General features: G+C 40.0%; 6 protein-coding genes and 2 long non-coding RNA genes across 20 annotated transcripts; 3 read left to right on the forward strand and 5 right to left on the reverse strand.

Moving 5' to 3' along the window:
- The first annotated feature begins 235 nt into the window (after positions 1-235).
- On the forward strand, positions 236-54,079 carry LOC124263404 (cytoglobin-2-like). Of its 2 annotated transcripts, none has more exons than XM_046698021.1 (3): positions 236-784; positions 46,089-46,353; positions 52,718-54,079. In XM_046698021.1, exons 2-3 carry the CDS (start codon positions 46,139-46,141, stop codon positions 53,136-53,138), a joined length of 636 nt encoding a protein of 211 aa, XP_046553977.1. In that variant the 5' UTR covers positions 236-784; positions 46,089-46,138; the 3' UTR covers positions 53,139-54,079. The 2 variants fall into 2 exon arrangements, with proteins under 2 accessions (XP_046553977.1, XP_046553976.1); XM_046698020.1 differs by lacking the exon at positions 236-784 and adding an exon at positions 39,168-39,446.
- A 13,032-nt stretch (positions 54,080-67,111) lies between these two features.
- Positions 67,112-77,981, reverse strand: LOC124263406. The gene is made up of 2 exons (XM_046698023.1): positions 77,921-77,981; positions 67,112-68,907 (listed from the first exon to the last, which is right to left on the reverse strand). Exon 2 carries the CDS (start codon positions 68,886-68,888, stop codon positions 67,443-67,445), a length of 1,446 nt encoding a protein of 481 aa, XP_046553979.1. The 5' UTR covers positions 68,889-68,907; positions 77,921-77,981; the 3' UTR covers positions 67,112-67,442.
- Positions 77,982-95,623: 17,642 nt separating this feature from the next.
- On the reverse strand, positions 95,624-105,060 carry LOC124263386 (28S ribosomal protein S35, mitochondrial-like). Its single transcript, XM_046698002.1, has 9 exons — positions 104,892-105,060; positions 103,673-103,758; positions 103,468-103,587; positions 102,684-102,804; positions 101,930-102,069; positions 100,862-100,971; positions 100,146-100,215; positions 97,944-98,063; positions 95,624-96,334 (listed from the first exon to the last, which is right to left on the reverse strand). The coding sequence occupies exons 1-9, from the start codon at positions 105,049-105,051 to the stop codon at positions 96,131-96,133; spliced, it is 1,131 nt and encodes a 376-aa protein (XP_046553958.1). The 5' UTR covers positions 105,052-105,060; the 3' UTR covers positions 95,624-96,130.
- A 3,716-nt stretch (positions 105,061-108,776) lies between these two features.
- On the forward strand, positions 108,777-230,295 carry LOC124263368 (protein phosphatase 1 regulatory subunit 12A-like). Of its 12 annotated transcripts, XR_006894825.1 has the most exons (26): positions 108,777-109,035; positions 153,173-153,303; positions 154,017-154,135; positions 154,635-154,794; positions 155,410-155,554; positions 156,474-156,548; positions 157,452-157,519; positions 168,555-168,712; positions 168,911-168,954; positions 170,120-170,704; positions 172,798-172,944; positions 174,981-175,166; positions 175,978-176,060; positions 181,375-181,686; positions 183,022-183,112; positions 183,529-183,771; positions 184,867-184,957; positions 187,257-187,451; positions 188,927-189,021; positions 189,462-189,518; positions 202,973-203,017; positions 214,217-214,357; positions 216,838-216,989; positions 218,392-218,442; positions 219,529-219,615; positions 224,263-224,356. XR_006894825.1 is itself a non-coding variant. In XM_046697971.1 (25 exons), exons 1-25 carry the CDS (start codon positions 108,790-108,792, stop codon positions 224,318-224,320), a joined length of 3,678 nt encoding a protein of 1,225 aa, XP_046553927.1. In that variant the 5' UTR covers positions 108,777-108,789; the 3' UTR covers positions 224,321-230,295. The 12 variants fall into 12 exon arrangements, 11 of the variants coding, with proteins under 11 accessions (XP_046553927.1, XP_046553928.1, XP_046553929.1 ...); XM_046697971.1 differs by lacking the exon at positions 219,529-219,615 and having other exon boundaries at positions 224,263-230,295; XM_046697972.1 differs by lacking the exon at positions 219,529-219,615 and having other exon boundaries at positions 188,930-189,021; positions 224,263-230,295.
- A 9,548-nt stretch (positions 230,296-239,843) lies between these two features.
- On the reverse strand, positions 239,844-247,093 carry LOC124263385. The gene is made up of 3 exons (XR_006894829.1): positions 246,860-247,093; positions 245,353-245,430; positions 239,844-240,348 (listed from the first exon to the last, which is right to left on the reverse strand). It is a non-coding gene; the product is annotated as an uncharacterized LOC124263385 (long non-coding RNA).
- A 1,905-nt stretch (positions 247,094-248,998) lies between these two features.
- Positions 248,999-268,457, forward strand: LOC124263391. The gene is made up of 8 exons (XM_046698008.1): positions 248,999-249,641; positions 250,038-250,058; positions 255,148-255,267; positions 258,238-258,284; positions 259,335-259,473; positions 259,520-259,828; positions 260,833-260,937; positions 265,542-268,457. Exons 1-8 carry the CDS (start codon positions 249,294-249,296, stop codon positions 265,632-265,634), a joined length of 1,182 nt encoding a protein of 393 aa, XP_046553964.1. The 5' UTR covers positions 248,999-249,293; the 3' UTR covers positions 265,635-268,457.
- Positions 263,134-264,471, reverse strand: LOC124263392. Its single transcript, XR_006894831.1, has 2 exons — positions 263,574-264,471; positions 263,134-263,208 (listed from the first exon to the last, which is right to left on the reverse strand). It is a non-coding gene; the product is annotated as an uncharacterized LOC124263392 (long non-coding RNA).
- An 8,973-nt stretch (positions 268,458-277,430) lies between the features above and the next one.
- LOC124263390 lies at positions 277,431-284,170 on the reverse strand. Its single transcript, XM_046698007.1, has 5 exons — positions 284,074-284,170; positions 283,305-283,439; positions 282,396-282,476; positions 282,008-282,112; positions 277,431-280,189 (listed from the first exon to the last, which is right to left on the reverse strand). The coding sequence occupies exons 1-5, from the start codon at positions 284,083-284,085 to the stop codon at positions 280,046-280,048; spliced, it is 477 nt and encodes a 158-aa protein (XP_046553963.1). The 5' UTR covers positions 284,086-284,170; the 3' UTR covers positions 277,431-280,045.
- Between the last annotated feature and the right edge of the window lie 4,188 nt (positions 284,171-288,358).

The raw sequence follows: 288,358 nt of genomic DNA on the forward strand, positions 1-288,358 counted from the left end.
TACGCCTACTTGCTGGCATTGAACTCCGTCATCAGTTGTACATCCTGAACTCCTGGATTCCCTGGAGGGCACGTATAGGAAGCTGCTCGTAGAGTCCTGTGTGTGGTGCTTGCAATATGGCGATTAGCGAGGACCCAACAGTACTCAAATAATTAATTGAAATATGAGAACTGAGCGTTGAGAGACATAGATTCGTGTAAGTAGATGTGGCAGCCTGCCTCATTGGTCCGACAGGTAGACATAGTTTAAGGTGGATATTAGTTCGAATGAGTGAGTGATTTTTACGACACAGATGCGATATAACAGATAGGACAGAGATTAAAGTAATCGAATCTTGATCATACGAACCGGTTTTCGATCTGCACATTTTCCAGTTGAGTGACTACACTAAACCAGGCATAACACTGACAAACACCCCATCCTATATGTTTACAAGCTATGAAGTACTGGGGACCTAGTGTATACCGGAAGGCAACAAAGTCACCGAAGATTCGTCATCGACGGACGAATTAATCCCGGAGAATACCGAGTCGACACGAAGGTGTGTTGCACATGCATTGAGATGTAGTGGCATACATAGGAATGGTTCCACCTGGAACGGACGTGCATCTCGTGGAGATTCGTGACTACCTAGCTGCAAGACGTGCGTATACACAGTTCCACGCCGTGCTGTCACTTATCGACCGAGGCCTCGGATCTAGATCTGAGTTTCTTTAGTGTGAGCAGACGACACGATACAAGGCAGACGGCAGCATGTGGAAGCTGCAGCTCTCATCAGAGACAGGTAGGTATGCTTTTTAAACAGCTTTGTGTTTCATAATCTGATTGACTCGAAGAAATTGATAGGTGTACAGTTTTTGCTCGAGCTGCAATGATGTGTGGTAAAACCATGATCAGGTTTGATGGTCAGTTGCCCAGGCCAGGACATTGCTGATGAACATTGTTGGATTAGGCATCGTGCAGAGTCTGCAGAAGGTGTACCCAAGTTAGTCAGGTGTTTTAATGGAATAAAGAAAATTCGGGTTCGAATTTTAAACGGAGACAGCATTGTAACCTGCATTGTGTTCTTGTATTACAGCAAATGGCGTATAATATGTGTATTGATGAAACAACGCTGGTGGGGCTGGGCATTGGAGTACTGGGGAGATTTTATCGAAAAAATAATTGTCTCAGATATTTTTTAACAAACAAAATTATACTTCAGAGGAAAAATAACTTTTCTGCTACCCATAGAAATACAATACAGGCACTTTTGTTGTAAAAACAGAATATTTAGGTTCATAGTTTTAATTAGAATAAAATACTGGTTTTGCACCTGTATGGTACTGTTGTAGGACTCTGTACAAAATCCGAGTACTACCATCCCAATATCGATTTTTTTGTTTTAGGAAACTAAAACCGTGTTCATGTTAATCTAGCACTGACCAAACATGTTACATATAAGTTGGATATATATTGCTAATGCAAATTATCTTACAGGTCTATAAAATGATTATTACCCTCAGTAACAATGTAAACAGAGACATATAGAGACATAACTGACCAATAGCCATTAGGATCCTTTGCTCATCATCTAAGACTATGGTACTATGACAGTATTTTTTTATTATCGGATACGAGAAAGTCGATCAGAAGAGTATCTGATTGAAATTTACGGCTTACTTCAGAACGGGTAAAACATACAACTACGATCGACACCACCACTTCAACATCAGTACAGTCGGGCACACCGAGGCCAATGTCGGTACGATCTTCTCTCTGTATGTACATGTCACCACTTAGACCTCAACACACAAGGGCAAACCGTGCCCTACATCAGAACGATCTCCTGGATTTCTGTGGACGTCGTACCAGGCTAAGTAGAAGCAGCAGGGACGTCTTTTAAAGACAATTAGAGCGCAAATACTCCAGCATAATGTCGATCAACATCAAACGCTTTCACTGTCCACAAACTTAAGGGTGGCGGAGTGTTTGTATACTTTAAGTGCTTGTGCTTATCCTTATCAAGGTTAATGGTGCTGAGCTATATTGGTATATATCACATAAATGGTACATGTATATATTTAGAATATTATTATTACATTATTACATATTATTACACTTTTGCTGCGAGCTATTAACCCAGTTTGTCACCTTATGGCATTCTCGAATGCGACCACTAAACCTCGATACTACTCAAAGTTTGCTAAGGATAACCATGTTAAAAGATATGATGTAGATGACATGTCCATGAACAAACAACCGTTGTTTTGTGCAACACCATGTAAACGAAGAACATGTCACCATGTCAGATCATATGAAGGTATCTGTCCAAACTGAAACGCCAAAACGTTGGAAACAATTTCATTGTTGACAAAAATACAACTCTCAGTAGTCGCAAGACGGTCAAGGTCGATAGGACGGGCTATATTTTGTACAATGGTAGTCGTCTCATGCTCCCCAAAAGTGTCTGGGTTGTTTCACTTTCCAGTAAATCCATTCTATTTGCCGGAAGGTAAGAGCGTCCCAAGAGCGCGATCTGCAACTGAATCCACATGTACCTGCCGTCCGTGACCGGAGACCAGCCTTAGGAGACGTCTACGCAGCGTCGGAGTTGAAACTTTAAAGCTGCTGTCCTTCCAGGGTCATTGTGTGGACGAACGCTGTCGTCCACTTGCATGTCGCTGGGTAGTGATCCAAACGCATGATATCGAGTCCTGCTCATCAACACCAAAGACGTTTGCAACGTAACAGTTTCAAGCATGCCTCAGCATATGCCGAATTCTTAAATGACGTCTTGGACGCTGAGAGGGCACACGTGCATTCCGCTGTTGCAGTCTCCGGTTGCATATGATCTTGTGCAACGATTCTGTCGCGATAAATCGAAACGGAGGATTTCAGGCAACGTTTTCGTGACCGCATGGCTCCGTCCGTTCTTCATGAAACTGAGGTCCAACAGGAGTTACACAATCGTTGTTCACTCTTTATCTATAGGATGAATATAGCAGGGTCAACGTGGGCATAGATCACCAACACTCTGCTGGGGTGTGAGGTTGTTTATTTGGTAGGATGAGAGATTGATGAACGATAAACGACACCCTGTAATAATAAATATAATAATATAATATACATCACACATAATTCATACAAGATACATATACTTCCATACACTGGTTACATATGGATAATTACCAAAGCATGAATACGATTATTTATTACACATATGGAATATTAGAATTATGATATTACATCAGTACACATAACGTAATGATAACACATACATACATTGCAATACACACAAGATAGATAATAATATACCATTACGCATTAGTCGTAATGATAATGTACACGATTCGTCACCACGCATTACGTGATGGTACTATATACAAATACATGGATATAAAAAGACATATACACATACCCTGTGGGTGGTACAAGGGTGTAAACCAATCGGGCACAGCACCAGTCTTATGGACGGGGACTTATCTGCTGTAAATAATATTAAATGATAAATAATATACAATGTAATGTGGAGTAGAAACATAAAATTACTTCCACATATTGATAATTACACTTATAGTAATCATAGTTAAAACATAGCAACTTATATTAAAACACATTCTCTCATCTCACACATTCAGCGAAAGGGATAGTAAAGATAAGAATATATTAGTGATACTTATTTATGTTTATAGCTTAGGATTGGAAAGCTAGCATAAATACATATAGCACACTTACATGCTATATAATACCTATTTAAATGATAGTAAATAGATATGCGTTTATTATAAAGATACTGCAAGGATTAAATGCAATATTACTTTAATTATATAAATACTAACCTTAATGTTACACTGTGCGTCTGTCCAAGCTGTCTTTATGTGGCAAAGAGTCAGTGCAGAATGAGTGAAATTGTGCATGGAGTTAGTGAGACCAATCAGCCGAGAAGCCTTATGGCTTTGGCAATTAGTGAGAGAGGCCAAGCTCTAAAGCTTTAACCCTTAAAGTGCCTAATGATAGCATAGCTAAAAGGAGAGAATAATAAGAAGATTGAAATAATATATTTACACTAAAATACACCTGCCACATGAATTTCCTATGTCATCTAACATGATTCTTACCAACGTTTGAGTGGTATATTGGTAAACTGTGCTTCACCTGTATGATTTGTAATAAGTATATGTTTCTTGGGCAGGTCGTCACGACTGACTGAGTTTGGTTTTACGCCGCTTTTAGCAATATTCCACGCAGGTCGTCACGTGTAGGTGTAAATAGATGTGCACATTAATAATGATGACCTGTCATATCCTTTACGTTTAGCTACTAATGAATCTTGTTATCGTCCAGAGAATGCCATATTGATCAATGGAGGTTTAAGGTCAGTACACGACTAGCGTGACTTATAGGATGGACGCTCTCACAAATAAGAAATGGTCATATTAGTGGACTGGTAGTGGACAGGTAGTCGTATATACTAATGGAATAAAGTAACTGTGCATTATTTGATGTTATGCCATTTTTAATGCAAAAAGATATTAACGTGATTTGCGGTGTTTTCCCTAATCACTGTTTAACTGTTGACAGGATAAGATCAAAATCTGTATGATTTGATACTAGGCATCGTGACACACCCTTGAAGGACGTGGTGTCAAAAGTCAGTTCACAAATTCAGCATCGTGTGTGTCCACCAGTGGCGTTGATGTAGGCTTGACCACGGCGACAAATAGACGACACTAAGCGATTGAAGAAAGCTCGGGGAATGTTGATCCATGTGTAAACCAACGCTTGTCCCAAGTCAGCTAACGTCTTGTCTGATTCTGGGCTTGACGTTAACGTCCCTCCATTTCATCCCAAGCGTGCTCGATAGGGGACAGGTCCAAGGGAGTACCGGAATGTTCTGCTGTGTCAGGAAATCTGTCACAACACGAGCGACATGTGGACGGGCAGTATATTGCTGGAGCGTGAAGAGTTACGTCTCTGTCCTTGAATGAACGGCTGCACATGAGGCCCAATCATCTCGTCCCTGTATCGCAGACCTGGTTGATGACAATGACATATTGTGTCCGACCTTGAGATGTTAACAAGCCAAAGTAAATTGGGTATAATGACTCAAGAATTAGATCTATTACAGAAAAGTTTTACAAATATCCATCTTTACATAAATTTAATATGCTTATGTCATCCACAAATATTGAAGTTATTAGAAACACTTCTATGTATATTTACTATGCAAATGTAAAACGCTCCGCAGCCTCCTGATTGTACATCTGTAGGTATCTGTTATACATCCCCCAAGGGAAAGCTTGTAACTATTGGCGTAATCATGGGCCTATGGCCTACATTACCGTACAGAAAAATACAGACTAGATTCGATTACTTACGGACGATTGTATTGCTGAATGGAGCGTTAACGAACGACACTACCGAAGAACGAACCACGAACAAACCAACTAAAACCGAAAGTGAATATGAAAATGAACATGTTTAACAGTAAACGTGCGATGCCACATAAGTGATTCACAAAATAAGACTTTAACTGCCACCATTTTGATGAAGGTTAATTAGAAAAAGCTCAGGCCTCAATCATTCGTTACATCCGATTACACCTTATATACGAGTAGTGGAAACCAGCTGCAAGAATCCTAACAGGTACTGCGATTTCTAACATAAAGATATGTTTGCCTGCATCGAATACGATTTTTGACCAGCCCAAGAGACAAAATGAGACAACCATCTGTGTCAATGATAATTAACCTTGCTAGAATCGAAATTAGACATAACACGAAGTATCGACTAGAACAGCCCTTTCCATCAAGCATTGGTGGACCGTCAGGTATTTTGATCGCATGGGCGGTTATACAGATGCATCTACGTCGATAACAACTGATATAACTGGCCTCTGTTTTCATTAGCCTTGCACGGGACTTTCCAATCAGATCAATCCCGTTATCATCGATTCCTCGTCGATTTGAGACAAAAGCAAATATTTGGTTTGTGTATCAGTAATGATTGAAATCCAGTTTGATGTTATTGCCTCTTTGAAGTGACGAGTCAGCATTATTAGAGATCAGAGGGTACCAAAAGACTAATGAGATCGGAACTGGTGTTTACCATTGTAAAGAGATTAGTAAGCAAATAGTGCCTTCAGTATGCAGCACAGTGTACATGGAGCCTTTTGTCGTATACCATAGCCAGGTTCCTTTTTGTATTGACAAGTTCTGTTATAGTGTTTTTAGGTTTTATTGTTGCTTTCTGATAATGGACAAAGAAAGTCGTTCTGTGGTAACGTTGTTCTTACGGCTGACCGAAATATGAGGCATTGACGTACGTGCTGTGTTTGCATACAGTGATCGGATTGTTACGACGTCGATCCTCATGATTTGAATGTATGTTGTTTTACGCCGCAATGTTCCAGTCGTTTTTAGACGGATTGTTAATGATACTTTTGGCGAGGAAGCCTTGGGTGAACAGCAGGCGCCGCGAGGCTCGGAGAGCCAGGGCATGAACATCGACCACCCATGCCGTTGTTGACGATGGCGCACAGTACCAATGAATATTCACATAATGCATTATGTTGTTACGTAACAAATCATTTTTCGATCCCAACGGGGATACCGGGGACCTTCCAGCTTGGAGTACCGGGGATCTCTTCCAGCCTGGAGTACTGGGGACCTCTTCCAGCATGGAGTACCGGGGACCTCTTCCAGCATGGAGTACCGGGGACCTCTTCTAGCCTGGAGTACTGGGGGCCTATTCCGTCTTGTAGTACTGCGGACCTATTCCGTCTTGGAGTACCGGGGACCTACTCCAGCATGGAGTACCGGGGACCTATTTCAACATGGAGTACTGGGGACCTATTCCAGCATGGAGTACTGGGGACCTATTCCAGCATGGAGTACTGGGGACCTATTGCAGCATGGAGTACTGGGGACCTATTCCAGCATGGAGTACTGGGGACCTATTCCAGCATGGAGTACTGGGGACCTATTGCAGCATGGAGTACTGGGGACCTATTCCAGCATGGAGTACTGGGGACCTACAGCATGGAGTACTGGGGACCTATTCCAGCATGGAGTACTGGGGACCTATTCCAGCATGGATGGATTACTGGGGACCTATTGCAGCATGGAGTACTGGGGACCTATTGCAGCATGGAGTACTGGGGACCTATTGCAGCATGGAGTACTGGGGACCTATTCCAGCATGGAGTACTGGGGACCTATTCCAGCATGGAGTACTGGGGACCTATTCCAGCATGGAGTACTGGGGACCTATTCCAGCATGGAGTACTGGGGACCTATTCCAGCATGGAGTATCGGGGACCTATTCCAGCATGGAGTGACTGGAGACTGGGGACCTATTCCAGGGGACCTATTCCAGCATGGAGTACTGGGGACCCTATTCCAGCATGGAGTGGGACCTATTCCAGCTGGGACCTATGGAGTACTGGGGACCAGCATGGAGTACTGGGGACCTATTCCAGCATGGAGTACTGGGGACCTATTGGGGACCAGCATGGAGTACATGGAGGGGACCTATTCCAGCATGGAGTACTGGGGACCTATTCCAGCATGGAGTACTGGGGACCTATTCCAGCATGGAGTACTGGGGACCTATTGCAGCATGGAGTACTGGGGACCTATTGCAGCATGGAGTATGGAGTACTGGGGACCTATTGCAGCATGGAGTACTGGGGACCTATTGGGGACCAGCATGGAGTACTGGGGACCTATTGCAGCATGGAGTACTGGGGACCTATTACTGGGGACCTATTGCAGCATGGAGTACTGGGGACCTATTCCAGCATGGAGTACCGGGGACCTATTGCAGCCTATTCCAGCATGGAGTACAGCATGGGGACCTATTCCAGCATGGAGTACTGGGGACCTATTCCAGCATGGAGTACAGCATGGAGGGGACCTATTGCAGCATGGAGTACTGGGGACCTATTGCAGCATACCGGGGAGTACTGGGGACCTATTGCAGCATGGAGTACTGGGGACCTATTCCAGCATCAAGTACTGGGGACCGAGTACTGGGGACCTATTCCAGCATGGAGTACTGGGGACCTATTTCAGCATGGAGTACTGGGGACCTATTCCAGCATGGAGTACTGCGGACCTATTCCAGAATGTAGTACTGCGGACCAATTGCGGCAAGGTTCATTTGTACTGGCGCTGATGTGCTATTATTTCAGATCTGTCCTGTCAGATCCGTGGCTCTAGATGATAAATCAATACAGACGTTAGTCCTTAACGCGAAAACCGGACACCCACCTACGCTGTTATACAAAACAAGGACACCATTATGTAGACCAACGTTCGTATACTGATGAAAACAACACCAATTCACTCGCTCGCCAGATATCTCTGCTTAAACCTCACGCTGACTTTAAACAGGTCTATTTATTTAACAAGCTTTGACGTCTTTGTATCAGCGACATTGACCTCGTCCAACCTTAAAATGATGGACGACGTGAAAAACCACGCATGGCTAGATCATGTATCTGTCGCCACTACGGTTTGCTTTGTGTGTGGTCAGTGGTTTCATTGATTCAACCAAGGCCATTTAGGCCTGCACTTCAGAGAGGAAGATGTGGTAAAGTAACGGACGGACAACTCACTCCCATGGGATCTATACCGTGGTAATGGCACTATGGGATTTGTAGACAACGCTGTTGAGGTGCCTAATGCAAATCGTCATAAATGGAATCATACAAACATTTCTAGAAATAGCGTCTAATTTGCAATTTGCGTTATCTGGGTTTGAATAACCCGTTCTATAGTAAGTGAGTGAGTGAGTTTAGTTTTACGCCTCATTGTCATTTTTAGTAAACACATCACTTCCTGGCAATACGTGTGAGTGAGTATGGGAACACCCTAAAATTTGATAGCTATATATAAACTTATACGTGGTGAGGTCATTTATACTCTAAGCTAAATGCAACTTTTTGTGTGCTTAATGGGCACTTTAAACGACATGTTGGAACATGCAGTGAAGCAACTGATTCAATATAAGTTGAGTTTGAGTGAAATGAAACATTGTCAAAAACAGCGAAAAACAAGGATGCTGAAATACACCAGCACCATGTTTGATTCAAACGCCCAAACAAAACAGCCTATTTTGAAGACAGACTTCTCATGAAGCTTGTGGCAACGTGTCCTTTAAAAAGAAGCTACAGACAGTATTAAAGCCTCACAACTTCTTCAGCATTAAGCACACAAAAAAGTTGTATTTACCTTTATATATATATATATTAGAGTATAAATGACTTCACCACGTTTAAGTTTATTTATGACTATCAAATTTTAGGTTGTTCCCATACTTTTTGTTTGTAATATATAAATATTCCAGCAATATCACGGTAGGGGATACCAGTAGTGGACTTCACACATTGTACACGGGGAGTCAGTATGATCAGACCAAAGGTGATATAACGTGGTCACTGTGTTATGATGACGTTGTGCTGTAATCCTATCTGAGAGGATACGTGTCAGTACCTGATGTTTATTTACTTTATGATTTTGGTTCCAAAATTGTCTTTGCGAACTCAAGACTCGCTGCTCACTCACTCACTTATTCAGCGAAATTGTCAGCCAGGGAATTATCTACCCGACAATAACACATTTCCCCTCTGTTTCGTTGACTATCTATCCATCGTATCCAACTCACGATTGTGTTACAGGGAACTACAGTTTAAATAATACCTCAGACATCAATATAGAACTCAATGACTCGGTGAAATTTATTGTTATACAGGAAGCTTCTCAAACAGTATATCACATAACGTACATCCGCTGTGGATGCTCACGTGAAGGTGTTGTGCTGTCGTCGGAGTTTTGTGTTGCTGCCAGAGGCGTTACCTGGTCTCTTTTCGCCGAGAACCATCATCGACCACTGAACGCCGTCACAGCTGTTGATTACGACAACGTCGACGGGTGTGGCGAACGATGGATTCTTACCTTGTATGCAAGACATGCCTTAGACGTATTGATTTGTCCATTTGGTTAAATATCATTAGGAATTAATGTTGTTTGCATATCTCTGCCCTGGTGAGATGCGTTTTTGACACGCACTGAGTTGCCTCCTTTATGCGTAGCAGGATCCTATAACCCTGGGTTGGATTCCCAGAAGGCCAGCACCATGCCCGTGATACCCGCACCTGATCCTCATCCTATGATTTTTGCTTCTGAAAGGTATGGTGCCAGATAGGGCCATCGCTTTCTCGCCTTTAAATTCGGAGGCGATATCCCGAGACGAGAAAGCGATCACCATGAAAAGGGCCATGCGTTCTAGTGTAAGACCCTGGACGATCTGGATGAGTTCGTGTTGACCATGATAACCCAGGTAGACGTTGGTTGACCAGTGAAACCACACCGGCATTTGCTAACTCATTTGCGCCACATTTAGACTGAGCAAAGTTGCCAACTTCCTACCGAATCCCATGGGCGCAGTGACCTCGCTTTAAGCATTCACAGTAAACAACGTTTAGAACGAACACGCTTATAAAGAACTGGGGTTTTTTTCAGTCCCGACCACTTAGTATATATTTTCGTGGAAATGCGTATGTCGAACTTCGGTTATAACGATCTAAAATGAGTGACCCCTTTGAGTTCGTTATAACCATAGTATACTGCAGCTTTATCCATGGTTCAGTCACGAATGTAATATATTTAACTAAGTATAGACATGATATATGTATTGTGAGGGGCGTCAGAAAAATGTAATTCATTGAATGTTGATATAAACATTTTGGAATCAATATCACAACTTGTACAACAGTGTTAAACTTCTGTTTGAGGTTCTGTAAGATATTTGACCTTTCTTGTCGTTTACATGCATTAAATATAAAATGCACAGTGGGTGTGTTGTTAAACATAAAACAATCTGTTACCTCTCCTTGATCAGCTTAGCCATCAGTACTAGTGGTAGTGCACATGGCTGTTCTAACTGTAATGACAGCCATTTTGTATTTTATCTAAAGTTTCCTAATTCTAACTATATCACGCCCACAAATACACTCACTTCACAGCTTCGAATTCTGTGCGATATTCCCTGTTTCTCAGTACCATCCACTAGTATCTTAGGCACAGCAATAGTGCTGAAATTGCCCTTTCAAAATAGGAATCATCGTAAATGTCGCCATTTTTGACACATTACGAAATCGCGATTCACAACATTCTGTTTTTTAAACCGCCGATGTATTTGCACTTGAATTTATACCATCGGATAGGAAATCTAATATTGTACATTTCTGTGTAATTTTATAGCCGTACGTAGATCCAGGACCAAGTGAGCGCAATTCTCGGGCAACGTTCACTTTTCAAACTTTATGAAAATGTGCGCCAGAAACAAACTCGGCATCCAGGGGGTTAAGTGCGTATTATTTTGGGTACGGCACTGAGATCTCGTTGGTTAACACTGATCAACCCAGGTTGAATCTGATCAACCCAGGTTGACTCTCTTCGCTCATGTTTTAATAATCAAATCGTCATCTTGCTATGTCATACATTCTGTGCAACGATTCCTGCACACGGTTGCATCATTGTTCGGGTTGCAGGGATTAATTTAGATTGACCAATCACCTGCTGGATGTTCCGTGTACCCTTGGGGCGAAATGAAGACACAAGCAATTATCGTTTTCTATTTTGAATAATAGGCGTAAATCTTACATTCCCGACGCAAGCTTCCATCGAGATCTTAATGCCATTTATTTGCGGTCTAATTTAAATTACCATGGTTACTAAACAATTCACAAATAGAACATTAGGTATGCGATATCGTTGAAGACGTGTGCTTTCTGTCACAAATGATAAGCTCAAGCATGGTGATAGGGGGTCGTGGCGTCAATATGGTTCAGCATGGTTGTAGGAAGTGAGTGTGTGGATGGGGTACGGTGGTAGCGGGTGGTGCTGAAATAGCTGTAGAGGGCGTGGAGTCGTCCCACAGATGACATCCTTACCATGTCATTTTGTTCTTTTCATAACCTCTTTGGTCCGTGGTTCGAATCCCAGCACGGGAGTCTCGGTACCCTGCAGCTGCTGTTGACGGGGGAGTATGTAGCAGTCTGTGGCGTCGTCCCACAGATGACATCCTTACCGTGTCAGCTTGCTGACGGGGTTAGCCTCTTTGGTCATGTGGACAAGGCGTCCAGCATCGGATCAGAAGGTCCGTGGTTCGAATTCCTATACGGTAATGGCCGCTACATTGGCGCCCAACGTGGGGCTGAGCACGTTCATATTAAATTTGAGCAAATTAAGTCTCAGTACCCTGTTGTTCACGGAAACTTTATGGCCGATACTCAGCCAAAGCTCTATACATGTCCGTACAAGGAAAGTGCAGAATATATACTGTCAAATCCCAGTTTCGAAAATTAACCCGTATACACAGTAATTCGGAAAGACACCCTTACCCTTTGGCGAACACCAGGCGGTGTCACTATTTGGTAGTGATTCATAAACAGGTGGTCTTGATATGGCTAGAATCGTACACTAATCTCGGATTTTAGCATCGTTTTTCTTGTGAGGCTATTATTAATGTTCCCGCTCAGTTACTTTACCTCTAAGGAATTGCTAGTATTATCCGCTGGCTCGTGCTTGGTTCGATATCACAACCTGCAGTTCTAATCTGGTGACTTTATGTCTTAATGGCCAATGAATGCATTGTAGCCAAATAGCAATAAGTAACAGCTGAGCCACTTTCCGTTGTCTCATCCCTACGTCCGTTAGGGCGAGTCATGTGGGCTGACAGCTCTTGAAGGAGAGGCATACGTCACTGAGGAAAATTAATTACACGTATACCGCTTCAACGGGGTAATAGTTTTATCGGAATATCTATAATATTTTCGCTTTTTATTCGTGACCTTTCTAGACGTTTCTGGCACTGTTACGTGATATCCTTCCGGAATGTGCTGTGACTGAGCAGTTAAAATGTACCTCAGTGAGTCATTTATAATCATCGCCTATTGTATAACGAGGACATCAGGACAAACTTTGTGGATGAACAACTTCTTTATTCAGGTGATACGACGTTTCGATACGGATTCTTGTATCGTTGCCAAGCAGGTATCTGTATCCATACAAGAATCTGTATCGAAACGTCGCATCACCTGAATAAAGAAGTTTGTCCTTATTTGACTCTCCAACTTCTAAAAATTCCACTCTAAGAAGTTAACGAGAACGTCGTTCATCCAGCGTGATCTGTTCTGATGACTGGGTAAACCAGTTCCTGGGTTAATGAATCATGGGTTGTAATATGTTTTCTGGGTGTCAAAGTTCTTTTGTACTTCGGTATATATTTTTGACAATGGCCAACAGTCCAACAGACGGAGTCCGAAATAAACAGTCGTCGAAAACTGAGCAATTCACTTAGAGTTGACACGCTTAAACGTACCAGAAAATGTGGGTTCGAATCCAAGTCTCTTTCATTATGTTTAAGTTCGGATCAGTACCAGTGCTCGTGGGTTTTATAAAAAGACATGTACCTTCAGGTAACTGAAGCGAAATGCCGTTACACCTACTCATTCTATCAAGGGCATCGACCAACTGGAGATATATCCCTTTAGATGGTGTATATACAACATGTTGTATTTCCCTGAGACTCGTGAAGATCCGGGTTTTTCAGTAACCCATGCTTGTCGTAAGAAGCAACGAGCGGTATCAGGTGGTCTGGCTCGCTGACTTGGTTGACACATGTCGTCGTCTCCCAATTGCATAGATCGATGCTCATACTGTGGATCACTGGATTGTCTGGTCCAGACTTGATTATTTACAGACCGCCGCCATATAGCTGGAATATTGCTGAGTGCGGCGTAAAACTAAACTCACTCACTGTATTTCCCTCCACGTGGCCCCACCCATGCTCGTGTGTTCCTCAGAAACTGGTACTCAGCTACAACCGGTGTAACTTCTTCTCACATTAATCTGACACGCCATGATACACACTGTCCACTGAATTTACATCCCATCTCACTCCTCATCTGTCCTGGCCTAATTGGACCGTTGACACTGAGCCCTCTTGTTCCAGTTCCATGGCGTTATCGCGTCTTACAGGGCAGATAACGGTCATTGCATAACCGGATCTATGTCCGGTCGTTGGAATCGTGTCAGGACTCCATGTACGGATAAAGTACACAGCCTGTCGGGGCTGGCAGTGTCACCAAAGGCTGTTGCGTAGTGATTTCGAATTCGATTTCTCGGGAACTTGTTTGTTCTCATTTTTTAATGTGTACAGATCTGGTCTTTAACGGAATAGCCATGTTTTTTTCATCGTAAATCAAACCTGTGATGACTAGTGATTAGGGTTACATGATGTTTGGTTCCAGGAATTGGTTAGTCCATGATGAAGGATATAACAGGCTTAGTGGTTATCAATATACCTGGGGTTCATGGGTTACATCCTTTGTTTGTCTGGCGTTAACCTCGGCAGGTTGCTTGTGTCTCCTGGCTTTTTGTGGAACACTGAACTAGGTCACTTGGAAGGTCATATGGGTGTCTTGGAAGCCTTGCGTTTCCTTGAAGCTTGCATTACCCATTTTGCCTCTTTAGGGGGGTGATTGTGATGCTATATAGCATTGGTTTTCATGAAGTGCTTGCATTGCTATAATGCTTTGGTTTTATGGGTCACTCTCGTTGCTCATATTGCCTTGGTTTTACTGGGCGCTCTCGTTGCTCATACTGTCTATGATATAAATGGGTGCTTGCTTTGCTATATTGCTTTGGTTTTATGGGTCACTCTCGTTGCTCATATTGTCTTGGTTTTACTGAGCGCTCTCGTTGCTCATATTGTCTTGGTTTTACTAGGCGCTCCCGTTGCTCATATTTTTTAGTTTTACTGGGCGCTCTCGTTGCTCATATTGTCTTGGTTTTACTGAGTGCTCTCGTTGCTCATATTGTGTTGGTTTTACTAGGCGCTCCCGTTGCTCATATTTTTGAGTTTTACTGGGCGCTCTCGTTGCTCATACTGTCTTGGTTTTACTAGGCGCTCCCGTTGCTCATATTTTTGAGTTTTACTGAGCGCTCTCGTTGCTCATACTGTCTATGATATATACGGGTGCTTGCTGTGCTTTATTGCTTTGGTTTTATGGGTCACTCTCGTTGCTCATATTGCCTTGGTTTACTGGGCGCTCTCGTTGCTCATATTGTCTTGCTTTTATGGGTCACTCTCGTTGCTCATATTGTCTTGGTTTTACTGAGTGCTCTCGTCGCTGATATTGTCTTGGTTTTACTAGGCGCTCCCGTTGCTCATATTTTTTAGTTTTACTGGGCGCTCTCGTTGCTCATATTGTCTTGGTTTTACTGAGTGCTCTCGTTGCTCATATTGTCTTGGTTTTACTAGGCGCTCCCGTTGCTCATATTTTTGAGTTTTACTGAGCGCTCTCGTTGCTCATACTGTCTATGATATATATGGGTGCTTGCTTTGCTTTATTGCTTTGGTTTTATGGGTCACTCTCGTTGCTCATATTGCCTTGGTTTACTGGGCGCTCTCGTTGCTCATATTGTCTTGCTTTTATGGGTCGCTCTCGTTGCTATATTGTCTTGGTTAAACTGGGTGCTCTCGTTGTTTATATTGTCTTGGTTTTATTGATCGCTCTCGTTGCTCATATTATCTTGGTTTTACTGGGCACTCTCGTTGCTCATATTGTCTTGGTTTAACTGGATGCTCTCGTTGCTCATATTGTCTTGGTTTAACTGGGTGCTCTCGTTGCTCATATTATCTTGGTTTTACTGGGCACTCTCGTTGCTCATATTATCTTGGTTTTACTGGGCACTCTCGTTGCTCATATTGTCTTGGTTTAACTGGATGCTCTCGTTGCTCATATTGTCTTGGTTTAACTGGGCGCTGTCGTTGCTCATATTGTCTTGGTTTTTCTGGGCGCTGTCGTTGCTCATATTGTCTTGGTTTTATTGAGCGCTCTCGTTGCTCATATTGACTATGATTTAAATTGGTGCTTGCATTGCTATATTACCTTGATTTAATTGTGTGTGTACGTTGCTCTTATTGGAGTTATAGGGTGCTTTCGTTTATTGTAAGTCAAGTTTGCGTTGTTCACAGTGTTTGTTTGTTTGAGTGAGTTTCCCGACTTTTGATGAAGTGCTTGCTTGGCTTATATTGTACCTTCTTTACTGGATGCTTACGGTGATTATGGTGTCTTCGATCGGGATGCTTACAACCGCTGCTACGTTACCTTTGTATTGTTGACAGGTGTGCTCTCCCTTGCATCTTGTGTTGCCTCTGCTGCCTTCGACTCTGTTCGGGTGCCTAGCATGCCTGTTATCAACGTTAAAAAATCCGAATCGTGACTTGCTCTCAGAGGCTTACTTGAGTACTATATGTAAACAAAGTCGCACATTGTCTTAGACCGTCCATGACTACGTACGTACCACTGTAGAGACTGCCTTCATGTTTCATCGTGATTTTCATTGCGTATCTTCGGTATCCAAACAAGACCCAATTATTTGGAATGTGGTCTTTATTAGAAGATACTTCAGAACAGATTAGCAGTCCTCTGATGGATTACCGTCCTTATCAGCGGCCAGACAACAATTGATTAGATTTGACAGTAATAGCTTCTATTTTTTCCTTCCAATTGCAGTGGTAATAAGGTCACTTGCTGTTTCTACCTTGAGATCAGTAATTGGATTGGGATGGTGCCATTGACTTACCTGCACTAAATTCCGCATATGACGAGGACGCACAGCAATCTGCTCGGATGATCACTCATTTTGCAAAATTACACATACCAAAATAGAGCATTTTCTCCTATGAATTTCGTTTAACAAATATAAGTTTTTTTATTAATCATTTTTCACATTTCGTGTTTTTGCTAGAGTGTTTTCTTCAAAGACTCTGTTTCATTCAGAAACATAAAATTAGGCAGAACAGAACATGGTGCATTGTTGTCCATTAGTACTTAGAGACAGAATATTGATTTACATTAGAACTACTTACAGAAGAATAAACATTCATTTAGTGAAGCACACGAACGTCACTGATATTTGACATCAGACATTTCGGGTGCCCGGCGTTACTCATACACACTGTTCTGCAGTTATACTGGTGATCAGGAACAGACATCTGTCGAGAGAGTTCGACGCTACATTTAAACGAAATTGTTCATTTTCTTTCATATATTATGTCCATTTTGCCAGTTTCAGTAATACGTCAACTGATGGGCATTCTGAAGTTGGTTAGCAGTGTTTGCACGTTAGATTGAGAATATATTATTCCAATAAAGGCACATATTAATGTTAGCTTAGTGTAAAACTTCAGATGCTATTCCCTGTGATCCACCTCGCTGGTCCAACGCGATATTGCCGCTTTTATTCCAACGCTAATATTCCAGCAATATCACGGCTGGAAAAAAAAAAAAAAACAGAAATGGATTCACACATTGTACCCATGTGGGGAATCGAACCCGGGTCTTCAGCGTGACGAGCGAACGCTTTTACCACTAGGATACCCCTTCGATTAAATCTGCAGTTGAACCAAAATACTTATGTTTGATCGTCACCATGTTCTTGTACCAAAATACTTCTGTTTGATCCTCGCCACCTCCTTGTCTCAAAATGCTTTTGTTTGATCGTCTCCATGTTCTTGTACCAAAATACGTGAAATACATTTTAGAATTTAAAGCATGTTTTCGAAACCAGATCAGATCTCCATGCAACCAACTATTGTTCAAATTCCACCTAATTTTTCGAAAGAAAAGGTGGATATATTGCTGAATAGGGTCTGCTAAAAAAAAGACCAATTTATCACTTACCCTAGGAAAACATGCCAATGTTGGTCAATCAATTCTGTTAATCCTCCGTGCTGGTTTCGCATTGGGATAATGAGAAATCAATATGCACTAAAGAGATTAGTCAATAGCGTCACAAACGGCTCTCACATATAATGGGTCGGATATACATGTCTTTATGGTAGACTGGGAACCGTGTTCACATTACTGCTTTCTGTTCACATACGTGCAGCAACAGAAATCCATATTTGATTTTATATGAAAACTGATGTAATGTTGCTACGGTATCGTCATCATAATAAACTGGAGGTAAGCTCATTCTTTACTTATACAACCATTACTTCACTGGTGGGGTAGCCTAATGTCGAAGGCGTCCGCTCGTCACGCTAAAGACACGGGTTCGATTCCTCACATGGGTACAATGTGTGAAGCCCCTTTCTGGTGTCCCCCGCCGTGATATTGCTGGAAGATTGCTAAAAGCGGCGTAAAACTAAACTCACTAACTCATCACAATGGCACAAAGACAGATCACCCAGTTATTATTAGCATGAGGTGTTTCCGTACTAACTTATGTATTGAGGGTAAAGGAAAACCTTCGATGTAGCCAGGTATTGGAAGAACCAGAACCCGACTCTACTGGCTGGTTCGCTCGTCATTGAAGATTACAAACATTAGCCTCTAATCATCTTTAAAAGTTATGACAATACAAACCTTAGCCTCTAATTCCCTTTAAAAGTTATGACAATACAAACCATAGCCTCTAATCCCCTTTAAAAGTTATGACAATACAAACCTTAGCCTCTAATCATCTTTAAAAAAACCTTAGCGTCTAACTTCAAAAATACAAACCTTAGCCTCTAATCATCCTTTTAAAAGTTATGACAATGACAATACAAAAGTTAGACAATCTAATCATCCCCTTTAAAAGTTATGACAATACAAACCTTAGCCTCTAATCATCTTTAAAAGTTATGACAATACAAACCTTAGCGTCTAATCCCTTCAAAAGCTATGGCAATACACACCTTAGCCTCTTATCCCCTTTAAAAGTTATGACAATACAAACCTTAGCCTCTAATTCCCTTTAAAAGTTATGACAATACAAACCATAGCCTCTTATCCCCTTTAAAAGTTATGACAATACAAACCTTAGCCTCTAATCCCCTTAACAAGTTATGACAATACAAACCTTAGCCTCTAATCCCCTTTACAAGTTATGACAATACAAACCTTAGTGTCTAATCCCCTTTACGTGTTATGACAATTCTGGTTTCAATGTCATTCCAACTGTACCTGTCGAGCTATCCCTCTTTATCTGGAGTCCGTGTTTTACAAGAAACGGCATTTACTTCAGGGAATTATAGAATGTGACATTTTGTTCAGTGAAAGGTCACAGACACTCTATTAAGCCCTCTGACATTAAGTTGAAATAAAACCTTGTTACCAGGTGCATGACTGACATCATGTATAGACTCATCGCTCGTCTGCAGTAACAAAACTACCGTATAACCTCTCACGCAACGTCTTTATGAACTTAATGTCTGACATGACATTTTCATCAAGAGAAAGTAAATCTAAATTTGATCATTGTGCGATTTTTGCTTTTGTTATAATTTTCAAGACGACATAGACCTGTCAAGTAAACTAAACATGTTTGGATCAATCATGGCAGAAGCTGACGAGATGTGTCTCGGTTTCTGTACCATTTACCTGAGGTACGATCCATTTCTGTACCATTTACCTGTGGTACGATCCATTTTTGTATTTACCTGAGGTACGATCCATTTCTGCACCATTTACCTGAGGTACGATCCATTTCTGTACCATTTACCTGAGGTACGATCCATTTCTGTACCATGTACCTGAGGTACGATCCATTTCTGTACCATGTAGCTGAGGTACGATCCATTTCTGTACCATTTACCTGAGGTACGATCCATTTCTGTACCATGTAGCTGAGGTACGATCCATTTCTATACCATTTACCTGAGGTACGATCCATTTCTGCACCATGTACCTGAGCTACGATCCATTTTTGTATTTACCTGAGGTACGATCCATTTTTGCACCATTTACCTGAGGTACGATCCATCTCTCTACAATGTAGCGAGGTACGATCCATTTCTGTACCATTTACCTGAGGTACGATCCATTTCTGTACCATGTAGCTGAGGTACGATCCATTTCTGTACCATTTACCTGAGGCACGATCTATTTCTGTACCATGTAGCTGAGGTACGATCCATTTCTGCACCATTTACCTGAGGTACGATCCATTTCTGCATTTACCTGAGGTACGATCCATTTCTGCACCATGTACCTGAGCTACGATCCATTTCTCTACCATGTAGCGAGGTACGATCCATTTCTGTACCATTTACCTGAAGCACGATCTATTTATGTGCCATGTACCTGAGGTACGATCCATTTCTGTACCATTTACCTGAGGTACGATCCATTTCTGTACCATGTAGCTGAGGTACGATCCATTTCTGTACCATTTACCTGAGGCACGATCCATTTCTGTACCATGTAGCTGAGGTACGATCCATTTCTGATCCATTACCATTTACCTGAGGCACGATCCATTTCTCTACCATTTAGCTGAGGCACGATCCATTTCTCTACCATTTACCTGAGGCACGATCCATTTCTCTACCATTTAGCTGAGGCACGATCCATTTCTGTACCATTTACCTGAGGTACGATCCATTTCTGTACCATTTACCTGAGGTACGACCCAACAATAGGATCTATGTCTACAAACCAGCAATACCCCTGAGACACTGAGTTCCACATGGTGTGCACTCAGTCTGTCTACATACCCCGTCGTTACCCGTATACAGTAATGAATATTTCATACATACAGTATCCGCCATCGTGTCCTCTAAATCGTTAAACATAGGAACGGTCAAGCGTATTACATGGAACAATGGCTGACTGAGGTGTCGCCCAGATTATGTATACGAGTAGAATACACTGTGTATTTACGTGGGCCAATGTTTGTAGATACTGATAGTGGAGGAAGCAAAGTGCTCACCTCTGCTGGACACTGAGTGAACAGTTATCAACGGGCGTGTGTCTACTATGCCACTACTGCCACTGGTAAAGGCTTGCCATCATGGGTATACACACACTGTATCACCTTTGAACCAACATGATTCCCATTTATAATAGGCGATCACCATGACATTAAAAGTAGGTCTGTTGTAGTCACGGAGAAACATGAAGGTACATGTACACATATTGAAACGAGAGTGAGTGAGTTTAGTTTTACGCCGCACTCAGCAATATTCCAGCTATATGGCGGCCATATTGAAACGAATAACAAAAAGATATTTGCGAAAAAAACAGTCCCAAAGGTTCAGTTGACAGACTGTACGTATGTACCCTTATTTTTGTAAATTAATGAATGAGTGAGTGAGTGCGCGTGTATGTGTGTGTGTGTGTGAGAGAGAGAGAGAGAGAGAGAGAGAGAGAGAGAGAGAGAGAGAGAGAGAGAGAGAGAGAGAGAGAGAGAGAGAGAGAGAGAGAGAGAGAGAGAGAGAGAGAGAGGTCTTCATATGTTTACTTATTTCTTCACACATAGATACACAGACACACGGCTGTAGTGAGCAATACGCTCAAGTTCAACCTGAAAATGGTTGAAACTCATTGTCACCCAATGCCCCTCATTTGTCAAATCTGACATTTTTTCCGACTTTCGCAACAATTATAAATAATGCGACATCTCACATCCCAAATTCCGCCGCAGTTCATTGACTACTCATCATCTCTGCCTCCGCCATCACATTTGAATTGCCCTTTTACCAACTTACACTTCCGACGTGATAATTGCAACCCCATCACGCTGCAGAGAGGCTTCTCCGATAAGTAGGCTCGATAATGTGTTTTGTCTTAAAAGCTGCAATTTCATTCTTCCGAACACATGGTAAAGTTTTTAATGCCACGTCCTTGAAGTAATCCCCTTAAAGACGATCACACGTTGACGGGAATATTCAAGTGTGCCTTCCAACATGATCGACTTTGAATTGTTAAATCATTGACAAGTTGCTATTGTTGTCCGGAGACCAGCCATTCAGCCGGACTCACCGGAATGGAGTGATGTCTCCACACAAAGCAAGTACGTGGACGGATCTATAGGTGTAGATGTGTGTGTACATTATTGACGTTGGGAATAGCCTTGGGAGTCTGGAGGACGTTGATGTGGTTGGGTAGGGCCTCTGTCCGGGATTGATTATGAATGTGAGGTTCTACATCTGGGAAATGGTCCAAGTCCTTGTACATGACTAGAAAGATGAGTCGTAGTGTTTGGAATTGGGCTAACAGTGAGGCAAGAGCATTTCCATTTTCAACCAACAATACAGATATCTGAAGTCGGTGTAATCATTCTGAGAAAACTATCAGTGACATGTTAGACTTCATTGATAACATCCATGTAAAATTTGAAAGTAAAACATTTAGACAAGAAATAGGTATTCCCATGGGCACCAATTGTGCTGCCCTCCTTGAGATCTGTATGTTTAAATGTTTTATTTTGCGTAGTAGTCAGAAATTCTGCACGGGTTGGCAAAATCAAACAAGATAATTTGGCGAGGAAATGTAACTAACGCTTCAGGTATATCGATAATCCTTAATCATTCAATAACAATCAAATAGCCAATTCCTTTCCACTGGTTCACTCACTGAACTGGAAATAAAAGAGACCAGTGAGACCACTTCGTGTGGTTTATACTGAGATCTATACACCCAGACAAACAATAACTCTCTTCAAGGCTGTATCACAAGACGGGTGACTTCAACTATCCAATAGTCAACCTTTCTTCATGTCAAGCAATATTCCAACAGCCCGAGCTTTTGGTCTTTACATGTCCACGTTTGAGGTACAATCGAGCATGCACTTTCTATCAAGATTTCAAAGAGCGTCATATGACTCTTGCTCTGAAGTTCTTCGATGAAGGTTACAGGGTTACATGATCTCAGGAACGCTTTCAGAAGTCTTATGGCAGACAGGTGGAGGGCATTTCCAATGATGCATCAGTGACAAAACTGATGCCCGATACAATTCCCTAATTTGACATGTACCGGGCGTTCCCGTGGTTTTTGTGGGTTTTTTTTCAAGTGAACAATTGACTAGTGTTTATGTTTGTTTTCCTTGTAGGGGGATATGTTCACCTTATCGCCAACACGAGGTTCATCCATATTTGATACATAAACACATGCTCAAGATTTAGTCCGATTTGTACAATCGACTTTACTTTCAGCAGAGATTTCTTATGGATGTAGAACGGTTTTGTCCCTATTGATGTGCTTCGAGCTTTTCTGGGGCTACTGTATTATTATATAGTGTCTACTGTCCCAATCGAAGAAGTTTCAGGTTTGTTTGTGCATTTCAGTTTTTGTTGAACTATTTCATGCACTTTGGAGTCAGGTTATCTCCCTTACCTGAATGAATGCCGTCATCAGGTTAGTGCTGGTATTGGCATACAACCTGCGATGCGATACATCACGATACTAAAATTATAGTCACGACGATATATTGCCAAGGTATTGTGCACTGAAACTGCGATACGATACGAATCCCGATATAAGGGTGGCGATACGATACGTATCACGATACTAAAATCTTTATTTCTAACACCAACTGTAAAACACCTTAAGATCAAAACAAAAACATTTAAAGTATTTCGTCTAATTCCGCCAGCGTTTTTCAATGTTCATTCAAAAACGAGATAATCAAGTTTATACACGGACTTGTGAATGTTAATAACATGCGAGCGCTATGTCTGACACAATTCTTGAGGCAAGAATTTCCGAGAAAATGTGTACTCATGAAGGGAAAATAAGTAAGCAAATATTTTAATCATCAAACAAAAGTAAGTCTTTTTTTTTTTCTTGACAGATATCGCGATTCGGCAATATTCAAAGTTAATCATCGATGTATTGTGGCCCATTTGAAGTATCGTATCGGGATTTACGACAATGTAAAACTTTGTATCGATTCACTGTATCGGCAGCCCATGAATCGATGCATCGATGCGTTTCGATGAATCGTCACACCACTGCATCAGGTTTTAGGTTACAAAACTGTCAAGGCGGCCCATAGAATGTTAAGCCTGGGACTGAAGAATACTAGTGGTAGATGTCGTGATCAACACTCAGAGCAGTTACACGTCACACACTGCAGCCAACTCTGATCAGTCGCGTCGTATTACAAGGGTACGGGCGCACCAGAATCGAAACTTGTTTGTTTTTGGAATCTGTCGTTTAGAGATCTACATTCTTGAAATTGGATATAGTGCTTTGTACTATGTCATGGGACAAGAGGTGGACTTCATTTACTGATCTGTCGAAAAAGCGGATAAATATGTTAAAGGACTAATGGTTCTTCTGTCGTGTTAACTGCCCTCGAAAATCACTGTAAAGAAGTTCCTGTCTTTATACATGTTGTCCCTTTACCTCATCGGCTCACATGTACGAGAACATGTAGAAAAATGTATCCCACAAATCTGAAATATTGCTGAGTGCGGCGTTAAACAACAGACAAACCAAACCTTTGGCGTTTTTAGGTCGTGTTTATCAAAATATATTTTAAATAGAGAAAGGAAAAAGCCATGCATAGCCATGGGTGGAGCATGTGTTCAAATATGCATCCAACTTTAAATCAGCAAATACTTCTGACAGGTAAATCCAGTGTGTGTGCGGGTGAATTAGGTTGAAACCACATTCAACAGTATTCCATATGTCACACTATCGGGACTGCTGGAAACAACTCTTAAGGTATATGTATCGGCTAGTCTCCATAGGATTTGAATAATGAATGTTGCAATCTCGTGTGTTGGTTTACGAAATTGTCGGTGTCCGTCTTGCTCGTTAATGTGTTGCTACAGGGCCACCACGTGGTCGCCTTGGTGAAAACATGCCTGCCTCATGGAGGATTGGACGCTTCCTGTTTCAGGACCATTAGCAACCAGAGATGGGCTGCATGTATTGACGGTGCGTGATGGAATATCGGATTTCACCCTACGCCAAGTTCGCGTCCAACCAGTCTGTTGTTCAGACGTTGTTGTGCGTGACTCTACCGTCATGGACCCTGTCTGACAATATATAGGAGTTTACTTGAATAGGTCAATGAGTACAGTTTGCTTAATCTTGCAGTCCTGCGTTGCAGATTGTAGGAAAAAATGTCTGCGGAAAAAAAGTCCTCGGTAAAAAAGTACCGGAAAAAAGTACTATTGTAGTAAAAACCTAATTTATTCATCAACTTTGATGTCAAATATTTTAGAAAAAACATTGATAACACACACATATGGGTTATTGAATAGATAAATTGATCATTTATCTTTTTAATGACACTTATAAAAACATGACGTACTCACATACAAAGGGTGATTAAAAGGACGTATTCAATATTCAGATAGGTCTATGATCTTTTCAATGAGTGAGTGAGTCCAGTTTTACGCCGCACTCAGCAATATTCCAGCTATATGACGGCGGTCTGTAAATAATCGAGTCTGGACCAGACAATCCAGTGATCAACAGCATGAGCATCGATCTAGGCAATTAGGAACCGATGACATGTGTCATGTCTTAAGGCGTTTAAGTGAGTGAGTGACTTCAGTTTTACGCCGATTTTAGCAATATTCCAGCAATATCACGGCGGGAGACAGCAGAAATGGGCTTCACACATTGTACCCATGTGGGGAATCGAACTCGGGCTTTGGCGTGACGAGCGACCACTTAACCACTAGGCTACCCCATCGCCCCCTAAGGCGTGTAAGCATGCGGTGAGAAGACAAGGGTAAAGGTGTACACAGGCTAAGGATCCTAATCGGGGAGAATCTCAATGTGTTAACCAATGGAGCACCCATGTTTCCTTTCTGATTCTCAAATTTCACCTTGGTGGTTTCCATGTGTCACCGTATTGTCAGATGTGACATGGCCGGTTGACAGATTTTACCTTCTTGATTTATCAGATGTGATATTTACAATTGGCAGATGGTAGTGTGTTGATTATTAGAAGAAATTTGTCTGGTTGTCATTTGTAACCTGGTTGATTGTCAGATGTTTCCTAGTTGATTGTCAGATGTTACCTTGTTGATTTTCAGATATTTCTTAGTTGATTGTCAGATGTTTCCAAGTTGATTGTCAGATGTTACCTTGTTGATAGTCAAGTGCTACCTTGTTGATTATCAGATATTTCTTAGTTGATTGTCAGATGTTCCCTTGTTGATTGTCAGATGTTACCTTGTTGATTATCAGACATTTCTTAGTTGATTGTCAGATGTTTCCAAGTTGATTGTCAGATGTTACCTTGTTGATAGTCAAATGCTACCTTGTTGATTTTCAGATATTTCTTAGTTGATTGTCAGATGTTTCCAAGTTGATTGTCAGATGTTACCTTGTTGATTGTCAGATGATTCCTAGTTGATTGTCAGATGTTACCTTGTTGATTGTCAGATGATTCCTAGTTAATTGTCAGATGTTTCCTTGTTGATTGTCAAGTGCTACCTTGTGGATTATCAGATATTTCTTAGTTGATTGTCAGATGTTTCCAAGTTGATTGTCAGATGTGTCCTTGTTGATTGTCAGATGATTCCTAGTTGATTGTCAGATGTTACCTTGTTGATTTTCAGATGTTTCCAAGTTGATTGTCAGATGTTACCTTGTTGTTTGTCAGATATTTCCTAGTTGATTGTCAGATGTTTCCAAGTTGATTGTCAGATGTTACCTTGTTGATTGTCAGATGTTTCCAAGTTGATTGTCAGATGTCCCCTTGTTGATTGTCAGATGTTACCTTGTTGATTTTCAGATATTTCTTAGTTGATTGTCAGATGTTACCTTGTTGATTTTCAGATATTTCTTAGTTGATTGTCAGATGTTTCCAAGTTGATTGTCAGATGTTACCTTGTTGATTGTCAGATGATTCCTAGTTGATTGTCAGATGTTACCTTGTTGATTGTCAGATGATTCCTATTTGATTGTCAGATGTTTCCTTGTTGATTGCCAAGTGCTACCTTGTGGATTATCAGATGTTTCCAAGTTGATTGTCAGATGTCCCCTTGTTGATTGTCAAATGTTACCTTGTTGATTTTCAGATATTTCTTAGTTGATTGTCAGATGTTTCCAAGTTGATTGTCAGATGTTACCTTGTTGATAGTCAAGTGCTACCTTGTTGATTTTCAGATATTTCTTAGTTGATTGTCAGATGATTCCTAGTTGATTGTCAGATGTTTCCTTGTTGATTGCCAAGTGCTACCTTGTGGATTATCAGATATTTCTTAGTTGATTGTCAGATGTCCCCTTGTTGATTGTCAAATGTTACCTTGTTGATTTTCAGATATTTCTTAGTTGATTGTCAGATGTTTCCAAGTTGATTGTCAGATGTTACCTTGTTGATAGTCAAGTGCTACCTTGTTGATTATCAGACATTTCTTAGTTGATTGTCAGATGTTTCCTAGTTGATTGTCAGGTGTTACCTTGTTGATTGTCAGAGGTTTCCTAGTTTATTGTCAGGTATTTCCTGGTTGATTGTCAGGTGTTAGCTTGTTGATTGTCAGATGTTTCCTAGTTGATTGTCAGGTGTTACCTTGTTGATTGTCAGATGATTCCTAGTTGATTGTCAGGTCTGATGTGCCCATTCACATTCTTGCTTATCTGTACGAGAAGAATCGGCTTTTAAACGTCATTAGCTATTTCTTCGCCATCACTGTGTAAAGCTTTGGCATTCCCTGTTACAAATACAACATATGAAGCTACACCGGTCACGGGTTTTTGGTCTGATTAGCGTTGAATTAAAAATCCTTCATATACTCGAAATATTTCTTTAAAACATACTAAAATTGTAAATACTAATATATGATGATCAAGAGGCATCTGATTTTAAACCCGCTACATCTCGAGGAGACAGGATTGTCACTTCAGCTGATAGGATCAGTAATCAAACAATCAATATTCTTGTTGTAACAGTCTACCTAATGAAGCTGTTATATTGACGCCTGAATAGTTGTGCGACCAATAATGAAAATTCTAGCCCCCATTACGTTCCACATATTCCTGCCACAACAGTTTCTAATACCAATCAGATACTTCAAAGGCATACCGGAAATGGCCAGCAGTTATCTCCCGTGTGTACTTCCTGGTGGCAGCACTTAAGAATGTTATATTCTCGTCTTGGTGTCCGCGAAAATTTCGAGGAGACGCGTTTTCTTACAGGTAGCCTGGTGACGTTACTTGGGTGGTTGTCATACGAAAACTGATACTTTTGTCGGGCTATTGGATGAAATATTAGCCTTTGTTGGGCTCTTTGATGCAATATGAGCTTGCGTCTGGGTCCTTTGGTTTATCCATTTGACTTGACCGCCTCCGTGGTGTAGTGGCTAGAGCGTCCGCCCGGAGAGCGGAAGATCGCGGGTTCGATCCCCGACCGCGTCATACCAAAAGACGTTAAGATATGGTACTTGTTGGTCCCTGCCTGGCGCTCGGCATTAATGGGTACAACTAGGACTGGTCGGCTCGGAGTCAGTATAATGTGTCTGAGTGGGGTATTCATGCTTCACTGCGGCATGGTATCTCAGTGGGCTAGCACTATAAAACCAGCTTCAGTCTGGGCTAGTACAAGCAGCCGCACATACACATACACACGCATGCACGTCGTCATATGAGCGCAATATTCTCAAGTACGACGTTAAACCCAATTTCACCTCACCTCACCTCCATTTGACTTACCATCTTTGAGCGTCTCCTGGACCAGTCGATGCAATTTCAGGGTCATTTTATATGATTTTTATGCATTGTCAGTTTTTGTCAACCTTTTCTAGCACTTTAGGCTGATGTAGTAAAACTGCTTCTAAGATTCAGCACTGGCCCTGTGCAATGGCGGATATGCGACGATTGTTCGAAAAATCCCCCCAGGCGTGATTGAAATTTTGTTTAATCAGAGTTTCCTCAGGTGAGAGTATTCTGGAGATCCTGCCTTCCCGCAGACATCAAGATCTCTTCCTCAATAATGATTAAATCTGCTGCAGGTATTAATTGAATCTAATTATTTTCGTGCCACAGCTGGAGTCAGGGGATACGATGGAAATACTGCAGACATAATGGTAGTCGGAAATGGCCCACCGTGGTCTTGTGTGTTTCCGACCTTTGGGATGACGTCTAGCGCTGTTGTTATCAGTGGGTACAGAGATTGAAAGTGTGTCACAGGACATGCATACAAACGACCATCTCACTCACCTATATGAGAGAGGATACTACAACGGCGAATGCCATGACAACGACGTCGTCCTTGACAACAACAACAATGCTTAACGTCGTGGGAGACCTGGGTTAGAATGGGGTACAAGAATTCTATGCTTGTTGTGTGAAAGAAACAAATCCTGAGGTCAGGCTTAGCGACTTGGTTTGGTGTCATTGTCCAATGACAGCGAGGGACATTGCTCATGATATCAATCACTAGGTTGTCTGGTTGTTGGCTGGGATATTTACAGGCCGTTGGCATAAAGCGGAAATATTGCTGACTGACATTAAGCAAAAACAGAAATATATGAGAAACTCTTTAAGGGCATACTTTTTACATTTGTGAAAGAAATAGAAAAAAAATATCATCATCAAAGCACCCAGCTTGATTTCAATTATCTTCTCGAATTTTCGCGAAAATAATCGAAGCAACGAGAACAAATTCGAAAATGTGAGTTTTTGAATACCTTAAAATAGCGTGAAAATATTCGTAACATCGACATAACGGACAAATAATTGAAATAACGAAAGAATACTCGAAAGTCAGGGTGGATAGTTCCACATCCAAGAACACAGTTCTTCATTTTGGAGTTCCGCAGGGATCGGTACTTGGATCAATTCTGTTCACTATCTACACTTCTCCACTTGGTGACATAGCCAGAGCTCACAACTTCTCCTTCCACGTCTATGCGGATGACTCACAACTGTACCTGTCCTTTAAACCTCTCGATCAAGTACTAGTATCTGTTGAGAACACCTTCTGTTCAGCTCAGAGGTGCATTGAACATATTAAAAACTGGATGAATAATCATTTCCTCAAGTTGAATGAGGACAAGACTGAGCTGTTGATCATGGCTCCGAAGCGGATTGCACCAACTTTGAGTCTGTCTCAGTTCTCCATAGGTGATTGTGTTGTCAGCCCGGCTACCGAACCATCTACAAGATTCTGCTCCTCACTTTCAAATCTCTCCACAATCTCGCTCCTAACTACATCTCAAGTCTTATCCAGCCATACCAACCTCGGCGCAGTCTGCGGTCAGCTGACAGGCTTCTCCTTGTGGTACCAAGCTCCAGAACCAAGTCTTGCGGCGAACGGTCTTTTGCATCAGCAGCACCATTCTTATGGAACAATTCCCAATCAAAATACGAGCCTCACAAGAACTCTCACTCTTCAAAACCAAACTTAAAACACATCTGTTTAGCCAAGCCTACTGAATCTCGCTGTATAGATGTGGAACTCAAAGCGCTTTAGAGCAGTGCTTATCTGATTTTAGCGCTATATATTTTTTTTATAAATGTTTCTATGTATGTATGTATGTCTGTGTGTGTGTGTGTCTGTATGTATGTATGTATGTCAGTACGACTTTCTTTTTCTACATTTGGAGCTTGTCATCACGTGCACTGCGTAATATCTATGACTTGGGAACTCCAGCTCTTCGGCGTTGAAGCGTTTCCGCAGGATGAAGTGAGTGAGTAAGTATGGTTTTATGCCACTATAGCAATATTCCAGCAATATTACGACGGGGAACACAAAAATGGGCTTCACACATATTTCCCATGTTGGGAATCGAGCACGAGTCTCTTGCATGACGACCCGTGAAGATCAGGGTTAGAATTGGTCTTCAGCAACCAATGCTTGCTGTAACAGGCGACTAACAGGCTCGGGTGGTCAGGTTCGCTGATTTGGTTGACACATGTCATCGTATCTTAATTGCGTACATCGATGCTTATGATGCTGATCACTGGACTGTCTGGCCCAGGCAGCTATATATAGCTGGAATATTGCTGAGCGTGGTGTGTGTCATCAACCAACCACCAACTTTTGTCTGACGAGTGGGCGCTTTAACCACTAGACTACCTAACCACCCGCGTCGGATGAAGCAGCCATTAAATGGTATTCCACCAACACAATGCCAGATATTTATCTGGATGCTGTCAGGTCCCGACTCGCCACGATCCGGTGTCAAGTCTCCATTTTTGGATAATTTGTAAAGCACATCCTTGGTCTCTGCCAACTGTTATGAAAGGGGCGAAAGGCCATCCTCATTGACTACATATCAATCTTTAAAGCAGTTCCTTCAAAATACTTCCATACATTAGTACAGCACAAAATAAAATTCATTGATATTTAATTCAAATATTTGAAGAACGGGATGGTGTAATCAAACCCCAGCGGTCTCCATGCGACTGAAACATTGCGTCCCGACATAACGATGAGAATCGTGTTGTATGAGGACAATCCAATCCAGTATCCTCCAATAGATCGATACTCATAACGGTACACTTAGGTAGGTCTACTTACTAGCCGTGTTCCTTGTCCGTAACCAGGGGTAACCATGGTCTTCCACCTTCAGTGATCAGTATCAAATCTACACTAAGAATAATACCATTTGGGATTTCCTGTATAATTGGGACCTTTGCGTAATGCGAGGATGCAAGATGCCAACGGAACGTCTTCATCCATAGACGTCAATATACCACGTCGTTGCTGCATGCTGATCAATGTTTGGTATAGAGTTTATGTAGATGAGACCAGTGTCTCTTGCTTCGAGGGTATAGTGACTGGTTGAGACAGTGTCTTTGTTAATTACGGTATTGCGACTAGGGTACAGAGATTTTGTCACTGACGGTATTGCGTCCAGGTGAGACAGTGTCCTTGTCATTGACGGTATTGCGTCCAGGTGAGACAGTGTCATTGCCACTGACGTTACTGTGTCCAGGTGAGACAGTGTCTTTGCCATTGACGGTATTGTGTCCAGGTGAGACAGTGTCTTTGTCATTGACGGTATCGCGTCCAGATGAGACAATGTCTTTGTCATTGACGGTATTGCGTCCAGGTGAGACAGTGTCTTTGTCATTGACGGTATTGTGTCCAGGTGAGACAGTGTCTTTGTCATTGACGGTATCGCGTCCAGGTGAGACAGTGTCATTGCCACTGACGTTATTGTGTCCAGGTGAGACAGTGTCTTTGTCACTGACGGTATTGCGTCCAGGTGAGACAGTGTCCTTGTCATTGACGGTATTGCGTCCAGGTGAGACAGTGTCATTGCCACTGACGTTACTGTGTCCAGGTGAGACAGTGTCTTTGTCATTGACGGTATCGCGTCTAGGTGAGACAGCGTCAGTGCCACTGACGTTATTGTGTCCAGGTGAGACAGTGTCCTTGTCACTGACGGTATTGCGTCTAGGTGAGACAGTGTCCTTGCCATTGCGTTCAGGTGAGACAGTGTCATTGCCACTGACGTTATTGTGTCCAGGTGAGACAGTGTCTTTGTCATTGACGGTATCGCGTCTAGGTGAGACAGCGTCAGTGCCACCGACGTTATTGTGTCCAGGTGAGACAGTGTCTTTGAACTGAGGCTATTGCGTTCAGGTGAGACAGTTATATATTATATATATTGGGGCATATGCACTCAGTTTAGCTTCTTATTGATGCAATAAAAGACTTACGCCTTGCCTGAAATCGATAATTGAAACTTCGAGGCAAACAGCTTCCAAACAGAGAACACTTGCCATATATGGAATGTAATCAATTGCTCCGTACATCTAAAACTGTCGCACGCGATGTTTGCCGAACTGGTTTCAATCACAAGTTGCACGTATGTTTCTGTCTAGGACTGAGTTCTGTCTCCAGAAGAGTTATATGATATTCATAAACAGAGCTCCAAGGGATATAGTTCTATGGGGTTCGCTTGAAATGGTCGGCCGGTAGGGGGAGCGAGAGTCGATTTAATGCTACGTTGCATTAATGCATTCGAACATTTTAATTTTGATCTAAATACGTAATTTGTATTGGTAGCTTCTCTTAAGGGTGGGGGTGGTGTGTGGTTTTTTTTATAGTTTGTATTATTGAGATAAATGCATTATTTATTATTAGAAGTTTGGTTTTAAATAGCGCCTTTAAGGTTGGTAAGGTAGTGTCTATAACCGATGGTTTCGTGTATGGCTGTGGCTGCAGTCCGTCACTGACAGTAGTAAACTTAGGCAGTGCCTCTGTTACTGAAGGTACTGTGGACAGGTGAGTCAGTGTATCTTATCACTGTTGGGGCTGACCAGCACGACATCCTCATCGTGGTCACAGACAGAACGCACGTGATGTTTTACCATACCGCCTGTGACCACAGCGTTAGGATGAGAGTATGGGTATTGGAGCCGAGGGTATTGACCCGTCTTCTCAAACCATCCGCTTGCTCAGTAGTCAGTAGTAATCAGGGAGGAATAGCATCTACACACCGACGTTACACCCAGTTATTTGGTCTTGATGCCTAAAGGAAAGGTGGGATGAGCCCTATTCGTGTTAAAACACTTCCGTCTGGTGCTGTAGAGAAGCTTGAGGATATACAGGCTGCAAGGAAGTGTACTGTTTTGACGAGAGGGTGTACTCAGTGACAAGTATCGACATTCAGGTGGGAACATTGGTTGTAATGTGTCTGATATGATATCTCGGCTAGGTACTACAGCTATTGCCTGCATCCGTACCACTCTGTGTGTTTAGATTTACATGATGTGCGACTTTCAGTCAGGTCGCCTTCCTTTGTTTCCCTCGGGCTCTTGTCTTTGACGTATGTTGTAGTTATGTGATCATGTGTTGTAGCTATATAGACGTAGTAATGCTGCCGTACATTGTTATGTCAACTGTGTTGTAGCTATGTATACATAAAGTGTAGTTATTGGCTCGTCACGCCGAAGACCCGGGTTCGAATCCTAACATGGGTACAATGAGTGAAGCCGATTTCTGGTGTCCCCCGCCGTGATGTTGCTGGAATATTGCTAAAAGCAGCGTAAAACCAAACTCAGTCAGTCAGTCAGTATATTGTAGTTATGTCGACACGTGCTGTTGCTCTACAGACGTATGTTGTTGCTCCATGGACGTGTTGTAGTAATGCTGCCGTACGTTGTTATGTCACGTGTGTTGTAGCTATGTATACATATATTGTAGTTATGTCGACATGTGTTGTAGCTCTATAGACGTATGTTGTTGCTCTATGGACGTGTTGTAGTAATGCTGCCGTACGTTGTTATGTCAACTGTGTTGTTGCTGCATAGACGTATGTTGTAGTCATGTCGACGTACGATGTAATTACGTCGACGTATGCTGTAATAATGTAGCCGTATGTTGTACTTGTCGCTTTACGTTGTAGTTGTCACGATGACGTTATACCACTTGTGCCCGCACACTACCTGATCTTAAAGTGTTACGACTGCAAGAACATTTCGAGTGAACAGAAACACCGTGAATATTTCATTTGCATGGGCGTCGTGCACTGCCGCGCTACTACGTTGTTCTTGGAGTAAGTGAAGTATTCATCCACTCTACGGTCTCGTTATTTCACACAAGGGTGGAGCTAACACCGTCATCGAGGCTCCGTACGTCATGTAATGTTAAAGCGGTTGGTATTGATCTATATTATCATGGTTTTAGCAAACAGAACAATGACATATACTCAGCAGCAAATAAAACGTCAGTACGAATTCAAAATTAGATAGGCAATGTAATCAAATCATTACAGAAATGGACATAATAAGCGGATCAAAAACATTTTTTGTGTACCATATCTTGATACATCAATGAATAACTCAGCACAATGTCAAGACATTACTTTAACGTTTGCAGTCCATTCAGACTCTTGACTTGAGTATCTAGTGTGACCACCACGAGCGGCAAAAACTGCAGCACAGCTTCTATGCATGGCGTGCACCAATTGATTGATGAAGGCCATTGGCACCTGGAACCACACTCTGAGAAAGGCCTGGCGCAATAAATCGGCTGTTTTCGGCCTTGGTATGACATTATTCAGTCTCCTCTGAATTTCATCCCAAAGATGTTCAATTGGGTTTAAATCAGGGCTACGGGCTGGTCACTGCATAATGTTGACACCGTTCTGCTGTAGGAAGTCCCGTGTAGCTCTGGCAGTATGGGCCCGGGCGTTATCATGCTGGGAAATGTTGTTCCGGTGACGTGCGAAATGTGGTATGACGTGGGGTCTGAGAGCTTGGTCGATGTAGCTCACCGCTGTGATGCCGCCTCCTCTCCCTGGACCAAGGTTCTGGAACACCACAGGACCCACTCTCTGGTTCAGGCCTATTCCACCCCATACCATGATGTTTGCACCTCCCCATGAGTCTCTTTCCATAACACATTGGTCTGAGTAACGCTGGCCACGTCATCGCCATATTCTTGTTCTGCCATCTGCAGTTGATACACAGTACCGACTCTCATGTGTGAACAGAACAGTTCTCCATTGCATGTATCGCCAGTTTTGGTGTTGTAGGGCAGACGTTCACGAGGATAGGTCCACGGTAAGGTCTACGGCAATGGAGGTTCCCACTGTTAAGACGTCGGCGTACTATATCAGTACTGATTGGTCTTCCGTGTGTTCCCACTGTCTGGCGTGCTGTTTCGGATGCCTGCATGAAGGGATTCTGTACATGCTTGGTCTACCAGTATGGGGGCGCTCATTTGTGGTGTTGGTGGCCCGGAAACGTTGCTGCAGCCTATAGGTGGTCCGAAAGTTGACCTGGAAGTGATTAGCAACGGCTTGTGCAGTGTGGCCAGCTTCAAGTCTTCCTAGCGCCTGGTTCCACTGAGCTGTCGTGAGTTTCGGCATCCTGCTGACGTTGTAATGTGAATGTTTCAACCAGGTTTGGGGGTGCATTTTATAGGGCTGGTCCTTGTGAACAGCACGTGCAGCATGAGTTGCATGAAAAATATGGAGAACACCGTACCGTCTCCGAGATCAGGTTGCGTTTTTGAGACCATTTCCTGGGTTCCATTCGGAGTTTGGGAAGGAATGTCTTTGCTCAGGTAAAGTTGGAGATGTTGTCAAAAATATACAATCAAAACATTACATGAGTTTACAGTTATCCGTTTCTGTGACGGAAAATTGCAAACTGACGTTTCTTTTGCTGCTTAGTATACATGGAACAATGAAGTTATCCAAATGCTAAGACAAAAGTTGCACCTCCAAATGAATATTGTGTATACAGCTACTGCTAGTACCCATCGGGTTTGTCTACATCAGTGACATTTACAATCCTGTTTAGCTGTGCATGCATTAAAACAAACAAAAAAACTTCTTTATCCTAATAGTGTGAATGCATTTGTGAAAATACTAACTGAGCTAAATGTTTTTTAAGTAAAAACATTGTGGAAATAGTAATTCAGCTATATGTTTGTTTAGTTAAACTTGTGAATTTAGTAAGTCAGAGAAACGCATGGAAAGAGAATATTGTTAAAAAAGTGGTATTGGTTAACGTTTCTAAAAGTGAAAACAGTGGGAAAGTACTTCAGCTAAATGTTTTGGTTTTGAAAATTGAAGAAATAATAATTCAACTGGATGTTTGTACATTGTGCGAATAGTAATTCAGCTAAACATATTTGTTCAGATCAGACAGAGAGCAGTGTGTTTAGAATTTCTCATATAAAGACTTACTGTAATCCCTAAATACATTGTCGCACCGGACAGAATGGCACCCTAATTGACAAACATCTTCATAGTATCTTGAAATAGATTTCAAATGGGTTAGTTTATCATTTGACGTTTTGTTTGTGAGAAGAGACGGTGTTTAACTGTGTAATGTCTCAGATATACGTCTATCTTACCCTTACCTATAGAAACAATAATGTGATTTGAGAAAAGAGGCCGTGGTCACCAGAAGGTCGCAATTCGTCTGATGGACATGTGCTATTTCTTTGTTGTGTCGGTCACTCATAGTATTAGAATTATTTCCATTTTGTGGCAAATAGTAACCATGGCAACACAATACTGATATCTTAGTTACTCCGTCCTAGGCCATAACGAGCGACCAACGCGAATGGCATAATTAAGGAAAACAGGGTTAATTCCACATAATGAGATAGCTGTAATCGAAAGTTGATAGTTTCTGACAGAGACCGTTGTTACTGCCGTATGTATCGAACCACTTAGGACAATATCACCAATAGTTGATGTTTACAAAAGACACACTGCCCAGCTTCAAGGGTTTACTCCAGGATACAAGCCGCGTGTGTGTGTGGCGAGTTATGAATGAAAACCCTTGTCATCGTGTAATTAATCTGGTTTGATGTGTTTGCCGTGAGAGCCCAAGGCAAGAGCAATGAAATGGCGCTACGTATCAGAATTGTTGATTAGATTGGTTTTTGCCTGTAATTAGCGTAGAATTACTCTTGTATAACCAGAAGCACATGCTGCTCAGTCTGTTATCAATGAACCTGTCAGTGCCGTACACCGCCAATCTGTCTGTACTAAGGTATTGCTGTATTAGGAACCCTCAGCCCCCCATTCATGAACTTGTCATGGTTCGGGGTTTCGCATTTCTCCGACAAATTTTGAGTTAACACGAAGAATCTACCTTTGTCTGAATCAGTGATATTTATGATACTGTTTCCCTGTGCATGCATTAAAACAAGCAAACAATGCATTTGTGGAAATGGTACCTGAGCTGCCTGTTTGTGAAGTAAAAACATTGTGGAAGTAGTAATTCAGCTATATGTTTGTGAAGTAAAAACATTGTGGAAGTAGTAATTCAGCTATATGTTTGTGAAGTAAAAACATTGTGGAAGTAGTAATTCAACTATATGTTTGTGAAGTAAAACATTGTGGAAATAGTAATTCAGCTATATGTTTGTGAAGTAAAAACATTGTGGAAGTAGTAATTCAGCTATATGTTTGTGAAGTAAAAACATTGTGGAAATAGTAATTCAGCTATATGTTTGTGAAGTAAAAACATTGTGGAAATAGTAATTCAGCTATATGTTTGTGAAGTAAAACATTGTGGAAATAGTAATTCAGCTATAAAAACATTGTGGAAGTAGTAATTCAGCTATATGTTTGTGAAAGTAGTAATTCAGCTATATGTTTGTGAAGTAAAACATTGTGGAAATAGTAATTCAGCTATATGTTTGTGAAGTAAAAACATTGTGGAAGTAGTAATTCAACTATATGTTTGTGAAGTAAAAACATTGTGGAAGTAGTAATTCAGCTATATGTTTGTGAAGTAAAACATTGTGGAAGTAGTAATTCAGCTATATGTTTGTGAAGTAAAACATTGTGGAAGTAGTAAAACATGTTTGTGAAGTGAAAAAACATTGTGGAAGTAGTAATTCAGCTATATGTTTGTGAAGTAAAAACATTGTGTAGTAATTCAGCTATATGTTTGTGAAGTAAAAACAAGTAGTAATTCAGCTATATGTTTGTGAAGTAAAACATTGTGGAAGTAGTAATTCAGCTATATGTTTGTGAAGTAGTGGAAGTAAACAGCTATATGTTTGTGAAGTAAAAACATTGTGGAAGTAGTAATTCAGCTATATGTTTGTGAAGTAAAAACATTGTGGAAGTAGTAATTCAGCTATATGTTTGTGAAGTAAAAACATTGTGGAAGTAGTAATTCAGCTATATGTTTGTGAAGTAAAACATTGTGGAAGTAGTAATTCAGCTATATGTTTGTGTGGAAGTAAATTCAGCTATATGTTTGTGAAGTAAAAACATTGTGGAAAGTAGTAATTCAGCTATATGTTTGTGAAGTAAAAACATTGTGAAAGTAGTAATTCAGCTATATGTTTGTGAAGTAAAAACATTGTGGAAGTAGTAATTCAGCTATATGTTTGTGAAGTAAAAACATTGTGAAAGTAGTAATTCAGTAATTCAGCACTATATGTTTGTGAAGTAAAAACATTGTGGAAGTAGTAATTCAGCTATATGTTTGTGAAGTAAAAACATTGTGAAAGTAGTAATTCAACTATATGTTTGTGAAGTCAAAACATTGTGGAAGTAGTAATTCAGCTATATGTTTTACGTCAAATATATACGCCAGAGTTAACCTTTACGTCAAATACATACCCGCGAATAAACATATAACTGAGTAAACCTGGAACCCTAATCAAATACCATGAATATTATGTCAAAAATTCCCCGAGTAAGATCAATGATCCAGAACTTAATTATCTCGCCATGTTCTTGCCATTTTCAGGCCACACAGCTTATAAAATATACAACCTGGAGTCCACTGGCGGTAGTCATAGTTTATTCATCACACAGGAAGATGCTCTCTTTAGTTTACCATTATAAACAAACATACCCATCAGTGGGTCCAAGCGTCACAAGCAACTAGCCCTTATCGAGCAGCACGTTATTATGATACTCCATTTCTCAATGACAAAAAACACCACAGGAATGCTATGCGTAGAGCTTGTTGTTCATCCATCGATCCCTCAATCAGGTAGAACGGCTACCAGGCTTGCAGATGGGACTCGCTTACACTGCTTCTTACAGGAATACTGTATGGGACTTCCATGTGATCGCAGACTTGTCTAGCCATTGTAAAGCTCACCACATGGTATTTGTACGTCGGCTTGTGACAATATGCTCAAATTGACCTGTATAGAAGAAAGGATAGGCTGTGAGGAGACTGAGGTTAAGGATCGCTGATGGAGGTTTAATCTAATTTTGCGACATACATAGAACGACGGCTGCTAGTGTTTACAATACACGTGAGTATGCCTTTTTCAAATCTTATGGATGTACCTGTGATCTCACAATCTCGGGGTATATTGGGTAGGCGTGCGTATGAAGCGTTCCTCATAACACTGAAGGCCCTGTTTGCCTATTTGTGTACAACGTAAGATCCAATTCCTGGTAAAAGACATAACTAGAATGTCACTCATATTGTCTAACGAGCGATGGGGGAGTAGACGGGAGTAGCTAACTGCTTCTTCTTCTGATGTTTCGAGGATCCACTGATAATGGTTCAAATTATAATTTAGCGACCATCAACCATGGGTGTATACTTCTTTTGCCCGGCTTTTTATCCTGTTGTGCAAGCCTTGGTTCTGTTATTGTATAGGGGGTGTCCGCTCGTCACGCCGAAGACCCGGGTTCGATTCCCCACATGGGTACAATGTGTGAAGCCCATTTGTGGTGTCCCCCGCCGTGATATTGCTGGAATATTGCTATAAGCGGCGTAAAATCATACTCACTCAACGTTATTGTATAGGGTTGTTGTTGCTTTCTACATAGGAACAGACACGATCCACCGGCACCTTTGTACCATCTTCGATAAGCCAGGGTATTATCTGTCTCCATAACATGACAAGTAAACTGGGCCTATACTGCACGATAGTTTCATTTAAGTACTATAGTGATGTCACTGTCTCTTAGCAGTAATTCTGCAAAAACATCCGCTCGCTCATGGCTGCAATTTGACTGGATGGCTATTTTTAGTGTCGAATCGGACACAAAACGAAGCTTTGATGACGGATGAGTCGAAGGTATAGACAGCCAAACTATTTATGTCGAAGTTAAAGGGATCTGCGTAAACACTTCACATTTTCCAAGGTTCCACAATCTGGCAAATGAACAACACACATGGATCGACCTTTTTCTTTTAGGGACCGTTCATAATTTATTGCTAAGGGGGTGATGATGATTTTTTTGATTTTTTGTATTTATTTTTATTTATTTATTTATTTTTTATTTTTTATTTTATTTTTTTTGGGGACATTTCGTTCTGGGGAGCTGGGGGTCATCAATTTTGTAACATGTAGGGGGCAGGAATTGTGTACATAAAAATATTTTAAAGTTATGCATAGACATTATGGGAAGGGGGGTCATTGATTTTGTACATGACATGCATAAATTATGATCGGTCCCTCAGATAAACATAAGTTCGACTCATCAGAGTTTGACGATACAGTGTTTGACTGTACAACAAGAAAATGATCATATGTTACTCGGTCATCGAGAATACCTTTAACGTGGTATTATGATTTCATCTTTGTCGTGTATGATATCAAATGTAAAAACTTAACTTAAACTTCTGGATTTGCGATGTCTTTCGTCGATCAGCCAATTCGGAAAGCTGTTTCAACCCTGAGGTGAACGCTCGTGAAGGTACCTTACAGAGATAGTTGTGTGGTATATAGTATCCCATATAAGGAGGTCAGTATAACCGGATGATGTGACCAGTGAGATCTCAAGATCAGAGAGTGAGTGAGTGAGTTTAGTTTTACGCAATATTCAACAATATTCCAGCTATATGGCGGCGGTCTGTAAATAAATAAATAGTCTGGCAAGAAACAATCCAGTGATCAACAACATAAGTATCGATCTACGCAATTGGGATACGATGACATGTGTCAACCAAGTCAGCGAGCCTGACAACCCGATCCCGTTAGTCACCTCTCACGACAAGCATGGGTTACATGAAGATCAATTCTAACCCAGATCTTCACGGGTCTCCAGATCAGTAACACATTGGATGGTTAGCTCGTTAATTAATACTACCTACAGAGAACTGATGTAAAGATTTTAAGACACCCTTCCTACTATAATCACAGCTTGTTCACAGAAGCAAAAGTAAAAACCGCAATCGTAATTTAGAGAATTTAGATGGCGTATTTAACATAGGTTTCTTCGGCCTAAAATCATACCCAAAATCAATAACGCGGATTCAATGAACAATTACCTAATTTCATTTGAAGTTTTTGAAGGGAAGTGGTTCAATCATGTCTTGAGTCTAAACGTTCTGTGCCATTTACCTAGACTTAGCCTGGGACTTATAGTATCGGAAGATAGCATGAATGAAAGAACGTAATAGAAGTGTATTAAATTTTATTGATACTCACCGACTTGATGTAACATTTATTCGGGTCCTTGTTATTTATTTGCCAGTAGCGCGATCAGAATTCAAACCCAAGGTCAAAGCCGCGACACGGTAAAGGGACGCAACTCCGTGAACCACGTGTCCTCAGAGCAATCTTACTGAAATATACATGGCTGTTTAATATCATGGAAGCCAAATAAGTTGTCCCTTATTCAGAGCACCCCACCCATTCCGTTTGTAATGTACGTGTGACATTTGTTGTATGAATACATCCACGATTGATGTATTGGTCAGTACGAAGGCGATATGTGTGCAGCATTGATTAGCATTTACCTATTGGGAAGCCATTCGTTCCCCACTTATTGACTATGGCTTCTGTTATTCGTTTACGAGGTATTGAATATTCATGTCACAGCTATTTTAGTATTTGCAACAGGTACCTCTTCGATTATTTACAGAGCTTTGTGCAGAAATGGTCCCACGACACCACTGTTTCAATACCCGTGGATCGTAACGCGCCGTGAATTTCTCGCTGGTCGATCCAATTACCCGAAAGTTCAGGCGCTTTGTATGTTTAGAGTGAATCGAAAGCTACATCCGGATAATTACGTACACAAAGTTAACCTGGAACACAACAGACTACACATCAGGGTGGTTCCATAGCAGTGAGCACTGTCTGTATATCAATATATCTAGTAGGTCTAATGCCATGTATTTGCTTGATCACAAGATCTCAAGAAACATTACAGAACATTCACTACTGTGGACTATTGAGTGACGTCTTGTACCTATGTTACTACCAATAGATAAAATGGCATGAAGATAGCCATAGTTTCCTGTGTAATAAAGGCAATGTACTCACATATTATTAAAAGTGTAGGACAGTTTTCAATGATTCTCACCATTCCAAGCAGCACTTAACCATACCAATTTAACTGTACACTTAGTCATGCCAATAAACATGTAACGCTTAATAATACCTGTGAACATGTTTAACTTAGTACTACCTGTGCACATGTTCAACTTAGTACTACCTGTGGATATGTCAAACTTAGTAATACCCGTAGTCATGTCACACTCAGTAATACCCGTAGTCATGTAAGACTTAGTAATACCCGTGGTCATGTCACACTTAGTAATACCCGTTGACATGTAAGACTTAGTACTACCCGTGGAAATGTCATACTTAGTAGTACCCGTGGAAATGTCATACTTAGTAGTACCCGTGGAAATGTCATACTTAGTAATACCCGTGGAAATGTCATACTTAGTAATACCCGTGGAAATGTCATACTTAGTAGTACCCGTGGAAATGTCATACTTAGTAGTACCCGTGGAAATGTCATACTTAGTAGTACCCGTGGAAATGTCATACTTAGTAATACCTGTGGAAATGTCATACTTAGTAATACCTGTGAACATGTAAGACTTAGTAATACCCGTGGACATGTCATACTTAGTAATACCCGTGGACATGTAAGACTTAGTAATACCCGTGGAAATGTCATACTTAGTAGTACCCGTGGAAATGTCATACTTAGTAGTACCCGTGGAAATGTCATACTTAGTAGTACCCGTGGAAATGTCATACTTAGTAGTACCCGTGGAAATGTCATACTTAGTAATACCCGTGGACATGTCACACTTAGTAATACCTGTGAAATGTAAGACTTAGTAATACCTGTGAACATGTAAGACTCAGTAATACCTGTGAACATGTAAGACTTAGCAATACCTGTGAACATGTAAGACTCAGTAATACCTGTGAACATGTAAGACTCAGTAATACCTGTGAACATGTAAGACTTAGTAATACCTGTGAACATGTAAGACTCAGTAATACCTGTGAACATGTAAGACTCAGTAATACCTGTGAACATGTAAGACTTAGTAATACCTGTGGGCACGTCACCACGAAGACATGGATTTGTCAACCAGCTCACACACAACTTGGTAACTGACACTTTCCATATTTGACATTATGTAATCATACTTCAAGCAGCCTGAGCCCCACTTATCGAATGTTTTAAAATGAATACCACTTCAGGGGTGGAAATAACTTTAAAATCGCTAGTGTACTCCGGAACAGTGGCACATGTAAAATCAATTGCCCTGATAAGTTTTGTCCGTTTTCTTGTTGATTTTTTAAAATAAACAACATAATTAACATTGGAAAGACAACTGGACACCGGTACAGTATGATATACAAATTTGCTTGCCCGACAGAAAAAAACCACTGGACTCGGACGTCGGGTGATGGGCATAGGGCTATTTCCACCCCTGCACTTATAGTACGTTACGCAATCTATAAGTTTTCATTTCGTGCTGTTGTAGTGTTTGAAAGCCTTGCTAGGATATGCAGACCTCACTCAATCAAGTTTCTTTTGTGTTTTGATTTGACAAAAAGCCCAATTTTTGTAACTCAAAGGGTCGATCATTATGAATAATGAAGCAGATCCCCGTGCTGAAAGGGATATAGAAGCATACTCTCAAGCTAAAATCTATAAATTTGCTAAAGTAGCTCTTAACGACATTCAATAACATAACTCGATAACAGGTAATATCACTTGTTTGCATGTGGTTTGTGTATACACTGTTCTCGGTCTCAGGTCCTGCAGTACGCTTCAGTTTCCAGTTGCTGTGGTAAACAGCTTATTAACTATCATAATATGAAACATATACTCTCCAAAAAAAGAAACGCATATAGGATTTTCAACTGTATTTTTATGTTTATTTTGAAACAGCTTGTAGGCTTTATGAGTCAATGAAATATAGTGAATTGCACACTGGGAATGCAGACTTATCTGTCTTTGGCACCAACTCGAGGAAAGTCAGTTTGAGTGTCACATGGAGACGTGTGTCGGCGCTGAAGTCAATACCTCGTGTGACCACCGTGGGCATCCAGAACTGCACGGCATCGCCTCGGCAACGAACGAATAAGTCTCAGAATCTCGTGTTGCCCAATCGCAGCCAACTCTGCCTGTAGTGCCTGTGCGAGTTGCTGAAGTGTCTGGGGCTGAGGGTTACGGCGTCGCACCCGTCTGTCCAGGGCATCCCACAGATGTTCGATCGGGTTTAAGTCCGGTGATCTTGAGGGCCAGGGGAGCACATTGATGTTGTGGTTCTGGAGGAAGTCTCTAGTGTGACGGCAGGTGATCTCCCGCCACATCATAACACCGCCCCGGCCGAATCTGTCCACCTGGGGAATGCAAGCGTACACCCGCATTCTTCCATCGCGTCGTTCCAATAGAAATCGTGATTCATCACTGAACCAGATTCTACGCCAATTCGGTAGGTTCCAGGCCTGAACGTTGGTGCACCATTGAACTCGATGTCGACGATGTTGTTGTCGAAGCACAGGGCCAAAATAAGGTCTTCTGGCACGTAAACCAGCCTCTCTCAACCTGTTCCTGACGGTCTGTGCAGAAAGCCTCCTCAATCCGGGTATTTGTCGAGCGGTACTGGTCGCCGTAGATGTTCGATGACGCAGGTGATGCACCCGGATGTAGCGATCCTGCGCCGCAGTGGTCGCTCGAGGTCGCCCACTACGAGGGGCATCTGCTACCGCATTCTGCCGGCGATATCTCTCCCAGAGCCGTGAAATGGTGCTTTGGTGAACATTCATGCGTCGGGCAACTGCACGTTGAGACTGACCAGCTTCAAGCAAACCAATGGCGATATGACGGTTGACTTCACTTAGACGTGTCATTTTGCGTTCGTCAACAATATTCTAAATACAGTGAATAATCGACAGACAGCGATCAACCTTTTATACCCATCATTGAGACTATCTGATCCCCAACTTTCACGTGCATTGCATGTAAATTGTGTATTCTGTGACACTACACGCCAAAATTGAAGATCATGCTGTTAAATACGGGTATTTTACGGATGGTGCGTTTTGTTGTGATGTTTCAAAACATAAACACCATAGGACTCATAGGACCCCCTACAATTTTTTTAATTGGAGAGGGGGGGGGGGTGGGTGGGGGGTGACAACCATTATGGGCATGAGTATATATTACTGTCATATAACGAAGCCGTTGTCACGACCAGAACAAACTTTATTCTTCGTAACAGTAACGGCATACACTGTTGGCCATGTGCTTTGGCACACATCCCATAATGATCGTGAACAAGGGGGAATAACTCTTGAATGGATTACCACTTTAAAATAAGCAATACTGACAATTACCATGTTATATGAACATATAACGCACGTGTCATGGTACAGACTTTGGAGATGGAGGCACCAGTGACCCTGTCGTCTAAGACGTCATTGTGTCAGAGTTGTGTCCTTTAGTAATGCCGGTATTTGAATTTCTGTTCTCCCTGATCATTGTTCCGGGTTTGTCAGCCGGTTTCAGCAGCGTGGTAAACGTTTCAGAAATGCACCTCGGACTTTCCACTCGCTCGTTCCCTCTTTGGGGATGCCTTTACAATGTGTTTCTAAAACAAACAGTCTTTTAAATTGCATTGCGCGAAATCCACAATCTTGTATTTGTAATGGTAATAATTTCTTATCTTTTAGGTCAAGACGGGGTTCAGTAGGGATGCCATGTAACCGGAAGTGACGTTGTTATGGGTTGCGAGAACAGCAAACCCACAGTGGTGCCAAATGCGCATGTCGAACCGGATCCGGAAGTTGTTACAACTGACTTCAGTGATACACAAATAGACACCATCAGAAGCACGTGGCCAGTATTATCACGTGATGTCATCAGAATAGGAGCGGAAATATTCGTCCGTATCTTTATCGACGCACCGGGTGTGAAGAAATTATTCGAAAAATTCAGGTAATGTGTTCAATAATTGAAACACTCTAAATCCCATGAAAGTATATAATATATAAGCACTCAGTGAGTGTGTCATTGGAAAATGATTAGAAGTTACGTATCCAGTGTTGCCTCGTCACGTCGAAGATCCGGGTTCGATTCACAACGTTGTAACTAGCGAGTATTCTTGCATCATCACTGCGGGGGAAAAACAGAAATTAGCTTCACTCATTGTACCCGTGTTTGGAATCAAACCAGGGTCTTCGACGTGACGAGCGAACGCTTTAACCACTAGGCTACCCCACCGCCCCGTTGTAACACAGGGAATTGACACATTTGGACATCAAAACATTCTGGGTTCACTCGTAGAAATTGAGAATATAGACCATTCTCCCAAAACAAAAGTTTCCACGTGCCTAAATCGTAGTTGTTTTCACCAGTCTACCCTTGTTGGTACTATTGCCCCTTGAAGAAAAACGCCATGTCACTGATATTAGTACATTTCCCAGAGTACATACGGTGTACCTTCGGGTATAGAAACAGTCAACTCTTCTGAAACACTGGCACTGACGACATTCGTTAACTAGTTCAAAAGCAATCAGAATTGGAAAAAAAACACCCATTATCTTGTTTAACTCCACTGAATACTTCTGAAACAATCAATATCCCTTAACAACGAGTAAATGTGTAAGACATGAAGATAACAGCGGTATTTAAGACTACAGAAATCAATGGCCTTGTAGTTTCAAAGAATCAAACGTAATTAGGAATACGGGTTTTTCACAGGTTAGCATCTTGATTACGCGTGTCACATGCCAGACAGTCGATTAAAATGTACAACAGTATAACCCAATCGACTTTACGGGAAACGTTTTTTGGTTGAAGTTCTATCATCGAATGGCCTAGTCACGATCCCTGTGGGAAATTCAGACATTTTTCTATTTTCTTCTATTTCTTCGTCGCAAAACCATAAGGCTAAAATCTAGATTAACTTGCAAAATCTTTTACAAACGTTTCATAAATGTATAGTCAGTCGGGTGATATTTGTCTATCTAGGCGGTGGGGCAGCCTTGTGATTGAAGCGGGTGTAAAGCTCTACTCACTCACTATCTATTTATCTTTCCAACTGTACTAGCCACATAAAGAAACTGTGCATTGTCAAAATATTATCCCAGTTGATAAGTACGATAACAATGTCAAAGGTACATATAAACTTTAATGGAGGGATCATGAGACCATAACAAGTCCGGAGAATTTCAATTGAAAAGTAAATCACAGTCCACAAGCGGGACAGGGGGTCAAACGACCATGTCACAAGCTCAATAACGGGTATGTCCACCATCGGCATTGAGAACAGCAGTGCATCGACGACGCATAGAGCCTATCAAACGTGCAAGGAAGGGTTGTGGGATGTCACGCCAGATCCTCTCAAGTTCTGTTGCAAGGTCAAGGACGTTATCTGGCGGATGAGGAAGACGGCGTAGACGTCGATCCATCTCGTCCCAAACATGCTCTATCGGAGAGAGATCCGGTGAATTTGCAGGATCAGCGTTGTGGTGTTGCAAGAAATCCATAGCAACCCTTGCCGTATGAGGGCGGGCATTGTCCTGTTGGAATGTTAACCCAGGGCCATGACTTTGCAGAAAAGGAATTGCCACAGGTCGAAGAATCTGATCCCTGTAGCCCACACCAATTAAGTTGCCCTGAACAATCACCAAAGGAGTTCTTTGGCGTGCTGTTAAATCCACCCCAAATTATCACGGAACCGCCACCAAAGCGATTCCTCTCCAAGACACAGGTCTGTGCATAACGTTCTCCAACGCGTCTATAGGCATGTTGACGTCCATCACTATGGGAAATGTTAAACCTGGACTCATCTGTAAAAACATTTTTTCCACCAAAACAAGGGTCTGCGGACATGATTTCGGCACCACATTCGGCGAGCTTGTCGATGACTTTGTGTCAGGGTAGGCCGTATGGCGGGACGTCGTGGTCTGATCCCGTGATGATGTAAACGTTGTCGAACTGTGTTGGGGTGGATACGGCGAAGTCCTGGGATGGTTCGGGCAGTCATCACTGCAGTCTGAAACCTGTGGCGAAGATGGGTCACCCTTATCCATCTGTCCTGTCTTGGCGTTGTTACACGTGAAGGTCCAGAACGTGGCCGATCGATGACGTCATTTGTGTTCTGGTAGCGTCTCACCAGTGCAGAAATGGTGTTCCGGTGGCAGTGGAAATGTGCAGCCACTTGTCGTTGAGACATTCCCCCACGGACCATCCCAATGGCCTCATGACGTTGTGCAGACGTGAGCCTTGGCATGCTATGCGTTTCAATAGCCGTTTAATTTTTTGAACGATCGCAAGGGCAGGGGTTGAGCTTTCCAAAGTGACAGTATTGTGTGGCATTCATTTGCTCTGTTTCTCTTTCCCGGAATGCACGTGCAACAACGTATTGCGCGTCTCAAGGACGAACCCACTGACGTCACGGCACGTGCATGCATGTTGGATACATGTCACTAATCTCTGAGTTTAAATCCTTATGTGTCTACACAGGTTTGATAAATTTAGATTGTAAATATTTGTATGCACTGTTTCTTTATGTGCCTAGTATATGAATCCGCCAGGCACACACCCCACCTTAAATTAGTATACTGAAGCTGGTGGATGCCACGAGGGTTAATAATAGCACGACACGGCCACCGAGCACTATGTATTTAAGACCGTATCAATTTCATAACGCACGTAATGTTATCTGTTTCATTGATTTCGCAACCAAACCAGAGTAATTTGATAAAACCAAATACTTACCCCATAACCAGTATTTGCCTTCCAAGATCGTATCACATTTGCTTTATCAGAGATTCAATATTGTAATCGTCTACCAACAACGCGAACATAAAAGACTGCAAACAGTGCTGTGTTGGACACACGTGTTTCAGCTTTATCCTCCACGCTGGCATCCTTAACAGACAGTTTCTATCGTAATTATTTTGTGTGCAAAGAACCCGTGATAAATTGTTAAAACAGTTATTACTTGTTAGCCTACGCAATGTTGCATTAATTGTCCTTAATCAGGGCTTTGATGTAATTATCACCGGCCATCTGAAGGCATACATGAAACTGCTCGTTGATGATTTAGTTCTCCTTGATGTCCATACCGATGGTCCAAATGATTGTGTATGACTTTCTTCCGTGATTCGTGAGTAACACAGACAGAGTGGTAAGGTATAGAGAGCCAGGGCTGTAAGTGACAGTGACCAAGTGTGACGAATGGCCTCCTGGGGTATTGCGTTACAGGTATAGCCAGTGCCGGTGTACTGTACTGAACTTTGGTGAGGCTATGCAGTGCAAGTAAGGCCGAGATTAACTCTTTCATGCATAATCACACAAAACACTTGGTTTGGTTGTTGTATAACGCCACAATCCAGGGATCAGCAGCATGAGCATCGATCTATGCTATTGGGATACGATGACATATGTCAACCAAGTCAGCGAGCCTGACCACCCGATCCCGTTAGTCGCCTCTTACTACAAGACAGTGGAATTGTGTATTGGGCAAGTTACGTCGCCGTCTGCACCTGCTCCTTCCAGGAACTGCTCTTGTAACTTCCGTTCATCGATGCCAATATGTGCAGTGTGTTTACCAAAGGATGGGTTATTCTAAACTGCCATGGCCATGGCTACAAATAAGTTACCGGGTATGAGAAAATGGTGTGAATTTTAATATCGTATTCAAAAAATGTTTTTCAAAAGTTACTGCTTGTTTGTTGTTAAACGCCGTTCTCAGCAATATTCCGGCGGCGGTCTGTAAATAATCGAGTCTGGACCAGACAATCCAGTGTTCAACAGCATGAACATCAATCTACGCAATTGGGATACGATAACATTCGTCAACCAAGTCAGCGAACATGACCGTTAGTAGCCTCATACGACAAGCGTGGGCTGCTGGAGACCAGGGGCTCCTTTCACGAAGCAACCTTTACTAAGGTCGGCCTTATCTCCCATTCTTTAACATTGAGCTAAGGTTACCTTAGTGACTTACGATCACCTTAGCGCTTTGTGAAAGGAGGCCCAGTTCTAACCCGGTTCTTCACGGGTATGAAGTGGTTGCTATTGCCTGCGATGGAAATAAATATCTTGAACTTCGATCATTTTAAGATTGATACCATTACCCCCGTGTCGTTCAGAATATAAATGTATATCTATCATATTGTAGAAACATTAAGGCCACTTATCTACGCTACGGTCACACTGGTGTTTGAAACTACGTATAATTACCGACTTGCCGAGTTGTTACGGAATGCAGCGATAGAATCACCCGCCCTCACTTTCAGCAACTGGGCAGGATCAGAAGAGTGTCGACCCCAAAACACTACGACGTTGAATAATTGATCCTTAAAGACTAGCTGCAAATTTACTTTTTCCTGGATAAAAATAACTGATGTAAGCCAGCTTTACGGCTTTTGGCAGGAACTCGTAACAAGGATCGCGTGTCTCGGTATATGAAACCAGCCTATAACAGCCACCAGACTGTAAATATTTAATGACCTGGACTGGGCGTAATGCATTGCGTGCTCCGAATGTAGTATCTCTGAGGGGAAGTGATGGAGAGATGTTGCTGGAAGTTAAAAGGGAACTGCGTTCAGCCTTACAAAGTTTCAATAAAATCCCACAAACGTCATCATTTTCAAAATGTATGTTTATTAAACTAACTGTTAATCATTATCCATATGTGCTCTTTCTACAGAACTAGGGACCCGTGAAGATCTGGGTTACAATTAGTCTGCACCAGCCCTTGGTTGTCGTAAGAGATGACTAACGGGATCTGGTGGGCAGGCTCGCTGACATCCTATCCCAACGGCGTTAACCGATGCTCATGCTGTTGATCACAGGGTTGTCTGGTCCTGACTCGATTATTTACAGATCGCCCCCATATAGCTGTGATATTGCTGAGTGTGGCGTTAAAGAACAACTAAACCAAACAGAAGCAGGTTAGACATTGTTATCAGCGCCGCTTCAAGCAATATTCTAACAATATCACGGCGGAAGAGACCAGGAATGACCCACTGGAGGTGAACACCAGACTGGGGGAAATTAATGACAACATTTTCTTTTATACGCACAATAGTTTTGGTTGTTTGTTTTTTTGTTCGGTTTCGTTATATGCCAAGTCCTTCTGTTCTTACATAAACGTTGTACACAAGGGATCGAAACTAAGCTGACAGACAAAATAAGTGAACACCAATTGTTTGATGGAGGATAGAGAAGAGTGAGTGAGTTTAGTTTTACGCCGCTTTTAGCAATATTCCGGCAATATCACGTCGGGGGGGCACCAGAAATGGGCTTCACATATTGTACCCATATGGGGAATCGAACCCGGGTCTTCGGCGTGACGAGCGAACACTTTAACCACTAGGCTATCCCACCGCCCGGATAGAGATGAACACTGTATGATGATGTATCATATGCGAGTATCTTAGATGTGTTTTTGTCACTGAAGTGTTTCAGCGATTGTTTTCAGTCTAGTAATTGTTTCCTAATATTCACTTTTTAATGTCAAATTGTCAAATGTGTACTTTCGCCCGACAAATTATATGGGATCGACGTAATGCAGCTTCAGTATGCATAGGCAGTGTAGGACAGAAAGGCATCATGATTTGAATTCGTCACTCACTATATCAGGTTGTGTTTGTTTGCTGGTTTGTACACATGTTAGCAAAGGACACGCTCAACCGGGTATCATCATGAATCATGGTTTGATAGTGAATCGTATTGTTATCGTATGGGTGAAATCGTATATTGGATCTCTTGTTACTATGGAAAGGGTTCGGTCGCTTTTAATTATGGCGAAGACTCACTGTTGGGAGGGCAGAAGGCCGTTGGCTGCTTCATACCCAAATGTGTTACTTTTTGATACCCTGCCCGGCGCTCGGCATTATAGGGATAAAGCAGGGTCTTATCGACTTGGGCATTAGTATCCTGCCAGCCTCCCTCCTGTCGTGAATTCGTCGTCGTTTTAGATATTTACGAACTGATGACATGAGCATTGGGTCGAACACAACTTGTTTAATCAAGTGACGGTACAAGAAGGACCATGATGCTTTTGGTCAATGACGTCATGAGACTTCCGGTAACAATGTACTATTAGGAAACAACTAATTATTGATGTAGATACATATTACATAACACGCCCTCCAACCCCCCTCCCTTCATTCACTCGCACTCTCACACTCACACTGTCCCTCCCCCTCTCTCTCTCCATCTTATATAAACTTATGATCAATATGATCGGGGGAAGAAAGTTAATGATATGGTCGGCTAGACAGTATCGCCAGTCAATAAATAGCAAGAACGCCTAACTGTAAATTACACAATTTTCTTGCAGTGTGTACAAGGTGGATGATCTTCGGAAGAACCCTCAGTTCCGGGATCATGCCGAGAAGTTTATGCAGGTCATTCAGAACATCGTGGACAACCTTGAGTGCCTCGCACCTGTCACCCAGCACGAGCTGATGGCACTCGGCGCCTCCCATGTGCTGTTCGACGGCTTCGACACCCACTACTTCAGCGTATACTCCAAGTGTATGCTGGAAGTATGGGAGCAGGAGCTGGGGGAAGAGTTCATTATGGAGGTGAGGGAGTGTTGGAAGGCAGTGTTTGAGTACCTGGTCACACAGATGACCGAGGGGTATGACATGTGTGTTCTAGAACAAAGGAAGGGCATCGCTACTATGCAAGACAATCAACACCGGAATAACAAAGTGCAGAAGGAATATGATTTTCTACCGGATGTGAACGCAACATAGGTGATCACGTGATTGTCAAACAATAGACGAGCGGGGACTGCGCATGCTCAAGTGATTCAATATGATGGAGGGTGTGTCTTTTCATATAAATGTTCATAAAGGCTCACACCTTGTCAAACAGCATACTGATGGGATGTAATGGGTCCTGTTGGAACAGAGAAGCCTGTCACAGCAACCTTGGATTAACGTGTAGCTATAAGATAGTTAACAACCTTGTTCTCTGACAAGATGCAGCTGAACGGACAACTAATGTAATGTATAAAGAAGTCGTCTGTTGGATCACCAAAACCTAATAAAATTAAAATGGTTAGTTGTACACAATATTCAATCCCTGGATTCGTCCCTGTTACAATAATAATCTGTGAGGCTCGAAATGTGTAAGTTGCAAATGTTACGTCATTCATATTTATTGACTGCTAAACTGTTTGATAGTCAAAACTAAAATGGTTAACATCGCATGGGTTCTTACTGTTCCCAACGACGTGATTACCGGGATGCTGTTCAAAGTGGAGGTACGCCCTAACTCAAACACTCACTCGCTGACACACTAGTGACGTCACCACTTCGGCGTGATGTGTACATGTTAGCCAGTAAATGCAGCAGCCAGTCACGACAAGTTGGTATAGCTGATATACTGAATATATCCTCATGGACAGTCACGACAAGTTGGTATATAGCTGATATACTGAATATATCCTCATGGACAGTCACGGCAAGTTGGTATAGCTGATATACTGAATATATCCTCATGGACAGTCACGACAAGTTGGTATAGCTGATATACTGAATATATCCTCATGGACAGTCACGGCAAGTTGGTATAGCTGATATACTGAATATATCCTCATGGACAGTCACGACAAGTTGGTATAGCTGATATACTGAATATATCCTCATGGACAGTCACGGCAAGTTGGTATATTATAGCTGATATACTGAATATATCCTCATGGACAGTCACGACAAGTTGGTATATTATAGCTGATATACTGAATATATCCTCATGGACAGTCACGACAAGTTGGTATATTATAGCTGATATACTGAATATATCCTCATGGACAGTCACGACAAGTTGGTATATTATAGCTGATATACTGAATATATCCTCATGGACAGTCACGACAAGTTGGTATAGCTGATATACTGAATATATCCTCATGGACAGTCACGGCAAGTTGGTATAGCTGATATACTGAATATATCCTCATGGACAGTCACGACAAGTTGGTATATTATAGCTGATATACTGAATATATCCTTGTGGACAGTCACGACAAGTTGGTATATTATAGCTGATATACTGAATATATCCTCATGGACAGTCACGACAAGTTGGTATATTATAGCTGATATACTGAATATATCCTCATGGACAGTCACGACAAGTTGGTATATTATAGCTGATATACTGAATATATCCTCATGGACAGTCACGACGAGTTGGTATATTATAGCTGATATACTGAATATATCCTCATGGACAGTCACGACAAGTTGGTATATTATAGCTGATATACTGAATATATCCTCATGGAATCACGACGAGTTGGTATATTATAGCTGATATACTGAATATATCCTTGTGGACAGTCACGACAAGTTGGTATATTATAGCTGATATACTGAATATATCCTCATGGACAGTCACGACAAGTTGGTATATTATAGCTGATATACTGAATATATCCTCATGGACAGTCACGACGAGTTGGTATATTATAGCTGATATACTGAATATATCCTTGTGGACAGTCACGACAAGTTGGTATATTATAGCTGATATACTGAATATATCCTTGTGGACTCTCCTGCATGTAGGTAACACTCAGTGGCACACATATTGACCGAGCGGAATTACTCTGTGTGTGTGCTTGTGCGCTCGCGCTATTTCCGCTCTGTCAATTTGTCTAGACAAAAGTAATAAATTCGGAAGCACATGGTGTTCGCTTACCTCTCTCTTCGTGGTTAATTTACACAACATATTTTGGTAGTAACAGAAGCTGCTTCTTGAAAAACGTTAATAAATGACAATGGTATTAGCGCAAAATAAATGTAAGATCTCGACTCAGATTGTTTCCTGCTTTATTTCATACAGAAAAGGCCAGTCACCGCCATGTCCCAGCAGTCTGTAGTAGATGCGTCCATACAGTAGTCTGTCATGACGTCACTAATAGACTACCCACGTGTCGCTTCCGTTACATAAACATTCGGGTGTTTAAACCCGTATGAGCATCTTCTAAAGTCCCTATGCAATTGTGTGCATCGTTGTGACTTAATCATGGCGACATATATGTTGTGCTAAACACAAGACCGTGTACCCATCCTAGCATTGCTATTGCCATTAAGGTACGAAACGGCACAGTTTTTATGTCTGTTAAGTGAAAATAAATATTTACACCTTTAGGTCTTGGGGAAATAAGACAAACTATAAATCGCAGAGCAGAACAAATAATAAATTGTGGAGCGAGTGTCAGAGAGCGAACATTGCTATGTGCAGCCTTAGAGGAAGTCATCGACAGATGCCCAAAAGCTGAATGACCTAAAGTAACACGTGACCTAACGTGAATCGCCTTTCTACGCACAACACCAGAGTTATAACAACCAGTTCGGAATTGCGTCCAAAAAACGGAAATGCTAAAAAGACAAGATTATACTTGCCTCTGTGTTAGAAGAGCAGTTCTTGAAATGAGCGTTCGAGGGATACCGTTAAAGTACGCGCACACACTGACTGCTACGTAAAATGGTGACTATAACTGAAGTTATATTCTTTCAGGTTGCACATGCATGTTGTATATATGTATAATATACTGTATATTTCTGTCTTTCCTTGTAATGTATGTGCATGTGTCCATGGTTTACTCAGCACGCTATCATACTGATACATCTATCTTCATACTGGTTAAGATGGAATGGTATTTAGCGTCGCCCGTACGTGACGACGTGCGTGCGCGCGCGCGTGCATACGTGCATACGTGAGTGAGTGCGTGCGTGCGTGCGTGTGTGTCATTTAGACCAGGAAAGCCTTTTTATGTCTGTAAAGGCCGATCGGAATATCATGCTCTGCAAATTGCCAGTCTTCGTACATGTGGTGCGGACCGTTGCTCATGATGTCTCTCACTGGTTTGTTTGATCCAGACTTGAACCTCGATACAGCTGGAATATTGCTGACTACGGCATTGAACAACATTTAGTCGCTGACGTATACTATTCACACTTTGCTAAGGATCAAATCATGGATTCAACAGAAAACTATGATGTGGGGTCAAATTTGGTTTAAATATCTAGGTTTATTGTAAGCATGGATCCTAGGTTTCAGTATGCCACTGCATCTTGTGGATCCCATTCCTGCTACTGACAGGTGTTGTGTACTTGTCAATGACTCGTTCCATGATTTGCAAAATGGTTGATTGGTGCCATGAAAACCATTTTTATGGTTACTCATGTATCAAGTACATGAGGTTAGATTAAAGCTACTGTTTACCTAAAGAGGGGTTACCATATTATTATTTATCCAGTTTTAAATGGATACAATTTCAAATTATGAATCTACGTTTAAGTAATGTTGTGAATTTTTGTGATCCTTAGCAAAGTGTGAGTAGTATATTAATGCATATTATGACTTGATATGTCGCATTTAATGAGCGACAAGACGAAGTCGGATGCTAACATGTTACACCATCCACATCAGAAGGTGCAGTACCATCCATATTTAAGGTATCAAGTATTCTGTGAAGTTTTCACTACAGGATCCAGTCCATATTAACAATGGTTAGAGGAAAAATATAGGTATGTCTATGTTTTCAGAAAAGATTTAAAGATCACTTTTTGTAAGCTGAAACCGGTAGCGTAGGTCTGTTCTATTACTTGGAACAGGATCTCTGCGTTAAAGAATAACAAAGGTTTATAGCCTGGACTTGATCTGTGGTGAGAAGAGGTACACAATACCTCCCAGGTCCCCGTCCCACAGAGCGATTTGAGCGCTAGGACTTCGTAACTTGAGGGAAGTCTTAAAGTTACGGGGGAGGTGGGGTAGCCTAGTGGTTAAAGCGTTCGCTCGTTACGCTGAGGACCCGGGTTCGATTTCCCACATGGGTACAATGTGTGAAGCCCATTTCTGGTGTCCCGTGATATTGCTGAAATATTGCTAAAAGCGGCGTAAAACTTAACTCACTCACTCACTTGCAGTTACGACAGTCTTAATGCTAACATCGCTTAAGACTCTAATTATCAGCCCTAACGAGTTTGGAATTGAGCACCAGGCAATGTAAGGCAATCCCTTAAGAACGAAGAATGTGGACGTCGAAGATATTAAAGTATCCTTGATATGAATATGCAAAGCATTGACATGTTTAAAATGTCATCTCCATTACTTCTGATGTTTTAATTAAGTTACAAATGCACAATTGTTCTTATAAAACTGCTATGATAGTTCTTGAACGTTTTTATTCTGTATATAACATCTTGACTGCACAGAATGGTCACTGGCCTTGTATTGCATCCAAAGCCTTGTAGCGTTTACAGTACAACGTGGCAAAGATACGTAAATGGGAACAGAAATGTCATTAAATACGTATGCTATTTAACGATATTTGATATGGTTTGTTTCCGAATCCATATTTAGTAAAATATATATAAATAGCATCTGCTTACAATGTGCAAGTGCGTCAGCTAAACTGAAGAACACCAGAATAGATATGTTTCCATGGTGATATTTCTTCTGCGAACGTTTGTGTGATTGAATTAAGCTTTATGATTTGGGATAAATATTCAGGCTAACGCTGAAGCCACATATTTCTTTGCTAATGTGTTCTAGGCACATATGTGGGGAAGTGATGTTTGAAATATCAATCCGTTTGTATAATATACTTAATCACATAGTCATAACAATGCTGTATATAAGCGTGTCAGCTGTACACGAAACCCCAACAGAAATACATACCCATGAAGAACCCGGTTAGAACTGGTCTTCAGCAACCCGTGCTTGTTGTTATAGGCGACTAACGGGATCGGGTGGCCAGGCTCGCTGACATGGTTGACACATGTCATCGTATCCTAATTGCGTGGATCGATGCTCATGACGTCAGTCTCTGGTCCACACTTATATTTACAGACCGCCATCATAAAGCTGGAACATTGCTGACTGTGGCATTAAACAAGCGGACAAATTGAAAATATAAGCTTAAAATGCCACAATGGGAGGATGTGTATCGTGCAGATTGTATTGTATATTTTGTCGGAAGTCACTTGCTCACATGGAATCCTAGTGATGAATGATTGCATCATTTGTGTAATTCTTTCCATTTTCTTGAGAACATTTCTAACCTTTTATACACACAAGATTTTGTTTTCTCAGTCGTAACCTTCCGGGACAAACCGACCGTTTGAAAAAGGTGGAGGAGAGGGTCATATATGACGAACGTGTCAAGTAGTGCTTCGTTAAAAAAGTCTTTACGAGATCGTTTCATCGTTAATATTTTTTAATTTGACTATGCTATAGATATTTACTGCTTTAATCAAATGGCGAATTTCATAACTGTAAATATGTATTTACGTCATTTGAATTATTTACTACACATGATACTTTGCCAAACATGTTTTTATTCTTTGTTAAACAGGTCTGTCCACACGGAGGACAAGTAACATGGGGTTTAAATTTATCATACTGGGCAGTTTTGTCAGAGACACGCAGTTGTCTCCCTTAGACCCTGTGATGTTTTTGATGCTCAAATGGTGGGATTGTTTGAACACATGTTGCCAAATTTTAGTTTCTTTATCATAATAAACTTTGTCTTGGTAACCGCCGGCGTTGTTGCTTTTGTTAAATACAATGACATATTGTACCTCTGAACATGAAACTATTCGACTGAGAGAAAAACCATGTGATGACCTAAGACAGCTTTCTGTACGGAGTTACTTCCCTTAGTCGTGCCATTATCTGCGGATCATGCATACATGGTGGATATGGAAAACGTTTTGGTTTTGGCCGAAAGCTTATAGTGCAAGTCTCACTTGCTTGATAACGGTGTAAGTAGCTACACCGAAACGTCGCTCACGTTAATAATAAAGACGATGTACTGTTTTAGCAACAGTCATGTGTAAATCCCGGGCATTTTTTTGTAATGGTAGCTACGCCCCTGCCATAGAACTCTCCCCGTTGTTCATCATGCACACCAACTTCTAAATGCCACTCAAAGACGTGAGTGCAAGTCTCGCTGGCAATGGTGGTCAACTGGAACAGGGTGCCGCTCCACAAAGCGATGTTAGCGCTACGACTACCATAAACAACTGTTAAAGCATACGACTTGCGATCGCCCTAGCGCTAAGATCGCTTTGTGAATCGGGCCCAGGGCCAGGCGTAACATTCTCGTGGGTCTTCAACCATGGCAACTCGTGTGTACGACAATGTGATCAAGTACGAACTCAGCTGAAAATAAGTGCTGCGTTTATACGAGTTGGTTTTCTTACGTATTTTGTGCTTGAGCATTTTGTGTCGATGCATCAGTTTGGTATTTGTCACAAGGTTTCGACTCCTGAATGCCACACCCTCGAAACTAAAAAATAAAGCGACAATAGTATACAACACTCAACAAAACAGTCAAGCCCCGAGGAAATTAATACATCCATTGGTCCAAACTGTAATCGTGCAGATGAAGACCTGTTGGATGTAGAGTGTGACATGACTGATCGTCATTGTATTCATACTTTCCACCACTGGTTCACTTTGTCCAGAATCGCTCATTAATGAGTGAGTGGGTTTGGTTTAAACTCGTTTTGAACAGTATTCCGTTCGTTACGAGATGTCAGCCAAATGTGGAAGCAAAGCCAGAAGCAAGGCAGGAATCAGACATTCAACTCTTTTGTGGAACCAGCATACCTAGAAACATGCCATCGTGTAGAGTTGCGGCGTATAACAGCATTCACTCACTGATAAAAGTAGTGACGGGTATGCAAAATATAAAAGGCAAGTCTGATGTATATCATGGCTAAATTGTTCAAACAAGACAGTCACCATAACTAAAAACACCCTGCACTGAAATAATGACGATATCTACGGAAGTCCATACGAGACCTGGGTCCAGTTCCACAAAACGATTTAGCACTAAGGAGGTCCTAACTCCCATTCTTTACCATAGGCTTACGATCATCGTAGAGCTAAAGTCGCTTTGTGAAACGGGACCATGCCTGTTGTATTATCTTTATATTTCCAGCCACCAACGTAAAAGTTAATATTTGAAAATTCAATTTGTAAGTATTAATTGTCCTGAAACTATTTTACGCTGTCTTGACAATTCAAGCTATACCATCTTTAACATTCAAGATACAGTTTTGATAATTCAGGTTAGTGAGTTCCAAATTCTGGTTGAACTAATGTAAACGGAAACTTGATAGGACTTTATTTGTTTTCTTAAAATCTCAAGATACTCAAGTTGAAATTTAGATAATAAGTGGACTTGTCTTGTCACCAGGACTACATGTTGACAAAGTCTGAAGTGTATATAAACTAATAGAACATGCACTCTGCTTACATAAATTCCAAGGAAGTATAATTTCTACTTCAAATTTCAAGTTGAACAAAAAATCCCTAAAAGGTTTCCGTACTAAATTTGATGGCTTCCTTACATTTAGCAAACGATCTTCCAAAGGTTTCACTTTCTGCTTTGAGCTGACGCTGTTGACAGACTTGAGGGTGCAGGATCTGTGTCTTGATGTTAAAGGTGAAAGAATAATATTGTTACCGGAAATGTCCCCCATTAGAAGCACTTCTCCGAGTGCTTGACTGGATTGAAACAGAAACATCGTTGATTCACTTGAATCTATAGATGTCTTGTCCATGCTTGAGGTCACAGATATACGTGAATAATGCTGTTGATCCAGAGTCGATTATTTACAGACAGCCGCCATTAGCTGGACTATTGCTGAGTGCGGCGTTAAACAAGAAACTAACTCGATTATTTAGCGATAGTTCGAATATTGCCGGGTGCGGTCAAGCCGAATACCCGGGTTCGAGTCCCCACCTGCATACAATGTGTGAAACCCATTTGCGCTGCCCCCGGTCGTTGTATTGCTTCAATATTGCAAAAAGTGACGTAAAACCTTACTCACTCACTATCTAATAAATATACAATAATATACACTCTATTATCGAGGATGGAATACTGAGTGAGTGAGTGAGTGAGTGAGTGACTTGGGTTTTACGCCCTTTTTAGCAATATTCCAGCAATATCACGGCGGGGGACACCAGAAATGGGCTTCACACATTAAACCCATGCATGTGAGGAATCGAACCCGAGTCTTCAGCGTGAAGAGAGAATGCCTTAACCACTAGGCTAATGCTCAAGTAAAGTCGCAGGACAGTTATCATAGTTATTGACTCGCCGTGTGCATCATTTGCAGGAGCAGGATGCACAACAGAAAACCAATGTACACATCACTCTCGCACATGTCTCCACCGCATGGAACCATTGGCTGACGTACATCACGATGAGATGAATTGCGGGGTAAAAACTATCTGCATATTAGGTGCACCGACAGCTGATCACGGAGCGGGTTTCAGATGACATTAGAATCGACCACACTGCAATAATTCAATATCAGTTTCTATAGAAACAGGAATTTTAAGAAAGAATTACGTAATTACGCAATTGACGTTTTATGAACTGGAAAATGTCAGCGTCGTAAATACACTTTTTTCGCAGCTTTGTGACAGTAGGGATTACATGGTAGGATGTGAAATGACGTTAAGAGGGTCAAATAGTTACAGGTATATCGATTTATCATGCATAATAACATGTGTTGTAACTATCTACAGTCAGGGCCATTGATCCGTTGCATATCGCTGGGCTGGATATTCCATGACAGATTATTATTCCTTCCCTGACTAGGTGCCATATAAGGCGCGTGATGGTCACGGTGACTTCTGAGGATGGGCACTACGTGGGTGAGTGGTCACTTGAAAACCAACTCGTCTCTGTATGAGTTAGTGGGTGTGTTGTGATCACTTGATGCTTTTAATGAAATAGAACAGTCACTTTTGTACTACCTATCTCTTAGTGATTATGCTACCCTAATGGGTGACTTTGCACGAACTAATAATATGAAGGACTTCCTATCATTAGACAAACATATTGTTGATGAGTTCGATATGGACCTAGATGAAATGAACACTGAAATAAACCCTGAATTTATTCTTGATGATCTAAGCCTTTCTCGTGATAGAATTTCTCAAGACGATGATAGAGGCAACAATTTTGGATTTAAACTGATCGAATTATGTAAAAATCTAAACATGTTTATTTGTAATGGGCGGTTAGACAAGGATAAGAGAATAGGTAAGGCAACGTGTAAAAATAAGTCTGTTATTGATTATGTTATTGCGTCCCCCCTATGTCTACCATTATATAAAGACTTCGAAATATTTGACTTCTCACCTCTATATTCTGATGTCCATTGCCCTGTCCACTTTACAATAAAAACCGCCACGTGCAGCAGTACTTCACAGTCCGTTAGTAATCCGGTACAAGAGCAAATCCTCCAAGCTAGTAAGCCAAACCATTATGATATTGGAAAATCTACTACGTTCTGTCAAAACTTGAAAATTGAAAAGCTATCAGAGATTCAAAGACGCACAGAGTTAGCGTGTGAGTCAGGGGTTGACCCAGATACGGTAGATGACATCGCTTCTGACATAGCGCACGTGCTAGTTGATGCTGCACGTGAAACATTTGGTGTAAGGAAGACTCATGCTAAATTTCCCAAATCGAAAGCTGGTAGAATTAACAAGCCTTGGTTCAACACTGAATGTAGGAATATGCGTAAAAAAATTCATAAATCTAAAAATGACTTTAGAAAATTTAAAACTACGTTACATAGACAGAAGTTTTGTGTAACGTCCCGTGCTTATAAAAAATGTATGGATAAATGTATTAAAATATTTTCTAAAGAGACAACTAAACAGTTTCGTAACAAAAAAACATTCACCGAAAGAATACTGGAAAATACTAAATAAGCGTGACTGTAAAAAAACAAACCAGTCACCAAGCATTGGTGACTTTTATGAATATTTTAAAAAAGTAAATGAAACGAAATGTGAGGATGAAGTCCTCATTGAGAAGAATGACGATAGCGATAACTTTGCATTCGATACAAATATTCTCAACGATACCATTACAAGGGATGAAATTGCCTCTGCCATAAAGAACCTAAAAAGAAATAAGGCATCTGGAATAGATTTGGTAGAAAATGATTTTATAATTGACGCTTCAGAAAAGATAATCCCACTTCTGACTACTTTTTTCAACCTGATACTAAATTCCGGAATTGTTCCTGGTTGTTGGCTTAAAGGCACAATTAAACCTATTTATAAAAAGAAAGGTGACCCTATGGACCCAAACTCCTATAGACCCATAACTATATTAAGTTGTTTTGGAAAACTATTCACTAGTATTCTTAATATAAGACTTTCACATTTCGTGGAGATAAACAATATTTTATCCCCGTCCCAGTCAGGTTTTCGAAAAGGTTTCTCTGCTTGCGACAACCTATTTGTAAAACATGTGTTATTTGAAATTCTTAAACTTTCCAAACGAAAACTATATTGTGTCTGGCGTCCTTACTTACAAAGAAACTCACTCAAAATTTCTAAAATATGCTTGTGGTCTTCGAAACTCAACCCCCAGTATCATGCTTTATGGGGAATTAGGAAGATATCCGCTATATATTAAAATATATAAAAGAATAATATCATACTGGCATAAACTAGCTACAAACACTCTGAAAACGAAATTATCGACCCTTTTATTCAATTTCATTATATCTTCTTCTCCAAACACTTTACCTAAATTGAAATGGTTTAAATTTGTCAAACGGATCTTAGATGATTGCGGACTCTCAGAAATGTATGATTACCCGTTCCTATGTTCATCAGAATGTTTGGTTTCAAAAGTAGAAACAGTACTCAAAGATCAATATTTACAACAATGGCGATGTGAACTAGCATCTAGTCCGAAAGGAAAATTTTACCAAAATGTTAAAGACAATCTATGCTTTGAAAACTACCTCTTCCTTCCCAAATCTATACATAATCCAATTCTTAGATTTAAGTTATCAAACCACAATTTACCGATAGAAACAGGACGCTGGTACAACATTCTTAGAGAAAATAGACTCTGTAAACTTTGCGACTCTCCGTCTGTTGGGGACGAATTCCATTACCTTTTTAAATGCGAAGCTCTTCTCCAAAAGCGGATAATGTATATTCCAAATTATTACTACGTATGGCCTAATCTGTTCAAACTGAAACGACTATTTTCAATAAAGAAACCAAAGCATTTGAAAAACCGAGCTAAATTCTTAAATGCCTTGTCAAATGCCCTGAAATTGTAAACGAATTGTGATAATAATACTCTATCTATCTACTCTATTATCCACCATCTTGATTATATACTTATGTTAAATTGTATATCTTTATATTCTCATGTACCACCGTGGGTGGGTTTTTAGAGAATAAAATGTTCTGTTCTGATACTGGGTTTATGGATGATAGATCACTTGAAAAAACAACTCGTTTCTGGTGTGGGTTTTTGGATGATAGATCACTTGAAAAAACAACTCGTTTCTGGGTGGGTTTGGATGATAGATCACTTGAAAAACAACTCGTTTCTGGGTGGGTTTATTGATGATAGATCACTTGAAAAAACAACTCGTTTCTGGGTGGGTTTATTGATGATAGATCACTTGCAAAAACAACTCGTTTCTGGGTGGGTTTATTGATGATAGATCACTTGCAAAAACAACTCGTTTCTGGGTGGGTTTATTGATGATAGATCACTTGTTTATTGATGATAAAAACAACTCGTTTCTGGGTGGGTTTATTGATGATAGATCACTTGCAAAAACAACTCGTTTCTGGGTGGGTTTATTGATGATAGATCACTTGCAAAAACAACTCGTTTCTGGGTGGGTTTATTGATGATAGATCACTTGCAAAAACAACTCGTTTCTGGGTGGGTTTATTGATGATAGATCACTTGAAAAAACAACTCGTTTCTGGGTGGGTTTATTGATGATAGATCACTTGAAAAAACAACTCGTTTCTGGGTGGGTTTATGGATGATAGATCACTTGAAACAACAACTCGTTTTGGGTGGGTTTAAGGATGATAGATCACTCAAAAACAACTCGTTTCTGTGTGGGTTTATTGATAATAGATCACTTGAAAACGTAACATGGCTTCGGGTGGGTTTATAGGTGGGGATCACCTGATATTTCTACTTTGCCTTGAGGTGATCGTGATTTGAGGTTCATACTGTCAAACATTTCCCCTCTACTCCGATGCATTACAGTATTTAGCAAGTGATCGTAAACAACCGCTGACCTACACAGGTAAATCGTCCTTATCATATTTAACGGAAAAGCGAGGTTTAAAATGGCAACGCTTTGTATTCAGGTTAGCACAACACTTAACAGCTGCACGCTATACATTGTAGCATGTGTCACAGTGACTATCTGTTCACGATAATTTAAGGGTCGTCTTGTATTCCCTTTCCCAATTCATATAAAACTTTTTTTATTTGAAACAAAACATTTCTATTTACATTATTAAATGCGACAGGAAACTAATGTTATTTTTGCGCATCAAATGGTTTCAGATGGTCTACATAAAAGAAGAACGTTCTCTATATGACGTTCAGATACCCAGATTGCGTGTAGATTTAAGGTCATAGGAGTTATCTCCCCTGATCCACTAACTTTCAGAAGGTACCAAGATTCCTATGACTACACGTGCGTCCAATTTTGTATTTAAATTATAAATACCACAGAACATATTCTTTTGGAAGCGACAACAACACAACTCGATTATGGCTGTGACAAATGACCATCTGTACCTGGTCACCAGCTTATCTCAGGAACACGATCTCAAAAGTTATTTTATAGCCGCTTCGAATTTTCGACTTGGTTCAACAGAAGACGTTTTACTTATTTGGACATTCCTGGCTAGAGGAGAATAAATGCGGTAACATAAATTCTATGTTGTTATTGTTAAGAATGATCCGACTGCCATATTCGTTCATCTCACCCTGTGTTTTTAGTTTGGATGATATTCATATTTTTCATTAAGTATACAATACAGGTCATTACAATCGTAATTTGGTGTGTTGTTTTTTTTGTTTATCGCCGCTATTCCAGCTATATGGTGGCGGTCTGCAAATAATCGAGTCTGGACCCAACAATCCAGTGATCAGCATCATGAGCATTGATCTACGCAACTGGGATTCGATGACATGTGTCAACCAAGTCAACGGGCAACAATCACCAAAACCGAACAAGGGTCATTCATATAGCGACCGAATCTACTGACCATGTAACCGTGGTACCACGTTACAGGTTCGACGCCAACAGCTACAGGGTTTGGTTTGCCTGCTCCAGGCCCGATCACTGCAGTGATAGAACTAATATACTACGCTCACTTCGTCGCCAGTTCTAGTACCAAGAAGAGCGCACAACATGAATTTCTATTATACACAAGACAAATAAAACAATCTGTAGTTGGTATAAAACTGGTTGGTCCTGATTTCTTTGGAACAGACCCTTGAAGACCCGGGTTAGAATTGGTCGTCAGTAACCAATGCTTGTCGTAAGAAGCGACTAACGGGATCGGATGATCAGGCTCGCTGACTTGGTTGACACATGTCATCGTATCCCAAATGCATGGATTTATGCTCATGCTGTTAATCACTGGGTTGACTGGTCCAGATTCGATTATTTACAGACCGCCGCCATATAGCTGTAATATTGCTGAGTGCAGCGTTTAACAACAAACAAGCAATAACAACTACAGATATTGGCATCGATAATGGAACGTACAAGAGCAGTTCCTGGAAGGTGCAGGTGCAAACGGTGACGTAGCTTGCGGCGTTAAACAACAAACCAACCAACCAACTTTGGAACAAATAACTCATAGCCGCACAAACTCTTTGTTTTCTTTAAATTTCTTTTTAGGTAACTGTATAATAATGAAAAATCAAACAGTCAGTCATTATCACGTTCTCATGTGATAAATGTTCAGGACATTTTACACACTAATGGTCGAAAATGGAAACATTATGAAGAATGGCACAGATATCTTTCCACTGCCTTAGGTAATGCATAACTCTAATGTCGTGCCGGAAAGTTTGGGGTTTTTTTCTAACAAAAACGTTATGAATCTTGTTGGTATTCTATTTAGTGATTGTAAGTACGTGGCTGGTTTTAACACAGGTACATTTCCACATCAAGACGCCACACTAGATAATGTTGAATCCCCTAGCCATGCAGGACAACATGGCGGAGCGTGACTTCATGCTCTGCAGTCTCTCCTGTCTTAAGACCTCCCTTTTTATCAGGGCTGTTTTGATTGATGAGGTATTCGAGGGCCTTCTTTCGAGAACTTTTGGAAAACACCATAGCACTCTTCACTGCCGACTCGGCCTTGTGCGCATCGTACACGTGCGTCTGGTCTAAGTCCTGTTTCCGGCTACTCCTTGTTGACGTCATATCCGGCCTATCCTCATTGTCTTCTTCATCACTAATCTCTAACACTGTAGAAGTCTGAATGCTCTCCCTTCTCTTAGAAGAGTGACCGGATCTAGGTATATGATACAAGCTGCCTTTTGAAGACTTAGCACTATGAGGTAACTGTCTAGTCGTTGAATGGGAAGGGGGAGAGAACTCTTCCTCTGTCAACTGATCGAGAATGCTGGGTATAGATACATGTTTTGTGAGTCTCTTTGGTGACTTGTCGGACAGTGTGCTTCTAGATGTCTCTGACAAAGCGTCTGTGTCTCGGGGCGGCCTGCTGCACCGTGTGTCTGTGTCGTCATGGAACACATCCTGGTCGGGTTCAGAGTCTGATGACACAGGTGAGTGGGACCGACTCAAATTGTGGACAAAGTTATTCACCTTAGCTGCTGGAGTATCTGGTCCTGATCCTGAGATTTTAGTAAACTGCATCCCACTGTTCATATACACGTCCCCCTTCGTTATCAAGAACTGGTTTTTTCGCGACGAGTTGTCAACACAGGCCGACTGGGGTCGCGGTGTTTGTTTCACAGCAGGAGTAGTCTTATCGAAAGCTGTATGAGGACGTATCACGTGCTCACTATGATGTCTCTGTCTACCATCCTTGCTACCTCTTTTAACTTCATGTTTAGCTTCACTCTGGGATTTCCCATCCATATTTGGTGAACCGTCCACAACGTGCATGCCACTGTGTAGGAAAGCGCTTACCCTCTGTTGAACCTCGGCCCTTTCCTTCTCGACCTTCCCGCCATGTCTTTCCTTAGCAGACACAGGCTTCTTCCCTTCTTCCTCCCACGCGCTTCTGCTTGACATCAGGCGCGAGTCGAGAAGTGTGTCGTCTGCGGCCACGGCTTTCTGCTTGAGGAACCTCTGCAGCTGCTTCTCACACAGCCTCCACTCCATCAGCCTCTTCTCGCTCAGTCTGATGGCACTACGACTGTGCATGGACTTCTCATACGAGTTGTCCTTGGGGCCTGCGGGGGCCATGCCCATGTTGCTGCTACCAGAGGTCCTTCTCACCGACTCTATGTTGGCGTAAAGGAACTTCTTCTCCCGCTCCTGCAAGCCCCAATTCCGCAGCCTCTCTCGCTCATAGATCTTGAGTTGAAGGTCGAGTCTTGCCCTCTCAACCCGGTTCTTCCTGTCCGCTTGAATGAAGCGTTCCCCTGTCGACGTCCATCGTATCGGCATCTCTGTCCCTGTCTGCCAGCTGCGATACAAGAAAGTGGAGATTATGATACTGATAACGACGACGACGACGATAGTAACGATAAATACATAAATAAATAAATAAAATGATTGAATGAATGAATATACGTGACTTTTAGTAATAAATGAATGGATAGACAGACAAACAGACAGATAAATAAATAAATGAATGAATGAATGAATGAATGAAATGAACATGAATGAATAATAAATAAATAAATAAATAAATAAATAAATAAATAAATAAATAAATAAATAAATAAATTATAATATTTCTAACCGTTACTGCGATTTGTACGACGAGCGAACACAATATAAGCTAGGCTATCATAACGTTCAAACACAAAACATATTCCAAATCTGATCTAAACTTCCAAGATGAATTCTAATTAATGTTTTTTATAAGATATATAAATCTGATTCCTTATTTATGACATAACCTATATAACAGTTTTGCAAACAGTATCTCTGGATACGTCACGAAAATCCGTTCTATTCGCAGTCCGAGTCCGAGGGTAACAGTATGAGCGCCGTGCCAACACACAACTTGAAGTTGACGCACGCCACAGACGTTACTGAAATACTGCAGTCTCCTTAGTTGTTAGTTCAATAATTCCTATGATAACATATTCAAGAATTTCGCCTTGGCACAGACGGAAATAGAAAATTCACAATTGCAACATTTATAATTCACCTAATGTAAGATTAGTTAAACTTTCACAATAACGAACACATGGTTCAATGACACGCACTAAGTGACTACCGCAGTCTGATTAAAGATTTCACTAGGTTTGTTTGCGTGATTAACAAAAAAGGTAATTATGAATACACAATAAAATTTAAAAAGTGGTCGAACGTAAAACGTGTTATATTTGGGACTACACTTTCTCAGTAAAGTACAGATTCTATAGTAGTTTTGTTATGTTGAGTCCCGTCCAGAGTGTGCGTTCGAATCCCGGATGGGACTCACCCAATCAAAAGTACTAGAATCTGTACTTTTGTGTAATCCCAAATATAACACGTGTTAAAAAGGTACTGTATGGGATCCTGGAAGGGACATTGTCGCATTGTCGCGTTGTCGCCCTCTCAAAAACAAGCAAAATGAGGCAAACTTAACCAAAGCGCGACAATGCGACAACGCGACATTTCGGCCATTTGTCGTAATGTCGCATGTCGCGTTTTGAATATTTTTCTATTCCTCCAAAGGGCGACAATGCGACATAGCGACAATTTTCAAGGTCAAAATATGTCGCATTGTCGCGCTTTGGTTAATTTTGCCTCATTTTGCTTGTTTTTGAGAGGGCGACAACGCGACAATGCGACAATGTCCCTTCCAGGATTCCATAGTAATGAGTATTTTCGAGTTTCGTGTAACTTGTTACTAACGTAATTTGGCGTTAGTGGCCTCGCCGTCACATTGCCTCTCGCCCCAGTGATACACACTGGTATACAACGCGAAGCCTATATGTTGTCAGCCATCATACGGCACAAACGTGTAATGAACACAAACAGTTACAGATAAAGCCAATAAATTTGAAAACAATTTTCTCTCCTATGGTTCCATTCTAAAACCTAAAATTCAAAATGTTGAATATTGCCCCAAATCAAATATCTCAGATATCTCAATACATTTTGAATATTAATCGATTAAAATGGTAAAATATCTAACAGTAAATATCATACATTACATCTTTGTTCTTTATCACATGAAACACGTTACACACGTAGCAGATTTACCTCACAGCATTCCGTTTTGCAACTCGAACAGTATGAACGTACAGTGTAGAAGAGCTGAGGCTCCAGTCAGCTGTAAGCCGTTATTTCTACACTTAACACAACGGTACACAGCCCTCATGCGCCTGAATAATATTCTTAAAAGCTCGAGGGATAACGTACTCTAAATCTAGAATTAGCATAAAAACCTTATTAAGGTAGTATACAGAGTCCCAATGAACGTAATCCGGACCCGAGGCCTCGGTTTAATTGACTGCGTAAAAAGACGGGTGGGTCATGGTATGGTGTAGAGATTCGATCGAGCTTGTGATGTGAGCTTTAGCAGGTCAAAGAGGTTCAAATGTTTAATAGGATTTTAGTGGAATTATTTCGTCAAGAGAAGTTTTAACTTCACTACTTTACTGATCGTAATGGGTCGTTTATTTTGTGAACATTCTTGTTTGATTCATGAAATAGTGATTACAGAGGGACTTGTACGTGCATGTACCTCGATTATATTATGCTAAAATTCAGAAGATTTCAAATAGTATGTTCTTAGGGTTTACATATGTCAATGCATATGTTACAACAATACTGTATATTGTATCTTGTTGTGTCGAGACATCGCAAGGTTTTTCCTTCCCTCTCTTTCCATCATCATCATCATCATCATCATCATCACCATCATCATCATCATCATCACCACCATCATCATCACCACCACTACTATCACCACCACCAACGTCGTCATCATCATCATCACCCCATCACCAACACAATCACACCATCATCATCATCATCATCATCATCTGGCATTACAGAGATAATATTATAATCCAGTAAGTATTCCTCAACTTGATTACATATTTTACGAACGTTTACGGACAGATTTTACCGTTGCTTTGTGCCTTCCTGAATCTCAATCATTCCTCCGCTCTTTCTGCTCATACTGTCCATCTGCACTTATCCGTTCCCTCCGTTTTACCTTCTTTCCATCTGTTCACACTGAACACCGTCACCACCATCACCTCTAACCCATACATCACAACCGCCCTGTCGTCACTTCAGGGTATATTTCAGAGCTAAAGCTCCACTATTATTACCATGGAACCTTGCTCTTCAAAACTTCAGTTCAGTCAGGACGCCCGCTTTTGCTAGGTTCAGTGGATAGCTAGGGGTCACGATAGAGAGTTAACGAAGTATCTTCTGTCTTCTGTCTCTGTCCTTCTTTTCTCTAACCCCTCTTTTGTTCTCTCACTCCCATCTCGACCCCCACCCTGGGTACTGTGCCGTTGATTTGATTCACTGACAACATTGATGTATATTGTCTTACTTGTATACGTCCAACAGGCTATTACTATAGCGATCGATACCACCGATTGCGTTAACTGTAGTCTCAAAACCCCCATTACTCGCTAATCTGTATATACGATCATTATCGGGACAGATATGTGTCGAGGTTGAAATAAACGACCGACTTGGCAGGCTAATCTGTAACTACAACTCAGATATTATCACTAATAGACTGTAGCAATTGAATAGGTGACACTGAATATGTATATAATTGCTTATTACAAGGAATAAATGTCTGGAGGACCTCTCTTCAACAAGCTGGATCAAAAGAACAAAGGTTCCGTGCTTGGGCTCCTGACCCGGGACGAAAACATGACCCTGTATCGCCGTTGGAGACACTGTGACCGTTATTAGACGAAATAACATGTCTCTGTGGCTAATGATGTGCTGATATACAGACAAACACGAAGTATATGTTTCGCCCGTGGTACTGGATTTCAGGGTCCCTCACACAGGGGTAGTACCGCTACATCCATAGGGCAACTCAGATATGTGGTCATCAATGGCGCAACTCATGCTTAGACATGTGGTCATCAATGGCGCAACTCATGCTTATAGATATGTGGTCATCAATGGCGCAACTCATGCTTAGACATGTGGTCATCAATGGCGCAACTCATGCTTAGATATGTGGTCATCAATGGCGCAACTCATGCTTAGATATGTGGTCATCAATGGCGCAACTCATGCTTAGATATGTGGTCATCAATGGCGCAACTCATGCTTAGAATATGTGGTCATATGTGCAACTCATGGTCATCAAGCAACTCATGCCAGGTAGATATGTGGTCATCAATGGCGCAACTCATGCTTAGATATGTGGTCATCAATGGCGCAACTCATGCTTAGATATGTGGTCATCAATGGCGCAACTCATGCTTAGATATGTGGTCATCAATGGCGCAACTCATGCTTAGATATGTGGTCATCAATGGCGCAACTCATGCTTAGATATGTGGTCATCAATGGCGCAACTCATGCTTAGACATGTGGTCATCAATGGTGCAACTCATGCTTAGAATATGTGGTCATCAATGGTGCAACTCATGCTTAGAATATGTGGTCATCAATGGCGCAACTCATGCTTAGACATGTGGTCATCAATGGCGCAACTCATGTTGAGACATGTGGTCATCTATGGCGCAACTCATGCTTAGATATGTGGTCATCAATGGCGCAACTCCATGCTTAGAATATGTGGTTTTCAATGGGGCTACTCATGCTTAGATATGTGGTCATCAATGGCGCAACTCATGCTTAGATATGTGGTCATCAGTGGCGCAACTCATGCTTAGATATGTGGTCATCAATGGCGCAACTCATGTTGAGACATGTGGTCATCAATGACGCAACTCATGCTTAGAATATGTGGTCATCAATGGCGCAACTCATGTTGAGACATGTGGTCATCAATGGCGCAACTCATGCTTAGAATATGTGGTCATCAATGGCGCAACTCATGTTGAGACATGTGGTCATCAATGGCGCAACTCATGCTTAGAATATGTGGTCATCAATGGGGCTACTCATGTGGAGACATGTGGTCATCAATGGTGCAACTCATGCTTAGAATATGTGGTCATCAATGGCGCAACTCATGTTGAGACATGTGGTCATCTATGGCGCAACTCATGCTTAGAATATGTGGTCATCAATGGGGCTACTCATGCTTAGATATGTGGTCATCAATGGCGCAACTCATGCTTAGATATGTGGTCATCAATGGCGCAACTCATGCTTAGATATGTGGTCATCAATGGCGCAACTCATGCTTAGATATGTGGTCATCAATGGCGCAACTCATGCTTAGACATGTGGTCATCAATGGCGCAACTCATGCTTAGATATGTGGTCATCAATGGCGCAACTCACGCTTAGACATGTGGTCATCAATGGCGCAACTCATGCTTAGACTAAGGATCATATAGAAAGTCATATTTAAATGCCATTGCTGCCATTACAGATCTTATATATTACTAGTATGCATAAGTTAAATGAATTCCTAGAGCATAGAGCCAAGGTCACAAACCAGTTGACGTTAAGCAACGTTGGTCCTTGGATGGGTGACCGTGTTGGGCAGCTTGACTCCTGAGAGTTTCTAGGACTTCACTTTTGTCCCACAACGAAAATAGAAGTGTGTAAAGGAAAACTGAACACTGCCATGGAAGTATAAAGAGTTTCTTGGAAGCATATATAAGAACAATGAACACTGCCGTGAAGGTATATATATGAAACATGAACACTGTCAAAAAGGTATATATATGAAAGATGAAGACTATCAAGAAGGTATATATATATGAAATATGAACACTGTCAAGAAGGTATATATGAAATATGAAATAGGTATATAATGAACTAGGAACACTGAAGGTATATACATGAAATAGGAACACTGTCAAGAAGGTATATATATGAAATATGAACACTGTCAAGAAGGTATATATATGAAATAGGAATACTCTCATGAAGGTATATATATGAAATATGAAGACTGTAAAGAAGGTATATATATGAAATAGGAAGACTGTCAAGAAGGTATGTATATATATGAAATAGGAACACTGTCAAGAAGGTATATATATGAAATAGGAACACTTTCAAGAAGGAATTATATGAAATAGGAATACTCTCATGAAGGTATATATATGAAATAGGAAGACTGTAAAGAAGGTATATATATGAAATAGGAACACTGTCAAGAAGGTATATGTATGTATATATATATATATATATATATATATATATATATATGAAATAGGAACACTTTCAAGAAGGAATTATATGAAATAGGAACACTGTCAAGAAGGTATATATATGAAATAGGAACACTGTCAAGAAGGTATATATATGAAATAGGAACACTGTCAAGGAAGGTATATATATGAAATAGGAACACTGTCAAGAAGGTATATATATGAAATAGGAACACTCTCATGAAGGTATATATATGAAATAGGAAGACTGTCAAGAAGGTATATATATGAAATAGGAACACTGTCAAGGAAGGTATATATATGAAATAGGAACACTGTCAAGAAGGTATATATATATGAAATAGGAAGACTGTCAAGAAGGTATATACATGAAATATGAAGACTGCCAAGAAGGTATATATATGAAATAGGATCACTGTCATGAAGGTATTATATGAAATAGGAACACTGTCAAAATGGTATATGCATGAAATATGAAGACAGTTAAGAAAGTATAAACATGAAATATGAAGACTGTCATGAAGGTATATATATGAAGACTGCCAAGAAGGTATATATACTCTCCCAATCTGTCCCCACCTGGGGAACGCAAGCGTCGGCGAAACGTTCACGTCGACGTCTGTACACCCGCATTCTTCCATCGCGTCGTTCCAATAGAAATCGTGATTCATCACTGAACCAGATTCTACGCCAATTCGGTAGGTTCCAGGCCTGAACATTGGTGCACCATTGAACTCGATGTCGACGATGTTGTTGTCGAAGCACAGGGCCAAAATAAGGTCTTCTGGCACGTAAACCAGCCTCTCTCAACCTTTTCCTGACGGTCTGTGCAGAAAGCCTCCTCAATCCGGGTATTTGTCGAGCGGTACTGGTCGCCGTAGCTGTTTGATGACGCACGTGATGTAGTGATCCTGCGCCGCAGTGGTCGCTCGAGGTCGCCCACTACGAGTGGCATCTGCTACCGCATTCTGCAGGCGATATCTCTCCCAGAGCCGTGAAATGGTGCTTTGGTGAACATTCATGCGTCGGGCAACTGCACGTTGAGACTGGCCAGCTTCAAGCAAACCAATGGCGACATGACTGTTGGCTTCACTTAGACGTGGCATTTTGCGTTCGTCAACAATATTCCAAATACAGTGAATAATCGACAGACAGCGATCAATCTTTTATACTCATCATTGAGACTATCTGATCCCCAACTTTCACGTGCATTGCATGTGAATTGTGTATTCTGTGACACTACACGCCGAAATTGAAAATCATGCTGTTAAATAGGGGTATTTTACGGATGGTGCATTTTGTTGTGATGTTTCAAAACATAAACACCATAGGACTCATAAACAGAGCAAAACCTTTTGTAAAATGAATCACGTTTTAATTCATTGCTACATGAAATTGCTCTTTTCATGATGCGTTTCTTTTTTGGGAGAGTATATATGAAATATGAACACTGTCAAAAAGGTGTATATATATATCTATGAAATATGAACACTGTCAAGAAGGTATACATATGAAATGGGAACACTGCCAAGAAGGTGTATATATATATATATATATATATATATGAAATATGAACACTGTCCAAAAGGTATATATATGAAACATGAACACTGTCAAAATGGTATATATATGAAACATGAACACTGTCCAAAAGGTATATATATATATGAAATAGGAACACTGTCAAGAAGGTATTATATGAAATGGGAACACTGTCAAGAAGGTATATACATGAAATACGAACACCGTCAAGAAGGTATATATATGAAACATGAACACTGTCAAAATGGTACATATATGAAACATGAAGACTGTCAAGAAGGTATATATATGAAAGACGAACACTGTCATGAAGGTATATATATATATGAAATTGGAACACCGACGTGAAAGTATATATATGAAATAGGAACACTGTCAAGAAGGTATATATAGACGAAATTTGAACACTGCTGTGAAGGTATATATATGAAATATGAACACTCCCATCAAGTATATATATGTAAGAAAAATGAACATTGTCAAGAAGGCATATATAGGAAAGATGAACACAGACGTGAATATATTTATATATATAAATATATATATAAGAAAAATGAACACTGTCAAGAAGGTTTATATACCGAGAATAAAAAGTTAAGCGCCAGCCTATTTCAAAACTAAGATGTGAAGCTGTGGAAATGTTAGGCTAATAAAATTGGGAAGACCAATCCATATTTAGAGAAAGTTCATCTGGTAACTGATTTAGGGATATCATAAACATTTGCATGTACAATTAAAGGAAATATTGTTAAAGATATGATAGCACTGCTTTTTAAAGCAAAATAACTATTCATATTCTGCTCATACAACAGTATTAAACGTAGGTTTCACTTGTCAAAAATGACAATCATGTGACCATATAACAGTCATTCCTGATTTTCACTTTTCAAAAGAAGGTAACGTTTTGGAGGAAAACAAAATGCATGTTTTCCAAGAGCGCATACATCCTGTTTAAAGTAAAAGATAATTTCCACATAATGGTTTTGTTTTTAAACTAAAAGTACTAAACCAAATTATGATAGTTGTTTTTTCTGAAAAATTTCCTATGAGACAACCTATATTGGCAAAATATACTGGGTGGGGCTTAACTTTTTATTCACAGTATATATGAAATATGAACACAGTCAAGAAGGTATTATATGAAATATGAACACCGCCAGTCAAGAAAGTGAATTATATGAAATATGATAACTGAAATATATATGAAGTATATATGAAACTATAAATGAAATATGTAGAAAGAGGAACAGTGTCGTGAAGGCGTATAAAAAAGATGAACACAATTGTGAAGGTATATATATGAAATATGATAACTGAAATATATATGAAGTATATATGAAACGATAAATGAAATATGTAGAAAGAGGAACAGTGTCGTGAAGGCGTATAAAAAAGATGAACACAATTGTGAAGGTATATATATGAAATATGATAACTGAAATATATATGAAATATGATAACTGAAATATATATGAAGTATATATGAAACGATAAATGAAATATGTAGAAAGAGGAACAGTGTCGTGAAGGCGTATAAGAAAGATGAACACAGACCTGAAGTTATGAATGGTGAACACGGTCGTGTATAATGGTAAACATGAGTATAACAAGGATGTAGAGTGTCACTAAATGGCACAATGTCATAATTCTAGCGATGACAAGACACTACAGAACCACAGCCGCCATACTTACCACTAGCTGCACTACTCCATGGTACCTGACTGTACACACACACACACACACACATGCACTGTGTATACCCCGTGTTAACTACCCAGAAATATTTCCAAGTATTCACCACCATCTTAGTGTTTAATCTACATCTTAGCAATGTGTACTTGTTAGTCAACCTGTAAAGCTTTTAACATATCAACCGTAACAAAGCCACCAATAACTGGCACAGTAACATAGGTCATTACCTTCTGTCTGGTATGAAGAAATAACTCCTCTATACCCACACAACATGCCTTCTAATGGCCAATCCATCGATCCATGGACATCAAAGACTATCTACCTACGACACATAATAATGATATATTCTCCTCGCATTAAAGTTCAACCTTGTAAGTAATTCATAGCGATATTCTGCTCACCTCGTGCCAGATATACGCTCCGCTCTGTCAATGCGGGCTACCAGAGAGCCTTGTTAGTCTGACAAATGGCTTATAAACATCAAAGTTTATCCGATGGCTGCAGATATATACTCGAGAGCTCTTCATCGATTTATCTGTAATCTCCAAGTCGAAAATAAATCTTCAGAACGTCAGAGAATCGTCAAATGAATCACCTACAGTGTGATCTCTTGTATTGACTATGGATTGGCTAATTTACCCACTTATCCCTAATAAAATGAAATTAATAGTTATTGTCACTAATATCGGCTTACTGTGATTGGCAACAGCTAGATTTGGGCTCGACGGATTTCTATTACAGGTTTAGGGATTTTTAAGTCAACATGAAAAGAAGGAAAAACGATAAAGGGGGGTGCGGAAGCTGCTGATACATATTTAGGTTTACATTATTATAATACGAGTTCTTATTGAATTATCCTCAAACTTACTAAGAAGGAATTATTTCAATTGCGTTTCATTCCCGTCGGAAACAGGTATCCGTTTGTTTATTTTAAAAGCCAGATATATTTCATGTTGAACTCGTCCGAATACAATGAACACGTGACATGTTCTTAATCACCTAGTTAATTTAGATTCGTCTCCCATCATCTCATCGTCCTTTTTTAAGTCATTACCCTGTGTCGAAACTAAATATCGAACTTTGAGATGTTTCTAGTTATACCGGAGAATGTGTATGTTATAAGCAGTTTGTGTACATTATCTATTACGCTACACAAATAGTGCCAGCTCATAACTTCAACACACTCTGCCTATTAGAGGAGTGGAACTCCGCTCTTTGATCGCCAGATCAACCCGTCATAGACAGGGGCGGTCGTGCATATTGTTACAATTGCTTCCCAAGACCAGGGCCCCGTTCCTGAAAGCGATCGTAGCGCTAAGGTGATCGTAACTCCCATACTTTAACATACACTTAGGACAGTCGTAGCGCTACGATCGCTTTGAGGAACGGGACCCAGAGTTCGATCCCCCACATGGGTATAATTGGTGAAGCCCATTTCTTGTATCCCTAGCCATGATATTGCTGGAATATTGCTACAAGCGACGTAAGACTATACTCAGTCACTCACAGACAAATTATTTCTGGTTGATGAAATATACTATCACTTATCACAGGTACTACGGTACTTGGGCTTAAACGTAAAAGGGGTATTTCCGGGTATTGCCCTGGTCAGGGGTGGTCATCTCACCGTACCTCGAAGGATTTACCCTCTTACGGATGGATTAACACAATCAGCCCCTAATCCATAACTCTCTTACCTTTTGAGCCGGATAATCGGATCTGGGGCATAACAACATCACAATTGTTTAATCGTGTTTTAGTCACAGTGGAAACCAGAAAGCCGGCTGTGGCTCCAGGTGGTCTGTTTACCTTTTTTAACGTCTGGTACATTTCTAACGAATATAAATAGCCTTTTAAAAGTGTTTCATATAACTTGTCTCATTTAATTGAATATAAAACTGTTCCATCCTTGTAATTCTAGGATTCGATTTTCATTGTCCATTGTTCATTGATGTTCACTGTGTATAAGCTAGGACAGAACAGCTGCGGATACTACAACTATTCAACGCTCAGTTCCGACTGGGGATCGTTTTGTATGTTAGACGATATCAAGTCATGTAGTGTGTGTTACTTAAACTGATCATATTGCCCTGTGGTGGACGGATGTCGCTGTGTCGAGTCCCATATAGGCTGGACAGGCCAGTTGGAGTCCTTGATCTCACTTAGGAATGGTTTATTGGTTCCCTCCCAAAAGACAGACCTCCCACAAGACAGACTCAATGAGTACATTATTATCAAGGGTACAGCTTAATTAAGCCTTATGCAACCAACCATAAAATGTGTTGTTTTAAGCGGTCTGTCTTTTGGGAGGTCTGTCTTATGGGAAGATACCGGTTTATTCTATGGGTCTAAGGATTTGTTGAAATGACTTCTTTGCTCATTGTTGGAATATTCTTGTACATAGATAATTAATAATGCATGTACATTGCATCGTGATGATGTAACCAAGTCATAAGAATAAACCTAAAACACATTACTACAGAATAAACCTTCAAAATCACGCTGTAATACACATTGACACACCAGCACACGAACACGTAGGTGCACACACGCACGCACGTACAGGCACGCAAAGAAACACAGACAGACACAAACACACACACACACACACACACACACACACACACACACACCAGCACAACTGTCTGGACTCTTCTATATCAATTTATGCTTACATTTCCACAGAATATACCTTCAAGTGCAGACATGTACCAAATTACAGTTTTTTTCAGAATATACCTTCAACACATACCGCACATACACAGACTCCTCAACTTCTCTTACTATTTAACAGTCACAATGCGTACTTTGTTTATCCTACATTACAGTATTAATCTATCCCACTGTTAAATATATGTGTGTGCATACACAGTGGAACTTCGTCCTCATAAATCGAGATATCCGTAGTGCGAGACAAGCAGAGTACAAGATGTTAGGGTCTAGTCGTACATACCCGCTTCCTTTTCTGTTTCCAATACTCGTGCCATTTTATTTATCTGAATTATGTTTTATGGAAATTAGTAAATGTTTGAAATATAGAACACTGTAAGAAATATTTATTGAAACTAAAAGGGTTATCAAATACTTCTACAATTGAAAAAGCAATATACAAAATTTGATACGGAATATTTGTATACCTTTGAAAATGAATAAACCCATTAGACAAGTGAGTCAGTGAAGCGACGATGTTATATAACACCCCTAACAACAAACATACGGCCCATTTAACACCAAACATCATTCACGTACAATTAGCAGGTGCGAAAGTAGGTGAATGCCCTCACATTCAACAGCAATGTGCTAATTCGCTTCACTTGGTCGAACAGGAAGCTCCAGTTGTAAGGAATTCCAATCAAACCGTTACTTATTTAGTACCAGGAAATCCAATATGTTACTACTGAGAGCGGTACGTAATTACCCCTAATGTATCCCAGGCAGTGATAATGTGTATAGTAAATGTACCAGCTGGGGCAGGGTGGGTCATAATGCTCTCAAAGAGACATTGAGACTATGCCATTCACTTATTTACAGTCAATTATATCGGCAATTGTCGTATCGTGGCCTATATCCTGATTGTGAGATTGAAGATATTGGGGCAGTTCTTCATTGGCTCCGTGACCCTCTGAGACACTTTTCGTGTTACTGTGACGGCTACGGGTGTGGGGCTATTTGAAGTACCGTTATCTGCCCGTGTAATCCTTGCGTGTCGATACTGAGGGACTTAATTAGAACTTGACACAGGGGCGGGGATATTCGCACGATATTAATTTCATATTCTTTCCTCGGCGCATGTACACTGGGTCACGGGCGACCAGGTGTGGGGTCAGGTAGAGATAAGGAAACGTTACTGACACCGTTAAGTAAAAACAATCAGGCATTAAATATTGATAATGGTATGGCAATGTGATTTGTATATGATGATATGGTGGATTGGGTTTTTTAAGTTCATTTTTGGTGGAAGTCGTGTTCGGGTTCATGGAACACAGTGAGTGAGTGAGTGAAGGAGTGAGTGGGGGAGCAGGTTTTTAACCTATGTTTTAGTAATAGTCAACGTATACCACGTCCTGAGTCACCAAACACTGGCTTTTCACATTGTACCCACGAGGGGAATCGAATCCGGACATTCGGCGTGACAGACGAACACTTTAACTACTAGGCTTCCGAATCGGTCTTGTCTCTAACGGTACGCGTACCATACCACAACTACGATGATGATGAATGATGACGATCAAGAAGCAGTCGGGATTAAGGAGGAAAATAGCAATATTTATATGTTAAGGTTCTTGGAGTTTAGCATAAAAGTTACATTAGAACATGAACATCTATATAACCTACAATACTGACCTCTAATACATAACAAAACTATAGACAATTAAATACATGCTAGTACTAATAAAAATATATAAAACCGATAAAACCCTCTATATACTGATAACATACAAAACGTCAAGGCAAGGGAATACCCAGTCTCGATTATCAGGCCAGATGCCATTGGACGTATAGGGATAAAGGGCCGGGAATATTATATGTAGAATGGATTGCTGTAAGTTCGTAATAACACCAAGAAAAAAAAATCTAAAACAATGAAAATATACAAAATTAATTAATTCGAAACAATTATTTAAGAATAAACATGTTGAAGTGAGCATACGATAATGTGAAAGACGGGGAGAACGTGTTACCGACTTTTTATTGCAGCTGAAATGAACAAGAGATGATTATTTGATATGCAGCCTGGTTCCCGTGGTATGATGCGCTTACGCTCTGAATGAAAAGCCATCGCAGCATACCCCGGACACCAGTCTATCCGATGTTGACGCATTTGACCGGGTATACTAGGTGTTTTAGACCCTCTATTTGCAGCGTGTTTTCAGCCAAATACCAATTTGATAAGGTTGCAATTTTGTAGGTCAAATTCAGTTTAAAAGTGTATACTTTCTCTTATCCTGTAGTTTATTTAATTTCATACACTGAAGGGAATAATTACTTGGAACATAAATCAAGGTACACTTTCTTTACCCCTTGAGGGCGGTGGGGTAGCTTAATAGCTAAAGCGTTTGCTCGTCACGTCGAAGACACGGGTTTTATTCCCCACACGGGTACAATGTGTGAAGCCAATATCTGGTGTCCCCCGCCGTGATATTTCTGGAATAATGCTGACGTAAACCTGAACTCACTCACTCACTCTTTAACCTGTAGTTTAGTTTGTATCTTTCATATACTGAATGAAATGGTTACTTGGAACACCACTAATCAAAAGCTGTTACCATTGCGCAACGTTCTATGGCCCTACGCCTTTCCAGTTTGGATAAATGTCACATTATGTACACATATTAACCATAACCACTAAACAATAACAGAAAACTACATTCTCTGATCGACGATCAGATCAATGTCACCTGCACTCCACGCGTGATTATTGCACCGATCAAGATTAAATCTAATATGTATTTTCAGTTGCCGTGGGTCATTTGTAAAGCATGGAAACAAAGGTTACACTATCAGAATATGCTTAATTCCTGGTTCAGTGGCTCTGTGAACGCGATAATAACGACATGCTCACTTAAATGTGACAGTATGTGCATATATTAGTTATCAGAATAAGATAAAATTGTTTCATTGTACAAGGGAATGCTAATCAGTCTAACATGTTTTAAGCATATCACGCCATTTTTTAACGAAAACAACAACCTGACAAAAGTATGGAATCTTAGAACGGACATTGTCGCGTTGTCGCATTGTCGCACTTAATTTTGACACTTTTTGTCCCTCATAGGATTCCATACAAAGTAGACTCTACCAACGTTATACGATTACCTAAAACGTAACATAAACCTTCGATAATGTAAAAATCCAATCTACCTACCTGAGTTAAATCCTACAAATGACAGATTCTTCACTTGTGTGGGGTAGTGTATCACGTGATACTTGGTACCAAAGACAATGTCAAAGCCGGCCAAGTCGGCAGAATGTGACAGTTGGCCCGGCATCAACTATGAGACCTGGCGTACCGGACCAAAGACTGAAAAAATGTCCGCGAGTCATTCACTAACCACGGCCGTATATGCCCCAGCTATAGAGCGTCCGGATAAAGGACCCTATCTCTAAGATCACAGGCAGTATTTGTACTTCATACAGGATAATAATCTGTACCTTTCAGGCTTAGGGTGGTATTTATTACCAGGTAGCGTGTTCTACAGTCAATTATGCAGACAATGTCTGGAGTCAGTGAAACAAAACGATACGAGATGGGTCAAACAATTTCATATACTCTAGTGTCATTTGCTGCTTCTAAACACTGAGGTTAACGACCTTCTTCTCAAATAATACCTGCGTTAGTTTGCCTGTTTTACAAAAATATGTGACACATAAAGAATTTAGAAGTTACATTGCCTTTGATCATAAGCTGAGATAACGGCAAACCGTACCATATTCAGGTCTGTTATCGTCATTCAAGAAGCAGTCGTAACCGGTATGGTCAAATACCATCCTATTATTTTACACAAACAAACAAAAGGCATTGATACATGTACTTTAGAAGTTACATTCCCTTTGATCATAAGCTGAGATAAACCTCGTTACATATTCATGTCGGTTTTCGTCGTGCAAGGAGCAGTGGTAAGGGTACAAGCTCCGACAAATGCTATCATATTATTTTATACAAAAACAAACAAAACAATAAGAGAACATGAGAAAATTACAAACTGCGTTACATATTCAGGTGTGTTTTTGCCCTCCAAGGAAGCAGATGTAAGAATACTATTATGGACAAATATTATCCTATGAATTTACACCAACAAAAAAAGAAGAAGAAAAGCACTAAGAACTTAGATGTTACATGTTCTTTAATGAGAAGATGAGATAACGGCAAACCTCGTTACATATTCAGGTGTGTTTTCGTTTGGAGGTGTTGGAACTCGGGATGTATTTTTTATTTTATTTGTCTTTCGACACATTTGACAGCCATACAACACGCACATTCCACCAGAGGACATGAAGGCATGGAGATATAGTTACAGAAACCCTGCCGAGGATGAATCAACCAGTTACGTAGTCTCAGTGAGTAAATGTTTTTTATGCAATATCACATTTATATCACGGCTGCCTACAATATCGAGATTACTGAGCTTTTCTAGCGAGGAAAGGCGCGATCCACGACGTCATCTCTACTGAAAGAATGCCACTGGAAGAAGACGTGATCAGTCAGTCTCACAGTCCTCACAGATTTTCAGAAATGTTTTCAGTTCAGGAAGTGACTTTTGTCACTATAAATATTGTTGTTTGTCTATGTCATTATTCATATGTTTTTTAGACTAAGCGATGATTAATTATTAACCAGGTAATTGCAACTATCTAATCCTCGGCTAGGCTCTAAGGGAAAGCACAGTTCACTTGTATGTACACAACGGGTCCATGCTTTGGGACTCTAATGATTGAGTAAGTAATGTTTTACGCTGGTTTTAGCAATATTCAAGTAATATCAAGGTAGGAGACATGAAGTTATCTTCGTATATTTTACCCATGTTGGGAATCGAACTTATAAGTCTCAATATCATGAGTATCAATGAGTAATTGTGTGAAGATTGTATTGCCGCAGTCAGTAACATCCCAGCTTCGACAAAACAGCCTCCAACGAATGGTTGATAGCATGAACGACGATCCATTCAATGAGCCACCTAATCATCGTATATACGAACTACCGTACAACAGAAAGTATACACCCCTGTTTGTAACTGCTACAAATGAAACAAGCAAGACACGATGGTCATTGCTCCAACCAATGTTCAAGTATCCAGTAGTTTATACAGCTGCCGTCATAGATCGGGTCCATGAAGTCTTTTGAAGAAACTACGACCTAAGAGGAGGTGGTGAACTGACAAGCAGAAAATACATGACCACTGAGTAAACAGTTGTTGTTTGTTTCAGATTTAGTCCCCATCAAACATGGGTGTGTACTTTCTTTCGCCCAGCAGTTTATTTTTCTGTAGCAAGGACCTCCATGTTAAAAAAGATGATTCCGTATCAACGTCAAAAATATTTATGTAGACACGATAGTCTATCTGTACCTTTTGTCCTTCGTTACTTGTAACTTTTCTCTACAAAAGCCAAGCAATAATGCCATACAAGAGCTTCACTATATAGACCCACAGTGACAAATGTCAAATGGTCACAATTCTTTTAGAAAATAGCTGATAGGTGTCTACAAGGACCATACGCAACCCGAAGTGTAACGCTCACAGTTATTTCCCCATCCTCGATTATCAAGTGCAATAATTCTCCCTTCTGCATTGCACTGGAATACCGAGGATGATATCCGTCGTTAAAGATAGTTTGCCTTATATTACTGATGGCGTAAAACCCCAGTGTTCATTGATATTTCAATGTTATAACCAGTAACCACCACATACCCCTATAGTCCCCTGGCTCTCACTGACCAAGGCAAGTGATCCATTTCGCTAACGATTTTGCAATCAGAACCAAATCACACAAGGAAGCTGACCCATAGTCAACTATATCTAAAGAATCTTAACACATTTGAACCTACCTTTACTAACTTCAAACCCGGATAATTTCCAGTAACCTTGTTCCGTGACTCCCTCACATTTTGCTTCTGGTTTGAAGACTGTCACCAGGAAATTAGGGATAAATTAGACCCGGCTGTGTAGACCACCACCTCCATTCCGTCCAGGTAACGTAGGTGTTTTATAGTCTATTATGCCAAGTGTTTTCCATGTGGCGTTGACACTTTCAGTGCTGGGTCAGGAACAATACAGTGTGTGTAATAGTTATTTCGCATGTCGTCGGGAATTGCCTCTCCACCCTTAAGTCACACATAGAATGTTTAACACAAGCAATGCGTAGCGTAATAACGAATGTATACAGACTAACAGGTGTCCCTAGACAGATTGCAATCGTAAATACGTTATCGCGACACAGTACTGTTATGAAACAATTATTGCATTCTTAGTCGAAAGGAAATAATAAAGGTTTGTGGCGTTCTTCTAGACTGACTGACTGAGTTTGGTTTTACGCCGCTTTTAGCAATATTCCAGCAACATCACGGCGGGGGACACCAGAAATGGGCTTCACACATTGTACCCATGTGGGGATTCGAACCCGGGTCTTCGGCGTGACGAGCCAACGCTTTAACCACTAGGCTACCCCACCGCCCGTGTTCTTCTAGATGTAGGGACATTTACGGTGTAGTAGGTGTCTTTGGACAGCAATAACGACGGTCGTTTTTGTGCAACTTCTATTGTTGCTACTTTGTTTCGTGTTTGGGTTTGTTTCTTGTTTTAGTTTGTTTAACGCAATATGCTGGCGGATTTAAATAATTGAATCTGGATCAGACAATCTCAATCCAGTGATTGACATGGTGAGCATCATCTACGCAACTGATACACGACGACATCGACATGCTTCAAACAAATTAGCGATACTGACCACCTGGCTAGCTATTTTCGAAACGTTCGTGGTCCTACGGACTTCTTAAACCGATTCTTAACACATTGGCTACGATCAAAGATAAGAATTCTTAAGGCTTCGAACGTTTCGAGAATAAGGGCCCAGATCCTGTCAGTCGCCTCCTACGACAAGCATGAGTTAATAGAGACAATTCTAACCTGGATCCTCACGGGTCTCGTGTTTAGGAGTGGGTGGGGAGGGCTGGAGATTGATATCGTGTTTGGGAGGCCCTGGGGAAGGTATGTCAACATTCTGAAGTTGATCGATATTTAATAAATATCTTAGATGTAATCAATATGTATTACGCGAACCGATAGTTTATCGAACAGTAATATCAGAGTGATTTGTAAAGTCGTCATGGTTCTATGGTTCCAGAGTCAGAGGACTGGCTCTGTGTTTACTGTAACACCGCAACGTCAGCAGCGACGTGTACTTCAACACCACTAGAAGTTTACAGCATCCCGACCCATGGAGATCCGGGTTAGAATTGGTCTTCAGCGACTCATGGGGTAGCCTAGTGGTTAAAGCATTGGCTCGTCACGCTGAAGACCTGGGTTCGATTCCCCACATGGGTACAATGTGTGAAGCCCATTTCTGGTGTCCCCGGCCGTGATATTACTGGAATATTGCTACAAGCGGCGTAAAACCATACTCACTCACCTACTCACGTACGAGGCGACTAACGGGATAGGGTGGTCAGGCTCGCTGACTTGGTTGACACATGTCATCGTATCCTAACTGCGTAGATCGATGCTCATGCTGTCGATCACTCAGTTGACTCGATTATTTAGAATTAATCGCCATATAGCAGAAGACCAATTCTAACCGCGATCTTCATGGATCATGATGTATTTAGGCTATCTACCAGATCCCGTTAGCCTGTTACAACAAGTATAGGTTGCGGAAGACCAATTCTAACCGCGATCTTCATGGATCATGATGTATCTAGGCTATCTAGGCATCTAGAGTGTATTTGTCTATTCTGGCTCTATTCTGGGGGCGGTGGGGTAGCCTAGTGGTTAAAGCGTTGGCTCGTCACGCCGAAGATCCGGGTTCGATTCCCCACATGGGCACAATGTGTGAAGCCCATTTCTGGTTTCCCCCGCCGTGATATTGATGGAATATTGCTATATCACTCACTCACTCTATTCTGTCTACGATCATAGTCACGTCTACGGGGTAGGCATCGTAAGGTTTTGTGTTTGGGCCTGGACCATCTACGATCTAGTGTCTGTGTCAGTACTGGGTCTACGCTATCTACGATTAAATGTACGTGCTCCACCTGGATCTACTCGATCTACGATTTAACGTCAAGCAAGTCGTGTTTTTTCTAGCCTTCAGCAGCGAATGGGTTAACGTCAACAAAGGCTCCGTCTCCTGTTAATGGCAATACAATGTTGCCATAGACGATCCAGAAGGAAACAGAGGACAATCAATATATTCAATTAATGAAGTCGACAATTATACCGAGTTTTAGCAAACCAACATATAATTTAGCACTTTCTAATAGAGCACTTTGACACTACTGCCTCCAGTCACAAAAATATATTCTATTCCTGGCTGTATTTAATGCGATCAATAAACGGTTCTTTTTGCATAAATGAATTGTAGGAATAATAATAATATTGATACAGTAGTCTCAGACGATTACTTGTCTCTGGGGGGAGATTGACAAGAAAATAAACCTGGTAATGTACGAGTCAATCATTGTAGGTTGTGCCTATGGGTGGTCTTAGGTACGACTATAGAGCGAACGGGGGTCAGATATGACGGAGGGTAATGGGCATTGGGAGGGGGGGTGTTGTTAGTAGTGAATGAGTGAGTATAGTTTTACGCCGCACTCGGCAATATTCCAGCTATATGGTGGCGGTCTGTAAACAATCGAATCTGGACCAGACAATCCAGTGATCAACATCATGTGCATTGATCTACGCAAACGGGATACGATGACATGTGTCAACCAAGTCAGCGAGCCTGACAACCCGATCCCATTAGCCGCCTCTTACGACAAGCATGGGTTACTGAAGATCAATATTCTAACCCGGATCTTCATGGGCTGTTAGTAAGTAACATAAGGTGATATGGAAAAAAGTGACAGTGACATGGGCTTGGGTGGGAATTGACATAAGTGTCTCCCTTATATCCTATACCACCAAATAGGTGTGATTTGTGTGTATCATATTTGCTTATGTGTTGGTAATATATAATGTCGCACCCAGCAATATCCCAGCTATATGGTAGCGGTCTGTAAATAATGGAGCCTGGACCAGACAATCCAGTGATTGACATCATGTGCATCGATCTACGTAATTGGAATACGATGACATGTGTCAACCAAGTCAGCGAGCCTGACCACCCGATCCCGTTAGTCGCCTCTTGCGACAAGCATGGGTTGTTGTAGACCGATTCTAACCCGGAAGTGATGAAGGCCTAAGACGTTACCATTTTGGCGAAAATGAGCCCATTCTATCACCAGACTGTTGAGTGTCACAGATGTAAGAACGGTCATGCCCTGGTGTCATAAACACTTACAGCACAGTGGGTGAGTGAGTGAGTGAGTGAGTGTGTTTTTACTCTGCTTTTAGCGTTACTCTAGCAATATCACGTGGCACACTAGAAAATGGCTTTACATTTTCCGCGTGACGAACTAATGCTATAAGCACTAGTTTACCCAACTGAGGACCTACATTGACACAAGTAACTGCGCATCGGTCCTCTTTAGTCAGCTTTCAGGACCAGCAGGACCTACAGGGGACACGTGCTTGTCCAGAAACCTCACAGCAGGACTTACAGGGGACACGTGCTTGTCCGGAATCCTCACAGCAGGACTTACAGCAGGGGACACGTGCTTGTCCAGAAACCTCACAGCAGGACTTACAGGGGACACGTGCTTGTCCAGAAGGACTTCTCAGCAGTTTGTCAGAATCCTCACATGGACCACGTGCTTGTCCAGAATCCTCACAGCAGGACTTACAGGGGACACGTGCTTGTCCAGAAACCTCTCAGCAGGACTTACAGGGGACACGTGCTTGTCCAGAAACCTCTCAGCAGGACTTACAGGGGACACGTGCTTGTCCGGAATCCTCACAGCAGGACTTACAGGGGACACGTGCTTGTCCAGAATCCTCACAGCAGGACTTACAGGGGACACGTGCTTGTCCAGAAACCTCTCAGCAGGACTTACAGGGGACACGTGCTTGTCCAGAAACCTCTCAGCAGGACTTACACGGGGACACGTGCTTGTCCAGAATCCTCACAGCAGGACTTACAGGGGTCACGTGCTTGTCCAGAAACCTCTCAGCAGGACTTACAGGGGACACGTGCTTGTCCAGAATCCTCACAGCAGGACTTTACAGGGACTTACACACGTGCTGTGTCCAGGAAACTTCCTCACAGCAGGACTTACAGGGGACACGTGCTTGTCCAGAATCCTCACAGCAGGACTTACAGGGGACACGTGCTTGTCCAGAATCCTCACAGCAGGACTTACAGGGGACACGTGCTTGTCCGGAATCCTCACAGCAGGACTTACAGGGGACACGTGCTTGTCCAGATCCACACAGCAGGACTTACAGGGGACACGTGCTTGTCCGGAATCCTCACAGCAGGACTTGTACAGGGGACACGTGCTTGTCCAGAATCCTCACAGCAGGACTTACAGGGGACACGTGCTTGTCCAGAATCCAGCAGGACTTACAGCAGGATCCTCTTACAGCAGGGGACACGTGCTTGTCCAGAATCCTCACAGCAGGACTTACAGGGGACACGTGCTTGTCCAGAAACCTCACAGCAGGACTTACAGGGGACACGTGTGCTTGTCCGGAATCCTCACAGCAGGACTTACAGGGGTCACGTGCTTGTCCAGAAACCTCTCAGCAGGACTTACAGGGGACGTGCTTGTCCAGCTTGTCAGGGGACAGAATCCTCACAGCAGGACTTACAGGGGACACGTGCTTGTCCGGAATCCTCACAGCAGGACTTACAGGGGACACGTGCTTGTCCAGAATCCTCACAGCAGGACTTACAGGGGACACGTGCTTGTCCAGAAACCTCACAGCAGGACTTACAGGGGACACGTGCTTGTCCAGAATCCTCACAGCAGGACTTACAGGGGACACGTGCTTGTCCAGAATCCTCCTCACAGCAGGACTTACAGGGGACACGTGCTTGTCCGGAATCCTCTCAGCAGGACTTACAGGGGTCACGTGCTTGTCCAGAAACCTCTCAGCAGGACTTACAGGGGACACGTGCTTGTCCGGAATCCTCACAGCAGGACTTACAGGGGACACGTGCTTGTCCAGATCCACACAGCAGGACTTACAGGGGACACGTGCTTGTCCGGAATCCTCACAGCAGGACTTACAGGGGACACGTGCTTGTCCAGAATCCTCACAGCAGGACTTACAGGGGACACATGCTTGTCCAGATCCACACAGCAGGACTTACAGGGGACACGTGCTTGTCCGGAATCCTCACAGCAGGACTTACAGGGGACACGTGCTTGTCCAGAATCCTCACAGCAGGACTTACAGGGGACACGTGCTTGTCCAGAAACCTCTCAGCAGGACTTACAGGGGACACGTGCTTGTCCAGAATCCTCACAGCAGGACTTACAGGGGACACGTGCTTGTCCAGAATCCTCACAGCAGGACTTACAGGGGACACATGCTTGTCCAGAATCCTCACAGCAGGACTTACAGGGGACACGTGCTTGTCCAGAATCCTCTCAGCAGGACTTACAGGGGACACGTGCTTGTCCAGAATCCTCTCAGCAGGACTTACAGAGGACACGTGCTTGTCCAGAATCCTCACAGCAGGACTTACAGGGGACACGTGCTTGTCCAGAATCCTCTCAGCAGGACTTACAGGGGACACGTGCTTGTCCAGAATCCTCTCAGCAGGACTTACAGGGGACACGTGGGGACCGTGCTTGTCCAGAATCCTCACAGCAGGACTTACAGGGGACGTGCGTGCTTGTCCTCTCAGCAGGACTTACAGAATCCTCACAGCAGGACTTACAGAGGACACGTGCTTGTCCAGAATCCTCACAGCAGGACTTACAGGGGACACGTGCTTGTCCAGAATCCTCTCAGCAGGACTTACAGAGGACACGTGCTTGTCACGGAATCCTCACAGTAGAACCTACAGTGGCCCGTGCTTGCATGGAATCCTCATCCTCAGCAGGACTTACAGGGGACAGGCAGGGTTTTACATAGCTCTTTGAAACTGAGTCTTGGGATCTCAGGGCATATTTTTTGAGAGTCCATTTCCAATTTGCATGAAATCAATGATCATGCATGCTTCCAATTTGATGATGATGTTATAATATGTGTTACCTTCAATGTCATAAGCATAATGATTGTAAACAGAATGTTTACATTTTAATATGGGATATCATTACAAACTCAGAAAGTTCTTTCCCAGAAGAAAATTCTATTGCGTCCACAAGGACGCACAGGATTTTAGTTTGGGGTACTTCTTCACATTTCTGCGTCCAATATACAGGAATCACGTGTCCCGTAAAGCCCTGCCTACAGGGGACCTGTTCTTGTCCGGAATCCTCACGGCTGGACCTACAGGGGACCCATGCTTGCACAGAATACTCACAGCAGGACCTACAGGGGACCCGTGCATGCATGAAATCCTCACGGCAGGACCTACAGAGGACCCATGCTTGCACGAAACCTCACGGCAGGACCTACAGGGGACCTGTGCTTGCACAAAATCCTCATGGCAGGACCTACAGGGGACCCGGCTTGCATGGCTTGCAGGACCCAAAGGAAACCCTGCATGCATGAAATCCTGGCAGGACCTACAGGGGACCCATGTTGCATCGAAACCTCACGGCAGGACCTACAGGTGACCCGTGTGCTTGCACAAAAATCCTCACAGCAGGACCCACAGGGGACCCGTGCTTGCAATACTCACAGCAGGGACCCACAGGGGACCACGTTGCTTACAGAATCCTCACAGCAGGACCCACAGGGGACCCGTGCAAGGAATCCTCATGGAAATCCTCAGGGGACATGGCAGGACCTCACATGGGACCCGTGCTTGCACACAGAATCCTCATGGCAGGACCCACAGGGGACCCTGTGCTTGCAAGGAATCCTCACAGCAGGACCCACTGGGGACCCGTGCTTGCAAAGGAATACTCACAACAGGACCTCACAGGGGACCCACCCGTGCTTGCAAGGAATCCTCACAGCAGGACCCACATGGGACCCGTGCTTGCAAGGGACCCGAATCCTCACAGCAGGACCCACACAGGGGACCCATGCTCCTCACAGCAGGAAGGAATACTCACAGCAGGACCCACATGGGACCCGTGCTTGCAAGGAATCCTCACAGCAGGACCCACAGGGGACCCGTGCTTGCAAGGAATACTCACAGCAGGACCCACATGGGACCCGTGCTTGCAGGAATCCTCACAGCAGGACCTCCACAGGGGACCCGTGCTTGCAAGGAATCCTCATGGCAGGACCTACAGGGGACCCATGCTTGCAAGGAATACTCACAGCAGGACGTACAGGGGACCCGTGCTTGCAAGGAATCCTCACAGCAGGACCCACAGGGGACCCGTGCTTGCAAGGAATCCTCACAGCAGGACCCACAGGGGACCCATGCTTGCAAGGAATACTCACAGCAGGACCCACAGGGGACCCATGCTTGCAAGGAATCCTCACGGCAGGACCTACGGGGACCCGTGCTTGCATGGAATCCTCACAGCAGGACCCACAGGGGACCCGTGCTTGCAAGAAATCCTCACGGCAGGACCTACCGGGGACCCGTGCTTGCAAGAAATCCTCACGGCAGGACCTACAGGGGACCTGACAAGATTTGACCTCAAACATGACTGTCCAGTTAACATGACTGAAGGCTTATAAATACAACACTAACTCTGAAATATTTCACTTGCAATTGAGTCTTGAATGATCTAGAAGACTCATAGAAATGATGTTCAGTTGTTGTTTAAGGCCACTCTGGGCAATATTACTGGTATATGACCTCATTCTGTAAATGAGATTTTTGGCCGGACAATCCAGTGATGACGAGGATATGAGGACATGCATAAGCCAGTCAGGAAGTCATAACAGGGATCAGTAGGTGATGGTTTCATGCATGGGTTGCTGGAGACCAATTCTCACTAGTATCATGATGTATTTCTAAGCTGTTGAAGATTAGATATATCAATGGTCCCTATCTTAATAGTGTGTTATCACTGTGTGCTTATTTTCAGAATCAGTTGAATATGATGATGAAGGAGCGAGGTGGCTTTAGAGCAACTTTGACCTGAACTTCAGTAATCTCCTAGGGTATCAGCTTGATGTATCTGAACCAAAGTCACGTGTGAGTCTGTAAAACCTAGGATTATAATATGGGATTTGAAAACACATTCCTGTGCACATCCTCGATAATCTCCAGGGTATATGTTAAGATAAATCTCCGCAGTACCCTGGACGCATGTATGGCTTGGCCTGATAATTTTGTTACCTCCCTTTGCTGGCTCTGCATTCTCACAGTAGCCTATCAGCTATAACGTTGTAATTACAATTAACTGAGCTTGTAAGTGTCAACAAAGATAGCGGTCGCAGCCGTGAAGGTTTGTTCGCAGTGCGACTCAGATTTGGGGGGAAATCATACCGACAAATTGACAGGTCTGAAACCTTAAATATATATGCAAGAACTCTTTCTACCTCTTTCCAGGGATGGCAATTTTCCGCTGATCTGCGGATTTTATTTCAAATTGTTCAATTGTGAATCGTCTAAACCCATTGAGAAACCCTCAATTGATGACACAACATTAAGTTTTCCGCTGAAAATAGATTTTCCTGTTGCCATCCCTGTCTTTCAGAGTACCTCTGCAACAATTATGTTGCCAAATTTAATCAGTGAGATAAAAGAAGCGAAAATGAGTTGTGATTGGTACGCTCAACTTCCCAGCGTAGACACCTGATTGGATAAAAAGCCAGCCAAGGGAGGTAATAAAATCATGGGGCCAAGCCGTAGATGCATCAAGGGTTTAGTGGCGATTTTATCAGAACGTATACCCTGCAGATTATCCAGGATGAACTATGCATGACCTGATGCTGTGAACACTATTTCAGTTTGATCAAAGTCACTTCTTTTACAGGTCATGTTGTCAGTGAAACACAGACCCCTTTTCAAAACCATTACAATTAAGTCAAACTCAGTAACATGAATTGGCTAATTTTCAGTAACACAAGAACCAGACAATGACAAGATCACCAAGTTTACTGCAGAATGACACTTGATAATTACAATGTGGCAGAACAGTGATGAGGCTGGTAAAATCTTTATCATCCTCAGATTCACATGATTCACAGTAATGAGGGCACCAACCCCTCCCTGGAATATTGAATAGTATATTCCTCTGAAACCCCTGGAATCCAGAATACCTCTGTACACAACTACCAAAACCATTGAGAAAACACTGTGATCGAATTTTTGTACAAATGAATTTTTAATTTCTTTTTAAATAATTCTTATTTGTGTCCCACATATAACACTGCTGAGTCATGAATACCCTTTAAATACACCCCTGAATCCTTGGCACCAAAAGGGGGTTGGCAGTCTCAATAATTTCTTCATCTGGTTCAGAGCACAGGTCTTGGAACCTCCATGGAAATTCTATAAAACTTCTTATGACTACATCCATCTGTACTGTCACTCATCTCACACTTCTGTACAATATGCTGATAACATTGAATGACTCGTTACATATCAGGATGCCCCTGCCTGAAGGTTCAGTATTTTCTTCACAGAGTTCTTATATTTAGTAAGGGATTCAGAGTTCTCTCCCTTGTTCATGATCTCTGATACTGATCTGCTGTACTCCTTCACAAGGTCAAGGGTAACAATGTCTTCCTCCTTCAGACTGCTGGGCAGGTGGGACAGTTCCTTGAATGAAGGGTCATCTTTCTTGCTCTGAAAATATATTGCAATGTGTTCAGACAACAGGTCAGTCTTAAGACCACATTTAAATTAAATTCACTTGTATGTCACACCACAATTCACTGTTTGAAATTTGTAAAACTGCATAAGATTTCTTCTGGAAGGCTAAAAGATAATGAAAATTTTGACTTTAAAATATTTTTAAAGAGAACTGTTCCGTACATCCATTTCTAGCACCATCAACACATGGCCTCCATACAAGGTCATGATGATTTGTAAAGGTATCAATAGGATATAATGAGCTGAGGGTTTAGGGTGCACAAGTCTATACAGCTTGTCAGTGTGTGAGTTTAAGGCTGCATCAAACAGTATTCCATTATATCCTGGCATGTCAGATTAATGAGGGTCGGAAGATCAATATGATGTAGGTCTCAAACGTTTACCACTATGTTGAAATGCATGAGTGAGTGAGTGAGCTGAGTTTTACGCCGCACTCAGCAATATTCCAGGTATATGGCGGTGGGTCTGTAAAAATAATTGAGTCTGGACCAGACAATCCAGTGAGCAACAGCATGAGCACTGATCTACACAATTGAGAACCGATGAGATGTGTCAACCAAGCCAGCGAGCCTGACCACCCCATCCCGTTAGTCGCCTCTTACAACAAGCATGGGTTACGAAGATTCCTTGTAACCCGGACCTTCATGGGTTGAAATGCATTAACACAGGTATGGTGCTAACAAACCAAGAAACATCACTGAACAAGAATTGAACCCACGATCATAAGCTTCTGGCATGCTCAAGGGACCTAACTTTAAATTAACACACCAACTTGTGGTGCCATAGATGACTTGGCCACCCATGCCTCCCACCTAACTTCACATTCCGGTATATAACAATGTAAGACTCCAGTGACATATTTTTAGTATGTAGAATGTGGTGAAATATTTTTTAATATACTTTGAACTCATTTTGAAAATAGAATAAAAATATCTGCTCAGTCAAAAGGTTCACAAACATCCATGTTCATCATAACTAGGTATTTGTGTTGATGTTGATCATCTTGAGTGGGGGCGGTGGGGTAGTCTAGTGGTTAAAGTGTTGGCTCGTCACGCCGAAGACCCAGGTTTCAATCCCCACATGGGTACAATGAGTGAAGCCCATTTCTGGTGTCCCCCGCCGTGATATTGCTGGAATATTGCTAAAAGCGGCGTAAAACCAAACTCAGTCAGTCAGTCAGTCTTGAGCTAGTGCAATATATATGATTTGTGATGTTGCTGCCAGAGTCTTTGGAAGCAATACATCATCATGCTTCATCTGGAACAAGGGAATGATGTTTAACAATGAAGCAATAGTCTAGCTCCAACATCAAATCCTGTAAAATATCAAGTGAAAATCATCCTTATAGTCAGGGTACACAATAAGTCCCATACATATTGCAAGCATGGGACACTGTTGTCATGGCGATATTTCACGGGGTAATTTCCTACACAGTAAATTCCTTCCCACTGCTTCTCTATAGGCTCAGTGACCTCCATGGTATCAACAAAGACTCACGGAGCCACAAGGTCACACAGTATCTTGACCAGGCAACAACACTTAACAAAGACAAGAAGAGTAGAGAAGCAGTTACATTCCCTACCTCTTTGATGTCCTGGAACTTCTTAAACAGGTCGATGACTGACTGGCGTGACTGACTAAGATGCCATGTATAGAAGAGACGGTCAGCCTCTGTCATCTCATCTTCCCATGGCTCCTTTTTCTGTGGGCATGTAAAAAGTTGGATCAATTCACAGATGTTGGGGTCAATGTAAAAGTTGGAATAACTGACAAATCTAGGGAGCACAGATAAAAATGAAAACATATAACTCACAAGGCGATGGCGATAACATCTTTGTTACAAGATGTATCATTCTTGTGCGTTATAAATGACTCCACATGAGCATTGATTCTATAACTAACGATATGAAGGATATAGCCATGGCGTAGATATGCAGTGGGTTTTTCAATCTATTCACTCAAGCAAGAAAACATTGTCTGAGAAACTGTTATTGTATCAGTAAATTTATTTTCTACTTCTATGACAGATAAACAGCCTGGAGTTCACTGGTATAAATAACATACTAACGTACTTACATATGTAAACAGACATCAATTATTACTTGAACCCAGTTATTTTAAACTGCCAACAAGTTATTCTCAGTCTGGTTTTGTGATACAACAATAAGGCAAGGCAGAGTTACTTCCCTTGGAACAGGTTTAACTGAACAACAATGTAGTCTACCTATCCAAGGTTGATACTGACATCTTTAGCCCCATCAGTATTAATACAGAAATAATATCCACAAGAATCGTTCATGTGTGAAAGTCTTAATGTAAAAATTATGTTGAAAATCAAATCAATGATTATGATGTTTCTGGGATATTTCCGGACAGTTTAATGGAAATAGAATGATTTTGGTTTGATTTGAAACCTAAATGAGAAAAATTAAGCTTGGATTAACATTTCTATAAACAGTATTGAAGTTATACCACAGCATGGGACCTAAACATGGGAGGAAAGCCCTCCATGTTGCATGTCTCAGATGTTTACCAACATGGAGAAACCAACGAGCACACAAACATAGAAACGTGTGCGAACTGGGATTTCAACCTGGAAATGATCATTCTTATGTATTTATCAGTGGACAAGTGGAAAGACACGATATGTCCTGTGGAAGCCAGTATCTGCATTCAAATCCTGTTCCTATTAAACAGAGGAGCCAGTGGGGCTAACAATGGTAAACAGTGTTTCATTCGTACTGCAACATGTCAGCTTGTTCCACGAACATCCACATTTACATTTGTTGTTGATGTTTACCACTCTTGAGAAGCCAACAAGCATAGTAATGGTGCTGGCAACTAGAAGAACCATCTGGGTCAAGCACTCAGACATCAAAATACCAGACATGGGAGTGAGTGAGTTTGGTATAACACCAAATCTAGTTGTATCACAGCACATCAGCTCAATATGGGAGAAAGACCTGAGAAATGCTGAGTTAAGATCTCAGAAGTCAACCCTTTTAGTGAAATCCACCAACACAAGTATGGTGCTGACAAACCTGAAAACACAACGGTAATCTGGGACTCAAGTGGTCAATCACTGAAAGAACCACAGCTCTGTGCACTGTGTCGTTGTGCCTTAGATGATGGGGATGGGAGGGTAGGAAAAAATGGAATCGAGTACCCGCATGTACTTACCCGAATCGGAATCAAGTAACCGGAAATGTAAGGAATACAGTGCTTCTGTCAACTGTCTGAATATTCAATCACGATTTGACAAAGATTATTATAGAAAACGTATACGGGTGGCAATAAGAAATTAAAAATGATCTCAAGCTATATAATTTACGTCTGTTTAACCAATATAAAGAGTAACACCATTACTTAGATTGCTCGTTAAAATAAACTTTTCGTTCCTACTGCTACTGATACTGCTAACATGATTACTCACTGCTCACTCGCAGATAAATTACAGTCGTTAAAAATAACCTCCATTAATCGGACAATACCAATGATGTAAATGTGTGTTATGTCAATAATGAAAAAGACAAGTTATTATACAGAGTTCTCTCCCTTTCCGGGTACTCCATTCCTAGAAATTGGACTCGATTCCAGCTGTACCCGACCTGGATTCGAGTACCCGTCCCAGCCCTAGACCCAACATAAGTGGGAAGTTCTGTGTACCTTACTCACTCACTCAGTAGTTTTATGCCAGATACAGCAATACTGCAGGTATATCACAGCAGTCTGTATATAATCAAGTTTGAACCAGACAATCCAGTGTCTGACGGTGGACACCTACCCAGGACTCGAAGTAAATAGCTGTCACCAGGTACATGGCGTAGTCGTAGTTCTGCTGCCTCACTGGACACCTGCAACATTCATTAAAAGAGATCAAATGTTTCCATACTGTTTCAGAGGAAAGGGTAATTAATCATGAGAAGTGTAATGTCATGTAGAAGGTTTGGTGGCATGCGGTGGAAGGTGAGGTGAGCTGAAATTGGGTTTAACGTTGTGCTTGAGAATATTTCGCACATATGAGCACATGCATGTATGTGTATGTGCGGCTGCTTGTACTAGCCCAGACTTAAGCTGGTTTTATAGTGCTAGCCCACTGAGATACTATGCCGCAGTGAAGCATGAATACCCCACTCAGACACATTATACTGACTCCGAGCCGACCAGTCCTTGTTGTACCCATTAATGCCGAGAGCCAGGCAGGGACCAACAAGTACCATATTTTACCGTCTTTTGGTATGACGTTGTCGGGGATCGAACCAGCGACCTTCCGTTCTCTGGGCGGACGCTCTAACCACTACACCACGGAGGCGGTCTTCGTGGAAGGGGGATGCACTGTGAAGACTGGTTGTAATTAAAGGAATGTTGAGTGGGTGTGCTGTGGAGTGGTTTTGAGGTTGCAGGCGGAGTAATTATCAGTTTGTGCTTGTGCTTGGGGTGAGTGGTTGGGGTGAGTGGTTGGGATGTGGTCAGTGTCCTGTAAGTCTGGTGCTCTCTCACCTGTCAGTGGTAATGGTCAGTTTTTTGGTCTTGGGATTGAACCTGTTTCCGACCAGTCTCAACAGCTTCTGCTGTGCGTGTTTGTCCAACTTCAAATGAGACAGCTTCAGCTGAAAATGGTATTGATTGATCACGACAGTGTCATATGGTTCCTTATGTAAATGATATAATGTTTCTTTGTGTAAGTTTGAGAAATGCATCCACAGCCCAGTAACCAGTGGCTGTTAGTATAAGAATCAATCAACACTGACTCGCATCAGTTTGAAGCAAATAGCAGGTCATAGCTCACAGCTCATCCGTCTTAACTGCCCAGCTAAGTCTAATTCAAGTTGTTCAAGTCACGGCAATTTCCTTTGAAGAACTGAATTCCATAAGACTGCCAGAAACCTATGATCATGGGTTCAGATCACCATCTCAGTTGAAATTCATCAAAGTGTACTCATGTGTTTAAGTGAAGTTATAAACATGTTGCTTAACACAGCACTCAGTAATACTCCAGCTATATGGCGGCGGACTGTAAATAATCGAGTTTGGACCAGACAATCGAGTGACCAACAGTATTAGCATCAATCTATGCTACTGGGATACGATAAGTCAGTGAGCCTGACCGCCCGCTTTTTGTTTCAGAATGTATCAAACTGTCTTTGGCCCCTTAGATTCATTTCGATACACCTTGTAAAAACTGGTAAGTGACACCAATTCTTGCAGTAATCACTTTATAAACCTGTGAAGATCGGGGTTAGAATAGGTCTTCAGCCACCCATTCTTGTCACATGTGGTAACTCGGGTGGTCAGGCTCGCTGACATGGTTGACACATGTCAATTATCAATCCCAATTGTGTAGATCGAAGGTCATACTGCTGATCACTGGATTGTCTGGTCCAGATTCAATAATTTACAGACTGCAAACCATATAGCTGGAATATTGCTGAGTGGTACATTAAACAACAAACAAACAATTTCTTTATAACCACATACAGCTGTAATATCACAGTGCAAGTAAAGCATGTCTATAAACATGGTTGAAGTCAAGAAAATCTGTGCCATTGTGTGGGCAGCTCAACTTACTTCTACAGTGACAGCGCGAGCCCGGGGATCTCGGATTGATGTGCTGGAGAAACTGTAGTCAGATGTTGTTACTGTTATTGGGAAGTGCTTATTGATTTCTTTATTTGTATTCAATCCCTCTGGCCACTTTGTACAAAATTCTGAAAAGGAAAAATGGAGACAAGGTTCTTGAAATGAATGAGTGTGTGAAGTTATATATGTCCACCACTTTGGTAAAGCCCATGAACACAAGTATTGAGCTGACAAAATTAGGATCATAATCACATAAATATACGATTCCCATCCACCATCACTTGATGCTTGCCTAAGATCCTTGCCTAACTAAGGGACATAACTCTGCAGAGAGCCTAGGATGCATGGCCATTGTTGAATCTTAAATCTGAAAAGCATGAATTTGGTTTATTACTTGTTTGTTTAGTTGAGTGAGTGACATCTGAGTGAGTTAAAATTTAATATGTAACATCACCTCTGCAATATTTCAGCCATATAGTGACGCGTGACATCTGAAGATGAGTTGCTTGTCACAGTCAGTGGTCTTGGGTTCAAACCTAAAATACCGATACAATCCTTTGTCCATCAGCGCCGAGCCTATGCTTATGGGATTCACTAAATTGGACTACATTTTAGCTTTGCTCCCATATCAAGCTTTCGCAAGGAATCATGTGATTGGCGTGTTGTTAAAACCCTTTAACTTTCTTTTATATTTCAAACACTTTTGAGCATAATTACTTGCCATTTTATTCAGAGGACTTACTCTTGATGGCCTGGCAGTGTTTCTTGATGTGAGCTGGCGTGAGATGTAGGAAGTTGGGTGGTTTCATCAGCTCAATATTTCCATACTTTGCTGGGGACACGCCCTTATTCTCTGTCTCTTTCTATGAACCCAAACAAACATCATCATTACGATTGCATGGAGTCACTAGCTGAATGAATCTCCAGCACATGACATATGAGCCCAACTAAAAGGCTGTAGCAGTTCACTTGATGCACTTCAACACTATTCTCACTGATACGCTGTGATACTAATCTCAAAATTGCATTGAGGTACTTATGTAAACAATGCATGAAATGCTGCACACAAAACTATATGATCCTGGTTTTTCTTTCAACCCTGTCTAGAGTCCTGGGCCCTTATTCTCGAAACGTTCGTAGCCCTAAGAATTCTTAACTTTTATCGTAGCCAATGTGTTGAGAATGGGCTTAAGAAGTTCATAGGGCTACGAACGTTTCGAGAATAGCTAGCCTGATCCAGAACCATTCATTTCATGTTTTTCCAGCTACATCGTTGCCTTCCCTTGTTTCACCTAAATTTTCCTTACAACAGGTAAAATGGTCATTATATCTGTGTGGTGATGGGGACCAAGTAGCAAAGTAATTTCAACAAGATTGCACCCTGAAAATATTACAACCTTCTGGACTTATTATTTTCAGTTACCTTAAAATAGCATTGATACTGCTGACTGTGACATTAAACAACATTAACTCAATATGACTTTGAATATTACTCGACCCACAGTCTGAAAGCTAGCAGTACCTACCTCTGCAAAACCCTGTCTCATAGGCAAAGGGACAACACTCCACTTGAAGGAGGCAGCTGAAGGCCACACACTAGTCCAGTCCTGGTCATGCTTCATCTGCATATACCGCGGTGGGGCTACCTGGAAAACATGAAAAACTTGTAACACTACTCACTATTAGTATTAACATTTTATTGCTGAAAACAACAAGCTAAATCATACATACCGGTCTCCTCCTCCTCCGGAAGAATTCTCGTTCCCTGTTTATAGGTTTAAGGCCAGGTATTTCAAATGTTCTGAATTCACTGTCACCTGACAAAAATAAAGACGAAAGTATATATAAGAAACTTTAGAATTCATCAGTTATTTTTTTTTATGCTAATGTTCACTGTTTTCATTCCATTTCCCTTGCAGTATTTTAGAGAGATCAGCATTGTCAAGTATAGAGTTGGAAATAGCTGCCTGTCTGTAGGCTCATCTCTTGTTAGTCCAGCAATGACTGAGTGAGTTTAGTTTTACGCCGCACTCAGCAATATTCCAGCTATATGGCGGCGGTCTGTAAATAATTGAGTCTGCACCAGACAATCCAGTGATCAACAGCATGAGCATCGAACTACGCAATTGGGATACAATGACATGTGTCAACCAAGTCAGCGAGCCTGACCACCCAATCCTGTTAGTTGCCTCTTACGACAAGCATGGGTTACTGCAGATCAATATTCTAACCCGGATCTTCACAGGTCTGTTAGTCCAGCATATAACTAGAGTTCTTTGCACTATACCAAGGTCTGCTCGCCAACTCGATGTAGACCTTGGCTGGAATACAACTTGCAAGTTTATTTATATGAACTAATCTCTTGTACGTCGGGTAAGGAGTTTCACTTTTGCAGGGATTGGGAAAGGCAGGGGCCATGGGCCATTTTGCACATTAGAACAAAAAATGGCCCATTGAAAATTTTAAGTTTACTATTGATACAAGGACAGTGGCCCATTCTAAATTCAGAAAATGTCTAATAGTCCTGAAAATGGCCCATTGTCAAAGTACTCTATCCCAATCCCTGCTTTTGTATTGTCCAAGAAGGCACGTGGTAATTTACCTGTCGATTTATTTGGTGAGATGGATTATTTTTCTATACACAATAGATATTATCATATAACTTCATTTTTAATTCTTAAATTGAATTAATGCTATCTTTCCTGTATATTTTAAATAAACATATTTTTTATCATCATGACAACTCTAAAATCAAACCAGACTCAGGCATCGCAGGTTTCAAGTATTAGAATTGACATCGAGCCCCATTACTGCATGTGCATCTTATACATGAGATACTAGAGGACAAGTTGTGAAGGCAAAGCTAATGAAGGCTAAATCAAGATGCACGAAAACTGTGACATATCACACAAATCTTTGACGGAAGTTGTATGAATATGACTTAACACACCTTGTTCCGAATCATTTATTCGTCTGTTTCGATGACTACCGCGTGTGGAACTTGAAAGACTTCTTGCATAGCACGTGCAAGAAATACCATTTGTGAGTTTCATTGCGTACAAGCGTTGCATGGCACATCGCAAAGTTCTTGATTCCATGGCGGCCGCCATGTTGGATTCGAGAAACTATTTACCTAACGAATAATTCCACCGAAAGATGTGTCCTATGAAAATCGATACGAACACATTTATACCCTTCTTAACCCATAGGCTACATGCTAATCAGGTCCAATCAGTAATGAAATGATTATTTTAAGTAAAATTATGTTAATAATAATGTTTCAAAACTGCGCCAAAGACGATGGAAATTGTTAAACGAAGAAGTTTACTATCCACATGATGTCCCCATCCGAGAAATAAAAGCACTGTCTTAGCACTAAAAAGAGTCTTAAGTTTCCGGGGTATCAGTTCTGCTCAAGTGTTTGTGCAACGGAACACCAGCGGGTTCACAATACTCATGAGTGTGACTTAGATAAACAATGCATCGGTTCTCAATGGCATCCAACTTTCCAGGACTGGTGATTGGCACAGGCCTCATTCTTTCTGTATGCTCTGAACGTCATAATCACGTATAAGTCGCGTGTCTTTTAAACTTTGAAATATTCTAAACGATACATAATGATATGTCACATCACGTGAGTGAGTGAGTATGGTTTTCTTACGCCGCTTTTAGCAATATTCCAGCATTATCACGGCGGGGAACACCAGAAATGGGCTTCACACATTGTACCCATGTAGGGAATCGAACCCGGGCCTCCAGCTTGACGGGCGAACGCTTAGCCTACCCCACCGCCCCGTCACATCACGAAATATCGTTTTTCCCCAAAACATTGTTTTCTTTGGCAATCGACGAAAGAGGTTTGGCCCCAGTCATTCATACAAAACTTAAACAATCCGCTAACGTAAATATCACGATCGAGATCAGGCTAACAACAGACAGGTTTAGAATATACAGAGAACGAGTGCGTTGTGTTTACAATGCTTGAGGATAAATTATTTTCCAGAATTTTTGTGACAGAATGTGATTCAAACGACTCTCATCAGCTGAATCATAAGAAATGTAGACTTGCCAAAATAGTGCACGCTTGCTTCCATATTAAGGTGTGAAGCTGTGGAAGAAAATAGTGTGGACATTGTATTTAGTAAATTAGTATGAAAACGAGATTCCCTCTGTGCAATAAATAATACTAATAAATAATATTCGAGACAGATTATTTTTTTATTCAGTGTTTCAAATAATACATTTTTTCTCTTAAAAGAGGGGCTAAATCATTTTTTATTTTTTTTTATATACAACTCATTGTTTTCCATTCACCTAGCGTATTGTTTTGCGTCAAACATTTTTTCGGGAACAATTTTTTTCTTTTTCTTTTCAAAATTCCTTGGTTGTTGGGAGAGACAATTCCTCGTTACACCGTTGTCTTTCCTGGGGGCGGTGGGGTAGCCTAGTGGTTAAAGCGTTGGCTCGTCACGCCGAAGACCCGGGTTCGAATCCCCACATGGGTACAATGTGTGAAGCCCATTTCTGGTGTCCCCCGCCATGATGTTGCTGGAATATTGCTAAAAGCGGCGTAAAACCAAACTCAGTCAGTCAGTTGTCTTTCCTGACATCCCAATAGTGATCATCAGAATATCTTACGAGCACGTTTATATGACTGTGAATATACGGTTCAATTATACATTTCCATAAGTAGCCTATAGCAAACCTAAGTGGCCATAACCAGGACCTTTCAATGGCCTCTATTGGTGCGTGACGTTATCTTAATCGACCCCCACCAAAAGTCGTCGCCCTCATGCATGGATGAGTCGTCTCGATATCTCACCGAAGCGTGTCCGCTTGTCTGAAACAGATTAGCGTAGCATAAACACACAATACGCTTATTTACCCACTTAACGTCGTAATCGGTTGCAATTTCAAATTAGCACAGTGTAAACATCAATCAGACTCTCCAATCAAGCGTGTATGTACTCTGACGGCGCATGCGTTCCGGTCACCACGGTTCGGATGTTACGGAGAGGTGACAGACCACACCGTCAGTATCCCTTTTATCATGTGTTTTTTTATTGTTGTTTGTTTAGGTGTTTTAACTTTGTTTGATATTTCATTCATTCATTCATTCATCCACCCTAGTCTGTCATGCAGACCCTGAAACCAATAAAATATCCAAGAAAGCCCATGCAAGTCTAGAATATGTGGCAATTCTAGATTTCCACAGTTTCTGAAAAAGAAGAACGTCTCATGGCTCCTTTTCAGTGAAATTTTTTATTTTATTATGAACTGTTTTTTTTCTGTAAAATATGTTCATTTCAGAGACAAGTTGTTAGTCTCCATGCTTGTCGTAAAAGGGGACTAACGGGATCGGGTGGTCAGGTCGCTGACTTGGTTGACACATGTTATAGTATCCTAATTGACTAGATCGATGCTCATGCTGTTGATCACTGGATTGTCTGGTCCAGACTCAATTATTTACAGACCGCCGCCATATAGCTGGAATATTGCTGAGTGAGGCGAAAAAATAAACTAACTCACTCACTCACGCTTTCTCCATGGTGGTAAACATCTGAGACATGCAACATGGAGGATTTTCCTTCCATATCATACACTAGAAGGCTGAATACTTCCAATACATCTCTCTCTCTCCTATATATATATATATATAGCAGGCGCAGGCGGAATCTGAGATTTTGCTGTGGTTCACTGAGTAAGATCATTTTGTTATCTGGACAGTGTAAAAACACTCATGACACATCTTTTTTTATATTTGGGGGGTGGGGGGGGGGGTGGTGCTAAATATCCAGCTTTTACGTTTGTACTACAGCAGAGGCCAAACTATTTTAGTACGATATCGTAATGAATTATATTTTCTTCAGGTTTTGCACAGACATAAAAAAACACAGTAATGAGAATTAAACAATAACAAAAATCGTTATAATTATGACATCGTTTATATTTGAGTGGAATAGAAAATCTAACAACAACAAAAATCCAAAACAGAAACAAATATGAATTTTTATATATTTTTTTACCCTTTCCCTTTATTATCAAAACGAGTAAAATCTCTCCAGATCCATGTATAATTATAACAGATGTCCTTGAGCTTGTCATTAGTACTTAACCACGTGGTTGATCCGGATTAGAATTAACCAGGGACTTGGCTGACAGCACGTCATCGAACCTGAAGGCATCAATAGTCGTTCAAACTATCAATCACTTGATTGTCTGGTCCAGTCTAGATGCATTTATTTCCAGGCCGCTCTTATATTGGCTTGCAGTTGTTATATTGATGGATTACTGTCGTGTGTCGCGTGGAACAAGGAAACAATCATTCATAGCAGTAAATCTTTCGTGAATACAAAAACACGGTTATAATACTTTGTTTTGCTAAAATGACGCATTTAAATTTGCAATTATCTTTAGCAAAGCGTTGTGTTAAATTTGCTTTTCCAAACAGCACGTGGAAAATGGCTAACCTCTCCTCGAATCTATTTCAGATATCATAACTCTGCAATTGTGTGCCATGTGCAAATACCATTCATCATTAAGCACTTAGAAGCTGTGTAAGTAGTACAGAAAATATGATTCTCTGTAATTATTAGTTCCAGTCACCGCCACCAGGCTGACAGCCTCGTTCTAAATTCGGTCAGCACGAATAGAATGCTCTACGCATTGATATGCGCAAGTCCGGTTTATTTCCGGCTGTCGCTTACGGCCTGACATGCGCACATCAATATTTGTTACTTTATCGGGCACCTGCAGTTACCTCCCTTAGAAAACGGAAAGTGGATTTACGGTGATTAACTTTCCGAGGTTGTGTTATTCAGGTCATTCCCTTCTAGGGATGAACTATCATGGCGGAGGAGAAACAAGTTAATGCCATGTTTCGTAGGCATGAACAATTAAAGCGGTGGGAGGATTCTGAGACAAACAGAGAGCCAGGTTCACCTAAATTAAAACCTAGAAAAGTTCAATTTCAAGATGGATGTATATTTCTGGCAGCCTGTTCGAGTGGGGACCGAGAAGAAGTCACTAGACTTCTGGAGAGGGGGGCCGACATCAACACAGCGAATGTCGACGGTCTGACAGCCCTCCATCAGGTAAAAATAGACTGAAATCGTCTAAATTATGCTCTATACCCATGCCACAAACTGGTATCAGACTTATGGTTGTATAAACAGAATTGTATTGCTTAAAGATGGACACGATCACAACATGTTTTGCTAAAATTTGGTGAATACTCTCCAGTTGTTGACAGTCGACCGTTTCCGATTTTGGTTGTAAACTCTCCTACATTTTCTCGTATGTTTGTAACACAGATATCAGCAGCGAGCTGGGTCTTATTGTACGACCTCACATAAGATGTTTTACATGTTTTGCACCAGTTGAACACGAAAAGGTTTCGAAATTTCGTTATGAACAGAGTGTGATACCCCATGTCATGCCAGGAAATGACATACATTTAAACACAAACCTAGAGTTGCACTGATGAATTTGTTTACATAGTTGTGACAAGGATATGACACAATGTGTGATTATACAAGTTTGCATAAACAACAAGGACAAAATATATCAGGACAGATCACATTGGGATAGAAAATGTGGAATTCCAAGCAGTAAATTTGGAACGTGACATCATTTTTGTAAAGATTAGCTCTACAATGTCTACCATTTTAAACTTTGCATTAGCAAATGATTAGATATCAAACAGAATTGAAGATACAATTGTACGAAGAAAGATATGCACATATATATGTTTTGATTCAATTACAGTAACATATTAGCTATATTGAGTGCCCATTTCAGTAAGCTCCCTTAGCCAACTTTTCCACCAATCTTTGATTATATATATTATAAATGCCCCTTAGAAGTACCAAAACAACATTTTCTTGTATATGTTAAGGATTGTACACACTATAGATTTTTCATTGGATTATGAGCTAAGTTTGTTCACTACAGCTCTATTTCTGAAAATAATGTTAACTTGTTAAGGCCCCTCTTTCACTTTGTCAGTTTGCTTATAATGATGAATAGAGGTGTATCCATACATTTGTTAATAGATTAGCCATATAAATTTGATCAGTTTTTTTCATAATAGATGTAGCCCAAGTATGTTTGAATATATCCACCAGTTATATTGCTTACTGAAACGAGGTTGTATTGTCGAATCAGTTTTCCCCAGTTTGAAAATTAATATAAAATTAATGTGAAATATATGAACTCAAGATACTGTTATATGACATTTTTCTGCTTTGATACTGATGTACAACAGTTAAGAGACATAAAACTAGACTTTGTATCTTTGCATCCACAAACATGCTATGTTTCAACAATTTACCATATTCAAACAAAATACAACTTCACGAAGTGCATGTTCTTTTGCCTGATGTCTTCTTTTGAGAAAACAGTAGGGGTTGTAATGTCAGTATGTCAGCTTATTTTTAATTTGTTGCTTCCTTCATGGTGACATGGGCGGACCAACTTAGTTTCTGTTATTGTTGGAGTTCTAGCATTGTTGTATGGGTAAGAGCGGTGGGGTAGTCTAGTGGTTAAAGCGTTGGCTCGTCCGCGCCGAAGACCGGGTTCGAATCCCCACATGGGTACAATGAGTGAAGCCCATTTCTGGTGTCCCCGCCGTGATATTGCTGGAATATTGCTAAAATTAAAACCAAAACTCAGTCAGTCAGTATGGGTAAGATGACAGTATCTGGTTCAAAACTTTAATATTAGTTTAATTAATATGAAATCATATATATAGTGACAATAGTGTGAAGTTATAGTCAGCCTCACTGTCCATATTATTTGCTTTTCGCTCGCTATAGTGATACAACCCGTAATGAAGCAATTTACATATAATCCCATTTTCTCTATGCAGCTCTTTGTTTTGTTTGTTTCGTTTTAAGTTAAATGTTTCAGAGAGACTAAACGTTAATCTATATTAAACCATTGACAAAATATTTTAAAAAGGATCGAGTGGTCAGGCTTGGTTGACACATATCCTAGTTGCAAAGATTGATGCTCATGATGTTGAGCACTGGATTATTTACAGACTGCCACCATGTAGCTGGAATATTGCTGACTGCAATATATTAAACCACAAACAAACAATAAAACAAGTGTATTTACTTAATCTCTCATTGCCATTAGGTAAAGCAAGCAATGTTCTGTTGATGAAAAGTGTTATTATTATCATTGTTTGCTAGGCCTGGCCAAAAAAGGTTGCTAATCGGAAGTATCGCTGATGGAATGAATTATTAATGATTATTGATATGAAACATGTGTTATTGATAACATATTGCATAAACAGTTTGGAGGAAATGGTTTTCTAATTTACAGACACAGTTACGTCCTTATTCGTGGGTCACTTCTAAACTATGTTCTGAGTGCTGTTTTCGTCAGCAATCCATGCATAAATACATATGTCACCACTCACCAGTAACAAGAAATATATTGATATATTTCACTTTCAGACCTTTTATCTATTTTTGTTCAAAATTACTTTTCCTATGTTTATTGCTGATTAGACGACATTTAGTGGACAATTATTGATCTCTTAAATCTATATCTATAGCCAACCCTATTGTTTTATGTTTACCTATATTAAAATGTATCACTTTTGTGTAAAGCATAGCTACATGACAAAAAACAAGCAACAATGAAGAAACAGGCGTGGGTTGTTTCATGTGAAATCTTTGTTTTATCATGACAACAGTTTTTTTTTAGATTTGTTATATATATTCGCTACTTGATGACATCAGAAAGTGAACATTATGCTTGAGAAGGGAGTGAGTCGTTCCCCTTACATGTAGCTGGCCAACGCAGATAAATTCAGATATAGTAATGGGTTTTGGGGGGAAAAGGTCAATGGATATGATAATACAAAAAATATTTTGGAAATACCCAAACTCCTTCACCCCCTCCCCCCCTTCTCCCCTGCCATTGTTTCTTGTCTTATAACACATTGCAAGGAGAATGGAATACTCAGGACAGTGACCCTATCATTTCATACCTCGAACACCAGTGGATGTGGCCAGATGAGGTCACCTGGCAGTGGTACATTTGAAACATTTACTTTAATGGATTTATTACTTACTAAACAAATGAAAACTAACAACATGCACGCACACACACACACACACACACTTTTTACAAAGGTTGTGATTGGTTTGCATGTTCCTGTTCAAGTTTGTTTTCTTCAAAAGGAGATGACAGTTATTTTTAATAGGAGATTGTTCTTCTAATTAAATTGGTTCATTGCTTTTACTGAAGATGCCCCATAGGGATTGATTAAACTAGAAATCCATGCTGGTCCTAAGAGTGGATTGGGTGGTCAGAAGAATGACTTGGTTGCATATTTTTCTACCCTAACACTAGCATGGATTGTTGCTCATGGTATCAGTGAAGGGTTTTCTGATCTGGACACTATTTTTATGTCAAACTGAAATTCTACAAAATTAATATTTGGGGAATGATTCTGCCAGTTCAGCAAAATAGACATTGATAACACTAACAAGGTCAAGGTTAAATGTTTTTACCATCTCAAGTTTCAAATGAAGAAAAACTGAATTTTTGCAGTGTCAACAATTTTAGGTGATCATTATCACTAATGTTTATGGTTTAAGGTCACATTGACCTAATTTACGTCCATTACCTGTGAAAGATAAAAAGCTTTCATGTTTCTAAATTAAGTCTTATCAGACCAATGGAATGTGAATTCCTATGGTTTTTGTAATAACCTACTTTATCCAATGGCAATTAGCATCACATTGATCTGACCAATACACAGACAGGAAGTGATTAAGCATGCTGGGAAACCTTACTGTTGTAAGAACGCAGTGCATTGCTCTACAGGAACTGAACATGCTCAATAAGGCAGATTCCTTCACATGCCATATTTGAATGATGCCAGGTTGTTGAGTGGGGATAGTTTCATGTGGTGAGTGGATGCTGATTCTTGATCTAACCATGCAAACAGTGTGTCTACTGATGCAGGGGATGACTCAGAGCTGTGTTGTGATGAGATGACATGTTGCTGATCTCTACTGATGCTGATGGCCAGGGAGATGGGAAATGAGTCTGTGGTGTCATTGTCATTCAGGCATTCGTTAAAAATCCAATGCATTTTGATATTCCCAAATGGCTCGCTTTTCTAGCTCAAATCTGGTCATTGCACTTTCCAAATTACTCCACAATGTACTATCATCATCAGACTTACCATTGGGCAGGATAAAAATATTCCATGCATTTGGATTGGTCAAATCAATGATTGACAGTTTCGAATTTAAATCAATTTCCCCTAAGAAAATCAGATTTTATATATATTGCCAGCTTAAGTCCATATCTTAAATGGGGATTTGGGCCAGTGGGGTAGCCTAGTGATCAAAGTGTTCACTCATCACGGCGAAGACCCGGGTTCGATTCCCCACATGGGTACAATGTTCGAGGCTCATTTCTGGTATCCCCCAATGTGATTTTTGCTGGAGTAGTGCTAAAAGCAGCATAAAACCATATTCACTCACTAAAACCAGCTGTATCTAGTGTAACTTGTATTATGGATGAATTGCCGTGAATCCGTGGTACGGAGGCGTGATGTGAGGTGAAATTGGGTTTAACGTCGTGCTTGAGAATATTTCGCTCATATGACGACGTGCATGCGTGTGTATGTGTATGTGCGGCTGCTTGTACTAGCCCAGACTTAAGCTGGTTTTACAGTGCTAGCCCACTGAGATACCATGCCGCAGTGAAGCATGAATACCCCACTCAGACACATTATACTGACTCCGAGCCGACCAGTCCCTGTTGTACCCATTAATGCCGAGCGTCAGGCAGGGACCAACAAGTACCATATTTTACCGTCTTTTGGTATGATGCGGTCGGGGATCGAACCCGCGACCTTCCGCTCTCCGGGCGGACGCTCTAACCACTACACAGCGAGGCGGTCTGGTACGGAGGGAGACTGCTCAAACTGTATTATCAATTAGACTTTATTCATGTGAACTCGATAACCCAACTGCAGTTATGGCCACAATGCAGCAGTAGTAGCTGCTGCTGCAGCGCTGTTGGACGTGGTTTACGACCGTATGTCATCTAGCTTTAATATGCAGTTCAAAGTGTAATCATACTTCATGGCTGGTATATACATGGGCAATTACGGGAATTGATATGATGATTTAATGTGTTGTTCGAGATGTTGTGGTGTTAATTGGTGTAGTTTTTGTGGAGTCGGCTATCACAGCCACTTGTTCACAGTTTGCTGGTTTAATGCCTCTCTGTAATATCGTACTTATGTGCATGTATTATATGTTAAATGCAGTGTGAGGATAGTGATATGTTGTTGGGACTTTACGTTTCTCCCTAAACATGATAAATGTAGTATAGTGTTTCATAATCAACTCATATTGAGATTGAGCTTATGATTTCTTTCCTTGGTTGGATAATAATTCTGGTAGATTGTTCCAACTTGGTAGTCTTATCACTGCTTTGAGTGGCATTTTGGAGGTTAAGAAGTACAATACTGACAAATTTGTGGATAACAACTTCTTTTATTTTGTGAATGTGACATTTTGGTACAGAGTCTCGTTTCTAGACCATGGTACTAGAATCCGTACCCAAGCATCTACCCAAGCATCGCACTCAAACATCGCACTCAAACATCGCACTCACAATATAAAAGAAGTTGCTGTCCATAAATTTGTCAGTATTGAACTCTTATCACTGGTGAAGGAGCACATTAAGCCCTGTTGTGTTGGTTCCAATGCAGAGTTGCTTCCCTTAGGTGTTCAAGAAATCTGTTAGTGTGGGTTCAAATCCTAGCATTGTCCAGATTGGGTTTGCAGGTATGTCAGTAAAGTTTATTGAAAACAATAGAATGTGTAAATTACGAACAATGTTGAGTCATCCCTTTCACAGTCGGTGGAAAAGGATCTGTAAAACGAAGAAGGAATATGAAATAAACAACCTCTCCCGCTAATCCTGCTAATAGAGCCAGTATTTCACTATGGGTGCATAGGAATGCTTACTGACTGTGAGTGTATAAAAGTTATTGGCAAGCTTGTGTAGGATACAGTGTAATGTGCAGCAAGCAAGGGCTTATTATCTGTCTTCAGTGTTGTTGGTAGCTTCTGAGTGCAAGGATGGGCGATTGGGTAGCCTTGTGGTGAAAGCGTTTTCTCGCCACAATGGTCTGGCTTCGATTCTGCACATGGGTATAGCTTGTAAAGCCAATTCCTCGTGTCCCCAGCCTTGATATTGCTGGAATATTGCTCAAAGTAGCATAAATCAACTCACTCACCTTTCTCACTGATTGCAAGGTTTACAGTTTTTACGCACCTTCGTCAATGAATGATTCTCTTCTAAAATGCCTTATTAAGGATGCTAATGTGCTGTTTTCCAGTTTGGTAATACAGAAATGTCCTTTCAAAGGATTTGTGAAAGGCCATTTGTCTTCACTGTGGCCGATTTGTGTTTAAGGAAATAGATGTTTTTGCTGATTGGTTTGATAAAGCTGTTAAATTTGGGTGATGTACTGTTCAATCATATGTGTCGACAATCTCCTGTCCTTGAATGTGTTAATTGAAAAGCATATATGAAAATAAATAATTACTTGTTCCTTCAATCTATGATGGATGAAAGATGAAAAAGATTCGACACAATCATGTCAGACTTTAAACTGCAATTCATTTTGTTGAAAAACATGAATTGAATTCTCTTTGTATGTGTTGTTTGTGTGTATTTTAATCACAGAGATGTCTTGATCATTTCGAGACTACAACAAATATTTTGAATCACTAAGTTTAGTTGCTGATTATTTGGCACAGACAGAATATAACTGAAGACAGAGATGTATGCCAGATCAGATCAACATGATGAGATCACTATTTTAGAAACGTAACTAAATATATCAAACATATCAGATTGTTCTTTATTCAGTTGATTGTTTAATTCATGAGATCAGGTAAAGCCATAAATGCAACATTGCCATTCTGTCAGGTTGATTGTACATTCTCACAAAAGTAATAGAAGTTATCATTATGTGGTAGTGCTATGGTGTTATGAAGAAAGTGACCTGTCAAGGAGGGAAAACACATCAGTGCATGGCAAACGCTCATTCCACAATACAATAAATAATACATTTTTTCTGTATTGATATATAAGGATACACTTTGGAATGTACTTACTAGTGTTAGGAATTGGTTGAAATCTCACAATTGATAATTGGTTCATTACCAACGAGCATTCATCGAAAAACTGGTTAGCGTCATATTTCAGATTTGCCTATTCAGGTTGTTATTGCAGATAAATATAACATAGTTCTCTGTTGTTGTTTTTGTTCTAATTAGAAACTGCGCAAATTGCATTTGCGAACTTCACATCTGATGTAAAATGATGCAACTTGCTACTTTAAAGTGATGACTAATATATCATGAACATAAACTTCCTGGAGTCTTCAAGATATATTCAGTCATGACTTTTCAGTAAGTGAAGTGAGTTTTCTAAGAATCAAACACGTTTTCAGGCCTTGATAACTTCTAAGATATGTTCCGTCGTCAAGTGTTTCAAACACTAAAACAGTAGTTCCATAATTGTTTGTGTTTGATTATGAGAAAATGTGATCGATTGCTTGGTTGTTCGGTCATTGCGACCAATGTTTGATTATTTCAATTAGTTGGAACACCACTAGTACTTACTACTACTAATGATTATTAGAATGATGATCATGTTAATAATTTATATGTATTTAGATCAGAACAATGTCCAGCTGGTGTCATCAGGAGAATAATCTCATGCAAGTATTGAGTTTGTGAGCAGTAATTGAATTTATACATGCCATAATCTAATCACCATGAACTACAACAATATTGCCAGTTATTTTCCATTTGTTATATATATACATATATTTACAAATTCAACATTCAATCTTTTCCTGGGACCTATCCCAGATCCAGAAATCCCAGCATTGCATCGTATGATGGAAATGATATGTTGACTAGTTCTCCTGTGATACCAGATGAGATGCTGGTCTTTGGCCAGCTCTGCCTGGACATAAATCAGCAGTTGTTGGAGCTTGTGGTATTAGGTGTAGGCCGTTAGAGGTCAAATGTAGAATGTTTGTGCCTGTAAGACTGACACTGTATGGTGTGCCTCTGAATAATCTCTGGTCAATAGATAGTACACATTCACCATATGATATACTATTGATGTTACCTTTTTGCCTTGGTTCTGATATCTTCACTGGGATTGTCCCTGTGGGGAGAGAGCGATCATCCTGTCATGCAGAGTGACTTGGACTTGAGAGTGATCATATTTTTAATACAGTTTGTGAGGTGTTTGCATGGATTATGTTATACATCTGCCGCTATCCTTTATCCTTTATTTCCCTAACTTGGTCTTTGTCATCACATCTTTCATTTTATGGTACATTGGTTGATTTATCACATGGGTACATGTATTTCTGGTGTTTAATTGCTGAAATATTGTTCAAAGTGGCATAAAACCAAACTCTGTTCAATTTATGATAATACAGTTTTGGTCAATACTGATATGTTGGAACAAAGATGCTAACTACATATGATGAAAGGGTTATTATATTGTTATGATTTTTATTATTTTTGTATGATGGTTATAATGTAGCTCATTTGCTGGTATCCTGGGTAAATTAGATTACTTTGGAGAGTGTCAATTATTGTCCATTTAGACATTGTCAGATGAAGTATCAATTTCACAGACCAAGGATGATGAGATCCAATAAGGTTTGGTTCAATATTTTATTGATTGAGTGTAATCTAGAATACAACTAATATGATGCATTGTTCAAAATTATTCCTGAAAGTCAGGTGGTCATTGTCAAAGATTTACAGATATAAGGTCAAATTTCAAGGGGTCTGAATTTCAATACTATTAGACAAAACCTTGATGACTTTCACCACTACTGGTCTCAAGTCAGTGTCTAGTAAAATTTCATTCAGTCTAGTAAGTTTTAATAATACCAGGATCCTCTGAAAATGATGTTGAGTGACATAAAAGACTGTGTCCTTACTTTCAGACACTTTCAGTATTTCTCTGCTAGCTAGGAATGTGTAGGATACAACACATTGTTGTAATGAGTTCAGAGAGTCATATGATGAACACAATGTGCTAATATTCGTAACAGCACACTTGTATTATTTTCCTGCTCTTGTAGTTACCCTATGTTGGCTGGTATTAATATGAAACAAGCGTTATTCCCTACATCAGTGGGAATCTGGTACAAGTTGTAGCAAATTCTTTCCTGGATTTACCATTACACATGTTTTCGCGTGTTTTTCATAAGCTCTTACCTTGACAGGCATGTTCTGTCAATCCTATCCTTCAGTAGAAACTGCGTTTGTTAGTGCAGACTCAATAGGTGGAGTAAATTTGGGTTTGTACAAGAATTGATATGATAGCACTTGTAACATATGTAAAGACCTTACAAAGTTATATACAGGGGTAGATTGGTCATATTCAGCTAGGCTGCAGCTTATTTCAGACTAGTGGTTAAGTAATATAAGCCAGATTGTGTGATAAAACAAGAGGTTGTAATAGTCTCGAACTAGAGGTTGTGTCTTTGCTTGGTTTAGTTACTTTGACATTTGCTTGAGTTCTAGAATTGAGAAAAAGTTGAAGGGTGACCAGATTCTGTTTGAGGGTACAGTAAGTGCGCATGTGTGTGAGCAGGCTCTGTAAATGTGAGCTATGTGTGTTGCTGCATCAGTCTGTGTTACTGCTGGGATAGTGGGGAGGGAGCCGTGTGACAGTCATGGCTGACCTTGTTCATCATAATTACATGGTTTGCAGTTTAACATGACAATTGTAGGTGAGGGATTGAATGTTTGTTTGTGCTGCCGTCACCTGTGTTCCACATACATCACAGGCTGTCAGCTGCCCGTGAGTAATCGGGTTTGAACCTGCTGTGGTTGATACCAGTAGAGCACAGGTCCATGTCATCATTGCATGGAGGGACATAATCAAGCAGGTCCCACATTGTGGCTGTGCTTGTCAGGTCTTATGATGAACATGTGTACTGGGGCTAGTCTGTCTCAGTCCCTGTAGGAGTATTTCCCCTTCTTGTCAGGGCCTTGTAGTAATCCTGTAGCCTTAAATGAAGCAACTCAAGATCTTTTCACAGGTTCAAGTCTGAATGTATTCTTTATAGCCAGGATATTTAGAACTAAAAGCTAAACATAAATTTGAAAAACATCCCTAAGGTTACATCTTACTGGGGCTCCTTTTCAACTGAAATGAAGGTGCTTGTGTTTCTATCAAAATTAAGTATTTTCTTTTACTAAGCATTATATTTTTTCTGTGCCCAAGTTGGCAGGAATCAAAGCTGAATGGGGAAAATGTTTGAATGACAACTCCTTTATTATGAGGAACATGACCTGATGAAGGAGTAAGTATCTACAACAAAATGTTGTGTTCCTTAAAATGCAGCAGTTGACTTAACATATGTTATGTTGGGGATACATTTTCTTTGTAAAGAACAGATTCTAGTTACTTTTGTTGGGTTGAGTCCCATTAGGGAGTAGCAAAATTTTGACAGTTGATTTGTTTTTAAATGACCGTTCAGAATGTCTATCCATATGTTATCTATGATATCTATAATATTGGTGATACTACACTAGTTTTGTATTTTTGGTTACAGACTGTACACTCACTCACCTCACTCCACTCACTCACTCACCTCCTCCTCACTCACTCACTCACTCACTCACTCACTCACTCACTCACTCACTCACTCACTCACTCACTCACTCACTCACTCACTCACCTCACTCACCTCACTCACTCACTCACCTCACTCACTCACCTCACTCACTCACTCACTCACCTCACTCACCTCACTCATTCACTCGCCAGCCCTCCCACCCAGAACATTGACTCATAGATACTGAATACACCGATGCAGCATCATCAACTGGGAGTGTTTATAAACATACATATGTTTCTACACACTTCCGCCATGGTCGCCATCTCCAGCTGAAATTGGCATGTGTAGATCTTGAGAAACGTTTGTTTTTCCATGTTAGTTTCATGCTTTTTTGTCTGAATGAGGTTTGGTAGAGCTATCATGTCTTGTTAATCACAGCCTGTGTGGCATTGGTAGCTTCCGGGTGCAGGTAGGATATGAAATATCCTAATGATCATTAAACGCTGTGTGATATTAGGTCTGATCTCACTGCATCTGCAACACATGTATTGGGCATTCATTAGTGGTTGTTATAAACAAAGTGCAGGAATAGTCTGCCTTTGGATGTACACTTCCAGTCACCAGGTACAACTGGCTTCCTTGTTCAAGTTGATGTTTATTGTATATCTTGTAGAGCGGAATCACATCCGATCTAGTTTTGGGTTTTCATGTTTGTTAGGAAGAGTACTGATAAGATTTATATGGTAACAATTTGAATCAGCATTTGTCCAAATCCACATCTCTTGAAACACTTTTCAGTCCAAGTAATATTAACAATATAATAACACTGGGATCTTCTGAAATTGAAAATGATACTAAGTATTATATTCAGGTTAATAGTGTACGTTTTGGGTAGAAACTGGAGCAATAATGTATGTACATCACGTTGCGTATTAGAATTCTTGATGTCCAATTTCCAATGGAGCTTTGGCAAACAAGAAAATATATATTCTTTCTTATTTAGATATAGTGTATGCGACCTGGTAGCTAAAGATCGATGGAGACTGGTGATGTCGTGTAACCTTTCATGAGGATTCTATATTGTTGGAGCCAGATCACTCGCAGACCTCATGTCTGCTACATCCATGTGATATAAGAGTTGTATGCTTAGACAGGTACTCCTGAAAAAATACAGAGTCCTTGGATCGTCTTCTCCTATGGTGCTGTTTCTAAGGGGCATGATAAAACTGTGTTTTGAAATGGTCTTCAGCAAAACATGCTTGTCGTAAGAGGTGACTTACGATAACTATCACAATTGCGTAGATCGATGCTCATGATGGCAGTCACATGAATGTCTGGTCCAGACTTATTATTTACAGACCATATAACTGGAATATTGCTGAATGCGGCTTTAACCCACAAACAAACAACCAAATTGGGTACACTTACAGAATACCGGATACCTAATTATATACATTCTATTGTGCGCGTGAGGCTCCTATATATAGAAGAAACAGAGAGCGCGAGCCTGCGAGCGATCCAATAAAAATACGAATTTAAGGTAAAAAATAAGGTTAAAATCGAATTCCTCACCTTACTTCCGGTTTAGGAAACCTAAACTGGGGATTTTAACAGCGTTCACTGACGTAAACAGAGTAAAAAGTAATCGTGTGTTGAAATTTTATTCAAATGCATGCTGGGAAAAGGAACTCTACAGTGTGGGAACACTCTGATGGTAAGTGATTTTTGATTGGTAAGGTAAGGTAGGTAAGGCTTTTAAATAAAGGGGGGTACCCCCTTTACCCCCATTATCTTACCTTTTTTTAGCTTTAATATTGTTTAATATTTAATATTTAATATTGAACGCTGCTTCAACACAGCCTTCATTCATCGCGTGCCGTTGCTAAGGAAACAAAATGGAAGTCGCAAAAAATAAATGCGCAGTCAAAATAAAAATGGCGGATAGGTATCCGGTATTCTGTAATCTTGCCCCAAATTGTATCATGAGGGTTATACATGGCCAGTTGCTTTAATGCTTAATTTCAAATAAAGGTAGTTCCTCAATTGTCCAGTCTGATATCTTGTACACCAACCCAATGTTGACGTAAGGGATGCTTCCTCCTCTTAGTCCAGTTGACTTGAGTGCTGGTTACCTGGCAGGCTTGAAAACCTTGTACCAGATGTTATTACAATGAACGACTTCATTGGATGGCTGCCTAACATATATTATTTCTATGAGCACAACTGTCTTGTTGAGAGACAAATGTTTGGCACTGATGGTACCTTGTTATTTACAGTTCACCATTATCACACTGACCTTCAGAGAGTTTCAGACAACTTGCTTGAAATTACACAATAAGGGCTGAAAATGCATTTTGAAATCAGCTATTGTACGTATTGGCCATGTTAACGTGTTTACGGACATTTCCTTGGTGTAATACTTTTGTGTGCTTTGGTCTACAGAACGCTCACAATGACGCAGTTGGGCAAATTGTTTCTCACCGAATGTTTTACCACTCTGTGCTAAATATATAACAATATCTCTGGACTCACTTCTACAATATCAAATTTCTGAAATATTTAAAGAGCTTGTGCGTGGTTTTGATCATCAAGTTTGGTTAAGTTACTAGATCCATAGATACTCAACCTGGAGCAGCTTCTTTGAAGATTCTTCTCCAAACCCAGGGCACTGCCAACAGAAATAACATGATGACTACATAAGATGAAAGGCATAAATCCAGCTTGTGTAAGCTTGTTATTGTGTGATGCCTGTATTATTTTCCGATGTGTAGAGAATATAATTGTGTGTGTAAATGGCTGCAGATGCCTGCTTGTTATTCCAAATCTATTAAGGTGATACAAGGCAGTGTAACAGGATCATCTCAAGATCACATGAGTTCACGGCTTAGTTTTATCTGCACGATGGCAGCATAAATAATATCGGCCAAATGCGCCTTGCCGTTTCTCTTTATCAAGCCTCTTCACCGTTAATCACTGCCTTGTTATAATCCATATTTGTGGGTGTATGTCTGGGCGATGTTTTCGGATTCGGAGGGTACTGAGACTTTGGGAATTATTTTGGGAATAGGTGTGCTATTGATGGAAATGCTTTTTGTGGATATATACCCTTTCATGACATTTCATGTGAGTTGAGGATGTTTTCAGGGTAGACCAGGTGTTGGCTGGGATGTTTGAGATTTAGATGCTGTTGAACTTATCACCTGTTCCCCCTATGGATAAATGGTATGGCCGAGCTGTGGCAGCTGGTTGCCTATGTTGTATGTGGGAGATAGGTTCCCCCTGACCTTTCAATGATTCCCTCTATATCAGGTGAACAATGATAGACTTGCTGAGGCTGTGTTTTGTTGGTTATCAATCATTCTCATGTTTTGGTTTGGATTGTTGATTTAGTTTAGACTGTTCAAACATATCTCACTGTTTGTGAGTCACATTTATGGAGGTGAGATACTGAGATGTAATGTGAATGATTTTGGTTTCAAGGTCCAGTTTAGCCAGACATACGAAAACAAATTGTTATTGTATTAAACATCAATCGATACCAACGAGCACAGAAAATGTTTATTTTGAGTTTGAAAAGGTTTTGGTGATGTTCTTCTATAAGTCCATATCTTTACTGGGGATTCATTAAGGGTGAGTGAGTGAGTTTAGTTTTACGCCGCATTCCGCAGTATTCCAGCTATATGGCGCGTCCGAACCAGACAATCCAGTGATCAACAGCATGAGCATCATGGGCTGGTTCTAAACTATGTTCAGAGTGCTGTTTTGTTAGTAATCTATGCATAAATATTTTCACCACTCACCCAGGACGTCAAATATGTTTTTCAAACTCGTTTTTGCTTGAAGGTACTTCTCCAATTTTTACCAATAATTTATCAATATTTTGTTAACATTTATTGATCTCCATGATATATATGGACACAGGCTTCTGGGGACAAATTCTAATCCAGAATCTCCTTGACAAGATTGGATAACTGATGGTGCTGTATCCATACATGTGAGATGTTTTTCAGCTAAAATTTTAACTCATTTTTTGAAAAGACATTTTAGGGTACTTTACATACCATGTTACTATGTGGTAATTGGTTGTTGTTCATCTGATTCTGACATGACATGCTGATGAGGTTTCTATTTCCCAGAAAACTTGTGGCTATTTATGAAGGATCAGCTGTACTATTTCCTGATTTCAAAGTTCAACCTGTTCATTTATGGAATAAAATATTTGTAGAAAATGATATTGCTGAAGGAAAAGGTTCATAATTTTGTTTATAATTTTTATCGTTTACTTGTAAATGGTGGAGAAATTTTATATGATGTTCCGGAAGTGGTTTGGGAAAGTGTCACTTAAGTATTTCAAGTATCTCACGATTCAGGAAAATGCCCACTGACAAAAGCAACACTGAGTAGTCCAGTGTGAGTAAGGCTAGTCGTACTGGGAGGTTGCAGTTCCCGTCTTGATATAATTGTGGATACATCATTACCAAGTTGGGACGGTGGGGTAGTCTAGTGGTAAAAGCGTTCGCTCAACACACAAAAGACCCAGGTTCGATTCCCCACAAGAGTACAATGTGTGAAGCCCATTTCTGGTATTCCCGGCTGTGATATCGTTGGAATATTGCTAAAAGTGGTGTAAAACTATACTCACTCATTATCAAGTTAGGCATGTGATCATTACCCCATTCCACAAAGTGATAGCACTAAGGTGATCATAACTCTCATACTTTAACATTGGCTTATGATAGTCATAGTGCTAGTTTCATAAGTCATTGAAAAATGGTATCTTATTATCTTATAGATCCGGGGTAGAATAGGTCTTCAGCAACCCATGCTTGCCCCAAAAGGCGACTATGCTTGTCGTAAGAGGCGACTAACGGGATCGGGTGGTCAGGCTCGCTGACTTGGTTTGACACATGTCATCGGTTGCCAATTGCGCAGATTGATGCCTATGCTGTTGATCACTGGATTGCCTGGTCCAGACTCGATTATTTACAGACCGCCGCCATATAGCTGGAATATTGCTGAGTGCGGCGTAAAACTAAACTCACTCACTCTTATTATTTTACATGTGAGGAGATTTTACTGTGCATGAAGCTTTATTCTGCTTGTGTCATGTTCCGAGTTCCGAGTGCATGCTGTTTGAACTGTCAAATGTGGATTGGATGGATACAATGTATGACCTGTTTGTGTTAGGTCCACAGTACCCAATACGTGATGTTTGAGCTGTCAAATGTGGATTGGATGGGTACAATGTGTAACATAGATTGTGTTCTCCATATCTCAGTGAGTCAAGCACTGGTTTGCCTGGCCCAGAGTGGACTATTTATACCCATGATGTAACAGGAATATTGCTGAGTGGTATGGAACAACATTCACTTGCAGACTGATACAGTATTACACCATGGGCTGTTTTATCATACCCGGAGCTTTTAGACTGAGTACTGACCACAGTGGTGGTGTTTAGGGCTATGACTGGCATGATGACAACTCCTGTTCTGCCTGTCAGCCTTCAAATAGCAGTAACATTGAATACAGGGAAGGCTTTTCAGAGCAGGGATTGGGAAAGGCAAGGGCCATGGGCCATTTTGCACATTAGAATAAAAAATGGCCCATTAAAATTTTGAAGTTTACTATTGATACACGGGCAGTGGCCCCATTCTAAATTCAGAAAATGGCTAATAATCCTGAAAATGGCCCATTGTCAAAGTTCTCTATCCCAATACCTGTCAGAGGTTTTGTATTTCTGGAGATCTGTGTAAGTCTATATGCTGGCTGACGGCCAAGGACTTTTAAAGAGCAAATGTGAAGAGTTGAAGTGTCTTTCTTGGAGAAGACATATTTTAGAGACTTGAACCAGTCTAGTTGCCGATATGTAGCCACAGAGATACCAGGACCGATTCTGACATGAAGTGTCTGATAGCTCATTTTGAGACAGGTCCCAGTTTAGGCACTATGTTAGAATTTCAGGGAGACCAAGGCAGTCACACTGAGGGATGGTTCCGAAAAGTGATTTGTATCCATCTCCTATTTTGCGGAAATTTCATGTATTTTTAATAAATGGAAATACTTTGTTTGCGACCAGTCTCTGTCTAGGAATAAGCATATGCTATTGGAAAACAAGATAAAGCAGTAGTAACCTGGAGTGTCTGACCAGTTGTAGATTGTACAGGACATATTCCTCCTAATAAGCCTCTGAAGATAGCAGGATCTGACCAAGTACAAATGCTTGATCTATAGCCACACTCACAACATAAAGGAAGTGTAGGATATATTGATCAACACAAGGGCTCATAGAACATTGATTTGTTTGACTTAAAGATAATATCTGGCCTGCTAAGCTCTTTCTGAAACATTTATTATCAATTGCTCCATTGTTAATGAATCATAAAATAAAGTGCTGATTCTGCAATAAGTATTTTTCGCTGTCAGTAATCAAACAAATCCGTTCCCTGTCTGAGATTAGTGAAGACAACACCTGGCTGGTAAATTTCCTTTCAGAGTTAGATTCACATGTCTGCTATGTCTGAGTTTATATGTTAATCTGTTTCCCTGAAGCCATCCAGGTCATTGTTTCAGCCTTGATTCCTTAAAGTCATCCAGTCAATTTCAGCTTGTTTCCCTAATGTTGTCCAGGTCATCATTTCAGCAGTGTTTCCCTGTAGTCATCCAGGTCATCATTTCAGCCATGTTTCCCTGTAGTCATCCAGGTCATAGTTTCAGTATTGTTTCCCTGAAGGCATCCAGGTCATCATTTCAGCCGTGTTTCCCTGTAGTCATCCAGGTCATTGTTTCAGCCATGTTTCCCTGTAGTCATCCAGGTCATTGTTTCAGTCTTGTTTCCCTGAAGGCATCCAGGTCACTGTTTCAGTCTTGTTTCCCTGAAGTCATCCAGGTCATTGTTTCAGTATTGTTTGTTTTCCTGAAGCCATCCAGGTCATTGTTTCAGCATTGTTTTCCTGTGGTCATCCAGGTCATTGTTTCAGCATTGTTTTCCTGTAGTCATCCAGGTCATTGTTTCAGCATTGTTTTCCTGTGGTCATCCAGGTCATTGTTTCAGCATTGTTTTCCTGAAGTCATCCAGGTCACTGTTTCAGCATTGTTTTCCTGTTGTCATCCAGGTCATTGTTTCAGCATTGTTTTCCTGTAGTCATCCAGGTCATCATTTCAGCATTGTTTTCCTGTAGTCATCTAGGTCATTGCTTCAGCATTGTTTTTCTGTGGTCATCCAGGTCATTGTTTCAGCATTGTTTTCCTGTAGTCATCCAGGTCACTGTTTCAGCCTTGTTTCCTTGAAGCCATCCAGGTCATTGTTTTAGTATTGTTTCCCTGAAGGCATCCAGGTAATCATTACAGCCTTGTTTCCCTGAAGGCATCCAGGTCATCATTTCAGCCGTGTTTCCCTGTAGTCATCCAGGTCATTGTTTCAGCCGTGTTTCCCTGTAGTCATCCAGGTCATTGTTTCCCTGAAGGCATCCAGGTCACTGTTTCAGCATTGTTTTCCTGTAGTCATCCAGGTCATTGTTTCAGTATTGTTTGTTTCCCTGTAGTCATCCAGGTCATTGTTTCAGCATTGTTTTCCTGTAGTCATCCAGGTCATTGTTTCAGCATTGTTTTCCTGTAGTCATCCAGGTCATTGTTTCAGCATTGTTTTCCTGTAGTCATCCAGGTCATTGTTTCAGCATTGTTTTCCTGTAGTCATCCAGGTCATTGTTTCAGCATTGTTTCCTGAAGTCATCCAGGTCATTGTTTCAGCCTTGTTTCCCTGAAGCCATCCAGGTCACTGTTTCAGCCTTGTTTCCCTGAAGCCATCCAGGTCATTGTTTCAGTATCCGGATAAAACACGCATGTCATTGATTGTTTTCCTGTAGTCATCCAGGTCATTGTTTTCAAAAGTTTAAAACAAATTTTTCAGCATTGTTTTAAAAATCGCTTGCATAATGAAAAAGGCATCGGTCTTGTTTCCTGTTGTCATCTGGTCATTGTTTCAGCATTGTTTTCCTGCCAGTCATCCAGGTCATTGTTTCAGCATTGTTTTCCTGTAGTCAAGTTGGTTTTGATTAGGTATGACATAAGGCAGAACATTGTTTGCTTAGTAAAGTCATCAGGCATTGTTTCAGTGAGTACAGTGTAGTCATCCAGGTCATTGTTTCAGCATTTGTTTTCCTGTGGTCATCTAGGTCACTGTTTCAGAATTGTTTGTTTCCCTGAAGCCATCCAGGTCACTGTTTCAGCCTTGTTTCCCTGAAACCATCCAGGTCATTGTTTCAGTATTGTTTGTTTTCCTGTAGTCATCCAGGTCATTGTTTCAGCATTGTTTTCCTGTAGTCATCTGGGTCATTGTTTCAGCATTGTTTTCCTGTAGTCATCCAGGTTATTGTTTCAGCATTGTTTTCCTGTAGTCATCCTGAAACAGGTCATTGTTTCAGCATTGTTTTCCTGTAGTCATCCAGGTCATTGTTTCAGCATTGTTTTCCTGTAGTCATCCAGGTCATTGTTTCAGCATTGTTTTCCTGTAGTCATCCAGGTCACTGTTTCAGCATTGTTTTCCTGTAGTCATCCAGGTCATTTTTTCAGCATTGTTTTCCTGTAGTCATCCAGGTCACTGTTTCAGCCGTGTTTCCCTGAAGCCATCTAGGTCACTGTTTCAGTATTGTTTGTTTTCTTGTAGTCATCCAGGTCATTGTTTCAATCTTGTTTCCCTGAAGTCATCCAGGTCATTGTTTCAATCTTGTTTCCCTGAAGTCATCCAGGTCACTGTTTCAGTATTGTTTGTTTCCCTGAAGTCATCCAGGTCATTGTTTCAATCTTGTTTCCCAGAAGCCATCCAGGTCATTGTTTCAGTATTGTTTGTTTTCCTGTAGTCATCCAGGTCACTGTTTCAGTATTGTTTGTTTCCCTGAAGTCATCCAGGTCATTGTTTCAATCTTGTTTCCCTGAAGTCATCCAGGTCATTGTTTCAATCTTGTTTCCCTGAAATTATCCAGGTCATTGTTTCAGTATTGTTTGTTTCCCTGTAGTCATCCAGGTCACTGTTTCAGTATTGTTTGTTTTCCTGTAGTCATCCAGGTCATTGTTTCAGCCTTGTTTCCCTGAAGTCATTCAGATATATGTGGTTTGCAATCTTTTCATCAGCATTTTCAATATTAACAAGGGTAAGATAGTATTACACAAGAAATCCGATGAAAAAATCTGAGTATGATAAAGTATTTTATTGCTGTGCAACCGGAAATAGTTGAAGTCAATAGGCCTGCAACAAGAGTGGGTGTTTCCTGACTGTGATAATGCCTTGTGTCCCACCAGTCCTATGCATGACGGTAGGCGACTGTGATAGTTGGCTCTTAGGGGACCTCTCATGCTCCTTTTCCTATCATTGCGGTCATATTAAAAACACTCTTGCCCATTGTCTTATTCCACTATTCTGGATCCTATAATAAACCAGTTTAGAGTTAAGATATATTCTTGATACTAACACAGAATATTGCTGCTCAAAGACAAAACATTTTTTTACAGCCATTGAAGAACATAATTCTTGTATTTCTTTATGGAGATAAAGACAGTAGCAATGAAGAGCTTGATTCTACTTTATTCAACTACAGCCCCCTGTTCACAAAGCTGACCCTTCATTTACCATGTTGCAGTGTCTTGTCTATGATTCAAATGAAAGTGTCCATCTGTTTTTACTGCAGTTCATGGGGGTGGTGGGGTACCCTAGTTGTTAAAGCGTTCGCTCGTCACGCCGAAGACCTGGGTTCGATTCCCCACAAGGGTACAATGTATAAAGACCATTTCTGGTGTCCCCCGCCGTGCTATAGCTGGTATATTGCTAAAAGCGGCATAAAACCAAACTCACTCACTCACTACTGAAGTTCATGACATGATGCATTAAGAATTTCTTTTTTACTTCGAATGCAATGTTTTGGTGTAGATACTTACACTATTACCAAACAACAATCTCTTGCTTGATAATGGTGTTGGATCAACACAGAAATGTTGCATTCATTGTAATAAAGATGTGGTATATCCATAGAACTATCTCCCTTCTTCAGTGAAAACTGGGCATCATACCAACTATTATATACAAGTTTCCGTTTTTACTGTTTATGGAAAGAGTAATGAGAAATGCTAAGTCGGGCCACGTGTTATTGCGAAGTACTGACGGTAAGCTGTGTATGCAGGAAATTTAACCAATATTGTCCCTGTAGAGAAAGTTGAATTAAGCAGTGTCACCTTTGCAAAATATTATCAAAAGAATATGGTAATGATGGAGTAAAGGTTATTTTTGGCAGTTTGATTTCTCTTGTGAGCAAGCTGAAAAGGAATGTGGTGAAATTCTGCACATAGCGTGATTGAATGTCATTGAGTTACATGTAATACAGTGGTGATAGCCTGTGTTGAATCAGTGGGAAGGAACACTTGATTTGTCATCACTGGCTGTATATTATCAAAATGATGAGGTGGAGGTATATTTAGTGGGAGGAGTGGTGGTGGAGGGAAGTGGTCTGTTGTCACACAAGACTCTTGGGTTTTACCATGACGGTTTGATAGTGAGGTAGCCTAATGGACTTCTATCATGGCCTGGTTCCATTTCCTGCATAGGTACAAAGAGTGGAGCCCATTTCTGATGACCCACAGTGACATTGCTGGAATATTTTACATTGTAAAACCATGCCTACTCTCCAACAATGTGTTTGGGATTTCTTAACCTTTATGTTTCTGGAATATTGTTTAAATGTAGGGAACCAGTTATTTGACAATTATCTGATGCAATTCAGAATGCTTACTCAGCAAAACAGCGTGTGCTGTGGATTGCATTATGCATCCTTGTGATGTTCTTGTGTCTGACGGGGCGGTGGGGTAGCCTAGTGGTTAAAGCGTTGGCTCGTCACGCCGAAGACCCGGGTTCGATTCCCCACATGGGCACAATGTGTTAAGCCCATTTCTGGTGTCCCCCGCCGTGATATTGCTGGAATATTGCTAAAAGCGGCGTAAAACTAAACTCAGTCAGTCAGTCTTGTGTCTGACAGGTGTTGAAATGAAGAAAATACTTTGGTGTAAATGGCTGAAAAAGTTTTTTTGTATCATTATCATAATGCTTTTTTGTTCAATAAATGCAGTTAACCCATACTATGTAGAACTGAAGATGTTAAACCATGTATTGAGGGCAGCGACATTATCAATATGAAGTCCATGTAATGAGTTCATCTGAGAGAGAGAGAGCCCAGAAATGGATTATGCAATGGAGATGTGTTGAGTAGTGTGTATGATAGTTTGCCCTGCTAGTGTTGATAGAGACAGCCAAACCTCTTAAAGCCATAGGGGCTGGTTGTGTAAGAGGTTTCAAACAGAATGCACTACTGGTGTAGCCAAGTTAGTGGAAACAATGTTATCTATCCATCAACTCCAGATGTTTTCTCTTACTATCTGTGAACAGTGAATCGTCAGTTGGTTCGGGCAGAGAGGGAGGGAGGGAGTGCCCCATACTTACACTCTGCTGTTTTATCTAGAGTTTCTGAAAGGCATTAGCCTGTTCACAGTGATGGTATTTAGCTGATATACACCGAACTGTGCAGGAGGCAGGTTGGGGGCAAGCAGTGGACATGGGTAACAATAACAGTCTGTAACTTTATATCCCCATTTAATAACGGGATTGTGGCATAGGTGGCTGGTAGACAGGCTTCTTGCATTCAACAGGCCTGCTGATGCATTCAACAAGTCTCCTACTGCATTCAGCAGACCTGCTGCTGCACTCAGCTAGTCTCCTGGTGCATTCAATGAGTCTCCTACTGCATTCAACAAGTTTCCTACTGCATTCAACAGACCTGCTGCTGCATTCAACAAGTTTCCTACTGCATTCAACAAGTCTCCTGATGCATTCAAATAGCCTCCTGATGCATTCATAAGGCTTGTTGAGGAAGGGTACCAGCAAACAATCATCGATGGGCTAGTAACCAAGCTGACCTTGAGCCAGGTCAGGTGGAAAATTGCCTTGAAAATAAGAAACAGCTTGTAATTGGTTGAAAGTGGATGTAGGATTTATATATCCGTTTTCATTCATTTTAAGTAGGGGATTATAATGAAACAGATCTTTCTGCAGTGTTTGGGTTTGACAATTGTGTATGCTTTTGTATGTGAATGCACAGAGCTCATGAAGTAGACCTTGGTTGAAATTGTAAAGAAGGTACATATCCTTGATTCATAAATGCATTTGATGCGAAGAGTGGCAGATTGTTTGGAGTTCAGGATTGAGGATTGATGTACTTTTTGTATCTGCTAAAGGAAATAGGTCATTCAAAGTTGCCGTTTGTTATCGAACAAAATATTACATTTGTAAGAAACTTCTTTTGCTTCTAGATCTGAAGGAGATGACAAAAGTTATTGTTACGATAAAAGAGTTGGAAAGGCTGACAACAGCAATGGTTGCAAACTGCTCAAATAAAACTGAAAAATCAATGACAATAACAGTTATATTATTCAAAGTCAGTTTGTCATTGTGAAACACAGTTTGTTCTAAAACTGAAAATGTCAAGATGTTTTAGTGGACTTTGAAAGACCTTTTGACTCTAATTATTAACCCTGCCTAATGTTACAAATTGAAGTTTGAGGGATCAATAGCCTAGAGAAATAGGCCTGAAAACTGAACCCTTAGCTACAGCTGGATCTGCTCTCCATGGGTTTGAATCCAAGAATTGACCTGATTTTGATATGGGTTCCTTAGCACCATGCCAATATATGTGGTAAATTTCCATGGCTAGCCACGCTTGGGCCTTGCTGATGCACTGAGCTGACAGCTGTGGTATAGCTGAAATATTGTTCAGAGCAGCATTAAACTGCCAGTTACAACCTTTCAGCTGCCGAAGCCAAACTCTTAGTCCATCACTGGACTTCACAGTTAACAGCAAGTCAGGTATTTCTGTACGCCATCAGTGAAGGCTGACTAGGCAACGTAGATTCTCGCGTTATGTGGATTGTCAGATCAGTACTGCACAAGAATGTGCATCCTAGTGGCATGAAATCTGCCGACCTTGCTGGCGAGATCAGCAGTGTTGTGGTGTGAACCTCACATTGTACTGACAGATCACAGATCTGCTCCTTGGTGAGCCTATCAACATTGCTGAAATAGTGGAACACCCAATGCTGTGATGGAGGCTCACAGTGGTGGTTACTGGGAATTCCTCTGTCATATTCAGTGGTTATGATGGAGCTCATATAGGGGATGAAAACACTTGATTGTTGTTAGATTCATCATAACACATTGTATTCCCATCATAACTGAGCTCATTTCAAGTAACTGTGTAAATCTGTTATAAGCATATTTGCTTTGTAATCAAACACGATCAAAGTCCAAAATAAATTTCTGAAATGACTATGACTGATTGGATGTGCGTGACATTACCACAATACCATTATACCAATGTACCAATGTACCAATATACCAATAAACCAATAAACCAATATGTCAGTATACCAATGTACCATTATACCAGTATAGCAATATCCCGATGTACCAATCATGTTGACTTAAGTGGCAAGTTCAATTGAAATTTCAACACTTTTGAGATAACCAATGTGTCCATAGGCAACATTTTGAATCGCTTTTTGTGCAGTTACAGAAAATTTCCTTGCCTGAGGACTTTAGACTAGTAGCTAAAACCTACTTATTGAGAGTTCACGTCCATTTGTCCAGAATTTCATTGGCACAGTATATTTCAGCATATTTATTGAAATCTGTGGCCTTTCATGTTAAGCTTGTGTTAGGTGTAGCGCCACCAGGAGATACCTGTTTTTAGATATTCCATATTAGTTGGTAGTGAATGTTTCTACAGACAAATGTTCCCAATCAGACATATCAGGCATGTGCTGCCTTGCAATATTTGATGTACAATCTGTGGATGCCTAATGTCATAGTGCATGTTGATGTGGACGTGGAAGCAGTGAACGCCGTGAGCCCAGTGACAAGTGTAGTGTTCATCTGTATCTGTGATCCTGGCAGTGGGAGGGACATCCAACACTGCAGCCTGGAATTCCAGGCAGTTTGAAGGTCAAAGCAGCTCTAAGTAACAATAGATGGTGTTACCTTGAGGGGTGCCCAGGCAGACCACTTCTCCAGAAATACACCAGTGTTTGGCATGGGCTGAACAAGCAGATTGTAAGCAAATCCACCCTTGTATTATCTCAACCTTTTCAGACTCAGGGCAACCTGGTTTGTGCAGTGTCTGTGAGACATGATTTGAATGGAATAGAAGCAGAAGGTTTGAATGAGGCAAGAAGACAAACATCAGTCATGACATCAGAACATCAGACCTTTAAGAGTAATGATCTTGATTGTTCTATATATTCATATTTGTTGGTACAGAACATGCTAAAATTTGTCAGAAGGTTGCATCTGATTCTGATCATCTTAATTTTTAATTGTGGTCATGGTGCTGGCAACAAACATGTGACATATTCAAATGGTTTCTTGTTTAAAAAAACTTGTAAAAAGATGTTAAGAGATAGTATTTGTGGCCACCCAGCCAAGGTTTACCTTTTCCTATAAGACTAGTGGCTTAGGGAAACCCTGGTTACAGGACAAAATGAGGGTCTTGCAAAATACTGAAATAGTGTAGTGTACTGAACTGTAAAATGTAATTATGTTACCAGAACTTATGTTTCTGAATTTAGTACAGTAAATATATTTGTGTCCTTTGCGACACATTTAGATATATATTTTCTGTGTCCATTTTATACATTCACTTACTTGTGACTTACTCAACTTGGAGATACATTAATTTCACATATCTGAAACTGAAAGACGGTAGAGTTTACAGTGTACAAAAAAGCAAAACAAACCGACATCCTTGAGCACCAAGCTAATAATACAGGGGACTTTATACCAGCGTTACAGTCTCTCCTTCACACGGACAACAGATAACATAGAGCCCATGGTTCCCACATGATGATATAATGTGTGTTGCATAGGATGGTAGGAGTCTCGAGGGCTACATTCTTGCGTATACGTCCTGGCTGGAATATTTCTGTCTCTTCTCGGGTTACTCTGCTGTGTCACAGTGGTCAGTTTTCCTAGCAAAATGGCCGACTTTGCTGTATTTTATTGCTGCATTGTGGTTGTTCAACTTAAAAAGTGGACTGGAATATTTGTGTCTCACCTGTCACATGGCCTGACACCATTTTGAAAATAACAAACTATTTCGAATAGGCCATATTTAATTTTCAAATTTGAAAAAAGGTATTGTGAGCTTATTTGGGGTTAGAAAAAGCATTTTTTCAAATCTGAGTTAATGTATGATGAGAAAGTTGATTACTGAAATTAAACATACAAGCTGTTTATCATTGTCAAAAATGACACTTTGGGCTTTCATCCAACAATAAGTTGACATGATAACATTCAATTGGAATACCGTTTGTAGCTCACTCACTCACTCACTCATTCACTCACTCACTCACTCACTCACTCACTCACTCACTCACTCACTCACTCACAATATAACAGGGGTGGAAATAACTTTAAAATTGATAGTGTACTCTGGAACAGTGGCACATGTAAAATCACTTGCCCTGATAATTTTTGTCCGTTTTCTTGTTGATTTTTTCAAATAAATAACATAAATAACATTGGAAAGTCAACTGGACACCGGTACAGTGTGATATACAAATTTGCTTGTCCGACAGAAAAAAACACTGGACTCAGACGTTGGGCAGTGGGTTATTTCCACCCCTGTATAAGGTCCTGTATTGTTTGTCACATAATTTTAAGGCTGAAGTTTTGGATGGTATCTAGGTGTATTTAGTTCTTCCACGTGTACTAGGTGTATTTCATGACTGCTCTAGTATTGCACAGTCGCCGATTTTGGGGGCGGAAATCAGGGATGATGTTCACAGCTCATAACATGTGTCAGGTGTCTGTAGCTGCAGCCCTAGTTACCTTCATTTGGGGAGCTATGCTGTGTTTGAAATATTCCTGATTTTATCATCAAGGTAGACGGGAGTTGTGGTTGATATGTGGCCATTTCCGGGGACTTGTTGAACATGGAAAGTGTCCAATAGTATGATTTGTTGAATAAGAAAAAATATAATGCTTTCTGCAGAGGGAGGCATGAAAAGATACAGTTTACTCTGCAGATAATTACCTTCAATGGGTCCTCAGTGTCAGTTTATTACAGAAACTAACTTGGTTTTCTCAAGGACAATAATGTTCATCTCTGCTGCCTGTAATAGGGAAGTGGGTTTTTAAAAAAAACATGTTTTGCTATTTCTGACTTTCTTGTATTGTGAAGAGGTTATAATAAATACTGTTGGGATTTGATAGGTAACATTCACATTATCAGATATTTTGGTTGATGCCTTGGGATGTAAAAAGACAACTTGATGTATTTTGAAAATTTTGTTAGATTTTGATAGGTCTCACATCTCACATTAACACTTTCTGAATCTATGAACCATTGTTTAAATCTGCAGTATGATTCCAATTTCTGTTTGTCTGATTATTTTTCCAGGTTTTTTAGCACCATAGCCTTGCTTGTTGCTTGTGGGTTTCACTAAAGTGGTAGACTTCTAAGATTAGCATCACTTTGGTCTTTCGTCCCACATCAGGCCAACATGCTGTGAAATAACTGAGTATTGTTTAGATCGGTGTTAAATTTTCAAAAGCACTGTTGGCCCCATTGGGCTTCTGGAATAGACTTGGCCCCAGGTAACCTCTGCTTGTCATAAGGGTCACATTGTTAGTGGTATCAGTTGAAAAAGTGCTACATATCAAGTACTCCTGTTTTTGGCTAAATCAAGACCCTCTGATCTGAGGACTTCACCCACAAATACATTCAGCACTCCTTCCAGAGTCTAGTCTTTGCTCTGAATTTAGATGTTAATGTTCTGTAAGAACAAATTTCATTCATTGGAAGTGTTCTTGTCCATGGTTAGCAGATATGATTGTTACAGCCAGATAGCCTAGTGCTTGGCCACCATGGCCTTGTGAGGTAAGGTTGGAGTTTCTGCCTCTCAACTGGCTTAACAAACACTAGGGCTAGTGTTTACTTGTCTTCAGCACATGCAGATCATGCCTTGAGGCTGTGGTAGAAAATCAATTTGGTAACTGTGTAGCAAGCACCTTGATGAAAAGAGATATTTTATTAATGAGTTGACTCAAATCATTAAGTGTTACGTCCAGTGTTTGTTGACATCGTGTACTGGAGTGGTGTTTTGGTGTTTGGGTGAATTTACATTAAGACTGCATTTAGGGGAGGGTAATATATTCACTGAGGGGGTGAGGTGTTAGGTTTTTGATGCAGTACTGTACTAAAAAAAACCCTCCCGTTATGCTTGTCATATTGCTCAAAACCACACCCCACCCCACCCATGTGCTAGCACATATTTTTTTTATGATGCTCCCTGAAAAGACATGATCCAAAAACACTTTTTATCCCCCTGCAACACGTTTTGCGGGGGTTTTAAAATGGAGTCCGTGCGTCCGTCCGTCCGTCCGTGCACATTTGTCTTTTCTTGAGCAGAACTCTAAAACCGTTCACTATTTCTTCACCAAACTTGGCACATAGATAGATCTGGTGGTGTACTGGTGCCTTTTGGTAGTTTTGGAATTGTGAATAAAATATTTTTGGCGTTTCCAAGGCAACAAGTTTGACTTAGACTAAAATTGGTGGTTGTGCTCTTTTACCAGAGCAGAACTCTAAAACGGTTCAAATTTCTTCACCAAACTTGGCACATACATAGATCTGGTGGTGTACTGGTGCCTTTTGGTAGTTTTGGATTTCTGAATAAAATATTTTTGGCAACAAGTTTGACATAGACTGAAATTGGTGATAGTGCTCCTTTTTGGAGCAGAACTTTAAAAACCTTTCAATACTCTCCTTCCACTTTTCTATATACACACCTAAATATTTGACATAATCATAACTCGTAGACATAATCATGAAGAGTATTTTGCCATTGTGGGGATATTGATGACTTTGTCTTCTTGTTAATTTAACATATAATAACCATTCCGTAGAGACTAGACTGACACTGTAAAAGTCACCCCTCTTGATGTCATGTTTAAGCCTTACAGGTATCAGCAAACTTTATACATTCATGCTAAAAACACTACCAGACACTGTTCTCCTCTTGTCATTTGCAGACTTTTTGTGAATGTTATTGGTGATAAGGAACAAGTGTAACACATAAGCCCTTATCCTCCAACTACTGAAACAGAATGAGAAATACAGATTTGACACTGATTCCAAGATGTGATGTCTTGTGTTGCCATTGGCACTGAATCTATACAACTCACACGGTTTGACTGCCACCTTCTGAACATGGTTGTGTATGTGTGTATATTTGGAGTCAATGACAGTTTAATGATAGGCCATTTACACGTGATTAGAGCCGAGCTGTTTTGACTCACTCATGTGTAAGCCCACAGTGTTCCCACAGTTACCTGAGGCCAGTGAGGGATGTTGTCCTTTCTCTGCTCACACAGGCTTCAGAACAACTCTCATCATACAGACAATATACCAGTCATTAACCCTGTATGTAGTGTGACCTGAAGGTGTGTATAGTGTGGTGTGACCTGAAGGTGTGTATGTAGTGTGGTGTGACCTGAAGGTGTGTATGTAGTGTGGTGTGACCTGAAGGTGTGTATAGTGTGGTGTGACCTGAAGGTGTGTATAGTAGTGTGGTGTGACCTGAAGGTGTGTGTATAGTGTGGTGTGACCTGAAGGTGTGTATAGTGTGGTGTGACCTGAAGGTGTGTATAGTGTGGTGTGACCTGAAGGTGTGTATATAGTGTGGTGTGACCTGAAGGTGTGTATAGTGTGGTGTGACCTGAAGGTGTGTGTATAGTGTGGTGTGACCTGAGGTGGTATGTGTATGTAGTGTGGTGTGACCTGAAGGTGTGTATATGTGGTGTGGTGTGATAGTGTGGTGTGACCTGAAGGTGTGTATGTAGTGTGGTGTGACCTGAAGGTATAGTGTGGTGTGTGTGTGTAGTGTGGTGTGACCTGAAGGTGTAGTATGAAGTGTGGTGTGACCTGAAGGTGTGTATAGTGTGGTGTGACCTGAAGGTGTGTGGTGTATAGTGTGGTGTGACCTGAAGGTGTGTATAGTGTGGTGTGACCTGAAGGTGTGTGTATGTAGTGTGGTGTGACCTGAAGGTGTGTATAGTGTGAAGTGTGACCTGAAGGTGTGTGTGTGACCTGAAGTGTGGTGTGACCTGAAGGTGTGAAGTGTGGTGTATAGTGGTGTGACCTGACCTGAAAGGTGTGTATAGTGTGGTGTGACCTGAAGGTGTGTGTATAGTGTGGTGTGACCTGAAGGGTGTATAGGTGTATATAGTGTGAGTGTGACCTGAAGGTGTGTGTGTAGTGTGGTGTGACCTGTGTGTATAGTGTGGTGTGACCTGGAGGTGTGTATAGTGTGGTGTGACCTATGTAGTGTGGTGTGACCTGAAGGTGTGTATAGTGTGGTGTGACCTGAAGGTGTGTATGTAGTGTGGTGTGACCTGAAGGTGTGACCTGAAGGTGTGTATAGTGTGGTGTGACCTGAAGTGTAGTGCAGTGTGACCTGAAGGTGTGTGTGTAGTATGTGTGTGACCTGAAGGTGTGTGTGTGACCTGAAGGTGTGTATGTAGTGTGGTGTGACCTGAAGGTGTGTATGTAGTGTGGTGTGACCTGAAGGTGTGTATATAGTGTGTGGTGTGACCTGAAGGTGTGTATATAGTGACCTGAAGGTGGTGTGACCTGACCTGAAGCTGTGTGTATAGTGTGGTGACCTGAAGGTGTGTATGTAGTGTGGTGTGACCTGAAGCTGTGTGTATAGTGTGGTGTGACCTGAAGAGCTGTGTGTAGTGTGGTGTGACCTGAAGCTGTGTGTGTAGTGTGGGTGTGACCTGAAGCTGTGGTGTAGTGTGGTGTGACCTGAAGCTGTGTGTATGTAGTGTGGTGTGACCTGAAGGTGTGTATGTAGTGTGGTGTGACCTGAAGGTGTGTATGTAGTGTGGTGTGACCTGAAGGTGTGTATGTAGTGTGGTGTGACCTGAAGCTGTGTATGTAGTGTGGTGTGACCTGAAGGTGTGTATGTAGTGTGGTGTGACCTGAAGCTTCTTATGGAGTGTCTTGTGACCTGAAGCTGGGTTGTGGGTTTAGGGTTTACTTTGAGTTTGGGCTGTCCATACACATCAATCTGATAAGCTGTGATATAACTTAAATTGTATTCAAGAACACCACTTATCAGCCATTCCAAGATGCCTAGTGTTTAGAACAATCGAAAAAACACAACATTATCAGACAATAAAGGTATAGTTTTTTGATGATGTAACAATTGAATGACGTCATCCCGTCACTGTGCCATTCTAGTGTGCCCCTCGTAATCGAACCATTTTACATTCCGTCACAATGTAAGCGATGTCACGATGCATGTCAGTTGTCATCGCCTTGTACGGCCTCCTACAGTAAACTACTCCGTTGCATCCCGTTTCTTGGTTTGCAGTTGCTTCACGCAGCTAACATCACTGGTGGAAACATTACGTTTATGTTTTACGACGGTTAAAATGTGTCAATTCGACTCACAAGTTTTCAGCGACACGGTAACGTTCGCAATGTTTACATTCCCACAATGCAATCGTGGAATGTCGCTTGACTGCTCAGCTTCATCTGGATGTACTGATCTAAACTTACGTTGGTAGTAGAAATGCAACGTTTATATTGCCCCATATGGTTTACGTTAATCACAGATGTAATTAAAATAATTCAGAGAAGATATTTAATCCAACGTGAAACCATCATCAAACTGTTATCATTTGTTTTTTTCTGGTAACGTTCGTCTTAACGTAGGGGGGCAGACACATCAATAGAACAGCGCGCCAGTTAGCCCTGTGCGAGGATTCTTAATTTAGGTCACCGACACCGTCGTTTGTTTTCTGCCTTAAATTAATCGTAATTATCCTCATAAAGTATTAAATTTGGCATCTTAGAAAAGAAATACAGTTCGCTCTACCACCATGTATAGTGTAATAAAGCAGTGTTTTATTACACTATACATGGTGGTAGAGCGAACTGTATTTCTTAATCAGTAATCTTTATGATGTAATGACAAATCAAAGCCAAAAGGCCCAAACTTATCTTGAGCTTCTTTTTTAGTGGATTTTAGTCTTATCATAATCATAATCATATTATTGGGTGAGCATGGCAGACACAGTGACAGTTTGAAAGAATTGAAGATTTAGTGGTGAATACAGATTGTAGTTCTGTAAAATGGACCCTCATTTGGAGACATTCTTTAACTGTAGATGATGATGTTATGGAAACAGGTGTTCTGCATGCAGTTCCCGTTGGTGAGACACCCGCTAACAAGTGTTCTCTTGCCATTGTTGTTGCCAGATCATGAGGATGGCGGTAGTGTTCTGCCCAGCTGATGTTCTAGGGCAGGCTGCACCGAGGGCATTTGACCCCAATATTATTGATGTTCATCATGCTTCAGTTCATTAAGTGCCTCTTTTCACCACACAACTTTCATCAACTAACACATATATGTGATTATCTTGTTGGGAAAGGATTTAAGATATGTTTTCTATGTGACCTGATGGGTTGTGGAACTATGAGAAAGGGACCCACTTGAGTAGAGTTGTTGGTACATGGTAATTGATCTTGTTAACAGCCGTTCCTACGGAAAAAGTATATTTATACTTCAGAAGTTTGTACTTCTTTTGTACAAAAGTATCAAGTATTATAGGAAGCGTGAATGGACCTTTGTAAGATATATATAGAGTGGATGTCTCCAGTTCTCTATGCTTAATGAACTGACAAACAATGATCAGGTAGTTTCATTGTGTGCTTGTCCTGACCACTGATTGTGTGTTGTCATCTCTAGGATGTTGGAATTGTTGCATGGTCAGTCTGACAGCCACCATGTCCTTTGAATGCTTGCGACCCGTGAAGATCTGGGCTAGAATTGATCTTCAGTAACCCATGCTTGTTGTAGGAGGCGACTAATGGGATCGGGTGGTCAGGCTCGCTGGCTTGGTTGACACACGTCATCGTATCCCAATTGCGTAGATCGTTGTTCAGGCTGTTGCTCACTGGATTATCTGGTCCAGACTCGATTATTTACAGACTGCTGTCGCCATATACCTGCAATATTGCTAAGTGTGGCGTAAAAGTAAACTCACTCACTTAATCACTGGAGTGCTTGCCTTGCCTGCAGGCAGTATGTCATTGTGTCGTCTGCTGGGGATGTTGTTAATTTTTGACAAGCTTGTAACAATTCTTAATGCAGTGTAATACATCAGTCATTCACTGGCTTATTGCCTCCATGGGGATTCTAGGTAAGAAATATAAGTCCACAACTCTCTGGTTGTAGTAAGAAATTCAACCAAAATGGATAGATGGTGACTTGATAGGCTGTCATCATATCCTGGATTGATGTTCAGAATATCAATCACTGGATTATGTGGTCCAGTTTCTTCAATATTGCTGGAATATTGCAAAGTGTGTCGTTTAACATCAAAGACTGTCTTAATGTGTGTTTACTGTTTATATCTTGGGAAACATCCACACAGATGTGCAGATTTGCAGATCATAAATAAGGATGAGGATCTGATTGGATAATTATTTCCTTTACTCTGCACTGCCTGGATCTTATCAACATTTCATATCTTGCGGACACACTGTTTTCATTGACAATTAGTGCTTTTTTATTGGTTTACTCTATTACGGTTTATGAGGAAATTTTTACTAACAGGATGTGTGAATGTGTTGGAAAATTAGGATACTGGTACTAAATTGGATTTTGTTGACAGGCATTTTGCACAAATAGCAGGCAGAATGTTTATCCCGAGGAAAGAATATGTTTGCACTTATGTATCAGAGTTGAATGGGTCTGGTCAGGGAAGTGTTAAGCTGACATTTCAAGCTCTGTTTGGTTGTCTTTCTGCATGATAATACTGTTCCTCTGCCATAAGCATGGGTTATGATCTATTTCTAGGTTATGATCTAATTCTGGGTTATGATCTATTACTAGGTTATGATCTAATTCTGGGTTATGATCTATTACTGGGTTATGATCTAATTCTGGGTTATGATCTATTACTAGGTTATGATTATTCTAGGTTATGATCTATTACTAGGTTATGATCTATTTCTAGGTTATGATCTAATACTGGGTTATGATCTAATTCTGGGTTATGATCTATTACTAGGTTATGATCTATTACTAGGTTATGATCTAATTCTAGGTTATGATCTATTACTAGGTTATGATTATTCTGGGTTATGATCTATCTGATCTATTACTAGGTTATGATCTATTACTAGGTTATGATCTAATCTAATACTGGGTTATGATCTATTACTAGGTTATGATCTAAATTCTGGGTTATGATCTAATACTAGGTTATGATCTCTAATTACTAGGTTATGATCTAATTACTAGGTTATGATCTATGAATTCTGGGTTATGATCTAATTACTGGGTTATGATCTAATTCTGGGTTATGGTTATGATCTAATACTGGGTTATGATCTAATTCTAGGTTATGTTACTGGTTATGATCTGGGTTATGATCTAATACTGGGTTATGATCTAATTCTGGGTTATGATTACTAGGTTATGATCTAATTCTGGGTCTATTCTGGTTATGATCTAATTCTGGGTTATGATCTTCTGGGTTATGATCTACTGGGTTATGATCTATACTGGGTTATGATCTATTACTAGGTTATGATCTAATTCTGGGTTATGATCTATTACTAGGTTATGATCTAATTCTGGGTTATGATCTATTCTGGGTTATGATCTAATTCTGGGTTATGATCTAATTCTGGGTTATGATCTATTACTAGGTTATGATCTATTACTAGGGTTATGATCTAGGTTATGATCTTCTGGGTTATGATCTAATTACTGGGTTATGATCTAATTCTGGGTTATGATCTAATTCTGGGTTATGATCTATTACTAGGTTATGATCTAATTTCTGGGTTATGATCTAATACTGGGTTATGATCTAATACTAGGTTATGATCTATTACTAGGTTATGATCTAATACTGGGTTATGATCTAATTCTGGGTTATGATCTAATACTGGGTTATGATCTAATTCTGGGTTATGATCTAATATCTGGGTTATGATCTAATTACTGGGTTATGATCTATTACTAGGTTATGATCTAATTCTGGGTTATGATCTAATACTAGGTTATGATCTAGTACTGGGTTATGATCTTATACTGGGTTATGATCTAATTCTAGGTTATGATCTAATACTGGGTTATGATCTAATTCTGGGTTTATGATCTCTGGGTTATGATCTGGGTTATGATCTAATTACTATGGTTATGATCTATCTAATATGATCTAAAGTTATGATCTAATTCTGGGTTATGATCTAATACTGGGTTATGATCTAATATGATCTAATACTGGGTTATGATCTATTACTAGGTTATGATCTAATTCTAGGTTATGATCTAATTCTGGGTTATGATCTAAGGTTATGAATATGATCTAATACTGGGTTATGATCTAATTACTGGGTTATGATCTAATTCTGGGTTATGATCTAATGGGTTATGATCTAGGTTATGATCTAATTCTGGGTTATGATCTAATTCTGGGTTATGATCTAATTCTGGGTTATGATCTAATTCTGGGTTATGATCTAATACTGGGTTATGATCTAATACTGGGTTATGATCTATTCTAGGTTATGATCTAATACTGGGTTATGATCTAATACTGGGTTATGATCTAATTGATCTAATATACTCAAAAGGTTATGATCTAATACTGGGTTATGATCTAATACTGGGTTATGATCTGGGTTATGATCTTAGTTCTAATACTGGGTTATGATCTCTGGGTTATGATCTAGTTCTGGGTTATGATCTAATACTGGGTTATGATCTAATTCTGGGTTATGATCTGGGTTATATTCTGTTATGATTACTGTTATGATCTAATACTGTTATGATCTAGGTTATGATCTAATACTGGGTTATGATCTAATTCTGGGTTATGATCTATCTGGGTTATGATCTAATACTAGAGTTATGATCTGGGTTATGATCTAATACTGGGTTATGATCTAGTTCTGGGTTATGATCTAATTCTGGTTATGATTCTATGGTTATGATCTAATTCTGGGTTATGATCTAATTGATCTGGGTTATGATCTAATTCTGGGTTATGATCTACTAGGTTATGATCTAATACTGGGTTATGATCTAATTCTGGTTATGATCTAATTCTGGGTTATGATCTAATCTATGATCTAATGCTGGGTTATGATCTAATCTAATCTGGGTTATGATCTAATACTGGGTTATGATCTTATTCTGGGTTATGATCTAATACTGGGTTATGATCTAGTTCTGGGTTATGATCTAATACTGGGTTATGATCTAATTCTTGGTTATGATCTAATACTGGGTTATGATCTAATACTTGGTTATGATCTATTACTGGGTTATGATCTAATTCTGGGTTATGTTCTAATTCTAGGTTATGATCTAATTCTGGGTTATGATTTAATATTATGCTGCCTATGACGAGTGCCACTTTGGGGGTCTCTGCCTTCATTAAACTTCAATACATTCACTCAGTTAATACAGTCTGTGCATCCCATTTCACAGTGATGGCAGCTCTTTTACTAATGTAATGCCTATACTTTACAACAACTACACATAAATAAAAGTAGGATCTGTCACCAATTTACACCATGTAGGAAACCAAGCATCAACAGTTACTACACCACAACCAGACATTATCTGCCAGACCAGAAATTATGGTGGAAAAAATGGCTGTGTGATATTTACATAATTATGTTACATCATTAACTGCCTTACAAGTGATGTGTATCATCAGGATTAAACCTGTGGCTGAAACTGTCAAGTGATGATCAGTATAATGTCTCGGTCTATGATGCGAACGTTTGGTTCCCAGACTAATGGGGCTATAAGCAGCTGTGTCACAGTCTATAATGCCAGTGTTTTGTACCAAGAGTGATGGAGGTATGAAGGTGGTTTGCATTAGGTATGGCATAGACATTCTTGTTATTATTTTAACTTTTGCTTTCCTATATTCTACTAGCAATGTCAACAGATGTATGAAACCAAGCCCAGCATTGGCATATTTCACCCAAAATAAATGTCATTAGAATATTTCTTAAACAGGAACACACTTTTATATTTTTTTATTTCATACTATATATTTTATGCAAATAATTTTTTAAGATGAGTCAACTGACATGTGTGAATAAAGATTTATACCTGTAATAAGAAGTAAGAAAAGTGGGATCATCTCAAATAGACAATCCAGTGATCAACAGCATGAGCATCGATCTACACGTTGGGGAGAAGATGACAAACAAGTCAGCCGATACTATTAGCAGGGATGGCAATTTTCCGTTGATCCGCTTATTTCCGCTAATTTTATTTCAAATTGATCATTCTGAACCCGCCATTTGATGACACAATATTAAGTTTTCAGCTGAAAATAGATTTTCCTGTAGCCATTCCTGTATTAGTCCATGTCATAGGACAAGCATGGGTTGCTGAAAGCCAACTCTAACCCATATCTGCATGGGTTGCTTCATATGAAAAGTGGTATAGGCAGATGAATTAACATTGACTTTGATATCTCTTCATGTTATAGGCAGGGTCACAGTATATACTGGATATACGGTACTTGATGTTATATATACCTGAAGAGCTTACATACTGATGTTACCCAACATGTTTATCTTAGCATTGATGTGATCAGGACTTTGCTGCGCTCATGTAAACAGTTTATCATGTTCGCCTCCTTTTGAGTTATGTTTATTTCTGAAAAGCTCCAGGTCACCTCATTATTTTCATGGTAAATATCAGGAAGGTGTTCAAATCAAGAATGGGTGCTCCTAACTTGTGTAAGGCAGACAAATTTTAAGGCTCCTCGTGTAAAAGCTGATATGAGATATACCAAGTGACATTTCGTTGAAAGATTATATTTTCATAAGTGGAATGTGTGGGTATGTTGTAACATATGATGATAATAGATTGAATGTTAGGCAGCTTGTGTGCAGTCTACGCCTACTGGTCCTATATTTATCATTGTTGTGGAAGGCTATAGAACATGATTATCTGGTTCTTCATATACTCCATGACATTTTGCTGGATTCAGACAAGTTAGCATCCAGACTGAAGGTGTCATTATTTTCTTGCATGTCAGATCAAAGTTAATGTTCAACATCAAAAGTTAATTAGAAAAAAATGAATGTGATTATGACTTTCATCCAAACTAGCTTTGTTGCTTTCATAGTGACTACATGTACTTAACATATTTGCTGTCATTTCAAGATTTAAGATGAAACATGCTATTGCTTTCTCTTATGTGAGACACTCCCTGATATTGCTGGAATATTGCTAAAAGTGGGATAAAACCAAACTCACTCACTCACTTATGTGACTCTTGAAGCTATCTGAAGGTTATGCTTCATTTTACATATAATTTTGCTTTCATCAAGAATATTAGTGTGACTGCCAGGAACATAGGAGCCAGGTTGTTCCTTCCAAGTAAACCCCCCCACCCCCAACCAGGTGGGAACAAAACACCCTTTTGTCTGCTGTTTTAGAACAAAACACCCTTTTGTCTGCTGCCAACCTGGTGCCTTTACGCAAAAACCAGGTGGAAGCCTTTAGAACAAAACACCCTTTTGTCTGCTGTTTTAACCAGGTGGTGCCTTTAGAACAAAACACCCTTTTGTCTGCTGTTGCCTTTAGAACAAAACACCCTTTTGTCTGCTGTTGTATGCAACCAGGTGGCCTTTAGAACAAAACACCCTTTGTCTGCTGTTGTATGCAACCAGAACTTTAGAACAAAACACCCTTTTGTCTGCTGTTGTACCCAACCAGGTGTGCCTTTAGAACAAAACACCCTTTTGTCTGCTGTTGTACCCAACCAGGTGGCGCCTTTAGAACAAAACACCCTTTTGTCTGCTGTTGTATGCAACCAGGTGGCGCCTTTAGAACAAAACACCCTTTTGTCTGCTGTTGTACCCAACCAGGTGGCGCCTTTAGAACAAAACACCCTTTTGTCTGCTGTTGTACGCAACCAGGTGGCGCCTTTAGAACAAAACACCCTTTTGTCTGCTGTTGTACCCAACCAGGTGGCGCCTTTAGAACAAAACACCCTTTTGTCTGCTGTTGTACGCAAAATGTGGTGTCTAGTGTTCAAGATTCAGCATGGAAAGGGTTCCTAGGCATAACCAGAATAATGGAAGATTCTAAATACAGATACCATGGAGGGCCTTTTATGCCTCAAAACCCCTTCATAATTTCCATCATTACCATGATTACTGTATAAAGCTGAGAAATCACTGTTGTTGAGTTCATTTTGAGCAGCTTAATGAGTTGACCAGCTGTAGTCAGTGGTAATACTGAGTCTAATAATTGATTGTTTTTTACATATCTACAAATATCTATATAGAATATTTGTTTTAGACTCCATATTCATGGATTACATTCTATGCTGAGAGAAATATGTGCAAACCAAGCAGATTTGGCGAGTGCTAGAGTATGTATCCTCATGGTAGCAGAGATCCAAGTGTTTCAGACAGTGCCCCTTGTTGCCACTATGCCAGCTAGAAGACGCTCAAGGTTAATCTCTATCCCTCCTGTATCAGTGAGGGAACTAGAATACAGTGCTGACTCTGCTTGTTCACACCCCAACATTACAACTGTTGCATCAGAGACGGCCAAGTGTAAAGATACCATAGGATCCATAAACTAGACCCCAGGAGCACTGTGAACGCCCACCTCCCTTCAACATGGAGGAGAGTCAGACTTTACCCATCAGCTTTAGTGATGAGTAAGAAGGAAATTCCACTGTGACTGCAGTGTTGTAGTATAGGGTTCGTTGTTGTTGAAGTAGATCCCACTATCCCCCAGACCACAACACTAGACCTACATGTTTCTACATTCTGCTGACACATTTCATGTCCTTCCTGTACGAGGAATTGTTATAAGCTGGTTACAATCATAGGTATTCAGGAGAACGTTCTTCAGTATGTTTTTGTAGAAAAATAGTTAAATTCATCTTCTGTGTTCCGCCGTTTATTGCTCTTATATTAACACACCTATTAACTTGATTAAGATAAATATTTTGTTTGTTTGTTTGTTGTTTTATTAAGGGTAATGGAAAAGCAGTACCGGTATGTTTTCTTATCACTGGGACTGAGATAATCTCCCAGGATACTACCGGCAACAGTTTGGTGTATCATGGAATAGTATGAGGTCAGAAGATTTGTTTACCTGATGAGAGAAACAGCTAAGAAATAAGGTATCTGAAAGTCAAGAATGTACTGATTTTAACCTGTTTCTGTGGAACATGAACACTTTAACAGATGTGTAGTTTTATTCTAATTTGTATTCTTATTTATCACTTGTATTTAAAAAAAAGAATTCTGATTAGTTGGTTTTCTGGGATATCGAGTCATTTGTCCTTAAGTAGATGTTTTTGTTAAATCATCTTAAATAGAGAAGAATTTGCCGTCAAAAGATGATAAAATAATTGAATATTTCAGCAGCCTTTTTTCTCCTACAAAATCACAGTATCATAACTACAGGCATTAATCATGTTATAATTCATGATAGAAAAAATTTGTGTGAATGATGTAAATATTCACGTGCTGCGCAAGTGTACTGTTACGATTGTACAGATTATAGGTCAATTGACCTTGAAACAATAACATTGATTGATTGGTTAGTCAATTGATTGTAAGTGTCTGCCCTAGAGCTGATATGTTTGTGTAAGATTAACACACAAACCATGATAGTGGTATATTGTTTCCCCTATTTCCCCTCTCCCACACACAGGACGAGGCCTATCAATCTGCTCCTATCTCCGGGTCACCCAGTGCACACTACTTACATGGTTTTACAGTTTACAGTGCGGCAGAACAAAATGAAATTTGGAATTAGATAAATACAAGGAACGATATCACCTTTATGTTTTCACAAAACTCTTCATTGCTTTTTGACATTAAGGAATTTAATGGATGTGCTACTGGGTACTAACTTACTTGTAAATGTCTGTGTAGGTTAGTTATGTGACTCACTACATACAGGGCTTTCCAAACATTGGGACTTATGATTTGGGAGATTGTGTACACTTCGACACAATAGTTGCTTATCATGGTGATACAATAAGTTGAGATGTTTAACCTATTCAAACTGGGTTAATGTTAGACTTAATTTCAGGCTATTATACCTCTTGGTATCAGTCCTGTTGCTTTGTGTTTGCAGGCTGTGCAAGAATGTACAGTGATGAAACAAGCAGTGGTGGATTGAAATATTTTAGTCATTCTTTTTTTATTTGTGAAAGTATCTTTATGTATGGTATTTGCCATTCATGAGGAGCGATAATAGAATGTTTTTTCAATACATCACTTACAGGTAAAAATATTATTAGTCATATAGACTAGGTAGGTAATTACAGTTCAGTACCTAACTAGGCACCTGGCAGAGAAAATGACACTTTATTTCTAACACAAAGATTTGAGTAATGTAATCATAGGTGAAATAGTTTATTTATTTTTGCAGATATGTTACCGTGGTTACAGCATAGGGAGTTTTAGTTTCTGTTTAATATGCCTAGTTTTTAATATAACCTGGCATTGGGGTAGCCTGGTGGTTAAAGTGTTCGCTCGTCACGCCGAAGGCCCTGGTTCGATTCCCCACATGGGTACAATATGTGGAGTCCATTTCTGGTGTCCCCGCCGTGATATTGCTCGAATATTGCCAAAAGCGGAGTAAAACTAAACTCACTCACTCACTCTCAATACAACCACATGTAATCTTGATGTTTTGTCACGATGTACTGAGGCATGACATGAACTCTACTGAGGCTACCCATATTGATACTGGGTGTTGAATCCTGTTGAATCGTGGACTTGTTCCTACTGACTTGCCAACAAGTCCTCATCTCGGCAATGATGTAATGCCAGATATTGATTCAGGGTCCTCTGACATGATGATATGGCTGCCAGAGTGCATGGCACACACTCTCCGCCGTAGTGCAGGTGCAGAGCTGTCAATACTGAGTAATTACAATCTGGTCAACATTGTATACGCTATTGTAATAGATGATAGATTTTTCCTATCATATTTTCGTCTTTGAAGTTTGATTAATGGAACAAGATAGGAAATGTAAATATTATCATAAAATTTAAGTTGTAATTGATGTCAATATTATGTATGCATCAGTAACAGGTGGGATATGGACCTGTATTTACAGACATTTCAAGAGTGGCCTTTTGAAGTGGTTTTCATTGTGTAGGATAAAACAAGAATTTGCTTCAATTTGCTGCTGTCTGACCCTGTTGACCTGGCTACGAGGATGGATGATGATGTATCTATGTTGGAGTTAATGTAGATGTCATTGCTTAAACTACTTCTTTGTTGGAGGGGCAGTAGGGTAGCCCAGTGGTTGAAGCGTTCGCTTGTCACACCGAAGACCCGGGTTCGTTTCCCACATGGGTACAATGTGTTAAGCCCATAACTGGTGTCCCCCGCCATGATATTACTGGAATGTTGCTAGAAGCGGCATTAAACTAAACTCACTCACTCTTTGTTGGACTTCCTGTAGCAATTCCTGTGGGTAGAGAGACCCTGAGCAATCTTTGCTTGTTGTAAGAGGCAACTTTATGGACTTTGTGTCAGACTGTGTGACATAGTTGATTGCATGTCATCATGACCTGCCGCCAGAGACCATTTCTCATAATATCAATCACAGGATTGTCTGGTCTAGACCTGTTTGTTTTATATGACCTCAAGAGAATTTGCGGTGTCTTTATGGAGAGAGATATTGGACTTCAGTGAAAGATCCTATTTTAATGAGAATGTGTAGTTACAGCTTTTGGTCTTGCAGAATTCAGTATATCCAAAGATGATTGGTGGTGGGTTGTTGGTAAAGTTTTGGGCTTACCAGTGTATGATATTGACACACAGACCTTTGTATGTGTATATGTCACTGCCGAACCTAGGATTGATTCCCCAATAAGTCACTGATGCCATGGTGCTCTGATGACCTTGGTGTTAGAGTACTGTCACTTACCATGAATCCTATTGTATTACAAACATTCTGGAGTACAGTCCTTGTTAAAATTCATTTTGGAATTTGCTGCAACTAATAGATAAATGATATACTCCTGGCATTGTGCTGAAATAGAATAAGCAACAGAGTACCATGTCTGATCGATAGTTTTTGTTCTAAACTTTCCCTGAATGATATTCAAGCTGTATGTTATTAGCAATATGTTATCAGCCCTTGTTTTGTTTAATTGTCAGTGTGTGCTAAAATTGCAGTTTTGAATAGGACCATGAAAGAGTTCTGAAGTACAAAATGTCATGAATGCTTAGATTTCATGTGTGCAAGTGGAAACTAAATTTAAAGAAATATTATGTTCAGTGGGTAGTTATTTGAAAGGGGTTTGAGAAATATACTGTATAATAATATATGAATATATCCATGTAAATAAGTTGACATACACAGTGCTTTGTAATAATGGATTAATCCTTTCCAAATCACAACTTGAATACCTACATAGATTTAACGTATCACAAGACAGCGTATGAAAAAATGGAAGATGATTTATATAATTGATAGATTTTTTGAGGTACAAACTGGTTAGTTGTGTGTGAGGTCATGGGTGTCATATATTTAGAAATGATTGAAGACCAGTATGACAGGAAGAGAGGAGCTGAGGCTATTTGTGTGAGGGATATCAATCTATGGACTTCATCAATCACTGTTACTGCCATAGCAACGTGGATAGGAAAGTTCAAACAGCGGAAAAATAATTCGTGACCCTATGATCTTAAGTATATAATTATGTATATACAAAGATTCACTGGTGTGCATACAGACAGAGCGGTTGCTTTGATTATTGATTCCTAACCTTCCAAAAATTACCAGGAAATGACTCAAGACAATTTGTGATTAGAAGGGTTACTAGTATTTGTGTAACAATGATCATCATGTTTTGAAGACACGTTTCTGTGATAATGTAAGGAGACTGACTTTAGCTCAGTCTATTGTTCGCAGGGCATTGTATAAACACAATTCAATGAATAGTAATAGATGACATCATGATCATTGTCAGTTGTTTGTGACCGTGCATAGATGTCGGAGGCATTTGTTAAGTTGTGTCTCCCAAACAATCCAGACAGTGGAACAGTAGAACTAGCGGCTCAGAATGAAGTCAGTGTATATTGTGTTTGTGGTGTAGGCAATTTGACTGTCTATGACAAATACACAGTTTGAATTTTGGTTTAGACATGTATCGATTGTTGTCAGTTGTAGGTGGGTATCGAATTTACAAATACCCGATTGGTGTTTCAGTTGTAGGTGGGTATCGAATTTACAAATACCCGATTGATGTTTCAGCTGTAGGTGGGTATCGAAGACAAATGTTTCATTTGTAGGCATATGTTGAAGATAAATACCCATTGTCAATGCTTTTGTTGGTGTATCCATGGCACTTATACAGTATGATTTTTGTGTTGAAGGCATGTATAGATGACATTTATTCAGTGCTGTTTTTCTGTTGCAGGCGTGTATCGATGACAACCTGGAAATGGTGGAGTTCCTTGTTGAGAAGGTGGCAGATGTGGATGTCTGTGACAATGAAGGCTGGACACCGCTACATGCAACAGCATCGTGTGGCTTCACAGAAATTGCAAGGTATTTGGACAGTGATCATTTCATTAGGCTGTCTCATGCCTGTTTGGGACTGACTGGTTTCATGACCGTTATTGATCCTGATGGTGACCATTGCGCATGCTTTCTGTCACTGGATTGCAGTCAAACCTTCAGTATGGTAACTTGGAAGGACCAAGGTCTAGTTGCACAAAGCGATCTTACTGCTACGATGATCGTAACATAGACGTAAGATACTCGTAACACTAGGATTACTCTGTGCAAGCAGCCCCACTGGATTGTGGTTAAACCTTCAGTATGGTAACTTGAAGGACCAGGAGTGTTGGTTGTGATATTACAATCATATGATGCCATGTCACATTATGACATCATAGTGCCTGTAAAAGTTATGTGGCTGACTTGCACAGGTTGTTACAGGGCTCTGGCTATCTACATCCTTGAGTTTTCCAGTCATAAGGCAGAATACAGATGTCGGTGTGGTGCATATATGGCTGAGTGGTTTATGTTGATAAAAATCTCAAGTGTTTAGCTATATGAATAGGTAACAGTATTTCCTTACATGGTTTTAAAGCCAACTAACTCAAACATCTACTTTTGCTGCAAGGTTCTGTTATAGTACTACATTTGTCATAAGTCTGTGTTAAAGTATAAGAGGTAGATATTTGCAGCACTTCAGTCATTTGTGAACCTGGGCCCAGGTGTATGGTGTGAGTTGATGGCGTGTTGGCTGTTTCCAGGTACCTGATCAAGATGGGGGCTAACATTGCAGCAGTCAACAATGATGGGGACCTTCCCATAGACATCTGTGAAGACGAGGAGATGGAGAATCTACTACAGGCAGAACTAGACAAACAAGGTAACGTAGTAGGATATACATAACAAGCTCACAGTATTCTAGTCTGAAAAAGGGCGGTGGGGTAGCCTAGTGGTTAAAGCATTCGCTCGTCATGCTGAAGACCCGGGTTCAATTCCACACATGGGTACAGTGTGTGATCCCATTTCTGGTGTCTCCGTCCTGATATTGCTGGAATATTTCTAAAAATGGAGTAAGACTCACTTACTCACCCCAGTCTGAAAATAATAGATAAATGTTGCTTTGCTGTAAATATGAAGTTCAGTAGACAATCAAATGTAAAGATGACGTCTCTCTCACAGCATTTGACCGAGGCCACTAGTCAGTGACTTGAACACTCTGGGTTTTCCTCCAACATTATGATTGACTCAAACTTTTGATCATTTTTACAAACTAGTGAACAGGAAATCTCAAGCAATGTAAAGTTATTGTTCCGTCCATCTGAGAGAGAAATGAGGCCTGTAGAATCATTGGCTGTCAGTAACCATATTTTGTGTTCCAGGTATTGATGCAGACGAGGCAAGAAAGGAAGAAGAGAACCGGATGTTAGCCGACGCCAACCAGTGGCTCAACAGTCGCATCATCAAAGAGAAGAAACATGCCAAGACTGGTGCCACAGCTCTCCATGTGGCTGCTGCCAAGGGATATGTAACAGTTCTCAAGTAGGTTGCAGGGTCACTCCCCACGGGAGTCGGGGCAGAACAGGTCTCTAGTGTCGTCTGCTTGTACGAGGGAATGGGTTGGTCAGGCTGAGGCTCTGTCATTGCATGTCATCTTACCCTGATGATGTGGTCATGCTTTCAGGCACTGGTTTCCTGGCCCCGATTATATACAGGCTTCTTTTAGTGGAATAGTGTTTACTGTGTTGAGTAATTTTCACTTGTCCTTTGGGTAGAGTTAGGACTGGAACTTATATGGAAAAAAAATATATGTTCTGTGACAATACACAGTGTTCTGTGAAATTAGTGCAGTTTGGGATTTTGTGTACACAGTAGGTGTTACCTCCATGTAATATTGTATGATGATCTCAGATCTCCTTGGAGCCATAATTAATGAATCAAGTTAGCCAGTGTTCCAGAGAAACAGATTGCTGTAATTATGTCTTTGTGCCTGAGGGGTTCTGAAGCTGTGTCATCTCACACAATATATTGAGTTAAGGATTGAGCAGAAACAGACTTTCATTGTATGTTCATATCGCCAAAAGACCATTATCTGGTAGTTTATAAACAACATCAGTGTTTTGGCCATCAGTTCCACGTATGATTGATATGTTGCAGGGTTCTACTACAGGCGGGTGTAGACATCAATGCGGAAGACAATGACGGGTGGACGCCGCTGCATGCTGCCGCCCACTGGGCGCAGTGTGAGGCGTGCCAGTTGCTAGTGGAACAGCTCTGTGACATGGAGAAGAAGAACACAGCAGTAAGTTTACAGGAAAGGTTTTCATGTTCAGGAGCCAGAATTTCTCGTGTCCCCAGGCATGATATTGCTGGAATATTGCCAAAAGCGGCATAAAACCAAACTCAGTCACTCACTCACTAGTGTTGGAAATGCTAAATTGTTGGTACAGAGGCTGGGTTTTCTTGTACCAGGGATACTGTGGACTTGATAGTGTGTGATTTGTTAGTTATGTTTGTTGGTATGTTTTAGACATGCTTTGTGCCTCATCAAAAATATATTCTGTCTTTGCCTTGGAAGTTTCACGCTTAAAGTGTTTTCAGTAGTTAATACAGTGCTGTTTTTCAAGTGATACAATGCAAGTGATATATGTTTTTAGTAAAGTAAGTGCCATTAAAGATATTTGATCAGAAGAGACTTTAAACTGATGATCTGTAAAAGGAACAGAACATTTCCTGGGAAAACATAATAATAATGTCAGTTGACCAAGAGTGTTCCTAACATCTGGATGTCTGGAGGGAATAGTTCAAGGGAGATAACTCCTGCTTGTCTGTATAAGTTATGGCCCCTTGAGTGCCTGACAAAAAGCTATCACACGTCTAACAATGCTATTACTTGCTAATGATTTAGGGCTTCTACCTGCTGGAACCACCATGAAGGAGAGTCTAATTGGGGTTGAGGGATGATAATGAATGATGTTTCCATGTCAAATGAATTGTAGATGATTTTTCAGTAAAAATAGTGTACTAAGAGAAAGGTGCTGTTTTGTTGATAGAATTGTCTTTTGACTACTAGTTACTCATGACTTTTCATAACAGAAAATGACTAGCATTTTTTCACTGCTCTTATCTATTTTCCTGGGAAGTTTTACTGTCATTCTAATTTTACACATGCTACAATTAAGTTGAAAGACGTGAATGACAAGATTGATTGTTTTCTGTAGGGTCAGTCTGCTTTGGATGTAGCTGATGAGGACATGAAGAAATTCCTGGAAGATCTGAAGAAGAAGCAGGTTCTGGTAAGTTCTGAGCATGGGGTATGCTCTTTTGGCAGGGTTAGGAACTGGATAGTAGTCACCATCTTGTAGGGGTAATTCCTTGTGTGATTTCATTAACAGTTAAAGATGGGTGTTTGGTGTTGATCGGGATTTAAAAACTTCTGTGATTAGTCAAATTCTTCCAGAATTAACATTGGACCTGGAGCTTCTAGATCATGGTCCGTGTTTACTTCAACAGGAGTGGAGACACTTGAGTCCCCATGCTTTGAAATAACAGCATGGTCATTGGTTGGCCCTCAAAATTTATTCTATTCATGGTTTGAAGTTGATATGTAAATGTATAAGGACAATGATTATTGGCTCTTTCATCAAAGAAGTAAAATATATAGTAGCATTAGAGACAGCAACTCAACTGTTTACATAGGATTTTAGGACTAATGTGTGTCCCGAATCCCATGCTTACTGAAAGATCCAACTAATGAGGATCAGGTCGGGATGACCTGGCAACCATGCTTTCTAAACATGAACCTGTGAAGATCCGGGTTAGAATTGATGACACATGTCATCGTATCTCAATTGCGTAATTCGATGCTCATGCTGTTGATCACTAGATTGTCTGGTCCAGACTTGATTATTTACAGACCGCCGCCATATTGCTGAGTGTGGGGTAAAACTAAACTCACTCACTCACTCACTTTTAAACATGGTCTGCCTCATCCAGACCTAACTCTGATGTGGCTGTGATAGTGCTGACAGAATAAACAGTGTCATAGAAGTCTCGATATAGTATCTTACAGCATTTGTAAGCTTGTCATCCCAGGTAATTGTTGTCGTCTCCAACTGCTCTGTGTATGACATTGTGTTGATCTGGCAGATGACAAACCGTCAAGGCTTCTTGTAACAATCCATACTTTGTTTATTTAGTTGCGATCGAGAGCTGAGGAAATGAATGAAGACATTATACAGACGAAGGGGCCGCCAAATAAACGAAGGTAGGTGGAGATGTTTTATTGCATAGTAAGCTTATTTATGATACTGACCTTCGAGGAGAGTGGAACGAGGTCTTGGGCACACAGTCCACATACTGATTGAAGTGCTATGACTGCTGTAACTAAGCATCGCCAAGGAAATAGTAGCTGTAAAAATATGGGATTTTTTACAGTTTGTGTTGAGATGTGGAATGGAGAGAATTTGAGTCACATCCTTCCTTTACGTCATGGCAGAATGTGTTTCCCTGGCTGAGACTCCTGTGAATGTTCATGGAGAACTGACATCCAGGCTTGTGTGTTGTAACTATAATGTGTGACCAGAGTATGGCATTGATATAAAAACACAAGATCATTGTGATCAGGACATGCAGCGTCGAGAGCTTTGTTTGCTTTTTCTGGTTGATAACAAACCATTTCCGAGTGTGTATTTATTGCCTGTAACAGTGCTGTGATGTTACATGTATGTTGCTATGTAAATGGGGGTCAGTGAGGTAACCCAGTGGTTTAATTCCAGAAATGGGTACAATATGTCAAGCCCATAATTAATTGGCATCTACTAATTTTTTAATTACTCTCTAAAGAATCTATTGTAAGATGTCCATGGATCACTCACACTCTCTCTCTCTCACACCACACCACACCACACCACACCACACCACACCACACCACACGTGTACATAATTGATGACCCCCTACCTCCCAAGAACAAAATGGGTGACCCCCACGTAAAATCATCATCACACCCCCACCCCCACCACCCCCCAAGCCATAAATTTTGAATGGTCCCTAATTAAGTGAAGACTCTCAAAATATTTCCCTTGCCTTGACTGTGAGCATATGAATTACAGTAAAAGATGGTTATGATGAACATAATCATATGTCTACAGAGGTTACGACAATTAATTTAGAAAGTCCCTCCAAATTCACAAATAGCAAGCTCTATATGACAATGTATTTGCTTAAGAAAGCTAAATGCTAAAATAGTGCTATTGTAAAGGTTTTCTGAGGAACTATAATATTGCAGAGAGGATCAAGGATTGACAGCCTACTAACTGTGTGAACATTGCCTGACCTGTGAAGATCCGGGTTAGAATTGATCTTCAGTAACCCATGCTTGTCGTAAGATGCGACTAATGGGATTGGGTAGTCAGGCTCGCTGGCTTGGTTGACACATGTCATCGGTTCCCACTTGCGCAGTCGATGTTCAGGCTGTTGATCACTGGATTGTCTGGTCCACAGACCGCCACCATATAGCTGGAATATTGCTGAGTGCTGCGTAAAACTAAACTCACTCACTAATCAGGGTTTCCGTGGCTGTAATAGGAAAGTTAACATTGAAGGTATGGTGAAGGGGAAATAACTCTGATATAGCCTTTGTATCCAAACTGAAGTAACAGTGTTCCTTCATGAAGATGTGGAATTAGGCCATTTTGTCCCCAAACAACATTGTATGTTGATTTTAGGAATCTTAAATATTTACAGGATATTCAACCTGGATAATTTTCTCGCCTTGGATGGATTTAAGCATATTTCCTCCAAATGTTTTCACCTCAAGCTAATTTTTCATCTTCAAACTGTTGTTGATTTTTGTGGTATTTTCTTCACTATTTCTGTATTATTATCCATTTTACCAAACATTGATCTTAATCAATTTATGATATGTTTAAACTCATTAGAGCAATGTAGATAATAGGTGGTATTTATCATAAACGATGTCTGTGTTTAATTCAGATTGTCTATGTTTACCTGACACATTATGTAGCAGGCATGCATTTCTACATGCATTGTTAGACCTATGGATGACACACTTTACATGCTATTATTGGTATGAAGCATTCCACTGACAAACAGAAGATTAGGTTTCTTCATTTGACCTTGGTGGCTAGTGTTTTTCTGCTTCCGTTTCTGCAACGCTCTCTTCTTGGGATTCCAGAGCATAATAATCTTCAGCACCCTTGTTTGTTGTAACAGCTTACTAAATGCTTGTGGCATCTAGCCCAGATTTTTGTTAATAGGCATCCAAACCTTTGGTGGAATGTTGCTGATAGTGTAAAGCAGTATTCATGACTGTTACTTTGGCGTGGTCAATGTTGATGTCCAACGATCTCAGGATTTCTGTGCATATTATGTATAGTCTTGCTCTCTGACTCAGTTCATTCTCACTCAGGTGTTCAGTACTTTCAGGACAGTGGTAACCAAACACACTCACTCAAATGCTAGGGTAGTGTTATATTTGAAGCTTAGTGGTGTACAAATTTTCAACTTTCTTTTTTGTTATCAAATATTTAATTTTTTAGCTTCATTTTATGTGGTATTTCTTTCTGCCATAGCATCAAGACTGAATGTGTTCAGATATTCTTTTTTGAAGCAAGCTCTTCAGGATATTTTTATGCAGAGTTTGATTAATGTTCACATCAGTGAGTACGGGGACTATTATACCCTTGTTCTAAATTATAGCACCATCCTGCTCCAAGTTTCATCATCCCCCATCTGCATCAGTTTCATTTGTATTCATGTTCAGAAGTTTTATTTCCATTACTTCCTGTCAAGTGGCGGTGGGGTAGCCTTGTGGTTAAAGCGTTGGCTCATCACGCCAAAGACCCAGGTTCGAATCCCCACATGGGTACAATGTGTGAAGCCCATATCTGGTGTCCCCCGCCGTGATATTGCTGGAATATTGCTAAAAGCGGCATAAAACCAAACTCAGTCAGTCAGTCAGTCAAGTTGTGGTGGGGTAGCCTTGTGGTTAAAGTGTTCATTGTCACGCCCAGATTCCCACATTCGGTAACCTACACAGGTACAATGTTTGAAGCCCATTTCTGGTGAAACGATACTCAATCCGTCCTGTCCATTCTTGTCGCATGATCACATACAAAATTAGTCTAAGCCTGTTCCAGATGTTTTCAAATGTCATGATCAACTTTTTATTTTGTCGGGACTTTGAAGGAGGTTTGTCTGTTGAATGACATGTAAATTACATGCACAAGGCTGATTACGTGGATTATGTGTTCATGTTGTGAGTTTGACTAATTATGAGTCACCAAAGGAAGGTTTGATTCAATGGACCCTGTCCTAATGTTGGGATGACATGACAGATGCTTTTCTGAACTTAACTTCCAAAAGATTCCATGAAGATAGCCTGGATGAACAGTCTGTGCCAGAAACATTTGAGTACACTAGCTTCAACTTGCCTCATATTCAGTATTGTTTAACAGTTATGAGATATTTCATTAGCTAAGCAAAATCATACTAGCCCCAAGCTGTGGACTTGTGGCTTAAGTTGTAGACTGACATGTACACTATATTTTCATTATCTCAAAGCTGTGAGGTATCATGTATATATATTCTTCATTTGTTGGAAATCAGATAAATTGATGGAATTACTATCATCATTACAAATAAAAAACATACCAAGGTACAAGGAATAGCTTAAAAGATTGTATAGCACACCCTTAACAGTTTTCATGACCAAAGTACAATTACATTCCTTGCTTACAGACTACTGGAAGTAAACACACGACTATTCAACATATATTTGCTGGTGTCATAGTAACTACCACTACATATTCTCTGTTGATGAAAAAAAACACAGTTGGCAGCCACACTATACCCAGTATCTTCAACAGAAAGGGAACATTTCTGGTGTCCCCCGCCGTGATGTTGCTGGAATATTGCTAAAAACGTCGTAAAACCAAAATCAGTCAGTCAGTCAACAGAAAGGGGTAGCCTCACCAGTCATTCATGCAGCCAAGTTGATGGGAAGACGTTCCTTCTTTTGCCACTGTTAAGATGAATGAGAAGACACAGGTGGCTGAGTCGTTTAAGGTGCTGCAATAAGCTCTGCAGAATTGTGACACTTGGGCATGCAAAAAACGTGGTAGTGAGTTTGAAACCCAGTTCGCATATTTCCAGGTTTCTCAGAACCATACCTGTGCTTTAGGGTTTCACTAAAGTGGTAAACTTGTAAGACATGCATCACTGGGGTTATATACCTATTGTATGTACCGTACTAAACTGAAACTTTGGTCCAGTTCAGTTCAGCTTACCACAACATTCCATATGATAACACCCAGCTCAACCAAATATGCTTTAGAGTGGCAATTTGGCGTGATTAGACAAAACAAAATAAAAGTGTTATTGGCACAGACTGACAAGTCTCACAAAAGTCTTAATGGATCCATCATCAACTGAGTGGATCTGTCCTGACATCTACAGTTATTGGTGCATAGCGCTTGGACTGAACTTCTGTAGTGTATCGTGCTTGTTATAGTGCTAATGTTTGACAAAGGTCAGGGGTCGACACAACAATGTTACAGCCAAAAACTTTAATAACAATATGTGCTGGTGCTCAGCTCAATATTATGGCTGAAAAGAGTTGTTGGCATAGAGGGGCGGTGGGGTAGCCTATTGGTTAAAGCGTTCACTCGTCACGCTGAGGGGTGGTGGGGTAGCCTAATGGTTTAAGCGTTGGCTCGTCACGCTGAGGGGCGGTGGGGTAGCCTAGTGGTTAAAGTGTTCGCTCGTCACGCTGAGGGCCGGTGGGGTGACCTAGTGGTTAAATTGTTAAGCTTCGTCACGCTGAGGGGTGGGGTAGCCTAGTGGTTAAAGTGTTCGCCGCGGACGCTGAGGGGCGGTGGGGTAGCGTAGTGGTTAAATTGTTCGCTCATCACTGCTGAGGTGGTGGGGTAGCCTAGTGGTTAAAGCGTTCACTCGTCACGCTGAGGGGCTGTGGGGTAGCCTAGTGGTTAAAGTGTTCGCTCGTCACGCTGAGGGGTGGTGGGGTAGCCTAGTGGTTAAAGCGTTCGCTCGTCACGCTGAGGGGCAGTGGGGTAGCCTTAGTGGTTAAAGCGTTCGCTAGTCATTTCTGTTGTCCCCTGCCGGAATATTGCTAAAAGTGGCGTAAAACTAAACTCACTCCCTCAGTTTTGGCATAGACTGACAGCAAGTCATACCAAAGTTAGTTACTAACAATCTTAATGGATCTTGTCAAAGGAGTTGTCTGTCCTGAAATATAAAAATCATTGATGTTAAGTTCTTGAGATAAACTTCTTCAGTGAATTGCTCTTGTGAATGAAAGGTGTGGGGTCCTGGTTATAATCCTGATGTTGACAATCTAAGGTCAGGGGTGTCTACATTTAGGTATTACAGCCAAGGACCTAAAGAACCCCATGACCCCCGGTTACTAACATGTAACAATGACAGACAGTTAAACCTTCACAGACACCAAGCAGGTGCAACACCGAGACATGTTAATCTGGTTTGAAGTATTAAAGTTGTTGTTTCTTGACTCTGCTGGAACTTCCTGGCCAGTAGGTTGGATGAGTCAGGATGGAGATAACAGGTATATGTGGTGACTGGCTGTGGAGGCCGGACTCTCCTGGGAACACTCACCTACAGGTAAAGATTAAACTCGGGGCTTACGGTTATTCCTAGTAGAAGCAGGGGAGGTTAAAAGGTGTCTCATTGTTTCGGGGGATATTTTCAGAGGGAGGAGGGTTGCTTTTAGTCCATTTGTTCTGCATTTTGTTTCCATTTCAACAATGACATTAACAGGTTATAAGGAGGGGAGGTTATAAGCATGCTCACAGTTTTGGGGATATTTTCAGAGGGAGGAGGGTTGCTTTTAGTTCATTTGTTTTCACTTCATTTCTTTTTGAATGATGAAATTAATGTTTATGAAACAATTTGCGAAAAGATCTCCTTAAGGGTGTTCCATTCCTTGAAATATAACAGTATGCCTTATTGATACACTTTGATTCAGGATTGGTTGTGTTTTATGTCTTTTCAATTATTTAGATGTCATTATTTTGTTTGAACTGAAGAGTGGCATAGAGTTTGGAAGGGAATGCTGTGTTGAGAAATAAAAGATGGAAAATAGCATTCATTGTTTTAGTATATAGTTAAGTAAATACACTGTCACCGAGATATCATATATATTTTTTTGTAAATAAAGGATTTTTAGTTGATAACATTAATATTTTTCTGGCATGAAAAGATAGAATTTAAAATCTAGTAAGAATTTGTGAGTGATTTTTAGTGATAAGTGATTGATGGGATGTATTCTCATTCCCTTTTCGTGGATGTTATTGCCATCTAAGTTGCCGAAAAAGATGGTGTCATACTGGTCAACAAAGTGATTGAAATTCTTTTGTCATTTGAAAAAGTTACAGGTTTGAATTTGTTGTAATCCAAATGTAGATGTAAGGACAAGGTACATCAAGTGAAATTGTCTTGGGGCAATGCTTTCTTAACAAACAACTTTATCATGACTTAGAAAGCAGATCATCCATCTCAGGAGAGAAAAACATGTTCCACCTGTAAGCCTATTATGTAAAACTTGTCTACAGCTCGTCGTGTATCTGACAAGCTCATGGAAGACATATTTACACATGGAGCCATTGGCAGGAGCGAACAGGACTAATACTGATTTATGTTTCAATTATTTATCTTATACTTTTACCTTTTCATCCAGAGGGTGTAGGTGTCCTAGCTTATGTTTGTACTGAAGAAACAAGACATTCATTTAACTTGTTAAGAAACAACTTTATGATGGTAGATGAGTCAGCCATGTGTTTGAGGTTGTATGCAGTACATCTACCCAGTACAGGCCGACCCATGGCTTGTGGCCATTGTGTGTTCTCTAGCAGTCCTTGTATGTTAGGGCTGATTGACTCTAAGTCCTCTAATATCTCAGTCTTTGATGTGTCAGGGCTTAGCTGGTTGCAGGAGTTGTGTGTACAGGTACGTTCACTCGTTAAACTCTCCTCTTTCACTCTGTCTCCCAGCTTTAACATGGAGATCGCAGGTACCAAATTCACGTCTGCTTGATATACATTTTACGAAGGAGCAGATAAAGTGGGTTTTTACTGATGATATTTCAGGAAGGTAAAATGTTGTTTTGTGTGTCATTGTGGTGACACTCACCTGGATGTGTGCATGAGTGATTTCTAAACAGTGTTGATCAATGTAGCTGGGAGCCTGTTATATGCTCATTACTTATCTCTATCTGTGGCAGTCAGTGTTGTTGGTGGATGATATTCATGGTGCTACGAAGGGAGTCTTTCAACCATTGAGATATGAGTCAGTCACCAAGCATGTGGGAAATTGTACATAGGGATGAATAATACTTATTGGGGCATTTACATTTGTAGATATGGCTTAAATTGCACATAGAATTGTCGGTATAATTGGTTCTTTTGTCATTTGCATTTGAAAATTAAATTGAATTATGATTCATTTTAAAGTGACACATATTTGTTAAGGTGTTTTTTGTGGAATTATAGCATTTGGTTTTAGAGATATTACATGAAGTTGTAGGCTTTATTTAATTTCCATATCATTATTCGAAACATAGCAAGACTTACAGTCACTGATTGTTAGATGTGATGATGAAATTATGTACGGAATAATTTTGAGAATCAGTATCATTTTAAGGATGAAATATATAATGCATCAAAGTATTTGTTGATGAAGCTTTGAGATGGCTATGCCAGTGATTAAATCTGTATACTTGTAACAAACTTTTGCTATTCAGGGAGATCTTGAGGTAGTATTTTGATCACAACGTAAAGCTCGTCAGAAGAACTACTTGCATATCATTCTTAATTTCATACTGTTGTTGGATTTATTGAGTAAAATTGCATTTTAGAAAACATTGTTGATGCTTAAATATCTAAATAGGATTCATATGTATGGATCAGCTGAAATATTTTGTTAATAGAACAGTTGAATACTCTAGCCTAAGTAAACTCTCAGTATGAACAACCAATCACTCAAGGCGTGAAACTGAATAATGGCTTTACATTTGGGAAAAAATAATATAGGTATGGTGGTAATAGAATTGATTGTAACTGAAGTGGCATTTAACGAATTGTCAAGCACTTAATCCCCAGCACAAACAGCCATGTTGTGGTCTCTTGGCTTGCGGACCTCTGTTGTATATTATATATAAGGATTAGTCTAATCCGTGGCCTGTATATGCCCAAACATTCCCTGACCGTCTGCTACTGTGTCCAGATAAAAGGACTTGCTGGTACAAGGGTAATACTGACCACACTTTGATGGAGATAGCTTGCGTGGCTGGGACTAAACCTGGCTTGTCCATGTACGTACATACAGGTTCCACAGAGCAATGGAGGGTTTCACCTGTGACCTTTACCTTGGTGAGGATGGTTTTGGTGCTCGACCGTTCTGATTTCTGGCTAATCTTAGGTATTTCTGCTGTACACTGTCATTTAATAATCAGTCATATGTGAGCTTGATATTGTTATACTTTTTCGCAATGGGTGTCATATCAATGCATGGCACATTAGGATTTACACAGCTTATTCATATGGGAGTTGAACCAAGGTATTTGATGTGTCAAGTGAACACTTTCTCCGTGAACCTCCATTTGGTAATTGTTTTTAGTGTTTCGAGTGTTTATCATTGTGAAGAGCGATTTCCTGCTTTGTTTGGTCATTCATGAGATGTGAGGACCATTGTGATGTCTGTGATGATGACTTGGAGAGTGGACAGTTGATGTCTATGGACAGTTATTCAGCATAAATCCCACTACAGTAAAATGTATCTTTGTCCACTAAGTTTATCCAATAACTGTCTATGTGTTAGGTTTATGGTACATCTGGAGTGCTCTTTGATGTAGTAGTAAACACACATTTTCTCAGAAGTCTGTTTTCAGTGCAATAAGATATGTAACGATGATGAACTTTTGCTAAGCTGTTAGTTCATGGATGAGAGGTTATGAAACAACCAGAAGCATGCTTGTCATTTGAGGTGTGGTTTGTCAGGTAACTGTGATGACAGCATGTCGCCCCACTGCTCCGACAGGGCACGGTGCTCACAATGTCAATCACTGGTCCAGATTGTTTACAGGCTGACCTCATGTAGCTGGAATATATCTAGTGCAGTGTTAAACAACAAACTGACTGTTTCACTGTTGCCACAATGGGGAAATACCTGAATAACAACATTTGGTGGAGCTAATTATTTGACTTTTTGTGTGACTCACATCCTCAACAATCTGTACACATCCTGTGTTGAGGAAAGGTATGACAAGAAAGGCAGTCATTAATCTTGTCACTGTCGAGGTGGGGACATGCTGTTGCATTACTCAAGTGGCAACACTTTTTATCTGATTGGAGGAAATGCACGATTTTCTGAGGTAGAATGCTTAATCATAACCAATTAATAGATGTTTCTTTTCTGATAAAATTGATTGCCCATCAACTTTGCAGAGTATATGTATTGGTTATGTTACAGTTGAATGTGTGATTAAGTAGGTGATCTGTTACGCATGGATGCATTAATACATAGATGCATTGAATTGTTGATGGGTGAAGGATCTCTTGTGAAATGATGGGTTTTTTGTTTTATGTGTGTGATTTTTCAGTATGTTGGTTTTATAGCACATTCATTTGGCAGTACAAAATTTAATGGTTTGTGTAATTTGCTGATATTGATACCACAGTGTATGGATGTACACATAAATGGTCATTGTGTCTCTGTCTGGTGCAGCTGTACTGAATGCTGAAAGAGCTGCATCTATGAAAGTGATCTGAGACCTGATCCTGAGTCAGAAATTAGCCTTAGTTTCAGAAGTCACAATAAGAACACATCCCAATGTAACTTGATATCGTATAACCATGTACATGAATGTGTACACTGTATACTGACACTGGTTAAAGTGTTCACTCATCACGTCGAAGACGCTGGTTAGATACCCCACATGGGTACAATGTGTGAAGCCCATTTCTGGTGTCCCTTGCCGTGATATTGCTGGAATATTACTAAAAGCGGCGTGAAACTAAACTCACTGACTGTACACTGACCAATAACCAGTTGTCAGGTGGATCCTGCATGTTGGTTTCTGATGCTTCGCTCACAGAGTTAGTGTTTCGTGCGAATAAAAGTTGCCAGTTGTCTTATGTCAATACTATTGGTCGCTGGACTTGAGGGCTGTTGAAATTAGCTGAGTGGTTTTATCTTGGTTTGTATACATGTCTATCTTGGTTTGTGTGTGTTTGCTGAGAGGACAGCAACACGCCCAGATTTGGTCGATGTGTCTCTCACCTTCTCATCAGCTAGTCCGGGTAGAACCAGTTGACTAAACCGGACATGAATCCACATGTTGTGTTTCTTGTACCATACATGTTCATCTTTTTCAATGTGAAGTTCGTTTTTTACTTTAAACTAAGTTTTAAGTGCCTCAAGCTTCTTATATAGGGAACTGAAATGGGTAGATGTTTCAGTACATGTTGAATACATTGTGTGACCACATGAACTGACAGCAAGACTGATTAAGGATGTTACACCCTGGCTGTGTGGTGGTACGAGTCAGTAGTGTATCCTAGAGGGTTCCTTGTTAACTTGTCTCACCAAAGGCCTGGTTCAATTCCCAAGCATAAGGCTAATTTCTAGTGTCCCTGGGGCAGTGGCTCGTCACGCCGAAGACCCGGGTTCGAATCCCCACATGGGTACAATGTGTGAAGCCCATTTCTGGTGTCCCCTGCCGTGATGTTGCTGGAATATTGCTAAAAAGCGGCGTAAAACCAAACTCAGTCAGTCAGTCTAGTGTCCCTTGTCCTGTTATTGCTGGAATACTGCTAGATAACAATCTCACTTATTGAGTTTCCGATACTAGGTTTTCTCATCCTGTGTGTATTAATACACATAAGCTATTGTTGATACATGATTTTTCTTTGCACTTACAAACTTTAATAATATGACCCTCCAAATTCAATGAGAGGTATGAGCTGTTGGCAGATGTCACTTCACATTAATTCTGTACCATGTTCCATTGAACTATCATTGAAGAATGAAACATCTCAGGTGAATTTAAAACATTTTGTTATTAAGAAAAAACCCAAAACTATTATTAGATCTCAACCTAATAAAAGAACTAGAATCTGTACTATACTGAGGAAGTGTAATCCCAAATATAACGTGTTACATTTGACTACATTCTAAATAGCATTGTGTATTCATAATATTTAAGAAATGTCTGCGTACTGTTAATTAATAACGTTTATTTTTCCAGGAGTTCTGTGACGCGTATGAGTGGAGATCAAAAGCAGAACGTTCTACACAAAACCTCCGAACAAGAACGTGTGGCGCTTGAGACCAACAAGATCATCAAGCGTGACAGTGACAAGATTGATAGTTCCGGTAGTGAAGGAGAGGGCAGCACAGAAACAGGTTAGAGTTACCTCCCATATGTCATGGGCAATGCTGTAGTTCAAAGCACAGCATTGTTCCCTATTGCTGAGTTAAGCAAGGGTTTTAAAAGCAATAATTACTGACTATTAGCTACCAATTTGTTTAAAGTTGATCGGTTATTTTCGAAACATTTTGAAGATAATCAGTTGTACACAGTATTATACAATTCCTTTGCAGAACGACAGAATGAGATCAACAAGCAGACCTCCCAGACAGACAAGGTAGGTTACCTTCCCTGGGATTCACATTGCATGTTTCACAATTCTATCTTCACATTTCAGTCAGTCATAAACAATTTGGTTGGGATTCAGTACTGCATGCTCTGGGATGAGGAAATGAGATCACAAACATCTTAATAATTACTAGGTTTTCAAAGAACATACACACATTTTCCATGCATTACAAGATTTTCAGTTGATTATATTATTTTTGCATGATTTGAATTTGCAATTATAGCTCTTGCATTTGAATATACATGAATGTCTCCATTCTGGTATGTCTAATTCTAAATGAAAATAATGTTTTCCATGATTATGAAATGTTAAATATGATTTTATCAGTACTCATGGATTGTAACATGATCACCAGTACTTATTTTGCTAACTATTTGAAAGACAGGATTGCTAAATCAGTACAGCAACAGCTTGATTGAACACTGTTCATGTTCACAAACAAAGCACTGAACAATCAGCATGGTAAATGCACACCGTTGACACTCACATTTGCTTAAATTAGCGGCAGGCTACAAGCTTGGAAATTACGCTTACACTGAACATTGCACACTAGATTTCCCATGTGCAATGGGTTGATAAGGAGACAAGTAGCTTTTTAAGGAATCGTGCATTTTAGCTATGAGCCACTTAGCCGATGCATGCCAGCAAACACTGTAAGAATAAGAGTATATATTTTATCAATGCTTCTAACAGTGCCTTTTTAAACAAAGAATACACTACAAGCAGATCTGTATATAAACAATGGAAAGTGAATGCCGATATGTGCAAATCTAGAGCTGGAATTATCTTAAAGGTTTAAGCATTGTTTTGAACAGAATACCGCAAACTGATTTCATGGCTATCTGTTAGATTAGAGTTAAGTTTTCAGATTGGTTGGTTCCAAAATTTTTCAAAAGAAAATGGTATTCAATGGAAACAATCATAATGTTTCGAAATATTTAGTCTCCAAATGTAGATGTAGCAAAATAGGAATGTCAAATGGGGAAACGTGTCTCTTGTTAGACACATTCAGTAACATGTGTAATGGACAAATTGTCCTGAAGGTGAAGCATCTAGGACTGTGTTGAAGCACTGGTAGTAACTATGCATGGACAACATCACTATGTATGACAGTAGTAGTTCCATAGCAGTGATTGCCTTTATCTGCATGCAGCCTCAGGAGCGAGACCAAACTCCGACTCGTACGGAGGTCGATAAGATGCCAATAATAGATGAGGTCTCCGAAACAGAGAAAATCCAAGAAAAGGAAAATGTACCAGAAAAGGATATAAGTCCGGACAAAGAAAATATCCCAGAAACAGAAAACATAGTGGAAGCAGAAAAAACTGAAACAGAAACACCTTCAGAAGCAGAAAAATCTTTAGATACAGAAAAACCTTCAGATACGGAAGAACCTTCAGAAACGGAAAAACGTTCAGATACGGAAGAACTTTCACAAATGGAAAAACCTTCAGAAACAGAAGAACTTTCACAAACGGAAAAACTTTCAGAAAAAGAAAAACCTTCAGATACAGAAAAACCTTCAGATACAGAAAAACCTTCAGAAACGGAAAAACTTTCAGAAAAAGAAATACCTTCAGATACAGAAATACCTTCAGATACAGAAAATACTTTGGAAACAGAAAATACTTCGGAAACAGAAACAGAAACAATCACAGAAAGTGAAATCATTCTCCCTGCAACAGATGAAACCGTAACTGTTAGCAATGGAGAGTCTGTTGAGAATAGCACAGAAGAAGTAAGTCAGCGACTGTTTATTTCAACAGCTTGCGTATATTTTAGTGAAATCATTAACAATTCATAATAAAATCATTTTGATTGAGTGACATCGTCTAATGCTGTTGAGAGTGATGAGTGTGCTATGTACTCATCTGATACTGACAAATTAACTCTGAATATTCAAGTAGCCAGATCAGCAAATATTGACGAAAGTTTTAAAGGCCAACCCACTTGCGACACTTAACACATTCTCCCTGCTTTACATGTGATGGTCATTTGGGGAGGGGTCACAAAATCAACTTGACACTGTAGTAGTCCAGAATCCTGATTGCTTTGTATCGGATGTAGCCATCAGCAGGAGAGAGTGAATCTAGCTATGCTTCAAAAGATTGAACTTCATATGTTAAATTGGACCAATATTCTTTGGCTTGTTTCTGGTTCTTAGTTTACTTTTTGGCTGTGGGAAAATTTAACGTTTTCTTTTGTCATTTGATTTGGCAAAAATAGGAGCAGTGCACTTAACTGGGCACATGTTTGCATTTCAATTGCTGCTGTGCCTTCATCCTTAAGACAGCCAAGAATTCTGAAAAATACAGTCCAAAATTTTCTGTTGACAAGGCCAAGATTTTTCAATTTGTTGGATCACCCAAAAAAATTTTTGTCAAAGTCAGAAGTTTCTTATCATTCTTTCTTGGAAGACAAAGGTACTTAAAGCTTGTGTATTGAAAGACAACGCAAAGATAACTCTTAAATTATTATGCAAGAAAAATCACTCTGACTCATTGACTGAACTGACTGATGATTTGTATTTTGGGGAAAACACATATGAATCTCAAAATAGTTTTGCAATTATGAAGTGTTGCCATAAAATTAAAAAAAAAAGAAGTAAATTTGGAATATTTGGTGTTTTTTTGTCCATTTTGAAGGGACTATGACTTTAAGATTTGTTATCCAACAAATAAAATGATTTTATCCTGTAACAGACCATATTGAAGGGTGAAAAGAGATTTGAGTGTTTGGCATCAACTATAGTTAACCCTGATTGCAAAAAAGTATGGAGGTTAAGCAAGTGAGAGAGATCTGTGATAGAAATGCAGGCATCTGTGCCCGTTAGACTGCACCTGTGGCAAAATAGCTCATAGATGAGTGGACAAAAGAGAACACCGTGGAATATTGGAATCAGCGAAAGAAGTTTCATAACTGTATGATGCATTTATGTCAAAATTGTGGACAACTTAGAGCAAAGAATACAGGTTGCTGAAAGCTGATGAACGGTTGTGTAAATTGAAGACTGATGGTAAGCTGAGACCTGCGTTGATTCGGAGGATGGAATAAGTTGAGAAAGACCTCCCCCACGGACCTCGCCGAACCTCGTTCATTCTTGTGACTGCTTTTACTCAATCTGAAACTTGATGCTCCTGCACTGTGCTCAATCACCTGGATTGTATTCCTCACCTTGCAAATATTAACCGATTATTACATAACTAGAGACATTAAAAGATTATACTGGATCAAGCCACTCATACAACTTACATTGAAGCATCATTTGAAAAAGTACATTATTTGATCTTGATGAGATATCTATTTTGATAACTTTGTGACTATTAGGTCAGTAGAGAAATGAATGAAGTGAATTACACTAACTGCTTGCGATATTTCAAATTCTTTAATGCATGTATCTGCATCTGTTGATGAAATTAAGGTTAATGCTTTTTAAAACCAAATAAATGGTAAAGTAAGAAAGCAATATTGCTTGTATACCATTGAGTAATCTTGTAAAATATGCTTTGAATAGTTATAACCAGCTCTCTGCAGTTCAGAGTTGCAGAGGAGATACTATACACTGAAATATTTACACCTTGTGTATGACATATATATCTAACCAATGCATGAGTATAATCACATTCACTGCGGTATATGTGCACCTAGAGACATTATTTTATGCCAAACTTGAATTTCACATCAATGTTTTCATATTTTCATCCTAAGATATATATCTATATGCATGTGTATTGTGTGTATCCATGAACAACTTTAGCATGCCCGTTTTCTAAAATCTACAGCTGCCTCTATTCATTGAGCTTATGTCCCCTTTACGTTGCTTTTCTCAAGGAAACACCCAATTCCGTTAAAGACAGCAATAAGTCTGTAAAGGATTCCTCTAACTCTACAATTAAGGATACCTCCATAGTTCCTCCCCCCAAAGAACTTATTTCAAGGTCAATCAGTGCACCGTCCAGCCTTCCAACTGATGAAGAGGTAAGATGGTGGCTGCATGATTAACTCCCCTTAGAATGTCCAAGTTATCTCCCTTCGTTGACCATCTAACACCCTCGTTCCATCAGATGTCTAACATGGATGCACCAAGTTTGATCTTTGACTTTTTGAATGGGTATTTCACTTTTTCAGATTTTGAATGCCTTATCAATTATTGTTCATGTTGTGATTTTATCATATTATCAGACTTTTGCATTTTCATTAATAATTTTCAAGTTAGTTTCACAAAACAGTTTCTTTGTTAATGTTCCTTAAAGTTGCATGAAAACTTGAGTAAATCTGCATGCCAAAATGTTTTGCTAAAATCTAACAGATTTTAATTCAAGTCTGGTAATAATACATATTTTTGTTTATCTTTTCATGTGTAGCAAGAAAAAGATTGTTTCATAGCTCAGTATTTTTGCTAAGATAAAGTCCTTTTCTTGCTGTTCATGAAGGTATGTTAATGTTATCTCTCTGACAATGAACCTTCTTTTCACTAACACATAGTTCTGTCACAAATGTACAACTACCAATAAGCAACTGTAAACAGCTGGCACGGTCGGGTTGTTGGGACAAGCCAATATCTAAATCATTTTGTTGAGAAAACATGTACTCTATACCATTATGTACATATGCTTTGGCTTTGTCATACTTTAATACATACAAAAATATATATACAAGCATGATTATTCACAGTTTGGTATGCTATTATTACTTTAACTTACTTGTAATTCCAATATCAACAACTTGCTAGGAAGTAATAGGTTTATGGAAGGCATCTCGTCATGTGAATCCCACATCTGTAAGTAGCATCATCGTTACATAGGGGATCTGTGGGTAGGTGCTCATACTATCGACCATTGGCACTTGACCTCATCTGGCCATGAGACAGTGGTGTAGCCTAATGGTTAAAGCGTTGCAGCCTAATGGTTAAAGTGTTCGCTGCTCCCGCTGAAGATCCGGAATTCTATTCTTCACATGTGTTCAATATGTACAAACCATTTCTGGTGCCCCCTGCAGTGATAATGCTGGAATATTGCTAAAAGTGGTGTTAACTAAACTCACTCATCTGGCCATGGGGCAATGTTGTAGCCTAATGGCTAAAGCGCTTCGCTCATGACATCAAAGACCTGGTTCGATTCCCTTCCTCAGTATAAGGTTTAAAGCCCATTTCAGGTGTCTCCTTCTAGGATATTAATGGAACATTTGTAAAAGTGGCGTAACACCATTCTCACTCATTCACTACCTTTCCAAGATTTGACAGTGTACAAACCACTGTTACAGCTGGAAAATACTGTCTATAGACTTGGACAACATATTTCTCACACATTTGCCCGCTATCCCTGTAGTGACATATTTCATACATTCTGAACATGCCAGTACCCCTTGTCACACTGATAGTCATTATAACTTCACATAGTGGATAGTACTGAGAACATCATGAGGACTGCTTTATTATGTAATCATGGGACCTGGTTGATACAGGATACCAAACTAAGTGCCAGGTAATTTTGGGAAATTGCTTTTCTGCCCAGATTGGTCAGCGATTACAATTCCAGTTTGACAAAGGCAGAAAATAGTACTGATTAACATTAATTGGGAAGTGTAATATTCCACCGTCATTTTTACTGACATTTGCACTGACTTAGGTGTGAATATCAAGCTCTTAGTCTGGCTAAATCAATGACCTTATTCCCAATATCAAGGAATGGTTGGACACGTACACACTTGATTGTGAACATGATGCTGTCATTTAGTTGCCACTGATTGAATGATGTAATACAATTGGCACAAGCAAATTGTTCTTTGAAAGATATTGAGATTTGCAGGTGTTTCTTGAACAATGATGTTTAATTCCATAAAAATCTTACTAACAAATTCTAAAACCACTAAAAGCAGCAAGGTCAGGGAACACAAATGATATTGGGGAAAAATAGTGATAAGTTCAAATTTGTGACACAACGAATGTGTGGCGAAAAGATGAGAATTCTGACTGCTTGAAGCCTAATTGCATGGTTTATTTTCCTTGCGTGAAGGGCTTGAAAATTTCGACCAATCACAAGTCCCGAGACAATGACTACTCTGCTTGGAGAGCAGGCCTTCGGAAGACCGGCAGTACTAGCATGGTGCATGAAAGAATGAGCAAGGAAAATGAAGATGATAGGTCGTTACCTAGATCTGCGTCTAGTCCAAGACTAGCTTTTGATCAAAGGATAGAGGACGTGAGTCAGGCTGCTGGCCAGTCAAAACCCTTGTTACAGTTCTTGTTTGTGTTGTTCTCCCTGTTTGGTAGAGTTACTAAGTTGTTCTTGCAACATGTCTTGTGAGTTGTGCTACCCCACTCCCAACTGTTAGACCTGCAGCGAATTGGGTTGATACAAAAGTCTTGTTGATGTACCATAAGATGGAAAATGTTTCTTCAAATTAACATTTGACACAAAATGTTTATTTACTGAGAATGTTTTTGATTGATTTCTTTGGTCTTTTGTGTAGTCAAAATACTTTCGAAAAAGTGATGAAAACAAACAAAATACTGCGTCGGTTACTACATTTTTTTGAGGCGAACAATTTTTAACCTTCTTCTTAGCTCATTACAGATTAATTCTGCCTTTCATGAACGTATTAATCTGAGGGAGAATGAGCATAACTATAATCATATGTTATCCATCTATTGCTTGGGGCAGTGGATGACTTATCAAATATTTATTGTAATACACTGCACTCTGAAGACTGAGCTTTGCTTTCACAAATCTTTTTAAATATCTATTGTGCTTATGTTGTCTTTGTTTAATTTTGAATCAGTTAATATCTTCTCTGCTTTGTTGTAGCTTTCATATTTTATTTCCTGAGGCATATTATTGTAACTTTCTATGGGGCATGGGTAACAGTGAGGCACGTCAAGCACAAATGTACATCTTGTTCACATAACATCGAAATAACTTTGATAATTTGAAGACAACTTTATCACCTGGAATTGTTATTAGGTCGATTTTTTTATGGTTCACATGCTGAAACTGTTGGCTACTTTTTCAGGATCGTAATGGTACTCGAAGATCTTCACAAGGCACTACAGCCGTGTCATCACCAGACAAGGGAGATTCTAAAGTAACTGATAGGTATGTTGGTCTGCAGACTGGTGGCAACCAAGAATTGTCTCCCCTGGGTGAGACAGTGTGGATCATTCCCAAATAGGTCCTGTTTTCTTTCAGCTTCAGTAGATAAGTCATTATACAGTCACTCAGTGGTTTCATGGAATATCACTTTTAATTGCATTCATCTTTTTGAAAACTAGAAAGGTAAGTAGTGTATAGTTTGTAGCCATTAGTTGCGAGGAAATGACCACTTGACCTGCCCTGTTTTAGACAGCAGTAGAGTGTGTTTGTACCCTGACTGCAGGGATCAGTTCTCTTGCTGTCTACCCACAGGTTCAGGGCTGGGAGTGGTCCACAGTACACCATGCTTGTCACATGGTTTGTTACAGTGTGAGACCAGAATTGCTGGGATCATAGCGTCAACCATGGGGGTGGTTATGTCCTGTCTGCCATCATGTAGATATGGATTTACTGACAGAGGCAGAAACAATATTCACTCGCTCATGTTGTTTCCTCTGGTTCAGACGATGGCTGAAATACTGCTGAAGTGTGTAGCTCCCAACTGACTGCAGATCATCTCATGATCATCTTCAGTTAATTCTGGTTCTTCCCAAATGCTTCTACCGATTAACATGACAGTTTATAATTATTTGTCTATAGATAATGTATGAAGTCATTGTGTTCTTCACCATATTGGACTTGCTGAGATAATTCGGTCATGCATATACATGTCTCAAGCAGTCGCTCTGTCAAATGAAGATGGAACAGGCTTTGAGAGACATGATAAATGTTGAAGAGTAACATTAATTATCACTACTGTTGATAATGTATTGTCAAAGGCTGCTGGATCCTCATTTGACTGTTTCTCAGGAGCCAATGTTCAATGTCTCTTACCTTTCACAAGTTTGAGTGAACATTTTTAAGACACAGTGAATATGTATTGATGCACAGACATGGGTGAAGGTGATGATGACATCGTTACAGTATCACAATCAGCACCCACACTCATTATTATTAGATCTTTTATCCTATGTAATATGTCTCTGTGTGAAGATTTGCCAAACTGTCCACAGACAATCAGATGAACTTGACAACACAAGCTGACTGAAATATATGTGGGTTCTTCACCCAATTACACATCAGCTTTCTAAAACTGTGCTGTTTGATTTCTTTAACCCTTGTTTAGTAAGTTTCGATATTAACACACCAAGACCACAGCGAGGACAAACATTCCCTTGATGGCAGACTTTTTTCGTGTAATTGTTGTGTTTCTATGCAACAACAGGGTATGTGTGAGATACCTAAAAAAAATATGGCATCGCTGCCTTTTTTTGTTTTCCATTTGTAACTGTCCATTTGTGTTCACTTTTGAGATACAGAAATCTTGGAATTTGAAACCTCAAAACTGATAGCTGATTAGAAAGTTCATCTGACTGACTAAACGTTCACCTGATTTGACATCATGGAAGATTTGTCAGATCTTCACACAGTGGAGCATTGAACTTGAGAATAGGAGACCTGGATTTGATGATAATGAATCAGTACCTGTCTTGTGGTCCCACCTCCCCAGACTACTTTGAATACAAGCAGAATATGGCAATGCCTGTATGGACTCCTTATTCCACGTCTGTAGCCTGTATTCCATAGCTGGCATGGTGTCACTAGTAGATGTAACACTGTAGCATCCATACCTCTACTCATGTGGGCATGTGTTTCATTCTAGCAACTATTGCACTATTTTTCATTGCTGTACCGCTCAACTTTACATACAACATCTGTGGCTGTGGCTTTTGTCATCCCTTCAGTAGATCATCTCATGTTCATTATTTCTAGTCCTGGCTAGCTATTCTCGGAACGTTCGTAGCCCTAGGAACTTCTTAAGCCCATTCTAACACATTGGCTCCGATCAAAGTTCAGAATTCTTAGGGCTACGAACAGTTAGGGAATAAGGGCCCTGTATTGTGTTTTAGATGTCTTTTATCTGCGTGTTGTGCAACAGTTGAATATCTGTCGCAGTCATATTGATTGTGGAGATTTGAATTGTAGAGAATGTTTTGCACCACATTTATAAGTATCATGATTAACAGAGTTGTCTCCCTTAGCTACCAAGGTCAGATTGGTGGAGTTTTGAAGTTCCATTTGCCCTTTGTGATCATTGGTCTGTTAGTACCACACCCATAACATGGCACTATTTGATCAGTGTCTACAATATGTGCCGCCTTGGGTTCTCTACCCTCTTTAGACACACTTGGGTACAACTGAAGTACTGTTTATGGGGAAGTGAAACACACTCACTGACAGTCTCCACCAGACCAAGCTGACCATAGGTGGACGTGGAGCGACAGGATCATGTGACTAGTCACAGGGAGATTCTGTGGTTAAGTTGGTTGTACAAGGACACAAATGGATCAGTTGGTCAACTCTGTGATTCCGTGACTGCGTGTCATTAACCCCCAAGATGACGACCGTTCATGGTATCAATCACTGGATTGCTTGGTGCAGATTTGACAGTAGATAGCTACCATATAGCTAGAATACTGCAGAGTGTGACATTAAACAACAAACATCATGTAACCAGCGCAACATTGTCATGATCATACAGTGCTTGTCTTGTGCATCCTCTACATCCTCTGTAATCGAGGGCGTTATATCTACTTTCTGTGATATATACCCTGAACCTATTCACCTCTGTGGCTTCTTGATAGGTCCTGTTATTATAGGCAACTCGGTTGCCCTTTGTTTACACTCAGCAAAGTGTCTGTTCCAGCTGATGGTAATTTTTATATATCAAGGGCCTGTTCAAGCAAGTCTTCAGTTTGGAATGTAAATTTATGCTGAACACACACTCAGGAGGGATTTTGTTGAATTGTGGATTTCAATGGATGATCAGAAAAATTTAGGGATATGAAAAATGGCGCTGTGGTGGCAAATGGATGCAGGGTGTATATTAAACTAGTATAGATAGATATATATCGTAATAGAATAGAGGTATAATACTTGTATTTTATCAACATTATCTCATGGGTTCAGGAACAAGTCAATTCTAACTATGTTGTATCTCGACATTCCACTCACATGGCCCGCTTCAAAAACATTTTAAATCAAGGTCAGCCGAGATCAGGGTTTTAATGAGATCACTGGATGAAGACTGAAATTGTCTCCAGGATATCATAAACATTAAAACTAAAAGATGACTTTGATATTGTGGATCAAAGGCTTGATCATGTCTGGTTTAGTGATAATGAACAATGGTGGATTGTTTGAAGTAAGTAGTTTGATGTTAAACATTTCCATCACGAAACAATATGATTTTTGGTCAAAGGACTTGGAAGTCGGAGCCGGCAGTGAGTGGAGTGTCACGCTCATTGATTTCGTGTCACTATATCGGATCAGTTTAGTCAATTTACTACTTATATCCTTGCAGTGTAGTTAGTCCAGTAGAGTCACACACACGGCATTGGTAACACGTTGTTGAAACTCATCCAATATAATTAGAGAGACTTTTAACTGCCTAAAGATGCCATTTTACGAACTATTCATTTTGGTTTCTGCTTCATCTGAAGTAACATTGGACTTAAATGGAAACAGTTTCAGTGTTCTCCCATCTTTAATCACATCGTTTCAATGAAATCTTTACAATTTGAAGAATATTATGATGGAAAGTCATAATGGATGAAAAAATGGATACCATCATCACATCTTGCTAATTCGTTAGTTAGCGAGGTGTGATAATGATATGTGCTTGGTGTCTGAGGCTCTCATGTTGTGTGTGTGACATTGATATACCCGCAGGTTTACACACTTGCTGATGATGCACATGAAGCATTGAGGAGAGTAGTCTAGTCCCAACTCTGCATGCCAATCTTCTGAAACATTCATTTTCTTTCATACATGTTGCATGTTTCATCTCGGTGACAAATGTACCATACTCAGACCACCATCTCTACAGTCTAATAAGTAGCACTCTTCTAATGTTGGATGTTGAGAAGGATGATCAATTACTCAATATTGAAATTTCTAACTCGAAGTCACATTTGAACAAATGCACAATAACTGAAAACAAAATCTGCAGAATAGGCCAAAAGTTATCAAGTTATTGCTCATGTTGGTAAAACAGCCCACTCTTTTGTAACAGTTGAAGACATTTTTGTATATTTATTGATGAAATAGTCAAGTGCGAATATTTGAAAAATAATATGGAAATATTATCCAAAATTGAAAAATATCCCAGACTGTGTATTAGCATAAGTTGATGCAAGCTGATGAGATTGTTTGCAATCTATAGTGCTGATCCCCTTTGAAACTAAACAGGTCACATGTCACATCCAGATGTGGCCTTGCTGTAGGTGTTGTCTGAAAGATTATATGTGATCTAGATTGGCATGTTGATTGATTAATATTTACTTACTTACAAGTATGCCATCTCCAGAAAATAATCAGAATGTGATTTGAGACTTCTTTTTTTCCCCCCAAGTTTAAATATGATTACACGTTTGTGTATTTTCTGGAGAGAGCAAGTACAACTATCCCTACACCTATGAACAAGTCAGTAGCTCAGATTTTTATCCAAATTGACCTCGATGTTCGACATAAGTAAACAGACCCAAAATTACAGTTACATCACTGAAATGCATTTCCTATCCTTTTATTAACACCTGTTTGGCCCTGCTACAGAACATAAGTCACTAAAAATAGGACTTTAATTTGTTGATAAGTTGACTTCTTTGTTGTTGTTTATGACATTTTGAATGTTGCCAATGCTTTTGCATTTTGCTCAGTTACATTTTGATATGCATTTATTTTATTCCTTAACATCAAAATGAATTTCTGAAGTTGGAAATCTGAAAACTGACAACATCTTGGAACTATTTTATAAGTTCAACTTGAACAGACTAGTCGTGATAACGACTGCATGATTAACACTGATATTTGAGCTACTGACAAGCATGTTCTGTCAATTGTAGATATGTGTGTATTAGGGATGTCACGATATTACAGTCTCTCGATTTGATATGTATCGCGATACTCAATCCATGTTATATAGTGGCCATAATAATTCATAATAATAATAATTCACAACAATTTTGGGTGAATTTTTACATTTTGAAGGGTGTAAAATTTATTCAAAAGAGTTGAAAACATGGAAGTTCAATGTCAGTGTGTGTCGCGTATCGTATCATCTGAGAGTTTTATCAATGCTCAAATGTATTGGTGAATCATGACATCCCCCAGAGTGTATGTGACTGCCTGTTTGTGATTGCATTTGCTTCTCGTTTCGTCATTGTGGCGACCGTCGACCCGTGCATGATGCATGCCATATTCTGCTTGTTCGTTCCAGGCATAGTCATACAGGCAGTATGGACCAGAGTAGGTCCCCCTACCGCAGTCTTTCCTCCTATAACTCCTCTGGCTTCACGTACCATTCTCAGTACGAGCCGTATTATCGCAGGATGAACGATCGTACGAGTCGCAGGGATGGCCAAGATTATCAGGATAGAATTATTTCCAGAACACCGTCCATTGTGTCCACGGTCACGACAACAACTGGACCTGTTTCCACGACAACGGTTAGCACGACGTCTGTATCATCAGCAACCACAACTGTCACTTCACCAACGACCCCCACTAGTACCAATTCAGTATTCAGAAGGTTTGTGCCCTTGACTTTAGTTTCAGTGTTTATAGCAAAAGTTGTCAAATCAAAAGAATAAACAAGTTACCCTTGAAGATGCGGGTTAGAATTTAGCTTCAGTAACCCATGTTTGTCGTAAGAGGCAACTAACGAGGCTCGCTGACTTGGTTGACACATGTCATCGTATCCCAATTGTGTAAATCGATGCTCATGATATGTTAATCACTGGATTGTATGGTCCAGACTCGATTATTTTCAGACTGCCGCCATATAGCTGGAATATTGATGAGTGCAGCGTTAAACAAAAAAAACAATCAAACCAATCTTTAAAAAAAATAGGGTTTGCAGAGATGCCAACCTCTATGACGTAATCGTAGTCGCTACGAATTTTAGCTTCAAACTACGCCAATACGCTTGCACTAGAAATTCTATGAAATTTGAAGAAAATTCATTAAAATTCGGATATATGGAGAAAAACATATGTTTTCGTTAATGAAATACATTTTCGCACTTCCACTCATCAAATTTAATGACATATTTGAACTGGAATCATTGTAAGTACCAAACGTAATTTTAGCAAAACTGTCTATCAGAAATCTGAAGCTGATTTCAGTGCTTTTGCGATTTGACCTACTTATTTGTGTACCGGCGGAAAATGACAATCCTATCAGAATGACATAACCATGTGACCGTTCCTTCCGTTTATACGAAACCGGTATGTGAAATTAAAGCTTCACTCATGATTAGTGTCATATTATCTTTCTCAGAATTCGTTATGATTTTAAGTATATAGTTGACTACTAATTTTATGGTCAAACTACTAATTTTGATCTTTGAAACTACTATTTGCAACACTTTGGGGTTGGCATGTCTGGGTTTGGTGCAATGTGTGAAGCCCTTTCTTAGTTTCCCTTGCAGTGATATTGTTTGAATGTAGCTTAAAGCAGCATTATACAACATAAGGCAATACTGTTCCCTTTCCAACTATTCTGCTGTTTAATGCCAGCAGTGTATAATGGTGTAATGTAGTGGGACAATAATAATTGATTTCTAAAGCGCCTAGTATCCATCGACAGGTGCTCCCTGGCTCTATGGCTGTATAAAGTTGTTAAATCATTTGCTCATCACACCGAAGACCCGGGTTCAGTTCCCAACAAGGTTACAATGTTTGAAGCCTATTTCTTGTGTCTGCCATGATATTGCTGAAAGCAACATAAAATCTTAATCAAGCACTCTCTCCATGGTGTTGGTGAGGTACAAACCTCATAAATGGATTTAGAAAACAGGAAAAAACAGAAGCTCTAACCAACATTATGTACATGCGTACCAACTAACTGCTATCTCTGTGTTCAGGTCTTACGAACCTCCCAAACGTGATGAAGAAACAGAAACTCAAAGGAAAGCCAGGGCCAAGCGAGCCAGAGAAACAAGACGATCAACGCAGGTGTGTCCTGTCTCCTTAACATCAAACATCTTTGCTGTTTGGAAATTCATTTATATTTCAACTATATATTCATTTATATTTCATCTGAAGTGAAAGATATGTGGAATTTTGTTTAGACATGACAACATATCACCTGACACTGTAATTTCTGTGGTAATAGTCTTTCTTTGCACAGTTGACTTTTCATTGATCTTATTTATTTTTACATGTTTAATCAATTTAATTATTTTGTGTTTTCTCAGTTTTTTTGCTGTCATATAAATATGCTATCTGTTTGATTTAGAAGAAATACTGCTGTAGATATGAACTATTGCTTCATCTTTAATGATAAACAATTTACAGGTGTTGTATACAGGTTGTTCGTCCAATCACTTGTAACACTTGACATGTTGTAAATTCATTTATGTACTTGTCAGGGTGTCTCTTTGGAAGACATTGAAAAGGCAGAGGAAACACTACGAAACTCCTCAACAGACAAAGACCGAGAAAAACTTCGCTTATCACAAAAGGATGTGACGGACAGTGCCTCTACCGAGAGTAGAGACGTGCCTAGAGACTCAGGCAGAGACTCAAATAGAACTAGTTCTAGTTTGTCTTCCAAAGACACTTCCTCTGAGGATACTTCGTATCGACGGAGAAACTTGGAAGATCGTCACGAAGTAAGTCGACGCAAGACCTGCTGCATGTAATTCCTGGATGTACCACAGTTGGAGTGTTCTTGAAGCTGTTCTGTCAGCTCCCCATCATCATAGTTCCAGTCGTTCAGCCCACAGTGTGAAATCCCCGTATAAAATCCAGATTACAATCATATTTAGCTAGAAACCTGATTACCAAGATCAAATTATCTTGATTATATTGCTTGGGATGCATTTCCCAAACATGATTGCTACCATCTGAAGCCAGTATCCAAGTTGTGTGCTAGGTTGAATTCACAGAAAGTTTGTAGTTGTAGCTATAGCTAAACCTCCAGTCTATGGTCCTAGGTTTACCTTTAGCTTGGAATGCTGTCATTGAAGACCAGTCGTAACTTTACTTACTGACTTCAGATTTCAGCAGTTTAAACATCCTCAGTTCAAACAATGAAATTTATATTGCTTCTACCCTCTAGCTAGTGTTGCAAACCTGACGGGCAACTGAAAACAATTTTTCAATGGTGTGTGTGCGCGTGTGCGTATGTGTGTGTGCATGCATGTTTGTGTGCCTGCCACTGTATTTTAGTTTGAGAACCAAAATACCTATATGTATGTAAGTTGTAACTTGAGTTTGGATGGAGTGAGGCTATTTATCAGGTTCAGTTCTGTGCTCAGCAGTGCTTGCACTGTCAGTGGTAACATGGCCTTGGATGGAGAGAGTGTACAGTTATGTATATGGCTGTCCTTGCACTGTCAGTGGTAACATGGCACTGTATGGAGAGAGTGTACAGTGATGTATATCTCAGTGCTTGCACTGTCAGTGGTAACATGGCACTGTATGGAGAGAGTGTACAGTGATGTGTGTGGCAGTGGCCATGGGTGGAGACAGTTTACAGTTATGTATATGGCAGTGCTTGCGCTGTCAATGGTAACATGACCTTGGATGGAGAGGATGTGTGGTGATGTATATCTCAGTCCTTGCACTGTCAGTGGTAACATGGCCTTGGATGAGAGAGAGTGTACAGTGATGTATACCTCAGGGATCTTGGGTGGAGAGAGTGTGCAGTGATGTATATGGCAGTGCTTGCACTGTCAATGGTAACATGACCTTGGGTGTTTCAGGATGATACTAGGAGCAGTTTTCGAAGGTCTCGAGATCAACCCAGAGATTTATCAAGTTCCAGTAGTCAATATTCTTCAGATAACTCTACATGTAAGTTGACAAATGAAATCCATTATAAAATTGGTTGGACTGGGTCCTTACTATAGTCTGTTTGCAGTGAAAACGTACCGATGAATATCACTTTAAACAAAAAGGTAAATCAAAGAAAGTGAAATTAAGATTGCGAATCCTCATAATTTTACCTTACCAATTGAACTTTTAAATCTCAGAATTTTATTCAACTTAGGATAAAAGTTGTTTAACAAACGATCATAGTTTCAAATCGCTATTATTGGTTTGTATTACAAGGGGGTATGCACATTAGATGAAACACCGAAAACAAAAAGGGTTGGTTTCTATGGTAGTCTAAGTTAACGCTCATTACGCACCGCACGTGCATTTGTTTCACTGTTCCAACTACTGCGCGTAGCCCCTTGTAATACAAACCAATAATAGCGATTTGAAACTATGATCATTTGTTAAACAACTTTTATCCTAAGTTGAATAAAATTCTGAGATTTAAAAGTTCAATTGGCAAGGTAAAATTATGAGGATTCGCAATCTTAAGTGCACTTTATTTGATTTACCTTTTTGTTTAAAGTGAAACTCATTGGTACGTTTTCACTGCAAACATGCTATAGCTAAGTAAAAGGTTGTTTTACGCGGAGGATGTTTTCAGCCATGTGACATCTACATCATGGCAGCTGCAGACATCAGGCTGCAGACGGGCAAACCAGTGGTTGAAGCATAAGTTAGCACCTTGTTGTCAGTATATGTACTATGACTCCCTCGGCCAGTTCATGTGTTGTTACCATAGAGGCTCAGTTTGGTTAACTCTTTGTCTTGCAATGGTTGGCATGTTAAGGATAAACTCCGTCTGATAATTACTGGATTGACAAGTTCTATGACAGGTGACCGTGATCTGGTGGAAAGAACGTCTGCTTGGAGAAGTCAAGGTCAATTGTTATTTCTCTGGCCTTCCTATCCCAAAAGATGTTGAAAGATGGAACTTGTTACCCTTGTGGCAGTCAGCATTAACTGAATAGGGGTGGTCTAATGGTTAAAGCTTTCGCTCGTCACGCCGAAGACCCAGGTTTGATTCCCACCTTGGGTACAATGTGTGAAACTCATTTCAGGTGTTCCCCGCCGTGATATTGCTGGAATATTGCTAAAAGCGGCGTAAAACTAAACTCACTCACTCATAAAGGTGATTAAACAAGGACTGGTTACCTCAAATGTGTGAACTGACTGCTCTTGGGTGTTAACATAGCTAGTTAATGGTATCAGCGCTTATGTTGCAACTGCTGGTTTGCCTGTCGTCTGCCTGACACAATCAGCAGGAATATTTGAGGGTAGTAAGTTGCTTTCACCCACAAGTACAGACAGTAAAATTACCTTGCATATGCATCACCATGAATGGCTGATGAAGATGGCACCTTGTGCATGTTGTGTCTTGGGAATGTTGTTATGAACGCTCACAACCACAGAAGGAAAATGAAATCTGTCATTGTTTAATTAAAGAATTAACAATATCCAAGGCTGTGACACATTACTGTTTAGTTTTTCAATACAATTTGAAAAGTAGGGGTAGAAAACTTTTAGTTTTTGTATGGCAAACTGTCCCTAAGGTAAAGTGATTCACATAAGCACAAGTGGTGTTGTCATCACTATGTATTGGTTGTATTTCCCAAGGTAAGGAAACAAGGATCAGTTGTCTCCATTTTGGGGTAGTAAATGGATGTGAAACATGGTGTATAAAAAAGATGTAACACATTCCCTTTAGATTCTGTAACCTGAGTACAGACTTATATACCTCTTGCTGGTCATACTTGAAAGAAGAGATTAAAGCTATTATGGTTTATGAGTGTTTCTGTTGCCAAGTGGTTCAATTACTTGACTACAAACCCACTGAAATATAAGTACCATTAAAATCCTTTGAGCACACAGATATTCTGTAGAAAAACATTCGAAGTTGTTTTCTGACAAAAATCCTGTAAAATAATAGAGTGAGTTTAGTTTTATGCCACACGTTTAGTTCTATACCATACTTAGCAATATTACAGCCATATGGCGGCAGTCTGTAAATAATCAAGTCTGGACCAGACAGTCCAGTGATCAACAGCATGAGCATCGATCTATATTCATAGGATAGTGAGGCAGTGCGGGATGACAGTCAGATGTTTTGATTATAAAATGGCCATAAGACAGAAGTGCATTTTGACTTGTGGACATGCCAGGTCTTTCTCCCTTGCAAGCAGATCACCATGATGCACCAGACTAACAGTGCACAATAACTAAGCCCTCCTCCCTTCACTACATCACAATGACCTGCTCCCTCTTCCCCTCACAGCAGCTTACATACCTCGCAGTCAGCGCAACGCCCTATCAACGTCTGACACCAACACTACAACTAGTCTAACAGGCAGTTCCGGTCTAGCACGCACATCCTCTTATCGAAGTCGGTTACGTAACGGAGAAGTTTCCTCTCGAGAGGAAGAACAGAAGACTGCCAAGGAAGAACCCAAGAAAGATGAAAGTAAGAAAGGTGTGTGCATGGTATTCCTTCCCTCCTTCCTTTGTTCATGGTCTAGATGTGAGAGAGGTAATCGTAATCCTTTTTCTTTTGGAACAATAAATCTTGAAGATTTTGAATTTTGATGTCAGGTGAAATTATATCTTGATAAATTTGTGGTAAAATGTACAGTTTGAGTAAAAATAAACATCATTTGAAACAAAAGATATACAGAAGGCAGTATTCATTATAACAAAAATCCACCTCCTCACTTGAATGCTCTAGACCTTTTTCTGTTTTACATTTTCGTTTTTGTTTCATCTTTTGCATCTGTAGAATATTTATAAAATTACTTCAGTAATAATTCTACACAGTAATATTTACATCTCTGAAGCATTCATCCGTATTACATCATTCACTTTTATGGAAAAATATGACTTAATGTAAGTATCAGTTTTGTTTTAGAACAGAGATAAAACCTGTTTTTATGTTTGTATAGTAGATTTTGTAAAATCAGCAAATCTCTGAAAAAGCATGTACTTTCTTGAGTTGTGTGACAGGACGTTTGACCCCTCCCATCCACACCTGCCTTATGTGCATGCTAATTGGTCATCCGAGTCAAGCCGGACCGTGTCACTGCTTTACGTGTTGTCCATAGTTACTCAGTTGTTGAAAAGTTTCAGAAGTTTGTTTGATAATTGTTCATTGTTTATCCTCCTCGTTGTTGTTTGTTCATTGTGTGTCAGGAGCTAGTGATTTCTTACTTTCCCATCACAGACTGTCATGAAGACATATTTACATTTTAATACGTATTTAGATTTTAAATTAGTTCCATATGATTTTGAATCAAAGATAAATGAAAAATGTCAATTTTCTAGAAAACATACTATTGCACCAAACGCTTCAATTGTTAAGTTGTTTGAATGTACCAGTATTTGTCTCGAAGAAAGTCTGTCATGAAGAAGACATATTGACATTTTAGAATTAGTTGCTTATTATTTTGAATCAAAGACAAATGCAAAATGTCAATTTTCTCGTAAACATGCTTTTGATGGTTAGTCCACTGTTGCACCAAACACTTCAATTGTTAACTTGTTTGAATATATACCAGTATTTGTCTTGGAAGAAAGATGTTTGAATTTATACCTTTTTCAAACACAAAAAATATTTTGGCAAAAAGTTGTCCAAATATATGTGTTTCATAATATTTTATGTTGATTTATTGATTTTATCCCATGATGCAGTTTGTATCTATAGTTGTTCAATCAGACCAGCTTTTTAGGATGTCCATTTTTAACTCCTGCCAAAGAGCATAGGTAATGGCTCAAGAATTTCAAAGAAATGGCCAGAGTTTCAGGAAAAATGAAAGAACTGTTGATGAAAGAGTACAACTCTTTATGTAAGTTAGACAAAACCAAACATTTGAAGACCTTTTCTTTCGGGAGTTTGGTAACTGATCCCGAGCCATGCGTCTGCTGTTGCTGACTTTTTTGTATGATGGTTTGTAGCAGATCACGAAGAGAAGAAGGAAAGCTCAGCCTTACAGAAGCGGAGGGCGTGGAGAGAAAGGCGCTCCACCGGCATCGTTACCTACACACCTGATGTAAGTATATGGCCCTGATCATATAGATAAGTTTACTTTTCCACTGACAAACATTGAAGTGTGGATGCCAGTCACAGATTCCAGTCACTATTATCCCATATCTGCCTCTGTGGTTTGGTAGAAGGTGTGCACGGTTGGTTGTGTGGTTCAATACTTGTCTCTGGTCCATATTCTACTAATTACAGGCCAGTGTTACTGTATAATTGTGACTGGTTCAGGGCAACATTTAGTCAGACGCTTCTGTTGGAATGAGTGACTAGTTTGATTATTTCCCTTTAGTAGAGCAATCAACCCAGAAATGTTGATTAATGTCCTTTAAACATTCACATCAAGAAAAGTTTTTACCAGATGTTAGATTTTATTAATGAAATCATACAAAATCCTGAATTGCCCATGGGTTACCTCCCTTGGAATATTCACACATATTTACTTTTGTACAGGATGAAGAGGATGAGAAGGGTAAAGAAAATAAGCCAGAAGAAGAGAAGAAGGATGAGGTGAGTCAGATTTCTAGCTTTCCTTGTCTTATTTGCTTAACAGTGTAGCCCAGTGGTTTGTGGGTTTGTTCATTATGCAGGATGACTGGGTTCAGTCCCCATGTCACTGCACTATGGATGCTTCCAGCCATGGAAATATACCCTAGTGGTTGGAGTAGTGCTTGCACTAGAAACACTGGGGAACACAAGAAAACTTGCATTTATCTATATGTTAGTGATGACTGCATCCTTCTGCATCTTGCATATTCATATTTACCCACTCCCATCATGATTATTATTTGACCATTTCATACAAGGACAAAGTTAGCCTAGTTGTCTTGACAACAGGTGTGCAGGTATGTCTTCCTGGGCTATGAAGATCCCAGATTTGCCCTGATATTGACCCTGATTTGTGAGCACACTCCCTGTAGCCAAGAGCTTCATCAAAGTGGTTGGGTTTGCCTCCCACCATTATGAAGATTGGCTGATCAGAGCATCACTCACTGAGTGTTACATGGGATCCATTGAAGATTACGACAGACTGCAGTTATACTGCAGTTGCTGCCAACTACACCTCACTCGCTCATTCAGGAAGAGTCAGGATCATCACTTTCTCCAGCAGGAGCTTGTTGTCCACTCGTTCAAGGAGTCATCTTGACTCATTCAGTGGGAATATTTCACTGGCCATATCTAACCTTGAAAATGGAATTGAATATTGTGTTCAGGATTTCAGATAGTACTGATCATTTGTCCAACAGAAGAAGCCATTAAGTTAATTTTTCAACTTTTTAAACCTTCTGATCTGTTGCATTATGTTGTGTGAAGATGAAGAGTCCCTGTGTGGATTCAAGGGTAGATTGGGTGTTCAACACCTAAAGCTGGTGAGGGCTGGTGATGTTCAGAAGGTTGACATCTGTCATTGTGTACTAATGGTGTGACTCATTCTTCGTGCTGTTCACCTTTGTTCGAGGAGCTGGGGTAGCCTAGCGGTTAAGGCGTTCGCTCGTCTCACTGAAGACCTGGGTTCGGTTCCCCACATGGGCACAATGTGTGAAGCCCATTTCAGGTGTCCTCCCACCGTGATATTGCAGGAATATTGCTAAAGGCAGCGTAAAACCATGCTCACTCACTCACTCACTCACCTTTGTTCAGTCCATGATGGAACATTCTGACATGAATAGGTCTTGTCATCAGGACGCGATTACTGGACTCACTTCCAGGAGACACTTGAAGAAGCAGAATATTTATTGCATCAAATACTGGCAATTCCGAGAGCATGTGCCAAACAATTGTCAACTTTTGTCTCAGCACTGGCAGAAGAATAGCATTGTGGATTGCTGTTAGCTGTAAAGTCCAATCACTAGTTTCATCAACATGACTATTATCCTTTCATAACCCTGTTCCTTCCTGGTGGACTGCCAAGTGTACCTAACTGTTCCCTGTTACATGGTGGAAAATACATACTCACTTACTCAGCAAATGTTTTGGCAGGTATCCGAGCACAAAATAGGTTCCTCTTACTTGTAAGAACTGATTTATGAGGATTGGGTGGCTGTGTGTGATTTGTGTGTGATGTGTCTGTGTGTCATTGTGCCCCAAGTGTTGATTATTGCGTCATAACAATAGTCTCACCTTACAGATAATAACTATAAACAATGTATGCTCTCTTTTGACAACTACGATCATGATCCTGTCCATAGTCTGTCATACAGACCCTGAAACAAATATATCCAAAAAAGCCCATGCAAGCCTAGAATACATGGCAAGTCTAGATAAACAAAGTGTCTGAAACTGAAGAAAGTCTCTGGGCTCCTTTTTATTATATTTAATGATTAGTTTTTATGAACTGTATTTTTCTGTAGGTATGTTCATTTCAGAGACTAGATGTTAGTCTACCCTGTCCATTACTTCCTGCGGGATTTCTTTGAGAGTATCTAGCCCTGATTTTAGATTTGTCTAGTGGACCAACATATTTGTAGAACCCTGATAAAATTATTGGTTGTGTGTGATAGTGGAAATACGGCAGTGCTATCTGCAGCAGACAGATGCTGTGTTAACTGATGAAGACATGGAGTGGGAGTGGACCGTAAACAAGTTGATTCATGGGCTGATGTAAGGAAGGGGAGAATAGGTCGGGCATGGTACTCTCTTATACTGCAGTACTGATCTGTGGAAACTGCTTCAGAATTGCTGAGCCAGCATAAAGCAATCATCCTTCACTATCAGAACCATACCTGGGCTAGAAGGGCCTCATAAAAGTGATACCATCTATGACCTTCCTCGCCAGGATTTTTTAACCTTGTGCATTAAACTGACACACTGTCATGTGACTAAAATGTTGTATGAGCAACTTGAAAATCACTTGAACTATGTTCAACTCACTCGCTATTCTTCCAGTATGGCCAAAATGTTGCCAGTGCAAAATTAAACTATAACTCACTTTATCTTAGACTATTGAACATTACACCTGACAATGCAGGCCCTGAGAACCACTTTTGTTGAACGGATATACTTTAATTTGAAATTCCAGTAGTATCATTCTGTTGCTAAAATTATTTTTGGATTAAATGATATTTCTGGAACATATCTTTGAATCAAATATGCTTGAACGAAAATCTGTAAGCCTTTCCATCATTGACTTGGCACTTTCTCTGCCATCTCTGCCTGATGATGAGCCATGTCCCTGAGCTCCCACACCCCTGGTGTGTATTATCCCTAGCATGACTAATGCAGTGATTACATCTAGCAGATAACGGGCAGTCCAAGTAACCATGAGGTTTACGATAATGAGCTACCTGGGTCTCAGTGAGATGCCTCCAGTACATTTCTCAGCTATGTAAAAAGTGGAGAGCAAGCTCTGTAGTGACCAGGTAATGGGGAAATGAGTGCTGCATACGTTGTCAGTAGGTCTTGCCAGCATAAATCAGGGCTGCTTCCACACTGCTACTGGGGCCATGTGCTTCTGCTGCCTCCTAGACTTGGCTTGGGCTCTGTTTGAATTTCAGTGTAAATTTAAAAAAGAACTTGAGCAGTTTTGATTTACCTGGATCAGATTGGCAGTGAGCTGTTACGGACTAATAGAAGAGATTCTATCAGTTTTTGTTTGTGGTTTAAAGCCGCACGCTAATATTGGAGCTATAAAATATTGTTCTGTAAATAGTCAAGCCTGGAGATCATGAGCATCGATCTACACAATATGGATATGATGCGTCAGCCAAGTCAGTCAGGGGGCTGGGATCTAACAATAGGCAGGGTGGTCATGATTTTTATGTCACTACAGAGATAACTAGCCAAGGATAGGTGACTGGAAAGGTTGGGCATTCAGGATGGTCTTGAATAAAGGGACAAAATATATTCCAAGCCAGATGTCTAGAAAGTAGGACCAGACAGAGGATAGAGGACTATGGCTGGTCATGGATAAAGTGACCACAGATATACCAAGCCAGGAGCCCGTTTCACAAAGTGATCGTAGTGATACAACTGTTGTAAGTCTATACTGAAGTATGGGAGTTGCGATCACCTTAGCACTACGATTGCTTTGTGAAAAGGGGCCCAGACATGTAGTGGGAAGGACTGGACAGGTGGGGCACTATGGATGGTCATGGATAAGGTGACCACAGCTACATAAAACCAGATGCCTGTGGGGAGAGGACTGGACAGGTGGGGCACTATGGACGGTCATGGATAAGGTGATCACAGCTACATAGAACCAGATGTCTGTGGAGAGAGGACTGGACAGGTGGGCACTATGGACGGTCATGGATAAGGTGACCACAGCTACATAGAACCAGATGCCTGTGGGGAGAGGACTGGACAGGTGGGGCACTATGGACGGTCATGGATAAGGTGATCACAGCTACATAGAACCAGATGTCTGTGGGGAGAGGACTGGACAGGTGGGCACTATGGACGGTCATGGATAAGGTGACCACAGCTACATAGAAACAGATGCCTTTGGGGAGAGGACTGGACAGGTGGGGCACTATGGACGGTCATGGATAAGGTGACCACAGCTACATAGAACCAGATGCCTGTGGGGAGAGGACTGGACAGGTGGGGCACTATGGACGGTCATGGATAAAGTGACCACAGCTACATAGAACCAGATGCCTTTGGGGAGAGGACTGGACAGGTGGGGCACTATGGACGGTCATGGATAAAGTGACCACAGCTACATAGAACCAGATGCCTGTGGGGAGAGGACTGGACAGGTGGGGCACTATGGACGGTCATGGATAAGGTGACCACAGCTACATAGAACCAGATGTCTGTGGGGAGAGGACTGGACAGGTGGGGCACTATGGACGGTCATGGATAAGGTGACCACAGCTACAAAGAACCTGATGCCTGTGGGGAGAGGACTGGACAGGTGGGGCACTATGGACGGTCATGGATAAGTCGACGACAGCTACATAGAACCAGATGCCTGTGGGGAGAGGACTGGACAGGTGGGGCACTATGGACGGTCATGGATAAAGTGACCACAGCTACATAGAACCAGATGCCTTTGGGGAGAGGACTGGACAGGTGGGGCACTATGGACCGTCATGGATAAGGTGACCACAGCTACATAGAACCAGATGCCTGTGGAGAGAGGACTGGACAGGTGGGGCACTATGGACGGTCATGGATAAGGTGACCACAGCTACATAGAACCAGATGCCTGTGGAGAGAGGACTGGACAGGTGGGGCACTATGGACCGTCATGGATAAGGTGACCACAGCTACATAGAACCAGATGCCTGTGGAGAGAGGACTGGACAGGTGGGGCACTATGGACGGTCATGGATAAGGTGACCACAGCTACATAGAACCAGATGCCTGTGGAGAGAGGACTGGACAGGTGGGGCACTATGGACGGTCATGGATAAGGTGACCACAGCTACATAGAACCAGATGCCTGTGGGGAGAGGACTGGACAGGGGGGTGTAGGGCTCTTAAGATTAAACAGGATGGTCAGGGTTGAAGTGACCACAGATGTACAAAGCCAGATGCCCAGGATGGGGGACTTGGGGGGGGGGGGGGAGTGCAGGGCACCAGTGGTAGCAGCACAGGGGCTATTTCTGTACGGGATGCACTGAGGGTAATAGAACACTGCCAAACAGACAGGTGTTCAGGGCTCAAGGGCTTTAATATTGGGGTGGCAAATGTTGAGGAATGCTGAAGTTCAGCTTGGCAGTATCACTCGGCAAGACATCCAGGGCATATCATGTATCTGGAGAATGCTACATACATACTTCATAAACAAATGGTACAGGTGTCACATTTCAAATTAAAGTCAGATTTAGATCACACTACTTTGCTTTTTTAAAATGTATTCTAATTCAACTTAGTATGTAACACGAGTTCTGATTGGTCAATGCTATAAATAATCAGCATATACGGTCGCAATTTGAAAACCTATTCACCAAAACCTTTGAATGTATTCCTACACAATTGGGGTAACGCTGTTTTTCAGGGCATTGTCATTTGCAGAAGCCCTTTTTTAAGTATAAACTGTAAAGAAAGTAAACTGTTTACTTAAAAAGAAGGGGAAGACTTTAAAATAAGTATTGTAGATAACCACCCACAGGTGGAAGAAGAATAGGAAATGCATAGGTAATAAACTTGTCATATGTACACAGGGATAGAAATACTTTTTTTTCTAAGTGTGCCTTAGGGCACCAGGCAAATATTTTAGGTGTGCCTTTCAGAAATCAAGTGTGCCCACATGTTTTAAGAATCAATGAATGTAGCAAGGATGATGATCTTTTGAAATTTATTGTCAGAAAACAACAAATGTACCGTTAACCAGTTTTCGGTTATCACTGATATGTCTTCTGCATAAGATAGCTTTCTTATGTTACATTTCTTCTGCTTTCCCATCACCTTTAATAGCTAAGAATCGTGTGAAAGGTTCACTTTTTTCAATATGTCTAACATACACAATTTACTCTTCACTAACCGAACTATCAGTACTCACAACACTCTCAATGGAAAAACAACCAGATTTCTTTACATCATCCATCATAATTCCAGTGATTTCCTGGGCATAAAAGTCAATAAATGTTTTTGCTTGTTTGTCATTTGCTTAAGTGCTTTGTTTGGGGATTAAATGACTACAGGTGTGCTATGTCTCTAAAAATTAGGCGTGCCATAAGGGCACCAAGAACATTTTTTATCTGTGCCATTTCGATATTTACCGTGCCATGGCGCGCTAATACATAGGGTATTTCGAACCTTGGTACAGTTTACAGTGTAAGAGAAACATTGCTGTTTTAGGGCCTTGACAGGAGATGTCAGACATTCTTTGCATTTTATCAATGAAATTGTTGAAATATACATTTTATTTTTGAAAAAGGGGATAACATTTACACATGGGGCTAGTGGATGTGGAATTGATTTAAGTGATATTGGATGCATAGCTGGGTAAATAGGTCATCATAACAGATAATGTTCAGGTTCTATTTGATTGATTGAGTGTTAAGTTGTCTTTATCTCTCATTAGAAAGTTTCGAGCTGGATATGTTTCAACTGTGACAGAGAGCTGTACCTAATGTAACAAGGTACATTCTTTCCCTATCTCTTTATCTGGGATTCCAGCCTCTCATTTAACATACAAATCATACTTGACATCAGCCTTCCAGACTGTCTACTTGTGTATTGTAAATCACATTTGTCTATTCACGTAGCTGTAATATAACCTTCGAAAAATGTTTTGTCATGATAAAGATTACAAGGTATATGTCATGTACGCTACTCTTCTAGGGATACCGACGTTTACATGACACAAACACAAGCATGGAACTAAACTATATATCATGTAGATAAACTGAAGATGGAGCTAGTCACTTTCATGGCTGTATCAAATCTGTGACATTTTCCAGCGATACCATGTGATGTCGAAAATTTAGAAGTATATTATATCTCCATTTGAAGTTAATTTTCAAAAGATGACTAAAGTAATCTGATTTTTTTACGCTTAGTCATGGATTCATGATAAAACAGCTCTGACGTGTCTCGATAATTAATAGGTTCTGACTTCCCAGTTTTAAATCATCTGTGACTAGTCACAGGGCTCAGTAACCATCCTGATATATACTTCCCATCAAAAGTTTAGACTCACTTGTGTAAGTGGAGCCACTTACTTCAGGCAACTGTTCTAAACTATATTTTGCAAAATATTCCATGCTGTTGAAAGGTACTGTTTACACATGAACTGATGTATTGTAAAACAAATTCATCGCGTTGAGAAGATTATTGTCATGAGTTCAATAAGTGATAAAAATCAGTGAAAATTAACAAAACTTTACACCAAAACGCAGCTGTTCACATGCACGATATTTGCACATGCTTTTCAGCAATGATGTTCATGCAGTTCATCTGCATGAGGATTGCAGTTTGTTCCCCCAAGTTAGTGGAGAAATCAATCTTTGATGTAACCATATGTATGTAATTTCTTTGAGAGGCATTTTAGAAGTTGTGAAGATGAAGGAAAACTGATTTGTATGGATAGTCAACTTCTTTATTGCAATGAGTGCGACGTTTCGGTGTAGGTACTAACACCGTTATCAAGCAAGTGATACAACAACTGAAGCAAGGAGAATATATACATAGCTGTATAGTGAGTATATACAATTAACAAGGTTGATGTACATTGGATATTTGATAAGTGATTACAGCAGAGGAGGTTGATGTACAGAGTGATTGATTGTGATTAGAGTTGAGTTTATACAATTGATGAGTTGACGTACAATAGTTGTGATTACAAGCACAAAGGAGGGAGCATGGAAGCCAGATGGACAAAGGAGGTAGGGAAGGATTACTGGTGGTGGTCTTTGATTAGGTGGTGATAGGCTGACGAGATGAAATAACCTTGATCTCGATTCATGTGTATGTACATAAGATATAGTGAGTTTTTAAGTGAGTCTAAACTTTTGATGGGAAGTATATTATCACATGTCCCCATCAACCCCCAATCCCCCATATGAGACTGAGTCCCAGTTTTGCCTTCATTATTTCTTTGTTATACCTAGGCTCATTGCTTCAGCTAGAGTGTTACATAACCTGCTCTCCTCCCACTTGGACCAGGATATAACAGAAACACTGTCAAATGGCTGAAACCAAACTCTTTCACCAAGTCGTACCTTGTCAGATAAAATATGTTCAAGAATCAGAATTGTTCTTACCAGACGTAACAGACTATTGCGACAAGCACATAAACAATGAACTAGTCAGAAGTCACTGACTTCATGTACAATATGTAAAGTGAGTGCTTAACCCTTGACATAGGACTGTTTCAGCATGACATAGGCTTTGTGTTTGGCATATTTGTACAGCTAATCCTTGTAGGAACTGTTATGGGTAAACAGTTGGTGTAACATCATAATCACCTCAGCTTACAAATGAGGCAAGCGTGGGATTGTTAATCCTCGATTTTAGTGAGACGTAATGTTTAAGACTAATGCCCACTTGACATGAAGCAGACATCTAGGGAAACATGTCAGGATAAAAGAAAAATGATTATGGGTCTTCAGTTACATTGTTTTGTGAGCTCAGATCTTCATAACTGTTAGTATGGTCGCCCGAACAACAGTGTATGTTGAGTAGGGTCTCTGTACATGTGAGATATGGATGTCATGTTGTAGGTGTGCTGTACTTGATTAGCTTTGAGCTGCCGATAGTGTGTGTGTAATGCGTGTGACCAATCCATGTGTGGGAGTCAGCTTGTGTTGTAACATGCTGCAGTTGTGTCCTGTTCCCAGGGTTGTTGAGTAATAAATATACAGGCCAATGTGGGAAAGTGAACATGACTCTTATCGTTTCTGGTAATATATATTTTGTACTGAAGTGTTGTTGCTGTGTGACACTGTATAAACTAACATATGGTCCCTGTAAAGCAGTTCTGTATGAGGTTAACTGACAATAATTACAATAAGGAGCTACAAGTTTCATTTCCTAGATCTGAAGAGAGGATGAGAATGTATAGTATAGTCCGTCTTTCAACCGCATTATTTTCCCTACTGTCTTGCCCAGTGTTCACGAATGGTGTTTCAAAGTAACAGGACATTGGGTCCTGTAAGTTTCAGATGTCTGTCTGACCCATTGAAAATTCACAGGACCCGGAGAATAAAAATTTAACACAGATTTCAGATTTAACAGTTCTTATTATTGGCATTGAAATTATTGATAAACGTAAAATTTATAAACAGCAAACAAGTGTCACTTGTCACATATAACAACCTCAATCAAAGTCATTGTGAAATATACAGTCAGTCACTGGGGCTGGGGTTGTAGACTTCCATCGGACCGTTGGCGAATCTGCCGGATTTGTCCGAGGGTCAGACTCTATTCGTGAACACTGCTAGCCCTGTTTGCATTGATAAAGTCTTACATGAAGTCTAGACTTCCAGGTTCTGAATCTCCCATCTCACTGGGGCTCCTTTTCAAATTAAACAGGATTATTTGTTGCTATCAAAACTATATATATTCAGAGACTAAGCGTTAGTCTATGGACAGTTTACTGGGGTCCGTAAGAGAGACTAAGTCCAGGCCTGCTTATAGGATTACAGTTTCAGTGTCAAGTTACTGGGAAGAGGAGGATCTCTCATCCAGGCTGTTTATATGCATACCCTTTACCCCTGCTTGTATAGGACAACTGTTTGGGGATTGGGTAGTTATGACTATAACAGGTATTGGCTGCTATGGGAATTGGATGGCTTTGCGACTATTTATGGAATTGAAAGGGCTTTGTGACTTTTTGGGATAGGGTGGTTTTGTGACTTTTATGGGGATTGGGGTGCTATGTGACTATTTTGGGGACTGGGTGATCAAAAGGTAATTTTCTACCCCCCTATCATTAAATCACATGGATCACTCAAACTGCAGTCAGGTTATGGAACTGCACTGTGTCGAACCAAGCTCACTTATTCCAGGATGGTTCCTGCAGTTTCCAATAGAAAGTGAAGGAGGACCTCTTGGGGAACAAATGGCTGGAATCTACTATGTTATATCCATGTTGATGATTGAAGTAAATCATTCCTGCTCCCTACAAAAATTATATACAAGATTCTAAATTTAGTTATAAGTAAATAATTTTGTTGAGCATGTTCAAGGAAATGTTTTGTCAGCATTGTTTGTATAATTGTGGGTTCTGCAAGCAATACTGCACATGATATTGTCCAGATACCAACACAAGAGGTTAACAGTGTATGTTTATGCAGAAAATATGTTGCACCATTTTAAATCTGCCACAGCAGGTGTTCCAATTCAACGATTTTCCTAGTTAGAACAAGCACTTGACTACCCCAGCTTGAGATAATGTCAGTCAGCAGTATGGCCAGGTATTGTACATGTTATAATTCAGGTGGGGCTCGCCAGTTGTAGTGTATGTAAACCCTTGACTTGAAGCAAACACGGAACATACAGATGAGCTCACTACCCTCAGACACTGATGCTGTGGAGGAGGGAGAGATGGAGAGGAGAAGGGGAAGGGGGAGTGTCTCAAAACATTTTCTGCAAGATAAATTTCAACATGTAAGCATTTTGACCTTGATGTCACTCATAATATCGAACACTGGCTTGTCTGGTCAGGACTCGATTGTTCATAGTCCACAGTGTTATAGCTGACAAGTTAAGCATCAAACACTCCAGTGATATTCACCTGTTTTTGTTCACTGTCCAGCCCTCCTTTCTGCTGTTACTGATAAGTAGATAATGTCTGATATGAAGCTTTAGTCTCTCATAACATGAGGGTTGCATAATGGAAAAAATGTTGTCTCACTTGCCAGCTGTTTGTGATGGGCTGTTTCCTGAGGTATATGTTGTCAGGATTGTGTTTGATATGACATGTGTAACACATCTCCATCCTATAGTGTGTAGCAGTAGTGGGAGGGGAAATGCCAGTCGGCTCACTCAAAACGTCATCTACTGGAGGGAGAACATGTGTGTCTTATAAAGTGGAAGGTTACATTGTTAATAATAAATATATATTACATTGAATGTTCAACAGGTATTTTGCAGGTAAATTTCAGTTAAATAATACTTATGTAAATCTCACATGTCTATTTTATTTGGTGTCAAGATAAGTGTCCTGATTACATTTCATATTTCTTCTGTTAAATAATATATTTCATGTGCGTCTCATTCTTAAAATATTACAATGTCTTGTATGGAATGTTCAGGAATGTGATTGACTGTGCCACTTGTAATGCATTATTCTGAAAATAACTGAAGCAATTTGCTGAATCTATTCGTCCCACCACGAGAGTTAATGTATTGCCAAACCCACCTGTTCAGAGACTAAACATTTGTCACGGATCACCGATGTCAACTTGGGTTTAAGTCAAATAGATTCCTGTACATACATGATAGGAAACAGATCGGTATTGTGTGGACTCAATTTGATTGATCTGCTCCATACTGGGAGTAATGAAAGTGATCTCTTGCTGGTGAAAGGATAGGCCACACCAACCGTGGATCCGTTGTTGACATTTTGATAGACCTGCTTCTACCCTTGTTGACATTTTGATAGACTCGATTCTACCCTTCGAAATAAAGCTGCCAACATCAAGCAAATCATGTTCTCATGTTTACTAAGTATTCTGTACAAATTATTTGTAAATGTGAAAGTTGTGACTGAAGTGTAATAGCTGATGAGTGTTATAATGGGGTGATTGTTTTTACCTATGGTGGTATAATGAGGAAGATTAGGTTAAGCTGTAGACTTGTAAGCTTCTATGGCTCCTGCCACTCATAACTCAAGTGTAGAGTTCACCAAACATTATTTATCAGAACATACATAAGGTTGCTTGATTGGGTTTCAAACAGCAATTTCCTTCAAGTGCTTGCCCCATGTCAGATGTATTTGACCTTGTTACTGGCTTGACCCAGCAGACATATTGAACATAGGTAGAGGAAGATAAAGGAAAGGCACATGTCTGCTTCCAATATCTCCCCTCGGCTGCCTGCTCTGTTTGGTTCAGCTAAGGCTGCAGCGTATCAATTATCTGGGCCTGTCCACTTTTGTGGGGGTGTAGGGTGGCCTCCTAGCCAGGAAGAAGATATTTATAGTGGGATTTTCTGTCTACCCTGTGTACTGACGTGGAAAGATAATCTGTGATCAGTTGAGCTGTACAGATTGGATTTCAGTCACATTTCTTGGTCAGAGCTGGAGTTAGCAATTGAGAAAGGGTTGAGTGTACAAGTTCTCATATACCTCTGAATGGTAGTGGGATAGCCGCAAAGTTTCCCTTTGCTGAGAGTTTTGATGATGACTTCTGGAGGTTGCCATTCTGTGTTCCCCCCACTGGTTTCCCTTTCATCAGTGTAGGTTGGTGCTATCTGTCGGATTCCCTCCCTCTGATGTTCTGCCACACTGTCTCAGTGACGTCTGCTAGCTGTAGTAGCCATTACCAGCAGCCATAACTGACTTTTCATGTCTGCTCTCTCAGACCGGGGTACTCCAAATTTCTAAACTTCAACACTTCTGTCAGAGAAGATTTCTCACCATGTTGATGAGGAACTGTGGATTACTGCCAGTGTTCAAGGTTATGGGTATCTGCCACACATCGGCTAGAATTGTGTTTCCAAACAGGAGTTACTCACTTCAATTCCTTGTTTTCGAAGTTTTCCTCACTTTGGTGAAACTTTCCCAGCAGCACCATGTCGTATGGATCCTACCGGTATGGCCTGGGTGGACTGCCCAGCAGCAGTTTGAGTGGATTGTCCAATTTCTCAAGTACACCTTTCACCCCTAGTTACTCATCCACCTCCTCACCTGGCTATTCCAGTGGACTCTATGGAGGTTCCTATGGGAGCTCCTACAGCAGTCCCTTTAGCTCCGGACTTGGATCTAGTTCAGGTTTGTTGTCAGGCCTTGGGTCCAGTTCAGCTCTTGGGTCCAGTTCAGCTCTCGGATCCAGTTCAGCTCTCGGATCCAGTTCAGGACTTGGTTCAGGATACAGTTCACGCTCAGGATCAACAAGTTCCTTGCCTGGATTAGCAGGGGCCACAAGTTATAGCTCAGGGGTGGGCTCAGCTGGGGTCAGTGGACTACATGTGTATAATGTGAATTTGTTGTTATGTCCATTGATTACATTTCATCTATAAGCATGTGTGACAGATGTTAGTGCTATGCTTTGTTGTCAGTCAGAATGTTGGTATGTTGACATGTAAGTATATAATTGCTATTATATTATCATTCATACATCATTCACGACAGTACTGCATGTGAATACTACATTCATTGTGTAAGTAACCTCCCCTTACAACTGAGTAGTACGGATTAAAATATTCATTCAGAATCAGTGTAAATATAGGATTGAGTAGCATGTTTGTGCTGAGCAAATATAGGTGTAGTGATGAAAAACACTCATATGTTTATTTCAGTTACATTTCCCGCTGATAGAAATCACAACCTTTAATATTGAGCGCCAGATATGGGCTCTAGTTACAAGAAGTGCATGATGTTATTTGTAAACAACTGTTTGTTACAGTATGGTGTACATGGTCTGCTAGATCCATCCAGATATCTACATTCGGTATGGGCTTATCAATAATCAGTTTTAAGAGTGGTTAACATTGTATGTTGTGCCCACCACACCCCTCCTCTCTGACAACTGCCCCGCCCTCTGACCTCCTCCAGCATAACACTATTGCATGGGAGAATATGAGCTTTATATCCAAGCCTGAGTGATATAACTGCCACTTCATGTGGAAGTGCTGATAACAGCAAGCTAATTCCACACTTCAGTATTCATGCCTCCCACTCCTATTGACAGAACTTCAAACAAGACCTCAACGACAATTTAAATACAATTTATTTATCTGTGATCAAATTTTAACTGCATGTGACTTAAATACAAACTTTATAACATGGATCATAAAAGTAAAAGTTTCACATTAAATATGCTGTACTTTTTAGTGTCTTTTGGGGGCTATGGAATAAATCCATTTATCTTTAAGTTTACCTCTTTTCGGTTGCAGTCAAGTTTGACTGTTTGAAAGGGATGTTGATGTTTGTTTACATTGATACCATGGTACAGCAATATGAACACACAGTTATAGAACATACTACTTTGATGTCTCTGTTCCTGTTCAAAGGTATATGTGACTGCAAAAAAAAGTATGACTACAAAGAGACAAGGACAAATGATAAAAACAACACTGTTGGATTCTAGGTCAGCTGGCCTTCTCCAGTGAACCTTGTGTAGTGCCCCATGCTGTAATTAAATGTAACCTTTGATATTGATACTGGGAACATGATTAGCCTTTGGATACAGTTGAGTGTGGATGCTTTGAATGTTATATGAGATGTCAGGCCACACTTCATATTGCATGGTAATTATGAATTATGAAGACATTTTAACCTTTTATAGATAACAACTTCGTTATTGTGTGTCATTATGTTGCTTCAATACTATTTGCCCCTCCTCAGGTAAATACGATGTGGTAAAGTTGTTGCCTGTATAATGTTTCATGTGAACCAGTCTCTAAATGCCAATCAATTACTACATATACACTGGTCCTTTATTCTAAACACTTGGATAATGTGTTCCTGTACATAGAGATGAATCAGTTAAATTCAACAAGCCTTAAGTGATTTGCTAAAATCTAACATTATCCTGATAATCCAGCGTCAGCTTTGCTTTGCCAGAATATGCCTCTGCATATGTGCATCATTTTCAGTAGAGTTCAGTGTTATATGGACTATTATGGGCTGAATATCATGACCAGACAGAAATTATGGCTTTGAATTGGTGGGTAATTGTCAGTCCCCATCAAATCAGGTTGCAAGTATATCATAAACATGCTAACGTTTTTACACTGTTGTCATTTGTTGAGGACAAAGGCTTCTTAGATCTGATGTAGATTAGACTACTGTAAGTGTCATTTGTATGTATTTCATGTCAGTCAGTATGGCAGTTTGTACACATTTCTGTATGGGTTTATACACATTGTCAAATTAGGATGTCCTGCCAATTAACCTCGACCACTGATTCAACTTCGCCTTTGTCCTATACTGGTTGTTAGCGGCAATACCATAGATCGGTGGTCAGGCTCAATGTACAGGTTGACAGCATTGAACCCTGACATGTCCATCAGTCTGAGACTGTGACAAGGAGAGATATCTATTTGGAAATCCATATGACCATGAGAAGAATAATGAGTTGGTCTCTTGTCAGATGAGCTAAATATTTTGCAGAACTATTCTATTTTGATCCTCATTCATTTTGTAATATTGAGTATGTTATAAAGGAATTATTGAAATATTTCATATTGGCAGATTGATGAATAATTTATCTGTTATCATTATTTATGGGGAGACAAAATATGCGAAATGTTTGAGATTCCACAGTAAATGTCAGTGGACTTGCTGAACATTGTAGTCCCATATGTAAGGAGCACTTGAAAGTCATTAAATTCCTACATACACCAACAGCTGATGTTGAGATCCATGTACAGATAGAAGGAAGGCTCATCTCAAACCCGTGTCCAGCAATTAGGCATTAACCAGTCTATTTTCTCAGATCTGTTGAAAAAAATTGACTATTAACTTATATTCTTGGAAATATTAACATAGTAATGCTTTGTGAAAGAACTCACCAGGGCTTAAAATTAAGGAAAGGTTTTAGTCAGATATTATTCATGAAGAACTGGTGTTAACTCGTGTAAACTACCTCTATCACTGTCAGGTAGGTGGTGTCCCTGTAGGTCATTTGTGATAATTAGAGAAAAAACAAAACATGTCTTTCTTACCCTGATCTACCAGCCTGATTGTGCTTTTTGTAGCTTCTGGCCGAAGTCTGTTAACTATGAATTTGGTCTCCTAAGGCCAAAACAGTAAATATCTGTTTCTTGTTTTGTGACTGACCTTAATCTGTATCTCTTGAGGGGTGTAGGGGTAGCGTCCGCTCGTCACGCTGAAGATCAGGGTTTTGATTCCCCACTTGGGTACAGTGTGTGAAGTGGGCGGTGGGGTAGCCTTGTGGTTAAATCGTTCGCTCGTCACACCGAAGGCCCGGGTTCGATTCCCACAATGGGTACAATGCGTGAAGCCCATTTCTGGTGTTCCCAACCGTGATGTTGCTGGAATATTGCTAAAAGCGGCGTAAAACCAAACTCAGTCAGTCAGTCAAAGCAGGGTTAAACCAACCTCACTGGTCCACTCATTCCTCTTTACAAATAAATAACATTAAATGTCAAACCCATTTATTTTGATGAGCTGAAATATAAAAACACAAATATTGGGAATAGGGGAAGTGTATATGTCAATGTAATGAGTTTATTGTTCTGAGGAGATGGACAGGTACAAGATAGGCTAATGGAGTATGCATTTTGGGGGCACACACTGATCTGTACAGAAAGCCTAGAATTATATTTGAAGTAATATCATAATTTGTTTGTTCTTCAATGCTACACTCAGCAATATTGTGGCTATATGGCAGTAATATCATAATAATTGATAGAGAGACCCACAAGATTGAACAACTAGCATTCCAGTTACAGCATGGAATAATTGATAGAGAGCCCCACAAGATTGAACAACTAGCATTCCAGTTACAGCATGATATTCTCTTGCCGGTTTTAAGCTGTAAGTTACATGAGGAAGAAGGACATGTTTGTTACAGGTGCTTCACTATCGACTGGTGGGAGATAGCAATTTAGATGTTCGCCATGGTGGCATATTTGGGGTTTACAAGTAAACAATGAGAAAATGAAATATTTCTAACCTAGACATATCTGTGAGTATTTGTTTCAGAAAATGTAGATGATGCACATTAAGATGATGTGTTTTCTGTATCAAGTTTCTTTTGTTGTTATGAAAGTAAAACATTACATCCATGATGTCATGAAGCTGTTTAATGCATCTGAAATTATTTTACGTTTGATGTAAAGGAAAGCTTCATAAAACCTTGTAAAGATTGCAGTAGATTGATTAATTGAGAGTTGTGGGGAGTGGATTAATTGAGAGTTGTGGGGAGTGTAAAAAGTATTCAGCAAAATCTTTGTGCTCACTAACAGTTTCAACTGCTTTTCATTTCAAGTTAGCTGAAGTTAACATTTGCATGTAAATCTTATGTAGAAACTGATTTCTTTCACATTTATTTGCACAGTTCTTTTTATAGAAATTGAAGTTCTTTTTGGTTTGAAAGAGAACATTTTGGAAACAATATCTGGGTCAAGGTGTACTTGGTGCCTGACTCGTTATTTCACAGTTACCATGGAAACAACACAAAAAGCTCTGTTCATACAGTGCAACATTGTTAGCTCTGGGAGTGTGGACCAAAGCATATCTTTACCACTGATGAAATAAAGAATCTCTCATAAATGGAATATGTCTGCAGTATTTGCATACTAGTGCTTATTTGAGTAGTGTTTGTGCTGGTGTTATAGGTTATGAAAATGAGTGGGAACATATATAGTGTTGTTATTGAAGATGTAGCTATTTTAAAACACCATGTGGTTTAAGGTTGATTAACCCCTCCCCTTCCCCCATGTGCTGTGCATGTTAATAAAATTGTTATGCTGAGCTGTGTCCTAACCACAAATTTAGTGTTGAGGCCACAGATGGTTCGGTCATTACCACAACTCTCACTGATAAACTCTCTTGAGGTTAAAAGGGTTCAGCTCCTTTGAAAAAACAACATGGTAACTCTGTATGTGCATCTGAAGGGAGAAAATTTGACTGGATATTTATGGAATCTTTCCTGTACTGTGTGGTATTGTGGGCAATGTTTGTGATAATGGGGAAGTGGAAGAGGAACTGGAGTAGGTTTTGCGTGAAATTCTGATATGACTGACAAGTTATTTTTAGCAGTTCAGCTGAGAGAAGAATGTGTGGTTGTCTAATTTGGAAGTGATGTTTCTCTGTTGGTGCTAAGAATATTGCTGTTTCCAGTTCCTCCCCTTGTTTGATCCTAGACTGTACTAAAATGTTGCTCTTTTCTTACTGTGAAGTTTGAGGTGACCTCATGCTTGGCAATTTGGTTTTCAGGAACACTTTCATTACTTTGGGTTTTCCTCCTACGTTAAGTTGACATGCTGTGATGTAACTGGAATATTGTTCAGAGCAAAGTTAAACTTAACTTGAGTGTATACAAATAACACTGATTATGAATCATGATGTCTTTTGTTAATCACCCTCCTCATCAACTCCATCCTTTCAATGTGATTTAAATTAACAGAAAAATAATATATAAACTATAATAGTAATCGTAATATTCCGCTTATATGGCACTCATATCCAGGCACATTGCCTGCTCACGGCGCTACTATCCCCCGTCATAGGACACTATCATATTCCGATACTTTTTCAACTCCTTAGTGAGCATACAGCCATGCTGCCTGTTAGGCACAATGAACTAAACACTCACATTGCCAGCACATCCTCATGGGTATATAAAGAGATATATTGGAATATAAACATAAATGTTTTAAGATAAGAATTGATTCATTTTGAATCGGCGGTATGAACCAGAATTCTCAACTGTTAGAGGTAAGACACAATATGAACACTGACTGAAGTCATTTGCTCCCACTCCAAGCCGATGCCTAGAGAGAGATGAAGTAAAAGGTTACTCTCAGTTGTAATCAGACTGAATATGAATCAAAAATGAAATACCATGCTGGGCTGCCAAATTTAACATTTTGGGGAAAACAAATGCATTAATTTTCATACTGTACATTAAAATGTATTCAGCTGCATTGAGGTAAGTTTACGACCTTTATTCCCATTTGGACATGGTTATCAGCCAATACCAACACACTCCGTATTGTGATTTACACTGCTGAATGTCCTCATCCTCTTCATAGACAAGGAGCGGTGGGGGTAGTCTAGTGGTTAAGGCGTTCGCTTGTCACGCTGAAGACCTGAGTTCGATTCCCCACATGGGCACAATGTGTGAAGCCCATTTCTGGTGTCCCCTGCCTTGATATAACTGGAATATTGCTAAAAGCAGCGTAAACTATATTCACTCACTCATTCACTCTTCATAGACAGGTGAAAAATGTCTTAACAAGCATTCAGTTGAAGGACCAGGTTTTTGTCTACGGTGACATTACCCATGTGGTGCGCTGCCAGACTTCAAGCCCTTGATGAGATTTGCTATTTAGAGGAATGGATGGCTTTACCTATCTCAGCCTGCAAACCACTGGCTTTTTCGTGTTGCCAGAAGCGTGATAGCAGACGTATTTATAGAATAAGGCTTGTTATTATTTCAGTGTACACCTTTCAGTGCACTTGTAAGCAAACTTAAAGAGGGGTCCATTATGTTGTCACGGCCACCCACTGATGAATTAGGATAACGTCTGTTGCTGCTCAGACTGTCTTGTACATTCTGGTGCTGTGGTGCTGGCCGCCTTGTTAATTGTACAGTGGTTAATTCAAGGTCAAGGTTTCCGATTGTGTCTCCTTAGAGTGGCATTTCAGAAGCTGGGAAGTACAATACTGACAAATGTATGGATAACAACTTCTTATAGTGCAGCAGTTCGGTACAGGTTCTTGTAACATTGCCTAGGAGGAATATTTCTGCAAGACAATGGTACAAGAATCTGTACCGAAATGCCACACTCATAACATAAGAAGATGTTATCCATAAATTTGTCAGTATTCCTGTTATATGTGTTTTGTAGCTGAATGTGACACGGGTTTTTTTATAAATGCAGTTATCCAAAACCTGTTTTTGTTCCATGTCTGACATTTTCTTTCCACTATCCAACAATGGTGTGTATCAAGTTTGTTTGTGTCATGTCTTTGAAATTTTGTTTTGCTACAAATATATTCTTGCTTGTGTCCCAGTATTGACACCCTACTTGGGTCTAGGACTGTCTCCATGCACTCTCTCTGTACTGAAACATGACTACTACACCAGAATACGCCATGAGACCATCATACATATCAATAAACTCGTTGATGTAAGAGGCAGCATGTGGGCCTAATGTGTAAAGTGCAGTTTCATATCCCCAGAAGTGTGGCCTATTATTAAAGTTAGGGGTGGACATTGCAGAGAATATTCATATTGCGATATATTGCGATGAACGAAAGCATGTATTACGATATGCATTGCAATATCTTGCATGAAGTATTTTTAAACAAAAAACTATTTATAATCGAGTTACTGCTTGATTTATAGAGCAAAAACACAACAAAATCACTATGCTTGATAAGTTTTAATAACAAATTTTAATCATGATAAAATAAAAATGTGAATAATATTTGGCACGAACAAAACAAGGAAATATCCGAAGATTTACGAGTGTTACGACGTTTTCCGAATGCATGTCAAAATACCGGTTTTCGATCAGCGTATCGCAATACATATCGTTTTCATGTCTGAACCGGTTATATTGCGCAGCCCTAATTAAAGTACAGTTTCTCTGACCTGGAAGTGGGGCCTAATGTGTAAAGTGCAGTTTCATATCCATAGAAGTGTGGCCTATTATTAAAGGACAGTTTCTCTGACCTGGAAGTAACCCATGGTTGTTGTAAGAGGTGACTAATGGGATCAGGTACCCCATTGCGCAGATCGATGCTCATGCTGTTGATCACTGGATTGTCTTGTCCAGACTCGATTATTTACAGACTTCTGCCTTATAGCTGGAATATTGCAGAGTGTGGCGTAAAACTAAACATACAGAAGTATGGCCTGTCATTAAAGTACAGTTTCTCTGACCTGGAAGTATGGCCTAATGTTTAAGTGCAGTTTCACTGTTATGTCTAGAAGCAGATGCTCCATTGAGGGAAATATGATTGGCATGTTGACAATAACCCAAGTGCACTTCCCAGTTTGTTTTAGTATATCCTCATGCGGTGAAAATGGACATGTGTTTGATTGTAGGATTTCTTAAAACTTAAAAATACTTCATTGCCTTCTTGTCACCTTACAAATATTTCTGAGGTGCTGAGCTAGACAATTTTTCCAAGAATTGACTCGTTACCTAACATGGGTACAATCGGTAAAGCCAATTTTGGGTGAGTCCTCTCAGATGTGGCTGGAATATTGCTTGCACGGATTAAAACGCTTTTAAGGCATGGACTAAAACTTATTGAGTGTAGCCTATTACAACGATGTATTGGGTATATAAAGATATTGGCAATGTCAGTAGGTCATGCATGAGAAGTTAGAAGTTAACCTGTTGCAACAATAACTTGAAAATTCATATGCATGGTCAGTCATATTTTTTCAGATCATTTTATGATTATATACCATGCCATATTTTTACTTGTTGTATTTGTATTGTTGGTATAGGATATTTGTTGTATGTTGTATCAATACAACTATGAAAGGTGTCAGGAGTACTGTTCAGGGCAGTGATTACATTTATTTACTCTTTGGCTAGGTCTTTTTGTTTACAAAATGATAACAAAAGGAGAAAGTCCATCATCTAATCTAGCATTTCAATGGCAAGCAAATACTCCAATAGATTTACTTATTTCCTGTAATTTTTCTGTATATATTTCCATGGAATGTTCTGTCAGAGAAATTATGGCATATCCAATTCTTGTCCATATATATGTTGACAGTGATGTGTTGGTCCAGATGTTGCCCACATGTTGAGACAGGGATGACTAGTGTTGCACCATGTAAGGCCCACTAGTGAGACTGGTAAATTATTCAAGTGGAATGCCAGAATTTATAGTCAAAATGGCAGTGCTGAAAGCTTGGAGTGTGTGCTCTTGTGCTATCTCCTTGCATTGCATCTGCAGTGTTACACAGAACCAATGGTACAGCCAGTGATAAGGTGTATCATGGACTGGTCTCAGACAGGCTTGTAGGTGTATTGCAGTATGTTGTATTTGTTTCATAACTTGGCATCAGCTTGTCAGTACTGTGGTTGCATTACTCATGACTGAGGAATTTGGAAGCCTGGTAATGGAGATGTTCTTGGCAGTACCATCGTGTTTGATTTCACTGATTTTGAAAACTGTTAGCTCAATGCCTGGTAACCTGTGTAAGACACACAGGTGGAAATAAGTCTGTCTGGGTTGGATTGATCTTCCTGTATTGGTTTCTACAGTGCTTAATGTTGGTGTAGGTTTGGTCAGGTTTGATCAATTTTGCCAGTAGGTTTGATCAGTTTTGTCTGCATAAGTTTGATCTGTCTTGTCTATTTGGGTTTCATTAATCATTAGTATGTATGGTTTAAATAATCTTGTCCGTACTGGTTTAGTCAATCTTATCTGTATTGGTTTGATCAATCTTGTCTGTATGGGTTTAGTCAATCTTGTCTGTATGGGTTTGATAGTAAACAAAAAGCCTACAAGAATGATATTCAAGGGATATTTCAAGTGAAAGGCTGCCCATTTGTGATGAATGCCACAGGCTTGACAGGATATGTTAACACCTGGTACCATTGATAGTGTTTCACAAACACATGCTCATGATACCGGAATCTAATCTGGTTGGCAAAGAATTTTTGTGTATGTGGAATTTTTTTGGGTGCATTAATTTAAAAATATTTTGATCACTCAAGTCATGAGAATCAGATATTTACTGAAAAATCATGTTGTGAAATATCAGCTGGAAAAGGAACCCCATGTTTGTGTATCTAAACTTGAGGAATGAGCTTCATGTTAAACCCTGTGAAGGTTAGAAGTTCAAGAAATATATTGTGCTTGTAAATTGTGAATATTCCATCAAGCACTCTGATTGAGATCTGGAACCCCATGTAATTTTATGTCTGTGGAGGATAAGTAAATGTATAGCCTCACACCTAACCTTGTCACGCAATGTTAGCCAGGTTTTAAAGAGGTAATATAATACATGGTCATGTCCTGTCCTTGTATTGAATACTAGGTGTCTCCTAAATTGTTCACCACTCAGCTGTGTAGAACATAACACTTAGAGAGGTAGACCTACTTCTATACCTGGGCAAACCCTAACACACTGATCACACTTAGGTTCATGACATCAACAGGGCATGGACGGATCATTACAACCGCCGTGTGTCACAAACAATAACGAAGACTGTCAGGCTTTTCAATTATATCATGCTCAGTGTCACTTTAAATATGTCAGGGGCATGATAAAAAATGTGAGAATTTGTTGGTGCGAAGCCAAGACACCATGTGATTCAGGGAATGACATGGCTGGTGATAAGGGTTTGACAGGACAGTCAATCTGTTTGTAGGGTCGAAGGGATCTCTCTTGGCCATGGGACATCAATACAACTGTGGAAGTTCAAATATGGTACACAGACCATGAAACACAAGTCTTCATGTCCCAAACAACTGTACAATACTGTAGAAAGTCTAAATTTCTACTCGAAAACGAGGAGATATTAGGTATCTTTATTTTATGTATTAAAACACTTAACCAAATCACGAATACTTCAAGGTTGCTTAAAAAACAATATCTTTTTAGATATAGGTTCTATGAATGGATTTATGAAAAATATTTATTTGTTAAGTATTTCAAGGGGCAGTGGCGTAGCCTAGTGGGTAAAGCATTGGCTTATCACACTCAAGACCCGAGTTCGATTCCCCACATGGGTACAATGTGTGAAGCCCATTTCTGGTCCCCCGCTGTGATATTACTGGAATATTGCTAAAAAAAAGCGTGAAACTAAACTCACACTCACTCACTCACTCACTCACATTAAGTATTTCAAGGATTAAACCAAACTTTGACATGTCAGTGTCTTGCTACAAGCTCTCTGCTGTCACATGAAGCTTTCATATTACTGAAACCTGCTCAGGTTTTGGTAAACAAACTTTGTTGGTCACTATTTACATTGTCCCTTTGTATTGCCTGTACTTTGGGTGCAGTAAACAAGATAATACTTACAATAATGGATTGATTTTGTATGGTACACAGGGTAAGTACTGGCCCAGGAGGTAAATAGATTTGTCAGACATATTTATCCTTTGTGCCAGGGGTAAGGTCAGAGAAAGATGAGGTTTTATTTATGATGGGGGTAAATTGGTGATACTTTAGTGCAGGAAGTTGATAGTCTAGTTTGTAGCAATTATGGTATTCCTCCCATAGTGGGAGCTGATGGAACATTCATGGGGAGGTCATGTAAGGGATAATGTTGAACAACAACAGATACCATTTTTTTCTAAGGTCTGACATTACAACAATGGAATGTTTGAGGATTTTTCAAAGGAATCATCTTATTCTATCATTTTATTTAATCCAGCCATGTGATATATCCATCTTAATTTGTAATTACATCTTCTTCACTGTCTGCCATCCATAATCAGTTGTGCAAGTAATAGTATCTTGCTGCCTCAGCCTCTTGTGCATGTGCAAGGCAGGAAGCTTCAGTTCTGTCTTTACTGGAATAAGTCATGTTATCACAAATCCTTAAATTGCATGTTATCATCGCAAATCCCGGATAATGTTATTTTCTCTCCAGTGCTGTTGGCTGCTATAATCATTCAACACTAATAGGCATCAGTCCTTTTAAGGATGACAACTTTCATCATTGGTCAACTTGTTTCCGACCACTGCTTACCCCTTAGTGTAAATTACATTCAATACATTTACCTTAAATCACTAGTTCCAGTGGTGATAGTAAGTTTCCAAATTCAGTCAAACCTACTGGTCTAAAACACTGCCTTATTCACTATGACAATTTTAATGGATATAAGACTTACACATCTTCTTATGCTAGCATTATAATGAAGTGGAAGTCAAAACTGAGGTTCCACAAAGTAGTGTTAGATCAGCATCAGTGTTATGCTGTGATGATGCAAAGATGGTGTGTAATGTTGACTGTTGTTTGTGTTGCAGACACTAGGATCCCGGTATGGTTCATCTCGCTACAGTTCCTCCACGGACATGACCCCCACGGATCGGTACAGGGACAGGCCCAGCTCCTACTCCGAGTACTCCCGGTCAACGCCTTCAGCTTTAGACAGCGATTACAAGAAGGTATGCTTGTTAACAGCTAGGGGGTAGCCTAACAGTTACAGTGTTTTGATTCAGATTCCTGTTCCTTGGATGGGGATGATGTTTGAAGCATTTCTTAGGTGATTTCTTTTCTTCCCCTCTTCCCTGGCTTCTTCAACCCCAACCTTCAAGTCCCACTATTGTCTGGTGTGCTGTCTTTCTCTCTATTCTTGAGTATGTAGGCCATTATTAACTGTAGTACAGTTATTTCATACAGCCAACAAACGGCTTTTACGTAGCTCATTCACGTAAAATAAGTATATAGCTAGATTTTGTAGCACAATGGAATTGTCTACAGACATCAAAGCATTGAATTTATACAAAGATGGACAATGATAAAATCAACCAGTTTAAGGCTATTTTGGTGATGTAAGCAAAGCCTGGCATTCACTACTTTTCCTATGGATACCTTAGATTTTAAAAATATACACACACATATCACTTTTGTTGCAAGAAATGGCTGGTGATTTAATGTCATGATGTCATCAGTTGAACTGTGACCTTAGGAAGGAATTTCCAAGTGATGTGGCACGTCTGTTTAGTGCTCAGGGAGTATCTGGTCCCGTTGTGACATGACATTTAGACCCAGGCAACAGGTCAGGAACAGAGATACGCCACCTAGTGGTCTGGTGTAGGTGCTGTGGCTTTCACAAGAGTTGTCTCCCTTTTGGTAATTCAAACACTTTGACAGACTAAGATGTAATGTTTTATTGATTATGTTTTAATAGGAAACATTCTTTAGTAAAGGCCTTGCATGATGTGTCAACACTGCTGAGATATGTGATAGGGTTTCTACAGGATTGATTTTTACCATGTACTGAAAGAACCTGTCATGTTGTGCCAGAGTAAGTTCAAATAAGTTGTCAGATGGATTAGAATAAGTTCAGGACTCCAGATAATTTTTCAACATCAGGAGTACGTACTCCTTATTTTTTCAATATAGGAGTACTGGAAAACCTTAAGAGTACTGAATGGAATTTAATGGAATATCAGTAATCTTGTGTTTCGTTTCATCTATGCACCACAACATTGCTACTCTTGTGTAAACAGGTCTATAAACAATAAAACAAAGAAAATTCAGAAAATACGTCTGTAAATGACTCTAAGACCATACACTGTTGCCGTGGTGCGTATCTGCTAACGTTTTCTAAATTATTTCCTACCGCATTCGTACAAACGCCGATACGGCCCTTATCTGGAGCCTTGAAGTTGTTATATAAATGGGATATAATGTCATATCACAGTGGATTACCAGTTTTATTCATTCACGTCACATTGGGTTATGATAACTAGTTCTGCAGTATCACAGTGGAGCATCATAGCCTGTTTCATGAAAGTCGATTATGATAACCTGTCCTTTTATGCCACACTGCATATATAACTTGTAGGGCACGGAAGACCCAATCTTCAGTTAGGTGTGCAGAGTTGTTTCCCTTTGGCAGGCTACAAGCCTTTGATTGTGGTACACTGTGATTATGTTCCCAAATTTGTTGGCTTCATACCTCAGCCTGAGGTTTTCAATAAAAGGGTAGACATCTGACATCTGCATCACTTCTGGCTTTCCTCCCCATCAAGCTGTCTCCCCATGATATTACTTAAATTCTCATCAAACCTCTCTCAACCCGTGAAGGTCCGGGTTAGAATGAGCCTTCAGTAACCTATGCTTGTCGTAAGAGGCGACTAACGGGATCGGGTGGTCAGGCTCGCTGACTTGGTTGACACATGTCATCGGTTCCCAATTGCGCAGATCGATGCTCATGCTGTTGCTCACTTGATTGTCTGGTCCAGACTCGATTATTTACAGACCGCCGCCATATAGCTGGAATATTGCTGAGTGCGGCGTAAAACTAAACTCACTCACTCACTGATCAAACCTCACTCATTCGCTGTTTTATCCTGTCAAATAATATCACAGTGGATTATGTTAACATGACATTTTATGCCACAGTGGGTTATAATATGCTGTTATGTAACTTTATACCACAGTTGGTTACAGTATTATGTTAATCAATTGCATATTCATGGGTAGTTTTCACTGCAGTCAACATCATCAGGTTATGAGAATCATTGTCACCATCCATGAGAAAAGACAAGGCAAGGGTGTTTTCATACCGCCCTTGGTAAAAATTGCTTTGACAGTAAATATGAATCAAGAACTTTATATATGACTAAAACAATACTTTTTTCGAACAATAGGTCATTACAGGTTAGATTTTAGTGTTTTAAAGATACTGAATTAAGGTCCAGTATCTGTTGCCCTCTTTGTGGATTGTCTTTATGTTTGGCATCATGGTTGCTGATCTTGCTACAGCAATCATGTTCACCAGATAGTCATCACTGGCATCTGTCTTGCCATTGGATAGAGGTGAAATGAGTGCAGTCCCGAAATCTTTGTCTCAACAGGCTTTTCTGATTGCTTGTGTACTTCCAACTCTTTTCTAATGATCAGTTTTCCTTTTCAGCTGTATGAAGATGAAAAGTCTGAGAATGAGAGGTTACGGAGAGAGCTAGAACAGACGAAGCGAGAGCTTCGGGATGCAAAGACAGAGTTGGACAAAATGATGAGAAAACACACTGACGCTGCACGCGCACAGCTGAGACCAACGACAAGAGGGTAACACCACTATCCGAGTCCACTCTCGACTGCGATCAAGTAACATATCACTAACACCAATCTTGCATGAGGGGTGGCCTAGTAGCTGAGACATAGCCTATAGAGTATGCTTAGAGCAGGCCCACATGCTGAAGCAGGTCTAGAGCAGGGCTCACCCAGCTCAAGCCAACAAAAATGATCAATAATTGTGGAAGTAAAGAGATTGCACTTATCATTATGTTCTTCCCATTTTGAGCTCAACTGGTTAAACTGGGGAATCATTTGACCCTGGAAGACACTTTTGGCCTATTAAAATGGTATTGTGAACAGGTGTTACCAAGTTGTCAAATTGTATAGCTGTGTTAAAAGGCTATATTTGGTGGATGTTGGTTGTAAGCAAACCGCACAGTTTGGTTGTGAAGGTATTGGTTTGGTTGTGTTTCCTATCCTCACTAACCCATTCACATGTTTGTACCCTGTGAAATACAGAAATGATGGGAGTTTCTGTATTTCCCCCCGTCTCACACATACAGCAGCTTAATTATGCAATTAATGCCTACTTCAGAGTTTGTTTCATATTTCCTATACATGTTGCATCAGCAACCGTGGAGCAAATCACAACATCTACTCATGTATACTTCTGTATCAGGACTTGGAAAAAGGATAAGATTTATTAAGTGTTGCTATTTCTTAAAGGATCATAGTTGATCTCATTAATATTTTTATATAAACAGTAAGCATTGGATAACTACAGTTGTCATATGATGTGAAGGAAATATTTGTTGATATCAATGTTTACTATTACGATTATAATGTTAGGGAACTAGATCTGCATGTTGTGTGGAAGTCTTCCCTCTGTAATACTCAAGTGTGCAGTTTCCCAGACTCCAATGCTATATAAACCCAGTTTATAAACTTTATCAATGACCCTGTGATTAATCTGTCCCACGAAAGGCAAGTCCTCATGCTGTACCTATTCTTCAGCACCCATGCTTGTCGTAAAAGGCAACTAACAGGATTGGGTGGTCAGGCTCGCTGACTTGGTTGACACGTCATCATATCCCTATTGCAAAGATCGATGCTCATGCTGCTGATCACTGGATTGTCTGGTCAAGACTTGATTATAGCTGGAATATTGCTGAGTGCGGCGTTAACCAACCAACCAACCATCCTTGTCAGACCAGTACTGGTCTGATTGGTTCTTCCTTGACAGGGTGCTGTGATGTGGATGAAATATTGCTGACTTTGGTATAAAACAACATTCACTCACTGTGTTTTAATCATATATGTCACTGCCATCCCTCATTGTTATGTGACTTGTGTTTTCGGAGTGCCTGTATTAGAAGCCAACAACAGCATGTTATTGATACTCTATGTGTGTCTATTGTTCATATATCAAGTGAATTTTCTGATTGACTTTCAGGAAAAGAGAGCATTGGAGAGAAAAGTGTCAGAGTTGGAGGAAGAACTCAAGGTGAGTATTGTTTGGCAGGACTTGTGTAGGATGAGATGTAGCTAGCTATTAGTTCTGTATCATACTTCTAAATATATAAACATTCTGGAAATATCTCTCAAGCTTCTAGTCTGGCTTAAAGGTGAGGGTTGTTGGCAGTTTCAGGCAAGTTTGTCTGTCACAGAATAACCTGATGTGTACATTATGTCCTTGATACAGTAGGGATACATTCAAGGTAGCACACACTAGGAACTGGAGGCAGGACAAAATGGGACAGTGAGGAATTCATGCCCTTTCTGTTTGCTTGACACAAGTGATGTTAGATCATTTTCAGGATTTGATCAGTATTTCATGCGAAATGATTCACATCACTAGAAATTGGAAAGAACCACAGATTCGGATTACAGTTAGTCAGTGTCCTAGAAATCTAACAAATCTGAAACATTGACCATTAGTGGGGAGAAGAATTTTGGACATTTTGCCAAAACAAGGAGCCATACATTCTTGAACTTAGCCAGAGCTGACAATTTTGTGTTCGAATATAAGATAAGTTTTGTGAGTTGTCAGCACTCTATGCTGCAGTAAGTCAACCAAGTTGGAGATGAGATGGCCACAAAAGAGCATGGCTTGTGATAATGTAATTTTTCTGTAGTCTGCACAAAACCTATTTACTCAACGCCATGTGGCAGAGTTGGAAACCTGATGCGTGATTATTGCAGCCTGATATTGTAAAGTTATAAAATGTATCCTTAACGAGAAACAATTTAACCTTTTTGTCTAATTGAGCACCTCTGTGCATGAAATAACCAGTTGAAAGTGTGATCTTGACTGTATCCCTATATGTACTGGTACACTGTTCAGTCCTAGATGGGGCTATTTTAGCTAAACTGCCAGCACTCGCCACCTTTAACCTGGCCTAACTACTGTTAGATCCAACTTGCTCATCTTTCTCTTGTCAATCCCTTCTTATATAATGTGCTGACTTGTCAACTGAATGAATGAACCACCAAGCATCATCCAATCAGATTGTATGTAACAAGATGAGACGACCACCAAGCATCATCCAATCAGATTGTATGTTACATAACTCCTTCTCTACCTTTCCAGCTTATGGACAAACTAAAAGCTGATAATGCAAAACTTAAGGATGAAAATAGGGCCTTGACGCGAGTCGTTTCCAAACTGTCCAAATAGGTAAAATACTGTGGACCTATGCACCCAGTCAGCGTATATTTCGACAGGCGGTTTTATTTGAAGCATGATTGAAGTTTTTCTTTTATTTTCTACTAAGCATGGTCTTTCAACCAGTCTGTCAAATTTTACAGGGGAAGATTTTGGGTCAAATGTCATTTTGTTTATGTTTTTAGTAGCCCTGAATTCGAGTTTTGTACAAATTGTAGTTTAGTTTTATGATTTGGTGATTCGTGGTAGTGGGTTATTGATCAGGTATAGTTTGAGAGAGAGCATCAGTATATACATGTCTACTTCATGAATATGCAGTTCATCTTAACATTACTAAACCAGATAGTACTCTATAGTAGTACTGTCCGTATTCTTTGTTGCAAATTAATATTTATTCCTTCAATTTAATACATTAACATGTGAAAATGTGTAGTTGTAAAATTTCTTTTTCTGTTAATTTTAATTTTTGTTTATCTGATTAAATTGAATTTTACTTTACAGTTATTTATGCTAATAGTTACTTTTGGCTGAGGGTGGTTTCGATTTATTGGTATATGTGCCAATGTATTTATGCACATAAAAAAACTTGTTTTATATGTTTTCTGAGATATGATATGGTAGATTTGTGGTAGATAGTTGGTAGTGGTAGTATTTTTATTAAAGGATGAAAGTGAATGGTAAAGGAGGATTTTCAAGACTGATATTTCAAAAGTTAAGACGATATCCCTGGTATACGAAAGTGTATGAAATCACGACGACTGGTGCCTTGCTACTGACACAGCTAGGTGGGACTAACCCTCACGCAGTGCCTTCCATGGTGATCTGTCCGTCCGTCCATCTGTCCAGTCAGCTGTTTACCCGTCGCACAGCCTGCCACAAACCTATATACTCATTGACAGCTCACATGGGTCAGGCTATTGTTTTCCATTGCTACCATTCATGTCATTTCATCTAAATGTCCTATATCAACTGATAAGCAGATTCAAAGAGTACCACATGTTTATACTGATAATCAATTGTTTATACAGATAATCAAGTGTTTATACTGATAATCAAAGGATATTCAATCCAAATTGAGGAAAGTATTTTATCTTTGTTGCAAGGGTGTTTTACTTCTTGAAGTTTACTTCATATATTTTTCAGGTGAGCTACAGCCTCTTTTTTTTCTATAAACATCCTCAACATGATGTTGGGTTTTTTTATCCAATTTTCTGTTACATATTTGTAGTCAGCTGAAAAATATTTTTCAACTGGAAGAATTTGAATGTAATTAGAACAAAATTAAAATGTTTTCTCAAATCAATTTTGTTCATTGAAGCAGGTAGAGTTCGTCCTGTTTTTACTAAAACACATAAAATCTACTTAAAATCAAAAGAATGAAATGTCAGTGAAATCATTTTGAAAACCATATCTCATTTGTTCTTAGAAATTCAATGAAATACTTAGTTTCAAGCCTTTGCCTAATATACTACCCTGCCGACAACTAATCATTTGTAATCTGTCTTTATTATAAATCATCAGCTTCTCTGCTTACATGTTATGCACGTCTATGTAAGTCTGTCTTTTCATTCATCACAATGTATCAGCACCACATCAAGTTTTGTATATGTACAGTCATGAGTTTCTGTGACAAATCTTTATAGTCTTCAAACTCACAATGTGTAGTCACGGTAAGTTGTCAAGTTGATACTGACTAATTGTCAGTTTTGTAGTATCCAAAATATACAGGAGCATAGGTTTTATGTTGAAGTGAAATGTTAAACAGATTAGCAAGGAGAGGTGTTTGGTAGAAACCTATACCTGCCTGAATTGTGTCTGATCCCACAGTTTTGGTAATATTTTGGGAACCTGCTGTCATAACACTGTAGTTTACTGAAAGTGTTGTGAAACTTTCCCTTCATACTTACACTGACGATAATGTAAGGTGTAAGTGATCCATGCTTTTTCCAGGTCTGGGCTTTGCAGAGTTATTTCCCTTAGACATGTAAGGACCTGCTTCTCATGAAGCTTGGTTTATGAACACCCTACCATTAATTGTGGGTTTCAGCAGTGTGATCAATTTTGAAGACCTGTGTCAATTTTTTGCCATGAAATAACTGAAATACTATTCACAGTGGGACTGACCCAACCCAATTTATTTTTATTTGAAGTGTATGAATCTGTTCCAAAATAACATAGCAAGTCTGTGATGTTGGGTTAATGATGCTGTCATGGAAGGCACTGCAGATAAGGATGCAAGTTTCTTGTAGAAATGATCATACACATCAGGCATGTTATCACCTGGGCAGGTGTTACCGAGAACTAACTCTCATATCACCAGATCATATGCTGTATCATTGTCATCATCCCAGAGATACAAGCAGCACATATCATTCATGTGTGTGACAACATTGACATCTTCATCCAGTACTAAATTATGTTTCCATAATTCTTATATTCATTTCCCATTCAGCTCTTGGTTATTCGTAGTGTGCATATGATGCATATAAACTTGTTCTAATTTGTTCTGTAGGCAGAGACGTGGTTTGTTGAATCTGTTAAGAGCTATAACCAGAATACTAATCCCAAGTCTAGCATGATGAGTACAATGTATTTGGGCAGTTTCCAACCAGAATGGAGAGGTGCATGTACTGGTACATGAGACGTAAATAACTAAAATAGTCATGGTGACGACACCATGGATTTTCCTGGAGTTTGTCAGCCAGGGAACTGGATACTGAAGTTTTCTGCACTACATCTGTAAGAGTATTTTTGGATGAGCATTGGGTGTTAGCATTTTACTGATTTTGAATGTTGTCATCTTTCATACTGTTACGAGTGAGTGAGATTTTTTTATGCCGCACTCAGCAATACTCCAGCTATGTGGCGGCAGTCTGTAAATAATCGACAGGTTCAGCCAACAAACAGACTGTGCACACTACTGCATGACGTATGTGGGAATTTTGTAAATTTGTACATATGCAGCGTTTATAATAAATTTTCATTAGTTAATAGTGAGTTTAGTTTTACGCCGCACTCAGCAATATTCCAGCTATGTGGCGGCAGTCTGTAAATAATCGAGTCTGTACCAGACAATCCAGTGATCAACAGCATGAGCATCGATCTGCGCAATTGGGAACTGATGACATGTGTCAACCAAGCCAGCGAGCCTGATCACCCAATCCCGTTAGTCGCCTCTTACGACAAGCATGGGCTACTGAAGGCTCATTCTAACCCGGACCTTCATGGGTTTCATACTGTTACGAGTGGACTGTGTGTTGTGTTTGGATTTGGGTCACATGAGATGGTTGAGTCAGTTGTGCCCATGTTAGGACAGAGATAAGATGTGATGGCTGGTCCTCTTTACTGCTTGTCATCAGAGGCAGTGAGAATGAGTCTGGTAGTCAGGCTCTGCAAAATTTCTGATTGACTGTCAGTGTACCAACACAGCATGGGGCATTGATGTCGACCAATGGTTGAAGTGGTCGACTGTCAGTTATTTACACCATTGAGGACATGTGAAGATCCGGGTTATAATTGGCCTTCAGCAATCCATGCTTGTTATGAGCAGTTACTAAACGGATTGGGTGAACAGGCACGCAGACTTGGTTGACACATGTCATCGTTATCCTATTGTGAAGATCATGCTGTTGATCACTGGATTGTCTGGTCCAGACTGGATTATTTACAGTCATGTAATGGAATATTGCTGAGTACAGTGTTACACAACCAAGAAAACTATGCCATGAGATAACTGAAATAGTGCTGAATGTGGCGCAAAACTACATTCCACCACTCACTTTGCTGTGACTTGGCTAATAGTATGTGCATTGGTTAATGACTACATTTCAACACAATAGGAAGGCTAGTCAGTAGACTAAAGTCGGGGTATATTCCTACATCGCTAAAAGCCCCTGTCAGTGCTGCCTGACATCACATGGCTGGAGTGAGTGAATGAGTATGGTTTTACGCCACTTTTAGCAATATTCCAGCAATATCACGGCAGGGGACAACAGACATGGGCTTCACACATTGTACCCTTGTGGGGAATCAAACCTGGGTCTTCGGCGTGACGAACCAACGCTTTAACCACTGGGCTACCCCACTGCCCCCACATGGCTGGAATATTTTCCAGGAGTGGTATGAGACTTCACTCACTCCAACAAACGCCCTCTCAAGCCCCCACTGTATCGTGTCCAGTGTTGGGGATGGTGTTCATTCAGTGACAGAGTAGATCCATTCATTCCATGTCGCTTATTGTTCAAGTCTTCGACCCTTCTTGTTCATAACTGTGGTGACATGTCACAAATGTTTTCTGCCCTGTCTTGAGGTTTGTAATAACTAACTTTCAACTAGTGTCTTAGTTCTTGGTTTGAGGTAAATAATATGAAAAGAAATGTACAATCTATGCTTTATCTTCTCTATTAATTAACAAAATCTTCTGAAATAGATAAAGGTTAAATTTCCTTATATTATTTTGTATCTTTTGTTTTCCTGTTCCTTTGTTTCAAGTGATGAATCATTTAGCTTCTTGTTTTATCTCTGAGTATTTCTTTCATCTAATCAGTACTAATTTCAACAAAATTTCATGACAAGAGACTGAAAAAGAAACAAGACAAGGAACATCAGATGAATCATACAGTTGACTGAGCTAATTTTGTGCTTGTTTTCATGTTTCAGAAAATGGACAGCCTTAAGAACGATAACCTTCGCCTCCGAGAGGAAAACGGAGCCTTAATCCGTGTCATAAGCAAACTATCAAAATAGTGCTGTTTTCTTCTCCTACTCATAATGTTCTCATCATGGATAGAGGTCCAAGGACAGTCATTACAAAGGTGCAATTGGGGATTTTAAAGACACTTAATTAATGTCTTCCATTGCTCCTGTTTTATACCTGCCTGCCTGCCTGCCTACCTGTCCAGCCTCTCACTCGATGTCGAGCCAGGCCGTAGTATTATACCAGCAGCCCACGAGATCACCTTGACCTCTCAACTCGAGACCTTGACCTCTCGAGAGACTGCCCTTCACCCCAAGGGCAAAAGGGTGGTCAGCTATGTGTCTGTATTTTATCCTTTGATGTGAACCTTCCCACTTCCTGGCCTCTGTAATATTGAATCCTTATCCCTAACATCTTTAATATTGACTCCTTACCAACCTTAATACTGAATCCTTACTGCCTTCAATAGCAATTCCTTGTTTTCCATACCATTTTTACTGACTTCTTACCAATTGTAGGACAGAATCCTTAGGCCTACAACTTGTTTCCTTCTTCTCTTCTTCTTTTGTTTATCCATTTTCTGTCGCAATTCAGCAGAATTTCTATCTGGGAGAAGTACAAGTAATATTCAAACATCTGAAATCAGTTGCTCCAAAGGTGAATGTACATCTGAAATAAGTGGATTTAGTGACTCAAAATCACCGTTTTGATTGAGACTGCTTGTCAGAGGCAGGCAAAACACTTTGATCTGATTGGTTGTCTTTTGTGAATTTTGATCTGAACATGTGCGATCTCTGGCTTCTGTTATCATTGCAGGCACTGGATGTACATTTACGAACCTGCTTACACCTTTAACATACCTCCTTTTGCCTCTTCCTCTTTTTCCTCTTTCCTTTGTATGTTTGCCAAAAAAATACAAAAAAAATATTGAAAGCTTGTTCAGCCTCTGCCAGGAGGCTAGACTCTCATAGTCTGGAGATGTGTATTTTGTGTTGTATGAATAGAATGTCTGCATATTGGAATGGTATTGTGAAATATTGAACTAGGTGGAGTGTACAGTACGCGATGCTGTAATTTAAGGATGTGCTAATCTTTCCTTTATTTTGTCGGGTTGTTTCTCATTTTGTCCCTGTTAAGTTCCACTTTGTCAAGGAAAGGAATTCAGTCTTGCAAGACCAATCAAACTGATATTTGTCAGAGTTGTGGAAGGGGAGGTAACTTTCGAAGGCACATGGTTGAGAGGCAAGTCTGATCTCTCGAAGCTGTGGATGTCATGGTTGAAGTCCTACTCCAGCTACACGAGCATCTCCGTACGGGAGACTGAAGCGACTCTCGGGGACAAAACATTTGCATGGCATGGTTGTTTGTTGAACCGATTATAAATACATGTATAGTACAGAGCCCTGAGCTCCTATGATAATGTAGAGTAGCTTGGTATTAACTACTGGTTATGCTTTCGTTGCTTACCTGAGAAAGTTTTGTCACTTGCTGCGACGTCCTCCGACGACCCTCCCCGCAGAATTACCTGGTGCAAGACACATGACCATTCTGGTGCAGTAAGAGAACCCCCAACCACACAGTACTGTGAACATGGTGCTAAAACGATCATATGCAAGTCTCCATAGCAACACCGACAACCCTGTAAGCAAATGTGATAATTTCAACAAATGTTGTGTGAATTAGTTATTCATAGTGTTTATGAAACTCTGCGAGTTTTGCAATCACATGTTACATGTACAGTTAGAATGTTTGAAATTTATTTGCTTGTACATTTTATCTAGCTGTTTCGAGTTTGCCAGTGGCAGTATTAGGATGTGGGAAATGTTTTATGCTGGAAGCTGGGGATGAAAGAATACGTGAATAGTGCCTGGATTGGGTGTCATTAAAAGTGCTAGTCATTCAGTGAGTGGTAGGACATAGTTGGAACGTTGCGTTGATCGTTTGAGTTGCATTTCGTTCCCTTATGTGCAATGTGATATGTAGACAGACATCTCTCTTGGTGCTCTGACTGACAGATGCTAAACTCCGCCTCCAAACAATCTGGCCAACCAACACAGAGAGCATAATCAACTAGTCACATGGTCACTGGCCATTGACCAATCGGAAGCGATCTCGCTGTCAACCTCTGGGAGTACATGTAATCTTGTCAAACTGCTGACCCTTACCCATCATAGGGTCCCACTTGTGCCAAGGTCAGGATAATACAGACTAGTAAAAGACTGCTAGCTTGCCTCATTCATGGCCATCAGACTTAATTCAAAATAGAGCAAGAGCCAAATAGCATGTAATATTTGCACCTTTTGAGATTAAGTTCTATTTAAGTCATTTAAGCATTGTTTATACTTCATATTTTGTATTCCTGAACATTTTTTTTACCAATCTGTATATATTCATGCATTTGTAAATAATGTTGTACATTTTCATATGGAAATTATTTATTATATCAAAACCCCTTATACAAAGTATATTTTGTGATCACACAGATCTCAAAATGAGATTAAGATTTTATATGCAGCATATGTTCTATTTTTGTGTTGTTGTGAGTGGAAGAAGAGTGAAAGACTGGTGTGCATGAGTTGAGTGACTATTTCGTCTTGATGAGTTCAAGGTACCACCATGGCTGCTTTCTCCCTCGTCTTATGAGGGAGTCACTCTAGTACTACTTACTACAATCAATTGAAGTGCTGCTTTGGGAGAAGGCATTCATTTGTATCTTCCTTCCCAGCACTAGTCCACGTAGATCAGGTAAGCAGTGACCTTGGCGAGCACAAACACTCGTACTTAAACTGGTGGTTTTGCCAGGTATTTTACACTCAAGGTCACTGCCGATTTCAAGCTCAGAGTTGTAGGCATGATATCTTGTTGGTGATTGGCTCCAATATTTGGGTTATGTGCACCAGCGCTATCATGAATGTCAACTGAGGTCAATGTCAGGTCAAGGTCACTCTTGGCTTGACCCTGCCCAACCCGATGACGTTAATGTTAAGCTTCCTTAGGTGACATGTTGGATCTAAGGCTTGCATATGGCTGGAATTTTTTTGCCAGACCACAAGATAGCTTGCGGACAATTCACATATCAGGAGCCAGACTCTGCAAATAATGGTCCTTCAGGATGCCTCTTTTGCTGATGTCTTCAGTTGAATCAGCTAAAGATTGTGTCTGGGCAGCTAGTTTCAGAATCTGGCCCTTGTGTCTGCTGTCTGCCGTGATTGTTGTGATAAACTGGCATGCACAATAGTTGACGTCTGCTGTCTCGACGATGTTTAGGTGATGTTGTGATGACGGCAACAACACCCAATCATCGACGTGACTCTGACCATCATGCTCCCCGTAGTGACATGTTGGACTGCGGGTCTGCATGCCACGCTCACTAACAAGCATGGCCATTTCAGTCATACAGGACAATGATGTATTTTATGCATTTTATAGCACTAACTCTGTACAGACTTGTCTATTAACTCTGTAACGCTTTTTCCTAGAAATGTGCTACTTTAGAGCCATAGACCTGGTTGTGCAGAGTGATAATATGTACTTTGCATAAGGGTTTTGATATGATCAATCCCATATGCTTATGTACATGTTATTTCTTGCATGTGATTTGAGACCAAATTACTAAGCAGTGTTGCTCAGCATAACCTTTGCCCAATTATTATTTTTATTTTGCACTACTGATCCATTAACAAGACTACATTCAGAGTAGCATCTGCATACTGGAAACTCCAGCCTCAAATCTTAGTGATTCATGAGTCAGTGAGCTGCTGTACATCATGTGATACTTGGTGTTGATCTTGAGGATGGTTGATGTCAACCCAACTACAAACTCAACTCACAGTATTATTCCTTGAATGACACGTTGGATCCAAGGCTTGTATAGTGCACTAATCATGAACTCACAAGATAACAGTCCGAGTTTACAGCATGCCTTTAATGTTTTTACCATAATGATGTTCTTTCAACCAATCTGCATGTGTCGCTCCTGCTTCTTGTTTGCATTGACCAAGTGGCTTTGTTGCTATGACAATGATGGATCCAACTGGCCGAGTGAACCTTAGGCAGTGATGGGCCTCGGGGTGACACGCTGGACCTCGAGCTTGCAAATGAGTTGAAGAACGTCTGTGGCAGTTTCGGTCAATGAATATATTTTTTTTTATCAAATTTGTCCAGAGGACTTTCTTTGAATGTTACCTTTACCTGATCTTGAGAGTATGTATCTTTTAGGACTTCTTTGTTTTGAAAAAATGAGGTAAATTTGTAAAGATTCTCATTGAAATTTTACCATGTTTCAAACAAAGTCCACTGCCTTTTGAGTTTCTGTTAGATGCTTCCCACAAAGGTTATGCTGACCTTCACTGTTTGGGTTTTTGTTTTGTTGACATTTTTGCCAACAAATATGCTCAGAAGAATGGGAACATGACTTTCCATCCAACTGGTGCTCTTTGCTTGATAACATAGTGGCTCTATGTAAAAGAGCAGTTCAAAAGTTCTAGTGGCACCCTATCTGCATTTGCTTGAGAGCATCAAGGCAGCTAGCTAATCCTTAGTTGAAACTGTACAGGAGTAGGTCATTGAGGAGATCTGGAGGTGTGCCTTGAGATGACCCAACAGGTGGTCTTGAAAAAATCTCCATTGGTCCCATTTGTGACATAGGGATCTGTTTTGGATCCTTTTAATTAAGTTGCCTACATTTAGCCAGGTTTAAACATAACCTGGAAAAGTGAGGCTGATCTGTGCAAAGAAAACATCAATGATCTTGGTGGTAGTGGATGATCTTTGGATCATCAATGATGACTAAGGCCTTATTCTAGAGCTGTTGTGGATGGATCATTCTGGTGGTCTTTGAAGTGACTGAAGCTACTTTTATTGGTCCAGTGGATGATCTAGGCTCACACAGTACAGGGTAGAACTCAGCTCCTAGATAGCTGGCAGTAGGGAAATAGATTGTGTGGCCTGCTCTGTCAAATAGTGATACCATAGTGATTGGGGGTTTATCCAGTTGCTGTTACTCCTGTGACAGATTAACCATTCAAGAAGTTTGTGGACAAGACTCATTTTCAGGCTCTATGGTTCTTGTATTTGGAGTGTTAATTTATTGAAAGTTCATCTAGTGCTACACATGACATAGTGCTAATGCTTGTTATCTGATGAAATGGAGGAGTTGGTTGAAGAGCCTGGGGAGATGCTTTCCTTGGAGACTTGGTCTTGTTGTGCCCTCTCATCTCAGTCTGTGTGATTTGTTTGATTTAGGAGAAGACAGGCCACTACAAGATCAAGGCTTTCATCTTTAGACAGATTTAGGTTACTCATTACAGAGCCGATCCAGTTAAGATATCGATCCTCAGATTAACAATATACGATATCAATCATACAATGTACAAGTTAAATGTGAGTTTCCATGTAGCATAGAATTCTCTGACAGAGCAGGTAAGCACTGTCCTACCAGATTAGGAAGACATTTCTGAACGCTGGCAGTGGAAGATTTGTGTGTCCTAAGCTGGGAGTACTGTAGATCATAGACTTAGACTTGTGATGGCAAGTGTAGCTGCTGACACTCTTGTGTCCAGAGAGTAGAATGACACTATCAGTGTCAGATGTGTAGTAAATATAGCTGAAGACTGCCTTACTTGCAAAATAACACAGGAGAAGCTTAGAAACTGTGATGTATCTTATCAGAAACATGGGACCTATGTAGAAGTGTTGCTATGGAGACTTGCGTAATTATCCGGGGTTGCTAGAGACGTTGGTTGCAGGGGTTCAGATGGTGGTTACAGAGAGAGGTTGTCTTGCACCATAATATGATGTCTGCACACAGACTTGACCCAACTGTCGGAGGATGTTGCGATGTTGTATGCGGTCAGTCCGGGGCCGCTCCCTCATTCACCATTTTGTGAATATGTGTTAATTTTGCATCAGTAATGATTGTAACATTAGGAATGTATAGCACTAAGATTACCTACCCACTTAAATAAATTTGTTTGGGGTTTCCCTAATTAATCTGACTCTGTCTTTTGTGTTTTGTTTATGAAAGAGAATCTCAACAAGCACCTGCTTTATATGTTAACACATCACCTTAACAAAACCATTATGTTTACATATGTTTCTTTGGGCAACTAGCAGGAAGAACAGACACAAGCTGTCCAGCCACCAGACTTAACAATGACTGAGCTTGGCACATTGCTTGCACATGCTGTTTGTCTGCCACTTCTTGTGGAGTGATACACAATCACTGCAATAAAATGATACTGTGAGAATTGAGGCAGAATAGTTCCATGGGTCTTCTTGATGAGGCAACTAATGAGAACTGTTAGTGTGACATGGATAGTTGTGTGTCACTACCCTGTGAGTGAGTGAGTTTAGTTTTACGCCACACTCCGCAATCTTCCACCTGTATGGCAGCGGTCTGTAAGTAATCCAGTCTGGACCAGACAATCCAGTGATCAACAACATGAGCATCGATCTGCGCAATTGGGATACAAAGACATGTATCAACCCAGTCAGGGAGCCTGACCACCCGATCCCGTCGCCTCTTATGACAAGCATGGGTTACGGAAGGCCAATATTCTAACCCGGACCTTCATGGGTCCACTACCCAGTGATGTGGATTGTTGCCCTTGCTCTCAACCTGATTAATTTAGGTCATTTTTCAAATAGGCTTTCATGGTGTTGGTTTGGTACCCTGCCTGTGTCATGCCAAAGGACATTAAAAGACAGTACCCAGTATGGTGTATTCAGGAGACGAAACAAACAGTGGGCACAGAAACAGTATAATGTGTCTCCAAGAGGGGTCAGCATTCTAGTCCAAACAAATCAAACTGAATACAAGAATGTTTGGTTCATTGTATGAAACCTTCCTAAATCACTTGGGACAACCAAAGAAACTGAAATGAACTTAGTGGAGATTGTACGTGTACTTCGATCAGTTTTGAACCCTCCAGTAATCTAGCTTCCTGATCACCGAACATAAATGGCTCATCTTGTGGCACATATATTCAAAGTTATCATTATTTGGTGAGTGAGTTTATGGTCACTTTGAACTATATTTCATGAGGTCTTTGTCATCTGTGTAAGTGTACTGAAAGCAACGAAAACCATGAAACTTGATTGGGGCAAATTTGGGATTCGAACCGACTATCGATTTATTGCACGTGTAAGGATGGCTAATCTACGCAGTGATTGGAGAGCCTTGGTATTATTAGGCGACAAAGACGTCCATGGTAACCGAGGGTCGTTGCGCCAAATAATACCTCAAAAGGGATCGGCACAAGGGTGATTATTTTGTTTCTTACGGATGAGATGAGTCGTTTGTCAGATTTGTAATGCATGAATCGAGGGTAAACTACAAGCACCATGGTAATTCACCCGTCCCTTACCGACGCATGTTTTTACACCACTGAGTACGATTATTACAGGGGAATTTAGTCTGGACAATCATCTTTTCTGGATTAGAGAGTCTCCTCCTTTCAATTCATCTCAACTGTGGGTTAAATTATGTCAAAGTACAGGCCCCATCTCATGTTTGTGGGAACCGACGCGTATCCGCGCACAACGGTAGGAAAAGTAGATATACCTTGAAAAGAGAGGTCGAAGTCTCACGACCTCACTGGGGAATATAAGTAATATAGCACGCCCGTTGACTTCCTTAAGTAGCGGCAGGGAGTTATTCAGGCATTCAAGATGAGATAGTTTGTGTATTTTGTGTCATCTCGGACATAACTGGGAATAGCTTCAGTTCAGAAGGAATTGAGATGACAGACATATTTCGAATAGAAATAGGCAACTGAGCGCTGACAGTGGCAAATAATTCGGTGTTTTTGTATGTCTAGGTGGTTAGGATGACTTATATGAATGGAAGCAAACACTATATGAAAAGTATTATCACAGCCAGGTTCTATATTAAGCATCTTCAAACTTAATTGACACATACACGCTGGCTGGTGAAATGTCTATTTTACTGTTGTAAATAAAGTATTATATCCCCGATTACCTTAATCATCTCAAGCAAACGAAATATCAAATAACTTTGTACATTCTATAGACACCAGGGTTGAGGGGACGGTTGATATTGATTTGTAATGTTTTGAAATATTTCCTTGAATAGCTCCTTTAAAAAACTGTACTCTTCAATACAGGAATGTGTAAAGCTGGTCTCTAATTCGTCAAACGGTACTAACACATCAGTGCCCCACGAATAGAGGACTATGGATGCTTGTCAGAGAGGTTGAAAATTATTGCATGTATTAGCTGTATATTATATAACGTTTCTCTGTATTTCAAACATTTAACATGCTCTTAATTCAAATCAATATATTTATACAAAATTAAGTTCATATCAGCATTTTAAGATATTTAATATTTTGGAATATTCTAATGTTTAACAGTTTAGCAATAAAAGTGGGTAAATGCAGTCGTTAAAGTCGCCACACACCGTTGTGTCAAGTGAGTGAGTGAGTGAGTATGGTTTTACGCGCTTTTAGCAATATTCCATCAATATCACGGGGGGGGGACACCAGGAATGGGCTTCACACATTGTACCCATGTGGGGAATCGAACCCGGGTCTTCTGCGTGACGAGCGAACGCTTTAACCACTAGGCTAACACACACACACACACACACACACACACACACACACACACACACACACACACACACACACACACACCGTTGTGTCGAACCTACGGTTGTCTCGAGTAAAATCGAGCCCCTGCTTATTCCTTCTTTTGTCATCATTTTGCGATTAATTCGAAACATCGGATACCTCGAATTATTTACTTTGGTTCCATAAACATCAACACAATGATATTTGACTGTAGTTAAAGACACGTGAGAGAGCACAATGGAATACCGACCAATTCCTAATATACTTTTGTATGAAGTCGTCCGGATGCAGCAACATTCCGTCATTTCATAATTTGCTTTGGTGACATCTATTTGCTCTCTTGGTGTAATGCTTCTTGGCGAGGCTGCTTACACAGACATATTCATGGGTTGGGACACCTTCCCACCAGTGTTTTCCCTTAACCCTGAAAAGCTGCAGGCCCTAAGGACCCAGAACCATTACAAGTTGTGGGTCCTGATCAGAATATGTAGGTCCTATCTTTCAGCTACAATATAAGTAATTCCCAGCATAAAATTCCCAGCATAAACTAACAAACTGACTTAAAGAGTTTAATTCAACTCTGATGACTGACTAAACTAAGTCTTCATTTACAGCAAAGTCAACATCCATGTCAAGATCCAAGTCTTCTGAAAGTCAGAATATGTCAGAGTAGAGTCATTGTTATGAGAAGAATCCGAGTGGTTTTCAGTCTTCAGCGGGCCTAAGGACCGACGTAAATTTCGAACGCTGTTCTCAACAAATATTGAGCCAATTCCCCACACGGACACTTCACCGTCAATAAAGGGACACTTCCCCACATGGACAATTCCCAACCCCACACGGACAATTCCCAACCAAAATAGGGACAATTCCCCCTTCACACATTTCCCCACATAACTCCCCACACGGACATTTACCCACCTAAAAAGGACAATTCCCCCGTCACATATGTCCCCTTCAGTTCCCCACAGGTGATTTCCTCACTAATAAAGGGTCGATTCACTACGCTGACATTTCTTCATCGGTGAAGGGTATATTCATCATATCCCCACCAATAAAATGACGATTCCCAACAGACATATCCCCCAAAATAGAGGGAAAATTCCTCTTCACACATTTCTCTACAGGACAATATTCACCATACGCACATTTCCCTACCAGAAAAAGGGACAATGCCCCACCCCCAACTTGCTCCGTATTAGCGTCCCATGCCGGATAGTACGTACAGAGTACAGTACAGAGTACAATATCACTGCTATTTTTTCACTTGCAACTCTTGTAGGCTTAAGAATGGGCCTTACTACATCAATAGTTATCTCCCCTGGTGTAGCAGACAGCTTCCTTTAATGACATGGCAGATTTGACAGCAGAAGAGACAAGAAAGCTGGTTCTAGATGATTTTGAAAGGAGTGTTACTAATGCAAAAAGAGTTAGCTGGTAGACATAACATTCTTCTGTCTACAGTATACAGAACTTTGAAGAATATTCTACCCGGTGAAGGTCCGGGTTAGAATATTGATCTTCAGTAACCCATGCTTGTCGTAAGATGCGACTAACGGGATCGGGTGGTCAAGCTCGCTGGCTTGGTTGACACATGTCATCGGTTCCCAATTGCGTAGATCGATGCTCATGCTGTTGATCACTGAATTGTCTGGTCCAGACTCGATTATTTACAGACCGCCGCTATAGAGGTGGAATATTGCTGAGTGCGGCGTAAAACTAAACACCCTCACTCACTCACTTGAAGAATATTCAGTCAGGAGTTGGGATTGAGCAGAAGACAGCGGCAGGGAGGCCAAGGAAGTTCAGTACTACGGATCACGGGTGACTTGGTCAGATTGTAGGCAGGCGGGTAGCAAGCCCGATAGGTTGCAAAGCTTTACATATAGATAGTATTGACGGCTTGCACAACCTTTTTAGCAACAATCATGTGTAAGCCCGGGCTGTTTTTCATAATGGTGGCTACGCCCCTGGTAGGGGAAAATTGAAAAGTGTTGAGAATATCAGAAATAGATTATTAATAGAGGAAGTCCTCAGGTATGTAATGAAACCCATAGACAAGAATTACAAAGACTTAATTATAACTGGGTGAAAAAGCGCGGAATTCTCTCACCACTGATAAAAGATACACAAAAGAAAGACAGAATAAACCAAAGAGGACTTAGAACGATTTCCTACAAACTTTGATCGGTAGTGTACCTTGGCGCATTCAGTCGTGTATAACAGGACAAGGGGATCTCACAAAGTACCTTAAAGACACTTAGATTGTAAGAGAACTATATCTCAACATATTCATTTAAGTAAAACGTCTATGGTTTATATACACGTATTAGATACTTGCCGAAACAACTTTCTCAATAATTTCTGGGAATAGCCTACTATATATTTAGAGCTGATGTAACATATCTGACGCTGTGACAGCCCCTTGCACGTCCACCAAGCGAGGACAGCCCGCGGGGCAGACAGTGCACGTCACATGGTAGTGTCAGACATTAACGCATGATTCGGACACCTGCGGCGCTCTAGCCATAACAACCAGTTAAACACCGCGGCAGACAAACTCAACAAAGGAGAGGGGTTGTCAGTTTCGATGTCATACTTACTGCTTACATTCACCTCTTCTGTTAATCCTCGCATGGAAAATAGTTTATTGTTCTGAGAAACCAGACTTTGTTCAACCTACTTTCTATAATACTTTCAATATGCGGAAGTAAAAATAACATGAGGTATATGAAAAGTGTGCCTATTGACTTATCTTCTAATAGTTATAATCTTATTGTCAGTTTGCTGCTCTGAGTTCGCGTGATCTTTGAATTAAAAACTTGAAACCTCTTTAAGACAAGGACAATTTATGGATGACAACTTCGGTAATGTTGTATATTCCCACCCCTTGCATCAATACAGGCACGCAGCCTCCTTCTAGCCATAGACGTCAGACGTCGGACAAGGTCACGTGGTATGCGACGCCATTCGTCCTGGAGGGCTTGTGCAAGTTGCTGTTTATTCTGTGGTGGGTTAGGGCGTTTCTGCACGCGTCTGTCTAGTGCATCCCACATGTGCTCGATCGGGGACATGTATGGAGAACATGCTGGCCACTGTAGAACATTCACGTTGTTCCTCTCATCGCTGCCATCGGCGAACAACTCGGGCCCAACGCAACTTGTGACGTCTGTGTTCAGGGGTCAACACCTGTCCTTTCAAGGACCTGTATTATAGGCTCTGATACCTGCTGCCCGAAGACGTCTATTCACCGTGTATCGACTGACACGGTGATCAAGGAATTCGACGCTTATGACGTTACCGTCAGGAAACGGTTTCTCAGGTGTAACGTCCTCAAATGCCGGTCTTCCGCTGCATGGTGTTGTTACTCGCGGTCTCCCACTTCTTGGTCTGTCCTGTGTCTGATCCGTCTCACTGTAACGTTGCAGCAGTCTAGAGGCGGCTACACGGGTGCAGCGTTGGCGTGTCGAGCATACCTATGACCCTCTCACGTTCAACTGCTAATAGTCGTGGCATATCTGTGGTGATCTTTTTCAAACTGCAAGTGTAACATGTCCGCACACTAATTTTTATACCCTTAGTGCATGTGAAACTCTGACAGAGGCCCAAAATCATGGTTTATACAATTGACCACTTCGACGTTTTATTCACGACGTGCACGTGAATTTCACTGCAGGTATCAAATTGCTACGTTGGGGCGACATGTTTCAGTGTATAATTTACCTACAAAATATTTCTTTAAGATTTGAGAAATGGTAACTTTTGGTATACTTTCTTTTGCCGGTCAGTTTATATGTCCTTGCAATGTTCCATGGCATATTGTTTTCTTGGAGTTGGTGGCCTCGTCTAAGGCACCGAATTTTGCTGTACAGAGTTGCGTCCCTTGCGTCCCAGGACCCTATGAGTTGGAATCCCGATTTGCTCCATTATGTTCTAGGTTTGGCTGCACCATACCATTACTGGTGGGTTTCACCAAAGTGGTAAACGTGAAACACCTGCATCACATGGGGCATTCCTCTCACATCAAGCTGACATACAGTCATATAACTGGAATACTGTCCACAGCGGCGTTAAATCAACATTACTCACTCGAGAAGTTATTTTTATGTAAATATATTTTTATTTTTTATTTTTTTTTGTGCAATTTAAATTTTATTTCTGAATCCCTGTTACAGTCAAATCTAAGCAGCCAGGTGACAGCTCAGTCCGAAGATATACAGTAATTTAATGGGATACAGGTGGAAATGTTTACGAAACAAGACAATCCATTCACTCACCATTCACACAAAAGCTGTAACGCCGATTTTTATTCGAAATGGCTCTTATATCATGGCTTATTCAAAGACGACTGAATTAATTATATTATTAACATGTTTGACAATTAAAAATAATCTTGTACATGTAAATATAATTTGACTGACGGACGGAAGTGTTCTCTGTGTGTCATTCAATACAACAGCAAACACTTCCCTAGTATAATACAGACAGCAGCGTGCATTGGCGGATCTGGGGGTGTGGGGGGGTTCGGACCCCCTCCCCTTGAAAATGACTAAAGTCCACATAGAAGGGTGGGGTTTTGTCAGGGGTTGGGGCATGGGGTGGTGGTGTGGGGTTGGTGGTTTCAGGGGGGTTAACAAGTGCATCATGGTCCGGAAGGCGTGTTTCCGGTTTACACAATATACAAACCCAATACAACCCACTCGAGTCTACAGCATGTGGCAAGACACGATTACATCCAAAGTTACTGAGTTCCTTTTATATTACATTTTATGAATAAGATTTAGGAACTGTTTTTTCTGTAACATGTGTTAGTATCGGAGACTAGATGTTAGTCTAGGGTCCGGAAAACTGAGGTTTCACTGTATAGAGTTTGTATAACCTCTTCTACACTTCACAATATGAACAAAACCAATGTTTCGCTTCGAGTGACGGCTTCATGTTTTCAGAGAACAAAGCTCCATACACATGTCAACACGATGTTGGAAGGATTAAGGTGTCGGCACAGAATTATTTTGTTAAATGTCTGACCACAAACCACACACTTTCGCTACAAAAACGAAACCAGAGCCACGAGTAAGCGTTCCAGTGTGTAGTCGTTGTAGTGGAGGTCAGTCTACGAAGATCACGTCTCCGTGTTGTCACAACGTGCCCCAGCACCACAAACGCACCGGCCTGTGCGTGGATGGGGGAACTTCTCTTCAGTCAACAGATGCGACAGTCTTGCAGCACCTACTGGTAAACATGGCGACACGCGTTGGATATTAATGTATCGTTTTCGGGTCACTCGTTCATGAAATAATCTGTACCCGCTAAAAACGTCAGAGTCCTCTGTAGCGTAAATATGACAAAGTGGTTGTAACCCCCGACCAAATGAGCATTCATCGTGGAGGATAGACATTTCACCCCCGGATGTTAACACCGTCACACCTGCTGGCTAAGCCCATATACACACTTCGTGAATCTATAGCGGCTACCCTCACAGACCTATACGTCCATATGTATATACCCAACGTTCATACCGTTGTTTTACGACGTTCAAGTCGATATATACATCACTCACAAGAATAGAATACACTCACAAGGCTAGAAGCTAATGTAATGCTACATACGTGATCCACATTGATACATACATAATTAACAAGGCTATGCACATTTTACCGAATCATTTTTACATACATCATTAAGAATACTATACACGTCGTTCTAAAAGCTATATATATCATTGACAACGTTATACATATTTTTTCGAAACCTATATACATCTTTAACAATACTATACAGGTCGTTCCAAAAGCTATATATATATATATATCATCAACAACGTATTACACATTTTTGCGAAAGCTATATACATCTTTAACAATACTATACACATCGTTCCCAAGCTATATATATCATATACAACGTTATACACATTTTATCGAAAGCTATATACATCTTTAACAATACTATACATATCGTTCCAAAAGCTATATATATCATAAACAACGTTATATACATTTTTTCGAAAGCTATATACATCTTTAACAATACTATACACGTCATTCCAAAAGCTATATATATATCATAAACAACGTTATACACATTTTATCGAAAGCTATATACATCTTTAACAATACTATACACATCGTTCAAAAGCTATATATATCATAAACAACGTTATATACATTTTTTCGAAAGAAGTCTATATGTACATCATTAACAATGTTATTTACATCGTTCCCAATGTTGTATATATCATTATCACTGATATATTCGCTATATTCGACGCTCAACACACAATATAAATCATAATGCTGAGGTTCACAGTACTATATATCGTTCGCAACACTGTCGTATGACGTCAACAATGCTATATGACCTTTGCAACGTTATGTAAACGTTTATACAGGACTATAAACAGAATACGATTTGTAATATATCCACATAGGAATCCGAAATTCCTATTTAATCAATGAATCATTATGCCTTTCTTTCTATCAACAGCCCTCATTCTCTATAAAAGTGACCCCTTTTTGTGTGTGGAGAGAGGTGTTCGACACAACATAAACTCACAATTTCAATACGTGTTCAGTATGTGGCTATAGTGGGATCATCGATCACTGTGACCATCCAATCAACGTCGTTGTCAGCTCTTAATTCAGCCCGTTCCTCTGGAGGAAAAATATATACTACTCAAAATAATTTTGGGAACATCCGTTTTGTTACCACTTGACTATACTTACCATGACATGGTTATAACAGATTGACTATATTTGTTTCTTAACTTTTTTTGAGTGATATACATATATATCGGCATACCCACGTACTACAGGCTGGCTTATTATTACATTCATTGACAAATGTGGGCACAATGTGTGAAGCCCATTTCTGGTGTCCCCCGCCGTGATGTTGCGGGAATATTGCTAAAAGCGGCGTAAAACCAAACTCAGTCAGTCAGTCATTGACAAATGACAGTTCCTCGGTGCTCATTAACTGGCTGCATTCCTAACGAAACACGAGTAATCAGCTGATAATAATGATTTAATGAGCCCTGTAATTCAAAGTTGTCACTAAACCGTCCATTGCATGAATTTTAATAAATTATATTTTTGTTTGTTTTTTGAGCTACAAAATTGTACGCAGTAATTATTCCATCCATCTGTTTCGTCCTCGTTTACCAAACGCTTGTTCAGGGCAAGAGTATTGTTACGCAACGCCGCACATAGCATTATTACAGCTTCATGGCCTGTAAATATACGAGTCTGGACCAGACAATCCAGTGATATTACAAGCAATCTCCACCAATCAACCAGGTCAAGAACCAGGTCATCCGATCTTCTGCGCCCCTCTGTTCCGCCATTGAGGACATCCTGCACTTGAAAACACCGCTCGCATTCCGATCATGTAACGGGTCGTGGTGACCTTTAACCCCTGAGTCCACCGGTCAGGTCACACCTACATGTCAAAGCCGGTCTGAAATGCAAATAGGCCAGGTGAGAAACCAGGTGAGCGGCCAGGTGAGTCCTTCAACCTGTGTCGTAACGAGAGCCCGTGACTCATCCCGTTTTAGCATGCATTGTATGTACCGGAGTACATGTCATATACAGTCATATCGAGTGTCCATACTTAAATTGTCAACACAGTCTTATTTACGAGGATTCGAATGTATTGTTTGCGTTCACGATCTTCAAACTATCCACTTATGTAACTTAAGCTGCCGTATATTTGAAAGTACGGAGGATAAGTACTATTGGGACAGCACGTATTAGTCAGAAATGTGATGTAATCGTTTATGTTCCAGCAGGGATAATCTACTACATGTTATATAGTCTCCCTGGTTCCATGGACGTAATGCTCCTCGTCAAAAGACATTTCTGAAAGTACACCCTCTCAATTTAATACACTACATACAATGTATATTCATATTTGTGAGATCCCGTGAAGATCCGGGTCAGAATTGGTCTTCACCAACCTATGCTTACCCATTAATGCCGAGCGCCAGGCAGGGACCAACAAGTACCATATTTTAACGTCTTTTGGTATGACGCGGTCGGGGATCGAACCCGCGACCTTCCGCTCTCCGGGCGGACGCTCTAACCACTACACCACGGAGGCGGTCTATGCTTGCCATGAGAAGCGACAAACTTGATAGCTTGCTAACACTTGTTTGATGCATGTCATCGTATCCCAATTGCGTAGGCCGATTGTCATGATGTCAATCACTGGATTGTCTGGTTCAGACTTGGATTACATACAGACTGCCATAGATTGGTGAAACCGATCAACGCGTGAATGGCGTTGACAAACCTTCAACCATTATCATATCGAACCGGGATTCGAACCCAACTTCATGTGCTTCTGGGACACAACGACTTGCTGCGCCCAAGACGGCTTTGCGCCTATGTAATGTGACAAACAATATGTACAGTACAACCAGAAATTTTTGAGAATTTATAGATTGTAATTTTTATTTTTTTTCACTCATTACTCACCTATTAAATGTGAACATTAGCAGAACATAACTCCAGATTCAAAGACAGGTGTACAGTTAGTATTTTGTCAAGTCACCATGGGCAGCAATGCTGGCTTCAATGCGGCGGGGCATACTACTGATCAAAGAAGTTAGAAAGTCGTGGTCCATGCTGTCCCAATATCGGACCACCTCTTCTTTCATTTCAGCAATATTTGTCAGATTTTTCTTATTGGCACTTTCCTTCATAAGTCCCCAAACATTTTCTATTGGATTTAGGTCAGGGCTATAGCTTGACCAATCTAATAATGTCATATTTTGGGTCCGAAACCAGGCCTGTGAATGCTTTGAACGATGTTTTGGGTCGTTGTCCTGCTGGAAAATCCAAAAGTTTCCATAGAACACGTGAGCAGATGGAAATAAATGTCCCTCGAGAATATCTGTGTACCGCTCACTGTTCATATTCCCTTCAAATACACAGAGGGGCGTTGCCCCTAACACAGATATGCCACCACACACGTTAAATTTAGGATTGTACTTTGGGCGCTGATACAAAGGTTTTTCACTTTGTTTGGTCCAGAATTTCAGTGTATTAGGAAACAGCCACACAGAACTTTCATATGAGAAAATCACATTTTCCCAGTTAAAATTTCTATGCTGTAAGCACCAGTTCAACCTTCGCTCCTTTAGTTCAGGTTTCATGATCAGTGATGGAATTTCTCGACTTTTCTGCCAAACCATTGCATGCAGCTCAGTTCTAATTGTCTCCTTACAGACAGCCACAGTTCCTCTATCAATCATATCCATCCTTAAGTTTTCTAAACTCCTTCGTTTGTTTTTAGAAACAAGAATACCAAGCCGCCTACTGTCACCGACAGTCAAATTTTCTGGGCCTACCTGCGCCTCCCTGGTGCTCAATGCCATATCCATTTGCATACATGTATACACCATAAACAGTGGACACAGGGATGCCTGTTCTACTCGAAATCACTTTAGCTGATCTGATGTCCTTGTTATAATACTCTAAAATCAACCTTCTCTTCTCTAAATCATCCATACTGAGGATCACTGAAAATGTCGTCTGCTGGCAAGTAAACAAAGGGGGATAACTCTTCACAAACTAATGAAAAGGATTAACGGAGTTGTCTCTCTTGAATGAAACCAAGCACTTGATAGCTGGTCAAGGTTGTTTATACTAGAAATCCAATTAATTCTCAATAATATCTGGTCATACTATATGTTGTATCATAACTAACATGAATACATGTTGCACTTGCATCCGTGCCCTTTCAAAGTTTTACAGAGAAACCATACACCATTTTGTATCAAGATTAAATCAACCTTTTAATGAGGATTATTAATCTATCAGTTTGTTTCAGTCCCAAAAAAACAGAGACGTTGTTCCAGTATCAAAACAGGCATTATAATTACAATGTCTAGGAAAAGGTGAGTGAGTGAGTTTAGTTTTACGCCGCCCTCATAAAATTTCCAGCTATATGGCAGCGGTCCGTAAATAATTGAGTCCGGACCAGACAATCCAGTGATCAACAGCAAGAGCGTCGATCTACGCAATTGGGTTACGATGACATGTGTCAGTGAGCCTGACCACCCGATCCCGTTAGTCGCCTCTTACGACAAGCATGGGTTACTGAGGACCAGTTCTAAGCCGGATCCTCATGGGTTTCTAGGTATAGGTATAATTCATGGAACTATTTTCTCTCACAGTGCATGATTTTAAGACGATCTAGTTACCGTTTAGCACATCATCACCCACGTGATGTAATAAAGGTAACCTTCCGTACCTCTGGGGCTCTGGTTTTGTGTTGCTATGGCAATGTTCTCCTTCCGTATCCGGGGATGAACATATCAGGGATATCAAACAAATACCCTGTTGGATTTATTAAGCATTGTTTCTTTTCAAATGCTTTTCTGTTTCTTCATGTAGTTTTTCAAATGTCTTTAGGTTCAGTATATAGCAGTGGCTTTAGGCTCTGTATATAGCGGTGGCACAACGTCCAGTCTAAGTAGGCTTTTAGTGGCACAACGTCCAGTCTAAGTGTACTTAGGTCAGTATATAGCAGTGGCACAACGTCCAGTCTAAGTGTACTTAGGCTCAGTATATAGCAGTGGCACAACGTCCAGTCTAAGTGTACTTAGGCTCAGTATATAGCAGTGGCACAACGTCCAGTCTAAGTGTACTTAGGCTCAGTATATAGCGGTGGCACAACGTCCAGTCTAAGTGTACTTAGGCTCAGTATATAGCAGTGGCACAACGTCCAGTCTAAGTGTACTTTCAGTATATAGCGGTGGCTGGGCTCAGTATATAGCAGTGGCACAACGTCCAGTCTAAGTGTACTTAGGTTCAGTATATAGCAGTGGCACAACGTCCAGTCTAAGTGTACTTAGGCTCAGTATATAGCGGTGGCACAACGTCCAGTCTAAGTGTACTTAGGCTCAGTATATAGCAGTGGCACAACGTCCAGTCTAAGTGTACTTAGGCTCAGTATATAGCAGTGGCACAACGTCCAGTCTAAGTGTACTTAGGCTCAGTATATAGCAGTGGCACAACGTCCAGTCTAAGTGTACTTAGGCTCAGTATATAGCAGTGGCACAACGTCCAGTCTAAGTGTACTTAGGCTCGGTATATAGCAGTGGCACAACGTCCAGTCTAAGTGTACTTAGGCTCAGTATATAGCAGTGGCACAACGTCCAGTCTTAGTGTACTTAGGCTCAGTATATAGCGGTGGCACAACGTCCAGTCTAAGTGTACTTAGGCTCAGTATATAGCAGTGGCACAACGTCCAGTCTAAGTGTACTTAGGCTCAGTATATAGCGGTGGCACAACGTCCAGTCTAGGTGTACTTAGGCTCAGTATATAGCAGTGGCACAACGTCCAGTCTAAGTGTACTTAGGCTCAGTATATAGCGGTGGCACACTCTAAGTGTACTTGGGCTCAGTATATAGCAGTGGCACAACGTCCAGTCTAAGTGTACTTAGGTTCAGTATATAGCAGTGGCACAACGTCCAGTCTTAGTGTACTTAGGCTCAGTATATAGCGGTGTAACGAATAATACTGAGGCTAAGTTTAGACTGGACAACGTCACACCATGACACAGTTGTGCCATGTGTGCCGAAGGGGTCACATTGGGATGTCACGGGGGACATGTTCATTTTGAGTGACGAATCGGGGCTCGACATTACAGATGGCAAAAGTCGTGTTTGGAAACACTGTGATGAAGTGGGTAGGCATCACATACAGCTGTAATTGACTGGCCTGATTTGGCGTTGTTTTGAATTTCGACTCACGGGGTTTCGTCGCGATGAGGTGTCGAGGCCATGGTTCCCGTTATCATTATATAATACCCTCGACAATCGAAGATGGGTTATTTATAACACAACATTCAGGCCTTATAGTTTGTGTTAGAGTCTTCTTAAATCTAGTTCCGGAAGTACATTGTCATGATTACCAGTAAAGATCCGGGTTAGAACTGATCTTCATCATCTCATGCTTGTCGTAAGAGGCGACTAACGGGATCGGGTGGTCAGTCTCGCTGGTTTGGTTGACACACGTCATCGTATCCCAGTTGCGTAGATCGATGCTCATGCTGTTGACCACTGGATTGTCTGGTCCGGTTTCGATTATTTACAAATCGTCCTCATGCACATGGCATATTTCTGAGCGCTAAACAACAACAACAACAACAACAACAACAACATCAACCAACCAAACAAATCAGTGTGCTGACATTGGGGTAAGTGAGACCTAACCAATGCGGCATGTCTAGATGAACCGTGTTACCGTACATGATCCGCCATTAAGTCATGAATAACATGGACTGATATACCTGCGTTCAAAACGGTTCCAGGGTGGTGGGGTAGCCTAGTGGTTAAAGCGTCACGCCGAAGACAGGGGTTCGATTCCCCTCACGGGAACAATGTATGAAGCCCATTTCTGGTGTCCCCCGCCGTGATATTGCTGGAATATTGCTCAAATCACACTTACTTACCCAAAACGGTTCCGGTTCAAGTGAAGCTGGGCTGCGGTAACAGCCGTGGAAAAGGCTGTGGTATTTACAAGTGTAAAACTGAAATGATGTTGGCTATATGTTACTGAGTTAAATCGGCGTACATACACATTTGTCAATATAGGACGTTATACTCGAAGGAGTATAGTTCTAGTATACCTTGATCCCGATTGATATCGAACTACATGAGTGAGTGAGTGAGTGAGTTTAGTTTTACGCTGCACTTAACAATATTCCAGCTATATGGCGGCGGTCTGTAAATAATCGAGTCTGGACCAGGCAATCCAGTGATCAACAGCATGAGCATCGATCTACGCAATTGGGAACCGGTACTATATGAGAGACTAGTGCTTGTAAGAGGTGTAACGGTATCCACATTTGCCAGAGCTTCTGACGAAATCCGCGTGGTGACAGATTGACAAGTGACACACAAACTGTTATTGTAATCTATATAGCTGAGGAGAAAATCTCTGTTATATAATCTTCATAATATTATAAAGACTGTACCGACTCTGCATAAACGACTATGCTTAATATACATTCACCGTACATGTACTCACAGATCACGTAACACTATCCAACCTCTATGACAACAATCTTCGTTTTAAGCATGCTCCAGATTTATGCAATGTCAGGTTTTAAACGTGACGAGGTATACTTGTAAACGTATTCCAAAGCACGTAAACTATCTTTTCAACACAAAAATTGACCACCAAACGCAAATGGCCGAGAGAATACTTGTGTAAACCTAGCATATCTGTGGCTTCTTGTGATCACACCGCTTTTAATTGCATCGTATCAATTCAGTAGTTCTAATTGCATTACGTCATTGTCGGGTTTTGTTCGGCGATCAACTTGTCAACTCCATGACTGATCTAATCGAGCTGCCATGTACATTGTCATCAGCGCGTGATATCTATGACCATATAAGGTTAATTACATAAACAGCCCCACACAGTTGCTACAACGGGCTATGTGGTAGTCATCAGGTGCTGTCTGTGGTATATCTCGCCTCTGACACCTGTCGCTGAAGCTGCTTTGCTCGCCTCATTAAGGACACATCAATCTATTGTATCCCACGGACATGCCAGCCCCGCATGTAGCACTGACCTAATTTGCAAAACGCCGTTGTTTCAGTCAAACTGTATATATTTTATAACTTATAATTTATTTGTGTCTTGCAAAGCGATTCATTTCGAAAATAAAATACAAGGAAATTAATACCACATCAGTTAGGAAAACATATCTGACATTTATGTCTGGCTTTAGCAAAATAAATGTAATGCACATTAATGGTTCAACCAGTTACTTGTTTCACGAGCTGTTTTGTTACATTCTGGTGTCCTCACACAAACAAACAAAAAACTTTTTCCGACTGAAAAAAAAAGAAGATATTCACTTGACATGATTTTCAAACACGTGTCCCAACTATAAGTCTGTATTCCTGTCTTTTAACCTCTAGCTGGCAACTAATTTAGGATACATTTACCTGAAGTTCTTGAAACGCGTCTATATCCTTGCGGTCAGCTGTGAAAGAACGTATACACCTGTGTTTGATCACTTAAAGAAGTGGTTATTCGTTGGCACATTACGAGTACGGGGGACATAGATCTGTTTCTGGCCTTACGTTTGCAGTGTTTCGGTTTTTAACTTACTACCGTCAGTTTTCATAATGTTTGTATTTTTTTTATCAAAGCAATTTTCAAGTGCATTCTTCCTTTCGACAGATCTTTTATGTTTGTCTCTTACCCGCATTTTGATATAGAGCATATTGTGTGATTCTCTCTTCTGTCTGATCATATTTACACAACCTATTCCGTTAAATTGTTTGATCGGCATTCAAGAAGTTGGCGAATCAATAATAAAGCATACAAGTTTTAGCTTGAAAACTTTGTAAGAATCTACACCGAACAGTCGCTCGCTGCAACACACAAGAAGTTGTGATTCATAAAGTTATATGCTTTATTATTCCGTTAAAACTCTCATCAAATATATCCTGAAAAATGATTGTATAAAACTGTTAGAACATTTGATCTGTAAGCTTGATTAACTGTCTTCGCTTTAAAAACAGCTTGATCTTGTGTTCAGTACCTCGAGCTAAAGAGTGTCCATTGCAATTGAAATATGATCCATCAATCACATGTCAGTCATTAGCGTGTCTACACTGTCATGTCACTGACGGTGCACATGGTGAGGTATACCACCTCAGCGTCAACCATCGGCCTGTCCTTATATGTCGAGGAGTGCTTGGTAATCCTGCTGCGTAACATAGCGATATGATTATAATGCCATTATGAGAACGCTCAGCGTATGAAATAAACAGGCACCGTCATTTTTATTTCGCGCGAATGTAATATAAGTAAGTATATAGGTATTTACTTAATAGTGTGACGCACTGCACGTGACTAATCGCCTTTAGTTAGGGTGGAGCTGATACTTACCGATCTTGTGGTAACGCCCGAGTCATGCTTTTAATAATTTCTGTAGACATGTACATGTGGAATGCGTGTTTTTTAATGGTTTCTAAATTTAAACATGCTTTGATTGGAAACATATTTATATGATGATACATACTGTCGTAAATGTGTAACATAATTATATGTTATAACCGCAAGCTTTAACACATGCTTGTACGTTCATTCAGTGTGTATTTCTCATAGTAGCGTGAACATCTAGGTATATTCCCAAGCTAGAGTTTTTATACGAGTGTGCGTGCATGCGTGTTGAGATTAGGAGGGGTACTGGTAGTGAAAATGACACAGCGAAAGCGGGTTAAAGTCAGTGTCGCCGAAATTTGGAGGGGTGAATTAAAGGGCGACACAGTTTAAACTTTTTTTTCAAATAAATCTATTATGAAAACGAACATTATTTAGAAACTATTTTTCTAGAGAGGAGCAGAGGTCGTGGTAAATGTTACACACAAGACGAGGGATGGTAGTTGGGGTGTGTGGGGGTGTGGGTAGTCTGTCTCACAGTCCCTGAACCACATTATTTTCCCTACAGCCTACCCTTCCCTGTAGTGCTAAAGCCCTAAACGAAGCAAGTCTAGATTTCCCCAGGTTCAGGAATCTCTGGTCTCTCTAGGGCTCCTTTTCAATTTAAATGGGCTTGTTTGTTACTATCAAAATTATATATATTCAGAGACTTAGCCTTAGTCTAGGGTGTGGGGTGTGGGGTGGGGTCGGGATTGGCAGTATATGGAACACAACCACATGAGACCACTTACAGCAACTTGACCAGTCTAAAGTGAAAAGTTTACTTAAACAATATTATACGTTTTAAAAAAGGTTCGTAATTTTTATACCATGTTCCCGATTGAAACCATGCATTTTCCCTTGACCTATACAACGCTATGTTATTTTTCTTAAATGTAAAATTAGTAATTACGATTTTCATTGTTTAGTCAATAATCATTCACAAGATGTGTGTATATTTACTTGTTGAATATACATATGATAAGTATCCCAAATCGAACTAATTATCATAATGCTATTCCTTACTAATCAAAATGCGCATCACTCGGAAGAGTGTATAACAAGTGTCGACATGATCTCAGCATCATATATCACAAAAGTAATAACGTTGTCTGTCTTTCAGTTCATCAGGCAGCTGTTACCTGAAGCGAGACGTCGGGAATTTGTCGCAACATTTCTCGTACCTTGCAATATGACGTTGAAATGGTGACGTCATGTTGAAGGCAGGTGCAAGTGAAAACGAGGCAGATTACGGGAAGCATTAGTTTGTTTGATCGTCAATTTACCGAGAAGTTGTGGGCTACAATCGATAAGCAACGCAAATTCATTGAGCGGACTGGATTCCTGATGAATAGTTCTACACGGTGCTTCATTTTCAGCTAGCTATGATGACGGAGTGAATTTATCTTGCATTTTATTGAAGTCGAATTTGTACATTTGCTTGTCAACATGGCGTCCAGTTCAGTGAGTCAAGAGAGCCTAGACATGGAGGACTTTGAAACGACGCGACAAAGAAACAGGATAAGGACACACCGAGGGAGAGGAATGTTTTACAGGGGGGACAGGGACGGAGGGGATCATGTGGATCGTGAGGGTCGGGACCAAAACGGGGAGGGAGGGGAAGGCCATCCAACCTCGTTCAGTCAAGACCACGACTCGCCCACGCGTACTGTTGGCAGAAGCAAAGATAAAAGAAGCCGACCAAATCACTTACATAAAGGGAAATTACCGAAAGACAAGAGAAAGTTGAGGGAGAAAAGGAGGAGTACCGGTGTCGTCCACCTGCCTTCAACTGAGGTATGTTTGTTTGGAAGATAGTCACCACATTTGAATGTTTTCCCCAGTACTGACAGGGAACCAGCTACATTGTAAGCATTCCGATGACATCATACTAACTTAGGATTATATAATTGTTGCTACAATGTTGCAAATGTTGTGCATTGATTGTCATCTTCTTCTGTTCTTGTTCTTGTGGAGGAAGTGTTATTATCATATTATTTGTTAAACTTTTAATCACCTGTTCGTGTGACATTCTTGAGTTGGCTATGTCAGGCAGGTGTTCGCACCCATTACCCTGACGAGGCATGCTTCTGTTTTCTCCTGTTTTACATATTTCTAAAGAGTTTTGCTTGCTTCTTTGTTTTGTTCCTGTTGTTATGTCTGTATGTCTCTTACAATTATGTTTTTCTACAGCTGTCTGTAGCAGAAGTAGGGGTATGAAAATCGTACTTTACTGTATCTCTCTCACTGCTACAACATGTAACTGTATATCCAATGTTGTGACATGGCTGACGCCTCATAATAAGATCTGATGCCTTGATCAGTATTGTTGCTGGTAATTCAATGGGGACTTCACAGTTTTTAACAAAATTATATATTTCCTGTTTATAATTTGTAACCCAAACACCTGTCATATAGGTGGAATATAAATGAGAGTCGTGGTATACATCATTGTTAGTGTCCCTCAGCAATTTGATGTTGTATCAGTATCTTGTTATAAAGAATGAAGATGGCATTATCTATTGCTCAACATTACAAATGATTTTATATGATATCATTTAACAGAACAATGCTTCTTTCAATATCTCACGAACCCACATTTTTCTCCGTTTCTCCGAGTATGCTAAATACTAATAGATCATTTGACCACTAAATAATTCAATAAATTAAATTATGATTATTCAAAAGAAAAGGCTTTTGTAATTTTGAGGACAGCCATGTCATTACATATATTATATTATCCTCTCATATGTAGTCTTTCCATCATAGATCTTAACTTTCATTATGACATATCAGTGTGAACATGTTTCCATCAGCTTGTGTCAGTATTTGGACATGTTTAAGCTCATGTTCTCTGGCACCAACGCAGAATGTGATTTAGTCTTCAACCTGTACTATATGAAATGTATTTTTATTGTTTGTATTGTATGACATGTTTCTATCATCAAAATGATTAAGGAATTTAAATAAGTTAAAAGAAAGAAGATTGTAAAGTTGGCCTACCTTAATTTCCTGCTATTCATGCTAACTTACTAAAAAGTTGAAAGTCATGAAATGAAAAAGCAACCCCCACCCGTAAAAATACTGCAAGAGACAAATGTAAGTATTTTTATACACCCTAAGATAAGTGACGTAAAGTCTTCAATCATATGTTTTGTCGGATGTTCACAGTAATAACATAGTTACGACTGACATGTAATTCATTTCTTAACATGCTTTTAAAGTAATGTGCTTATTGCTTCACCTATAACTTTTGAAACATGTCTAGAGTATCTCTCTATAGCTGTAATAATGTTGACATGCCTGTCTCACCTCCATCTTACTGTCAGTGGTATGTTTGTAGGTGTTTGGGATTCTGGGGCAGTGGTTACATGAGGCAAATCTTTGGTTGCTTGTTATTTCCCTGGCTGTATAGAAGAGAGCTTTGTAATTATCGGAAGTAACTTGTACTTTCCTTAAGGGGTGACCGTGTAATGATGCACAGGTCACGTGGTACACTGCAGCACTATGTGCCTTGGTCATAATGATATAAGTACCGTCAGGTCGCATATAGATACCAAGCTCAGGTCAGGAGCTGATGACAGTGGCAAAGATCATTCAGTGAAAATGAATTGTAAGATTATTTCTTGTTTTCTACAAGACATTGACAGCCTTGTTATCATTAACTCAAACCTGCTTAAGGTTTCTTCATTTGGTTTCTATGAATCATCCCAGATGATGATAGAACTTAACTCCCCACAGTCTTTTTGTTGATGTCATGTCATGACAAAGTATATCACAGCACGACCTCTCTGTTGATATGTATCGAGTCATTACAAAGTGTATCACGCTCACAGCAAGACCTCTCTGTTGATATATGTCAGCGAAAAGTATCACAGCAAGACCTCTCTGTTGATATGTCATCATGTCATGATATAAGTATCACAGCATGACCTCTCTGTTGATATGTATGACATGTCATCATGACGAAGTGTACCACAGCACGACCTCTCTGTTGATATGTATCGTGTCATGACAAAGTGTATCACAGCACGACCTCTCTGTTGATATGTATCGTGTCATGACAAAGTGTATCACAGCACGACCTCTCTGTTGATATATATCGTGTCATGACAAAGTGTATCACAGCACAACCTCTCTTGATATGTATCATGTCATGATGAAATGTATCACAGGAAGACCTCTCTGTTGATATGTATCATGTCATGATGAAATGTATCACAGCACGACCGCTCTGTTGATGTGTGTCATCAAGAATTGTGTAACCTTACTGTGTGTATGTGTGTGTATGGAGTGTATCACTCGCCCCTTCTCTTGTAAGCAAGTTAGGACCTAACCTTGGCTGTTGCCATGTTTCATCAAATCATCATCATTACTATGAATGATTTCAAATAATTTTAATGACAACTTAACATTTGTGTAATTTGTAAAATGTAATATCCAACGGGTATATGATTTCAATGAGTAATTCATACAGTGCTAAACAAGGATCCCTGCAAACAGTCAACATGTTCAAAGCTTTGCTTTTGAAATGATTTGTGGGCTTCTTTGCTTTAATTTGGGCAGTGCATTTTTTTCAAAAGCATTTGTGACAAATGTATTCTCAGCATGGCCGAAGTTTTCTAAATATTTTCTAAATATAACCTTGCTTAACAGTCCTGAACAATATGGCTAATTCATATGAAAATATTCCAATATAAATATTGATTTCATCTATTCCATTATAAAGCTTATTGCTCATTGACATGTCTGACATGTCTCGAACAAGTTAATGACAAAGTGAGTATTTATTATTAACCAATGCCCAATCAGTGAGAACTGGGTAATTGTGGTTTGGGCTGGAGAGCCGTAGTGTATGCGTGTATATCGTGTACCATGTACCATGGGCCCACATGTTGTTAATAAAGGCGCAGCGCGTCAATTATGTTGTTACTATTTCTTGCAATTAGGCTCTGTTAGGTTGCATGGCACAATAAAGTTAAGCATGGCACATTTTTATCTTTAACATACGAAATGAATAATAAAGGTGTTTACATTCAGTATGTTTTTTGATTGTTTGCCTGTCAGGATTAATTCACTCTTAAAAATATTGTTTGCTTATATAACATTAAGAAAACATGTAGCCAGAATACAAGGTAGCTCAACGGTTACGGCGTTTGCTTGCTTGTGGAATACTCTGGTTTGTTTCCCTACATGGTTACTTAGGTTCATGAAACAGCTAAAAGTGTAATGAAGCAATGCTCACTCATAACATCTAACTTGACATGCTGCTGTCAAGTATTTTGGGTGGGTATGAAATTCAACGTTGATTGAAATCGAAACGTTTTATCAAAGTAACAACTTGTTTGCCAGCTACTTCATCAATTTGAAATGCCACTTAACCTCGGGGGCTGTTAAGCTTACACCTGTCAGCAATTTATCCATTTAAAAAAATATTATATTATTTTCTTAATGCATATTTATTAGTTGAACTCACAGTTCAGAATATATAAAGCCTTGCCTTAGTAGATCATACAAAACTGTTAAGCAACTATATCTATTGTTCAGTGCCGTTTTTAAAGTCAATGGTCATAGTTTACAAGGCTTGAAAAATGAAACATTATGAAATATTATGGTATGTAGTGGTCTGTAGTTGCCACAGGTGGTGCCCCACCTTCATCAACTTGGAGACTAATCTTAAGTAATTTTTATGGCTTCCCTTACTAATAATGAAAATGGTCATGCCAGTCCATATTATATTTCTTATGTATAGAATAGATCTTTTAACAAGAACAACAACACCTTGGAATTGCCTTGTAAACCTGTACAAGAATAAACCTGAAATAGTGCTGGTCTGCTTGTCACAGTAGCCAGAGTAACCCGAGTAGCCAGAGTAGCCAGGTGAGATGTTTGCTGGGAGTCATCAGGACCAAGAGAGTATTCTTTGTGCTACAACCGTTGGAAGTCTCTGTTGAAACATGTCAGTTATATCAGTAGCAGCTCTGTAATTTAGTGTAAATTCAGAACCCCCAAATACCACGTCCACATTCCTAATCTACTTCAAAACACAAGTTCAAGCAATTTCACAAAGTTTCTGTACCATTATGTCCCGAATAATGAGTAAATAATTCTGCTGATTTCTTCTGCAATGTTTAACAATAGTTGAATGTGGAGTCATGTCGTTTGTACCTCCGGCCATACAACCACCATGGTGCCACGTTGCTGGTCTGATATTTGTCTGGGAGACCAGCATATTCGTCGAACCCTGTTTCATCAATAATCAATATAATTCATGTGTGTGGACAGTGTATGAACAATATATATGATATTCATGATTAGGCCAGGCCAAAACACAGGCTTGTGTTTCATCACTATTCAAAAGTGGGTCAAGAGGGAAGAACAAAATGTTTTTGGAAACATGTTTTAGCATTTTTGAGTAATGTTACATATCTGTACAACTTTATTTTTATGCTTTTTTTAGATAACTTTGGAGATGGGTGAGCTATATATAATTAAATGTGGCATTATTTCAAAGTGAATCTGACACACTATAATGGCATGGTATGAGCAAAAAGTTGGAATCTGATGAAACAAATTTTTCAAAATTTCAATTTAATGGAAAAGGTGTGGGGATGAATTTTGTGTAGGTTACGAGAAACAAATCTATTGTAGATTTACTAACATTAGATATATTTAATAACTGTTCTAATTAAAAATATAAAACATGATAACGATAGTCCCTAACTTTTATGACGATATCTGAAGGAAGTTACCTGTATAGTTATGATAGTGCTGCACATGGCTGTGTGGTATCAACATGACTAGACAGGACTATACAGATGTTGAAGGAAATATGCTTTTAAACATGTTAAATTTTAATAAGTGTTGTTCGAATACATGGTATATAGTGTAAAGGTGGAAAATATATAATTTACTTTATTGCTTTCTGTCGCACATTGTGAAATATTGTTTATGATATATACATACATATAGTAATAGTCACACACCATTCTGTGGGGACTCGTGAAGGTCCGGGTTAGAATTGGTCTTCAGCAACCCTTGCTTGATGTAAGAGGCGACTAACGGGATCAGGTGGTCAGGCTTGCTGACTTCGTTGACACATGTCATCTTATCTCAACTGCGAAGATCGATGCTCATGCTGTTGATCACTGGATTGTCTGGTCCAAACTCGATTATTCACAGACTGATGCCATATAGCTGGAATATTGCTGAGTGCAGCATTAAACAACAAACAGGAAGTAGGAAGTCTCTGTTATATAGAGTCTGAGTGTCGTAGATTCAGAGATGTGTTTGTACATTTCAGAGTACCGGAGACTCTTTGGATGAGGATGATGACGATGACAAAGTTGCCATGGAAACCAAGAAAAACACAGCATTTAATGAAATCACAGATAAAAACAAACCAGTTCATGAGAGACATGATGTAAGTAGAGAAAGGGCAGCTGAAAGTATGTACACTGTTATGTGTGTTTAATGCCAGATATACTCAGTAATATTACAGCTGTAGTATATATAAGTATGGAGGCCTGGAAGCATGACACTGACAGAGTTTGGACCAGACGAACATGTGAACAACATACATTTTTTATTCTTACATAAGACAAGTCTACTTGATCCGAACATCATTCAATATGCATCATTTAAAAGTATTTTAGAAAATTAATGATATTTTTAAGTGTGCCCTTTACATGCTTTAGGACTGGGAAATTCATTTCAAGTGCTGTTGTGATTTTAGCCAGGCAATTAAACAGGGGTGGAAATAACCCATTGCCCGACGCCCGAATCCAGCGTATTTTTCTGTCGGGCAAGCAAATTTGTATATCACACTGTACCGGTGTCCAGTTGACTTTCCAATGTTAATTATGTTGTTTATTTAAAGAATCAACAAGAAAACGGCTGGTATAGTGGAAAAATCATCAGGGCAAGTGATTTTACATGTGCCACTGTACCGGAGTACACTAGCAATTTTAAAGTTATTTCCACCCCTGCAATTAACAATATAATTCAAGGAAAATTCTGACCCATTACTGCTTAAGGTACTCCAAGAGATGTGCAACTGATACCTTTTAGAAGACAACAACAGTATTGTGTCTACTGAATTCTTGAAATGTAGAAGAATGATAAATGTTGCACTCTGCTTGAACAAAGGAACTTTGACTATAGGACCTGTAATAATGTTAAGTATTCCCATTAACCACCAAGGCAAATCCTCAGGTTGTGACAATCATCAGTGTTATGGGACCGTGAGTGATGTCTGTGATCAATGCTAGCCTTGTTATATTCCAGCATTCCATGGTGTAGCTTGTGTATCAGCTGCATGTGTGTACATATTGTACTTAATGGGCTGTTTATGGCGTTATCAGACCCCAAGCTGATACAATGTAAGGCTGTTAACAACATTGTTGTACTTGAGATGCAGGCTATCTGAAGTGGTGCTTGAAGCCACTGGAGACTCTAGTGTTGTCAGCTACCACTTCAGTAGACATTGCATCACACTGTAAGTGCCGCCCACTATCAGGGTAGGAACAGTTATACATTTCATAAACGAGGATTCATTACGAGTGTTTTTAATATGGGAAATATCCACCGAGTCGTAGTTAGGTCTCGGCAAATATGGACCAATGAAATGAGGTTGATATTTCCCATATTAAAAAACATGAGTTATGAATTCTGTGTATCATGTTCATGTTAAAGTTTCCCTTTTATGAGGGGGCGGTAGGGTGGCCTAGTTGTTAAAGCGTTCGTTCGTCATGCCGAAGACCGGGTTCTATTCCCCACAAGGGTACAATGTGTGAAGCCCATTTCAGGTGTCCCTCGCTGTGATATTGCTTGAATATTGCTAAAAGTAGCGTAAAACCAAACTCCTTCCTTGCCTCCCTTTTACGAAATAAATGCCTCAAAATTAACACCAGAAACTTGATTTATGTATATACATGGTGTGTAGTGATGCATGCTTTCCATTGTCCTTTGAACCAAATTATACAAAATGTGAACTCCTTTTTGGCATGTTCCTTTTCTGAGAAAGAAGTTCCTCAGATTATATAGAAAAATACTTTTCTTGAACAGACTTTTAAAAAAAAATTAAACTTTGATAACGGTAACAAAGACGGTGCTGTCTCATTGATTATAACTCTGGTATAATTTCACTGATGTTTTGCTTCCGGTTAGCTAGTCTGCATGTCTAATTTGCACACATATTTCATAAAGTTATGTCACGGATAAATGCTTTAGTTACAAGATACATGCTGTGATGCATCCAGCTTCAAATGCTGACTCAATTTCCAGTCAAGACATATATTTCTTGAGGTGATGTTTATCACAGCCTGATTCGCAATTAACAGGATGTCAGTATTGCTGGTATTTTCACCTTAGAATTTGCCCACCTGAACAGCGCTAACATAATGGCACACCCACAAACTGTGAACGTCAAGCCTACTGGGTGACATATACTAGTGTGAGTCATACTGACTCTGGCAAGTGTCATAGTGCAAATGAGATGTGTTCATGACTGCAACATACATAACCGTCACAGTATTATCTATAGCCGTTATGATGTACATGATACATGATATGATAATATCTTGGTTACCATGGTTTCTATTGTCATATTTCCAGTTGCTGCTTGTATCTGCAGTCAAATTAGTTTATGTTTGCACATTATACTGTTACATTTATTTCATAGTACAATGTTGGGTTATGTCAATATCAAAAGTGGTTGTTGGACAGCCTGCGGCAATGGGTAACCATGGTAACATGTGTTTGTGTCACCCTGTGTGATGTTCTTGCTTGCTCACTCACTCAATCAGTTATTCACTTTAAACCCACCAACCCACTCACATGTCATCATATCCCTACTGTGTAGATCGATTCTCATAATGTTGATCACTGGATTGTCTGGTCGAAGCCCGATTATTTACAGACCGCCGCCATATAGCTGGAATATTGCAGATTGTTAAACATCAAACAGACACCCAGCCACCAACTCAATGACTCTGCTACATATGTTTACAAGGGAATTGAAGTATTTACCAATGGTTGTAATAATGAATGTTGGCGTTTTGTAACCATGGTAACCCTGACTGTTGAGTTTGTGTCGTTACAGTAACCTAAATCACAGTTGTGCCCCTTCGTCATGTGAGGATTCAACACTATAGTTCTGTAACCATGGTAACCGTGACTGTTGAGTTTTTGTCGTTACTGTAACCTAAATCACAGTTGTGCCCCTTCGTCATGTCGGGATCCAACACTATAGTTCAAGTCACCAACTTGCTCAGATCATCACTCACTACTTTTTAGTTTATCACTCCAACACACAAGACGCTTAAAAATGTCCTACATCATTAGAAATCTTTACCACATTGTGTTTTAATCAAACCTATTTCTTTTGTTCCAGGGCCATAGTCACCATTCAAGTACATTCACAACAAGGAGAAACAAGAGGTAAGACTGCATACAGACTAGTAACCACCGGACAAACTGGTGTTCCTTCTCTTACCTGTTGTTTTTGGGCAGTGGGGTAGCCTAGTGGTTAAAGTGTTCGCTCGTCACGCCGAAGACCTGGGTTCGATTCCCCACATGGGTACAATGTGTGAAGCCCATTTCTGGTGTCCCCCACCGTGATATAGCTGGAATATTGCTAAAAGCGGCGTAAAACTGAACTCACTCACTCTCTTACCTGTCGCAGGACTTAACACCTCAGGGGTGAATGTTTACTTTGCTGTGTGCACTTACACAAGACACATCATGTGTTTAACCCATCAACATCTGGGTTAGAACTGATCTCCAGTAACCCATGCTTGTCGTAAGAGGTGAATGACATGTCATCATATCATAATTGTGTAGATTGATGCTCATGCTGTTGATCACTGGATTGTCTGGTCCAGACTCAATTATTTACAGACCGCCACCATATAGCTGGAATATTGCTGAGTGCGGCATTAAGCAACCACCAAACCAAACATGATGGGTTTAATGAGCCCATCTACCAACTCACCAAAAATGAATTTCTGAAATGAAAAGCTGTGTAGAATCGCTACCTATTACCAGTGCTGCCAATGAATTCTTATTTTTTTTCTCAAACATTAACATTTCCATGTTCTGACTTCTGACTTCTGAGAGTGACACTTTACCACATGTGGCTGCAAAAAACATCAAATTTGGTCACAAGTTACTAATTGTAGCTTGTAAATAATGACAGATTTTCAGTTTCACTCACATCACTTCTTAGGGATATATTTGCTCTTAAATATGAAGTTAGGCCTGATCAAATGCAGAATGCAAACACTAACTTCTGGCGAGTGTTAACTCTGAATGTGTAGGCAAAATGCCTTAACTGTGTAGTCTGAAATCTTATAATGTATGGCAAACATTCATGAACAGTCTCTCCTCTTCCTCCTCCCCCTCCTCCCCCTCACCATGTCCAAACTCAATCACTTGTTGGCTATTGATGATTGACTGATAGTACAGACTGGGTCATTTTTATGTTTTCAGTCCATCTGATCTCGAGGCTGATCTGGAGGACAACCAAGATTACGACAGTACCGTCAGCCATTCAGAAACAAATCTCACCCTGATTGGTCGATCCGAGTCATCTGATACCCACATGTCCCAGTCTCTCCTGGACAGGCCCGTAGGAATTTCCAAATTTACTCGCTGTTCACCCGGAATCTACCAAGTCTTTCACTTCAACGCACATGGCCAATATTAGTGATCAGGAGGCCAAGGGCTCAGTCTCGTCTATGAACACTTCCTCTGTATTGTCTCGGTACAGGGAATCAGAAGCCCCACTAAGAGACATTGATCAAAACAGATCCAATATTTCTAAGATGAGAGACAATAAAAGCGAATCTTCATACGGCTATTTATCATCTCGGTTCCGTGATAAGGACCAGTCTCATGGTTCATCTCGTGTCAACTACCACGTCCCACGACCGTTCATCACACAGAACAATGACAATGCTGCTTCTTTGGAGAAGGTGAAACAGGTGACTTAGTATTTCCGTAAATTTATTTGCTGGGTGCAGAACTTCTTGTCTTCAGTTTCAGCTCCCCGGGACTAAAGAGCCATCTAAGTTCAAGGCATGGTAGTTGTTTGTCATCTGTCCATCTGTCCATGTTTTCAGAGGATGTCTGGCACCATAATCTATAGTTTGTTAATAATTTGATATTTGTGCATACACAATGGGTCTAGCAAGATAATAGGACTTTCGGCGTGAAAATCATATGAATAGTTTGTTAATAATTTGATGCATCTATCTTTAAAAGAAAATCTGGAACAATCTTGGAGTCTGAAGTATTGATATTTTTTAGAACACAATGGCATTTAGATGCCTGTTGATGTTAAACATGTTAAATCCAGACTGTGAGAAAATGCAAAATCAATTATCAAAAACATTCCCCTCAAATGTTAGGAAAAGGATTATGTGCACATAATCACATGTAAGAGACCTTTCTTTGTGGAAGGTGAGCAACAGTACCTAGGTTGTCTTTGTTTAGCATTCCCCTTATGGTTTTGCAATGACCCTGTGAGTAGTGATGAACAGCAGATTGATGTGCATCTGACCTAATTCTTTGGATTACAATCATGCCAGTGTGTTCTTGACCTGATGTTCTCTGTTACTGGATGCTTTCCTTGTTTACATGGTGTTCTCTGTTAACTAGGTGTACTCTTTGTTAGCTGAGTGTTCACTCTATTAACTGGGTGTTCTATTATGTGGGTATTACTGCTGCTATTTCTGCTTTCTATAAATACTTGGTGTTCCCAATGGTAAATGTTCTCTTTGGTGACTGGGTGTTCTTTTGTGCTGAGAGTGGTTACCAAGCAATCAATGTTACCCTATAGTAACTAGGGACTCTGTATGTTTATTGGCTGTTCTTTGATAACTTGATCCCCTATATTAGATTGGTCCTCTATCTTGGTGTTTCTTGGTGGTTGCTGATGGTCCAGTGTTATGATCACTATATGCTGACAAAGCTGTTGATGTTGCAGCTGCTGGAGAAGGAGAAGGAGGAGAACAAGAGGCTACAGCAAATGCTAGACGACAAGGACCGCAGGATAGCGGAGCTGGAGAAGGAGGTGTCCCTCCTCAATAAGGTAGGGTTAATACTTCCTCCACTCATCCTGGTTCAATGATAGACAAGGAAGGTGGATGGCAGCTGCAGAGAACCTGACTCCAGATGATGTATTCATATATAAAGGATGCTTGACTGTTGAAATACTACCCAAGTGATGGTATCTTCACATCATAGGAATCATGCTAGCCATTATCACTCTCCTTGATTGAGATGAGCTCAAATAAGTAAATTTGGACCAATATTATCTCTGAATAAATCAATTTTTCACAATCAAGAATAACAAGACGTTAACTGTTTCAATATCTTTAAAGTCACTGCCAGATATAAGGAAAGGAAACATTACTGAGTATGTAAATTCTACATAGTTGAAATAGAGGTGGTTACAACTCTCACAGGATGATTAAAGATTAAATGAAGCAGCAATGTATTGTCAGCAATATGCAGTTAACACTGAAACAATGCATGCTGTCAATGCTGTAGTTGTGTATTACATGTGACCTCTCCTATATTGCAGTGTTACCACTGAGGAATAGGAAAACAGGGTAATAATCAGTGATATAGCATGGTCGTTATTGATTCGTATCTCCCCTTTCTGTTGGCATGTCATCTTCAAGCATTTGTTGTCAACCTTTCTTTTTCTTGTATGTTAATCATAGAAACAGCTTCACAGACACCCTTCAAAGTAATTCAATGTACTTGTAAGATGCAATGAAAAATCATGGAAGAAATTGAGTGAATGAGTTCAGTTTTACGCCACACTCAGCAATTTCCAGCTATATGGCAGCAGTGGTAGCAGTTGAAGTTTTGTTTGGAGGATATACATCTTTAGAATAGGGACGGAACGTGCAGATCTCTCGAAAGAAACGTCATTCTTGACTTTATTGATTTTTAACACAGATGAGACTATTTTGTGACATTTTTCAACATATGGTAGATGTTCTTTTGGCGTAATTCCTTAGCTTGATTGTGTATATTGTGATTTCATTTGTTGTTGTAATGCCAAATTCTAGTCGCCTCAGAACTCTTTGCATGGAAGCTCTGTGTGTTTGTAGCCTGTGAATATCAACCCTTTACTTATCCTAATAACTTTTGAAGTTGCATTTATTGGAAGTTTTCCTAGTGTAGCTCATTCCTCATTCCTCGACACTGAAGCAGACAAAGTTCCACTGAGCATCCAGTGTCAACCTTTGATGAATCCAGGGTATCAGTCTATGTCTAATAAAACAAAAAGATGAAGCAAATAGTGACGTTCAAAAGAAATCTTGAAACAACCTTAGGATAGCATTTTTATTTTCTGTGTTTCTCATTGCCCGACTGACCCTTATAATTTTTTTGCCGACGCCTCAAAAAACTTCTTCTTTTTTTCATTCCAACACCGCCAACTTGAACCTCAAACGTACTGCCTCGTCATATAACATGTTTACCTTTTAATCAGTCGTTGCCACTAGTCTAAAGAATGCGAGAAATTGTAACAAGAATTAGAATAAAGGAGAATCAAGAACATTATTCAGATAATTCTGTCTATATTAAGTTAATTTTGTTTTTTTCCCGACCAACCGACACATGTTCAGAATTTAGTGGCTTCGTGAAGCACATTTAAAAAATGATGCCCTTATGGATGGACACAAGTTTGCACAATTACAGATCTCTGAACAATGTCCCTAGACAACTAAGTTTTGTCAGTTTCTGCAGGTCATCTAGTGTACATCATGATTGGATGTATCAGTATTCCCCCAATTTAGGTATTCTTTCAAACTTTGTAGGCATATGAAGTTTGCATACTACGAACTAGTGGTATTCCGATTAATTGAAATAATCGAAGATTGGTCGCAGTGACCAAACAATCGATCACATTTTCTCCTAATCGAACACAAACGATTTTGGAACTACTTTCTTAGTGTTTGAAACACTTGACGATGGAACATATCTTAGAAATTGTCCGGGAAGAAAAACATGTTTAATTCTTAAAAAATTCACTTCACTTACTGACAAGTCATGACTGAATATTTCTTAAGGTCTCCAGGAAGTTTATGTTCATCATATATTAGTCATCACTTTAAAGTAGTAAGTTGCATCATTTTACATTGGATGTGAAATTTCCCTTAGCAATTTGCGCAGTTTCTAAATAAAACAAAACAAGAGAGAACCACTTTATACTTGTCTGCAATAACAACCTGAATAGGGAAATCTGGAAAATGACGGTAACTAATATTTTTCGATGATTGCTCGTTGGTAAGGAACCAATTATCAGGTGTGAGATTTCTACCTATTCCCAACACTACTACAAACCCTCTTAGAACAAAGGACCGCCTCCGTGGTGTAGTGGTTAGAGCGTCCGCCCGGAGAGTGGAAGGTCGCGGGTTCGATCACCGACCACGTCAAACCAAAAGACGTTAAAACATGGTACTTGTTAGTCCCTGCCTGGCGCTCGGCATTAATGGGTACAACAAGGACTGGTCAGCTCAGAGTCAGTATAATGTGTCTGAGTAGGGTATTCATGCTTCACTGCGACACGGTATCTCAGTGGGCTAGGACTATAAAACCAGCTTAAGTCTGGGCTAGTACAAGCAGCCGCACATACACATACACATGCATGCACGTCGTCATATGAACGAAATATTCTCAAGCACGATGTTAAACCCAAATTCACCTCACCTCTTACAACAAAGCAGAGGCCCAACACAGTACAGCATACAGTTGAATATGATAACCCAAGTTACCATTGTAAAAGGTCCTTTTGGCTTAGCTACAAACTCACTGCACTATTATTTGTCTTGTATTTTCGTAGTAGATGCATCTAGCAAGATATGTTATTGAATTTTGTGCATTTTGAATGTGTCATAGGCTTTCACCTTGAGTGGAAGTTAAAGGGAGATAACCAGTGGTGTCATTGACTGAACAGGCATTGTGGGTAAACTACAATAATATCACACTGGCTGACAGTGAGATCTGACTGTGTTGCTGTGTATTTGAAGAAAAATGACTGTGATTACTGTTAATACTTGCATGTACTGTTTACATATCTTGTTTTTAAAGGTCATTGTAGATTGATGAGGGAAGACAGCCAAGAGGCACTAGTTGTACATGTGTACAAGACTAATTTGAACAATTTTAGACTATGAAAGAGTTAGGACTATGACAGTCAGAATATTAGAACATGTTTAGTTGCTGAAAGATTGATTTCTGTTCAGAATGGTAAATATCTGACTTACTTAAACTGACATATGACATATTTAATCCAATCTTGTGCTCACATTGAGGTGACTGCAACCTTTTTTAACACAACTACTGAATTTGCTCGACATCAAAACAGTAAATGCTGAACAAAATATCTGAGCTGTCTGGTTACTTTTAGGGTTCTCTGTGTTTATACAGCATATGAGAGATCGCCCTCAGAGAGAACACTGGGTAGAAAACAATCCAGTGTGTTGTGAGTCACTGCCTGAGAAAACCTAGAACATTCTGTGTGCAGGTGCTGCTGTCTCAACTCACCTGCAAGATTGTTTAGTTGCTGTGATATTGTAGGGGACATTTAATCAACTGTTGACAGCAGTTTAGGATGAGGGTACTGAATCAAGAGGACACAAAGAGAACTCTTCGTTATAGGTTATATTTGTACTCGTGAAGAACACGCACGAGGCAAAACAGAAAAGGGAGAGTTTGGAAAGGGAGATAACTCTTTTTACTCACAACACTGCCAAGCAAACCTGCATTGGCGTGATAGGATGTTCTTGGATAGCATTAGCAAGTTTGAAATATTTTGATTGTCAAGAATCTGTCAAGAATTTACTTGTTATATCAAAGACCCAAGTTCAAATTCCAATATTTATACACCATGTGACACCTACTTTCAGTGAGTTTCAGACAGATTCATGTCTTATCAGTCTAAGTAAACTTAGGCTCAGTATTATTCATTACACTGCTATACTGAGTCTAACAAAACCTTGTAGAAGGTCGTGTCAGCTAACCTTTTGGACTGACCAATCAGAACACAGCTTACCAAATCGCGAAAGTTAACATTCGCACATACCGTTTGAACCTTTACCTCAAAAACTAGAATGATTCTGAATGTTATTTTCTGCTCGATCGCTTCCGAGTGATACACGCGATGAGTAAACAGTCGCTGAAAATAGCGTTTTTGTCAATATTCAAGGATGTCATCTTGCGAAAATATAAGCAAATAGTAACCAAGTCATTAGAAACCCATAAGCATATACTGCAGGTCAAATATATCTGCTTTATGTGGATTTTCATTTGTTGATAGATCAGTGTCAGAGACCAGGGAAGAGAAATTTAGAAAAAACTTTTTGCAAGTCCCGCCAAACCCTAACAAGTAGTCGTTGTCTGATTGGTTAAATCCCTTTGTCCGTCTCGCGTTTGATTGGACGGTCATAGGTCGCTCAAAGGTTAGCTGACGCGACCTTCTACAAGGTTTTGTTAGACTCAGTATAGCAGTGTAACGAATAATACTGAGCCTAATTTTACTTAGACTGATGTCTTTATATACGTGCCTTGTTTGGTGACAGACTGTTATTCAGTCAAGTTATCACAGTTCATCATTCTGTCAAGTCCATATTCAACTTGCTTTTTCCCTGCAATAATTTACTATCTTTCTCTTTTCAGGAACTCGATGAAGTTGAAGATGAAAATATTAAACTGGAAGAAGACAAGAGTGCTTTAATCAAAGCCATGTCTCAGCTTAGTACCAATGTCTAGTGATCATCATCTGTGTTACCATGGTTACTGAGTTTTAGCTGAGGGGTGGTGTGAGACCACCTCAACAGGGCCTCAGGCCATAAAGTGTTGTAAATAACCCCAAAAGGGCCCCATGTGTCAAGTTACACACATGTTTATTGTGGTCATGTGCTGTAAGCTAAAGAATTTTGCCATTTAACCTGTCACTTCAAAGAGGAAATAGATCAATGCCAAGACAATGTTTTATTGCCTAAGTGGATTAGTTCAAGGTGATGCATCTAAGGAGGATATTACAAACAGATGCTGCCAGTTTCATGCTGAACCAAAGACCATCACTAAAACTGTAAATTTCATTTAACTCACAGATTTAAAAACAGTTTCTTGTCATTGTCACATCCGACCTCTGCACAATGAAAATTACATAACCACCTGCCGGCGAAATCTTGGCATCAATCTTATTTCATGTAAAAGGTATCGACAGAAAAAGACATTTTTCTGCTGTTTTGAAGTCACAGGTTAAAACAGCAATAGCCATTAGGTGCTTGTGCAGTTCAAGCGATATATCCAACTTGTGCCAGTTAGAACCAGTGTCTACTGGTAATGGTCCAGTTATTAGCGTCCATGTTTACTGCTATGGCTCAACGTTGCAGATTATCACCGATTTGTTCCAGTTCTAGATATTACAGTTTGTTTATATCATGGAATGCCAGTTGACACCGTTTTGTTGACAGTTTGATGTTTAGGGCCGGCCAGGATCATACGTATTTGAAATGTAATGTATGAAGAACATTCATGTTTGGATCACAGTCCTTTGAAAGGAAATTGTTATACCCTGTTTCTTGTGACGATATCGCATACTGTTATTTCAATCATATTATTTATACTTATGAAGTAGGTCTTAAAAATGCCAGAAGTTATAAGAAGGTGTTCGCATTTATTTCCTGAGTTTGGTCATTGGAACCTTGGACTAGTTGTAGGTAAATGTCTTCCTAAACTTAAATGAGGGAATACAAGGAAGGGGTAGATGTGATACAGATTTAACTATGGATATGTATTTGTGATCATTTGTATGTTAAGTTTAGCAGTGTCTTGTGTGGCACATTCAGGAAGTTCAAGATTTTTGTCCCATGTCTGCTGTAAAGATTAAACTGCCTTTGGCTTCTTGTCATCAGCCGCCATATAGCTGGAATATTGCTGAGTTCGGCATAAAACTAAACTCACTCATTCTTGTCACCATCAGGATCAGTGTGTCAAGGTGTGATAATCAGTCAGGTGCCTGTCACAGCCTGCAGCACTGAGTTACTGTCTCTAGGTCCGTAATTATTTATTGCTAGTTGGACACTTGAGATAAATTTGAGAAAACACTATCAGGAGTATAACTTGTGCTTTATAAAGCCCAGTTTAAGCAGTCCTGATAAGACAGCAAGACTTCACAGACCTTATTATTGTATTACTCTTCCCTTCTTCAAATATTCTTAAGATAAAATATGTCACTAATTTTTAAAATTGTTTATGAAAAGCACTGCTTCAAATGTTTTCAAGGCAGTTGGACGGTTTATTAACATGGGATGAGCTGAAGATGAGAAAGAACAATTACTTCCATGCCACTGGTGTGAGTTGTAGGAACAGAGTGCAGAGATGACTTGGCAAATTAAAATAATCCCCACCTGTCTGAAATAACAATCAAAACATACCGTTTACGTGATGATAAACCCATTCCCTTCTGTAGGTCACACTTCGCCAGTTCTTGGCATTATAGATTAATGATAGTAATATGGATAAATCATATGATCCTTATCTTGTTTTGAGTGGCACACATACCAGTTTGTTAGATAACTGGTAAGCTATGCATTTACAGTATCATCATGCTGCACCTTTATAGTATCCTCAAAAGTAGGATCTTCCTGAAGGTCTCTTCAATAACTATTAGTCGAAAAATCATTTAAAAATAATGAACACAATTTCTTTTACTTTTGTATTTGTATTCATTATTTTGCTTGCAACTTTTCTGTTTCCATGTCTAGTGTTCAGTATGATACAAGCACAACACAGCCAAATGTAATTGATCAACAATAACATGAAGATTCTTGGTTTATATAGGAATTGAGTTGCTCCTGGGAAAATATTATTTATCAGTTTCCCTTCTTCTTTTAGTTGCACATCAAGTTCCAAGTGCATTCTGCAAAATACAAGCCAAAGAACATAAAAAAACCTTTTGCTCAACTATGCATGGTTGTGAAAGATTTTACTCCGGACGTTTGTGATGTACTTTTTTTTATGTGGTTTGTGTAATTTAGGACTAGTCTGAGTTCGGATAGTGGTACAAAGATCAGTACAACTTCCTAGGTTTTATTGGCAACATCTTCTCTATGGCCATGATAGGGTATGTGTAAGAGGGTCTATGAACTTGTAACATTTATTACATGTAGGCAAGGCTCATGTTCATGACAGGCTGGTTGACAAGTGGCGGAGTCCTGAAATGTCCAGGACTATGCTGTCCACAGATACATCACTCAGGTGTGTCTATAAATGTGGGTTCGAATCCCAGTTGGCCCTGGTTATGTTTCTAGGTTTGTCAACCCTGTACACATGCTGAAACTTTCACCAACTTGTGGGGCGGTGAGGTAGCCTAGTGGTTAAAGCGTTTGCTCGTCACGCCTAAGACCCGGGTTTGATTCCCTACATGGGTACAATGTGTGAAACCCATTTCTGGTGTACCCCGCCCCCCGCCATGATATTGCTGGAATATTGCTAAAAGGGGCGTAAATCCATGCTCTCTCTCACTCACTCACAAGCTTGTGAATGTCTAAAACCATAGGTTTCCTTTCATGCCAAGTTGGCACAGTATGATGATGATTTTTTGTAACCAGCATAAAACTAAACCCACTCGTGCGACGCAGTAACCTAATGATTAAATGCATGATGACTGAGGATCTTTCAGTGACCCATGCTTGTTGTGAGAGGCGAGCAACAGGATTGGGTGGTCAGACTCGCTGACATGCTTAACACATGTCATTGTATCCCAACTGCGTAGATCGATGCTCATGCTGTTGATCAATGGTTTGCCTGTTTCAGAATCGATTGTTTACAGGCCGCTGCCATATAGCTGGAATATTGCTGAGTGCTGCATTAACAACAACAACAACAAACAAACTGAAGATGTGTTCTATTCTCTATGTGGGAATGTTATGTGATGATCTTAGTACCTACTGGATTGTCACCAAGCCCCAAATCGTTGAGTGGCTATAATGTGTCTAAGAGTCACAAGGCCCCTGGTACACCTGAGAAGGATGTTGCTAGTTGTGTACCATGGTCATGACCTTGTTCCATCATGGTGTTGTGTCAACTACCAACATTGCAGTCTTTCAATACAAGAAGCCTACCTTTAGTAAACATAACATCACAATTTGTTTTTTCTTTAAATTATTATTGATGGATTTAATGTAATTTATTTAACATTTGTCTCGTAATAAAACTACCTTTTTAAATGTGATAAGGTATTATCTGTCATTATAGAAGATGGTACGGTGGAATTATTTTATTTTGCACAATGTTTGTTACCTCTTGCTGTGATTAATTCTGTCTGTTTACAATATTACCCTGTGTTCACTCTTTGTACATGTCATCCCACATCGCTACATAAGTTAAAGCTTTTACTTCTACTCATATTAGCAGTTTACTGAATCGAAGGAAGTTCAGAATGTTCAATTATGCATATTTCCTGTCTCTTGTGAAGCAGCTTGAGAGCAAACAGCTTTGTGTTGGATTGTGAGTTTGGTTGTGATTTTATTGTTTCGTTTATATTTTTCATTTCTAATGTGCCATTTACTTTATGAATCTAATACAGTATCTTTATAGTTCACATATCATCTTTCCAGTGATGTAGGTTTACATCACATGCACCTTAAGAATAGACGTGTTTAAAGTGTCCTTGACTTCATAATTTACACAGAGTGTATTGGTTCAGCTGAATGGTTTCAAACAATATGTCAGTGCAAGATTATTTGGTTGTGTGTGATTCACAATTTCATGTCAAGGTGTTTGAGGGATTGTTAAATAATAGAACGCAGACAAGGGACATATAGATATCTATATAATTATTGTCATATCTGTTTATCAAACTTGAATGGAGATTTACTAAGGATGTTAAGAAACACAATGAATGTTGAATGCAAATTTTACATTGATAAAATGCTTAGCAATTTTTTCTCTATCCATGAATTTATTACATACTTGGAATATTGTTTAGTGGTATCAAAGCTACGCGGTTAAGACAGTTTCTATAACAGGCCCTTGGATGTGTCATGAAACTAGCCTCTTTGAGAGAGACAGGTATCATGACTCTTTATAAGTACATGAATATTTTGATGAAAATTGTGTCAAAGATTCAGTATTCTGGCATCCTGTGACAAATTGTTAATAGAAAACAATATATATGTGTGTATATGATTTTCATAAGTGACAGTCATCTGGGGGTTTGTTCAAAGACAATCACATATTTTAAGCTTGAACCCAAATGGTATAGAGTGATAACTTTGAGTAAAGAGGATCATTAGTACTGCAGGTTTGGAATAATATGTGATACTGATTTTATTTGTTTTACTTGTGTTTACCACATTGAGCTCTGAATCAAATTAAGATTGATTAGAATCTGTATATCTTTGTACTTACAATGGTTGCTCACTACGTTTTAACACGTTATATAAGTACCCATATTATTGAAGTTGGATGAATCAAAGTATGGATCGATGTATTAATCACAATATACAACAAATTAGTTGTATGGGAGGCACTGCAATGGGCTTCATGGTTTCAATTGTCATAGAAGAATCTCTTATTTTTTACAGTTCAGTTTATGAATAGCAATATGTCTGAAACTACATCTAGTCTTGAACAAAGAAATTGTATTTGTTGTGTATTCAAGTCACTGATATGATTTGCAAAACTAGAATGAAAAAATAGATGTTTTAAGTTAGATAGAAAATATATGAATATTACTTTCTGGAGATCTATAACATCTGAGGTAAAGTAGGTCAGAGTTACTGCTACTTACATCTCATTATATGAATGTCTGAGTAGCAGTTCATGTTGAGAAGCTCTTCAATTCTAGAGATTTTGACATTTTAAAGTTTTTAAAAGTCTTTTTTAATGTTTTCAGTACAACATATACTTGCAAAACACCTGATATAGTAAACTGTCATACCCATCTTAAAGGTGCAATCTTAGGTCTGTAAATAAGTTTTCTTGTGCTTTATGAGCATTGTAGTGTTTATTAATACACTATATAATAATAATTATGTTATAAAATAATAATGATCATGATCCAAATAACACTACCACCTTAACATCAGTCAGGAAGATGCTCTTTATATTAGTCTTTAAAATGCATTCGAAGCAATTGTATGACAATATATATGCATGTTCAGGGTACTCCTGTTATACTCACTAGCCCTGACAGTGGTTAATACAGCTGTTATTTTACACAGAGTATGAATGGGAAAGGACGGAGTAGTTTGTACAATATCTGAGGATGCTATTTAATGTATTTATGTTGTATATTTTGAACTATTTTGGATAAAGTAAGCTGCTGTACATCCTGCAATAACGTATAGCCATGCTGATATTTACAAATGTATTCCAATAGTATATTAACATATCAGATTTAAAGATGTGCTACAGAACAATGCTTGCCAATACTGAAGACCTAAATCAAAGGAGGAGGATAACACCTAGTCTATATTCTAGTCTCAGCTCGGGGACGAACCACTTTATTTGGGGGTATGGGATGGGATATACCTTCAGACTTCAACTCTAATAAAATGATATTTTGTGGCAGTGGAACAGGGATTCTGTTTCAAATCCATTCATATATTGATTTCTTTTTTAATTGAAACTGGAACAAAAGAATATTTTCAGACATTCCTAAATGGGTTTATTGTATTTGGAATATCCCCTTTGCCCAAAGATAAAATGGTTTGTCCCGACTGTTTTATATCACAGGAGTCTGATATGGATTGAATAATTTCCAAATATTTTGACTAGTTACAAATATGTATGATATTGTTTAAGCTTCATCAAGTTATTTATGCTGCAGTATATATCGTTTGTGCAGCACACCGATACATTCACCGTTCTGTCTGCAAGAGCTACAGGTACGTCACGGCTGTTATCAGTTTTATACACTAGGACGTTTTGTCCTATGTTGTCATTCATCTTTTGAACCATCTTGTACCAAATATTGTGAATGATGGAGAAAGTTATGTGAATCATTAGGTGAGGGTTTGATGGATGGCTAATTAGTATTTTCTGTAACCAAAGAACTTTAGTAAGTGTGTGAGACTGAACAGAACGTCATGAAGATTGAGTATAGCGAGGTGCCATTAGCGTAATCAACCATGTGTCCATGTGGTGCTTATGAGGTTCATGAGGTGAATTTTGTACAGTTACCATGATTATAGTTTCCAATCAGGTATGTTTCTGAATCATTATTACTCAATGTCCAGTTTTTACTCAGTCAAAGATATCAGAGTACTCAAAGGGCATTAGTCGTGGTGGGGTAGCCTTGTGGTAAAACCATACAATCATCACTGGACAGGCCAGCTCCAATTCCCCATGTTTTAAGAAGGTCATTTTGGCATCCCTCACGTGATATTGTTGAAATATTGCAAACAAAAACCCAACTTACACTAAAGGGAAGCCTAGTAGTTAATGTGTTCAGTTGGTACACTGAAGGCCTTGGAATTGATGAGAATGGATGTGTCCTGCCCTAATGCTACTTCCTATCAGATGTTGTGAAATGTGAAGTATTAAAGTCCATGATACGTAAAAGTCTTCATCATGCTGTATTCTTCTTGTGGTTTCCACACATATATGTTCAACCTTTGGGTCAGTTGTTGAAATAAGATTAAATAGTGAAAACAACAATTTTGGGAGGGATTTTTTTTTTAAAATGTTGATTGGATAAAATGAAACAAATTTGTTGGACTTAGTGTTTGAACTCTATCTTGATGCTACCAATGCTTAATAGGGTTAATGCCTTTGTTTTACTGCTGACAAATTTATAAAGTAATGATTTAAAACCAAATGTTTACATTATTACACATTAGTAAAGCTTGAAAGTTGTATACCAGGAAATAAGATGAATGAGTCTGAGGGATGATTGAGGAATTGGTAGTCATGGAAACTTGCATGACATGGATCATATGAAACCTTGCAAGCAGCATATGGAGTCACAGAAGATTCTGCTAGAAGTGTGAAACATCCTGTTGACTGTGATTAATTGTAAGTTTTGTGGCTTCTAAAGGTTTTGTGGTTCGTAGTACGTTTTGTGATGAATAGACAAATTTGTGATCAGTAGATTGATTTGTGAGTAGGACAGATTTTTAGTGCAGAGACAGATTTGTGGTTAGGAGTTACAGTCAGGTAGATATTTGTTTTTATATTAGTTGTTGTGAAGTTCTTTTTTGCTGGGAGTTTAATGTAGGGCCTCCGAGATTTGAAAATTAAACATGGCGCCTTAGATTTGAGCAAGCCCATGTATGTGTAGTATATATGGTCATGTCGTCGTCATAGTGATATTATATTTATTGCTGTCAGTGAGGATAACAAAACTAAGAGATGCTGTACAGCTTTGGAGATATATTTACAGTTTGGAGATAATTTATCCTGTAGAAGTACTATGTTGATACTGTAAATATGTAAGTATTTGAAAAATTTGTACATTTGTGATCACATATATGGGTATGTAACACATTTTTATTGAAAATTTAACTCAAAATTTTCTGAAGGTGTATCATATCTTTCGAGTTCTTGTAATTGTGGTAATTTGAAGGCATAGATTGTGTTTATTTGTTGAAGACACTGTAAATTCCACTTTCTGATCTCACTGCTATAACTATTGGACTGACTATGTTTGTGCTGCATAATGTGTTTCTGGTCTTTCTGCTCCTTGCACTGTGCTTAGGTTGTGTTTGGGCAGTCTAGTGGTTAAAGCGTTGGCTCGTCACACCGAAGACCCGGGTTCGATTCCCCACATGGGTACAATGTGTGAAGCCCATTTCTGGTGTCCCCGCCATGAATATTGCTGGAATATTGCTAAAAGCGGCATAAACCCATACTCGCTCACTGTGTTTGGGCAGGTTGTGTGCCTAACCTGTTGGGTATCTGTGTTACACACGGAACATTCATCATGAAATGGCCAGCTTTGTTTCTTTCCTTCTTGTCTCTCATGGATGCACAACCCAAACACAACCTGAATGTCATACTCTGTCTTTATTTAAAGCTAAGATATAACGAACCTAGAATAAGTTGGTTTATTACCCCAATTATCAGTGTATGAAATAAGCCAAAACCCCAGCCAGACATCAGGGCTGGTAACTTCAAAATGTTACCAGTCCAAAATGGATTTAACCAGTCCAGACACCAAGATATGACTCAGATGTGTATAGCATCTAAATCTTTTACCAGACCATCGGGCTGGCTAGCTGTAAATCTAGACCGTCCGTCTGAAATCTAACCCGTCTCTGGCAGTCGGACGGGCCTTATTTCATACACTGGTCATACTCTGTCTTTATTTAAAGCTAAGAGATAACGGACATAGAATTTGTGTAGAGAGCACCATATGGAAACCATTTGTCAGAAGCATCATGAATACCTCTGTCTGCATATATTTGACAGATGTCAACTTAAAATTTATAATATATTTTTGTAGTGTCTGATATCCAAGTAAAAGCCGGTTGAAGGCTTTGATAAAACCTGACCGTAGTGTTGGGAATTGCTTGCAATTGATAACTGGTTCATTACCAGCAAGCAATCATCGAAAAAAATTGGTTAGCGTCATTTTTCAGATTTTCAGACATTATACAGGTTGTTATTGCAGATAAGTACAACATGGTCATCTGTTGTTTTTTGCTTTATTTAGAAACTGTGCACATTGTATTTGCAAATTTCACAACCAATTTAAAATGTTGCATCTTGCTACTTTAAAGTGATGACTAATATACCATGAGCATAAACATCCTGGAGTCTTCAAGAAATATTCTGTCATGACTTTTCAGTTAGTGAAGTGAGTTTACTAAGAATTAAACACATTTTCAGGCCCTGACAACTTCTAAGATATCTCCTTAAGTCAAGTGTTTACAAACACTAAAACAGTCAGCCCTGGCAGCTGCAAAATCGTCAAGTGTTTCGATTATCCAAAAGTTGTGATCGATTAAAGAAAATGTGGTCATTTTGGTCCTTTGGTCACTGCGACCAATCTTCGATTATTTCAATTAATTGGAATACCACTAGGAATATTGCTAAAAGTGGTGTTAAACCATACTCACTCTATCGGCTTACGCCTACTGTTTGCATGACACAGAAGTTTCACATGTTACATGAGAAAGGGAAAGATTGACTGCACGTGATAATCTTCTGTAAATGGTTTCCATGTGTGTATGATTTCTGTAGTGTAGGTATAAAACCAATCACCCCAGACCATAATAATCAAACCTGGATGGGTAGAATTCAGTTCATCAAACATAGATGTGTGATATTTAACAATGAATACTATCACTATTTATTGAGGACATAGCCAGTTATTTATGACCCAAAGTGTTCTATTCTTTGTTTCCTTGGTTACAGTGTAATATGTGAAGCATCTTCCACAGAAAGGGTAGATTCATCATGCAAACTCCTGAAATGTGTATATATGTTAAATAGGTATGGGGGGAGGAGGAGAGGAGTATAGGTTCCAACACATAACAAATCGGACACATATTTGTGATATGACATGAAGTGTAACTTTTGAAATGGGATATGTTGTACCTGATACAATGCTTTTGAAATATACGCTACCTTGGTCCTGATCAACAAAGCCTTCGTAATGTTACGACCTATCTTAACTCTATAGCTTACAAATGTCGTAGCACTAAGATTGCTTTGAGGATCAGGACCCTGAACACTTACAGGATCAAGGGGGTATAAAATGGAAACAGTGATCGAATTACTAAAGACTCCTTATTTATTTGTGTTTGGGTTATAATAGGTAGCTCCAATGGGATTATAATCATTCTACCCATCCCGTAAGTGATGAAGCTCTGCTACTGTTACAACAGGTCGACCTTACAGCTATTGCCAGTCTCAGTCTACAAGACTTGCAGAGCTACAAATACTGTTAAAATGTTGCATCTGCTTGTAAAGCCGTTGACATTCATAGATGTAGACATATTATGTAAATGATAGGGCTACAACTCTTGTGTTCTGGCAGTCATCATTGTGAGAGTGCTGTGTACACTGAGATGTGTAATGTTACCCTTCAAAGGTATGCCTATATGCTATAGTGCTTGGTGTAGAAGCATTACCTGTCAGATATTGCATTGTTATCATGGCTCATCTCAAAATGTTATATATATTTTAAGTCTGTGTTACATTAGATATGCTGTTTGTAATTTGTTATTTTCTTGTTGCATTTCTTTGTGCATTTGAGGAAAGCAGGTACAAGTCCGCATGTAAAACATGGTGGATACATTTTAGAAGCATATGATTCTTCGATCATGAAATAGAACATTACAAAGCTACTTCAGTGTAGTAGCTTCGGAAGTACCTTAACTGATAGATACTGCAGATATGTCATCTAAGACTTCTTGAGTTGTCTCCCCTAATGCACAGTGAGATTTGAAATTGTTTTATTGTCCATTCCTTGCCAGAACTGACTTAAGATTAGCCACTCCACATTGCAGAGTAGATCTGAATTGTTTAAGTGTCAAGTTATGTACAGCAAGAGAATATTTACTTTTTTGCCATATTTCAAACTAGATGACAATAAAATTATGTAAGCCTGAATTTTTGTTTTTATCATTAGGAATCCAGTACAGTGTATATATCTTGACACACTTTTCCTCTGGCGCGGTGGGGTAGCGTAGTGGTTAAAGCGTTTGCTCATCACGCTGAAGACCTGGGTTCGATTCCCCACATGGGTACAATGTGTGAAGCCCATTTCTGGTGTCTCCTGACATGATATTGCTGAAAGCGACAAAACCATACTCACTTTTCTTCTCTCTCACGGGAGAGGATTCAGGGTTAGAATGCATCCCCAGCAAGCTATGTTGGTTGAAAGAGGCAATGGTTGACTGCATGTCAACAATACCTGGCAGTGTGGATTGTTGATCACTGGATGGCATGGTCGAGGGTTCTTTATAAAAACCTGCTCCCTAGCTACCTCTGGTGGTTGTACAAGGCAATGGTTGATTCTGTGAGCAGACTTGATTATTCACAGGCCTCTGTCATCTTGACAGGTTCAGCCAACAAACAGACTGTGCTCACTACTGCATGACGTATGTGGGAATTTGTACATATGCAGCGTTTATAATAAATTTTCATTAGTTAATAGTGAGTTTAGTTTTACGTCACACTCAGCAATATTCCAGCTATGTGGCGGCAGTCTGTAAATAATCGAGTCTGTACCAGACAATCCAGTGATCAACAGCATGAGCATCAATCTGCACAATTGGGACACTGATGACATGTGTCAACTAAGTCAGCGAGCCTGATCACGCGATCCCTTTAGTCGCCTCTTACTACAAACATGGGTTACTGAAGATCAGTATTCTTGGACCTTCACGGGTATCATTAGTTAATCATGTTAATAAATAATACACATGACAAAATGTTATAAAACAAACTTTATTCCGCATTACTAATTATGTATCATCACAAATATCCAGATAACCTTGTGACCACAAAATAAACTGATGTACAACAAAGTACACACCTGGTGTTTTGAGACTATTAAAACAACAAATATTTTGCTAGCAATGTTTTAATTGGGTACGATATCTATGGTGTTATTGCAACACGTACACAATGTTTGTGAGTCGCAATCAAAACACTTGTCTAAATATTACGCTGTTTTCGGGAAAACATTTTACCAAAGCATCAGGTGTGTACTTTCTTTTGTACGTCATTATAACAATGAGAATTGGAATATCCAAGCATTGCATGGTGAGTATGTGACTAGCGTTCAATGCAAAAGCAGCAAGCTTATGTAACTTGCGCTTTTCTCCTGCAAAATATTGTTCGAGTATGAAATTAACCTAAATTTTAAAAATAGCGGAAAAAGCGAAGCACCATGTTTCTTAGCACCACAATCACTGCAAAATATGTGCGACATTGCTGACAGGGTGATGTTAAAATATGATGCTCAATATTTTCAACAGGCACATATTTCAACACAAAACTATCTACACAATAGGAAGAATATTTATTGCACGTCTTAGAAAACATCTTATTAAAAGATAAAAAATACACACAACTGATTTACCATGTTTGCAGTTGCCCCTCAATAATTATTGCACACGGTGAAACAGTCCTGGAAACCTAAGATATAGTAAGCTGGCTTCAAGATGTATACTGGAAAGTTGGAAACTACTGTTGCAAGCCTATGTTAAAGTATGGGAGTTACGACTGCCTTAGAGCTACGACTGTTACAAGCCTATATTAAAGTATGAAAGTTAAGATCACGTTAGTGCTATGACTACTTCGTGACATGGCCCAGTACAGCTTTTGTAAAGCAGACTAATTAACTCATCATAGCACTGCTTTCCGATAATAGTTGATTAATCTGAAAACTCCAGTACTGACAACAAACAAGATTACATTTTACAACCTATTAAGCACCTACCTTTGAACCTCATCAGGAGAATGAAAGATATGACTAAGTGGCACAAAAAGGCAAAAATTATCCTTGTCTCTCTCTCTCTTGTGTTAATAAAATCACAAAATATATCATATGAATGGCTACACAATATATCTGATTATTTTTAAACCAATCAAAACTGTGGTTAGTTCAAAGCTCATAAGTACAGGTGACTTAAGTTGACTGGAGTCAACTGTCTACAGTAACACAATTCCTACCAGTCCTAATTGCATTCTATACCTTCCAGCCATACCTTCAGAACTTCATTTAGCAGAATTTGTCGAACAGTTTAAATATTGACAACACATTACAAAATGATGCAAGAGATCTGATGTGCTTACAAGTTTCATTAGGAAATATTGAAAGGTTTATGACTTCTCAAGAAACAATTCCTACATTCCTTGAAACCTACTCCCCACTACCTGTTCATTACCAGACATTCTGGAACCTTTCTCTAAAACAAGTTTGGGCAGTTGTAACTAAATATTCATTGTTCAGCTGACAAAACTGGCATGATTAGAGACAAATAAAAAACCCATCTTTCTAATTACCTGCCATCATGATCACTCCATCTCTGTGTTAACGACAACTGGAACACCCATGCATATACTGGTACTCAAACACCACAAATCTACAAAGAAACACTTCTTTGGGTAGTCAGTTTGATTGTCATAATTTGGAGTAGCACACAAATCATATGAGATCACAATACCTCTCTGCAAGGACAACCGAGTCTAGCAATCCTGAACAAACATTTTATGTTTAATATAGGATGAGTGAGCAGTGTTTTACATTGAACTAGAAAACTAGAGGTCTAGAGAACATCCAGTTACTAATTTAATAAGCAGACACTCATAAAAGAAATATGAGTCTTGTAAGTACTGAAATAGTGTAGTGGACTATACTTCAAGTTTTCATGATTCAATTCATAACAAAAATATGTCGACAGTGTGAATGTTGGTGTGTCAGGACACAATGTATAGTTTCTCTGTGTCCACTGTACACATATAAAGGTACCAGACACAGCAGGTTCTAGAGCCAATAAGCAAGCAGGTTCGGTGTGACAAGTGAATGCTTTAATCATTAGGCTACCCCACTGCCCCAATCTGTATCCAGAGATCATCAGAGAGGTATTGTATTTAAGTAATGGGATTGACTAGCATAATGATCCTGAATCACATAAACACAATTCTAAAGTTTACTGATTTCTTCTAATTATCATAAAGTTAAAAACCTGTGACAGTATGATAATTATATGATAGATTCAATGAAAATTGTAAGCAATAAATATTGCCACCATGTTGAAAGAGATTTTTTATAATTAAATCTCCCACCTTGTTATTCATAAAATGAAAGTATAAAAAGAGTAAACAATTCATTACACTTAAAATAGTCTGAAGTTAACGTAGATTGTTCTGAATATGGAAAATATGGAATATTTTCTGTGTCCAAACTGGAAGTGTAGTTCCTTAAAATAACCCTCAAATATTGCTCAATGTATTGGTAGAACTGAGACAGCATAGGTGGCAAGTCAACAAAGGAAGAACTGGGAATAGCATGGAAGCCAATCATTTGGCAATAATATTTTGGCAAGTTACATAATATCAATGTAACAGGATATAAAACTTCAATGTTGACGTCATTAACATGATAAAAACAACAACGTGTGTTTCATATCATGATGTAGTTTGACAATTAATAATATGACTAGCATAACATGTATTTAAAGCATGACTTCCCGAGGTTATACATGCTGTCATAACACGAAGTCCATGTTGACGGTGTTTCCCTCTCGGACGTGGACAACATGCTTCTGCTGGTACTGTGTTCCCCAGGCACCGGCTGATACGGCATAGGTTCCTGGTTGTACCAAGATGTGCACATCCTCCGTCCTTTGAAGCTGAGAATAAGTACATAAGTTGAGTTTAACACTGCTTTCATAACTATTAGTTTACGATGGTGAGTGAGTGAGTGAGTTTAGTTTTACGCCGCTCTCAGCAATATTCCACCTATATGGCGGCGGTCTGTAAATAATCGAGTCTGGACCAGACAATCCAGTGATCAACAGCATGAGCATCGATCTGCGCAATTGGGAAGCGATGACATGTGTCAACCAAGTCAGCGAGCCTGACCACCTGATCCTATTTGTCGCCTCTTACGACAAGCATAGTCGCCTTTTGTGGCAAGCATGGGTTGCTGAAGACCTCATCTACCCCAAATCATCACGGGTCAGTTTACGATGGTGTCTCTGCTTAACGACTTAGGACCCTTGAAGATACCATTGCATGTAATCCATTAAAACTTAATGTGAACATAATCATGGATGATTGACTCTATCGATCACCAATCATGAAACCTACCAATTCTTAATTGTTATTTCTGCAAGTCGATTGAAACCCGATTGTGACCCTCAACTAAACAATCTTGACACAAATGGATGACGATATGTCCGGACAAAATGGGTGTGTGGTCGAAGCAAGCCCTCCGGTTGGTTGATCCTTGTTAGGAGACATTTACAACTGATGCTTTCTTTTGTAAGCCATTGCTCGAAAAATATTCTTACATTAAGCCTTAGGTGAAAGAAAAAAACATTTTTTAAAACGCAGGTCTCATACATCAATGACTTTGGTGATACCCATGAGCACGAGACCATGAAACTGACAAACCAATGATCATAGGTTTCTCGTGTGCACAAGCGACAGAACTCTGCACAAGCGACAGGACTCTGCACAAGCGACAGGACTCTGCACAGCAACATTCATTGCCTCAGACAACAGGGCCACCTATTCCTGCTAATAATTTGAGGGAAGCCTTACGTCATGTAGGTTTTACACGATTCATTAAAACTGATTAAACAATTCATTAAAGCCACCAGCATTTCCGTTTTTTATTTCTAATATGACACTCAGCAGTACACCAGCTGTATGACGGTGGCTGGTCAATAATAAAGTATCACGTGTAATTATCACTGAAGAGATATCCTACATCTGCATGATCACCTGAAAGTGAGTGAGTTTAGTTTTATGCCATTTTTAGCAATATTCCAGCAATATGAAGACAGGACCAGGGGGACACCAGAAAACGGGCTTCACATATTGTACCCATGTGGGGAATCGAGCTTGGGTCTTTGGCATGACAAATGATTTAACCACTAGGTTACACCCCACCCCTGTGACTGTACCAGTGCCAGGTGCATTTTTACACCATACCCTGCAACACATTACAGGATACCCTTTGTTTCTCTCTTACACAATTTGGGATCAATGACTGATTTGACTGGAATATTACTGGCCCATATTTGTTTTTTAAACAGTTTTATAACATACTGGTGTTTAAAAAATTATCATGCAGCGCCTCTGCAAGAAAATGCATCATTTTAAAGTAAGAATCCTGTATGCAGGGCTCCAGATAACTTTTGGGTGTGTGGGTGTAATTACACCTCATATTGCAAGTGGAGATGTACTGAGAATTTTGAAGGAGTACTGACATGTTCTTGTGTGAGCCAGTTGGTGATGTGGTTTGTTATTTGTATTAAACAACTTTTCAGCTATTAAACTTTACATATGTTAGACGTACCAAAGGTATTTTTGATACGCTTGAAATTTTATATTATATTATTGATTTTTAGGCATACATTACACCTGTACGCCCCTTATTTGTAGCCCTGTGTATGTATGGCATGGTGATATTTGAGTACCACTTCATCCCTGCCACCTACTGGGTTTGTCTTGTGTGCTGCGGTGTACGTTGGGGTGTGGAATCTGTTGCAGTGGAGGTTGTCTGAAGCACTCCGTTGAGATCCACCAGTGCTGTTGTAGTAACGCTGCAAGAAAATACAACCAACCTCAATAAGAAAAAGTCCAATCCTGCCCCATCCCAGTATTTGTCAGAATTACATAGAAACCTACGTGCATTGTCATTTTTAACAAGAATTAACAAATAGGATAATTAGGAAAAACAGTGTTTACAATAGAACCATGTACCTGTCAATCTGAGAGCATTAAATATATTTCCGACGAGACATATAGCATTACTTTTATTTCACTGTGTAATGGGGGCAAATGGATAAAGTAGGTTGGTACAAGTATTTCTATGTTGGAGCTCACCTTGCAGTTCTTGGTTGTCACAGACATGTAGTGCAGTATACTGGCCAGGGCATCATCCAGTGATGTGTGTACATGTGGGTCCTGTGAGACACAAGAAGGTTATATCGGGGCATGCCATCTAGATGTTTGAGGAATGATCAAAGTATTGCAAGTCTTGGATCAGTTGGATCAATTCAGTATTGTACTGACAATCCTTATAACATGAACTTGGAATTGAACCTAAGATCACAGGTTTCAGGAAACACTACTCTGTTAACAACCATGTCACATGATGATTTTAATGAGAAGGTACTTCACAAGCAAACCTGCAGGGTTTTACATAGCTCTTCAAAACTGGGAGTCCTGGGGACTCGGGGCATATTTTTTGAGAGTCCATTTCCAAAATTGGGAGTCCATCAATTTGCATCAAATCAATGATCATGGATGCTTCCCATTTCATAATGATTATGCTTTAATATGTGTTAGTTTCAATGTCATTAGAATAGTGATTGTAAACAGAATGTTTACATTTTAATATGGGATATCATTACAAATTCATGAAGTTCTTTCCCAGAAGAAAATTATATTGCTTCCACATGGACGCACATGATTTTAGTTTAGGGGTACATCATCAAATTGAGTCCAATATGCAGGAATCATGCGTCCCGTAAAACCCTGAACCTGTGAACCTCTTTGCGTATATGATGAAAAGGTAAAATATTTGAATGCCAAATTCAAAGTAAGTAGAATGATTTTTTGTACGTATTTCTGTGAACATCATACATTCCTGGAAACAGCTCCTGACACAACTTATCCACACAGGGCACAGTAAACATGGTACTGATTACAACAACAATTGCCATCAGGATAGGGACACTTGTCAAGCATGGCCAACAGAGGATCTACACAGAAACCCCGTTTCCCCCTCACCTGTACAGGGTTGTTTCCATACTGCTTGTGTGATGGCCACTCCACCTTCCTTGCCCTGGTTCTTTCTAGCACTTCCTGCCCTACCCTTGAAGCTCGCTCTAATGTGTTCTCGGCCCACGTGTCTCCCAAACATGGCTGAAAAATAAAATAAAGTTAGAGTTACCACTATGAAACTTAATGGTAGCGGTAGATAGTATTAGTAGGCATGAGCATACCAACAAATAATCCCTAGCAATATAATTAGTATATGTTAGGGTAGAGATTGCGATCTGGTAGAATTGGAGATTCTACCAGTAGAGATTGTGATCGGAGTCTCTAGCAATACGGCAATACAGATTAATTTACTTATCATGTGCAACTGGTACTACAGTCATGTGATATATGTGCTACACTTACATTGAATATGTCTCATTTGACTTCCTTGAGTTATACACCACCTTATAATAATAGCCTAAATAGCCTATCTTATGAAACTAGACACATCATGACTCATGACTGCATTGCCAAGTGACCTTATGGTGTGATGGATGGTATTTAGAGCAACCATTAACTGCTGATCATACGCAATTATATCATACATTTTAAACTGGAAAACAACAAAGGGCAAAGTCGTAGTGCTTGAAGTTGGAATTGAATCAAATTTGCCGCGACCGACAAAGTTTTCATAACTTATTCCCATGTATCATTCATAACACGTTAACCGACCAAAAGAAACGAAATAAAATATATAAGTAATTATTAACCCCTAGAGTGGTAAAACATTAATAACCTTGAACGACATTTTAAAAAAGATATTTTGTCCTGGCTTGCGTATCAACTCTTCTTCTGACTTCTCTACTTCAACGGTTTCGAACTTGTTTACCTCCCTTCTTTCAAGGGAGATAATCACCACAAACCATGTATTGGCCAGCCACACACAAACACACAAACACACACGGTTTCAAAAGCCAGATTCAGTTGTTATGCAGTAGAACAGAAACTAAACACAAAATAAAACTTAATTTTAGTAATTCTTTAACGCAACGACCAAAACAAATACAGCGCAGAAATTAGGTCCATATTAAGTACGCTTCAATCGATATCTTCGCCCACGCCGCACGGGCATGCTCAAAGCGCATACAACATAATATATAAGGGACCGTTCATAATTTATGGCTAGGTGGGGTGATGATGATTTTTATGGAGAAGCATGTACAGTGTGAATGACCCCCTAAAATTTATGGACAAAGTAAGTGCCCCCATGTTATGTACAAAGTCAATGGACCCCCCTTCCCATATATTTAAAGCATGATTTTAAAATATTTTATGTACAAAATTGATGACCCCCTAAAAACATGTGTACAAAATTGCTGAACCCCCCTACCTCCCCAGAACAAAATGGGTGACCCCCCCTTAAAACCATCACCCCCTAGCCATAAATTATGAACGGCTGACTGACTGACTGAATATGGTTTTACGCCGTTTTTAAGCAATATTCCAGCAATATCACGGCGGGGGACACCAGAAATGGGCTTCACAAATTGTACCCATGTGGGGAATCGAACCCGGGTCTGCGGCGTGACGAGCCAACGCTTTAACCACTAGGCTACCCCAACTGTCCAGCACAAGGAAACGTTCAGATAGTGATAGATCGTGGACGTTATTCGTAGTACACCCCGCGTGTTAAAAAGTACATAGAAATGCATTGAATCGTATTAGATCGAGATACTATCGGCATGATCATGGTAAAATATTAAACATATTTAATATTTTGCCACGATTATCAAGATGGCTCACGATCATGGAGATCTCTTGCGATCACAACGATTTGGATCTGCGATCTCTCACGCTTTATAAGATGAGTTACGATTTTAAAAAAAAATCCGAATCGTGGCCATCGTGGTCTAATCGTGGTCTAGTGTAAACGCAGCATAATGCCCCTATTCCACAAAGACCACGAATCCCACGAATCGCCATGAATTGATAAATTTGAGGATTCGTGAGAATTCGTGGAAATGTGCAAATGTTCTAGCTCAATTCGGGAAGCTCTACGATTCAGTTACGATAGAGGTACGAATATTCGTGGGATTCGGCTGGAATCGCACGGATATTGTCAAGAATTCACAACGATTTACTAGAATCAATTACGAGTACTGCACGAACGTTAGGAATCAGTAACCTATGTTTGGGTATCAGTTCCAAACTGGAGTATAAACACCAGCTGCTGATCGCTTGAAGAAGTCTGCTTCGAAGAAGGAGGAGAAGAGCACCCAGGTGGTGGGTTAGGCCGTGGCTGACACCAGGTAGAAGGCAAGAACATGGTAACTACAACTGACTGATGCAGGAAATGAGGGGGGAAGATGAAAATGCCTTTGCCAATTATGTGAGAATGCCATTCCACATATTTGATGAGCTACTCAAAGGGATTAGCCCAGTCATCCAGAAGGGACACCCACGTGAAACCAGTCTTCAGATACCTAGCTACAGGAGACCGGTGTCACACTACCCAGTATGACTTCCGATGTGGTTTCAGCACAGTGGTATGGATTGTGCAGGAAGTCTTTAAGGCCATCATACAGTAACTGAAGGATGAAGTCATGCCACTGCCCCAGACCCAGGAGGACTGAAAGGCCATTGTCCAGCAGTTCCAATATCGGTGGAATGTTCCTCATGCCCAGGGGGGCTTCAATGGCAAGCACATAGCCATCTGGAAACCACACAACTCAGGCACTTTCTGGAAGCATGCCCGTGGTACTCGGTGAAATTTAACTTCTCTGGGTGGAGTATTTCAGGCACAGCAGGATCTTGGAGAATCTGTAACAGCTATTCCTGGTGGTCCTTGTAGGTGGGCAGCTCATGGTATAGGGTTTCGACCCCCATCACTCTACCCCCCCTGGTGCCCCTGGTGCCATACACCGTCACAGACGAGCTCCCGGGAGTGGTTGTGGACGGTGTGGTGGTCACTGGACACTAAGGCTCCTCTCTCCGGAACTCCTCACCCTGGCTCGTGTTGGCGCTTCTCCGGAAGCTCTGGACTGCGGTGGGTGACATGTCCGACGTGGGGCACCAGGACCTGGAATCTGGTCCATGTCCACCGTTGGCGGTTGTCATCTCCACAGCTGTTCTTCCTCCTGAGTTTCCCTGTCTGGGAATGGAGGCTCTCAAAAGACGTAGTCAGTGCCGTCACCTCCTTTCCCATATAATGGGAGAGATCGTCCCGCGCCTTATTCTTTTTAGAGACACAGAGGTGGTCTAACCGCCTCTTGTTGTAGTCATTCCTCTCAAGGAAGAGGGTCACATCCTCTTGTTCGTTTACTGTGAGGTTGGACAAGACCCTGGTCTTCTTGCTCTTGGACTGGGAAGAAGCAACATCACCAGCCACATGTTAAACCACTTCTGGAGCTGGTTCATCTGCAGGTGGAGGGGTAGTTACTCTTTGGAAGTTGGAGGGGTGGGTTGGAAGTTTTGCTGCCTTTTTCTCCCTCTTCCTTATTTCTGTTGCTTCTCTTCCCTCTCCCCTTGTCTTTGCCTACAGCTCTTCTAGGCATCTTGCTGATTCGTGGATTTCGTTGCACAATCGTCAGCAGCTAATGGCCTGACGTCAGTGTTAAACTCCTTATATACCCAATCAATTTGCCGCCAATCGTAGGTGATTCGTAGATAGTTCTGCGCTTCGTACCTGCTTTGGCGTGTATTTGTGGAATTCGTGACAGATTCGTAGCCGATTCGTGGTCAAGTCACAAGTTGACGAATCCACGAATCAGTTAAGAATACCTACAACTGCCTGAGAATCGATTACGATTCAGTTACGATGCCTAAGAATGGACTACGAATTTGTTACGAAGTAACTACGATATTTTTAGATCGGGAGTTCGTGGCCAAAATTTTGAACAGTTCCAAAACTTTTGCCACGAATTCCCGATTGCTCAAGAATTGCAAGAACTGACTACGAGTATATACGAATTATTTAAGAACTTCACGAACTGATTACGATTCAACTACGAATCCTCAAATATGTCAAATCGTGGCGATTCGTGGTCTGTGTGGAATATGGGCATAAGGGAAGCAACTCTGTCCAATGAATTTCGGCATCTGAGAAGACTGGGCCACCTGTGCTCAGCGTCAAATGTATACTAGGCGTCATTAATAAAGAGTGAAATGATATTAAGCACATGAACACAAAGGTTTCTCAGAAATAATAGAACTAAGAGTGTCATCATAATGTTTAATGTGTTGCCAAACGTGACACATCGTGGCATACAGACAAAAAGTTCAAACAGATCTAGCAAACTTCAGTTGTATAAACCAACCCCCGAAAATGAAAATGACAAAGATCTTGTGTACCCTCCTCGAGCGTCCAAGACACAGGTGCACCTTGTTCTCATACTCCTTATCAAGTTCATAGAGAAAGCTTGCGAAATCGCATTCCATTCCTCTACTAGAGCTCTGCGGAGTCCTGGGAGATCCACTGGTGCTTGGTGACGTGTGTACACACGTCGACCGAGTTCATCACAGGTGTGCTCAATTGGGTTGAGGTCTGGCGAGCATGCTGGCCATTCTATCCGCTCTGCACCCTGCTGCCTAAGGAATTCCGTGACAATCCTGGCCCTATGAGGGCTTGCGTAAGGAGGGTCGACCATAAAAGCCATGGGTAGTTTGCAGGAATGGTACTGTTATAGGAGCCAGTTCGCTGTCCGGTAAGTTTGCCGTCCACCACGTGCAGTGGAGTAGCCTCCTACGTCCAGTAGGACTAAACCATGACCGACCCCCTGCCAAATCGGTTATGCGTGGCCACAGTTGCATCTGTGATTCGCTCTCCATTGCGACGATAAATCCTCTGCCAACTATCATGGGAGGACAAATCGAATCTGCTTTCATCTGTGAAGAGCACACAAGACCATTGACGTTGATTCCAGCGGCCATGTCTACTCCATCTCAAACGCGCTTGCCTGTGACGTGGTGTTAGTGGTGTTACAGTCCGGCTGCCCTTAAACGTCTACGAACGGTGCTCCTGGATACATTGTTAACATTGAAGTGTTCTGTTTGAAGATCTGCTGCGTTAAGGAATCTGTTAC

The sequence above is a fragment of the Haliotis rubra genome, unplaced genomic scaffold (assembly GCF_003918875.1).
Source record: "Haliotis rubra isolate DU_JTF1 unplaced genomic scaffold, ASM391887v1 Scf88, whole genome shotgun sequence".
Classification (NCBI taxonomy): Eukaryota; Metazoa; Mollusca; class Gastropoda; order Lepetellida; family Haliotidae; genus Haliotis; species Haliotis rubra.

Coding starts and splice junctions, on each gene's coding strand:
- LOC124263386 (XM_046698002.1), bottom strand. CDS start 105,051: ATGGCGGCCGCCATGGAATCAAGAACTTTGCGATGTGCCATGCAACGC. Junction 102,805..103,467: donor TGAGACAGGGTTTTGCAGAG/GTAGGTACTGCT, acceptor TTGGGTTCATAG/AAAGAGACAGAGAATAAGGG. Junction 100,216..100,861: donor CTGACCATTACCACTGACAG/GTGAGAGAGCAC, acceptor TGAATGTTGCAG/GTGTCCAGTGAGGCAGCAGA.
- LOC124263368 (XM_046697971.1), top strand. CDS start 108,790: ATGGCGGAGGAGAAACAAGTTAATGCCATGTTTCGTAGGCATGAACAA. Junction 183,113..183,528: donor AAACAAGACGATCAACGCAG/GTGTGTCCTGTC, acceptor TGTACTTGTCAG/GGTGTCTCTTTGGAAGACAT. Junction 203,018..214,216: donor CATCCAGATATCTACATTCG/GTATGGGCTTAT, acceptor TTTGTGTTGCAG/ACACTAGGATCCCGGTATGG.
- LOC124263406 (XM_046698023.1), bottom strand. CDS start 68,888: ATGCCGATACGATGGACGTCGACAGGGGAACGCTTCATTCAAGCGGAC.
- LOC124263404 (XM_046698021.1), top strand. CDS start 46,139: ATGGGTTGCGAGAACAGCAAACCCACAGTGGTGCCAAATGCGCATGTC. Junction 46,354..52,717: donor AAATTATTCGAAAAATTCAG/GTAATGTGTTCA, acceptor ATTTTCTTGCAG/TGTGTACAAGGTGGATGATC.
- LOC124263390 (XM_046698007.1), bottom strand. Junction 282,113..282,395: donor TGACAACCAAGAACTGCAAG/GTGAGCTCCAAC, acceptor ATTTTCTTGCAG/CGTTACTACAACAGCACTGG. Junction 280,190..282,007: donor CAGCACACAAGACAAACCCA/GTAGGTGGCAGG, acceptor ACTTATTCTCAG/CTTCAAAGGACGGAGGATGT.
- LOC124263391 (XM_046698008.1), top strand. CDS start 249,294: ATGGCGTCCAGTTCAGTGAGTCAAGAGAGCCTAGACATGGAGGACTTT. Junction 250,059..255,147: donor TGTCTGTAGCAGAAGTAGGG/GTATGAAAATCG, acceptor TGTACATTTCAG/AGTACCGGAGACTCTTTGGA. Junction 260,938..265,541: donor AGGTGTCCCTCCTCAATAAG/GTAGGGTTAATA, acceptor TTCTCTTTTCAG/GAACTCGATGAAGTTGAAGA.